This window comes from Canis lupus, chromosome 26, assembly GCF_003254725.2.
Source record: "Canis lupus dingo isolate Sandy chromosome 26, ASM325472v2, whole genome shotgun sequence".
NCBI classification, from domain to species: domain Eukaryota; kingdom Metazoa; phylum Chordata; class Mammalia; order Carnivora; family Canidae; genus Canis; species Canis lupus.
The window spans coordinates 29,851,421-30,066,069 of record NC_064268.1 but is presented as its reverse complement, the minus strand read 5'-3'; the positions used below and the strand labels follow the sequence as shown (position 1 = coordinate 30,066,069).

The window sequence follows — 214,649 nt, the reverse complement described above, 5'->3', positions numbered from 1 at the left end:
TTCATGAGAGACACAGAGAGAGAGGTGGAGACACAGGCAGAGGGAGAAGCAGGCTCTGTGCAGGGAGCCTGATATGGGACTGGATCCCAGAACTCCAGGATCACGCCCTAAGCCAAAGGCAGACACTCAACTGCTGAGCCACCCAGGCATTCCTGAAATTCAAATTTATCTAGGTATCCTGTATTTTTTATATTTGCTAAATTTGGCTGTCACGTTAAGAGACTGTGATTTACCCTTTCGGGATATTTCGTATCATTTCATTTCTTTTTTTTTTTTTTTAATTGAGAAAAGATAATGGTAAAAGTGACAAATCACCTCTCCTGTCCTTCCTTGATCCATACTACATGACATAACAATCATAGCTGCTTTGGCCAGGGCTTGCCAGAGCCTGATTCTGTATTCTATCTGCCAGTTTCGTCTTAATCAGTCCTCAAAAGAGCCCTGTGGGCAGGTGCTGTTATTCTCAAATGACTGATGAGGGAAGATGATCAGAGAGGTTAGGTCCCATGCTAGACACACAGAGGGAGCGGGAGTACAAAATACACCTAGTTCTCAATGGCTCTCCTATCCCCACGACTGTGTGGTTTTTATATTTCCTTTTTTTTTTAAGTTTTTATTTATTTATTCATGAGAGACACCGAGAAACAGAGGCAGAGACACAGGCAGAGGGAGAAGCAGGCTCCCTGCAGGGAGCCCAGTGCAGGACTTAATTCCAGGACTCTGGGATCACACCCTGAGCCAAAGGCAGACGCTCAACTGCTGAGCCACCCAGGCGTCCCTAAAGATTCTATTTTTAAGTAATCTTTACACCCAACATGGGGCTCAAACTCACAACTCTGCGATCAAAAATCCCATGATCCACTGACAGGTGCCCGTCTTTCTGATTTTAAAGGGAATATGTACTAAGCATGGAAAATTTGGAATGTTAGGGAAAAGTTAAAGAAGCAGGAATAACAAAACTTTAACCAGTAGGATATGAATTGCTATACTGTTTGGGGGGAGTATACCTGGACAGATTTATTCAAATTGAAAATGCCCACATAGCACTTAACCCATAGATTCTATTCCTGGTAGACTATTCTGCAAAGTAAAAGCAGAAGAATGTAAAGATATATATTCAATAACTTTAAAAAGTTGTTTTTTAAAAGCACCAAACTGGAAAGTATTCTGAATAACTAGGATTAAAGGAAGTATTTATAGAACCTTCATACTCTGGAATCTGTCAGCTATTAAAAAGTGAACTTCGGTGATATAAATTGGAAGGATATCTATGACACCTTCTTAGTGACAAAGAGCAAATGTGCTTTACATTCTAAAGTGATCTACAGTTTATACAGTAGATATTTTATACTTTCAAAAAAGTAAAGTCTTCTTTGGTAACATGTGAACAGATACGTACCTGTTGGTGTCAGAGAAGGGAGTGAAGATCCGTGTCAAACCATTAATGTTACTTCAGAGGACAGATGGGAGTGGGGAGGAAGAAGAATTCGGAACTTTTAAAAAATGTACTTCAGCTACAATTATTCCTATTAGAAATATTACTTTTGTAATAAAATACTAAAATACACGTGTATAAAAAATTGGCAACCTCTAGAGAGAAACTGTAAATAATTTGGTGTATTTTCTTCACTTTTGCTTCTCCATGGATCAATATTTTGCACTTTGTATATACTTGCAGTTTTTTTCTCTTAATATCATTTGGACATTTCTAGGTCATAAAACATCTTTGTAAACACCACTTGTAGTGGCTGCTTAACATTTTATCATGTGGCCTGGTAAACCAATCTCTTATTGTCAGACATTTATGCTGTGTATGATTTTTTCCATTATTATAAATGACACTTGAAAAAATGACTGTACATTTTTTTATTTTATATTTATTTATTTATTTATCATTAATTTTCAAACACAAATGAAACAAGTGACTACTGAGTGCCTATTCAATTTCAGGTGTGCTCTGGGCACTGGGGTTCCAAGCTTATGCTCTGGTTACAAAGACAGGTCATCAAGCATATGGTCTTCAAATGTGGTTAATTTCTTTAAAACAGAATCCTGGAAGATGGATTACTGCTGCTCTGAGGGGGTATTGATCATTGTAAAAGATTTTTCTTTTTGACTCCTACTGTCAAATTCACATTCAGAAATTTTGAGGCAATTTGTATACTTCTAACAATATATGGGAATGATTATCCACCAGCCCCCTGCCTGGTGTTTGAAGGCTTTCATTTGACACCGGTTCCTGATTTGGTAGAAAACAAAGCAAAAAACCCCCAAACCCTCAGTACCTTGTAGTTTTAATTTGCATGTCTTTGGTTATTAGAAAACTGACACTTTTTTTCCCCAGTAGTTTCTTCAAATAGTGATTTCTCTACTAAACTCTATTTATGGAATATGCCTTTTCTTCCTTACCAGTGCCTGATATTTCTTTTTTTCATTTATTGCGTTCTTAACATTTCTAGGATCTGTTTCTAGCTCCTCCCCACACACCCGTTTGTACACACTGGGTTGACAGCGATAGCTTTATAATTTAAATATCTGTTAGAGCAAGTCCACCCTCATTTGTGGGGAATGATAGCTGGTTTTGGTTATTTATTCTTGCAGGTGAATTTAGAATTTTGTCAAGTCTTCTTAGGACTACATTACTTTTATACGTTACATCCAGTACGCATTTACATTTAATATACATTAAATTTATACATTAATCTGGAAAGAACGGTGGCATAACCAGCCTTCTTGAGGGGGATTATTGAATTGGCTTGAAATGGCTTTCAGTCTTGGGTGTGCTAGGGTACAACTTCCCCGCATATGGCAAGTTTGAGTTCTTCTCAGACTTTGACAGTGGTGTGGGCTTTTGTCCGGTGTTGAAAGTAGCCAGAGGTCCATTAAGTAACTCCCAAAGAAGTAGCCACAGCCCAGGCCCATCTCCAGCCCCGCAGCAGGCCATCTCAACGATGGCCACAAACCTGGGTCCAGGCGGGCCAGCTCAGGCAAGTCGCTTGACCCCAGGGGCCTGCGAGGGGCTGCGATCACCGGAAGGGGCTGGCTGAGCACCGCGTGCTCCCGACCTCCGCGCCCTCTGAACAGGTAAGCCCAGCCCGCAGGGCTGCCGGAGCCGGGACCCGAGGGGTTGCTGGAGTCAGGGGTTGGGGAGTCAGTCCCCTTTCCCTCGGGACCCAAACGGCCCGGGGGGTCTTCGGGAGCCCAGATCACGCCGCCGCCCCGCAGTCTTGGGGGGCTGCGCCTTTGACGGTGGCGTCCCTGCGGGGGCACAGGGTGGGGGTGCGTAGGTATCGTGGAGGTGGGGCGCACGCAGGTCGCCAGGGGTTCCTGATGGGGGCCTTCGAGGGGTCAGAATCAGGCTCGAAGGGGGTCAGCGCTGAGTGTGCGAGCCGGGCGTGGGCCGGTGGGGGTCCAGAGTCCCCTCCCCCGCGGGGGGAACGGTCCGGGCGTTTCGGGGGTACGGTCTCAGTTTCGCCCCTGCACGTGAGGTCGGGGTCGGCCCGGGCGCCCAGCGTCAGGGTCCCCAGATCGTCCGCGCGCCCCTCCCCCACGGCGCCGTCCAGCAGGCCGGTCGCCCCGCCCTGCCCAGTGTTCGGACCGCTCTCCAGCCCCGCCCCGCCGCTCAGGCCCCGCCCCCGCCGAGGCCCCGCCCCGTCCCGCCCGGCCCCGCCCCGCCGCTCGCCCATTCAGATGTGGGTCAGGGGTGAGCGGGCGGCGCCGACGTCACAAGCTTCCAAGATGGCGCCGGGCGGGCGGCTGTGAGCGGCGCTCGGGGCGCGCTGGGCGGGGAGCCGAGCCGGGCCGGCGGCGGGCGGACGGGGCGGGCGCAGGCGGCGCGAGACGGACGCCGCAGACGAGGGGCCGCGGGCAGGGCCGGCCGGCCGGCGGGCGGAGCGCCGCCGCCGACGCACACGAGGTGAGAGGCGGTGTGGGGCAGCGGGGGGCGCGGGTGGGGGCCGCGGGCGGGCGCGCCCCCGGGGAGAGGGGCGTGGGCGGGCGCGCGCTCGCCGGGGCTGGGCGGGGGCGCACGCGGACCCCCGGCCGGTCGCAGCCTGCCCCGGCTTTGTGGTCCCGGTGCCCGGCGGGGCGCGGGCGGCGGGGGACCCTGGGCACAAAGCCCCGGGGCCGCGCCAGGCCGGGGCGCGGGTCTGCGGAGCGGGGGTCGGCGGGCGAGCGGGCGCCGGCTCTTTGTGCCTTTTCATTAGCAATCTAATCCGAACAGCGTCGGGCGAGCTGCGCTGCCTGACAGGCGGGCGGGCTTCCATTATGCAAACGGCCCTGCGCCCGCGGCCGCCCCTCGGAGGGAGATTTTGCTCTTTCCAGAACTGCGGCCCTCCTTTGCCTGCGGTCCGTTTTCTTGCCCCCTCCCCGCAGGAAGACCGGCCGGGGCAGGGGCAGGGTTGGCCTTGGAGGGGCCGCTCCCAGAGGGCCAGGCCCTGCGGCTGGTGGGCTCGCTGCCCTGCCCCCAGACCTCTCGTGTAGGCAGCCACTTGGCAGGAAGAGAGATGGGCTTGGGGGAGGGGGTCGGCTGGCAGGGGGAGGGGACCGGCTGGCAGAGGAAGGGGGCTGAAGGGCCCCAGCTTGTCACTCTCTGTTTATCTACCAAGATGGTTCATATTCACATAGACCTATTCGGTGGGGAGGGTAGGTGTGTGGGGGGAAGGCAGGGATGCCTCTCCCTGGGGGGCAGTGACTTATGGAGAGGAGGGAACGGGGTCAGATAATGCGCCCAGCGGCCCCACCCAGAACAGCGTGGGACTGCCTGGGGAAGGGAGCCCAGACCTGATCCGGATGGGTTGGAATGGTTCTGAAGTTATTTATCCGTGTCTTCTATCCCCTCCACCCCCAGTGTCTTTTCTAGTAGGAGTTGCCAAGCACATCTGGAAAGCTAGGTTCCTGGCTCCCCCCTCAACAGCAGGAGGGGTGTAACCCAGGGAGGCCACCCCTCTGACATATGTGGTGGGGGGGAGGGGCAGAGCTTTGCCCATAGGAATCCTGTGGCGGTGGATTGTTGACTGATGTGGGGATTGCTGTGCCTCTTGTGCTGGGGGGAGGAGGAGAGCTGGCAGGTAGTGGAGGGGCCTCCAGAGCTTCTAGGCTGAACTTGGGGCACTTCTCCAGGGACTTTGGATGGAGGGATGGAGCTAGGTCACTCAAACCCAGGACCTTTCTGGAGCTAGCATTTAATGCTTCCTGGCTCCTGGCTTTACTTCTTCCCCTCCATTCCCATCTGCCAACTCTGGACTCCCTGGCCCTTTTAGCAGACATTTTCAGGAGCACAGGCCATGTGGCTGGTCTGTAGCCCTGGCTCAAGGAGAGAGTGTACACTTAGCAGAGCAGGGTTGCTGGAGTGGTCTGAAAAAAAGCAGATGGGCTGGCCTCAGGCTGGCCTCCAGAGACAAAGCTGTGCGGTGAGATTGCTGGTTTAGCGGGCTCTTAGCACCAAGGGGGGGATGGGAAGCTGATACTTGGGGGTTGAACTGAGTCTTTTGGCCCAGGACTTGGTCGACGTGCCTTGGAGTGAACCTTTGGTCCTGTACAGTTAGGCTTATGAAAATCTCTGGGTCCCATGGGCAGGCAGTAGACTCGGAAGGCTGGGAGGGAGCTCCTCACTTGCCTGCCTACCTTCAGGGTCAGAACTCCCAGGTTGGTCTGCTTTCCCTTGGCTTCTGGCTTTCTGCAGACCAGTTTGGGGGAGTTGCTGAGTGCCTCTTGCCCAGCTTCTCTGGCCGTTTGACTCAGAGTGCTGGTGTGTGCCCAGAATTTCTCCCTGCAGTGTTTTCCTGCCAGTTGTTAGGACTTGTAGATTAGTCACCCAGCTTTTACAAGCGATTCCTGAAAAGAAAAATCTCCCTCTGGTTGCTGGCTCTGCATAGAGGAAGAAGCAGCCCGAGGGAGCCAGGCCTTTAATTAAAGCAAAACTGAAATGATTGCTGCAATTGCTGGAAGGAGAAGAAGCAGTGCAGGTGGGGCAGAGGCGCTGCGTCCTGTCCTGCTGCGCAGTACCTGCTCTGGGGACAGGTAGGCACGATCCCATCCTCGTTCCCTGGTCTTGGCCAGCAGCCCAGCCTTCTCCACAAGCTGCAGTCCTGGATTAATCCTCACGTAGTGTTTTCTTTCCATAGATCAGATTTCTCATTTTGTTAATAAGCACAGCCTCCGATCCACTTGAAGTCAGCTGTCGTGGACTTGGAGCAACAGGGTTTTGCATTATTGAGCTGACAGGCCTGCTGCCTTCCCAGAGTCCTTATTGTGTGTCAGGGTCAGATCTGGTGGGGGGAGGGGGGTGGCGTGGGGGCAGTGCCTTTTAATCAGCAGCTAGCCCCCAGAGAAGGGCTGGCTGGGCAGTTCTGGTGAGTCGGAGGAGTGAGGAAGGAATAAAGTTCAGTTTACCTAGGGGACCTGTGGTGTTGCCCTTTTGCTGGCCTGTTGGCCTCAAGCTGTCAGCCCCACCCAATAGCTTGCTGCCTTGCCCACTGGGGCTGAGGGCCATTGCCCCCAGGACCTGATCACCGAGGGCGTGGGGGGTCTTCCTCTTTCTGCCACCTGGGAGGCAGCTTTCACCATCGAGAAGAAAAACCAGTCAGGTTCTTGCCCTCCTGACTCTCGGAGTGTGGTTCACATGAGGGACTCCTGGAGGACAGGGAGAGGGAACGGGACTTAGTCTAGAGTGGGACGTTGGCTCTACCGCTTACTCTCCGTGTGACCTTGGACAGTGATTGACTCTGAGCCTTAGGGTCCCCATGTCCAAAATGGGAGCAGAACTTGAGTTTACGTTCATGTCTCACTGCCCTCCAGAGCTCAGCCTGGGGAAGACGGGCCAACAAACGATGGTAAGATAGGCAGATAAGGACTGGCACGGTGCTGTATGGAGTGCAGGGGGCACTGTGGGGATGGTTGTAGCTGCAAGGCATGGAGGAAGGGGCCAGCTCTGGGCTGGAAGAGAGCCACGGACACCATGCTGGGTTCAGGCTGACTGTAGGAGAGGGATTTTAGTGGGGAGTGCATGGAAAGTCAGTGGCAGTGTGGAGTGTGGCAGGAGAGACGGGAGAGCCCTGAGGCAAGAGCTTGAGCCTGCAGATGCGGTGTGTTAGAGAAGCTAGCACAGGAGCACCCTCTGTGTGCCAGGCACCCTGTGAGGTTCTTTCACAAGCTTTTTATTCCTTCAACAAGATTTTCTGAGAACAAACACAGGGGCGTGGTGCCCAGCCTCTGCGGCTCAGCTGGATCATACTGGCGCTCACAGCCTTGCCAACAAGTGGTCGAGGTAGGGGCACACTTGAGTTTTCTCGGAATCCTTCCAGAGCAGCACACTGGGTAGTCAGTCTCCTCTTACACATTGGTAAATGAGACTCAACTGGGTCGTTACATAACTTGCTGGGGCTGCTAGTAAGCAACTGGTCGGGCTGGGAATGGAGGGTAAATGCCTTGGACTCCAGGGCTTTGTGAGGGCCCATGTGGTTCGGAGTTTAGAGCGGTTTAAGCTGACAGCCCCCTCCCCAAGGGGATCCTTAACTCAGGCTTAGGGGCTTCCAAACAGGCCGGGCCAGTTTGACTCTGCCTGGCACAGCCAGCCTGTGCTTCCTGCTGGGAGGGGCCTTGCCCCAAGGGATAGGGACCTGGGTTGGGGGAGGTCTCTGAGAGCTCCTGCAGCCCGGAGTGGGCGGAGTGGCAAAGCAAGAGAAGCAGGTGGGGGTTGGGGTTGTATGTGTGCCCCCACTGAGCCTCTTGTGCTTATCATAAGGGAGGGAAAGCCAAGAGGTAACTCCAGGCCTGTCACAGTCCAGGAGGGAAGGGCCCAGGTTGGGGTGCCTCTGCTGAGGGAGGTGCGGCTGGGCTGCATAGAGAGAGCCAACCTAAGAACCTGCTTGGGACAGTCAGGAAGGGGTTCAGAGCCCCTCCTTCAAACTGCTCAGTTTTCATGTTTCTTATGGTAATGTCCCATGTAGGTGGAGGAGACGGGGAGTGTGGCCTTGGGGTCAGAGCAGGTCCTTCTGTTAGTGAGAGGGGACACAGCAGCCATCTATGCCAAAGGGCCTTGCTGCTGAGATACGTAGCCTATAGTGGGAGCCTATTTCCTCTTTGTGGGTAATTCACCTCCGTGGGCGCGCAGGGAGAGTATGGATGAGGAGGGAGAGTGGGGTGAGGAAAGGCAGGTGGCCCAGTCTTTCAGGGCTGTACTTCCAGTTCTTCCCATTCCATTCCATGGCTATTCCAAGGGCCACTAAGGAAAGGCAGTGTTTGGCGTTGGCTAGGGGGCTGCTTCCAGGTGCGGAGTTGGCCTCTTGAGATGGAAGGGCTGCTGGCTCTGACACGGGCGTGGCCGCTGTGCAGACTTGTCCCATGCGTTCCAGGCTGCAGCGGCCTCAGGCTTCTTTCCCAGCAGCACCTGTGGGTGGGTGGGTTCTCTCAGGTGAGTATGGGGAGGGGCCACACCAGTGCCTTGAGACAGGTGACTACCTCCCCTCACCCCCCAACAGAGTAGAGGTATTGTTCCCATCACCACACTGGGGTCTGAGCTCCCTTGGCCTCTTAATCACCCTGGTCATAGGCCCGTGAAGGAGGAGGAATGCCTCATGGCCTTTGTAGTCCCCCCACTTGTGCTACTTTGGAAGATTGTAAGATCTTCCAAAGTGAATTCTTGTTTCTGAAATGATTAAGAAGGGAGAGTAGGGTTGATGGCTGGGATGGTGGGGTCTTGGCCTCAGTGGCCTGCCTCTCTGTAGACACCATGGTACTTCCCTTGTGATGGGTGCGTGCTACACATTGACCCATTTAAGTATGTGTTGTTACGTGTGCTGCCTGGAAAAGACCTGCCTCCTGGTGGCCTAGTTCTCAGTCCTGCACAGGAGGATCATCTGGGACCTGGTAGAGGCTGGCCCAGCCCAGACTATTTCTAACATCCATGGTTCCTAAGACTTAGAGATGAATTTAATGTGCAGCCAAGATTGAGAACTGTTGCTTTAGCAGGTGATTGATCTTTGTTGGTAGTAGAGTCAATCAGGTGGTGAGCCCAGATGGTCCAGTGCATTATGATCTGGGGTGGTCCCGAACTGCTTTACTCTGATGGCCCAGTGGGACTGAATTTATAGAACAAGGTGGGTTGGTCTTGGGTTAGCTACGAGGGTCTTGGAGAAGCACCAGATACAGAAGGGGTTTACTCTTCATGGTCCCTCTTTTTTTTTTTTTTTTTTTTTTCATGGTCCCTCTTACTTGGTGGCAGTGGGAAGGACCCCGGGCCAGTGTGCACTAAAGGGTCATCCTCTTGAAGGCCCCTGGGGAGCCACCTGCTGCCCTTGACCCCAGGACTTTTACTCCTGCTTGGCTTTCAGAGTTTACCTGTTCTGGTTTTGTGGTTGCATTTTTGGCTTTGGTTGACGTCTGTCTGCCCTGGCAGGGCCTGACATAGTGACATTTGGGATCCTGTGGCTCCCTAATGAGCCCCCTGTGGCCATAGCTGGGGACTCCTGGGACCTGAGCCCCTGCTTTTCTCTTTGACCTCAAGGTCCCTGGGAGAGAGAGATTGATCCCTGAGGTTGCTTTTCTGGATTGTTATCTGGGTACGATGTGTAAGGGGCCAGGAAAGAGTATGCAGCATTGGAGGGAGAGCTTCAGGTAAGACCTAGCTCACCTGGCACAGCTCTCTTTGCTAGAACAGAACAGTAGGCGTCTTGGGATTTAGGGCATATCTACGGGCAGACAGAGCATGGGACAGCCCTGCGTGCTCTAGGCAGCTTACGGAATGAGGTGAGCAGCAAGGCTCCTGAGTCTGTGTGCTTCTGGTTGGTGTCCTGGATAGGAAGTGCTGTCCTGTAGGGAAGGAAGACCAGCTTGGGCTGGGGCAGTGAAGGAGGGGGCAAGAAGTCTGGGCTGGTAGTTGAGGAAGAAGTGGGTGGTGCTGGGAGCACAGGCAGGGTGCCCTTCCTCTCTGTTCTTTTCTGCCTGTGCACATGTTGGTAGGTGGACCCTGAGGTTCTGTTTTGAGAGCCAGTGGTCTTGGAGGGGTGTGTTCCTGCCTCAACTCTTCTGTCTCTTCATCCCACCTGCCTCCTACCCTGCCGCAGGACTTCCCTGCCCTGCCCTCCGGTAGAAGACTGCTGATGGTTTCTTTCTGACAGGTGCTCCCACTTGAAGACTGGGAGGATGGTTCCCACAGAGTTCCTGACAGAATGTTAGGGAAGTAGAGACAGAAGAGGGCCGGGGCCTCACGTTTGGGCTTTTACCCCATGGTAGCCCTTGTGGGAGGTGTTCCGAATTTAATTCTGAACATAACCCATGGAATGCCAATCATTTTATCAACCTTCACTGTACAAGTGGCTCGGAGAGGTTAGGCAGTCTCTGGTCACATAGTTAGGTATCAGGTAGAGAAGTTCTTTTTTTAAAGATTTATTTGAGAGAGAGAGAGAGAGAGAGAGAATGAGAACATTGGGTGGGGAGCTGAGCTAGAGAGTATTCTCAAGCAGACTCCATGCTGGGCACACAGCCTGGTGTGCTTGATCACAGAACACCAAAATTGTGACCTGAGCCGAAGTCAAGTCAGATGCCCAATCGACTGAGCCACCCAGGCGCCCTTATTTGAGAAGTCCTAAGACTAAGGCAAACACAACCACACGTGTGTGGCAGCCTTGAACATGTATGTATGTGTGGGCTCTGAGCAGTGCTTGGGCCTGAGGACAGTCAAGGTTTTCATTTTGAGTGGGATTGGCCATATGGCTGGCTTAGAAAAGCCTGGAGCTGCACAGTAGTTCCTTGTAAAGTGAGGAGGGACCAATACAAGCCTGGTGAGCAGGTCCGTTTCCTATTCCCCCCCACAGGAACTGGAGGTCAGACAGAACTCTCTGGGCATCCTTATCCTTCCAGACCCAACCCCTTCCCTTCTGGTACATTGGACTGTGTAAACTTGGGCTTCTGTTGACCACTTTCAGAAGATCGTGAGGGGGATGGCCTGGGGGTTCCTGGGAACTCAGAGCTGGGCTCTTTTCCTTCTTTTGGTATTCTCACTGTGCAGGCAAGTGAGTTGCTTGGCCACCACAGCGGTGCTGTGATGTGTGAGACTGGGCAGAGTGGCCTCTCTCAGTGATGTGAGGCTGTTTCTTGGTAGATGGGTGATCTTGGCGATGAGAAGAGGGGCCAAGCCATAGCCACCAGGTGCCCTGAGTGAGCCACCTCTAGTGGGTGCCTTTCTCACTGCCACTAGACTCCGGCTGAAGGTGGGTTGAACACTGAGCTTGGGTTGTCCTTGGGCTGTGGTAGGTGAACCTGAGCACCAGAGGGGTACAGGCCGAGAGGAGAGGACTGTTTCCAAAGTCCCACATTCCATGCATGTGTTGACGTTGATAAGGGCGGCAGGGCTGGCTTAGCTGCTTTGGGCAGGAGGGGACTTTGACTTCATGCCCCCAGCAGGCAGCGAGCTTGCACATCCTGCTTCCTGTAGCACCCCTCCCCCACCTCCCCTTCTGACCACCTCTGCCTCCAGAGGGCGGGGGCAGTCAGTCCAGGGCCCATAGGGGAGAGGCCCAGCTTGCTACAGAAGCATTGCCAGCTCTGAGTAAGCAGGCCCTTGGAGGTCTCTTCAGAGTTTCTGTCAGTCCTGCCTCTTAGAGTATTTGGTGAACAAGTGTGGTTTTGGGAAGAGTGCCTCTCTGTGCCTCACTTTCCTTGCCTGTAAAATGGGTAGTTAGAAATTTTTGAGGTGGTACATGTCAGCCTTCTCAGAGTGATTTGCAGACTGGGGTCCTTCAGACTGTTTTCACAGTACTTAGAAGTTACCAGCCTTTGCCCTGTGCAAAGCTGTGGTGGGTGGTACACATGGCCCAGAGTTGTGTTCTCCACGTTGGTGCTCCAGACAGAGATAGCTAGTCTTAAGAGTGTCCTGGGGAGGCAGTAGAGATGACTGAGTAGTAAATCTAGACCCTGGGGCACACACATCTTTTTTGTATTGGTGACAAAATGGGGAGTATGCATGACTACTATGAAGTCAGCTCTTGGGATCCCTGGGTGGCGCAGCGGTTTAGCGCCTGCCTTTGGCCCAGGGCGTGATCCTGGAGACCCGGGATCGAATCCCACGTCGGGCTCCCGGTGCATGGAGCCTGCTTCTCCCTCTGCCTGTGTCTCTGCCTCTCTCTCTCTCTCTGTGACTATCATAAATAAATAAAAATTAAAAAAAAAAGAAAAAAGAAAAAGAAGTCAGCTCTTGTCTCCAGAAAGCACTACATTTGCTTGGGCTGTGCTCTGAACTAGCTGCTTTTTCTCATGGTACATTGTTTTTACTTGAAAGAACGACGGACAGACAAGGTGTGGTTATTCAGACTTGGAGAATGTGTTCAGACATTTTCTCAAATGAAGAAAGCAAGCTTTGTCACTTTAGGAAAACAAACGATATGTGTTGCCAGTGCTAGAACACCTCAAGGGAAAATGAGAGTTTTAGAAAACTCTTATCCATCACTGTGAGCCTGACTTAGCCTTCACTGATAAGATCAGCGGTGATATTAACACATGGAGTTTTTTGGTGTCGTATAATGAAATGTGACAGCATTGGGAAGATCTGATCAAGTCAGTGAACCAAAATTTTCCAAATGACCAGCGCTTGATGTTGCACAATCCTGCGTGGATAGAAATGCGGTGAATACCAGTGGATTTTTACGTAACTGAATGTGAGATAGTCATGGATACGATTTCAGTCTCCATTGCAACTTTTTTTTTTTTTTTTTGGTTTCTAAAATATATTTCTTTGAGACAGAGCACAAGAGGGGGGGGAAGGGCAGAGGGAGAGGGACGAGCAGACTCCCTGTTGAGCTCGGAACATGATGCAGGCTCCATCCCAGAACCCTGAGATCATGACCTGAGCTGAAGGCAGACACTTAACTAACTGAGCCACCCAGGTGCCCCTCAGTTGCAACTTTTAAGGGACCATCGCTTGTCAAGTTTCACTATAATATCAATGTAGAAGAGCCATGATTAGGGCAGCCCCGGTGGCGCAGTGGTTTGGTGCCGCCTGCAGCCCAGGGCATGATCCTGGAGACCCTGGATCGAGTCCCATGTCAGGCTCCCTGCATGGAGCCTGCTTCTTCCTCTGCCTGTGTCTCTGCCTCTCTCTCTCTCTGTGTGTCTCTATGAATAAATAAATAAATAATCTTTAAAAAAAAAAAAAAAGAAGAGCCATGATTAGCTGAAAGGATTATTAAAATACTCCTCCTTCTATCTGTAAAGTCACATTTCTTCAGAGACTTAAATCAAAACTACATATCTTAGTAGACTAGGTGTAGAAACAGATATGAGAATCTAGCCTCTTGTATTAAGTCAGATGTTACAGAGATTTATTTTTTAAAAATATTTTAAAGATTTTATTTATTCATGAGAGACACACAGAAAGAGGCAGAGGCAATTGCCTCCCTCCCTCCTTGCAGGGAGCCCGATGTGGGACTCGATTTGAGACCCTGGGATCATGCCCTGAACCAAAGGCAGATGCTCAGCCACTGAGCCACCCAGGCGTCCCTTCTCTCATGTATTGTTTCACTCTTCTCAGCACTGATCCTTCCTGCCTGGTATTTACTCTCCTAATAAACCTTTATGAAGGCCTGCTCCATGCCCAGTGCAGCTGTGGCTGCTGAGCTAGTGGGACATAGGGTCCCTCACCTTGGGAGCCTGGTTGGGGGTGAGGGTAGGTGCAGATGGAAGCTGCTGGGCAGTTCGTGCTGACTTCGGGTCCTGGGAGTAATAAAGGGCCGGCTTCGCAGAAGAGGGCCACTCAGGCATGACTGTGGACCAGCCAAGCTGAGAGGTGGGTCAGGGCCCCTCTGGGAAGCAACCTGGCCAGGCTGGAGTGTGGACTTTATCCAGGCATCGAGAATGCGTTGAAAGCTTTAAGCAGGGGAGTGACTGGATGAGATCGGTGTTTGAAAAAGATAACTCAGGGTTGATTGGACTCCGAATTGGAGGGGGTGGAGGCTGCAGAGGGGAGATGTGTGCTAGACTTTGATATTTTCACTTAGAAGGGCATTAACTGCCCTTCCTGTCTGGTCCTTTGGAAATCACAGTGGGATTTCCCTCCTGTTGGGTGAGGCACACCTGACCTCCCAGGTATGGAGGCCCTGGCTTCTGCTGTCTTCTCTTAGGACAGGGTGGTACTTTCTGGGTGTCTCCAGTAGGACTGAACTCTCCAAAGCCCTTCTTGGCATTTTGTTGCCGTATTTGCCTAGCTCTGTGTCCCTGCAGTGTTTGGAGGTTGGAGGGGGTGTCTCAGGGTCAGGTGACATGAGGGATGCTCAGTGAGTATCCCACAACTTTAGTCTCTGGCACTTCCTTGGATCTAGAAGGTCTCATCCAGCTCCTGCTCCTCTCGTCTGTCTCCCCTTTTTTTGGTACTCCTGCACAGAGCATGCCAGCTTTCTCAGTGGACTTGAAGATTGTGTTCCAGGTTATTTACAAATGTGTTAATGAGCGTGTAAATTACATATGTATACATTTTGGTATAGTGGGCAGTATATACTCTTGCTTCCCCTACCTCCAGAAATCACCACTCTTCTGAATTGTGGATTAACCATTCCCTAGCTTTTCTTTGTTGCCACCGTGGGCTTGTCTGGATCCTTGGGCTGGCGGGGTTTGGCCGGAGTTTGTTCTTTGTGCACTCAAAGCTGGGCATTAATCTCTATTTGGAGATTCACTGAAGTGCTGCATGTAGCTGTGGTTTCTGCAATCCTGTCACCATTTGGAATGGTCCGAAGTGACATCGCCCTCCACGTCATCATGCAGCCTGCCAATGGGAGTTCAGGTGTTTTCAGGGTAGGATTTTTGTTGCCTCCCAAGTATCCCCATTTTCACCCCACTGCTGGGTCTACTCCAGGTATTAAAAGCCTGTTTGTTTTCTGTCTCTTTTCAAAACATTTATTTAAAAATATTTGTTTATTTATTTATTCACGATAGAGAGAGAGGCAGAGACACAGGAGGAGGGAGAAGCAGGCTCCATGCCGGGAGCCCAACGTGGGACTCGATCTCGGGACTCCAGGACCACGCCCTGGGCCAAAGGCAGGCGCTAAACCTCTGAGCCACCCAGGGATCCCCTGTCTTTCTCTCTTATTTATTTATTTGTTTGTTTGTTTGTTTATTTATAAAATATTTATTTATTCATGTGTCTCTCTCTTTTAAAAGATTTTATTTATTCATGGGGAGGAGGGGGGCAGAGATACAGGCAGAGGGAGAAGCAGGATCCATGAAGGGAGCCCAATTTGGGACTCGATCCTGGGACTCCAGGATCACGCTGTGGGCTAAAGGCGGCACTAAACTGCTGAGCCACCTGGGCTGCCCTGTTTTCTGTGTCTAAACCAAATTTCGTAATGCAAAACAATCCTTCAGCTTCCAATGAGACTATTTTATCTTATAGATTTTACTTATTTATGAGAGACAGAGAGGCAGAGACACAGGCAGGGAGCCTGCTTCTCCCCAAGTGTCCTGAGACTATTTTATTTTTTTTAAAGGTTTTATTTATTTATTTACGAGAGACACAGAGAGAGGCAGAGGCATAGGCAGAGGGAGAAGCAGGCTCCATGCTGGGAGCCCGATGTAGGACTCGATCCCAGGACCGACCCCAGGGTCATGTCCAGAGCCGAAGGCAGACGTTCAACCACTGAGCCACCCAGGCGTCCCAGCCAAGACTCCATTTTAAAAGTTGGGTGAGGGGCACCTGGGTGGCTCAGCGGTGAGCATCTGCCTTTGGCTCAGGGCGTGATCCCGGATTCCCGGGATCGGGATCGAGATCGAGTCCCGCATTGGGCTCCCTACATGCGGCCTGCTTCTTCTCCCTCTGCCTGTGTCTCTGCCTCTTTCTGTATCTCTCGTGAATAAATAAAACCTTTAAAAAAAAAAAAAAGTCGTGTGACACTAGGAGTGCTTTCCTTAAGTCTCAAGAGTGGATCTCTGTCCAGTTCCATTTCCAAGATCTTGGCCCTCTCCTCTGTTAGACCCTGCAAGAGACTTGCTGGGCATGTGAGACATCTTCTGTAAGGTGCCATACCTGGAGGCTTTTTAGGCACAGGGCTGTAGAGTGTGAGATTGTGTATAAAAGTTCCCTAGTTTTATCCTTAAAAATTGGCTTTTTAGGACACCTAGGTGGCTCAGTGGTTGATTATCTGCCTTTGGCTCAGGTCATGATCCTGGGGGCCTGGGATTGGGTCCCACATTGGTCTCCCCTCAGGAGGCCTGCTTCTCCCTCTGCCTGTGTCTCTCTCTCTCTCTCTCTCTCTCTGTCTCTCATGAATAAATCAATAAAATCTAAAAATGTCTCTTTAAGAACTACTGGGTACCCATGGTGTTTCTACCTGATTTTCCCCCCACTTTTTTTTTTTTTTTTGATTAAAACATTCTAATCTTTGATCTTTAGCTGTAGTTCCTTGAGCCACTTGTTTGAGAATTGGGTTTGATCACACAGGAGCCAAGGGGGCTTTTCCTTCTGTTCAGCAGCTCCCTTTGACCCCCTATTCCGGAGGGCCTCTTCTAGTTTCTTCTGGGCTTCCTCCCTTTGATGTACCCAGCTGGCTGCCCTGGGACCTGCTCAGGCGTTGGTGGAATGTATCCTGTTTGTATCTCACCTGCCGCTCTGAATTTCCTCTTCTCTTATGGGCTTGCCTGATTGGAACTCCTCCTCTACGTGGAATTATCAGCTAGAAACTAGGCTGATTAAAAACTATCACCAGGGGGACGCCTGGGTGGCTCAGCAGTTGAGCGTCTGCCTTAGGCTTTAGGCGTGAGCCTGGAGTTCTGGGATCAGGATTGAGTCCCACATCCGGCTTCCTGCAGAGAGCCTGCTTCTCCCTCTGCCTATGTCTCTGCCTTCTTTCTGTGTCTCTCATGAATAAATAAAATCTTAAAAAACTGTCACCAGGTTGTTGTTACTTTGGATGGTAGATACTGATTTTATGGCGGTTTCTAGGTTTTCTGTAGGTTCCTGGCTGGTCTGCAGAGTTCACTCCTCTAAAATGGGACATTGTATATAAGAAATGTGTGCAGTTGTGAATGACAGCTCTGAGGGTTCTTCACAGATGGACATACTTGTGTATGTAACCAACATTCAGAATGAGAAACATAGCCCCAGAAGGCCCTTGTGACTCTTTTGAGTCACCTTCTGTCCTCCCCTAACTCCTCCCTCACCCTTGGATTGTGACTGCCTTCCAACTTAAGAATGGAATCACACCACATAGTCTCTTTTGGGTCTGGCTTCTTTGGTCAAGAAAGACCAAGGACTTTCTTGAGAGACTCATCTATGTGCATGTAAGTTAAACCATGTGATATTAACAACAGTCAACTGTTTTTCACCTATAAAAGGCACATATGTATGGTCTTGTGCAAATGGTCAGTCCTGCTCATGGCTGGGTAACAGTCCCTATACCGTCAACCACCTCTGTCCTGTAGGTGTCGGGCTTCTGTGAACAGGGCTGCCGTGTACACATGCTTGCCTGGGTTTTGGTGAGCATGTGGGTAGATTCTTCTTGGTGTATACCTAGGAGTACATTTTCTGGACCACAGGGTTTGCATGTTTTCATTCTTGGTCTTTTTTTTTTTTTTTTTTTTTTAAGATTTTGTTTATTTGGGATCCCTGGGTGGCGCAGCGGTTTGGCGCCTGCTTTTGGCCCAGGGCGCGATCCTGGAGACCCGGGATCGAATCCCACATCGGGCTCCCGGTGCATGGAGCCTGCTTCTCCCTCTGCCTGTGTCTCTGCCTCTGTCTCTCTCTCTCTCTCTCTGTGACTATCATAAATAAAATAAAATAAAAAAAGATTTTGTTTATTTGAGAGAGAATGAGATAGTGAGAAAGCACAAGCAGGAGGGAGGAGCAGGCTCCCTACTGAGCAGGGAACCCAATTCAGGGCTCTATCCCAGGGTCCTGGGATCGTGACCCAAGCTGAAGGTAGATGCTTAACCGGCTGAGCTACCCAGGTGCTCCTCATTCTTGGTTTTCTAAAATATTAACCATCCTCTTTCCTCCTCAGGAAAAATACTCTTTTAGTCTTCACCCAGCTAATTAAAGCCCCATCATTACTATCTGGCATCGTTTTATTTTTCTCTAATTCCCCTTTAAGGTGCCATCTCAGTGTTATCCTGGCCAGGAGGGTCATGTCGCGTCATGGGGCATTGCTTCCTTAATGCCAGCTTGCCTTGAGAGTTTTGACTAGACCACGGCGACCATGTGCGTGAAGGGTTGTCAACTGCCCTTTCTTGGGAAGGACTGCCCCACCTACATTGAGAGGTAGTTCTTCCTGCCCTTTAAAAAAAAAAAAAAAAAAAGATTTATTGGGACCCCAGGGTGGCTCAGCGGTTGAGCATCTGTCTTCCCCTCGGTGTGTGATCCCGGAGTTCCGGGATCAAGTCCCACATCGGGATCCTTGCATGGAGCCTGCTTCTCCCTCTGCCTGTGTGTCTCTCTCTCTTTCTGTCCCATGAATAAATAAATAAAATCATAAAAAAAAAATAAAAGATTTATTTAGTGGTGCCTGGGTGGCTCAGTCTGTTAAGCATTAGTCTGTTAAGCATCTGCCTTCAGCTCAGGTCTTGATCCCAGGATCCTGGGATTGGGCCCCATTTGAGGCTTCCTCTTCCTTGGGGAGTCTGCTCCTCCTCTCTCTGCCTCTGCCCACTTCTCTCGTGCTCTTTCCTTCTCTCAATAAGTTAAAAAAAAGTATATATATTTATTTTTGAAGATTTTATTTATTTATTTTTTGAAGATTTTATTTTTTTGACAGCATAAGCCAGGGAGAGTGGCAGGGAGAGGGAGAAGCAGACTCCCTGCTGAGCAGGGACCCGGATGCAGGGCTCAACCTCAAGACTCCAGGATCATGATCCGAGCTTAAGGCAAACCCTTAACTGACTGAGCCACCTGGGTGCCCTTATTCCTGTTTTTTGGTCAGGAAATATTTTTTTGTATGTGATGAGATGTTTTGCTTTAATTATTTCAGAGTCCTTAGCTTAAAAAATTGTTAGCTACTAGGATTGATTTTGAATTTGTGGAGTTGGGAGTTTCTTTCTAGGAGCGGTGGGTGGGCAGTTGCAACTCTGTGACTCAGCTGTGACTGAATCTCTGCCTCTGGGATTTAGTTATCTCATCTGAAGGGTGTCCCCAGGGCAGGTGAGATGATTGTGATAGTGTCTTCCAGCCTGGCTGCCCAGGCTTTCTGGGTGCCTTTTAGCTCCTCACCTGTGGAATTTCCACCTATTTACCACTGTTCCTTGCTGTTTGTCTCCTCCCTTGAGGTCTCTGCCTACCATGCAGGCCCAGCAGCTCCTGTCCTTGGCCACGTTCTGTCTCCTGTTCCAGGTCCACTGTTGGTTGTTGCTGTTATTTATTATGTTGTTTTTAAAAAAAGATTTTTAAATTTTATTTATTTTTAAAGATTTTATTAATTCATAAGAGCCACACAGAGGCAAAGACATAGGCAGAGGGAGAAGCAGACTCCCTGCAGGGAGCCTGATACAAGACTTGCTCCCCGGACCCTGCGATCACAACCTGAACCAAAGGCAGACACTCAACCACTGAGTCACCCAGGTGCCCCGTTTTTAAAAAATATTTTATTTGAGAGAGCGCGAACATATGCACGAGTGGAGAGAGGGGCAAAGAAGAGGGAGAAGAAGCAGCAGACTCCCTGCTCAGTGAGATCATGACCTGGGCCCACGTCTGATGCTCAACCAACTGAGCCACCCAGGCACTCTCCAGGTCCACTGTTTTATTAATTACTCTCTAGGCTTGTTTGCCTGAGAAATAACGTCTTCCCTTTGGGAGCTCTCTCCTTCCTCTTAATACCCAGAGGTTGAGCATTTACTACTTGTAGAACATTGGGCTTTCCGGGCAGTAGAAAGCTTATGACCCACCTTAGTGTTTCCCAGACTTGAATGTGCATGCGAGTTCAGAAGGGTTAAAATTCAAGTTCTAGTTTTGAGGTCTGGAGTCAGACCTGAGCAGCTACATTTCTTGTGAGAGCCTTAGTAGTGCTGCTATAGCTGCAGCTGCTGATCCATGGACCATGCCCCATGATGAGCAGAACCTGTGGGAACTGGCTCTAGAGCTACAGGAACCAGTGCCTTGGGGCCTCGGTGCCTCCTGATTAAAGTAGCTCCTGGGTTTTCATTTGTTCCTTACCTGATGGGGATGGCAGATATCCTCTGCTCTGCTCTCCTTTGGGCCTACCCTCCTATGGGTGCTCCCTGCCTCCAGACTCCTGCTCTGTTGCTGCCAGAGAGCCTTTCACCAATAGCTCAGGCCCTTCCTGAGGGGAGTGCAAAGTGGTGGAGAGAGCCTGGAGGTGAGCATAGTTTTTGTAATAATCATAATCTTAAATTGCTAATCTCCTTCTTTGGTGCTCATCTGCCTCTACCCAGTGGCACTTATGGCTTGGCCTGGTGGGATACACTTGCCAGATCTTGCTCTCTGGTGGGACCCTGCCCTGTGCCTTTCCTGGTGCCAGGTAGCCAGTTGTGTCAGAGCCAGGAGGGGATATCTAGTTGTAGGCCCCAAGGCCTCTTGACTTCGCTTCTGGTTGGCTCCAAAGCCAGGAGAGATGGGACGGTTGTAGGCCTGAGAGAGGGAGAAGACCCATGGCTGCCCTGGAGAAGCAAGGTTTGCAAGCCATGGGTCCTGACCGGTTGGAGCTTCCTGCCAGGGCTTTCCTCACAGCAGCACTTTCTAGCCTTTCCTCACAGTGTTGAGTTATCAGGAACTGGCCCACTTCTCAGATGGAGGTGCACAGAGATGCAGGTGGTCAGGGCCCACGCAGGACTTGGCCTCTCATGGGCAGCATGGGGTCTTCGGTGGGGCCTGAAGGGATTTCAGGACAGACTCGAAGTCTGGCTGGGCTAGATGCCATTTCCTGTACTGTTCAGAGTGAGCTGGTGGGTAGGCAAGAGGGGCATGAGGGGCAGAGAAGGATGTGGACACAGGGTTCCTGATGATCATATCACCAAAGCACTGAGTGGAACCCAAATGTTTATTTCGTAGAAGCCGCGTCGGAGGGAGGGCTGGGCTCCTGGCATTCGCAGAGCCTGTTGCTTTCCAGGAGGATGGTCTGGGAGAAGAGCCAGGAGCTGCTGGCCAGCATCCAGGTCTGGGCTGGATTACACGGCTGGGCTTGCCCAGAGCACTGAGTCTCACCCACCACCAGCCCATGCCTGGAGGGACAGGCCAGAGAGGTCATGGAGGCCAGGGGTGTTCTCAGAAGAGCAGCGGGCACAACCTAGGTACCCAGAGCAGACTGCATGCTGGGGGTGGGGGTGGGAGGTGGATACCCTGTTACTCGTAGCCAGAAGTTTCTCTCTGGCCTCAAGGTGTTGAAGGAGCTGGGCTGATCTTATATACTGCAATCAAGAGAATGCAGCCCAGGTGAGGCTCTGCTGTGACAGGCAGGTGGCTGGTGGGTGGGCAGGAGGAGATGAGGGCGGAGGTGGAGACCAAGACCCTTCTGGCTCTGCATGGAAGGCGGTACTCCTGTAAGTCACGTCCCTGCCCAACAATGGGATGTGTGTGGTATCTTTCCGTTGGAGTGGGGAGAGCATGATTTCAGCTCTGGATCAGGCTTTTGAGTCCTCATTCTGCCACCTGCTTACTCTTGTGACCTTGTTGCAAGTTCCTTAACCCCCAGAACTTTGCTGTCTCATCTGTCCCTGGACATGGAGATAATACCCCACTCTTCCCCAGGAGGCAGACTGAGGTGCTGCCTGGGTGGATGGGTGAAGGGGAGAAAGGCTCCCAGTGAAGGGATGGGTAAGACTTCATGGAGCAATACAGAGAAGAAGGATATAGAGGCTGGATTTCTCACCTGGATGGCTCAGTCAGTAGAGCGTCTGATTCTTTATTTTTGGCTCAGGGTTGTGAGATTGAGCCCCGTCTTGGGCTCTGATGGGGCTTGTGGGCTCAGCGGGGAGTCTGCTTGAGATTCTCTCTTTCTCCCTCTGCCCCTCTCGCCAGTCTGTCTGTCTCTCTCTCTCTCTCTCTCTCTCTCCAAAAAAAGAGGGTAGAGGGATATAGAGAAGGATTCCAGGCCATCGGAATAGGAGAACACAGTCCTGGGCTTCTGACCATGCAGGGCTGGTTGTTGGCTTGCAGGCTGGGTCTTGGGCTCTTCTGGATCCTAGGCTGTTTGTACCTTCCACATTGTTTCCACCATGCCCTCAAACTGTTCTCTTTCAGCCTGGGTGGGGCCAGGCCTCAAGGAAGACGCACCTGTTAGGGCTATACCTGGAGTACCAGGTGACCAGTGCAGGTCAGCTGTGACTAAGGCCGATGCTGACCTCAGATTCAGGCTTGAGGACAGTAGCCAGCATGTTTAGGACCCTTTCTGACACAGATGAGCTAAACCCCTGTGGGTGTGGAAGCTGCTTTGTGGCTGGCTGTACTTTGTCCAGCACTGCCTCTCTGTTTGGTACACTTTGTGTCTCCCACCTGGCAGTGGAGCCCTGGGTGGGCGATGGGTGGTTAGAAGATTCCTGTGTCACTGTTACTTCTGTCTGGGTGGGTGTTCCTTGCCCGGAGGTGATTAGGGAGGAAAGACAGTCTCCTGTTGGGTGTTTTGGGGTGGGCTGATTGGAGCTCCTCCTGTCTCCCAGCATAGCTCCAAGACTGCTGTGGGAAGTCCTGTTCAAGGAAGTGAGGGGGGGGGGGCACCAGAGAGGGGTGGTGGTGACAAAGTTTCTAAGAGTCCTGGGCCAAGAGGCCAGCCCAAGGAAGGGAGGCAAGTGGGCCTCTTTTCCTGTCTATCGTCTATTTTTTTTTTTTTAAGATTTTATTTATTTATTCATGAGAGAGACAGAGAAAGAGAGGCAGAGACATAGGTAGAGGGAGAAGCAGGCTCCATGCAGGGAGCCTGATGTAGGACTCAATCCCAGGACTCCAGGGTCACACCCTGGGGTGAAGGTGGCACTAAACCACTGAGCCACCGGGACTGCCCTATCTATCACCTTTCTCTTTAGGGCCCACCCTCCTGTTTGGGAGGAAGGTGGAGAAGTTTTCCGAAATTGGGAGGCCTTGCAGTCAAGATGCCCACAGTTGCCTCTGGTGGGGGGAGGGCTTGTTCCTCCCTGCAGGAAGTCAGGCCTTGGGTGGAAGGGACATCGTTCTGGAGCATATTACTCATGAGGGTTAGGATTGCCAGCTGTGAAATCGCACTCTGGATTTGGCCCTTACTCATGGGGCTAGGGATGTACTCTTCTGTCTCCAGGAGGGATGCAGGGCCTGCTGCCAGGCCCAGGGAGGTGAAGCTCCCAGCCTGATCTCCAGAGGCTACTGCTGGAGGTTGAATGACCAGAGCAGTTACTATTTTTTTTCTTGATTTTTAAGTAATCTCTGTATCCAATGTGGGGCTTGAACTCATGACTCTGAGATCTAGAGTCGCCTGCTCTTCTGACTGAGCCAGCCAGGCACCCTGACCAGAGTTCTGAATGCTCAGGCCTCCTGGAGCCCAGGTTCTGGACATGGTGGGTATCCAGGCTGAGTTGGCACAGTTCCCATCAGATAGATGATTAGAATTGTTCTCCTGGGCTCTCTGTTTAAGCCAAGATAACTTTTCTGTTGTTTTATTTTTCAAAAAAATTTTATTCGTTTATTTATTTATTATAAGGGACAGAGAGAGAGCATCTGTGTATGCAAGCCCGCTGAGGGATGAGCAGAGGAAGGAGAAAGAGAATCCCAAGCAAAGTCCTGCCAAGTGCGGAGCCTGACGTGTGGCTCCATCTCATGATCCTGAGATCATGACCTGAGCTAAAATCAAGAGTCAGACACCCAACAGCCTGAGCCACCCAGGCTCCCTAAAGATCACTTTTATTTTAAAACATCTTCTCATGGCTTTTGAAAGGTTGGGCCAGAGCATGTTCTGCTTTTTGTAAGGGTGCTAGAAAAGAGGCCTGGGAGGTGGCCTCATTCTTGCCTCTCCATGAGCCCTTTAGGCCATGTAGACTGCCTGGGATCATGGGCAAGTGAGGTTCCTAATGGGGTGCTGTTCCATGGATCAGGAGGGCATGGGGCCCTGTTTCCACCCTCCTCACTGGCCTTTTGTCTGGTGTGTGTTTGCGGGGTAGGGTGAGGGAATCTCAGGAGTATCCTTGGCCTTAGGCTTTGACTACCTACTGAAGACCACAAGGGCTGCTGAGCCAGGTTGGAATCAGGAGGGACATGGATTTGTCTGTGCCTTGACTACTATGCCCTGATGAGCTGCTTCCTATAGGTGCCCGGGATTTGTGAATGTTAGCTGGTAGTGAGCTGCTGAGAACGGCATGTCCTCTGGAAACTTCTATTCTTTGGAATAGAAGTTGGAATTTTTGTTTTCAATATGACATAAAAATTTGTATGCAACATGGTACCCAAATATCAGGTGACCCCTTGAGTTTTGACCAGTGAGTACATCTACCTTAACCCAAAAGCCTACCAAAATGAAGAGCCCTCCTTAGCCCAGAAAGCTCCTCATGCTCCTCACCCTCCACAGGCTCTTCTGATTTTGTTTCTACCATGGACTAGTTTTGCTTTTTCTAAAACTTAATTTATTTTTATTTTTTTGAGCTTTTAAAGATTTTTTTAAACATTTATTCATAAGAGACAGAGAGGGGCAGAGACATAGGGAGAGGGAGAAGCAGGCCTCCCACAGGGAGCCCGATGTGGGACTCGATCTCTGGGACCAGGAACACGCCCTGAGCCAAAGGCAGACATGCTCAACCACTGAGCCACCCAGGAGTCCCTCTAGAACTTAGAACTTAATTTAAATGGAATTGTGCATCTGTACTCTTTTGTGTAAGGTTTTCTTCACTTGACATCATGATTTTGAGATTTATCATGTTTGTGCATCAGTACTGCCTTTTTTTTTTTCCTTTTAGGATTTTATTTTATTTATTTTTTTAATAAAAATCCATTCTCCCCCAGCTTTATTTTTTTTAAGATTTTATTATTTGAGAGAGAGAAAGCACAAGCCGAGGGGAATGGCAGAGGGAGAGGGAGAAGCAGACTTCCCACTGAGCAGGGAGCCTGATGTGGGGCTCGATCCCAGGACCCCGGGATCATGACCTGAGATGAAGGCGCAGCCGCTTAACTGACTGAGTCAGCCAGGCACCCCAAGGATTTTTAAAGTAATATATATTTATTTTATATATATATTTTTTTTTTTTTTTTTATTATTTATATTTTGAATATTAAATGAACATACAGAATTTACAGTTTTCCTGTACTTCCACCTGCCACCCCCAGAGATAATCTCGTTTATTGATTGGTGATCATGCCCCCAAGATGTGTCTTTCCATAGAATGGTGTTGGCTGGCCAGGAATTTCATGTCTGTAGCTGAAGACGGTAGCTAGGAAGGAGCAGCAGATGAGTGCAGGGAGCTCGGCCAGCTCTCTTGGCTCAGCTCTGTGGGCCTGGTTTTCCTATGGGTGGGTGTGTTATTTTTATTATTTATTTATTTTTAAAAGATTATTATTTATCTGAGTGAGAGAGAGAGCGTGCTCAACAGAGAGCATGAGTGGGGGAGAGAGGGAGAAGCAGGCTCCTCACCAAGCAGGCAGCCTGACATGGGGCTCAATCCGAGGACTCTGGGATCATGACCTGAGCCAAAGGTACATGCTTAACTGACTGAGCCACCCGGGCGCCCTGGATGTGTATTTTATTTTTTATTTTTAAAGATTTTACTTATTTACTCATGAGAGACACACACAGGCAGAGACATAGGCAGAGGGAGAAGCCCCATCACCACCACCCCGCCCCTGCCCTCCACCCCAAGGAACCCAGCATGGGACTCTATCCTAGGACCCTGGGATCGCACCCTGAACCAAAGGCAGATGCTCAACCACCAGGTGCCCTGGGTGTATATTTTAAAAATCTGGGGTGTCCTCACCTTCAGTGTTTACGTGGGGGCAGCTCTGGCTTTTCTGTGGCAGGGACTTGGAAGGGGAGGAAAGGACCTGAGAATTCAGCAGAGATCTGTGTAGTTCTCTGCGTAATAGCCCAGCTGGGTAGGTGGGGGTGGACCATTTTGTAAACAAGGACCTGGGAAGGGAACCCAGGTGTTACATAGCCAGGTCTCTCTGTTCATTCTCCCCCAGCTTCTGTGTTCACAAGAACTGGCCTTCCCCAGGGACTGTGTTTCCTTCTGCCCTTCCCCAGGGCCAGCCTAGCCAGGGTCTCATCCCCTGCTCCCCTAAGATGGCTAGGTCTTGGCTTCAGAGGAGTATCTGATTATCCCACTGCCCCAGATCTTAGTCTTCCCAGAGCCAGTGCTCCAGCAGGCAACGGTTCTGAGCTGAGTGTGGATCCTTGGGGCCATAGGCACGCTGCCTGGGCCTGCTGCCAGGGGGCTCCTCGGTGCCAGGGACTGGTGCCAGGCAGTATCTTCATCCCAGCCTGTGGGCTCCTGCCAGGGCTGGGCACCAGCCCCTTTCCCCAGTGGGGTACTGCACTGCCAGCTTACTGCACCAGCCCACACACCCATGTTTCTAGGTACCTGGCACCCCGCCTCTCCTGGGGCTGTGGCCTCTCCAGTGTAGGTGCCAGCTGCTTCTATACCCAGTGTTGAGCTGTAGGGCAGAGGCCTTTGCTGGGAAGAAAGAGCAGTGCTTTTGCAGGGGTCCTAGCCCTGAAGCAGTGGGCACCCTCTCACCTGTGGTGAGGTTGCATTGGCACTTACAGCCCCCATGGTGGCCCTCGCTTGCCCCAACCTGGGGTGGAAGGCAGATAGGGAGGGTGGCATCGTACTGGCTGTGAACTCTCAGAGGACAGCTCTACCGTGGTCCCACTCAGTGGAGGACACAGTGAAGGCTACTCAGCCCTGCCCTGTGGAGTCCTTGTAGGGAGGTTGGGCCTGAGAAGTCCTGTATGACTCAACCTGGGAGACCTCGGTCAGTCACTGTGCCTTTCCATGGCTGGTGACGTGGCTGGCAGGGCTGGAGCAGTGGATACCCATGGAAGCCCCACTCCTCGCATGTGGTTCAGTAGTTGTTGGCCGGCTCTCTGACAAGGGCAAGTAATTCCGAGTGCAGGGTCTGGTAAGTGCTAAATTAGAAGCCACTGTGCGGACACCATGCCCCAGCGGGGCTTGGGGTGCCCTGAGATCCGGTGGGGAGCAGGCAGGTGGCACAGGGCTCTGTGGGGGGCATCTGGTTGGCTTGAACACATCGCTCTGGCTCTCTGTCCATTTTTTCAGGGCTGCTCTCACCAGTGCTGAGGTGGTCTTTGCCCCCTTCCTAAGGCTGAGCTCTACTCTGTCCTGCTGGCTACCTCTGGCTTGAACTCTCTACACAAGCAAGGGGCCCAGGCCGCGCCGCCTTCATTAAATGTAGAAATAGACACTCTTAGGCCTCTCTGGACCAACAGAGCTGGTTCTGCTGCCCTCTGGGCCATGGGTGGGATCCTGGACCAACCCGTCCCCCCTTCCCCCCATACGCCCCAGGCCACCCCATGAGAGGAGAGCTGTGCAAGGGGCCAGAGAGACAGCTGGCAGGCTGGAGCTGAGGCCTCTCAGCCACCCCGCACCCCGGGTCTGGTCACATTCCTGAGGGACCTGCTGAGCCTCCCTGGCCCTGGGGGTGGGGGAAGGGCAGGCAGGGATGGGCTCCAGGCTGCTGCAGGCCTCCGCCCCCACCCTTGGCTCCATTCCAAGGGAGCCTAGGCTTGCTGAGTGGGGTGCAAAAAGCCAGAACCTCAGGATCCCCCTCCCTGGGGACCTGTATCTTGGGGAGGGGGTGGGCAGAGGGGAGACCCTTTGCATCTGGCAGCAGCTGCCAGCTGCTTTGGCGGGCTGGTATTGAAAGGCCAGGCCCAAAGAAACTCCTGCGAGGGGAGGCCATGTGGTCAGGCTGGGCTGGGCAGGAGGGGGCTGGGCCCTCTGGGCAGGGAGGGGGGCAGTGGGAGCAGATCTGGAAGGGAAGGAGGCAGGAGAGCCAGAAGCGGTTGAGACTGGTTCTTATAAATAGCCCATTGCACTAGTGCCTCCAATTTTGACCTTTTGTTATGTAAATGTGGCCAGCCTGAGAAGGGCCTTGCCCAGGCCTCCTGCCACCATGCCTGCCCGCCAGGAATTAATGTGCCTGCCACCAGCTCCCCACAGGCCTCGGTGGCCCTTAGAGTACCCTAAATCCTAAATCTCCTGGGTGGGAGGAGAGTGCAGCCCTGCTAAGTTCTCTAGACCTGTGACTTGCCCTACCACTGAACCTGACTGCTGTGGACTGTGGCTGCTGTCCCCTGCCTGGCTGTCCCTAGCGTCCCAGCCAGAGAGATCCCAGACCTTCCTGGGAGTGAGGGCTCCAGGGCCACCAGGTGCCTTCCCCTTCACTGTCCTTCCTTCCCTCCCTTGCTGATGTCAATCTAGGTGACCCTGTCCATCTTCTGCTTCCCAGGTGACCAGGCATTGATGCACCCCCAGGGAGGCCGCGCGCTCAAGGAGGCCACCCCCGCTGGCTGCTGCTCACATGGTTTCTGGGCCCCTGGCACTCCGGTAGGCCGGGGAGGGGGAATTGGAGGATGGAGGGAGGGGAAGTATGGGGGAGGGTGGCCCACAAAGACCTGCAGTTCTCAGTCTGGTCCTTTGTGTGCACACAGTGTTGGGTAGCATGGAGGGGAGGCTGGGGCCCTGCTGCCCTCTTCCTGCAGAGGAGCAGCTGCTGTGGCTCACAGGCTCTTATAAGTCAGGGCCTCCTTCCCTTGGCCTGTCCCCTTGCCAGGCTGGGAGCATCAAGCACCCTGGGTGCTGGTGGGGCTGACACTGCATTTCCTGGGACTGGGTGGAAACTGTGCCTTGGGCACTTTGTCTTTGCTTGGCTGGTTGAGGGGCAGAGAGTGGCAGAGGATAGGTTCCCTCAGGACCTGGGCTCTCACCTCTGAGCCCCAGCTGAGCAGTCTTGTAAGGTTGGGCTGGCAGAGCGGGTGTTTGTGGCCTCCTGTTAGGCCCTGAGTGCTAGCGTGTGGCGGTCTACCCATGTGTGTTCACAGTGAGTTCCTAAGGCCACTTTGGCATATGTGTGGTTATTAGGGTTTTCCTTTGTCTTTGCAAATGAGGGCAGGCGTGGGGCAGTGGGGTGTGAGAAGTGTTTGTTACAGGAAGGCAGTGATCTCTTCCCGAAGAGAGGCAGGACTTGGCTGGGTCCACTGGTAGAGGCAAAGGGGTCCCGGGTTGAGCGAGGCTCAGAGCAGTCAGTTACTTTCAGAGATTGAGCCCTGAGCCAAAGGACATCAAAGCACCCTTGTCAGCTGCATGGCACACAGTTGCCTGTGGGAGGGTGCATGTTCCCTGAGGGGCTGGAGGGAGCAATGAGCTACACCTTGTGCCTCAGATCCTGCTGCTCATTTGGGTGGATGCATGGTCAGAGCACCCCACTCTCAGAGACCGATGTGCATGCTATTACAAAGCCCACCTGCAAGGTTCCCGTGGAGGGCAGAGGCCTTTGTGTGTTTATTAATGACATTAGTTAGTGTCTGCGCCAGTCTGACAAGGCCAGCTGGCTGCCTTTCCCAGGGCCATGGTAGTGCCAGGGGCTTGGCCAGGCCCCCTTTTCTGCTCAGCACCTTGAGACCCAGGCTGGAGTACTCAGGGCCCTCTTGGGGGGTGAGGTCCTCATGGAATGGGAGCAGGCACTGGCAAGGGACTATGGCTGGAATACTAAAGGTAGGTCTGTGATGTTGACAAATCCGAAAGCTTGGGAAACCACTGGAGTTTGAAAGGCACCCAGGGCAGAGCAGAGCTCACAAATGGCGGCTGCATATTTGATTTGGCCCACATGGTATTTAAGGCAAAAGAACCTTTATTTGACATTGAGAGATTAAGCTGAAAAATCTCAATTTCTAGCTTGTCCTAAAAGCTGGGAGGTTGCATGCCCATGTGGAAAGTGAGCACACCTGGGAGCTTCTGCTCACCTCAGTCCCTGCTTCTACCCAGTGCTTCACAGTCCCCTGGTGGTCATTTTTGAGTTCCCTGTGGGTTTGTGGCTGACTTCTTTAGTGTGGAGACAGTGCCCTGGGCTGTGGAGCCAAATTCACATCTCATTTTTTCTGCTTGGCACCACGTAACCATTGTCCTCTGCTTCTGTTTTCTCATCATCTACATGGGGCTGGTGCCACTGTCCCCTTTTGGGCAGCATGAGCCCCCATGGGTGGGTAGTATGAGTTCCCTCCCTGGGTACTATGCCTGATGAGGCCCTCTTAGCATCACCACAGCCCTACCCTGTCCTGGAGCCCTTCATGAGGCTTCCAGGTGGCTAATGCCCATGCGCCTGTTCTTGCCCGCAGGTGGTACGCGTGGGCGGGGCGCGGGGACATGGGGCCCGACATGGAGCTGCCCAGCCACTCCAAGCAGCTCCTGCTGCAGCTGAACCAGCAGAGGACGAAGGGTTTCCTGTGTGATGTCATTATCATGGTGGAGAACTCCATCTTCCGTGCGCACAAGAACGTCCTGGCTGCCAGCAGCATCTACTTCAAGTCCCTGGTCCTGCACGACAACCTCATCAACCTGGACACAGACATGGTCAGCTCCACAGTGTTCCAGCAGATCCTGGACTTCATCTACACGGGAAAACTGCTTCCCAGTGACCAGCCGGCCGAGCCCAACTTCAGCACTCTCCTCACTGCCGCCAGCTACCTCCAGCTGCCTGAGTTGGCAGCCCTTTGCCGCCGTAAACTCAAGCGAGCCGGCAAGCCCTTCGGCTCTGGTCGGGTGGGTGCCACTGGCATGGGGAGGCCCCCCCGCAGCCAGCGGCTATCCACAGCCTCCGTCATTCAGGCGCGGTATCCAGGGCTTGTGGACGGACGCAAAGGGGCCCATACCCCCCAGGAGCTCCCCCAGGCCAAAGGCTCAGATGACGAGCTTTTCCTCGGGGGCTCCAGCCAGGAGGGTGTGCATGGCCTGGGCCGGGCCATCTGTCCAGCCAGTGGGGAGGCCGGCCTGGGCAGCTGCAGCACCAATGGGAGCAGTGGGGGCTGTGAGCAGGAGCTAGGTCTGGACCTGTCCAAGAAGAGTCCTCCCCTACCTCCTGCCACCCCCGGTCCCCCCCTGACCCCCGACGACCCGGCCCAGTTGAGTGACAGTCAGCATGGCTCGCCCCTTTCAGCCTCCGCTCCTCCTGTTGCCAACAGTGCCTCTTATGCTGAGCTGGGGGGCACCCCCAATGAGCCCATGGATCTGGAGGGGGCCGAGGACAACCACCTGAGCCTGTTGGAGGGGCCTGGTGGGCAGCCCCGGAAGAGCCTGCGGCACTCAGCCCGCAAGAAGGAGTGGAGCAAGAAGGAGCCCATGGTGGGGTCCCCCTTTGAGCGGAGGGAAGTGGGGCCCAAGGGCCCTTGCCCAGGGGATGAGGGTGAGGGGCTAGGGGACAGGGTTCCCAATGGCATTCTGGCCAGCAATGTTGGTGGGGGTGGCCCCAGTGGGCCCTATGTGGAGCCCGCATATCCCTGCAAGGAGGAGGAGGAGAATGGCAAGGATGGGAGCGAGGACAGTGGGCAGAGTGGGAGTGAGGGGGGCAGCGGCCACGCCGGCACCCACTATGTGTACCGACAGGAAGGCTACGAGACCGTGTCCTATGGGGACAACCTGTACGTGTGCATCCCCTGCGCCAAAGGCTTCCCCAGCTCAGAGCAGCTCAACGCCCACGTGGAGACACACACGGAGGAGGAGCTGTTCATTAAGGAGGAGGGAGCCTACGAGACGGGCAGTGGGGGTGCCGAGGAGGAGGCCGAGGACCTGTCGGCACCCAGTGCAGCCTACGCGGCCGAGCCCCGACCCTTCAAGTGCTCGGTCTGTGAGAAGACCTACAAGGACCCTGCCACGCTGCGGCAGCACGAGAAGACGCACTGGCTGACCCGGCCCTTCCCCTGCAACATCTGCGGCAAAATGTTCACGCAGCGCGGCACCATGACGCGCCACATGAGGAGCCACCTGGGCCTGAAGCCCTTTGCCTGTGACGAGTGTGGCATGCGCTTCACCCGCCAGTACCGCCTCACCGAGCACATGCGTGTGCACTCGGGCGAGAAGCCCTACGAGTGCCAGCTCTGCGGGGGCAAGTTCACCCAGCAGCGCAACCTCATCAGCCACTTGCGCATGCACACCTCCCCCTCCTAGAAGCCAAAGACCCTTCTCCCCGGTCCGAGGGTGCCCTCTGCAGACTCACCCTCGGGAGCCAACGGAAGGAAGGAAGAAAGAAGCACGGAGACCGGGCGGGAGGGGCCAGGACCCCCAGGCCCTGTGGGGGTGGCTCCTGGTGGCACCTCCAGCCAGCCCCCCCCCACACTCAGAGCTTTAATGGACAGTCTGTACCAAGGGAAGTGAGAGGAGGGAAGCCAACGGGCCCGAGCTCCGAGTGCTCATTGCTGGTGTGCAGTCTACCTCCCGATTCCACCTAGGCCCTGGCTCCCCGAGAGGGCCATTGCAGGGCCTGTGGGAGTGGGTCACAGGGGTCTCGCTGGGACCTTGGCCCCTTTCCCGCAGGCCGGGTCAGAGCAGGGGGCAGTGGGGGCCTCCCTCTGCTGGGGAGGGCAGGGCTGCCCCTCGGCCAGGGGTGGTGTCTGTGTGCGTGCACGAGTGCTTGTCTGTGTGCGGGCCACCCTGGCTCTTTGGGGAGCGGTGCCGGAGGGGAGGAGACAGCCCTCCTTCTTTGAGCCAGGGGTCACTGCTCACTGGCGCTGGGACAGTCAGGGGGGCCCCCACCGCCTACCTCTCCACAGCTAAAGAGCCCTCTGGGCCTGTGTTGCTGTTATTCCTACTGATCTGTTCTTTTTTCTTTTTGAATTTTGTTTTTTAAACCAAAACCAACAAGAGTTTATTTTCCTCCCGGCCCCTCGGGGCTGAGCCTGGGTCTGCAGACTGAATGTACAGGGGCAGCTGCCCCTCCCGCCCCTGCCCTGGCTGTGGGCTGAGGGGCGCCCACCCCTCCAGGCCCCAGAAGCCCTTCTTGGCCAAAGGCTTCCCTGGGCCCCGAGCCCTGCCTCGGCTGCCTCAGGAGAGAGAGTGATTTTCCTATAGTTTCTGAGGAATATTCTTTGTTTAGAGGTACTTCTTTTTTATTAAGAGAAAAACCAGTGTAACGTTTATGTGAATGTTTGAACTGGAAGGTCTGGGATTTGTGGGGGGAGGGGGGTGGCTGGACTCGATGCCAGAGCCGTTGGTACTCTTCTTTTTCATTTTCTGTGTGTGTGTGTATGTGTGCGTGAGTGTGCGCGAGTGTGTGTGCGTGTATATGTGTGTGTGTGGTGTGCATAGTGCGTGTGGACAGATATCGAGCTTTCCTTCCTTCCTTACCGATCAAGGTGGAGAGACTTCCGACCTTTTGCTACCTCTTGAATTCACAAGAACAGTACGTTGGTGACTGGCAGTTGAGGCCATGACACTTGTTTTCCTCCTGTTAGTGCGCACAGGAAGACGCACGTTTGAGTGAGCCAGGCTCTGCTTGGCCCCAGTGGCCGTCCTGGGACCCCCATCCCCAAGGCTCTCCCGAGAGGGGCTCCTGCGGCTGCAGAGCCACTTGCATGTGTCTTTTGCCCAGAGCATATCGCCAGCTGTGTCCACCCTGTGAGTGTAATGCGTATGTTCCTGAGCCTCAGGGAGCCCGTCCGTGCCTCTGATCTGGGCCTGGGTGAGGAGGGCAGTGAGTGCTCCAGCCCCACGGGAGATCAGGATGGGGAGCCTCACTGCTGGAGCCAGCCCCTTGCGGCCCCCTGCCAGGGCCAGGATGAGGTGGAAGTGAGCCCCCCCCACATCCTGTCCCTTGGGCCTGTAAGAGCTGGAGCTTGGGAGAGCAGCAGCCCCTGCCCGGCCAGTGCAGAGGCATGGAGAAGCACTGACCAAAGTGATGTCTACCCCCTGGGGGATGGTGTGGGGGGGTGCTGCCCTGTTTTGTCACCTTCTCAGGGCAGTCCTGGCCCCTGGGCTGCCACCAATTGGCTCAGCCCTGTCTGGAGTCCCTCCCCCTTGCTCCTCACCTTGGGGTTTCTCTGCCAGCCTCAGGCAGCCCTCCATGGGCCAGGCTCACAAGGCCAGACCAAGGTCGCTGTGGTTGGCCCCACTGTCCTTGGCCGACTGGATCCAGAGTTGGGCCAGCGGCTTTATCTTAATTTTGCTTCATGCTTTTCTCTTTTTTTTTGTTGTTGTTTTTCTTTAAGTTCAGACCAAAAAATGCCAGAGTCATCTTCTCCCCTCACCCCTCCAGAGACCCTCCAGCTGAGAACAGCCCAAGTTCAGGGACCCGAATGGTGAAGGGTGTGTTTTGCAAGTGAGGGCTTCCGGCTGAGCCCATCTCTAGGCACCCCCAGCCCCAAGTTGGGTCTTACTCTTTCCGGGTGGGAACTGAGCACTGGACCCAGGGTCTCGTGTTCTGAAAAGTCAGGTGAGGGGACAGGGTCCTCTCCAGGCCTTTCTGCCCTCCCACCCCCACCCCACTCCGTCAGCACTTAAGCCACACGACACAAAGTCTGTAGCGCACGGGAGTTGTACGCACGCCTGGCCTGTGTGTGGCCTCTTGGGCCATGGGCGGCTACATCCACGAGGTGACCCGTGGAGTAGGTGATTGATTCATTTGCAGAGCTTCAGGGACTGGGCGCCAAGGCCCCTCACTCAACGACGTTCGTGCGACATAGTATTGTACCCACCTGAGTATTGTATCGAGCCTTTTCTGTATTTTAACAAGAAAGCAAAACACTAGTTTCCTATTTAAGATTTTAAGGGTTTGTGGGGAGGGGTGGGACTATTGAACACAACACTTGGTTTTGTTTTCTTTTTCCTTTGATTTCATGTGGAGTGTGTGCTTGCGAGTGTGTGCGTGGAAATGTGTTAAGAGCCTCACAAGGAAATTAGGCCGTTGGAGGCCAAGGGCGGCTTACAGTTCTCTGCTTTAGTCACTTAATTCCTGAATGTTTCGGAGAAACAGGAAACAGAAATAGCAGATGTCATGTAGGAAAGAGAGGATATACAAAAAAAAAACAAAAAACAAAAAAAAAAAAAACAAAAAAGGAAAAAAAAAAAAGCTCATACCCAAATTCACAAAACCTATTTTTTAAACCAAAGCACATTTTGAATGAGTATGGAACCTCAATGGGCTCAGAAAAAAAAAGATACTAATATATTTATCTCATTGTTTACATAAACTTTTACAGTTTCAGACCTCAGCAGCTGTAAGGCCAGTCCCAGTGAATCCCCACCTTCCGCTGGAGGCCCTTCTGAGTCGGCTCACGGGCAGAGGGGCTGTCGTGGGGCCGGGGCAGGCATGGAGGCCCCCTGGATTCACCTGAGCCCTCCTCCCCAGCCCCGGGTCTCTCAAAGCCCAGCTGGCACCAAAGAGCTTGGGCCGGTGCTGACTGGCTCCCAGGCCTCCTGGCCGGACCGTGAAGGTCCTGGCCAGCTGGCACAGCAGGGGATGGCCATCGGCTCTGGCCGCAGGACCCGAGTCTGGGCTAGGGCCCCGGGATGGAGGGCCCCCCCACCTCCCACATTCTGCCCGCGACCCTTGGGGTGGGTTGATGTGAGGGTCCCTCTTAAGCCAAAAAGCCCCGGGACCTTTGCACAGCTCTGTTGACTCCAGTGGGTCCCCACCCCCACCCCCAGCAGTGAGGAGGTCTTACTGGGCTGGTCCTTACCAACACAGACGGTGCAAACACTCTGAACAGTGTTGTTTTTGTATCAATATGTTTGTGCAGTGATGAATGTATTTATTTCTCAGACTTGGGGCGAGTGAGCGGCTGGCTCCACCACCGCTCGCTCCCACCAGACCGAGCCACTGCAAGGGCTCCTCCAGGATTGCAAAAAAGGTAAAAAAGAAAAGACGAACCTTTAAGCAAATAAGAATCTCAGAGACTCGCAGCATAGCCATACACCTCAGCCTGTGAAATGAACAATCTGGACCCAGACGGACTTTTGGAACTTCACGCAGCGTGTGTGTATTTCCCGTTCGTCACCACTTGGGGGCGCCGGGCTGTCCAGCTGTGCCCCCGCCCCAACCCCGTCAGTATTCACTGGACTGGGCCGCGTGCAGGAGTGCGATCTGGGCTGGGCTGGCTGGGCAGGCCGACCCTACCGCCCTCCCTACAGCCGTCCTGAGTGGGGGAGGCCTGGGCAGCCAGGAGGGCAGGGCTCAGGGAAGAGGTGGCTGCATCCGTCCGCCCCCTCAGCTTGGGGGACGAAAGCACCAGGCCTCCGAAGAACAGACAAGGGATCTCAGCCCTGCTGTACCCCTCAAAGGGACCAAGGCCCTTGCTCTTCCCCAGAGTCACGTTGGGGCAGATGTTACTGAACCTGTGAATCCGATGCCAGGAGTGATAGGATGGAGAGGGACCTAACCAGAGCCTCAGTGTGACATTCCAGATCAGGGGGTAGATGTGCGCTATGGGAATTGAGGCTGCCCAGGACCCCCTTCCTAGGACCCCTCCCCCCCCAGCTTCAGTCACCCACTTTAATTTTGCTACCGGGAACCCCTCCCCCTACCTCACCTTGCTATTTATTGCTGTAATTTATTGACCTCAGAAATGCTGCATAACAGACCTCACTTTGGGGCAGGGAGGATCTCCAGGGCTCCCCCCCTCCATTTGGCGGGGGCCCATGGGGCCAGGTGCTGAGGGGAGCCTCTCTGTATCCCACCCATCACTTGTTTTCCCCCTCCCCCCTTGGGGGACCCCAGGTTGGGCACCTGCCCATTCGCAAATACCTCGAGGGGGAGGGGGAGGGATGGGGTTGTAGCTGTTTTGTTTAATCAGAACTGGAAGAGGGATCACTGTCCTACTCTATTCCCTTCCCAGAAGGGGGGGGACACCGTGATCGCACTCCTGTACTGGCCACCGCCGCTGTCAGTCATCACATCGAGCTCACTTCCTTTGAGAGTTTGGATAAATTCAGGTCAGAGCTGCAGGTACGCAGCCCTCGAGTGTCATAGAAAAGCAATTCACCGACGACTGATCTCTCCATTCAGAAGCGTGCAGTCTTAATGTACAGTGATGAGAAACTGTTATTTTATGATCTTTTCATTAAAAGCTTGATTGAAAACTGTCTTGTGTGGGGCTTCTGTGTTCTGTGGTTCTCTTGCTAAATGGCACACTGCTTTCCTGTGTCAAACACCTCTAAGACCTAGGAGAGTGGGAACTGGGATGGCCATCTGCCCACTACCATCCTATATCTGGGTTTCAGATGGGGCTGGGACCTCACTTGGCCAGGTGTGTGCATCCTGGGCTTGGGCACTGGTCCGGGGACCCAGCACCCTAGAGTTTGCATCCTCTCGGACAGTTTTGGCTTGAGTTAGCTAAGATGGTTTAGGAAGCAGTTGGTATGTTGATAGGGACAGGGACCTGTAGACTGGGTGAAGGGAAGTCTGGCCTATGCCCAGGACCACCTGTTGGAGCGGCAGAATCAGGCTGGGGCAGAGCAAAGGCTCTCCTGCCTTCTGCTTCTGCTTTCTGTTGGGATCAAGGGAGGAGGAAAGCAAGGATAATCTTAGTTTCCAGGGGCAGGGACAATGGTTTCAGTTCCTTGGGGGACTATCCCTCCCACCTACCAGAGAGGGAATCTCAGGAAGAGGGAAGATCTGGGAGGAGGAGCAAGGATGGGGCCAGGAGGGTGGCCAACCAGCTTAGACCCCTGACTGGGCTTCAGATGTCCAAGTGGCTCCAGTGCAGCAGCAGGTTAGCCTGGGACCCTAGGACTCCAGAACAATATTGGTATTGCTGCTCTAATCCATGGTAAGTTCTGTTGAGTTCTTTTATTTCTTAAATGTGTGTGTGTTATTTTTAGTAATCTCTACACCCAATGGGAAGCTTGAACTTAACCAAGAGTCACATGGTCTACCTACTAAGCCAGCCAGGTACCACCTGCTCTTTTAAAAATACTTTTTTGGGTCTTTACTGAAGATGGTATCTAAGATGGTCGGTTGGGTCATTTCACGGAGTTTACTCAGTTTTCCTGCGTTTCTCGCATGGATACTGGAGGTGCTCCTGGTTTTCAAGCCTTCACACTCAGACTGAATTAAACCACCAGCTTACTTGGTTCTCCAGTTTGCAGATGGCAGATCATGGGACTTCTCAACCCGCATAATCACAATTGAAAACTGAATTTCATGGTCTAAGATTCCTGAATGATTTCCTTATGCTAAATCCTATAGTACTTCACTACCTGGAAGGTCTGCAAAGAAGCTGTGTGCGTGAATGAAGTAGGAGAGTCTTTAGTTGGTGAAATATAATGGCCTATTACCTGTCCCCTGCAGTTTATGATTTCACCCTGTCCCTGTTGCCACACTCTAATGAAGAGCACCAAATAAGGCATCCATGGAGTATGAGCCATACATGGAAAAGCTCCATAGTCATTTTCCTCTGACTTATTCACTGAGACAAACTTCTTTCATGGAGGAATTACTCCTTGAAAGGCAGAAGAAGTTCCCCCTGAGTATTAATGGAACCAATCATTATTAATGTTGGCCCTTTCCTTCTCTTCTTTTGTACCTTGTGTCAGGGTAAAAAGACAGGCAGTACAAAGCCAAACCAGACCACACAACATCATCTTTCCACCAAGCGGATGACCTTACATTTAGAAATGAGTCCATTTTGGGGTGGTAGCCAGTCGCTTTTTTACATACCTATGTGTTTGATGGCTCAGGAATAGAACCAGTATGCTGCCTGGCTCATTGCTACCATTGCTGCCAGTCAGTTGTTAGGATTTGGCATTATTTTGCTGCGTACTTTCACAGGAATATGACACAAGGTCTTACATTCAAGTAAAAAAGGAATAAAAGTTAATGAACTGTTAAAAAATAAGAAAAAATACTTTTTTGGTTTTATCAAAGCCATAGCTGACTATAGTTTAAATAATAGAAAGTTTCTTTAAAAGGCTTAAAAGAGGGGCACCCAGCACCTTCTCCTAAATTCCCCAAATAATTTAATCTAGGGGTTGGCAAACTTCTGTAAAGTCAGATAGTAACTATTCTAGGCTTTTAGAGGTCATACAGTCTCTATTGACTTCTCAACTCTGCTGTCAGTGTAAAAGCACCCACTAACAATGTAAGCAGGTGGGCGTGTCTATGTCTCCTTGAACTTTGTTTTATTTTTATTTTTTTTTAAGATTTTATTTATTCATGAGAGACACACACAGAGAAAGGCACTGACACAGACAGAGGGAGAAGCAGGCTCCATGCAGAGAGCCTGATGTGGGACTTGATCCCTGATCTCCAGGATCACGCCCTGGGCTGAAGGCGGTGCTAAACTGCTGAGCCACCTGGGCTGCCCCCATGTCTTCTTTTCTTAGCTTACGTGCTTGTTTGAGTAGGGTATTTTCTCCGGTACCATTCTGAGAAAGAACATATGGGAGGTAGGTTTTTTGAAACTTTGAATGTTAAAAATTGCTTTTAAACTACACAGAATTGATACTTTGGCTGGGTATAGAATTGTAGATTGGTTATCATTTTCTTGCTGAATTTGGAAAGTGTTTCTTCATTGGCTTCTATAGACCTTCCAATGTTATGAAAAGTCCAGTTACAAAAAAAAAAAAAACAAAAAACAAAACAGTTCCATTTGTATGTAACCTTCTCTGGGAGCTCTTAGTATTGGCTATTATCTCAGATGGTTTGTCCATTCATTGGGCTGAGCACTTGATGGATTGTTTTCATTCCAGAGACTTGTTACCTTCAGTAAATTTACTGATTTTTTTTTTTTTAATTTACTGATTTTTTAAACGTGTTAGTAAGGGGGCGCCTGGGTGGCTCAGTCAGTTGGGTGGCTGCCTTCCATTCCAGGGTCTTGGGATTGAGCCTCTTATTGGGCTCTCTGCTCAGTGTGAGCCTGCTTCTTCCTCTCCTCCCCACTAGTGTTCTCACTATGTCTCTCTCTCTCAAGTAAATAAATGAAATCTTTAAATAAATAATTTTTGGAAAGGTTTTATGTATTTATTCGTGAGAGACACAGAGAGGCAGAGACATAGGCAGAGGGAGAAGCAGGTTCCCTGTAGGGAGCCCGATGTGGATTCAATCCCAGGATCCCAGGATCACAAACTGAGCTGAAGACAGATGCTCAACCACTGAGCTACCGAGGTGCCCCATTTTGTTCTCTTCATATATTTAATCTCTAAGGAAAATTTAATTTTTTGACATTAATTTTTTCCTTTTGTTCCTTGTATCTAGTTCCCTTTTGGATCTCCACTTTAGGTTAGTTGTTATCCTTTTAAAAAATAATTTCAGGGCAGCCCTGGTGGCGCAGCAGTTTAGCGCTGCCTGCAGCCCAGGGCGTGATCCTGGAGACCCGGGATCAAATCCCACATCGGGCTCCCGGTGCATGGAGCCTGCTTCTCCCTCTGCCTGTGTCTCCGCCTCTCTCTCTCTCTGTGACTATCACAAATAAATAAATAAATACCTTAAAAAAAAATTTAAACCTTTAAAAAAAAATAAATAATTTCAAAGGTTTTCCTCAAATGTTGGGTGACCATTGCAAGCTTTGTTATTCAAGAATGAGACCCTAGGGCAGCCCAGGTGGCTCAGCGGTTTAGCACTGTCTTTGGGCCAGGGCGTGATGCTGGAGACCCAGTATCGAGTCCCTCGTCAGGCTCCCTGCATGGAGCCTGCTTCTCCCTCTGCCGCTCTCTCTCTCTCTCTGTGACTCTCATGAATAAATAAATAAAGTCTTAAAAAAAATGAGACCCTAAAAAGCTTCTTGGAATCAATCTAGTGGTCACCTAGGATGTATAGGATGGAAGGAGATGGGACACTGCTTTCACCTGTGTTGAGAGCAATGATGGAGAGGGGCTTATGAGAAAGTAGAGCTTCTTAGCACCAGGGGCTTCTAGGGAAGGCTGAAAGGTGAGATGAAATACTCCTGCAGGCTGACTGTAGTCAGGGCCAGGTTAGGAAGTAGTTCCATGGTTAGAGATCAAAGACCGATTTTGAATTGTAGGCATTGCTGTCTCCTTCCATAAAGCATTTAGTTTAAAACATGCCTCTTGGGCAGCCCCGGTGGCGCAGCGGTTTAGCGCCGCCTGTAGCCTGGGGCATGATCCTGGAGACTGGGGATCGAGTCCCACCTCCCTTCATGCCTGCTTCTCCCTCTGCCTGTGTCTCTGCCTCTCTCTCACTATCTCTCATGAATAAATAAAAGATAAAATCTTAAAAAAAATAAAAAATAAAACCTGCCTCTTTCCAAAAGCCATTTGAGGTAGACGGCAGTAAAGGAATTCTATGTAGTGGAGAGAGCCAAAAAAAGGATCAGGGAGGAGTAGGAAAAACACCTTGTGAGGGAGGATCATAGTCAGCTCTGTGTCCAAACAAGGAGAGAGGAAAAAAGGATCAGTGAACTAGAGGCTGTTATCACTTCCTTGCATGAGAAAATGTCTAAATATTTCAAGAAATGTTTCCCACTAGACTGTCTAAGAGGGCGTTTGCTAAGTCGTACACCAAATGTAGAGGAAGTTTCTGAATGGCTCCTTCTTCAACCCTTATAAAGGCCAGGGTGTGTCATTAAAGTCTCAGGTATGCTACAAAATGTTCCCATTGGTGATTCTGAGCCACCCCTGCTTCTGCGGGCCTTCTGTAGGTAACATGCACACCCAGAGTCCGAATGAGATCATGTGGACACGTGTGAGACCTACACTCGAGTGGCCCAGGCACCCCGTTCACTCTGCCCACCCCCTTGGCACAGGCCTGCCTTGGCCCTCCTACAGCCCTGGGTCTCGGGGTGGAAGGAGCCTGCTGGGAGGCGGTGGGGGGGCTCCCTCAACCTGCAGGAGCCTTGCGCTGAGGAAGGAAGTCACTAAAGGGAGCGGTCACCCAGCAGCTGGCTAGAGGAGGGTGGTGAGTGGCACGTGCAGGCTCCCTGGGAGGGCAGGGACCCTCTGCCTCCAACCAGCCTGAAGGTGGTCTCTGTGCTATGGAAACCAGACAGAGGAGAGAAAGGGTCTGATTGCTTGGGAAAGCTGGGGAGCTGGGTGGGTGTTGGCATCTGTAGGAGGCTGGCCCACCCCCAGGGCCCGGGCTGTCTTTCTCAGCATGAGGCAGAGATGCTGGAAGTCTTACCTGTCACTGCCCAGCCATAGAGTACCCCTTGTCCTGGGCACTTGGCCTTCTGGGAACAGAGCCCACCCACAGTTACCCTTCCACCTCACTGGTCTCTGCTAATGCCACTGACCGGGAGCTTAGGAAATACTGTCACCAAACAATTTTGGTGTCAGCCTATTTCATGTTCAGCCCTTCTTTCTGGCCACAGGTGAGGAAGTGGATTACCGCCTACAGGTGTCCCTGATGTGAGATCAGGGCCGGCACCAAAGGGATGTCACCACTGGCTTCTCCATGTCAGGTGGGTATGCATGCAGGTCATCTCTGAGGAGCCCAGGACAGTGGACTGTGTGTTGGGCCAAGTCCTGTTTTATTTTTTTAAGGATTTTATTTATCCATGAGACACACACACACACACACACACACACACACACACAAAGGCACAGATACAGGCAGAGGGAGAAGCAGGCTCCATGCAGGGAGCCCGACGAGGGGCTTGATCCCGGGTCTCCAGGATCACACCCTGAGCTGAAGGTGGCGCTAAACAGCTCAAACACCTGGGCTGCCCAGTCCTGGGTTTGTTGACGGTGCAGGAATGTGGCCCCTGACCTCTTGGATCCTTGAGTCCTGCGGAGGGGACGGCGATCAATACTAACGTCACTCCTCCAGAGCCAGCACTGTACCAAGTGCTCGGCAGCACTAGCTCTTCCACTAATGCTGGGGGTAAATGGCAATTCTGCCCCGGATTGCCAGTGAGAAAAGCACCGCGATGCTCATAGGTGAGGGGGGCGGCACCCCCAGGAGGTTTCTGGAATTCTTGGAGAGAGGGCCACCTGGTAGAGACTCATTCCAGAGCAGCGACCAGAGGCAGTTGCAGTGGGTCACAGTGTTCTGTCCTAGGCAGCCGGAACAGTATATACCAAGGCCAGGGGAGGAGTCAGTGTGTTGCTGGAACAGAAGCAACTTCCCTGTGGTCAGAGGGGTGTGTGGGGGGAGAGGGCTATGTGTGTGGGGAGAAGGGGGTTGAGTGGGGAGAGGGTGTGTGTGGGGAGAAGGGGGTTGTGGTGAGATGGTATGTGTGGCTGATGGGTGTGTGTTTAGGGGAGAGCTGTGTGTGGGGAGAGGTTGGTGTGTGTTGAGAGGAGTGTGTGGCGGGGGAGAGGGGTGTGTGTGGGCAGAGGGTGTGTGTGGGGAGAGGGATATGTTTGTGGAGAGGGGTGTGTGTGTGGAGAGATAGGGATGTGTGCAGAGGGGTGTGTGCGGGGAGAGGGGTGCAAGCAGGGAGAGGGGTATGAGCAGGGAGAGGGGTGCGTGCAGGGAGAGGGATGCGTGTGGGGAGAGGGGTGTGTTCAGGGAGAGGGGTGTGGGGGGCAGAGATTGGTGTTTGTTGAGAGATTTTTTTAAAATCTTAAAAAAAAAAGCTTTAAAAAACTAAAAAAGCAAAGCTGGAATTGGGCAGAATGACATGAGGGAGGGGTGGGGCTGGGTAGGGGGAAGGGCAGGTGCCAAGGCCCTGCGGTAGGCTGGTGAGTCTAAGGAGCAGTAGGAGAAAGATTCCTGGGCTCAGAGGCCAGTTGCTTGGAGGAACAGTCTAGGCTGAGCTGTGTGATGTGTGGACTCGTGGGAAGCTGCCAGGGACCTGAGGCCTGAGGGTGTGTGTGTGTGTGTGTGCGTTTTGCACAGGCATCTGTCCCTCTGGTTGCTGTGAGGAGATGAGGTGGGAGCAGGCTGCTTAGGAAGTTTTGGAATGATCCAGTCTGGAACAATGGAACAATGGCATTGAACATGGTGAGAGAGGTCAGTATTTGAAAATGTGTTTTTCAGTTAAACTTATTTAATAAGCGCTCTGTGTCATTTACTGTCTATCAGACATGGTCCTTTTTTTTTTTTTTTAAGATTTTACTTATTTATTCATGAGACACACAGAGAGAGGCAGAGACACAGGCAGAAGAGACACAGAGAGAAGTGGGGTCCCCTCCCGGAGCCCGATGCAGGACTCGATCCTAGGACCCTGAGATCACCCCCTGACCCAGAGGCAGGTGCTCAACGGCAGAGCCACCCAGGCGGCCCTATCAGACGTGGTTCCAAGCGCTTTGCACACATCAGCTTCTTTGCTCTTCATCACAGCACCGTTGAGGCAGGCGGCCGAGAGGGAAGTGAGGGAAGGACTGCGCAGGAGTTTGCCATGGAAAGAGCCCCAGGATTTGGGGACAGGCTGGAGGGTGAGAGAGGTCAGAGCATCAAGATTTCTAGGGTAACAGCTGGAGGAGAGTGGGCAGCACTGGGGGGAACCTCCTGGTGAGGGTGTGTGGGCAGAGGGGGGTCCCCACTCAGGGTGATAATTGGGCATCACCCCATGGAGAGGGCTCAACCCCAGAACCCTGCATGAGCTCTAAAAGGGGGGCAGCGGGAGCTGGAGCGGAACAGCCAGATGGGGGGGCGGCCCCAGAGGAGGGAACCAGTGCAGGGAAGGGGCTTTAACCAGGGAGGCAACGCCGGCTGCCCTTGGGTGAGCCCTTGGGATTGGGGGGCACTCCCCTCACCCCAGAGGGAGCTTGGCTTCAGGAGAGTCCCACAGGCTTTCCCCGGCCAGCGAGCTGTAGATATGGCAGGTTGGCACCGGTCAGAAGTGGTGACCAGGTGCCCATCTTCAAACAGCGCCCCTCCGAGCGCCCCCTCTGCTGTCTGGAAACCAGCTGGGAGTCCCTGCTCGCCCGCCGTGCTGGGCATCAGCAGGCCCAGCAGGGCCCTGTCCCGATGCTGTGATTTGCCCTCACTTGTCTTACATGCTGCAGTGCTTTTCTTTTACCAGTTACAAATATTTATTTATTTATTTATTTTTATTTATTTATTTTTATTTATTTATTTTTTCATTATAAAAGCAACAAATGTCCAAAAGAAAAAAAAGAAAAAAAGCAACATAGGTTGACCATGAAAAAAAGAAAAACAAACACAAAACCCCCAAAACCCAGATACAAAAAAAAAGGGGGGGGGCAAATCAGAAAGCTCATTGTTGGGTCTTTAGAGTGACTGCTGACACAGCCAACTGAAGACAACTGGATCTGTTGATCCAGATGCAGGACTGGATCCTGGGACCCCAGGATCATGATCTGAGCCAAAGGCAGATGCTCAACCACTGAGCCACCCACATGCCCTTGAACCTCCGTTGTAAGAAAGGACAGAAATAGGGACGCCTGGGTGGCTTAGTGGTTGAGCGTCTGCCTGTGGCTCAGGTCGTGATCCCAGGATCGGGGATCGAGTCCCACGTCGGGCTCCCGCATGGAACCTGCTTCTCCCTCTGCCTGTGTCTCTGCCTCTCTCTCTCTCTGTCTTTCATGGATACATTAAAACAAAACAAAAACAGAAATGGGCAGATGGCCTGAGGGGGCAGAAAGGCAGGGGCTTCCTGCAGGGGCCCAGAGGTGGGAGCCAACATGCCGAGGCACCTGGTCCCAGGAATTGGACCCCAGAGGCCTGGGGGCCCAGGGTGTTGGCGCCTGCCTGCGGGCTTGGGCCCTGAGGCCAGGAGGGGTCCCCAAGCCTTCTTCCTGACCTTCAGGGGGCTCAGGGGAAGTGGCTCAGGTTTCCTGATAGGTGTAGCCTGGATGTTCCTCTCAACATACTGTCCTGATGCAGGGGCAGGGGCTGTGGGGGTGTCACTCACCAGCTCCCTGCTGCTGCGAAAAGGCACCCCTGGAGTAGACCCTTGTCACCCATCCATTCTAGCCGGATGCTGGCTCCCGGCTTCCCTCCCGAACATGGGTGGGGACACGGTGCGCTGGGGCTCCCCAGCCCCTGTCATCACCGTGTCCCGATTACCTCATCGGTAACGGGGATCACGAAGGCTAGCCAGGGAGGTGGCAGGTGGCCGGGGTCCGGGGACGCTTCAGGGCGGTGGGAGGAGAGGGGGCGGGCTTAGCCTGAAGGGAGCAAGGGCCACAGGACTCTGGAGACACAGTGCTGTCCAACAGGGTGACCTGAGTGCCCTCCAACAGAGTATTTCTCTAGGAGCCACAGGGAAATGTAAGAAGGAACAACGGAATCCAATGTTCATATTTAATCCAAGCCAGTACATTCAAAATATTTCAATATGTAACCAGTATGCAAACTATTAACGAGATGCACGGAGTTTTTTGTTTTACTTTTTTAAAATTTTTTTAAATTTTTATTTATTTATGATAGTTACAGAGAGAGAGAGAGGAAGAGACACAGGCAGAGGGAGAAGCAGGCTCCATGCCCTGGGAACCCGTCGTGGGACTCAATCCCGGGTCTCCAGGATCGCGCCCTGGGCCAAAGGCAGGCGCTAAACCGCTGCGCCACCCAGGGATCCCCTTGTTCTACTTTTAAAAAGAAAGATTTTATTTTATTTATTCATGATAGAGACAGAGAGAGGCAGAGACACAGGCAGAGGGAGAAGCAGGCTCCATGCAGGGAGCCCGACGCGGGACTCGATCCCGGGTCTCCAGGATCACACCCCGGGCTGAAGGCAGGCGCTAAACGGCTGTGCCACCAGGGCTGCCCGCTGTGTTACTTTTCAAAGTAAGTTCCACGCCCAGCACGAGGGTCCCACTCAGACCGTGAGATCCAGAGTGGCGAGCGCTGCGGCTGGGTGCACGATGAGAGGCGTGTGTACAGCGGGCCACATCTTGGCTCGGACCGGCCACTCTCCAGCGCCCGACGGCCACCATCTGGGACCGCACAGGTACAGGTGGAGACACAAGTCCCAGTGTGAGAGCCAGGTGACGACCCGGAGGCCCGGGGTGCTGGGGCTCAGGGCCCAGAGGCTTAACTGTGTGAACTCCTTTGAGGGAGAGCCTGCACCAGCTGCCCTGTACAGGTGAGGAAACTGGGACACCACGGCTCGGGGACCCTGTCGCCAGTCACCCAGCTGGCGGGAGAGAGCCAGGGTCTGTGTGTAGGGGACCGGTGCCTGCCTCTCGTTCCAGCGTCTGGAGCTTTTCATGCCCCCCACGGGGCGGGGGGCTCTAACCAGGCTTCCCTGGGTCCCAAGGAACCTTCCCGCCCAGCAGCAGAAGCAGCCCTGGCCCAGCAGGAACGGGGTAGGGGCGCTGCTCCCGTGAGGGGCTCAACACGGGGGCAGCAGGGCCGCGTGAGTGACAGTGTGAGAGGAGCCCACCAAGAGGCTTGGTTGCCAGATCCCGACTCAGGTGCCCCCCACTATCCCCGACTTGTCCCAGGCACTCTCCAGTGCCCCAATCCCTACCCCCCCCCCCCCCCACTGCAGGGAAGTCTGGCCAGTCCTGCCCACTCCTGCTCCTGTATAAATAACCCGAAGTGACTTCGGTCTTGCTTACACTTCTCAGAATTAGTGAGAAGCAACCTAGCTCCCCTTGACACCTGCGAGTCGTGGTGACTCTCCGCTGGGCCCCTGAGGTACAGCACGCGGCCCCCACCCTCAGCCCCTGTCCCTGCACAGCCCCCTCCTCCCACCCCATCCCCCCTCCTCCTCCCCACCCCCTGGGACTCACTCGCCCCTGCCTACGTAGTTTATGTGAATCCCCAGCACATCTCCTTCTACTTGCTATTTTTTAAGCATCGACATTATTTTCAGGTCTCTTCATGTTGATCTTAGTAGATCCTAGTTCATTTTAGGTGCTCTGTGGGATTCCTTTATAAATTGTTTCATATGGTGGGACGCCTGGGTGGCTCAGTGGTTGAGCGTCTGCCTTCGGCTCAGGGCGTGATCTCTGATGAGTTTCCGGATCGAGTCCCACGTCGGGCTCCCTGCACGGAGCCTGCTTCTCCCTCTGCCTGTGTCTCTGCCTCTCTCTCTGTCTCTCATGAATAAATAAAATCTTACAAATATATAAATAGTTTCATATATCATATTTCAGTCTTTAATTACACGTTGGAGGCGCCCTTGGGCAGTTCCCAATGCTCTGCAAACATGTCAGAAAGTTCCTCTGGGGCATATACTCCACAGCTAAATTGTGGATCCTGGAGGGCCACATACCCAGTCACTGCTCCTACCCCACAGCTCCCCCCAGTGACCCGAGGTCGATGCACAGGGCTACCAGGTTCACTCACATCATTGCTTATATTTGATGTCAACTGACTGTTACTCTGTTGGCTGCTCTGGTTGATGGAAAATGCAGAGCATGTCTTCAGACTCTTCCTGGGCGTTCGTGGGCTCCCCTCGGGGCAATGCCCCATCCGTCCCTTTGATGTTTGGTCTCATAGTGGCCCCTATGAAACCCTATATGGGTTTCCCATATACTCTAGTTACTAATGCTCTGATGACAAAGATCTTTTTCTATCCTGTCACCCATTTGTAGCATTTGTCCACGGTGTCTTTTTTGTTCCAAGTGGGTTTTTATTTTTATTTATTTATTTTTTAAAGATTTATCTATTCGTGAGAGACACAGAGAGAGAGGCAGAGACACAGGCAGAGGGAGAAGCAGGCTCCCCGCCGGGAGCCCGATGCGGGAACTCGATCCCGGATCCCGGGATCACTACCCGAGCCGAAGGCAGGCGCCCACTTCTGAGCCACCCAGGGATCCCCAAGTGGGTTTTTAAATGAAACCTAATTACATACGGTGAAATGCATAGATCTCGGGCGTTCCATCCAGTGAGGTGTGACTGATGTCTACGCTCGGGGAGAGTTTGCAAGTTCCATCGTCAATACTGGGAATCAGTCTTTCTTCGTTTTTCTGCATTAGGTATTAGTATTTTATCGACCTTGTGCGGATCCGATTTGGGCTCTTGCGTAACGTTTGTTGCACGAGGGACGTAGCTTGCTCCCGCCGGACTCGCGGCTGCCGCGGCCCGGGGCCTGCGCTCGGGCGCCCCCTGCCGCCCATTGTGACGCCGCCCGCGCGCCGGGTCCCCGAGGCCCGCAGCGGCGGGGGGACCCAGCCCCCGGAGCCATGGCCGAGACGCAGGAGCTGCTGCTGCAGCTGCAGAAGGACAACCGCGACGGGCGACTGCGGAAGCAGGAGCTGGAGGAGCTGGTGCGCGGGCTCGAGGCCGAGAGCGAGAGCCTCACCGGGCGCCTGCAGGGTCTGCGCGAGCGCGAGCGCAGGTGCGCGGGGGTCGGTCCCACGGAAGGCGGCGCCCGCGGCTGGGCGGAGGGGGCGGCCGGCTCGTCGGTTCCTCCTCCCCGCCCGGGCGCCAACCTCCGCCCTAGGCCGGCGGGGCCTGGAGGGTGGGGACCCACGACGGGGAGGGTCAGCACCCGGCACGGGCTTCCTCGGCCGCGCTCGCGGCTGGCCTTTCCCGGAGGCCGCGGGGGCCCGAGCGCCGTGGCGCCGCCTCAGTTTCCCCTCTGCAGCCTGCAGCGGAAGCGAAACCAGGCGGCGCGGGCCCTGCGCGGGGAGGCGCGCGAGGCGGCGCGGGAGGGCGCGGAGCGAGCGCGCGGGCTGCTGGAGGCGGCGGAGCAGCGCAAGCAGGACCTGGTGCGGGCGGGGCCCCGGGTGGGGTGCGGCGGGGGGCCCGGGTGGGGTGCGGCGGGGGGCCCCGCGTGGGGTACGGCGGGGCCGCGGGTGGTGCCCGGCCCCCCGCGAGGCCGGGGTCTCCGAGAGGCCCAGGCAGCCCCCTCGACCCCACCCGCAGGAGCAGCACAACCGGCAGCTGCAGGAGCAGTGGGAGGAGCTGTCGAGTCAGGTACACTAGGGGGCGGGCCTCGGGCTCCGGCGTCCCCGAGGAATCCCTGGGGTCCCGCCGCCCAGGACAGTCCCCGCCCCTCCAAGCCCCCGACCCCGCGCTCACAGACCCCATCCCCAGCTCTTCTACTACGGAGGCGAACAGCTGAGTCAGCAGCACGCAGAGCAGCAACTCGGGACCCAGCTGATGGCGTTGCAGGTGTTTGGGTGGGGGGCCCTCCCAAGACGCGAGCGGCGGCGCGGGGTGGGGGGCATGACAGTCTGGGGGCGGGGGGGCGGGGGCGGGGGCGCCCCAGACTCCTGACGTTCCTTGGATCCGCCGGAAGAAACAAGTGGAGCTGGTGGAGGCCAAGCACGCCGAGCAGGCGGAGAGCCTGCGGCAGGTGCGGGCGGAGCGCGGGGCCGGGCCGGGTGCGGGGCGCAGAGGCTGTGCTACCCGGGGCTCATCGGGGCTCCCTCCCCCCAGGGCGCGCAGCGGACGGAGGAGGCCTGGGCCAGCTTCCAGGAGCAGAGCGGCGTCCTGCAGGTACCGCCCCTCCGCCGAGAGCCGCTCCGGCGCCCCCAGCCTGCGGCGCCCCGCCGCGAGCTCCCCCGCGGGTCCTGAGGCCTCGCCCACCTCCCCAGGAGCTGCAGGCCAAGGTGATGGAGGCGGCGGCCGCGCTGGACGCCTCGCGGGGCGGCGCCGAAGTGTAAGCGGCCCGGGCCGGGGTGCGGTGGGGCGACGGCGGGGCGAGTCCGGCCGCCCACCTCGGCGCCCTCCCGGCAGGTGCGACTCCCAGCCGCGCCGGGTGCAGGACTGCGCGGGCTCGCTCATGGAGGAGGTGGCCAGGGCCGACTGCGTGAGCGCGGGCCCCGGCGGGGCGGGCGGCGGGCGGCGGGCGGGACCGCCCCACGGGGCCCACCCGCGCCCCCGGGGCCCCACCTCCCCGAGGGCCCGCCCCCGACGGACTGGCGAGCCCCCCCCGGACACGCGCGGCGGGGGGACGGGTCCCTCCCGACTCGCGCCCCTTGGAGCCCGCGGCCCCGCCGGGCGCCCAGCTAGACGCGGCTCCTCCCTCCGCAGGAGAGGCGGCTTGTCGGTGGCGCCGGCAGGGCGGGCATCAGGTGAGCCGGCGGCGGGCGCGCGGGGCCCGGGCCCACCCCTCGGCTCCCCCGCCACCGCCCGCCTGTCCGTCCGTCCGTCCGTCCTTGGGTCCGCAGGTGCTGGGCGCGCGGCGCGCTGCAGACGCTGCTGCTGCTCCCGCTCGGCTTCCTGGCGCTGCCGCTGCTCCACGTGCTGCGGGCGGACCCCTGCGCGCTCCGCGGGCTCCCGCGCTGCGGCTCGGCCTCCGCCTGGCGCCGCCTGCGCTACACGCTGTCCCCGCTGCTCGAGCTGCGCGCGCGCGGCCTGCTGCCCGCCTAGCGCATCACGCTGGCCGCGGCCGCCCGCACCTCCGTGTCCCGTGTGGTTTCTGGGCGCCGGCGGGGGCCGGGGAGACTCGCGGGGGGCCGTGCTGACCCCCGGCCCAGCGGCCCCGGCAGCTCCGGCTCGGCGGCCGCGGGGACTTCGGGCGGCTCGTGCGCCTGCAGCGCAGCGACCCTCGTCCGGCGCCCGCGCCCGGGCCTCGCGCCAAGGGCCCCGGCAGCCCCCGCGGCCGCCCCAGGGCCACCTCGCAAGGGGCCAGTACCTTAGCTAAGCTTGCCTTGCCCCCCACACCCCGCGGGCGAGCCTGGGGGCAGGGCAGAGGGTCGGGTCTCCCGGGGCGCCGGCGCGCATCCCTGGGGGGGCTCTCGGGGTGCGGCCGCCGCGGCCTCGTGGGATCGTCGTCCTACGCTGAGTGCGAGTGAGGAACCCGGGGGGGGGGGCTTGCCTGCTGCACACACCGCCCTACTTTGATTCTTTACGCTTTTTGGTACTAACATTGTTCCGTGGACTCGTGCTCGTTGCGGGGGCGCGCGCACGCCACCCTCGGGGGTTTGGGTTGTGGCCTCCGCAGGTTTTCTTATTGATTTGTAGGTGTGAGTTTTTTTTTTTTTTTTTTTAGTCTTTTTGGAGTTAAGTTTGTTTATGTAACCCTGTGTATAAAGTTTTATCAAATTTAGAAATTCTGGGGGGCGCCTGGGGGGCTCAGTGGTGGAGCGCCTGCCTTCGCCCGGGGCGTGATCCTGGGGCCCGAGGATCGAGTCCCGCGTCGGGCTCCCTGCAGGAAGAAGCCTGCCTCTCCCTCTCCCTCTCCCTCTCCCTCTCCCTCTCCCTCTCCCTCTCCTTCTCCCTCTCTCTGTGTCTGTCATTAATAAATAAATAATCTTTTAAAAATAGGAATTGTGTGTTTTGTCCAAAAAAATACATTCTTGTCTAGGAATTGTAATCTTCTCCTGTATTAAATACTTTCAATTGGTGTAAACGTTTTGTTTGTATTATATTCGTTATAACAGTTTGTTGCTGACCATTTTGTTGATCGATTCATGCATAGACGGGCATTTGGGTTGTTCCCACCTTTTGGCTGTGGTGACTAATGCTTCTGTGAACATCGGTGTGTAAACATTTGCTTGAGTCCCTGCCTTCACTTCTTTTGGGTATAGGCACAAACGTGGGATTGCTGGGTTTGAGGACGAACCGCTAGATGGGGTTCCACATTTTACATTTTCATCAGAAGTTCTGCATCCTCACCATTTGTATGTATGTATGTATGTATGTATTTATTTATTCATTCGTTCGTTCGTTCATTCATGATAGACACAGGGAGAGAGAGAGGGGGGCAGAGACACAGGCAGAGGGAGAAGCAGGCTCCATGCAGGGAGCCCGATGTGGGACTCGATCCCGGGTCTCCAGGATCACACCCTTGGCTGAAGGCAGGCACCAAACTGCTGAGCCAACCAGGGATCCCCTTTACTTATTTTTTAAAAATATTTTACTTAATTCTGGGACGCCTGGGTGGCTCAGCAGTTGAGCGTCTGCCTTTGGCTCAGGGCGTGATCCTGGGATCCGGGATCGAGTCCCACATCGGGCTCCTAGTGGGGAGTCTGCTTCTCCTTCTGCCTGTCTCTCTCTCTCTCTCTCTCTCTCATGAATAAATAAAATATTAAAAAAAAGATTTTACTTAATTCTTTGAGAGGGACAGAGAGAACAAGAGGGAAAGGATGAGAAAATCTGAAGCAGACTCTGTGCTGAGTGCAGGGCTGGAGGGAGGAATCCATCCCACAACCATGACACTGTGACCCTAGCTGACCCCAGCTGAGCAACCCAGGCGCCCCGTCTTGCTTTTTAAAAAACTAAAAAAAAAAAAAAAAAAAAAAAAAAGAATAGGCCTCTTCACAAGTGTGATTGTGTGTGTGTGTTTTTTTTTTTTTTTTTTTGGCTTTCAAGTTTTAGACATTGCATTATCTTTTTTTTCTTTCTTTTTGTTTTATTTTATTTTATTTTATTTTATTTTTAAAGATTTTATTTATTTATTCATGATAGTCACAGAGAGAGAGAGAGAGGCAGAGACACAGGCAGAGGGAGAAGCAGGCTCCATGCACCGGGAGCCCGACGTGGGATTCGATCCCGGGTCTCCAGGATCGCGCCCTGGGCCAAAGGCAGGCGCCAAACCGCTGCGCCACCCAGGGATCCCTTTCTTTTTGTTTTAGATTTTATTTTTATTTTAGAGAAAAAGCATGAGCTGGGGGTGGGGTGGGGTGGGGTGGGGTGGGGTGGGGTGGGGGGTAAAAGCAGAAGGAGGGAGAGAATCTCAAGCAAGGTGTGCTGAGCAAGGAGCCCTGCTGTGGGGCTCAGTCTCAGGACTCAGATCATGATCTCAGCTGAAACCCAGAGTCTGACCCTTAACTGACTGAGCCATCCAGGTGCCCCAGGCATTATCTTTATTTTTTTTCTAAGTTTTTGTTTGAATTTATCTTATTTTTTGGGGGTTGTCTGGGTGGCCGCAGTTGAGCATCTGCCTTTGGCTCAGGGTTTGATCCCAGGTCTGGGGATTGAGTCCTGCATCGGGCTCCCTGCCAGGAGCCTGCTTCTCCCTCTGCCTGAGTCTCTGCCTCTCTGTGTCTCATGAATAATGTTGTTGTTGTTGTTTTTTAAGATTGTATTTATTCATGAGAGAGAGAGAAAGAGGCAGAGACACAGGCAGAGGGAGAAGCAGGCTCCTCGCAGGGAGCCGGCTGTGGGACTTGTTCCTGGGTCCCCAGGATCAGGCCCTGGACTGAAGTTGGTGCTAAATGGCTGAGCCCCCCTCCCCCCTGGGTTGCCCTATCTTATTTTTTATGATCTGTAACTATACAATCAAATCTCTGAAATAAGACATTTTATTTTTGTTTTTTTTTATTTATTTTTTAAAATTTACTTTATGATAGTCACAGAGAGAGAGGCAGAGACACAGGCAGAGGGAGAAGCAGGCTCCAATGCACTAGGAGCCCGATGTGGGATTCGATCCCGGGTCTCCAGGATCGCACCCTGGGCCAAAGGCAGGCGCCAAACCGCAGCGCCACCCAGGGATCCCTGAAATAAGACATTTTAGAGAAATCTCTTATACCTTTGCTCTCTACCCTGTTGCCTACACTCCCTTACAAAAAAAACAGACTATTTTAATGGACTCTCCTTTTTTACCCCCCTTTTAAGTAAAATATACAGTCAGAGCTCTCCCCTTATTTTTTTTTAAGATTTTATTTATTCATGAGAGACATGGGGGGATAGAGGGAGAGAGAGGCAGAGACAGGCAGAGGGAGAAGCGGGCTGCCTGCAAGGGGCCTGGTGTGGGACTCCATCCCAGGACCTCAGGATCCTGCCCTGAGCCGAAGGCAGCTGCTCTACCGCTGAGCCCCCCAGGCGTCCCTCTCCCCTCTCTTAGGTGAACCCCACGAGCCACATGGACTTCTCTGCTCCTCTTTCAGCCCCTGGCTCTGAGCAGGGCCAGATGAATGTCTCAAATGCAATGATGTGGGTGGATTCTCAGGCTTTGCTAGAGTACCTCTGGGCATCTGCAGGCGCCTGGCTGGCTCAGTGGGCAGAGCTTGCGGTTGTAAGTTCGAGCCCCACACTGGGTGTAGAGATTCCTTAAAAATAAAATCTTTAAAAACAAAACCAAACAAAAACCAAACAGGAGTATCTCAATGAGGAGCCTTCTGCAAACACCCATGTATTTCGCCAGACAGTCTTTTGAGATCAATTCCTAAAAGTGGGATTGTGGTCAAAGGGTAATCCCACACTTGACAGTGCCGGATACTGCCCGGATCCCTCTTTGGCTTGGACTGTTTTCCATTCCCACCATCATGGGTAGGACGCCCCCTTTCCCCACAGCCTCAGCCATGGTGCATATGGTCACACGGGGAGTCTTGTCAGTCTGAGAGGTGAGAAACGGCACTTGAGTGTGGCTTTTATTTGCATTTATCTTATGATCAAGGTTGGGGATATTTTTATATTTCAGGGCCAATTGCCTTTCTTTTTTTTTTTTTTTTTTTTTTTTTTAAATTTTTATTTATTTATGATAGTTACAGAGAGAGAGAGAGGCAGAGACACAGGCAGAGGGAGAAGCAGGCTCCATGCACCGGGAGCCCGACGTGGGACTCGATCCCGGGTCTCCAGGATCGCGCCCTGGGCCAAAGGCAGGCGCCAAACCGCTGCGCCACCCAGGGATCCCCGCCAATTGCCTTTCTATTTCTGTAAATATCATTTGCTTACCTGAAAAATTCAGGACTGTAGGGTTTTCTTCTCCCTCAGTTGCCATTTTGAGATCCTTTGTAAATATTTACTATTTGCCTTGTACTTTGTTCATGGTGTTCGTTTGCTATCCATACGTTGTTTTGTAACAATTTACTTTCCTGTATCGATTTTGGATTTTGGTAGGAAAGTTCTCACTTCTAGGTTATTGAGGAAACTCACCCACATCTTCTAACATTTGTATAATTTCGTTATTTTTAAATTTATTTATTTATTTATTTATTATTATTTATTTATTTATTTATTTATTTATGATAGTCACAGAGAGAGAGAGAGAGGCAGAGACACAGGCAGAGGGAGAAGCAGGCTCCATGCACTGGGAGCCCGACGTGGGATTCGATCCCGGGTCTCCAGGATCGCCCCCTGGGCCAAAGGCAGGCGCCAAACCGCTGCGCCACCCAGGGATCCCCTCGTTATTATTTTTTTAAAGTCATCTCTATGCCCAACGTGGGGCTCAAACTCACGACCCTGAGATCAGGACTCACATGCTCTTCCCACTGAGCCAAAGTGACCCTTGTGTGGTTTCTTAGCTCACATTTCAACTTCTGGTCTATTTCAGACTTATTATAGTTTATTATGTGAGGCTGTTCCCCTTCTGTAGAAATTTTAGGCCTGACTTGTCAATTTCCATTAAAATATCTGGGAATGTAAGTTGAGTTTAGAGAACAATTTGCAGGGAATTTAGTCTTCCAGTTCTCAGGCATAATTAGTCAATATCCTGTTTTTTGTTTTAGATTTTATTTATTTATTCATGCTCTCATGAATGCTCTCACACAGAGAGAGGCAGAGACACAGGCAGAGGGAGAAGCAGGCTCTGTGCAGGGAGCCTGACGTGGGACTCGATCCTGGGTCTCCAGGAACACACCCTGGGCTGTAAGGCAGACGCTGAACCGCTGAGCCACCCAGTCATCCCAATATCCTGTTTTTATTTCAGCAATGATTTGCATTTTTTAAAAAGATTTTATTTATTTATTCATAGACACACAGAGAGAGGCAGAGACACAGGCAGAGGGAGAAGCAGGCTCCATGTAGGGAGCCCGACGCAGGGCTTGATCCCAGGACTCCACGATCATGCCCTGGGCCAAAGGCAGGCGCCAAACCACTGAGCCACCCAGGGATCCCCTGATTTTTTTAGTGTAGAAGTCTCACACACCTTTACTTTTTTTTTTACACCTTTACTTTTATCCCTAGGTATTTTATGGTTTTTGGATGTTGTTAAAATGGTCTACTAGAGTATTAAAAATTTCATTTTCCAACTGTTCATTGGTAGCATGTAAAAATACAACTGACTTTTGTATATTAACCTTGTGTACTGCAAAATTGCTGCCCTTCCTTATTAGTTCCAGGAACTTTCCTGTAGATTTCCTCAGGCTCTTTTTTTTTTTTTTTTTAAGATTTATTTATTTGACAGAGAGAGAGAGCAAGAGAGTGAGTGTACAACAGGGGTAGTAGGAGAGGGAGAAGCAGGCTCCCCACTGAGCAGGGTGCCTCATGCAGGACTCGATCCCAGGACCCTGGGATCATGACCGGAGCCAAAGGTAGCTGCTTAGTCACTGAGCCACTCAGGCGCCCCTGATTCCTCAGGATCTTATAGACAATGTTAATGTGCACCAAGTGGGAGGTTTCTCTTCCTCCTTTCCAGCCTATGCCACTGCTGGCCCGATTGCGCTGGCCACCCCCACCCCAGTACGATGCCAGTAGAGGTGGTGGTAATGGGCAGGGCACCCTTGTCTTGCTCCAACCTTGGGGTGGGAGGGTCACCTTGAATATTTCATCGTTAACATGTTAGCTGTGAGTTTTTTTCTCAGATGATCTTTATCAGATTGAGGACATTTCTTATTTCTAGTTTGCTGAGTATTATGTGTGTTGAATTTTATCTAGTGCTTTTCCTGAACCTACTGAAATTATATTGTTTTTCTCCTTCAGACTGTCCATGTGAATTGAATGACACTGATTGCTTAGTGAATATTAAGCCAACCTTGCATCACTGGGACAATACCCACGTGGTCATGATGGTCTTTTTGATTTTTAAATTTTTTAAAAAAGATTTTATTTGTTCGTGAGAGACACACACACAGAGAGGCAGAGACACAGGGAGAGGGAGAAGCAGGCTCCCCATAGAGAGCTCGATGCGGGAATCGATCCCAGGATCATCACACCTGAGCCAAATGCAGGTGATCAACCACTGAGCCACCCAGGCGGCCCTTGACTTCCTTCGTAATGCCAATTTGACAAGTGTTTTCACAGATTCTGGTTTAGGATAACTTCTGCTGTGTATGAATGTATTTCTATCATTTTATAATGTATTTATCCTGCTTTGTCTATGCTGTCCCCACCCTTATCTTCTAGTTGATCTTTCTCCAAATTACACCCTATTTTCTGGTATCTTTTTAAAAAATATTTTATTTATTTATTCATGAGAGACAGAGAGAGAGAGAGAGAGAGAGACAGAGGCGCTAAACCACTGAGCCGCTGAGCCACCCAGGGATCCCTAGTTCTACTCTTCTAATTCCTAAACATCTAGGGCTCCTCCAGCTAGCTTATGGCTGTTGAGCCCTAACTCCATTCCATGCGGAGAACAAACACATGCTGCGCGATGCCGAGAGTCGCGTCCCGGCCCAGCAGCCAGCCGGCCTGTGGCGGCGGAGGGGACGCCGGGGCTGTTGCTGTTGCTGGAGTGTGTTCTATAAATGGCCATCAGGTCAGGCGCGGGGTCGGTCTCCTGGGTTCACTTTCTTGCCAGTTGTTCTATCGACTGGAGGGAAGGCTGTTAAAATGTCCAACTCTGAGGCAGCCCGGGTGGCTCAGCGGTTGAGCGCCTGCCTTCAGCCCAGGGCGTGATCCTGGAGACCCGGGATCGAGTCCCGCATTGGGCTCCCTGCACGGAGCCTGCTTCTCCCTCTGCCTGTGTCTCTGCCTTTCTGTGTGTCTCTCATGAATAAATAAATGAAATCATAAAATAAATGTAATAAATAAATAAATCATAAAATAAAATGTCCAACTCTAACCGTGGAATTGTTTGAATTCTGTCAAATTTTGCTTTATGAATGTGCACAAACTGCAGGCAGGAAGTCCTTTTTCTCTGCGTTCTCTACCTTAGGGTTATGGCTTTATTCATAAGTGCCTCCTCCTCAGCACCTCCTTGGTTCTTCCTCCCTCATCCACTTTGCAATCCTGTGTTTGACTGCAGTGGTCAGTCCGCTGATACGTAACATCACTAAAGATGCCACCAGACCAGAGTCCGCTGTCACAGGGTTACTCTGTCCCATTGGTTATTTCTTCCTCTTCTTTTCCTGCCTTCTCTCGATTTTTTAAATTACATATTGGCTTTTTTTTTTTTTTAAAGAATTTTATTTATTTTAGAGACAGAGTGTAAGCAGGGGGAGGGGCCGAGGGAGAGAGACTCTCAGGCAGACTCCAGGCCGGCTGGCGCAGAGCCCAAGGCGGGGCCCGATCTCACGACCCTGAGATCATGCCCTGAGTGACACTGAGAGTCGGACGCTCCACCCACTGAGCAGCAGGTGCTCCTTGGCTTCTTTCTAATATTCTTTTATACTGCTCAGGACTCAACTATGCTTCCTGAAGTGGAGTATGTTTCTCATCGACTCCAGAATCCCACCGGAAGCTGATCCGCACTTCTCCTTCAACTTTCCTTTTTGGTTTTCTGGTAATTTCGTTGTCTCATTGATTGGTTTTCTCTTCACCTATATCTGCCTTTTAACTGCTCTTTTGCATCTTTAACTTTAGTGACTTATTTCTAGTTGCTCTGTGTCATCTCCTTTAGTTTGGGGTCATTACTCCTGTCTGCTTAAGGTAACTAGAGGGCCGCAGTGGGTGGGAGTAGATGGCCGTTGGGGGCCGGCTGCACAGGGGTTCCAGGGTCCCAGAGCAGAGCCCTTGGAGACGGGAAAGGGCCGGAGCAGAGGCAGGACGTGGAGCCCTCCCTGCGCTGACGAGCGGCGGAGAGACACGGATGGGAAAGTCGGGTGGCCGCTACGGGAGCTGGAACAGAGCGGCTGTTACCGTCAGTGCGTCCGCGCTGCGCTGAGTCACGTCTGTGAAGCTCACAACTGGGCCCCTGGGCACCCAGAGCCTTCCCGGCCGGCCACGCTTAGCCTTCCTTGTCCCTCCACTGCCATGCTCCCTTCCCAGCAGATCCAGAATCACCCCTTAGCTGAGCGTACACCTGGACTCCGCACTTTTGTTGGTTTTTATTTTGTTCACATTGGTTAAATCTTAAGTTGAATATAATTTTTTATACACAAGAAAATACTTCATGTACCTATGCCGTAAGACAGGTAGGGAATGTGTTGGGAATGTGTCTGGTGCAAATGAAGTATTTACACCCATGCACGGAGTGTCCTCAGATGATTGTCATTTCGGCCTCACATGTCGTATGTGGGTCATGCCAGGAAGGAGTAGATTGCCAGGCTCTGCTTGGAGTACTTTTGTCCTATAAAAATAACTCCAGTGGATGGAATGACGGGGCCACTAGTAGTTCACCCCTTTGACCATGCATGGCAGCCAGGGTGGGGATGTGCTCGCTCGGCTCCATGATTGTGGGACGACGGCTGGGGGTGGCCACAACAGCTGGTCTGGCTCCACCCTTAGTAGGGGATATCGTTCTGATAGTACTGGATCATGTCATAGGTCCGGCTCCTGGAAGGAGAGCAGAGGGAGGCTGCGGGGGACTGTCTGGTTCTGGGGCCCTTCACCCTTCTGAGTCCTTCATGTGTGCCCAGAAAGCTGCACTCAGGAGGTGCCTTTTCCCCTCCCTGAAGGTGCAAATGCAAATTTGCAGCCCCTCTGGCCTCCCTGCCAGCCCCTCTTCAGGGACACTCCTTCTCCCACCAGCGACCATGGCTGTGTGAGCCCCGTTCTGCTCTGTCTCCTGCTGGGACTTCTCAGCCAAATACCTGCCCTCGGTCCTGGGCCTACACCCTGGACCTGGGGATCCATCGAGAGGAGCTGTCCCTATTAGGTGCCACTCTGGCCCCTGGCCTGGCATGTGGCACACAAGTGAGACCCTGTCCTCCTGTCCCGTCACACCTCCTAGCACATGCCTTACTCTGCCAACAAAACAATCAGAAGAGACCTCCCTCATCCTGCCCTCTTGTCCAGGTCCCCATGCTTGCCCTTGAGTTACTTCCTGTTTCTCTGCTCCTGTCAGGCCCACCCTGGGCGGCTCGCGGTGTTCCTCTTAGATCCCACATCTGTACCTCCAGGGGGACAGGGTGGCAAGCTCAGCTCCAGGTCCACCCAGGTGCACAGCCCAAGCTGTGCCTTCAGAACCAGAACCCACCTCTTCTCACAGCTCCCCTGTCATAATGGCCAACTGGCCTGGTCCCCCTCCGCCCTGCCTGTCACTGCCCAGGCAGCAGCCGGAGGAAGGTGCGGAGAAGCAGGGGTGGGGCCAAGGCCTCTCAGAGCTCGCTGTCTCCTCACCCAGCCTGCTGGGCTGTGCTCACCCCTCACCACAGCTCACTTGGCCTCACAGCCTGGGCCCCAGGTGGGAAACTATGTCTTTAGGCCTCTGTTGGGTGTTCCCCTCGGCAAGTCTTGGCCCCTCTAACCCAGTACCCCAACACTCTGCGAGGGCTTCCTTCAGGACTTGTGGGACAGAGAGTCCCCTGGGACAGCAGCATCCTCGTCACTCAGCCCCGGTGCGGCCCCGTGCAAGTGCCCAGTGAACACTGGTATGGCAGGTGGCCCCGGAGGGGACAGCGGAAGGGGACTCACCTGTTGCTGAGGAAGCAGCTCTGAATAATCTTCATGATGAAATTTGCAGCCTCTCTCTCCGTCATGTTGGGGCTGAACCTGTGCCTGGGGGCGAGGGCCGTGTCAGGGCTGTCACGGGGTGGGGTGGGGGGCGCACCTCACCCTCCAGGCTGCCCTCACCATGGGATGTGGTCTTGCAAACAGACTATACTTAGCATTTGTGGGAATTTGTTCAGGGGAGGGTCAGCCCAGGGAATGTTCCCTTTTGGAACAGCTGTAAGGGGCAGGGACATTGTCCCCAGCTGGCTCTGGCGGACCTTCCCTTTCCCTGGGGGAGGACCAGCATGGGGTGACACTGCTGCAGCCTCAGGCCTGGAGGCAGGGGCGGGTACTGCCTGCGTCCTTGAGAAATGAGGGGATCCCTGGGATGTCTGCAGCCCTGGCGTGGGGAAGGTGCCTCACCCAGGAGCCCTGTCGGCTCTGGGGTTCCCAGGAGTGCTCTGGATAATGACCACATTTGCCAGCACTCAGGAGGCTCCCACCTGGAGAGGACAACTGCCCCACAATGGGTTACGCGTCTGCCCAGGACCTACTTCAAAAGCTTGATTGTCTGGCCCCGGAAGCAGGGCAGGCCCGTGTCCAACATGAGAGTGACCAGAGAGACGACCGCATCCATGTAGGGCCTGGGGAGAGGCAGGGAAGGAGGCGGCTTGAGCAGGGTGGTCCTGCCCGCAGTCCTGCAGCCCAGCCCCCACCTGACAGCTGCACACTGCGGCCCGGCTCCCTGGCACCTCCGCGGTCACCAGGGCAGCCCCCTGCGGCAGCTGGGCTGCTCACACACCCTTGAACAGGCTGAGTGTCCTGCCTTGGCCTGCCCACTCAAGGCCTCCAGCCATGGTTTCTGTGCCTGGCTGAGGAAGCGCAGGCGTGCTGTGCGAACACACCCTGACACTGAGTGGGCGTGATGCAGGCTCCAACAGACTCTGGGTTAGAGTTCAGGTGTCACAACACTATTGTGTGGCCTTGGCCGTGTGCCACTGAAGCCAGGACAGTAAGTCTTCAGCGTGCAGCCTGGGAGATGGCAGATGCTCAGGTCGGGTGGGGGTGAATGGGGAGCTCAGAGCGGGGAGCCCAAGGTGTTAGCAGGCAAGGCCACGACCCAGGAGACTATGGAACATGGTGGGACACTGACCCCCAGGGCAGGAAGTCACTGGCACAGGCTGCCTGGGGCCAGGAGGCAGCCTCTAGCACCTGCCTTGCTCTTTGTCTCTAAACTGCAGCCCCTCCATCCACAAAGGGGCCTGGGAAGGTCCCATGGGACCTCTGAAGGCTAGCCTGGCAGGCTAAGTGGCAACCAGGACTGATGCCAGCCTGCCCACCCTCTTCCCCACTGTCTCGGTACCCCACCCCCCGCCCCCGGGCCTTCCCTGGGGCTCACCGCACAGCCAGGTAGCCACGGACACACATCTCCATGAACCACTTGAAGGGTGTAGCCTCCATCTTGCCCCCCATGATCATCACCATCTCATCCGTCAGCTTGATGTCTGGTTCCCAGCCAAGGTTGCCGCCCGGTGAGCTTTCAAACATGAAGCCAAAGTCTGCAAAACCCCCAAAGCCATTCTTGATAGGATCAGGTGGTAGGGCAAGATGTGGGCGTGCCTCAGCCACCGGCTCCCCATACCCCACGAGCTGGCCACAGGCCATGTTTTCTTGGGGATAGCAGGGGTGGGGGTGGGTGGGAGGGGGCGTGGCAAGCAGGCAAGAGAGAAAAGAGGAAGTGGAGGTAGGAAGCCAGGCTGGAGCAGAAATGAGGCTGGCCCTGGGGCTGGGAGAGCCATGCTCTGCCCAGTTCCAGTTTCGGATGTGGTCCTGCTGCCACTTGCCCCCACAGCCTGGCAGCCAACAGCTCGTGCATGGAACCCTGACCTGGACCCTTCCTGGCTAGGTGACCCCAGCATGTCTGGCTCTTCTGTGGGGTGGGGATTGTCATCCTGCCCCAGGCTCTAGGGAGTGAAGGGAGAGGAGGAGGGTGGCCCTGGGGCCCGGCTGACCGATGTGGATGATGTGGCCCTTCTTGTCCAACATGATGTTGCCGTTGTGTCTGTCCTTGATCTGCAGCAGGAACAGCAGGAGGCTGTAGGCAGCCATGCTCCGGATAAAGTTGTAGCGTGCCTGTGCAGAGGGAGCCAGGTACTCATGGATGGCCCCCAAGTGCTGCACCTCCTAAGGCTTCGGAGGCGTTCTCCTGCCTCCCTGCCTGGGACCCTGAGGCTTGGGGGTGTCCTCTGGGCCCTTGTTTCCAGCCTTGGAAGCAGAGATCAAATCAGCAAGCCAGATCTTAGACACAAAAGGGATGAGTGACTGCATCTGGGCATTCAGGGGCAGCATTCCATTCCTCCTACCCCCACAGATTGGCTTCCTCCTGGGGAGTCCACCTCCAGGTTCCTTTGAATCCCAAGGAAGGTTATGGGGTACCCTGGTTTTACCTCCAAATGCATAAGGACTCAGAAAAGCAGGTAAAAGGGGAAGCAGGGTGCTGGCCCAAAGGCAGTGCTGGGGGTGGGTGGGATGGAGAGTGCCAGCAATCTCTGGTCTGGAGGCTGTCCTGCTGGTCACCTGCTGGAAGGCCAGGGTGGACTCGTCCCCATACTGGCGTGTGAAGTAGTCGTACATGCCGAAGTCTGTCTGGCGGCCCAGCTGGTCCCGAGAGGTACAGTCGGGGATGCACTCAATCACTCCGCACTGAGGAGGAAGGGCCAGGTGCTGAGGCCTGCAGGCATGGGGAGTACCCTGCCCCAGGCTCTTGCCCAGGGGAACTTACCCCGGGGGCGGTGGCTACCACCCGGTAGGGGAAGACGAAGAGGTCCAGGCCAACCAGCTGGAAGATGTTCTTAAAGAGGTCAATAATCTGCAGAGCCAGCATGTCCTGGAGGCCAGGGAGACATAGAGGTGCCCTATGTCTGTGCTCTAGTCCACCTGACCCCCGGCAGCCCTGCCAGTGAGGAAGGAGGGAGGGAGGCCACAGCAGAGCAGGAGTCTGGAGTGTCTGGCCTCAAGGATCATCATGCTGGGCTGGACCATCTGGCACTGGACTGAACAGAGCCCGTGCTGTCTGGTGGGGGATGCAAGTCAGGGGCTCCTGCTCCCTAGGGCAGTTCCCTCTGGATGGCCAGGGGATGCACAGTGGGTGGGAGCTGCTGGAGAGGGCCCTGGGTTTGGCAGAAAGCCCGTTTCCTCCGTGGCACCTCAACTTAATGTGGGAAGCCAATCTCTGGTTTTGTCCGCCAGGTGCAGCCCCACAGGGCACCTGGAGCCTCAGGGAGGGCAGGGCTCGCTCGGTACCTGCCGGCAGTCGTCTCCCACTTTGAAGATGGCCGCCTGCCACGAGATCTTTTGGCCATCAGCCTCGTGTGCGCCACACTCATCCTCTGCGTCGGAGCGGCACCGCAAACCTGCACATGGGGCGGAGGCAGCCTGTTAGCCCGGAGGCAGGGAGAGGCCCTCTGTGGGGGCCGGGGCAAGCCCTGCTCACATGCCTAGAACCCTAGGAATCTAGGAGATGGTCTCTGCAAAGCTCCAAGGAGGCCGACAAGGCCCAGCAGACACCCGGCGTCAGTGGGTGGAACCACAGGGCCAGGGGTCTCTTCCAAAGAATGTTTAAGCTTAAATGAAAGTGAAGATAGAGCCCCCTTTTCACTAGAAGTGGGGGCCCAGGTATGCTGGGATTAGTGGCGGGCACTCTACACTGGGGGGCAGGAGTGTGTGTGTCCACACCCTAGGGTGCCTGGGAGGATTTGTGTACCAGAGTGCAGGGAAGGCCATGGAAGGCACGTGTCCCCATACTGGCAGCGGGGCACTCCCCCTTTTTGGGTTGACTAGGGTCCCCCCAAATTCATGCCCACTCAAAACTGCAGAGTTGACCTTATGTGAAAATAGGATCTTTGCCCATACAGTCAAGTTAATGAGGATTAGGGTGGGCCCTAATCCAATGACTGGTGCCCTTATCAGAGCATAAAAATCTGGACGGGGTACACAGGGAGAAAGGCTCTGTCCTCACGAGGCAGAGGTCGGAGTGACGAGGCTGCTGAGGATCACCAAGGAAAGCCTGGAAGCTGGGAGAGATACACGGAGCAGATTCTCTCTGTGGAACCCTTCTGAAAGAGCACAGCCCTGCCAACACCGTGATGTCACACTTCAGGCCTCCAGAACTGTGGGGGGCTATCTCTGCTGTGGAAGCCACCAGTCTGTGTCACTTGCACAGCACACCCCCCTCCCCAGAAGCTCTAGGCCACTTAGCCCCAGGAAGGTGCCTCCTGGACTGGACGGCTGGCCTGGGGCCGGCCTCCGGGGATCTCTGTCACTCTACACCAGCTCCACGCCATCCCTAAACCAGGCTTCAGGCGCACAGCGGATGGACGTCACCTTTCACAGGACAGTAACTAAACATGCCCAAAGAACCTGGCATCTCCAGGGAAAACACTTAGATCCCAAACTGTGTCAGAGATTCTTCACTGACCTTCTTTTTCAAGTTCACTAACTCCACATCGTTTCACCTTAAATTTAGCCAGATACGGGGCTTTTGCGGCACTGAAAAACAACAGAAGGAACATGGCACGGGAGCCAGAGCAAAGGAGAACCTTGTGTAAGGGAGCTGCTGACAATGGGTGGCCTCTCACCTCTGCATGGGTGTCCCGGACTTGTAGTCGATGTCCAGCACGATGGCCTCAGGGTTGCTGGGCAGGTAGCAGCCTGTACAGGGATGGAGCGGAAGTCACAGGGAGCCCAAGTGTGAACCCCCGCCCCCAGACGGGGCTCCTAGGGCCTCATCTGGGCACTTATAACTTCTCATTCTGGGGCCATTAGGGGTCCATCCTCCGATAAGTGGTCTTTCCCTGGATCCTCCCTGATATCTAACAAAGAAGCCGCCACCTCCCAGGAGACACTTCTCCAGGAGGACGCACCAACCCTCAGCTTCACAGACCCAGCACCCTGCTCCTTGTGGCCCCGCCAGCCGTCCGCTGCCGGGTGCAGGGGTGCCTGCTCTCACAGGGACATGCAGGAGCTTCCTACCCTGCCTGTGTGCACCCGGAACCTCCTCAGCTCTTGGACTCACCCCACTGCCTGGAGCCCCCCCTCTCTCAGGGTACATGTCAAGTGGGGAGGACAAGAGAAAGCCCATTCCTGGTCAAGGAACTGGCAGGTCCCCCTGGGCTGTGTGTGCACGTGTGTGTGTGTGTGTGTGTGTGTGTGTGCAAGCCTTCCTGAGCCCCAGGAAGTGGGAGAGATTCCTACTGGGGAGTGGGCTTCTAGGAGGGGCCCTGCAACAGGAAGGACTGGGTTTCCTGGGGAACAAAGTGAGGCCTTGCTGTGGAGTCAGGGGGGCTTTGCCACCAGGGGGAGGAGGGGCACAAGGACCATGCCATCGCTTCCCTGTTCTCGCACCTTCCTTCCCTGGCCGGCTCCAGCCTCTATCTCTCAGGACTGCTATCTATTGTTCTGTTCTGGAGTCCTGGCTGGCTCTCCTGTGCCTCTGGGACAAGATCTGGTGGCGTGGGCTGCAGGGGGCTGGGGGCTCATGGACTAGGTGAACTGACATGTGGACGTAAAAGCTTCTCTGAGAAGCTGAGCTGCCTTTTGCACCAGGCAGGGCAGGGAGTTCAACACAAGACAAGGAAAGGTCTAAACCGAGGATAGCCAGTGTGAATGTTTGCACAGGATGGCCACGGTTTTGAAAACTGCTTGTGACAGTAGTTAAAAACGGAGACTTGTGAAGTCTAGATTTCCAGCTTGACTTGAAAAGGCACAGAGCTGGCTGCACTGGGCTCAAATTCCCACATGGCAATAGTTGGTAGGCACCAGGGAGCAACTTCCCCCTTCGGGACAGGCACCCTGTCTCTGTAGCCTGTGTTCCTATAGCCTGTGTTCCTGTTTCAATGGGGTTCAAGAAACCTCTAGAATAACAACTGCCAAGGACAGTACCTGGGCTTAAAAAAATAGAAGGCAGCAAGGAAGATAGTGTCAGATGAGAAGTGGCTCCTAGCTCACCAGGGGCAGAATTGTGGAGAGGGACACCAGGGACCCAGTGCCCAGCCTCAGCAGTTAGTGGAGCAGTTAGCCGCCTCCCTGGTCCCCAGGCCCGCCCTGCCTTCCCGCAGGAAGAGGCCCAGCTCACCTGGCTGCACTTTCACTTCAGACAGAGCTGACAGGCATGCCTTCTTCCTCTCATCACCTTTAGGGTAGGGCCTGAGAAACAGGACAAACAGCTTTGCTTTGTTGCTGCAGGAACTGGCCTCTGGGCTTCTGGGGGGCAGTGCAGGGCCTCTCCTGTCTGCCTCTCCATTCCTCTTCCAGTTCTAGCTACTACTGAGGGCCCTGCTAGGTCCAGTTCCTTCAGAGGCGCCACTCTGAGGGGGCCTTGCCCTGCACTCGTCAGGGGCCAGGTGGCCCCTGGGGGACCAAGGTGGAGTTTTCTGGCTATCTTTCCCCCATGCTTGTGTGGGGTGTGGGACGTTGCTGTCAGAGAAACACATGGCACATGGTGGGCTCTGGGGTCTATGCTCAAGTGCTGGTTCTGTTGTTTACTTGCAGCATGACCTTGGGCAGGCCCTTCTGACCTCCTGCATCCCTAGGATGAGGATGATAGGGTGAAGTGGAATCAGGTGCCTGACGTGATGTCCAGGGAATGCCCCCTCCCACCCCTAGAGGCCTTCGTGGGCCAGAAGCTGCCAGTCACTGCTCTACTTAGTACTGGGCCCAGGCAAGGGCCTCAGGACATATAGGCGAGGCCACTTGGTGACTAGGGAGACAGAAGCCTGAGCACTGGGGTAGCCAGAGGAATGAGGGGCCTGGGGGTGGGGGGAGACAGGCAGCCAGTGCTCCCCCTGCTGGGGCCTCCTCTAGGCACTTGGCCTATTGATGACTCTGGGGCCCTGGTCCCACACAAATGGGCAGTGCCACTGGTGCCCAAGGATGATATCAGCCCTCCCACATGGATGGCCCGGTGGGTAAATCAGTAAAAGGACACCCACCAGGAGCTACAAAGGAGTCTGGTTTTCCTAATACCCCAGGACCCTTCAGAACTTGGAGAGCAGAGTGGCCTCAAAACTATGGGACAATATCCAGAATGAAACTAAGGTATGTTTTCTGAAATTCGCATTGCTGTGCATTTTGCTATACTTTCAGGGGACCTGAAAGGCCAGGGCAGAGATTCCCAACCCTGGCTGTTCATCAGAATCAGCAGGGGTCCTCCAGGCAACTCCCATGAGCTAGGACTGAGAGACGCCACTTACTTGATAATGGCTGACACATTGGTGATCTTGTTAAAGAAATCAAATTCCCGTTGGTAAAAGTCCTTGGCTGGGCCGGACAGGGAGCCAGTGATCTCCTCTACTAACTGCTCCAAGAGGTCGCCAATGTCAGCTAATAAAGAAACCAAGAAGGTGAGCCTACGGCTGTGCCATTGAAGGCTCTCTAGGAAAGTCCACGTATTTGTCAGATGTGTGGTCCAGATGTTCCCCAGCACCTAGGCCAGCTGTCCTGAGTGTGGTCTGCAGATGTCTGTATGGTTTCTGGGACCCTTCAGCAGACCCCATGGTCAAAAATATACCAATACGTCGTTTGCTCTCCTTGCTGTGTAGATGCTTGTGAGGCTGTGCAAGCAGTCAGCCAACGTGCTAGTGGCCACTGACTGGATCCCCGTGGCTTTGCTCCCATGGTGTGAACAAAAGCCAGTGTCACTAAAAATGTCCCTGGTGGGATGCCTGGGTGGCTCAGCAGTTGAGTGTCTGCCTTCGGCTCAGGTGTGTGATCCTGGAGTCCCATGTGCATCCCTGCAGGAAGCCTGCTTCTGTCTCTGCCTATGTCCCTGCCTCTCTGTGTCACTCATGAATAAATAAAATCTTAAAAAAAAAAAAAAGTCCCTAGTGAAGCAATAAACAATGACTTATTTTATTAAACTCTACTCTGGGGACACCTGGGTGGCTCAGCGGTTGAACATCTGCCTTCAGCTCAGGGCGTGATCCTGGAGTCCTGGGATCGAGTCCCACATCAGGCTCCCTGCATGGAGCCTGCTTCTCCCTCTGCCCGTGTCTCTGTCTCTCTCCCTCTCTCTGTCTCTCATGAATAAATATATAAAATCTTTAAAAAAGGGCAGCCTGGGTGGCTCAGCAGTTCAGCACCGCCTTCAGCCCAGGATGTGATCCTGGAGACCGGGGATAGAGTCCCGCGTCGGGCTCCCTGCATGGAGCCTGCTTCTCCCTCTGCCTGTGTCTCTGCCTCTCTCTCTCTGTCTCTGAGTAAATAAATAAAATCTTAAAAAAAACAAAACAAAACAAAAAAACTCTACTCTGAGTCCATCTTTTTGATATTCTGGGTGATGAAATGGGAAGTAGTCCAACTGAACTAACTTTTTTGCAGGGATCGTCACTTTTACCTAAAAGAGTGACTGATGGACAAAAATACAGTTATTTGGACTTAGGTATATGGCAGATATTTTCTTGAAAATGAACAAGGTGAATCTGCCATTTAAGGAAAATTACCAAGTTTTGGAAAACCAGTGTCTGTGACTGTGAGCTTGACAGCTTCCCAACACTTGAAAATGTTTCTGTTTTGTAAGACTCAGAGGGGGGAGCGCTAATACCTGTGATTTGTAATGTTACGAAGTCCTGTGGGGGGTGGGAGGTGTGAGTGCTGGGTAGACCAATGGACTTTAAAGAAAGAGCATGAGAAACTCACTGATATGGATCAAATCCACATCACAATTAATTATTAAGAATTTGTCACTTAGGGGCACCTGGGTGGCTCAGTTAAGTGTTTGCCTTTGGCTCGGGTCATGATCCCAGGATGGAGCCAAATGTCAGGCTCCCCGCTGAGGCTCTCCCTCTCCCTTTGCCCCTCCCCCTTGCTCATGGTCTCACTCTTTCTCTCCAATGAATGAATAGAATTAAAAAAAACAAACAAACCCCAAACCCCCACCTATCACTTAAAAACAAAACCAAACAAAACCTATCACTTGCTGTGTTTGGTGCAGTATCAACCAAGACTATCTGTAGTAACTGGAAAGATGACAAAACCCCCCTTACTTTTCTAGCTCCTTGTCTGTGTGAGGCTGAACTCCCTGCATTGACTTCAACCATAACAACATATTCCAACAGGTTAAACGCAGAAGCAGAATGGGAATCCTGTTGTCTTTTACTAAAGATGTTATGACATTATTACAGACATTAAAGAGATCTGCAAAACTGTAAAGGAACACCTCTTCTCACTCCTTTTTGAATTATTTTTCATAAAAATATGTTATTTATGTTAACATGTAATGAGCTTATATTTTTAAAATGTTTTGGTCTTATTGTTCAACATTGGTTAACACAGAACTAAAGCCCGCGTAAACGAAAGCTCATTGGAGGCCTCACTAGTGTTTAAGGGTGTGAAGATGTGGACAAGCTGTTTGAGAACCATTGCCCTGGATGGCCACCTGGTCCCCACATTGAATTGCTGGGTCAAGCGCAAGGTGAGAAGAAGCTCTCACATGTGCTTGGGGAGCCACAGGATGGTACCAGGGTAGGCAGGGTGTCTGGAGGTGAGGTTGGCAAAGGCTTCATGAAGGAGGGGGTCCTGATCCCGCTGCATGTTAAAGATGAAGTGGTCCCACTAAAGGATGGGAAGCAGAGGGATGAGCTGGGGCAGCACAGACCCTGGAGGGCTCTGGAGTGTTAAAGACGGGGGGGTGAGGCCTGAAGGAAGGTGACAAATACTCACGGTCCTTCTGGTGCCCTTCTTCATCCAGATAGATGTTAGTTTTCATGTTCCAGATAAATTGGTGCGCCAGAAGCTGGGATTTGGAGGCTGCCCACAAAATATACTCTCGCACGTAGCCCATCTATAGGAGAGCAAGGTTGCCATCAGCCCAGGCCTGGGCACCTCTCCACTGAGAGATACGCTGACCCAGTGCAGGAATGGACTCCCAGCACTTGCAGACCTAGCCAGAAGTGAGGCCCAGTGGTTTCCGGCTGTGTGAGCAAGCTTGTCTGGGTATGTGTGAGCCCAGTCCAGGGGCTAGGCCAAGTTCTAGCTTGCTAGCTGGCTGGTGGGGCAGATGGGGCCCCAGAGGTGGGGTCTGCAAAACAGGAAGGAACCAACTTTTGTTTCCTCTGTGCTTTCCCCTGGACTCGAAGAACCATAACTTTTCAAACAATTTCTGCTATTGTCAAGTATGAGAAATGAGTCGGCTGGGTACTTAAAACTCAGCTATAAACTGGTTGTTTAGAACAATGTTCCACAGTGATGGGCAGACTCCAGAAAATTCTAATACATAGATAACTTCTTCATTAGTTGACACACCACAGCCACTATCCTAAGGACCTCTCCTCTTTTTCCTTCTTAGTCATTTCTGCTACTCATAACTCCAGTTTTAATTACCCTTTCCTAAAGTTAAAAAAGGCACTGGCCTTTCTGGAAGACTTCTGGAGGAGTGACCTCTCCCCTGACCACTGCAGTTTGTGGTCCCACATCTGGTAAAGTATTCTTTGGACAGATGTCCTCAACTTGGCTGGTTGGGCTTACCAAGCAAGTCAAACTTCAAATAACTCCTCACCATGGGTTTCCCAATGCTGTAACCCAGCAAAAAGATCTAAAGATAAACTATGAACAATAAAGTTGTAGTGCATTTAAATTAAAGTTTGCATAGCTTCTGGGTTGGTGGAGGTGCAGGGAGAGCCAGGCACCTGAAGAACATGGAAGCACTACAATCTTCCCACATCTCTTGCCTTATGCTGCCCTTCCACCTGGATGTTCTGAGTTATATTCTTTTATGATAAACTGGTAATGTGGTCAGCTTTGCCGAGACCACAGAGGGGACTCGGTGAACTAATGAGGAGACTACCACAGGGAAGTGGAGGCAGGCAGCTGTCTGAGCAAGGAGGAAGTGTTATCAGTCACTGAGGCCCATGGAGGCTTCTAGCTTTGGGAAAAACTTTAGCATTTTATTCCTGTGTGTTTCCTAATCCATTTAATATCTGCTTTGCTAGCCAATTTAGTTGAAAATGAATATATGTATATATCCTTTATAACGAATTATACAAACAGTGAGATAATTCTAAAGTCAAAAAAATTACTAAGCATGGCCACTCCACCCTGTTTGCTCACTCGCCAGCCATTTTTACAAGTTTTGGTCTTTCTTTCTTTCTTTCTCTTTCTTTCTTTCTTTCTTTCTTTCTTTCTTTCTTTCTTTCTTTCTTTCTTCTTTCTTCTTTCAGATTTTATGTATTTATTCATGAGAGACAGAGAGAGAGAGAGAGAGAGAGAAAGAGAGAGAGAGAGAGAGAGAGGCAGAGACACAGGCAGAGGGAGAAGCAGGCTCCATGCAGGGAGCCCGACGTGGGACTTGATCCTGGGTCTCCAGGATTATGCCCTGGGCTGAAGGTGGCGCTAAACCGCTGAGCCACCAGGGCTGCCCTTATCTTTCTTTTAAAAACAATATAAGCAAATATATTTGTCTCCTGTCAAGCTCAGACTTAAAAAAACAAATCCTAGAAATGGAAAACAAGAAAGAAACCAATGAAACTAGTTGAGTCTTGAGTTGACATAACCTCACAGAGAAGAATCATTTCAAATGACTTGAAAATGAAGTAATTTGCAAGGGCACCTGGGTGGTTCATTCAGTTAAGTGTCCGACTCTTGATTTCAGCTTAGGTCATGATCTCAGGGTCCTGAGACTGAGCCCCACATCAGGCTCTGTACTGGGCTTGGAACCTGCTTGGGATTCTCTCTCCCTCTATCCCCCCTCCTCCTGCTTGTATGTGTGCATTTGCTCTCTCAAAAAATAAAAATAAGAATTGAGTAGGGACCCCTGGGTGACTCAGTGGTTGAGTATTTGCCTTTGGCTCAGGGCATGATCCCAGGGTCTTGGGATCGAGTCCCGCATCTGGATCCCTGCATGGAGCCTGTTTCTCCTCCCTCTGCCTGTGTCTCTGCCTCTCTGTGTCTCTCGTGAATAAATAAATAAAATCTTAAAAAAAAAAAGAAAAGAATTGAGTAAGCTAGGGACTTTGCCTGTGGTTTTGCCACAGCTTGTCTGTCCCAGATTGCAATTCTTTTTTCCCCCAAACAAACCCATTTTTTTTGCTAGTAAGATGAAATTAAAAAAAAAGAAAAAGAAAAAGATTAATCTGACTGTATGTCCTCAATGGAAAATACACCAAGAACAAACGACAAAAAAATCTGACCCAATTTTTAGTAATCACGCTGGTGTTATAATAATATTGGTGTTGTTATTTTGAAACCAATAATATAAGTAGTGGAATAATGCAAAAACAGTATGTTAATGTTATTAGGAACTAATATTTTCAGTATTAAAAGATTCAAACAAAATCAAATTAAAAAGTCTACAATCCTACGTTTGAATTGGAAATATTAGTATAATCTCATGATGTATTTTTCTAAAAAACAAAAAAACAAAAAACAAAAACAAAAAACCAAAACAAAAAGAACAAAACAAACAAACAAACAAACAAACAAACAAAAAAACCAAAGCAAAAAGCTCTTTCTACTGGGAAGGGCTAGAAACAGTGACCATCTCAATGGCAGTGAACATGCTTAGCGTTTAGATTATGGTGTCTCAGTAAAATGAACTGAAATTCCCCAGAAAATAGGTGATTCCAGGTCTGAGGAAGAAAATAAGAAAAACCTAAGGAAAAAATCTTGTCTTTCCTGGAAAGCAAGGTTATCAAGGACTAAATATCAAAGGACAGACATTTGGGGATTCCCAGTAGTCAGAAAGATGGGCATCAAAAATAACAAGTGGACTGGTACATACCAAACACATCAAAATCCATGAGTTTATAATGATTTTGGGGGGAAAAAAGGAGAAAAACTCATAGTCATCTTTGTATAATTGCTAAATAATTCGCCCTATTTTGACAACTAGGGAAAAAAAAAAGAAAGGAAAAAATGTATCAGGATTTTTGGAAAGTAGTTTATGTAAAACAGTAGCCAAATAGAACAAAGTGCTGCTTGCCTGACTCTGCATATGCTAGTGGCAGCGCCCACCTACGCCTCTACGCCAAATGCAGCCCAGCGAGGCCTCTGCATGCCAAGCCCAGAGCTCTGAGCATATCGCCTGGAGAGCATAGTGTTCTCTGGTGGCCACCATGATGTGTTCACATGGAGGTAGACACAAAGACCCAAAGAGTAAAGGGACAAGGATTTTGGAGGGGAGGGAAATGAGTATCTGGAGAAAAAGCACATTGTGACAGTCCCGTTAAGTGCTGAAACCAGGGTGAATAAATTTCTGCACATTATCAAAGCTACCTGGGCAGAGACACAGGCAGAGAGAGAAGCGGGCTCCATGCAGGGAGCCCAACTTGGGACTCGATCCTGGGTCTCCAGGATCACCTGGACCGAAGGCGGCGCTAAACCGCTGAGCCACCCGGGCTGCCCTGGACTCAGTCTTTAAAGGTTGGCTGCAGGTCTACAAGCACTTTGGTCTATGGACTAAGACCGAGCATCCTGCCAGTCCATGGGGAAGAAGCTAGCCCTGGTATACCCAGCCACAGCACTCATTGCCACTGCAAGGGCTCAGCTAGAAAGGGGGGCTGATGTTCTATGCAGTGGGGAGCAGAACTGGCAGGAGAAGAAAAGAGGCAGCTGCTGCTGTATTCAGACTCCAGCATAGGTGGATGAGGGTTGCTGAGATGAAGCATGGGCAGTGTGGGTTCGGGGTTGAGGTCACCCCCCATGTTGGGGTGTGTTTCTGTGCCAGGCCCTGGGCTAGGCATCTTATGTACAGGTATGCTGTACATGATGGGCTGAATTGTATTCCTCCCTCCCAGTCCCCGTGGACTGAAGTCATACGTGCCTAAATGGGACAGTGTCTGGAGATGGGCCTTTAAAAGAGATGACTATGTTAAAATGAGATTAGGGTGGTGCCTAGTCTAATCTGATGTCCTTATAAGAAGAGAAGATTAAGACACAGACACACAGAAGGAAGCCCACAGGAGGACACAGGGAGAAGGCGGCCATCTGCAAACCAAGGAGAGAAGCCTCAGGAGAAACCAATCCTATGGGCACTGTGATCTCCGACTTTCAGCTTCCAGAATTGTGAGAGATACATTTAGCACCCCCCCACCCCCACCCCCCACACACACTCTGTGGTTCTCTGCCAAGGCAGCCTAAGCACACACTATACATACATCATCTTGTCTGACCCTCCCCCCATTTCCCACTGAAGAGATGAGGGAGCTGGATTCAGGGACTAAGGAAGAGGTTGGCAGTATTTCCAGAGCCCATCCACCCTGCACAGCAAGACGGGGCCTCAGGGTGAGGTGGGGTGAGGGGAGCCTCCTGGACATGAGCAGCCACAGCTTCAGTGGGGATGTCCGTGAGAAGAGCTCAGAGACCGGGTCACAGCCTGGCGGTCATGTTCCCAAGGCCCCATTCCTGTTGCCAATGGCCCCCTCCCCACTGCCAGGCACAGCTCTCAGAGGGAAGGAAAGCACACGCTGGCACAGCCTTACCTTGTCATACCTGAGGGCCTGTACAATCTGGGGGATGTAGAATAGGATAGCATCCTGCAAAGGAGAAGGACAAGCAATTGTGACCACCAGGAAGGGAAGACAATTCCTTACCTCCAGGACAGTGAAAACAAATGCAACACAGATGGCTGTCCCAGGGCCCCACTGGAACGGCCCTGCTGTCACTCAGCCCATGGGACACCATCACGCTGGAGATCACAGATGACTGAGAACCAGGGAAAGCCAGGACAGCAAGGAAATGGCCAACAGCTTGAAACACATAATGGGTGAGAAAAAGCAAAAGGAATGAGGCTCCCGTACCTACAAGGATCGGGGAAGGGCCTGCTCATGTGTGTTCACTGCTGGGAGCCTGCTTGGGGACAAGGGGTGAGGTTACAGCAGGCCCATGTGTTGGGGCCTCCGTGAGTCAGCTACCAAATCCCTGTCACTGTGGCTGTCACGTGGGATCCCCAGGCTTCCTAATAGCCCACGGCTGGGCCATGTGCCCACACAGCCACAACTGGAACCAAACTCAAGTCAACTTCCTTCTAGAACTCAAATACCAAATTAAAATAAAATAAATAAATAATACCAGTAACATATCTGAATCAAAACGAAATCTATCTTCTATGACTGCCTGAACAGAAATGGGGAGGAAAACACGCTCTAGGATGGACCAATGTTTTATCAGGCCTACATTAAGTGTGAGATAAAGCCTGTCCTTCCTGTCTCCACCCGAACACTGGCTGGTAAGTCCCACCGAGGCTGACTCCAGACACGGGCTCACCGGTGGGAAGGACCGCAGGACTTTCACCCCATACTGTGCGGTGAGAGGGTGTGGCGGGTACATGCTGGAGAAGTAGGAGAGGCCCGTGGGTGGATCGGCGGGGGCCCAGCACAGCACGTGGCTGAGCTCCGGCGCATCAGCGTCGATGGTGTGCCAGGTGACCAGGAACTGGGAAAGAAGCAGGGAGGTGGTCTGGCACAGGCAGTCCCTGAGGCCCCTCTGGAAACACCCATCCCCAGCCTGTATCTCAGGGGAAGCCCCGAAGTGATGATGATAAGGCATTTATAATCACGTGGGGAAATGCTTCTAATACATCATGTAAAACAGCATAATTTCAACTAGGGTGAAGTACATTCAATATTTGTCTACTATGAGCATAATAAATGCCTTTATTCCAGAAGTCGAAAATCCAGGAAATCAGAAAAGTCCTTATACTGTTGATATTGTCAGGTTTTTGTCACATTTCTAGTTTCCAGGCATTTTGGAGGCAGTCATGTTTTTGTGCAGTTTAAGCCCAGGCCCCAGGACATGCTACGCTACCTTGATAGCCTCGGGGACGTCACTGACGGCTCCTGGGTCCAACCGAACGAGACGGGTCACTTCGTTGCCAATGGCTTCTGTGTTCTTGAACCTATGGCACATGGAGGGTGTGGGTAGGGTGGCCTCTCCTTCCTTCACGGGAGAGAGGGAGGTACAGGGGGAGCCCTGAATTGGAGGGATACAGATTAGTGCCAAGCGGCATCTAAACACTACGCTACTGACATATTGGTAACTTTGATCATAGATGTTTACAATAAACAGCATTATGAATGGTTAGGATAAAATGCCAGAACTATCTCAAACAGGAATTATTCTACACTCTCCATTCAAAGGACATCCCCCTTTACAGTCCTTGCCTTCAGAATATGCTCTTGCTCTGGCCCCCAAAGCAGCCCATCTACAGCATGGCAGCCCATGGTAGCTGGGAGAGTAGGTACAAGTTTTCAGGTGTCACTGCCCCAGGCTAACACAAGGCAGACTTTCCACAAACACAATTAAGTTGTGGTCCTGATCCAGAGGACTGAATTAGAACCAGAAAGAGGAAGCAATAAGTAGGCAAGTGTGTGCTCTTGAGGAGGAAACGTCCATCCCTGCATGTGGGGTAGATGCACTTCTGGGTGATTTAACACAAGGTCCTGGGAAGCCCCTTTCAGCTACTACTGGTCTAAGAGTTCTGACCTTGGAGAGCTACGAGGGGAGAGTTTATAGGACACATGGCTGCTGGCCACCTAATCTGAGTAGCTTGCTGCTCAAAGACCTGTGGGAACAAACCAAAAGGCTCCTCAGGCCTGCCTCCCTAGGGTGACAGCCTCCATGTGCTTCTTTTCCTCCTCAAATAGGACCGGGGACTCAAATGTGCTCTGAATGTGTTCTGGGGTCTAGGCACCCCAGGCAGGAGTCCGTGCTGTCTAACCGCTGCACAGAAAGACTGGGTCAACATCTAGGGCAGAGGACCAGGCGTCTAGGATCACCTCCCCGACCGTCCTTGGCAGGACCACATCATATTCCTCCCTGCTCAGGTGCCCTTGTACTGGACTTCTGGCAAGGCTCTCATCAGACAGGTGTGACTGGGGCCCACCTGGCTGGCAGCTGCACAGCCAGGTAAGGAGAGATGCTCCAGGCGAGGTTAACGTTGTCCTTCCACTGCTTCTCACTCAGGCTGATGTACTTGGACCTCCAGTTGGCCACACTGTTCTCTCCAGCCTGGTCCAGCTCCAACTCTGGGGCCGACAGTGGATTGTACCATGTGATAAGACGCTCGATCTCCGTGGCCTGGTGAGATGAGACATTAATACATCTTCTGTGTGCGCCCATTCCCAGTGCTGTGGGCATGTCAGGTATCACCTTACCAGCAGAGACAGCAACAGCGTCCTTCGCTTCATGTAGTACTTGTGTAGCTGGGAGCCCCGGTTGGTTTTCTTGGACATGCCTACAGAGGAAAGAGAAGGCACAAGTATGTTCTTCAGAGTTCACTGGACCACCCTTTACTTCTAAAACCCAGAGGAAGCTGTCTTTCAGTGCTCTGCCCACTGTCTGAACTGCCAGGTTGTGACTCAGATGGAGGGACCTATCAGGAAACCTTCAACTGACCTGACTTTTTGGAGATGGTTGACATGCCACTGGACAGGGGGTAGGTGTTGATCCAGCCTTGAGTGGCCTGTTGCCGAGAGCCGACTGCTATGTCCAGATTGCTCCGGGTGTCTTGGTTATCTGTGGGCAAACACATTGTTGCTTCCAGAATGAGGTATCTGGATTTTCACCAGAGATAAGGCGATCAGTGGAAGAGTGGGGGGCAGAGACATGGTATTGATGGATCTGCAGAATAAACCACCCTCTGGGAAATTTGTGGTTTTTTTTTTTTTTTTTTTTTTTTTTTTGTAAGTTCTACATTCAATGTGGGGCTTGAACTCACATTCTGCAATCAAGAGTTGCATGCTCCACTGCCTAAGTCAGCAGGTGCCCTGGGGAAGTTTTTTTAACCATTCTACATAGAAAGCTAACTAAAACGTATTATAGTCCTCCTAACCTTTTTAGTTTTAAAGATTTTATTTATTTGAAAGAAAGAGAGAGAATGCAGGCAAAAGGGGGGGAGGGGCAGAGACAGGGAGGGAATCTCAAGTAGCATCCCCACTGAGTGTGGAACTTGATTTGGGGTTCAATCCCATGACCCTGAGATCATGACCTAAGCTAAAATCAAGAGTCTGACACTTAACCAACTGAGCCATCCAGGTGCACCCCCCCAGCCTTTAAAATAGAAGAAAACAAATGTGCATAGTGATCCGGATAAATTACAAATAGTTCTCTCATCACCAGCATCATGCTGTCCTTTAACACAGCAGGAACTTGGGGCCCGTGTGAGCAAGCAAGGAGCGTGCTGGCCCTGCTATACGTGGAGCCAGGAAGATGCCTCAATTACTGTGCTTGCTTTTTAGTTTTCCTTTCCTTTTCCTACAGTCAGGTTGTCCTCTGTGGGTCTGTCTGCAGAAACCACGCTCTTCATCCCTACTTTGTGCTGTATAACCAGCTGTATGCTCAGGGAAACAGGAACATGTTTCTTTGTGGTTTGCTGCTTGCTTACACACCACAGCACCTTTTCCTTAACCCTGTCCACCCTGGCTTGCTCCTTTTCATCCTTGGAGACTCAGCTCACATGTCACCTCTTCCAGAAAACTGGCTTTGGCTCCCCAACTCCAGGGGGCCAAGGGCCTGGCTTTAAGAGGTGTTCCCATGATCCTCTCCTGTTGACATCACCTGTTGATTTGACTGCTGTCTCCTACCAGATGACAGCAGACAGTGCCTTACTCATCTTGGCACATGAGCCTTATCCCAGGATGGGCTTGTCAGATATGCAGTGGGGGCTGGTGAACAGGGCTGGTGCTGGGAGGAGTTATGTCATGTGGCCTCTGCTCAGGGCCTCCTGCACTCATTCATGCTGTCAGCTGGGGCTGGAGGACAAGCAGTAGCCAGGCAGGCTTTGGTCACTGTGCAGCACAGCCAAGGCCAGGGCTCAGTAGGACCCTCTCTGTTCTGACTGAGCTCCTTCAGTGCCCACTGGGCACCACTGTCCCGCCCATCCCCGTGCCTTGGCCCCACCACCCAGGAGCAGCTGCCCTGATGAGAATAATGCTTACCTGGGGGAACAAGCTGGCTGGCAGTCAGGTACTTCTTATCTGAGAACATGGCTGTCCAAAATTTAATCATTATGCTTATGTCTTCACGCAGCCTCTTTTCTCCTTGAGTAGGGAACTTTGGGGGGCAACTTCAAACAACCACAAGAGGGCAAGAGTTGAGTGCCTGGACTCTGGGACTGGAAGCCAGGCGTATTATAAAAGCATGTGAGAGGGGACACAAGTGGCCTCTTAATGACAAAAGGTGAACCCAGAACTAGTCATGGGCAACAACTATCTCATTCATTCTAATGGAAAAAAGTGTGATGATCTTCTGAGTCCTCCATGGCCACCTCTACTACTATCCCCAGTGTTCTCAACAGCCCTTGGCTGAATGGTGTGCTCCTGATGGATCGTGCAGTTGCAGCTGTCTCTATACAACACAATCTACACACTTACAAAACCCCAGGCTGTGCGATTCTTTGTGCAATAACCATTCATAGGAACTGGGAAGTTAAATGGATACAGTTATTCTCTTAAGTCAATTGAATGGGGGAAAATTTGTGTATGTTGCATGTTGGGAGGCTAGCTCTAAGCACAGACATGGAAATACAGCACAGGGCTGAACATATTCAAATCCAGGGCCACCAGAGAGCCAAACAAGGGCAGCGCATAAATCAGGCCAAACCATTTTGTGCCATGACTTCTGGGGATGTGGCGGCATTGGGTACAGCGGGCCATCACTGCACACTGTGTGCAGCATAGCTGGGGGAGTACCTGAAGTAGTCAAAGGCGGTTGAGTAGATCTTCTCGCGAAGTACGTTGCGAATGGTTGCATTTGGCACCACGTCAGCGTGCAGGAGGGCCAGTCCCAGAGTCAGCAGTCTGCAAAAGAACACCAGGGGCCAAGTCAGAGCGAGCCGCCCAGAATGCCTGAGGAGTCCCTACTAGTTCTAGTGTGCTAGGACTATGGCACCAGCCAGGTGACTGCCATTCAGGTTTATTGTACCAGAAATCCCTTAGGAAGGTTTTGTTTTGTTTTGAAATCTTCACTCTAACTGGGGGCAAATGAACAATTTGTGTTTATCTGCCTTAGTCAGAAGTTTGTCTATTTGCAAACTGCTTTCTGAGTCCAGTCACCCATAGGTGCTATAAAGGTAGAACATTTAATTCAAGCTAAAAGAAAAGAAATTTACTGAGCAGTTGGTTTTTGCCAGGCCAGGGCTACTCAATGGGCTTCTACAGATGGTGTTGGTCTGTGATGAAGTAGTACAGAAACGGAGAGGGGATAACCGCTCATTTCCACAGCAATTCTGCATTACTATGGTGGTCCAGTGTGAATCCTTTTCTAGTAATTTATTCTCATGCATTTTATAAAGGTACAGGTCTGTGATGGACTGGAAATGAAGGGAAAAGAGTATGAGTCCTTCACCTTCTCAGTGGTTTGAGAAGCGCAGTCCCATGGAGTGCCCAGTGGACTGCAGAAACATGGGTCTGAACTCAGGGGAGGGGCAGAAAGAGCAGGTGTTGGCAGTGGGCAGCAGGCAGGAGGAGCATACACTGAAAGGGGACCCTCACCCTCCTTCCAACTGACCACCCAGGCACCTACAGGTGCTCCCCACACCAGACTGACCCTGCCTGCTGTGTCCACAGCACCCCTGGCCATAGCACCATGCCTGAGCCTCCCTACTAGGTCACATATCCCCAAAAGGGGGTAGCCCCTGGTGTGGTTGGTATTTTGCATGGGCCTTGGCAAAAATCGCCTTGGGGTAGTCAGCACGATCAGAAGTTTTCTGTGAACATCTCTGAGGGGTAAAGTGACCTGCCCAAAGTCACTGCCAGCCCCTTAGTCTGAGCTTGTCACACCTGAGCTCTGACACACTACCTGCTGCTTCTCTCTCACCACTGTGTCACCAGAATCCTTTGGCTGCTATCCACCCCCAATCAATTTAGAAAGGCTGCCCAACATCTGGCTGCCCTAGGTCCATGAGTGAACTATCTTCTTGAACACTCTTTGCTGTGGATAGCACTCTGGCTGACTTTCTCAGCCCTGTAAGGGCATGGCAGGCCAGATCATTCCCTACAGATCCTCCCTTCCTAAGAGTTCTGCATGTACTAGGGGCTTGGTCAGTTTCTGGTTTAAAAAAAAAAAAAGACCAAGCACGGGGAACTCTCCCACCAGTGCAGAAGGCCTACTGCACCAGCAACTGACAGAAACCTCCCCCACCCATCCCTGCTACCACCATGAGACAAGGAGAGCCCCTCACTTGAAGCGAGGCCCAATGGCCGCCACGTGCCGGTTCATGCTTCCCTTGGCCCCACCGATGTTCAGGGACATAGAGCGCTGCAACAGGCTGGAGAAGATCTCCACTTGGTCAGAGCTGCAATATTTGGCGATCTCGAACCGCTGCACCAGGAACTGAATGGGAAGAACATGTGCTCTGCTGGGGCCTGGCCTGCCTGCCCTCAGAGCCAGCACAGCCAGCACAGCTGGCTGAGGTGGGGCTCTGAGCCAACAGGAGGGCAGGGAGGGGTCTTAGGGGAAGCATGACAAGTCCAGCAGGGGCCTGGGGGAGAAGGCTGGAACAGCCATCTCCCAGTCCCTACGTAAGGCAGTCAAAAACCTGGAGCCCTGTGCTTACTGGGCCACTGGCCCCAGGGGGATCCCCTGACCTTGCAGCTAGAGTGGGAGAACCTGGAGAAGCACATACGTCAATCCAGATGTAGTGAGGGGTCACTTCGGGAGCACAGGGTTTGGGCTGACTGGCTTCTGATGCTGCCAGGGGGTCTGCTTCCTTTATCTCCGCGGAAAACAGGCCGAACTTCTGCTCCACTGTCATCTGCCAGGCCCCTGCCATCTCCCGCATAAACTGCAAGTATGCAATGACTGTTAGTGTCTCTGCAAAGCACAGAAAGGTACTTACTGTTGTTTAATTATAAAAGGAATACATGCTCAGGGCGCCTGGGTGGCTTAGCTGGGTAAGCGTCGATTCTTGATTTCAGCTCAGGTCATGATCTCAGGATCATGAGATCCAGCCCCAGGTCAGGCTCTACACTGGGCCTGAAGCCTGCTTTAAGATTCTCCCTCTCCTCTCCTCTGCCCCTCCCTACCCCTTAAAAAAAAAGAAGAAGAAGACATGCTCAACAAATGAAATTTAGAAAACCAAGGAAGTATCAACAACAAAAATTAAAGATCACCTATAATCTAACTTCCCAGCTGTTTTCTACCAAAAGGCCATTCTCGAATTATCGCTAGGCCAAGTTGTGGCCTCCTGCTTTGTGGTGTCAGCACATCTGAGATGGGCCTAGTGTTGGGTGGGCCCTCAACAGGCTCCACCTGGGTGAACCTTCTTTTTTTTTTTTTTTTTTTTTTTTGTGAACCTTCTTAATAACCCTGAAGCTACATTTGGTTGCAGAGGTGAGGTCGCCAGCTCAGGGTCTCCAATCTGGCAAAAGCAGGACTGGATTTTGGCTCTAGAGCCCAGTTCCTTTTCTCTACCCCAAACAGACCCTGCACATCACCTTCACGCCATTAACCAGGCCCAAGGAATAACCTCAGGAGCCAAACTGAGTGCGCAACTGCCACTGGGCAGTTCTGCGGGGGAGCAGCCTCCCCTTTTGGCCCAACAATACTTGGCAGTTCCTTTAAGGGTATCTGCGGAGAGGTGGCAACTGAGGCTTGGTGCCTGGGGTAAATGCCCTGGCTCCCTGCCTAGTGTCCATCCCTTTCTAATTATGGTTTTACTCAGGGAGGCCATGTGGCCAGTCACAGGTACCCTCACCCAGCCTTCTGATGGCTAGGGGGGCCAATGGTTCTCACTGGCACAAATCAGCAGGTGGGTATCAACTGGGTGAAGGCCAAGGCAGCCAGCATCCTCTGCCCTACTTCCTGCTTGGAGGCCCAGAAACCATCTGGAGGTCCTGCAGGTGAGGAAAAAAGTCCACAGACTCAGGGTGGCAGAGTTTCAGACATGAGCCAGGATATCAATGAGCTGCCTGCAACACCAGGAGGATAGCCCCTGGGGGTCAAGGAACTGTGCCCAGTTTCTATTTCCTGCAGCCAAATATAAGTATTACGTTAGAAGAAGAAACTGCAGGCCTGCCGAGGCTGATGAGCCACAGCAAAGCAGCACGCCCACTCATGTGTTGACCAAGCACATCTGGTTGCTTCCTCTGGGCCTGGCTGCTTTCCCTCCAGGCTCTGGGAATGGAGCAATGAACAAGACAAACATCCACGTAGTCTTCAGCAGGTCCACAGATGCCAAGAGATGTAAGATATAGCAATCAGACACTGATCCAAGTCTGAAAGATGCCAAATGAAACAGTAATTTGCTTGGCATAAAAATCCTTCCATGACCCCTCTTCTGATTCTGATGTGGGGGGAAAAGGAGGAAGCGAAGGTGGTAAAAAGCAGGAAAAATCCATTTTTCTTGCCAAGACTAACCCCTCAAGGGTAGGGGTCAGTGACCTTTATTTTAGCTACTCAACAAAATACCTACTTTCTGAGAAAGTAAAACAGCAGTGCACATCAGTCTCTACTGCTTTTCTTTTTTTTTTTTCTTTTTTTTTCTACTGCTTTTCTATACATAAAGTCCACATCACAACAAAAACGTTTAAAACACTGAAAGCAAAAAAATCAACAGAAAAAAAATCAAGAGAAACAGACCCACAGATGACCCTGACTCTAGAATAGACAAGAACTTTAAAATATTGTAAATATCACCAAATATTTATAGGTAAAGATGGAGAAACTAATGAAGATACAGAGTCTCATCAGATACATACAAACTATGAAACAGAAACAGAAATTCTAGATCTGAGACTCATGATATCCAAGATAAAATATATATGATAGCTTAACAACAGAAAGAATAACGTGTCAGAAAAGGGCAGTGATTTGGAAGACAGACCAATTAAAATGAGCCAAAATGAAATGAGAGAGATAGAAAAGTGAAAAGCACTGCAGAGAATGTTAATGATCTGTGGGACAATATGAAGTCATCAACATAGGTGTGGGTACTTGGAATCCCAAAATGAGACAAGAAAATGGGGAAAAATATTTAAAGAAAATTTCTTACTTTGATGAAAAACCTTCAATCTCTAAAGTTAAGCAACTCAATAAACCCTAGCGGGACAAATACACAGAAAACCACATATCATAGTCAAACTATTAAAAATCAAAGATGAAGGGAAACATCCTAAAAGCAGGTAAAAGGAAAAACCAAATACAAACAATAGTACTTCCTGAGGAACAATGATAAGAATGACTGCTAACTTCTCCCTGGAAACAATTCAAGCCAGAAGACAATAGAAGATGTACTTACCATGCTAAAAGCAACAAAACAAAAAAACCTGTCAACCCAGGATCCTAGATCCAGGAAAAATATCCACATGCATAAAAACAAAAAAAAAAAAAATGAAGGTGAACTAAAGCAGAGAGAATTTATTTCAGCAGACCTGAACTACAGGAATGGTAAGGGAATTTCTTTTTTTTTTTTTATTTTTATTTATTTATGATAGTCACACAGAGAGAGAGAGAGAGAGGCAGAGACACAGGCAGAGAGAGAAGCAGGCTCCATGCACCGGGAGCCCGACGTGGGATTCGATCCCGGTCTCCAGGATCGCGCCCTGGGCCAAAGGCAGGCGCTAAACCGCTGTGCCACCCAGGGATCCCTGGTAAGGGAATTTCTTTGGGCTAAAGTGAACAATTGCGAATCTGAGTTTACAGGAAGACTTAGAATGTGAGAAATGGAAAATATTTGGATAAATGTGTGATATTTTTAAAAAGTCCTTTTCTTAATTTCTTTGAAAAGCTTTGGACTTTTAGAACAAATATAGCACTATTATAAGATATAATAACCCATGCAGTAGTAAAACAGATGAAAACCAAAGAAGGGGGCATGTGGGTGTATGTAACAGCAATGGCAGATCACTGTCAGTGTGGAATCCTCTACCTGGCAATGACAACAGCCACCATCACAACAGCAGTTTGTATTTACTAATAGATCGCTACGCTGGGCACTGATCCTGGCCTGTGAGGTGAGGTGAATTAAGTCATTCAATCTCCACAATAACTCTTTGTCATAGGTGCTCATACTAGTAGTCTCATTACACAGATGAGGAACTTTTCTTTGGAGTCAGAGCCCCTACAGGTTGTGGCAGGATTCTCACAGGCCCTTCTGCATGCTCCGTGATGTGAGCAGAGCTGGCCAGGCTGAGAACCCAGTGCCCACCTTAGTTTCATAGATAAAGGGTCCAGGAGCCACTGGTAAGTCTAGGGCCCCAGCTGACTTGCTCTTCTGAGAGGCAGAGGTCAGTGCCTCTCCCTGACCAGGTACTCTCCCATGGGAGCCACCAGACCAAAATACCTCCCCAGACTCTGAGTGGTGTGCCCAACACAAACTCCATACAATTATAATAACCCAGGCAAATGTGAGGTATGATGATTATTGCCACCACCAGCACCTACCCGGAACATTCTAATTCCATCTTTGGAAATATTGCATTTTCCTCAGGGTACAAGAAAAAGTAAACACCTCTTTTGACCACTTAGCTCAACTCATCTTAAGTAAACACAGAAAAAATGCCAAATTCCCTGTTGTTATGAAAATTAATGAGATCTTTGAAAAATTCAACAGTTCTTAGATATTCATCCAATCAGTTGAAAGGGCGTATATGACCTTGCCTGGGGGCCTCCTCCAACATCAACTTTAGAAATATGGACACCAGGAAGACTGCCCCTCCCAAAGTGAGCAGGCCAAGAAAAATAAATGTCTTTGTGAACAACCACAACCTCTCTGGATCATATTCCATGTGTTCCACTCTCAGAGAAATGGCTCCCTCTACTGAGCTTTTGAGAAACAACAACTCCTAGAAACCACTAGGATCCTTTTTTTTTTAAATCTTTGTTTTTTGTTTGTTTGTTTTAATAAAGACTTTATTTACTTATTCCTGAGAGAGAGAGAGAGAGAGAGAGAGAGAGGCAGAGGCAGAGACACAGGCAGAGGGAGAAGCAGGCTCCATGCAGGGAGCCCGACGTGGGACTCCATCCCAGGTCTCCAGGATCACGCCCTGGGCTGAAGGTGGCGCTAAACCGCTGAGCCACCCGGGATCCCACTAGGATCCTTTTAACACATATTCCTTGTTGTCCTCGTGATAGCCCAGTGGTCAGGCATTAATATCACAGCCTTACATATAAGGAGACTGAGGCCCCAGAGGGTGAGAGGCTGGCCTGGGGTCTCCAAGCTTGTCAGGTGAACAGCCAGGTCAAGCTCTCTCCATCTCTCTGGCCCCACCCTCAGGAGCTGAACACAGCTAGTGTCCTACCGGTACTTCCACACCATTCTTGCCAGCCAGCAGCCACTCCCAGCAGGCCAGGGCAGTCTCCATGCCATGCTCGTTGAACATCCGGAGGGGACCCCAACACAGATGATGAAGGAGCTGTGGGTCACAATCTGTAACCAAACACACGCTATTCAGAAGAAGCACTGAACACTGGCTGAACCCTCTGCTTGTCTCCTTAAGTCAACAAGACAGAGAACCAGGTGGGCCAATGATGGTCTTCTGTTTACTTCTACCCCTAAGGACACCACAGAGATCTCTACTAGGGGACCCCCAGATCCCTAAAGAAGACAAAGGTAAATACTCATTTCCAAACGAGCTCAGAGCTCCCCAATGCCTCCATCCATTACCTTTGCTGCTGATGAGCATTGCTGTCAGCTTGAACATGGCCTGCGTGTACTGCTGAGCATTACTGAGGTCTAACGCTGTATTCAGCTCCTGGACCATCATTTTGTTCAGGTCAGATATCTGGCCTGTGGCATCTGAAAACCGAATCATTCCATATACCTGCAAGAAGCACACTTGTCAAGAGAGCTTCACATAATCCAGGCACACGGACAAGGCCTGACCAGAGCCTTACTTTCTCAAACTAGAGCTTATGTGTGTAGAGAGTGCCAGGCTCAATGATGCTACCACTGCTTATACATTGGGGGAACTTCTCTTTCAGAAATGCATGTTGGTATTTCCTTCATTCTAGATGGTCCTTCAGATGCAGAGACCTGGTCTTGTTGATTTTACATTTTAGTACTGAATTCGGGGTCTGAACCACAGTAGGGCTGCATGATGTGGACTGATTAAAAACAGTTCTTTCAGAGTCAATTAATGACTCAAATGAGAAGCACGGTCTCATTATTTTTAAAGTTGTATATCATTTTTTTCCCCAACAAAAGCATGCTGCTCTCTTATCTACAAGACTCGACTACATAGAAAAGATATGACTCCTTCCAAAAACCAAACCTACTGCCAAAGACAGATTTCCTACCACCACTGGGGTATTCAAAATAGGTGGAACAGGCCATCAGAGCAATCCCTAGCACATGGGAACGCAGGGTCAGTGGCAGCCTAGCTAGGGTCAGCAACAGCCTAGCCCAGCCTAGCCTAGCAGAGTGAGGGGCCCCTGTGCTGAGGGTTCACAGGAAGAGGAAGAGCAACTGCTAGAATGAGGAAGTTGTACAGGGGGGAGGGGAGACCCCACTCAGACTAGGCACTGATGGACTTGCAGGGACCTCTGAAATGGTGTAGGCTAACTTCTGTGTTTTATAGATTCAGATACTGAGGCCCCGAGAGGTGAAGCAACTTGCCAAGCTGGGCTAAAGTGTGGCATGGTGGATGAAAGCCCTCATGGTGATCAGAGGTGGTTCCTGACCCCGCTCTGCCTGTGTAACTCTGGCAAGTTATTTTATTTCGAGAGCCTCAGTTTCATTATCTGTAAAATTGTAATAATAGTATGTACACCTCATCAACCACCCTAGATAGTGCACAGCACTCAACAAATGTTTGCTATCACTAAAAAACAGGGCAGAAAAACAGAAAGCTTCAGTGTGGCCAGAGTGTGTGTATGTGAAATCACCCTCCTGCAGACGTGGTGAGTGGGTGCCATAAATGCTCCAGACTGTGCTGGTGAGTCCCAGGGCCCCACACCTTCAAGTCCACCTAAAGTGAGTGAGTTCTAGACCTCAAGTGCATTTTCCACTGGAAGGGAGCTGACTGGCATTGGAGCGAGAGGACACTTTGATGGCCCTGGGACACAAGGGCAGGAAAAGTACCTCGCCTGCATAGCGGTTGCGTAGATTCAGGGATGCCATGAAGTTGGAGTAATCTTTCTTCACACAGGCTGGGCGCTCTGTAAGCTGAGTTGCCTATAGACAAATGTCAAGAATTATTTCTTCTTCTTCTTTTTTTTTTTTTTAAAGATTTTATTTGAGTGAGAGAGTGAGAGAGGGAACAGGGGGAGGGGGAGAGGGAGAGAGAAAAGCAGGTTCTCCTCTGAGTAGGAAGCCTGATGCAAGGCTCGATCTCTGGACTCTGGGATCATGACCTGAACCAACGGCAGACACTCAACCGAGCCAACCAGGCACCCCTATCAAGAATTATTTCAGGCCACTGAGACATGCTTTTCTCATGTTCACCATGGCTAAGCCTAAGTCCAATTAAGAAGTCAAGTTTGGATTCAGGGGTTATTAAAAATCTTCAGTGCTGCCAAGCTAATGAAACAAAAATACTTTAGAATAACCTCTAGTCTGACAGGTCTCATAGGAAAAAGATAAAAAAATTTTTAGTATGAAAAATTTTCTCTGGAAGGCAGCTTGTGATATAGCTTCATTTTACTGCCCTGATTGCTTTCATTCCCAGTGGTGAACAGATCTAATCACCAGATCATTGTGAAAATCATCATAGCCTACAATGAAAATGCTGAGAAATTAGTGTTCCCAGGCTGTCTCCTCTGTGGGTATGTGTTGGTGTGTACACGTGACTTGAAGATGGTGAAGGGTGAAGTTAAGAGCATGGTGTCAGAAGCCAGCAGGAGCTCAGAGACACCCAACAGCTGCTGCAGGTCTAATGCTGGCCTAACAGCAGAAGACAAAAGGGGCGCACTCCTGAGAACAAAGGCAGCCCACAAAAAGGGGAAAATATTTGCAGATCACACCCTGCCCCCACTTCCTCAGCTTCAGTTTCAGTCTCCATACCCCAGGGTCCTGATGACTGCTCTTCCTAACCCTGGCTGGCTCACTGCTACTATGCTTTCCAGCTACTGCTCTGCCCAGCATCACCATACATTATGAATATGCACTGAGGATGACCACCTTTCACATTTCCTTTTAGTACCTTTTACTACAAACCAACACAACCAACCTATCCACTTCTTGATATACAGATGCTACTGAGGAAAATGAATCTCTCAATTGTTGAAGTTGAGGGGTTGTTTCTTGGAGGGAGGTGAGTGGGGAGAAAGAAGGTCAGAAGAAGAAAATATGAAATTTTTTGGGAAAAAAGCCAGAAAATACAAGGTTTTCTCATAAAATTATGCTGGATTACTTTTTAAAAGGTCACACAAAACTGCTTTATGTTTTTTGGAGACAGTGTTGCCTATGGCATCAAGCAGGTCTGTACTAGAACCTGGCCCTGCCACTAATCAGCTGTGAGGTCCTAGAGAAGTCACTTGCTGTCCTTAGTCTGAATATACTCCCCTGCAAAATGGGGAACAGTGGCCTTCTCAGCATCCTGAATAGGGCTCATTGATGTCTGCAGGCTCCTTAGGTGGCAAATGCATTTGTAGGCCACAGTGTGGAGGGTGCTCTAGCTGTATTTGCAGATGTTGATGTCTTCAGAGAACATGGAGTGATCTCTGGTGAGAGCTCCAAAAATGACAAGGGACATAAGAAGACACTGGTTTCTCTGCACGGAGGCTGAGCACCCTCAGCCTGCCTCATGGGCTCCTCTCTTCCCACTTAGAGTCACAGCCATGGTGAGAAGTCACAAGGCCATCCTCCCACTGGTGCTCAGCCTCTGTACCTCCACCCTATCATGTCCTTAAGACAGGTGGCAACCTCCCCACCTCCCCATCCTGAGAGAGTTAGGAGGCACAGAGTTAAGAAGCCTGCAGCCATACTGGGTTGGGCCAGACTGACAGACACAGTGCTAGGCCCTAAGACTGGGAGACACTGCCATGCAATGCTGCCAGTCAGATCACCTGTTGTCAATCTGCTGCTCTGATCCTAAACTCTGATTTAACTAAAAAAGCACTACTTCATGGATGTGCTGCCCTCTAAAGTAATCTTGAGTGGAACAAGATGAAGCTGAGGGTGTGTATGCACGTGTGCTCTGGCACCTGCTGAAACAGGAAAATCCAGGTAATGTTTCCAATCAACGTGAACTATAAGAAAATGCTGACCGTGTCTCCTATACATCAGTTTCCTTCCTTGTGCATACAAAGAAATCCAAATCTGATATCATTAATGAATCAAGAAAACACAGTAAGGTTCCAGTGACAACACTCTTTGAACTTGGGCATCTCACATGGAACCTGACCTGCTTACTGCTAGCATAGCTGCTTGTGCAGCACATGGGTGCCCAAATGCTTTGGTCTTTTCCCTTGCACTGTGGCTCCCAGGGCTGAGGAGATTCCTGCTCCCCAGGAGGCACACACATACCCCAAGAGTGGTGTTCTGCTTGTTGTAGCCAGCAAAGTGCAGGATGCTTTCGGTGGCCATGGCCAGCCCCGTGTGCTGGGACAGTCCTGACACCCAGTTCTGATGTTTGTTCAGATATTCCTGGTCAGAAAAAAAAGGGCTGTTTTATTTTAAGGTGTGTGAGGTAGTAGAGCAAACACTGGTTTTGATGTCAGGTGGATCCTTCTCTGTGGGAGCATCAGTTAAACCCCCCACCTCCCCCCTGCCACCCCCAGTTGGCTATGGCTCCTTCATGAACAAGGATGATTTGCCCACAGTGGCTGGCACACACAGTAAATGTGAGACGATCACTTATTCTTTTGATACATCCTTGCTGACAGTCTGCCACCTGCCAGGTCCCATGCCAGATACCCAGAACACAGAGCTGCAGAGTCCTGGCCCTGCTGTCAACATGCTGGCACTTCTCTTGCCAGAGCAGCCCTGCGTGTAACAGGGGGCCTGATGGATAGCAGGAAGGCAGAGCAAGGGCCTGAGTCTGCCTGGCCAACTGGGGGAGGGAGTTGCTGGGGTAAAGGGACGCCTGGACATGTGAGAAGGCCTTCTGCTCTGTGGATCATCAGGGGCCAGGGATCAGCACTGCAGGAGTAGCAAATACAAGGGGCTAGATAGCAGGTGGCAAGCATGGCCCAGGGACAGGCCAAGTCCAAAAGGCCTTGTATGCCAGGGGAGGGAGTTTAGAGTGAGCCACAGGACTCCCCTCAGGAAAGTGCACAAGCCAGAAACCCAACCATGGACCCCATAGTAAAGGGGAGTGGCTAATGAACAGAGGTAGGAGGGAGGTGTGCAGAGCCTATTTGCTAGCAACAATGGGCCGCTGTAGTGGGCAGTGTGGAGGATGGTTCAGGATGGGCTGAAGCTGCCAGCTGGAAGCCCAGGACGGATGGGGATACTACAGCTGGGCAATGAAGGCTGGACCAATGAGACCAATTCAAGTGTTTCTTTGCATTTTCCTCTCCCTTGCTAGGCCACGCTTGCAGAAACACATGGCTCTCCCTATAGTAGGCCTTTCTGTTTAATGAACCTTTTTAGGAATGAAAGGGGGCCACCCCTCTTTAGACCTTAGCCTTGGGAGCTGAGGCCCCCCCCTCCTCCATGTGTACCACAAAAAATCAGTTCCCAAATATGAAGAGTTTGAGAAAGTACCCTTGCCCGAAGAGTACCGGTGTATCCACTAGACAGTGGCAGTTGTTAAGCTACAAGCACAGCCTAGTCACAAGGCCCACCTCTATGCAGCTTAGCTGCTGAATGTCTAATGGAGGGCTCCAGTTTTTTTGTTTTGTTTTTTTGTTTTTTCATTTCCCTAACTGCTCTAACCTCATTGCTCCAAAACCTTAGCTAAAGGAAGAACTGTATGGCAATGCTAGGCACCACCTATGGGCTCTTGCAAAATGGATTTTCAAATAGCCTTGGAAGGCCCTTGGGGCTAGCTGCTCTGTCCTTCCTGGATTCCAGACGCAGAAACACTTTGGAATTAGCTTTATCCTAACAAGTGTTGCTGAGGTCAGCTTCACACGCCCCTTTTGATGCACCTTCTCTTTATTAAGCCAGATCTGTTCTAGTGGTTTTTTTCTTATCTTTGATCCCTTTGAGGTGACTTTTTCCTCTCACGTATTGTGGTATTTCTGGTCCACCTCTGCTTGACCAGAGTAATGGCTCACTTTGCAGTCATTTGTGCTCATAAGCCAGAGCTGTGGTCTGAGAAGGCTCATGTGCAGCTCCACGTGCAACCTGGACAGGGCTCTACTGGGATGGCAGCCACCCTCCAGCTCCAGTACCCAGCACAGGTGCTGCTGCTGGACTGCCAGGTCTCCCTGTGCACCCATCTTGCAAGCAGCCCCAAGTCCTGCCACAGACCTGACACCTACCTGGTGAGTGGTCAGGTTCCCTGGGTCTGTCTGCTCACAGAGCCCACTGCACCTGCCCCCCTCACCCATAACCAGCACCCTTACCCCCCAAGGTGTTCCCACCAAAGAGTCAGCCTCTGAGGCTTCTGTTATTTTCAGGCATTAGACTAATGTTTTTGGTCTCTGCTTAGTCACACTAGTGCTGTTTGTATTTCAAGTATGCTATGTCTATGAAAGCTCTCTAGATCACTGGAAGGAGTGTATCAAAATTGCTTTTTTTGTGAAAGTACCTGTAAGTGGGATTTGGTAACTGTAGGTGCCCACTTCATTGCCTCCTGTAGGATCATTCCACAGCGTGCTGCGAAGTCCTTCACGATGCTCTGGAAAAGAGTGTAATCAGGCCGAAATCAGTGTATTTGGGTTGTCAGAGGATGCTAGCTACAGACTGCAGTTAACTACTATTGAGGGCTTAAGTGTACCCCCCTAAAACCCAGTATTGAAGTCCTAGCCTCCAGTACTTCAGAATGTGACAGTATTTGGAGATGGGGCCTTTAAAGAGGTAATTAAGGTAAAATGGTTATCATATGGGTGGGCCGTAATCCAACCCGACTTGTGTACTTCAAAGAGAAGGTGATTAGGGTACAGAGGGAAGACATGTGAGGACACAAGAACACAAAAGATATCTAAAAGCCAAGGAGAGAGGTTTCTAAAGAAACTAACTCTGCCAACACCTTGATCTTAGACTTCTAGCCTCCCAAAAGTGTGAGAAAATAAATAACTAAATAAATTTCTGTTGTCTAAGCTACTCAGTCTGTGGCACTTAATCATGGCAACCCTAGCAAATGATTATAGTGACCATGTTCTAACTCCGAGGCTCTGGGAATAGGGTATAGACAGCCTGGTCTATAATCCTGGCATAAAGTGGCAGGGCCTAGCTCACAGTGCCTCACATGGCCACTGGACAACATATGTCCTGAATCAGTGACTGGAGAATATAGGTCCTGGGAGGTAAAAGCCATTCCGGCGGCCTCGTAACTGTGGGGAGAAATCCCAGCTGGCAGCTGGTCTGGCTGGAGGCCCCAAGGTTGGGATGTGACCTGGCCCTAGGCCTCAGTTTGCCATAGTGAGGGCTCCGAGTCAGACCTCACACAGCACATCCTCCTTATCTAGAGCTACTTACTCTATTTCCCATAGCGTCACACAAAGCCAAAGTCATGTTACTCGACTACCACAATGACAGTCTGCACACCTCACAATAGTGAAGTTGGTCTGACAGTCGTGTTTGCTCATGCAGCTCTGAGACACCATAAACGGACAGGCAGCTGAAAACCTTTGGCAGCTGAACCAAGAAAGGGCTTGGTGTCAGCATGGCTGATGGGCAGGAGCCCACCCTGCTCATACTGTGCAACTCTGACAACTCAGGCCTTCTTCACTGCTAGCGGGGGACCACAGTGCTCACACCTCCAACTGCTGGGACCGAATAATCTAATGCGTGCAATGTGCCAGCCCTGATGCTCCAGAGGGCAATGAAGACGGCCCTTAATAAGGGGACGGCTGCCAGCCTACCTCTCGGGCTTCACAAGTGTCAGGAACGGTGATCCGATAGGGGGCATCAGGGATGTCGTAGTAAGGCTGGTCCTTGTGAATGTCCTGAAAACACAACAAAGCTTCCCTCTTCCAACCGCCTTCCCTGGGCTGCCTCTGCTGAGCTGGGCCTCCAGCTCACACTGGGCAGCAGAGTGTCTGCTTCCCTTCCCCACACATATATGGTCTGTGATGGACTTCCAAACTTGCTGCAGCTCGCTGGGAAAGGCCAGGGTGGGATCTGGGGTCCCCACCCCCAATTTGGCTACTTGTAGTATAAATCGGATTCAGGCGTAAGGCAGGGACACTCACAGCGCTCAGTGACAGCGACAAGGTCTGGAGGATGTCCAGCATGGTCTTCAGTACTGTCCCGCTCCAGAGCAAGTGGGGAAACCTACATCAAGAGTCATGTCTTAGGGTTGAGCAGCCAAACCTTCAAGGAATCTCAGTTCCTTAAAGTGCTACCTTGAGGGGTGGGATAGGGTGAGGTGGGAGCCCCACCTCCTGCTGCCCAGCTGAGGGTCAGAGGAGGTCAGGAGGCCTCCCAGACAGGACTCAGTCAGAAACACCCCCCAGGCTCCTGCCAGTCCCACTTTTCAGGGCCCGGATGTGGTCCCATGTGACTTGCTCTCAACTTGACACCGATCGATCGTCTCAGTTATATACTGGTAGGGTCGTGCTCCCTCACTCCCCAAAGCGATCCTCCTTGGTTTTGACCAGGGCACCCTAATACTTTCACATGATGGCACAAAGTGAAAATGGTAGTATTTGGATGGCATCCTGGAGCAAAGAAAAGAACCTGTTCCTGAATGTAGTGGTCAGGGTTGAAGAGAGCCGACTCTGCACAGCTGTGATTCATTGTGGCCCATCGCTTAGGAGGTCCAGCTCAGACACAAGTCATACGTGTGCTGGACTTACTTTCTGGGCCTGCCTGGACCAGGCACATGATGCCTGCAGCAGGCTCCAGAGCTCCTGGACGCCTGCAGGGATCTGTGGGCAGGCCCAGCACGGCTGTTTGCTGCCTCTAGCCCTCACACTGCAGACAGGCTGGCCCAGCCCACCTTGAGGGTTCCCATCCATGTGGGGGCATGTCCCATGAGAATCCACTTTGGCTCCCAGCACAGACAGCCTGGAGTGGAAAAGGGTCTGTGTGGGCTCTCCTTCCTCTCTGAGGAGCCTGAAAGACACTGATTCTACCCGGGACCTCTGGCTAGGCTCTGGGGTGGAAGATGTCACTTAGGGTGGCTGTGTACTTCCCAGAGGAAGCCCTGAGAAGCCCTGCAGCAGGGGAGGGTGGGATGCCGAGACACAGGCAGGTGACACCCCTTGTCAAGAGACGCACTGCAAGGAGCATCAATAGCTCAGAATAAGTGGAAGTTTCAGGACCAAATTTCAGACCTTACAGCAAATTCCATGAGATTCTGAGAGAGGCTGCATTGCCATTTGAGAGTTTAAATTCAGACTCCAATTTTTCTGCACTGCTAGTATAAGGATGGTTCTTCCGTGCATTCCAAAATGAGAATTTTACACACATGCATGCACACACACACACACACACACACACACAGAACATTAGAAGGAAAATGAGCTTACTTATCCACCAGACCAGACAGATACTTGTCCGCCACCCTCCGTATCCTCTTATGAATGTGGTTGAAGTTCACCAGTAGAAATTGTGCGTGCCGCTCCAGCTCTTCTTCATTCTCCTTAGTCTTAGCCTGTTGATTCAGAAGAGACAGGTACAACAGGTGCTCTCCACATGCCTTGGGCACATACACACTCACGCTGACAAGGCTTACTTTATCTGCCATCATGTTCAGGAAGGCATCAAATACTTTGTCTGCAACAGCAATCACACACTGCATCATCCCTGAAATGAGGAGGTTTTCACAGGTCAGGAGCATCAAAGGAAAGGAACCAATTCCAGCTACTTTCAAATATTTTGTTTGGAAAAGATTTTGGACTAACAAAGGAGTGGCAGAGAGAGCACAGAGTTCCCACATACCCTGTACACAGCTTCTCCAGATCTTAGCAGATCATTCGTCAAAACTGAGAAGCCAACAGTAATAGTCTTACCTAAATTTCAGGCTTTATTTAGATTTATTTTAGATTTCCCCTGTTTTCCCACTAATGTGACCTTCCTGTCCAAGGATCCAAAGAGGATGCCACATGACACTGACCATCAGGTCTCCTTAGTCTCCCACAATCTATGTTGACTCCTCATTCTGTTCTTGCCTTTTGTGACCTTGAAACTTCTGAAGAGCACAGGCATTTTGTAGGATGTCCCTCAATTTAGGTATGTCTGATGCATGTGCATGATTAGACCAAGGTTACAGGATTTTAGGAAAATCCCAGAGGTGAAGTGGCCTTCTTGTTGCATTGCAGTGGGGTGGCAGGGCAGGGGAGGTGTGTGAAATCAGGATCTCCTACCGCTGGTGAGGCTGACCTTGATTGCTTGGGTACAGTGGTGTGTGCCAGGTTTCCCACTGTCCAGTTACTATTTCTCCCTTTCCATGCTCTACTCTTCAGAAAGGAGTCACTGCGTCCAGCCCACACAGGGAGGGGAATTAAGTAGCAGCTCCTGAAGAGAATGTGGGTGTAAGTTAAAACCACCACAGTCACCAGGAAATACTCTGGGGAAGATACTTTGAGGTGATGCAGACATGTCATTTCTTTCTCTCTCTTTTTTTAGACATGTAATTTCTCTTTAAGATTTTTCCCACTGGTTTCTGCACCCGTCAGTGGACTCTGCCTACAGCAGGTACTCTGGTCTCACTGGGATTTTCTATTTTCTTCACTCTCTCTACTTTTAGTAATTGGAATTCTTTAAGAAAGGTCTCATGGGCAGCCTGGGTGGCTAGGCGGTTTAGCGCCGTCTTCAGCCCAGGGTGTGATCCAGGAGACCTGGGATCGAGCCCCACATCAGGCTCCCTGCATGGGGAGCCTGCTTCTCTCTCTGCCTGTGTCTCTGCCTCTCTCTGTGTCTCTCATGAATAAATAAATAAAATCTTAAAAAAAAATAAGAAAGGTCCGTCTCTTCCTCCCCATGTTTCATTTGTTCAATCACCTAATTAGTATGGACTCATGTATATTTGTTTCTTGCACTGGGTTATAATCCAATACTGTTGTTATTCATTGTGTTGTTCAAATTGTTCCAGCTATGGCCATTAGGAGCTCTTTCAAGTAGACTTCTGCCCTTGTGACATGCCCACAGGCCTTTCCTCTTTTCTTCTTCTTTATGTCCCTTTTCTTTTTTCCCTAAGACCTTCCTTTCTGGCACTGTGAGCTGTCCCAGGCTCACCTTGTTTTCTTGTTTTCTTTTTTTTTTTTTTTTTACATGGAGCCTTGGCTCCCTTTACTGCCGAATGGTGTTTAGAAACCAAGATCCAAGAACCAGATGTGGTCATTGCTGCCAAAGCAAATTTGAAAGCAACAGCAGGGCATGAGCATCACAATGTGATATAATTAAATGCTGCTCATCCTCCAGTGCTGTCCCATTTATGCATTGTCTTTAGGGTGGCTAAATGACAAGGATGCAAGGTCATTAGGGCACAGACATTAGGCAGGCACTGTACCTTTGTGCCCGAGGCCCAGGCAGAGTCTGAAACATAAAGAGGCACCACGTAAGTGCTTGTTATGAGGTTAAATGGGCCCCTGAAGCTCTCAGACATGGAAAATGATTAGTGTGACCTGGACAAGATGCCCTAGGAGAGAGAGGCTAATTTCTAAGAAGTTTGGTGGATGAAATCTTGCTTTCAGGGGTGTGTTTAGCATATCTTTGAGGTTTTTTTTTTTTTTTTCCCCTTAGCATAAAATCTTCATATAGCTCTTAGGAAACAAACTGTAGGTTCCTAATAAAAAACAATCAGACAGTGGTCAGATGCCCGTGATAATCATGCTGTAGCTTCTATGGTGACTTTTACATTAAAAAAAAAAAAAGCCCCTTTCCTTTTTTGTACTTAAAGTTAGCTTGGATTACCTTGGTCTTAGTCTGAACTGAGTGACTAGGCAGCTGGCAGGCTACACTGCACGAACACGTGGAGGTTTGGCTGACACCTGCACAGAGGAGGGGCTGGCCCTCTCCTTCGGAGACTGCTACATGCTTTTTATAATCTCTCTCTTGCTTGGTTCTGAAAACTCACGAATAACACATCTCCAAAGATATCTCCTTCCCACCTCTCATGTTTTCGGAAGAGAAAAAGAAAAGGAAAGCACACTCCGTAGGTATGCATTTATTGGCTTTACCCTACCTACCCACTCAAGAAAGAAACAACCCATTTGGAAATCATGTGGAAGAGTACAGTGTACCGTGAAAATTAAGTGTAGGTAAAGTGTACATCGGTCTTCAGTGCAATTTAATTTCCTCTTTTTAAAAAATTTATTTACTTTTATTTAAATTCAATTTTGTTAACATACAATGTATTATTAGTTTCAGAAGTAGAATTTCAGTGATTCATCAGTTGTATATAACATTACATTATATCATGATTACATCAAGTGCCCTCCTTCATGCCCATCACCCAGTTACCCCAGGTCCCCACCCATCTCCCCTCCAGCAACCCTCAATTTGTTTCCTAGAGTTCATCGTCTATTACGGTTTGCCTTCCTCTCTGTTTTTTATCTTATTTTCACTTTCCCTTCCCCTATGTTCATCTGTTTTGTTTCTTAAATTGCCACATATGAGTGAAATCATATGGTATTTGTCTTTCTCTGACTTATTTTGCTTACCATAACACCCTCTAGTTCCATCCACATTATTGCAAATGGTAAGATTTATTTTTTTTTAATTTAATTCTTTTTTAAATCATGGTCCTGAGTAGGGTCTCCTTATGGCCAACAGGACTACTGAGGCATGGAACCTCTCACGGAAGGTCTGGGCCTATCCCCACAGTGAGCTAATATTCCATTGTATACGTATATACCACATCTTTATCTTCATCTGTCAATGGACATCTGAGCTTTTTCTATATTTTGGCTACTGTGGACAGAGCTCTATAAACATTGCGGTGCATGTGCCCCTTCGAATAACTATGTCTGTGTCCTCTGGATAAATACCTAGTAGTGTAGTTGCTGGGTTGTAGGGCAGTTCTATTTTTAACTTTGTGAGGAGCCTCCATACTGTTTACTGCAATTTAATTTCCTTTTATGACACAGCAACAGAAAAGTAGAGCTCAGAAGAGGATGAGCTTTCAGCTTTAGAAAGGTAACTGATTCTGTCTATAGATATTCTCATTAGGAGGCAGGCAAAATGTGGTAGGTTCTTAGGCTCCTAGGGGTTGGCATTCTTAATTTTTTGTTGTTGTTGTTGCTTACCCTCTCTGTTTGAACAAAAAAAGCTCAGGGTAACCAACCGTCTACCACAATGGGTGGATAGACGAGGGGAGCAAATCAGCTCAGCCAGCAGTTTAACAGTGTCTCTACTATGCCCCCTAATGGTCCTGGGGTGATGGTCAGATGTAGGACCCTCTGAGTGTGGGGCACCTCCCCTGCATCTTGCACCCCAGTGGGAGAGGTTTCCTGCCATACAAACTGCCTGCCTTCATTTTCCAGCCTGGCCTCTGAAGGGCTCCTCCTCATCCAATCCTTCCCCGTACTGCCAGCAGGGGGAGCTTGCAGAACCCTCATACGGTCTTCCTTTGCCAACCCCACAAAAATAAACTCACCCACCTAATTTCCTGACTGTCATGCAGTAGTGTGAAGGGATCTGCAAAAGACTTACTGGACAAAAGGTCTTACATGAAGCAGCACCTCACAATCCTTGGGGTGATTTTATTTTATTTTATTTTATTTTAATTAATTAATTATTTATTTATTTATTTATTTATTTATTTATTTATTTTCCTTGGGGTGATTTTAAAAAAGATTTCTTCAAGGACTGATTTTTTAACAATAGAAAAAACGGTACCAGAATTATATGGGGATTAATTCTCCATTAGCAAGAACAAATTGATAGATTCTTCAGTATGCCAGTAGCTTCTAAATATGGAGAGGCTCCTTACCACTAAGTTAATATTATTAATAATAAAATTATTGATTTTAAGAATTCTCAATTAGCATTCCTCGAAATATGTACCCACACAGTTAATCAATCAAAACTCATGGATCTAGCAAACTCAACTCCCTCAAATATTTACGCACAATTACAAAACTGATCAAATTCTTCTAAGCATTTAATTAAAACATGGGTCTAATATTTCAGTCTCTTAAATTTTTAAGCACTTTAAAAATCAACACATAAGGGTGCCTGAGTGGCTCAGTGGTTGAGTGTCTGCCTTTGGCTCAGGTCGTGATCTTGGGGTCCTGTGATTGAGTCCCACATCAGGCTCCTTGCAGAGAGCCTGCTTCTCCTCTGCCTATGTCTCTGCCTCTCTTTCTGTGTCTCTCATGAATAAATAAATAAAATATTTAAAATAAATAAATAAATAAAAATACACAGACCAATATAATGATGCTTAAAACCCATCAGCATCCTTATACTGAAACTGGTCAAAGAATGACTATACTATGTGCTTAATTGTTCTTTGCAGTCTCAATTTTAATAACTCTTATTTTTATTCCAATCTTAGGTTTGCCTCACTAGAATTTCAGTAACTATATTTTTATACCACTAGAGAGTTTCATTTATTTGTTTTCCCAGGAGTCCGGTGCTTTTAGGACTGGTTGCTGCTAAGATCCTCTATGCACTCAGGATCTAAGGACATCTGCATCATTGGGCTTACAAGTCTTTGTGATTCAAATACATTTTCTTACTCTGAAACTTCCCCAGAAATGATTCGGTCTTCAAATTGGATGTGGCCCGTGGGTCCTGATCTGCTGCCCTGACATTCTGGCCTGGCCTGATGGCACCACTGGAAGCATTCATGGTCCTGAGTGGGGTCTCCTTATGGCCAACAGGACTACGGAGGCATGGAACCCCTCACGGAAGGTCTGGGCCTGTCCCCACAGTGAGCTAACAGCTACTTTCAGCTAACAGAGTACCTTTAATTGGCTACTCTGTGGGACACCTCTGCCCATCTCCTGTGGGGCACCCTTTCTACCTAGTCACTCTCGGAGGCCAGGCGAGACTTTATCGGGGGTGCCAGGCCTCTTCCTGGACTGTGTGGCTCTTTCCTTGTGTTCCTTCTTTCCTGATTACATAAGAAACAACTACCTATCTCTATTTCACTAATATTTAGTGGAAAAAACAAACATTTTGTATATATACACATATCCTATATATTATATATTATCCATTATACCTATCATTATGCTAAAATATATAGGAGAATACATATATATAATCTCTGTGTATTTGGGTACACACCATTATCTTTGTTTATCTGCCCTTCTTTTAAGCAAAATAATAAAAATGTGTATTCATGTTCAGATTATAATAGTCTGTCCACTGGGAATCTTTTTAAGTTGGTTCTTGGTCCTCTTAGCCTGCTCTGGACTTCTATTTTTTTTAATTTTTAATTTTTAATTTTTATTTATTTATGATAGTCACACACACAGAGAGAGAGGCAGAGACATAGACAGAGGGAGAAGCAGGCTCCATGCACCGGGAGCCTGACGTGGGATTCGATCCCGAGTCTCCAGGATTGCGCCCTGGGCCGAAGGCAGGTGCCAAATCGCTGCGCCACCCAGGGATCCCTGGACTTTTAAAAAGCACGACTGCTCCCTTACAACAAGATGCTCTAGGTCTATCAATGACTATGTGAGGAGACTAGGATTCTCTCAGCACAGGTTAGTATTAGATACTGAAATCTGGGGGCCGAAGCATACTCAAGTGTTAAGGGTGGACAAGAGTGATGTTCCTTAAGGCTATATGGTTGTAAGATTATATGTCTTATACTGATCTTTCCAATGTAGTTTGTAACTTCATAAAACTATATTCTTCATGTAGACAGAAAATTGGGAGTAGTATGCCTTTTTATACTATTGAAGCTCATTTCATCATGAGAGAACCACAATAAACTTACCAGACTTGTCTTTCTGAATAGCTTTATCTTCAAAGTAGCAGAACATTACCTGGAAGCGGTCAGGATCTGTTGAGCGCAGTACCCTAGCAAGAAGAACAGTTTTGAGTAAGTTCTGAAAAATCCAGACCCTCCTTATCACAGATTTAGTACTGCTCAGAACTAGTGAGGCTGTGAGGAATCAGTAACCTACACCACTTAAAGTGTCATATGCTCACGCGGACTTTCTGGAAGGAATATCCACCATCTACCATAATGCTCCTATATTGTTCCACCCAGCAATCCATAGATCTTAAGGGTTAAGTCATAGATCTTAAGGGTTATATGCATAAGGATTCTCCTAACACTGCTGGCTAAATGTCCATCAACAGACTATTCAGCTGCCTTTGTACATCACTTAATGGCACATCATATAGCCACCAAAATAAGAGGTAGCTATAGAAAAACATCCAAGATGCACAGTTATATGAAAAAGCAAGGGGGAGAGCACTGCGTGGCTGAGTGGTTGAGTGTCTGCCTTTGGCTCAGGTCATGATCCTGAAGTCCTGCGACCAAGTCCCACATCAGGCTCCCTGCAGAGAGCCTGCTTCTCCCTCTGCCTATGTCTCTGCCTCTCTCTCTGTGTGTCTCTCATGAATAAATAAAATCTTAAGAGAGAGAGAGAGAGAGAGAGAGAAAGCATGGTGTGGGGGAAATGGGTACAGCAGGATGTCAGCGATAGGTTCCCAAAAGGCCTCCACGTGCCTTCTACATGTAGGATATATATGTTTGTATTTATAGAGAATATTTTATAGAGAATTTCTAGAAGGAAAAGTAAAATTATCAATAGTGGGCATCTCTGGATTCAGGAAGGTGACATTTGTATTTTTCACCTTTAGCATCTTCTGTACTATCCCAATTTAAAAAAAAAAGATTTCAGAGAGAAACAGAGAGAGAGGCAGAGACACAGGCAGAGGGAGAAGCAGGCTCCATGCAGCCTGATGTGGGACTTGATCCCGGGACTCCAAGATCACGCCATGGGCCAAAGGCAGGTGCCAAACCGCTGAGCCACCCAGGCGTCCCCTATCCCAATGTTTTCTTTCATTTTTATGCACTGTTTTTACTTTCATAGTAGCTGTTCAGAGTCTGGCTCCTCTAAGATAGCGGGGCACGTACGCACACAGGCAAGCGCTTGGTGGAATGCATCTGTGGGTTTCCACACCAACCTTTTGTGAGTCAAACCTTAGTAAGGCAGGCCAAGTGGCTTTAAGCTCATGCATTCTTTTTTTTTTTTTTTTTTTTTTAAGACACAGAGAGAAAGAGAGAGGCAGAGACACAGGAGGAAGGAGAAGCAGGCTCCATGCCGGGAGCCCGACGTGGGACTCGATCCCGGGACTCCAGGATCACGCCCTGGGCCAAAGGCAGGCTCCAAACCACTGAGCCACCCAGGGATCCCCAAGCTCATGCATTCTTGAGTGCTCATGTTTATACATCTTTTACGTAATTTCTCACATTGTCCACTTTACTGTTTTACAGCTCTCCTAATAATCAGTGGCTGGGAACCCAAGCCAGGTTCTTGAATACAGGCTTCAGGGTTGTTTCTCCATGCTAACAATGCTCTCAGAGGCCTGGCAGTCAACCTGGGATGGGAGCTGGACTCTCAGGAGCTACTGTGGGCTGTCCCCTTAGGGTGTTGCTCTACCAGCCCACTCAACAGCGTGTCCTGAGAACCTGAGAACTCCATTCATGGGCACACTTCTGGGGAAGGAGACATCCCTGCCTGAGGGCAACTGAGGCTGAGAGGGTGTGGAGACATCTTTTGTAGCCATTAAGCTAGAAGCAAACCAGGTTTTTGGTCTGTGTTTGGTTTGCTTGTTTTGTTTTGGTGGGTTTCTCTTTCAAAATACATTCTTTATAAAAAGGACGAGAGGGAACTACACTGACATACAATTGGGAATGGTGGTGAGGTCAGTGGTTGTTCCTCTCCATTTATTTCCAAGTTTATGTGTAATGGTCTCATATTACTTTTATAAAAAAATTATAATGGAAAATGCAAGGAAGGCCAAAAGTTCTTTGGCTCTGTGGGACTCTGGGGGAGAATGTGTCACTGGTTTTCAAATTCTTCTCTGTTATGGCACCTCGGGCTACCCAAGAAGCAGGAAGGAGGGGACAGGGCAGTAAGGTGGGCGCTCACTCTCACTTACCCAAAACAGCTTTAATCTATTTTATATGTTGAGCTTCTGAACAAGAGTTCTTTGACCAGAGGGTTTCATGGCACCAAATAAAGGTTAAAATAGTAACATTTCCCAAATATTCCTATTAAGAACACCTTATTTTTCAAACCATTTGGTAAAGTTTTTCTATATCTTATCGCAGCTATCCTGTGACCTCAACAAACAGGAGACATGGGGATCCCTGGGTGGCTCAGTGGTTTGGCGCCTGCCTTCAGCCCAGGGCGTGATCCTGGAGTCCCTGGATTGAGTCCCATATCAGGCTCCCTTCATGGAGCCTTCTTCTCCCTCTGCCTGTGTCTCTGTCTCTCTCTGTGTGTCTTAGGTCTGCTGTGGTCACACGTGCATCCTGAGTGTCAGGCCACCTGTGGTGCTGTTTTGAGACAGGCTCCTTGCCATTTCCCATTTGTTGTTTGTAATCAGCTGTGGTCCTGGAGTGAATATGATCCAGTTCAGTGAATGTCTGAGAACATACTAAGTGAGGGCTGGTTCCTAACAGGGGCTCTTGAGCAGACAAGTGGACTGAGTTTGCAACATCTATAGTGATTGCTCAGAAGCCTATTCCCTACAAGGAGAGGATGATAAGAGAGTTTAGATACCTGGGGATTTATAAGATGTGGTGTTTGGTGCTCTAGAGGGAGGAACACACAAGAAAAGCAGAGGGGTTTTTGGTTTTTGGTTTGTAAGGAAGCTTATGTGTCTTGGGAAGAACTGAAAAGAGTCTCACTCCCAGAAGCCATGAAAGTTTAAAAATTAGCTCCAGTGTGGCTGTGCTGGGAGGCAAAGGCCTATATACCTCATATATTCCAGCCGGTAAACAGACAGGAGATAGGTGGACATGGCAAAGTCCAACTTGTTGATGAGGGCGGACACTTCAGGAGCAGGGTCCAGCAGGTTGATGATGGTGCTGCGGAGCTCGCTCAGTTCAGCCTAGGGGAAAGAAACGCTCAAGGGCTCACACAGCACCCAGAGGAAAAGGCAGCCCTCCCCCAGGAGCCCAGGAGTCATGGATAATGTGTGATAACAAGGACAGTGATAGGATCTGCTCATTGTTCAAGAGAACTTAACCCTGTATCATCTGTCCTTGGCAGGGCAAGAATCCTTACGGGGGTGACTGTGTCGTTTTTCATGGCGGAGTTATACTGGAGGACGGAGCGCAGTGGCTCTTTGCTGGGAAACGTGAGCAGGGGTGACTTGGTGGCTATTTCACAGACCCCCTCGTACCACTCTTCCGGCCAGAGTCCTGCAAGAGAGTAGCCGTGAGTGAGACCACCACCTTCCTCAAGAAGCACCGCAGGGCAGTTGACGCTGACCATTCCTAGAGTCGTGGGTCCTTTGTGTGAGCCAATTATCCCCAAAATAGGGCACAGAAATGAGTCTGTTTCCTAACTTGGACAGGTTTTTCCTAAGACACATGGCACTCTCAGAATCCTAAATTAATCTGGGGAATTGTAACATTTACAAACACTTGCAGGAAGCAGCATCTGAATTTGGACTAATGTTGAATGCATGCACATCCATAATGAGGTAGAGTCCTGGCTCACCTTTGTTTTCTCTCTGCACTCTATCTTCCCTAGGAGAGGGAATATTCCCCTACCTGAGCCCTCCACCGCAAATCCCATCAGCACAGAATAGAGCCAGAAGTCCCGGAAGAGCTTTTGCAACCGAGGCTTGGCTTCTTTGATGGGAGGCAACCTTCGGGTGAGCTGAATGCACCAAAGACAGAGGGAGAAAAAGAGGTTATTTGCTCATGAGCCCTAGAACTTACAGATATAAAATCAACCCTAGATTTATTCTCCAAGAATCACTCAGTCATTTTGGGTAGGAAAGATACACTGACCAGTGACCAACACTTCTTGATCAGTTCACTGGTAAATACTCACTCATTCAGCAAACACTTATTGAGTAGCTAATGTGCAGCAGGCATCATACCCAGGAAGTGAAAAGCCCCATTCCTACAAAAGCCTTTCTGCCCAGTTCAGAGGTATGTGAGGAAATCATCACAGTGTAGCAGAGTTCCTAGAGAAGGTGTTATGGGTCTCAATGTTACCATGCAAGTAAGTAACTCTTGGCCAGACAGAGAAGAGAGAGGAACCCATCCAGCCATAGGAGCAACGGGCTCAAAGTCTGGGCTTGGGGAGGGCATGGAGGGCTTGGGAAGCTGGAGCACAGGTGAACAGCTGTGACTGGAGAGACAGGGTAATCATGAGAAACCTCGTGGGTTGAGGAGAAGTGACTTTCAGATCTTTTCTGGCAGCACAACTTTTTCAAACAGTAATCTTGGGCAAAATCCCAAGACTTAAAATAAGTCCTGCAAGACTTACAGAGTTACAGAGGTGCAGGGGTGAGAGACCCAAGTCCCTGCATCCTTGCTCAAGATGGTGTCCTCCCCAGCGTGAGACAGGGAGTAGCTCGCAGGTTATGCAAAAATGTTAAATTTATGCACAGCGTTTGTTGGACAAGTTAGTCCTCACAGAACCCCCAGAGGACATCAAGCCCCCTACATGATAATCAACCTACAGTGAGGGGTCTCAACAATCCAAATAGTCATGAGGACCAGGGACACAGCAGTGGCGCACACAATGACACCATTGCTGGGAAGGCAGGGTACTTGCACCAGTGGTTGGTAGGACTATAAATTGGTACACTATTTCCTGGGAAGCAATTTGGTGAAATGCGTCAAAAATTCTAAAAATAATGGGCATTAAGGAGGGCATATGATGAGATGAGCACTGGGTATTATACTATATATTGGCCAATTAAATTTAAATAAAATAAAAAAAACTCTAAAGTGCCCCATCATTTCACCTAAAATCCCATCTCTAGGGATCTATCCAAAAAATCTGATTTAAACACAAAAATGTTGCAACATTTGTTAGAACAGAAAAATAAAGAGAAAAACACTAAATGTTTTGCTGAACAGGACATTTACAGTACATCAGAAATATTTTCTTTTTTAAGATATTTATTTATTTATTTATTTATTTATTCATGAGAGACACAGAGAGAGAGGCGGAGACACAGGCAGAGGGAAAAGCAGGCTGCATGCAGGGAGCCCGACGCAGGACTCAATCCCAGGTCTCCAGGATCACACCCTGGGCAGAAGGTGGCACTAAACCGCTTGAGCCACGGGGGCTGCCCCAGAAATTATATTTTCTAAGAATATTTGGTGACACTGGTAGAGCTTATAATACATTGAGTGAAAAAAATGCAAAATATATATAATATGGTATAGATTTGAAGTATATTTGTAGGTAAATATGTGTGTATAGAAAAAGGGAAAAAGTCCAGTCGCATATTAATAACGATTATTTCTGGGTAGCTGGGTTGGCAGGACTTCCTAGTTTCTTCCTTAATGTTGCCTGTACTTCCCAGAATTCTGCCACAGATCCGCTGCTTCCACAATCCCAGGGAGGCCACAGGTGCTGGCCTAGGGCTGGACAACATGCTGTGTGGGAGAAGCAGCTTCTCCTTGAAAGCCACTAGGGTGCTGTTCCCTTGGGTAGAATCAGTCAAGATAGGGTGGGGGGTGCAGGGTGGCCTCTGGGAAGGTGCTGAGGAGGTGGAGAAGCACTGCGGAGGGCAGCAGTGGACAGAAATGTCTCAAAGCAGAAAGGACACTGCCACAAAAGCACACTTGAGGGGCTTCCAACTTGCTAGTGGCCAAACATGGTAGCTTTAAAGAAAAGGAGCTCTGGGACTATTTCTGAGGTGACGGGCCTCCCTAGGATGAGGTTCCAAGAGATGGTGGAGGCATGACCCGGTTCCCAGACATAGCTTTGGCTTGGTGTTCAAGGTCAATGTGGCCAAGAGGTTCTGGTGTCCTATAAAAAGAACTTGCCTTTGGTGGCTATGGTCAGGCTTTCAGAATGCTTCACTCCCAATCAGATCAGAGGCACCAAGTGACTGAAAGGTCCAAAATGGTTTTGGAACAGTGAGAGAAAATGACTGTCAAAAATCTATCTTTAGGGACGCCTGGGTGGCTCAGTGGTTGAGCATCTGCCTTCAGCCCAAGGCGTGATCCTGGAGACCCGGGATCAACTCCCACATCAGGCTCCCTGCATGGAGCCTGCTTCTCCCTCTGCCTATGTCTCTGCCTCTCTCTTTGTGTCTCTCATGAATAAATAAATTAAAATAAATAAATAAAATCTTAAAAAAAAAATCTATCTTTAGTTTGTGATCCTACTTCTCACCCTGAGAACGTCCTGCTTCCCTCCTAAGAACTAGGGCTTGGAAGTGCCCTATAGGTTCTCCCTGCATTGATGACTCCATCATACCAGCTGAGCTGGTTCTGCTTCCCAGGAAGGAAAGACTATGGTGGAATCACAAAAGGCCCCAGAAATGATCTGAAGCAACCTGAGACAAAGACAGTGTAGTCAGACTGGTTAGGACTATGTGCAGGGATTTATGCCTATGCTTCAGGAGAGACAGAAAGCAGTCAGGAGGTTCCAGAGATCGCCAAAAGATGATGAAGGGGTCTTGTATGGCCCCGAGTCAGGACAGGCAAAGGATAAGGGAAAGGGTTATAAGATAACTGACCTGGAAAAAAAAAAAAAAAAGATAACTGACCTGCCCTTCCCTAAGATCAAGGTCAGAGAAAAAAAGACTGAAATAGATGAAGGAGTCCAAAGAGACATAACCAAATGCTATATCAGAACCCTGATTGGATCCTGGATTTTAAAAAGCTACCACAGAAGTCATGGAGAAATCTGACTGGTACTGGATGTCTGATAAAAGACAGTGGGACTGGGGCACCTGGGTGGCTCAGTGGTTGAGCGTCTGCCTTGGGCTCAGGTCGTGATCCTGAGGTCCTGGAATCGAGTCCCAAACTGAGCTCCCCGTGGGGAGCCTGCTTCTCCTGCCTCTGTCTCTCTCTGTGTCTCTCATGAATAAACAAATAAAATCTTTAAAAAACAACAACAACAACAACAACAACACACTCCTGGGTACCAAAATCAGGGAGCAGCATTCTGTGATAAGTTGGTCTTCCACACAATCGAGAATATTCCTGTAATAATGTTTTATTTTTTTTTGTAATAATGTTTTAGATTACAGAATTTATTATTTTTAATTTTTAAAAAAGATTTTATTTATTTATTGATGAGAGACACACACACACACAGAGGCAGGCAGAGGGAGAAGCAGGCTCCATGCAGGGAGCCCGACACAGGACTTGATCCTGGGTCTCCAGGATCACACCCTGGGCTGAAGGCGGGGCTAAACCGCTGGGCCACTGGGTGGCCCAGATTACAGAATTTATTTAAGATATTAGATTTTAAGATCCCGGGACTCCAGGATCACACTCTGAGCTGAAAGCAGACGCTTAACCACTAAGCTACCCAGGCGTCCCAGATTACAGAATTTAAAATAAATTTAATTTTTAAAAAAATATTTTTATTTATTTGTTCTTGAGAGACAGAGAGAGAGAGAGAGAGGCAGAGACACAGGCAGAGGGAGAAGCAGGCTCCATGCAGGGAACCCGATGTGGGACTTGATCCCGGGTCTCCAGGATCTCTGAAGGCAGGCGCTAAACAGCTGAGCCACCCGGGCTGCCCAAAAAAAATTTTAAAGAGTGATCCCTAGCCCCTAGTGAATGCCTAGGTAGACCAGAGTTTGGGGAGCACTGCTCAGTAATACCCTATCTGTCCTGTAACAGCTGAGAGAGCGAGGCTCCAAGCCTGGCACAGACACAGTGAGCCTTGACTGAAGAAAGTTCTGTACCAAGGTCTCCTTATGCTATGAATCACTGATCTCATTCTCCTTCCCTCTGCTTTTCAGAGGGACATGTTCATGGAAGCATGGGGACACCTGCCTAGCAGTCGCATCAGCCCTGGAGAATAGGGCCAGGTCAGACCAGGGCCAGATCACCTGAGTGGGAGAATCCATAGCTGGAGGGCTGATGAGAGGGCCTCTGTTGTTAGGGGAGCATTACAGCTACTCCTCATGCAACCCAGGCCCCCAGAGCTCTGAAGAGTGTCTCAGTTACGTGGTAGCTTCAGTGAGGACTGCGCCCACGAGCACGTCAACACAGCTATAGTCATGCCTTCCAAACACCAGCTGTACGAGAACTGGAGCAGAGGAGTCAGAAGTCACTCAGCAGAGACCAAAGATACAGCTGAGGGGGGTTTGTGCTGACAAAGCTAGTTAAGTGGTGTTTGATTTGGGACATATTTACTTTGGAAAATACCCAACACCGGCCCAGCACCAAAGTTCACATTGAAACCCCACTGGTGACCTTGGCTCATTTCATCTCTGCAACACCACTTCTCAGAAGCACAGAGGTGAGTTTGGTTTCTAACATTTCTGCTGATTATAAATTCTTATTTGTAGTGGTTAGAGATGGGTAACTGGTGCATTCATTTCTTTATCAAACTATGAACTGAAAAGTTTCTATGGCGTCTTAAAAATGGGAAAATGTGTTTTTTAGTCTGCCTGTTATAACATTCTGTCAGTTACATTATTGAGACAGTTGGCAAACTTGGAAAAGGAACTGTAATAGGAGAGTACTGTGCCTATGTCAGAACTGTACTATGATGGTGCATGAAATATCCTTGTCCAAAGGCATTTTTCCCTGAAATATTAGAATTAAAAGTTACAGGGACACATTCTAAGTGACCTACTCTCAAAGGATTCAGGGGGAAAAAAAAAGAGTACATGAGATGTGTGCCTGCATGTGTATACACACTCATACACACAGATGTGTATGCATGGAAAGAAAGCCATAAAGAAACTGTTCCAAAATACAAAAGCTAGTGAATCTGGGAAAAGGGCGTATAGGGGCTGTTCTCTATCCTGATCTTTCAACTTTTCTATGTTTGAAGTTATTTCAAGATGAAAGGTTTTTAAAATTTCAAGCAGTTACTTCTCTCCCATCACATCTGCCCTCTTTGGGCTGAAGACATAGCCAAGAAGGAACTAGAGTGTCCAGGTGTTGTGCTCTGATACATGACCATAAAGGCCAACCTTGCTCCATACAATTGGCATGAGAGAGTGCTATATAAAGTTCCCAGAAAAGTAAACTTTTGAATTGTTTACCTTTAAAAAATATTGCTTCTCTTCAAAGATAGTCACTTGGACATAATCTAGTGGTAGTTTTAGTGTCTTATATAATTCTTGTTATACTAAGTGGCAAAACGATTAGGAAGATTGGTTTTTTAGATCCTTAATTTCAATCCACAGAAAATATTAGAGAGCTTTTCTCCTTTCTCAGGTAAGGGAATAATGAACACTATTTTTGGCTTTTCATCATATAATGTAGGAACAGGGTATAAGAGGCTTCCCAATATACCATATGAACACAGGGGTTAAGAATCATGTCAAAAAAAAAAAAATCATGAATGTCTTCACTTCTACCTCCTTATCTGGTCTCAGATTCCTTTCCCTGAACTCTTATTCAAGTTGTTGCTTTTTTTAACCTTGTTTTTACCTGAGAAGGATCTTTCTAAGTATAGCCTAGCCAGGAGACTTCCATTCTCTTCTAACTTTTTACAGTGTACTGCTATCAATTTTTATGTCCACTTCTATCTGGAAACTGGGCCCAGTTCTATCTGCAGCCAACACATTAGAGATTGTTTCTCATGTGCAGGCTACATGTGCAGCACCCGCAGCTGAAGCTGCGGGTGCTGCAGGGAGGGTGTGGGGCAGGAAAAGACCACGGACATTTTCAAAGTCAGAAACTATGTGATTTGCCTTCTCTAAAATGTGTGATTCAAAAGTCTTTCGGTGGTGATTAGAACAACATTTGAGCGGATTATTTTCATAGTACCATATGGGAAGACCCAAGGAGGGAGACTGGGGGGCAGAGAAACCAATCCCAATGCTCCAAAGCAAAGAGGCAGAGGTTCCATTGCCACATACAGTAACAATAAAATGCTGAAAGGATGAAGTTAAGTTATACAGATGAAATTCCTTGGGGAATCCCTGGGTGGCTCAGTGGTTTAGCGCCTACCTTCGGCCCAGGGCATGATCCTGGAGACTCGGGATCGAGTCCCTCATCGGGCTCCCTGATGGAGCCTGCTTCTCCCTCTGCCTGTGTCTCTCATGAATAAATAAATAAAATCTTTAAAAATAATAATAAAAAAGAAATTCCTTGTATAGCACCTGGCATCCAGGAGACACTCTATCAAGAGTCACTGCATCGGAGGGCACATGATGAGATGAGCACTGGGTGTTATACTATATGTTGGCAAATTGAATTTAAATAAAATATTTTTAAAAATTAAAAAAAGAGTCACTGCCATCAACAACAAAACTGAGAGGGTCACAAGTTGGGTATCTGTATAGCTAGGCCCATTTTCAGGCCTAACAAGTCCAAATATTTACTTAACACAGGTGCCAGTAACTCATATCTGGCCTAGACTGGAAGGAGATATTCTCATCCTCAAATATCTACCTAACAGGAGATGGTTACACACACACAACAAACTTGACAAGATACAGCTCTTCCTTCCAGGCTTTTCAGAAGTGATGCTGGGATCACGTAAGATGGTATAACATTATAAATGCTTGCTGTAGCTGTTCTGCAGAAACATGGAAGCATCAAATAATAGCTCATCTACCCAGGATACAATATGCAGGAAGTAAGCAAGAGAAAGAGAAAGCCATTTGGCAGGTAAAACTGATTTGACAAGTTAAGACACATCCTTCCTTGGAATAAGAAAGGGGATGGGTAGATAAAGACGGGCTTCTCCCAGTGTATGTATTAAAAACTTACCTTGTTTATTTAAATAAAGGGACTGCCCCTCAGGCCTTCTAGTGAGAACTTTCTGACTTTATCACCTCACACAGACTTTATACACCTGGTAAGATTACTTCTAACCCCATGCTAGAAGCAGTTAAGTAAAAAAAGATTCAGTAGGTCCTCCTGACAGCAGTGTGAGCCAAGTAACAGATGCAGAGAAGACAACGTACCTGTGGTAAGCCATATAGCCTCATAGCCTCTGGGGAAAGACCACAGGGGAAAGACAGGCCACCAGCCACCTTTCACTAGGCACCCAGAGGATCTCTGCATTACGACAAATTCCAAATCTTATGCAAACTGCACAACCCCAAATAATGCGATGGATTTCACATATCTTTAGGATATCTGTTTTCAGAAAGCCTGGCCTGATGCATTTTTCAACATCTCCACTCAGGCCCCACCTCTTCGTGAAGTGGGGAAGCTCTCCTGGCACCCTGCTCCTATGACAGGCAGCAGGGCCACACCCCAGCTCTGCACCCCTACCAGCTTTGTTGTTGTTGTTGTTGTTTTTTAAGATTTTATTTATTTATTCATGGGAGACACAGAAAGAGAGAGTCAGAGATGCAGACAGAGGGAGAAGCAGGCTCCATGCAGGGAGCCTGACGTGGGACTCGATCCCGGGACTCCAGGATCACGCCCTGGGCTGAAGGCGGCGCTAAACTGCTGAGCCACCAGGGCTGCCCAGCCTCCCTGCTTTGTGCACATCTGTTCCCTGTCTTGCTGGCAGAGTTCTGTGATAGGGGATACCTTTGCGCCTCCAGTGCCTAACATGTTGTTTAGAAAATAGGAGACAAAGTTTGGTGAGTGAATGAAAAAGAAACTCCCTCAGAATGCTGAGTCCCCAGAAATCTATATGGTCACAGTTTCATGAATCTTTATAGAAAGGATTCTCAATTAGGGGCCTTCAGATCATTCAGATAGGTTTAGGAAGCCAGACAAAATGTTGGGTATCTGTTTATCTTCACCAGTCTCTCTTAAAGTGCATGATCTTAAAATGGTTAAGGACTGACACCCTCAGGGCATCTTCCTGGGTCAAAGCCATGGGCTTGCCCTCCAAGCACTGTGGTGGCAGGTCCACTAGGCTACCTCTCACAGTGTCGCTGGTTTTCTCTCCCAACTTTAGCTTTGCCAAAATGAAATGCCTGTTCCAACCCCTCATCATTTCTCTCATCTTAACGTCCATGTGTGCGAACAACAGCCTGGCTGGTCAGCTTGAGGAAGGAGGGGAAGATTCTCCATCCAGAGACTCCCAATGGAGGCAGTTAAATAGCAAAAACCTGAGCATGTCCCTTCTCCCTGCTGACTTCCACAAGGAAAACACAGTCACCAATGACTGGATCACAGAGGGGGAGGAGGACGAGGATTATCTGGACCTAGAAAAGATATTCAGCGAAGATGATGACTATATTGACATCATCGACGCAGTTTCACCAACTGATTCAGAGGCCGTTGCTGGGAACATCCTCCAGCTCTTCCAAGGCAAGAGCCGTATCCAGCGTCTCAACATCCTCAATGCCAAGTTTGCTTTCAACCTTTACCGAGCACTGAAGGAGCAGGCCCATTCTACCGACAACATCTTCATAGCCCCAGTGGGCATTTCCACTGCCATGGGTATGATTTCCTTTGGCCTCCAGGGGGAGACTTATGAACAAGTGCACTCAATTTTGCATTTCAAAGACTTTGTCAATGCCAGCAGCAAGTATGAGATCATGACCATTCACAATCTCTTCCGTAAACTGACTCACCGCCTCTTCAGGAGGAATTTTGGGTACACACTGCGGTCAGTCAATGACCTTTATGTCCAAAAGCAATTTCCAATCCTGGATGACTTCAAAAGAAAAGTAAGAGAGTACTACTTTGCAGAGGCCCAGGAGGCTGACTTCTCAGACCCTGCCTTCATATCAAAAACCAATAACCACATTCTGAAGCTGACCAAGGGTCTCATAAAAGACGCACTGGAGAATATTGACCCAGCTACTCAGATGATGATTTTAAACTGCATCTACTTTAAAGGTAAGAAATAGCTTTAGGTTTCTCAAAACAAACTCATGACATACTCTTTTAGTGCACAGATGGACTGAACATCAACAACTGTGTGCTCTAGTTCTGATTTATCCAGGAAACCAAGACACAGGGAAGATCAGGATGAAGTCGGTAGTAGCTGATACTGGGCTCTAATTCTATGCTTTATGCTCACTGAAACTTCATCACAACCTTGTTATTAGCATCCCATTTTATAGACAGAGCCGCAAAGCAGAGAGAAGTAAAATGATGCTCCCATGGCACACAGCCAGTAAGGCGCATAACTAAGGTTGTGTCAGGCAGGCCGTCTCCAGTGCTTCGTTAAATTGGAAGAAAAAATGAAAAACCTTTTTACCATTTGGCCATCCTGGATTTGAGTTTTTTTAATTTCCTTTCCCAATTATCAGTAAGCAGGAATATGGACAAGAAGCTGAAGACAGGTATCTGAAAACTGTTCAGCTTGACTTACATTAATATTTGCAAGTCCTTTTGGGGACACTTGTGCATTAATGGGCAGGAGGGGGTAGGGAAATAAACTATTATTTCTAGACCAACTATTCTGGGCCAGACAAGAAAGGACATCCCCCCCCCCCCAACACACACACATAGGACCCCTGGGATCCTGGAAGTAAATGGGCAATGGACATAAAATCCAGACCTCATGCACAGTGCTCTCATTGGGACTTGAACCAGAAGAAACCTCTACCTCACTCTACAAGCCTAGAGAGCCAAAGGGCAGACACAAAGAATTCCTCGCCTGTTAGCTCCAACACTAGTTACAGCAGTGAAGGATAGGGGCCCTCTCTTGGCTGCTGCTCTGGGGAGGTGGGGCTGCTAAGGGTAAGCCGAGGCCTCCCTGTAGCTGTGCCAGGCAGGCAATCTGTCAGATAGGCAAAGTAGGGCTGAAGCACTCAAGGCTGCAGGAGGGGCATGGAGGCTGAGCCAGACCTCTCGGGCTTCCCTCTCAAATGCTAGGAACACCACTGGCATTGTGGTGGCTGATCAAAGGCTAAGGCTCTAACAGGCTTGTAACAGAAACACAGACACATGCCACATATATAATGAATACACACACATATTTTAAGAGAGAAAGCACACTCATAAGCAGTGGGGAGGGGGAGGAGAGGGAGAGAAAGAATCCTAAGCAAGCTCCAAGCCCAGCATGGAGCCTGAAGTGGGGCTCAATCTCACGACCCCGAGATCATGACCTGAGCTGAAATCAAGAGTCGGAAGCTCAATCGACTGAGCCACCCAGGTGCCTCCGCACACGTATACTGTTTATTACTGATCATAAGTACATGGAAATGAAAAAATGAGTTTAAGCCCTGGCCTCCCCACTTTTTAGTCATGTAGCCTCAGGCAAGTTCAATGTTTCTGTGACTCAGTTTCCTCAGCTTTATATTGATGAATCTACTCTAATAGGGCTGTGTGTAACACTGCAAGAGACAGTGATGCAGTGCTAGCCTGATATGGTGGCAAGAGCTCAATGATCTTGAAGGAGTAAAACTGCAGATGCCACGGTCATATCATATACTAAGTAGGTATGATATTGTCAGAGACGTTTAGTCTGCTTCTATGAGCAACTAACCTATGTTTAGGAACAGCTTTAGGACAGTCAATGTAAGTTACTTGGGCAGCACCAAAACCCTCAGTTCTACAGGTCTGTGGGGAACCCCAGACACAAGCGCCTCTGCATTAGGCTGGCTGAGTGATCAGGAGCAGGCAGAGAAACCCAGCAGTGAGTTATTCCTGCCGGCAAGGCCTGCAGAACGACTAGGGCAGTCAGTTTGTAACCTCCAACACCTAGTAACCAGTGTCACACACCAAGGGGTCAAAGTGGCAAATATATACATATCCTTTTCCCCTCCTGTTGGATAGTCACTTAATTTAACATTGGAATCAGAGAGATGAAATGCTAGCAGCACCCAATCTTTCATGGATGCTCATCAGAAGAAAGGAAAGTCTAGAAATATAATTTTAATCGTGAGCGCCTAAATCTGTTACTAATTTGATTTTTAATTACAAATATTATAACCACCTTGTAAAGCACAATATAAACAGAGGTTGGGTCAGGAGGAAGTCAGAAGGAAAGAATCCCAGGAGACATGTGACAGCTCCAGCAAAAGCACAGTGACATCTGTGGTTGCCACAACCTGGGGGGAAGGAAGAAGCAGCCCTAGCATCTAAGGGGTAAAGGCCAGGGGTGCCGCTAAATACCCTACAATGCATAGGACGGCCCCCATAACAGAAAACTGCCAAATGTCAATAGTGCTGAGGCTGAGAAGCCTGGGGTAGAGACTCATCTCATCCCAGCAGCTCTACCCACCAGTTAGAAACAAGTTACTTTGCGTCTTTGTACCTGTTTCCTCATCTGTAAAACAAGGCTTATAATAAAAAGCATACATTACATATGGTTGCTGGGAGGAAAGGAAGGATACAGGAAAGATGGTTGGAGGAATGCCTGGCACATGGCCAGCTCTTAGTTGTCAGTCAGCAGCCATTGTTATAGTTACTAGTATCTTAAAGCTAAAACAGACATGTGCTTACTCCTGGACACAGCATTACACGTAAATCTGACATGAAGATCTGATGGCATCATCAGTATATCCTTCTAGTCCTTATGGAATCGCAGAGTGGACGGGATGAAGGCTATCGAAACAGGGTTGCCATGAGCAAAAAGGTACTCATTTTGCAGGTCAACCAACAGAGGTCCAGGCCCATTAGGGATCTTGCTAGAGTCAACTATTTAGCCCCCACCTCTAAACCAGAATTCATTCCAGCCATCTAACTTTTCTACCATTATCATACTTCCTACAAGTATGTTAGCATTCTGACCTTGGAATCATTTAGAACGGTGGTCCTCAAAGTGTGGTCTCCAGACCAGGAGCATCAGCACCACCTGGGAACTTGTTAGAAATGCAAGTTCTTGGCTCCAATTAGAGCAGAACCAGAGACTCTGCGGGTGGGCCCTGCAGCCAGAACGCGCCCTCCAGGTGTTTCGGGTGCATGCTCGCATGCGTAGACCATGGCTTTAAAATAACATTTTAATAAAAGCCCTATTCTAATTGACTTTACAGGATCCTGGGTGAATAAATTCCCAGTAGAAATGACACACAATCACAACTTTCGGCTGAATGAGCGAGAGGCGGTCAAAGTTTCCATGATGCAGACCAAAGGGAACTTTCTAGCAGCAAATGACCAGGAGCTGGACTGTGATATCCTGCAACTGGAGTATGTGGGGGGCATCAGCATGCTAATCGTGGTCCCGCACAAGCTGTCTGGGATGAAGACACTTGAGGCACAGCTGACACCCCAGGTGGTGGAGAGATGGCAGAAAAGCATGACCAACAGGTACTTTAGGTTGAATGTTTGTTCTTTTGATCTCTGGGAAGCAGGGAGAGACCAGAAACACTGGGAGTTTTGGTCATTTTAAGGAGAAGGGAGATGTGTGCATAAAAACCCAAGAACTGCCATACTGGGCCATTTTTGTAAGTTCAGCCCAAATTTCCTGCTCAGTGAGAAGCAATCAGACAGCATCTGTGAGAAACACACACATTTTCAGAAGTGAGGGACAGGTGACTTAGAGCCAGTGTGGAAACAGTCCTGGCTCTGCCGCCTATTTGCTCTATGGCTTCATCGTCTGTGAAAGCAGCATGATTCCATGACTTCCCAGGGTCGCAGAGAGAGATACAGAGAGTACACAGAAAAGTGATACTGAGCATCCCTTGCAGCACCTGGTACGTGTGATGACCTCTGCCGCCCCTGTGCAGGAAATCCTGCAGTCCTCATAACCCATTAGGGACACATCATTCATGATTTGCCATTATTATTTGTTACTCCATAGGCAAAACTACAGGTTTTAAATAGTTACCACAATTATTAGCATATCACACCAGAAAGAATAGAGAAGTTGCATTTCTGTTTTATTAGATGTTGGTCTCCTTTTGGGACAAGAATGCAAAGAAATGTAACAAACTGAGAAGAGGGCTCTTAGAAGAGGGTATCTGCTCAGGGAGGGGATGAGTCATCAGGCCCTGTCAATTTTTCCTTAAAAATGTCCCCTCTTTTTCCTAACCTCATCGCCTATGACATCCCACCCTGAGCTAAGAAGGCTTAACCAGCCTGCCCATTCCACTCCTTTAGCCACCCTGCACTGGTCTCCAAACAGCATTCCTAAGACACTCTTCCGCCCCGGCTCTTCTGCTCCGAAGCTCTCTGTGGGCCACCTGCCCACAGGACACAGCCCAGCTTCTAGGCCTCCCATCTGGCCTACTCTGCCCCTCCTCCTCTTTCCTCCTAGCCTGAACAGTGCCCCTTGGCAGTCCAGCTCAAGCGTCCTCCAGGCTTTGCTCACGCCATGTCTCAGGCTGTGGGCAGCTTTCTAGGCCACAGGAATACCTGCTCCTTCCCACCCCCTCCTGGATGGCTCCAGTAGTGAGATCTGTTCTAGTTGTTCAGACGTTACCATACCGCCTTTACCATTTTGCTGCTTCACACACTTGAGTCCTGGCTTGCCAAAAGGAAAGCAAGCTCTTGAGAAGAGGGACTGTGTCTGATGTCTCTTTATCCCCTTTGTGTGCTGGATTTGGCCTCATGGGCACTGTAGTTGCTATTTATCCGTAAAGACTGAATGTGTTGAAGCAAGGACAGAGAACATGCAACACTGTCTGGCATGTGAAGGGTTCCTTTTTCTGTATATTGACCAGATATTCAACTGATTACTTAACAAGAAATTCCTGGAATCAAGAGAATTGTTTTAGATACTTTCAAACCATAAACCAGTAACAGTTCTGCTGCTGACCCGTAAGGCGGAACATGAACCCTACAGTATGGAGGAAATGACTGGATAGCACTAACCATACCTACATTTTAAGAAACTGGAATCATAATGGATGGTCTTTCCCCAAAACTCAACTGATAGTACTGTGATATAAATTTTATTCTGTGGTAAAAGCAACCTGGGGTTGGTGGCGGAAAGGAGGTGAGGGCATTTGAGGGAAAAACAGGATTCTTTTGGAACTTGTAGTTCAATAAAACTGGGCACCCTTTTCTTCTCTGCCCAGAACTCGAGAGGTACTTCTGCCTAAATTCAAACTGGAGAAGAACTACAACCTGGTAGAGGCCCTGAAGTCAATGGGGGTCACAGCACTGTTTGACAAAGAAAGCAATATGACCGGAATCTCAGACCACAGGATCACCATTGATCTGGTAACCTCTCCCTCTGTCCACCCTCCGCACCTGTGCCCAGGGTCTGCCCCCAGCAAAGCCTCCCTCCTGTCTGTCCTGACTTCAGAAGTCAGGGGTGCTGGATCTGCTCTCCCTCAGTCTGCCAGATACTGTGTGGGTAGGGTAGTCTGTTTTAGGGAGCAGCATGGGAATGAATCACATTCTCACTGACTGCAGAAAGAGAGGAGGCATGTGTTCCAACCCCTGAAATAGCGACACTCAGCTGAATCATGAAAGATCCTTTAACATGCAGCAAAAATGCATGACCTGCATACTGAACTTGACAAAATAGACACACTACAAGACAAGAGAGAACACCAGTCCAAAAAACCCGACCCCATCCTTCTAGCAGTGCACCTAGAGCGTAGTACAGGGGAGACGGGGCGTGCAGCTGCTGTCTTGCTGGCAGATTACTCATACTATGGGCCACCACCATGAGAGACTATGATGTTGGAGTTTATAGAGATACATACTATTTATATGACACAGCCTCTGAGCACAATTACCACATCTGGCAGAGATCTTCAAGGGTCATTTTGGCCAGCTGTGGTTTGTGCCTTGTTATGTGGTGTTTCTACCCTAAATGAGAGGAGACTCACTATATCATCTATCCTTCTGTGTGCTCACTGATGGGATCTGACAACTTCCTTTCCATTTTGAAACAGTTCAAGCACCAAGGTACCATCACGGTGAATGAGGAGGGCACCCAAGCTGCCGCCGTGACCACAGTGGGGTTCATGCCGCTGTCCACCCAAGTCCGGTTCACTGTCGACCGCCCCTTCTCTTCCTCGTCTATGAGCACCGCACCAGCTGTCTGCTCTTCATGGGGAGAGTTGCCAACCCCACCAAGTCTTAAAGGTGGAGGTCTGGGCATTTGAAGTGTTTTGGGGGCACTCTGTAATTCTGGTTCCATTCTAACAATGAGAACGGAGATGTTTTGGCATCATGGCTTTTGTGGTTTATGCTACCATTCTGAAATCGAGGCCCATTGGAGAGGAGAAATTTACAAATGACTGAGAAGCTCACCGGAATCAGTTCAGCACAGTGAACAATGCCAGCAGTTCGTAGAAGTGAACGTACCTGTGATACGTCAGCTGTTACCTAGAGGCTGTCAGCAACATAGAGACTGGCTTACTCCCACTTCCTCAGTGCAAACCTGTGGAGGGCCTGCCTGTGCACCTCCTTCCTCTGCAGTACCTAATCCTTGAACTTTCGGCTCTTTTACTCAAATTGCCGGCGCTCTTCATCTGAACACAGAACACAGAAATGAGCTGCAGGACTAATCTCTCACCTCTCCCAAAGATGGTGCCCAGGACAGGAACAACCTTGTGACATTCAAGGAGTGCCCTAGGTGTTAGGGCTTAATTCTCTCAAGGCCCAACTTTCCAAGTTGATGTTAAATGTCATCTATACTTCTGCTGTCACCTCACTGCTGCCCAGAGGACAGTGTGTACACGTGGCCATGCTTTCCACCTTAGAGATAAATAAATATCGCCACTTTTACTGTGTGTCTGTTATAATTCTCTTTTTTGAGGTTCAAGTAACTAAGAAAGACCAAATTCAAAATAGCTGACATCCCCAGGAGTGACAGAGGTTGACAAAAAACAACTTGATTCTTCATGGTGACTCATGTGCTACACAGCAGGCATACTCCTCAGGATCAGGACATGGTGAGTGTTGCTAAATCGTGGGGGCAAAGGTGCTGTGGATGAAGCTTCATGGAAATTCCTGAAATGCCAGTCCTTGTGGGGGCAAATGCTATGGCTTTCATCCCCGGACACAGGGAGACCCTCAGACAAGCTCCCATAGTGGGTCTGGTTTGAGAAAGCAGGTGACATTTAAATGTCTCTGCTACTTGGGTAAGACCAGTGGAATCTAAAAAGGCTGCTCAGAATTCAAGCGTGCTGGTGCCTCTGCAGTGCTGGGGACTCTGGGCAGTGACAGGGAGAGCATCAGAAGTGCTGTGCGTGCAGCTATCTATGACCCCCAGAACCCTGTAAGAGAGGCTTTCTCTTCCCTTTTCTGCAGAGGAGAAAGAGCAGAGTTTGAGCACAGGTTGGCTTGATACCAAGGTCACCCACTGAGTCTTGTCTCAGAGGGCTTCAGACTCAGTGAGACCAACACTAGTCATGGTGGCAGCAAAAGGGGAGCACCTAATGTTCCCCACTGTAAGAGGTACTGTGATGGATATGCCCGTAGGTTATCACTGAGTCCTGACACCAACGCAAGGAGGTTCACACTGTTATCACCTCCTTTTGGCAGCTGAAGAAACAGTTCAAGGTCTCAGAAGAGACATGATCTGCCCAGGCCCTGCTGTTGCTAATACACTCTTCACCAGCTTCTTTCCAACCTTCTGCACCAGGATCTCTACCTTCTGTATCCAATGCCCAGTGTAGGGTGGAGGCTACGTCTTTCCCTGTCAAACCGCCTGACCTCTCGGGGAGCTGGCTGAGACCCCACTCCTTGAGTTCCTTCTCCAATGCACTTCTACACTGTCCTTTCCTGGTGCTTGTCCTGCATTTCTTGTCCTGATTCTAATTCCCTATGTTTCTCCCATTCCTAAATGTGGTTCTCTCAAAAACTCTCCCTGTACCCTTTTGTCACGTCTGTCCCCTACCCAAAAGTTAACTATCTCCCTTCTGATGTGGCCTGCCCCATCTCTGCTGGAGCCAGCCCAGACTCCTCTGTGACCCAGTCCAGATCAAGGCCCTCCAGCCTTCAGGCTTTTTGTTCACCTACATCCACTTAGAATGCACTGACACCCTCTTTAAGGAACTAGCTGATCCAGATTTCAAGGCAATAGAGTATTAATTCAGAGCAAAGACCCTGAACCAGGCTGCCTGGGTCCCACCCTGGCTCTAATATTTAGTAACTATGGGACTCTGAGGCAAGTTCTGTGCCTCTGTTTCCCCACCTATAGAATAGGGATAATAACAGCTCCTACCTTCCAGGATTGTTGTAAGAATTAATTGAGTTAATGACTGGAATGGATTTACATCAGTGTTTGGTACTTAGCAAAAGGTAGGTAAGGACTTCTTGTTATTATCTTTGTCTGAGAGAGTATCTAGTCCAGGGGTTCCTAACTGAGGAGTCCTAAGCAGGCTTCTCCCACTCAACTTTCTGAGAGTAAAGCAAAACCTTGTGAAGAGATGCACTCTTATGGAAGGAAAGGGCAAGACTTTCAAAGGAGTCCATGACCTAAAATCTGTTAGTCCACAAATCTAATTTTATAGGCACTGAGAGAATAAGTAACCTGTCCAAGGTCACAAAAATTACTAGTGGCATAGGTATACTAGCTCTAAGTAAAGTACACAAATGTTTTCTGAGCAAGAGGCACAGCTTATCACATCACTACAATAGTGGAACACACAGGACTCTAAGCATTAGATACTTTTCAAGGTACTTAATTAATTAGATACTAAGAAAAGCAATTTAATCAGTTATATTTCTGAAGAAATATTATTCTACAAAGTTGCAGGTCAAAGATCGCCAAACCTAAGCTCTGAAGGAACATCAGAGATCACATGACCCAGTCTCCAGTGACACCCTCCAGGTTCCTAAGGTCACTAATAAATCATTGATAAGCTGCATTTGGACAGACACTTAGGGTTCCTGCCCCAAATCCACTGGCACTTCCACTGAACTAAGTACCTGGAGACACTTTGTCATCAAAAGATCCAAAACAGGGGATCCCTGGGTGGCGCAGCGGTTTGGCGCCTGCCTTTGGCCCAGGGCGCGATCCTGGAGACCCGGGATCGAATCCCACATCAGGCTCCCGGTGCATGGAGCCTGCTTCTCCCTCTGCCTATGTCTCTGCCTCTCTCTCTCTCTCTCTCTCTCTGTGACTATCATAAATAAAAAAAAAAAAAAAAAAAAAAAAGATCCAAAACAGAGTATCTTGTTCCAAAAGAAAGAAAGAAAGACAAAACATTAAAAGAAGAAGAAGGAGGAGGAGGAGGAAGAGGAGGAGGAGGAGGAGGAGGAGGAGGAGAAAAAGCTTTGGAAGCTAGTTTGGAAACTAGTTTCTCCTAGGGGGTCCAAGGGGCAAACCAGAAAGCAAATGCAAGATCCCATGATCTCTGTGCTCTTTGTTGAGCAATAGAATCAAATATTTGTTTCCTCCCCCATAATATAACCATTAACTTTTGTTAAGACTACAATGCTTATTCTATTCATGTAAAAGGTCACTGCAGTGAAGTAAACAAAGTATTTTAAGTGAGTATGTGCTTGCCTATCACTGCTAACAGTCATGCCTACATTGACCCAGCCGGGCACTTCAGAGGGTCATCTCCATCTTTTCGAGAAGCTCTGTGGGCAGAAAAGGCATAGAGAGGCTGTGATGCTCACCCAGGATCCCACCCTGGTCCCTGTGACTCAAAAACTTATGTGCTCCCAACCAACCTCATCAGTCACTACTCCCGGAAAGTACAAAGTGCCCCCTATGAATTTCTACTATGCAGTTACTAAGCTCTAAATGACAACAGCTACACATGCATGGAAGTTCACAGGCACACAGGTCGGAGAATTTACTCCAAACATGCTCCCTCGTGGAACCTGCTGCTGGCCTTTTTCCCCTCCAACAGGCTGAGAGCACTGTGGACTATATGCCCCTCACCTTTCCCTCTAGGCCAAACAAAGGATCCATGTACGGTGGTACTTCTAAAACACAATTGTACACTAATCAACATTAAGTACAAAGTGAAAAGGTTTATGTTTTCAAAACACAATGGAGGCAGTGATGAAAAATACCACTGCAGAGAGTCCTGGCCATTCACAAATCCCCAGAGCTGTGGGAGAGCACCTGATTACCGGTGGTAAGGTCCGCAAGAGAGAGGGATAAAGGGAGGCAGCTACAGGCGCAAGCAAACTTGCAGGCCCCTGTCTCCTCAAGCATACTCAGGCAAAGGAGACTGTCCTAACACAGATGCGTCAGGGGAACAAGCAACTTGGCTCCTGCTCGAGTCAGCCACTTACAGGGCGGGGGAGACACGAAAGAAAAGGACAAGCAGAAGGAATGTGAATGCAAGTGGAATGCTCCACAAAGTGCAACCTGTGACATCTTAAAGGCAAATGGTAGTAAACCAGTCAGTTGCTATTTTTTAGCCACCATGGCCAGCTAATAAAATCAGGCCCCAAAGGTCCCCAGATTCTGAATGATGAACTCCTAGACTGCAGAAATGACAGAAATTGAGATCAGGAGAGGTGCCTCTCCAACCACCTGTCTGATCTCTACAACCCTGGGTCGCCCCAGCAGCTTAGAGGTCAATCCCTCTGGTATTCCATGTGAAGGGACACACATGTAAGTGCTCAAGACTCGAACTACTAGGTGTGGGGAAAGGTGGGAAGGACCTGGAAGGCAGAAGGAGGGATTAACCAGAATGCAGGTTTAGTGGAAGCTAGAGAATCATGGATGAAAACAAATATTAGAACCCTAGGTCACAGCTTAGGACTCGCAGTTGGGAACAATTAAGAAAGGGAAAAACAACTTCTACAAAGGTCATTTGGGAAGAAGTGGCTGCAAGTCGGAGACAGACTCTACCATAGCAATGTTGTGGCAGGGCTTGGAGCCTATACTGTGAACTGTCCACCAGGGTGGGGGGCAGGCTGTGTGCCAAAGAATGACCTCAGAGGGCACTGAGGGCCACAGTTCCAAGCACCAAGCACCATGCAGAGGCCCCAGGCCTCATCTCACAGAAAGGGATGGGGAAGAGGATGGAAGCAGAGCCTGCCCACCACTAGTCAGAGGCACAAGAGCAGGGCATAAGACACAGGACAAACCTGGAGTCACATTTCAGATCTGGGAGCCACACAAGAGGGAACCAACAAAGGTTCCCTGGTCAACTGGCAAGGAGATTTAGGCAGAACATGGTAAAAGAGGGTTGGTGTGGCCACAACAGGCACATACCTATGGGACAGTCACAGAACAGCTGGTGGTGGCAGAAATACAGCCACATGTACAGAATCACTGGGCCTCCAAACAGCATTTTGCTAAGGAATTTGCTGTGCAACACTGAAAATATGAGCACAGTATCTGAAGCTTGATACCACTCAGTTAATGAATACTCACCACAGCAATTACAGGAATGAGTACACCCAAGTTCCCCGCGCTGCTAGAAGCCTAGAACATAAAAGAATCGAGTCATTGAAAGCATGTGTTTCTCTCGTTAAAAAGAAAAAAGACATAGTGTTAATTTCAGAGAAATGATGAGATATATAGTGATACATTAACATATTCATCTAACATCATTTTAACAGCAAAAAAAATGGAAACATGTCAAACAGTAATGATTACATAAATCATGGCACCTGTGTAAAATCAAATACCACACGGCTGTTAAAAAGACAACTTCCTCAAAAATATTTAGTCCCTTTGGAAAGTGACCATGGCAAATTTTTTTTTTTTTTCCCATGGCAAATTTTTAACAGGAAAAACAAACAAACAAACAAACAAAAAACAGGATTTTAGAGTATACTATGATATAATCCCGATTATGTAAAATAATACATTTGCATAATACATTTTATCTCCTAGATAAAAATCTAGGAGAAAATCTTTCAAAATGTCAAAGATGAGTATATCTGAATAAAGGAATTATGGGTGCTTTTTACTTTACTAGTTATAGGTTTCTGTGTCTTTTCTATAATAAACAGGTATTTTTCCCGAGCTATGGAAAATTTGGGGGTTACTCAAAAAATAACTATTAAAAGGTAGGTTCCTTGGGATCCCTGGGTGGCGCAGCGGTTTGGCGCCTGCCTTTGGCCCAGGGCGCGATCCTGGAGACCCGGGATCGAATCCCACGTCGGGCTCCCGGTGCATGGAGCCTGCTTCTCCCTCTGCCTGTGTCTCTGCCTCTCTCTCTCTCTCTGTGACTATCATAAGTAAATAAATAAAAATTTAAAAAAAAAAAAATAAAAAATAAAAGGTAGGTTCCTTGGCTGGACACACAAGTAAGGCCTACAGTATGCACTGATGAGACTAAGTTCTGGAAGCACCCACCTAAGCACAATCAATTTATTTTTTATATTAACAGTAGCAGCTAAGGGTATTGAGCACCCACTGCATGCCAGGCACTGTTCCAAGCATTTCTTTTCTTTTCTTTTCTTTTTTTAAGATTTTATTTATTTATTCATGAGAGACACAGAGACAGAGAGAGGCAGAGACACAGGCAGAGGGAGAAGCAGGTTCCATGCAGGGAGCCCGACGTGGGACTTGACCCCAGGTTTCCAGGATCACGCCCTGGGCCAAAGGTGGCGCTAAACTGCTGAGCCACCTGGGCGGCCCTGTTCCAAGCATTTCATATGTAATAACTAAATCTTTGGGGGAGAAAACAGGGTTTGAGTAGCTTGCCAAAGCCCCACGGCCACTCAGCAGCAGGGGCAGCATCTCAAGCCCTGCCTGCTCCTTTCTGGAAACTAAGGGCCTCCCACACATGCGATGACTAGGAAGAATGGTCATTTCTTAATTTATAATCATAGCTCTTTGTCTTCAATGGGGCGCATGTTGACTCATCCCCTCGCATTGATCCTGCAAGCCCTCCTTATTCCATCTCAAGGGGGAAGTATAGCAGTTGCTCAGTATACACTGGACTATTCCCAGCATGATCGTAAACAGAAACTATTCTGCAAAGAACAGAATTCACAGCTCTGCATCTGGAGGGCAGAAAAAGGACCTGCAATGTCTGGGGCACAACCCCTACCCCCAGCCCATGAATGAAACATTACATCCTGAGTCTTGAGATTAAACTCATAGGAAAAGCTGGCAGAGGGGAGCAGCCCTTGGGTCCAGGAGGTATCCTTCTGGGCCTGGAGGTACAATTTCCAGGGGAGGAAAGGAGAACAGACACACCACAGTTTCTGCTTTCTTGGGTGCCAAGTGCCTCCTGGGTTCTCTGAGCAGCCCTCTCTCATGCCAAAGGCCTCACTGGACATGACAGATGCCTCAAGGTACCTCTCTATTGTGTATAAGGATGATCCAGCTGTGCACTAGTCTGGAGGATTTTACAAATCGCCCAGATCACTGTTGAGGGGTCCATCAGAGCAAAGATGAATTAGAGCCAAGACTCCTAGAACCCCTTTTCACACCAGCTACTCCTCCTTAGCTAAGATTTTCACACACAGGGCTCCTTTACACTTAGTTTCCTACTTAGCTCCTTAAGCCTTCACACAGCCTGATCTAAAGTGCTCCTCTCCACACTGCCCTGTTTTTTGTTTGTTTTTGCTGTCTGTAGGAGCAGACACACCTTGTCTGTCCATTCACTTCTCTAATCTCAGCTCTTAGAACAAGGGTTAAGAAATTGTGGCCCATGGCCAAATCTGACCCACCACCTGTTCTTTGAAATAAAATTTCATGGGAGTATGGCTACCCATTCTTTAACTGGCTTTATGCTATCAGGAAAGAACTGAGTAGTTGCAACAGAGACAATATGACCCACAGAGCCTAAAACAAGTATAATCTGGCCCTTTACAGAAAAGGTGGGCTGACTCCTGACTAGGCACATAATAAGTAAATAGTAATGTCTGGGGAGGTGGGAAGAAAAGACAAAAGAGGATGAAAGTGGAGAAACTGGCACCAACATGACATGTCAAAGGGAAATGATGGGGTAGGAGGCTTAACCTGCCTCAACCTCCCCAATTTGTCTCTTTGGGGGCTTGAGACCTGTCATTTTGTGTGTCCTCATGGGCCTGTCTCCCTGGATGACCCAGATTAGGTCAGATCTGGCCCTTCTCATGTTATCACTGTATTCTGATGAAAGCCTCCACTCCCTGGCTTCATGATGGCCGAGAGAAGGAAGAGAAGGGTCTGGGGGAATCCGTATGAGGTTGCTGTCTCTTACCACCCTGGGCCCAGGGAGGTAGCTGCTCAAGCCAGACATGGTCTTACAAGAAAGCCACCTTCTCCGAACCCCTGCCAGCACCCCTGAGAATGAACCTTTGTTCTTGCCCTCTACCAGATGCCCCAGGATGACTGCCCTCCTCCCTTCCTACCTTCAGGGCAGGCCCCTTCTCGCTCGCCCGCTCGCTGGCACGCTTCCCCTCCAGCCCCAGCTGCACAAACAGTTCCAGCAGGTTCATGAGCAGCTCGTCCACGAGGTGCTCATCCTGGATGTTGGCTGCGATGTTGGCCAGGGCGTTGATCACTGCTAGGGAGCAGTGCCTGGTGGGTAGAGAAATGACAGCTGCCACAACACAGGGCCTGCATTGCAGGGGTGAGGCAGGCTAACTCCTGTGAACAAAGGAGCCCTTCAGAGGGGGATGGAAGCCCCTAAAGAATAGTCAGCTGCTATGGAAATGGTTTTAACCTCTCCTGACCTAAACAGTTCCGGGAACCTACACCTATGGAACTTGTGAAGATCTTAGGATGCTTCTGAGCGTTAAAAGCCTACTACATAGCTAAATTCCTGGCTGGAGTCTGCTTTCCTCTCAAATTATAGGTAGCCTTAATTCACTATTACCACCCACAAAACTTTGCTCTCATGATCAGCTTCTTCCCTACACTGCTTCTACCTTGGGGCTGATGTTAGTATTAGCTCACATTAGACACTTAGGAAGCACTCAGTAGCCCTGGGACAACCTGCCTCAGGATGGTGCTGGCCCCAGGTAAGCCTTGGATACAAAGCTGACAATGCTCCCCCCAGTGAGACACAGCAAATCAGCAAGGCTGGCCAGGCTTCTGCAGGTGCTGGGAACAGACAAAGCCTGCCCCTTCTATGCTGCATGACCCCAGGTGAGCAGCTCATCTTTCAGCCTCAGTTTCCTCCTGAATAAAACAAGAATAATATAATTCCCTCCTCACAGGGTGTAGGAAGAATGAAACACTCCACATGAAGCAATGAACATACCATCTGGCCCCCAGAAATATTCCACCAAATGGCATGCCTTTACACAGACATGTGAAATCCTGAGAGGTAACTATGGGCAAATGAATGGCAATAAAAGCTTCCACTGGTGAGGAAGAAGACAAATAACTTCTGATGGCAGTATCAGAAAAGGCTTTATGGAAGAGTGAAGTAGAGTCAGAAGTTGAAGAATGGTAGGCATGGAGAATGCCAAGTACTGCATATAGCAGCAAGACAGAGGCAAGGGTCCGAAGGAAAACAGCAGGAGCAAAGACAAGGAAGGGAAGGTGTGAGGGCCAAGGAGGTACAGGAGTCACTTTCAGGACAAGGAAGCAATGAGGGAGAGAGGTATTTTGGTCTATGTGTCAGTTTCTTCACAGAGAACAGGATGGACAGATGAATGGACCAAGGGGAGGTGAGCTGGCTGCCTCCCTAAACCAGTCCTCAGAGTGTTCTAGTAGCCTGGGCTCACAATGGAAGCAGTAAGAAGGCAAAGAAATGACAATGCCAAGAGCTTACATTTATCAAGAGCTTTCCTATATATGTGATCTCAATTACCCAGACAACTGGAGATAAGATGTTCATTTGATGGATGATGGATGAAGAAATGAAGGCACAGAGAAAGTGAGCATTTTCAAAGGTCACATAGCCACACTCCCACCCACTAAAGTGACTTGGAGAGTCAGAGTGAGCCCTGCATGTAAAAGTCAGGAGGAGAGAACAGAAATGCCAACAAAGGGGCAACATCTCTTCCTCCCTGCCTCGCCCCTCTGTCCTCTTCCCTTGATCTGTCAAACTCTTACGGAACTCCACATCTATAAAACTCCTTACATGGAAAAACATGTCCCTGTCCTGAAGGCATTCACAGTAAGGGCAAAGAGTAGGCAAGGAAACATATTTTAGTCTTCCAGGAAAACTGGCCAGACTTTACACAAAAACAAACATGTGAGCATGTGAAAGTTCCATTCCCTTTGACTCTCCAAGTCTCACTTCTCTGAAGCTATCATAAGGAAAGCATCAGAGATGCTCACAGATACACAGCTATCAGGTTGTTCGATGTAGCACTAATCAGCAGGAAAACTGGCAAACTATCTATTCTCCAAGCTAGGCACTGGTTAGAAAACTCTCAGGGCTGCTATATGATGGGACACTAGGCAGCCATTAAAGGCAGCACATGGAAGGAAGCGGCAAGGCTGATGTGCTATTGCATAAAAAAACAGGTCAGCTGGGTGGACACTTTGAGCCTGTCTGGAATCAGTGGGGGTCTGGGGTAATGACACTGAGATGCTCAGTTCCCAGTGGCAGTGGCATGAGATCTTCATTTTCTGTCTGTGTGTGTGCTGATTTGTAGCACATAATGCTTTTGTAGGAAAAAAGCTTATTTAAATCATAAATCCCCAAGCCTCACATTTTTAAAAGGAGTTAAAACTGTCAGGATCTAGAGTGACAATGAGACCTAGAGAATTACCTGTAGCCATGATCCTTGTAATCTTTAGTAGCTGAGTACACGACAGAGCTGGCCTTCACACTGATCTGCTGGAAGAGATTCCACACTTCCTGATAAATGTATTGCTGGAAGAGAGTGAGGGACACAGGTTACCATGGCATGACTTCTCCATGAAAGTCCCTCCTTGGAACACGGAAAAGGCCTCTCCACCATCACTCAGAGCGAAAGCTACTGGAATCACATATGGACCATAAGGGCCTAAAATACCATCAAGGGCGTCCATTCCTAAAGCTTTAAGCAAACCACAAAAGCTAAAAGGGAAATGGTTTCAACTTAAATCCTATTACATATTATGAACATCGGCCAAAAAATGAGTTTAAACCTCCTTTTGAAAAAAAACAAAACAAAACAAAACAAAACAAAACCTCCTTTTGCTAGTTCTTATAGAGCTATCGCGCTATTCTCTTTTACTTGGAAAAAATCTCCCTGTCCGATGTCAAGACAGTTGAGAGCATTTAACTCATCTGCAGGGTAAATTTAATCTATTTTTCCATTCCTGAGAGTCCAAGTAACAAAGCACGCAGGGGGTAGTGGCTTTCATGGCAGGTCCGCCTTACGTTTCCAGTGATAACCAGGCAGCCTAGCTGGTCGATGATGAGCACGTCCAGGGGGGATGGCGGCTGGCAGAATTTCTGTTGCAGGATCTGCAGAATTGGCTCCATGACCTTGGGGGTATCCCTCAGGGCCACTGCGATGTGTCCCAAGGCTCGGATGGTGTGGTCGGGAATCAAGTGAGCGTCCCTGTGGGAGGGAGAAACAGAAGCATCCTGGGAACAGTCCTCTGTGAAACGAAACCCAGAAGCTATAGCCCTGACCTCGAGGTTACCACGAGCTCTGAAGAAGCAGTCCCCTGACAGTGGCAGTCTAGAACCCTTGACTACCAGAAGAAACACGAAGTCCTGGCTCTAGGCAGTAAGCACAGGTCTTTCTCTGCTCCCCAACAGTGGTCCAGGATCAACGTTCTAAGGTGGGTTTCACCTTAAATTGTGGGACCTGATGCATAACTCTACACCAGTGCAAGAAAGCAGCACAGGCATTCGAGATACCAGGTGCCCCCCGCTCCCCCCTCCAGGGCTGCAGAGAACAACTGGCTGCCCCTCAAGGATGGGACGTACTTGTCACTCTCCTGGGAGATGTAGAGCCGGTTGGAGAGGCTGGCCAGGAAGGCCTCCACGATCACCGTGTCCACCGTCAGGCCAGCTTTCAGGCACCTGGGCCGGGAGGAAACCCACATGGCATTGGGCATCAGAACAGATGAGTGTTTTCTGTTTGCTTTTTGTCTGTCAAGTCTGCAGAGTTTAAAGAACTACTCCGAGCATTTTCCCCCCATAAATCCAAATGAAAATCATTACACAGAATGAATTCAAAGAATTATTGCAGATTTTGCCCACTTGATAACTATCACAGTCAGAAATAACTTCATTATTTGACCAGAACCGTTTCCTTCAGAATGTTAAACTCACCCTGATTCCAATTTAAAATTTCCAGAACTGTTCCTTAACAAAAGTCACAATAACTGATTCAACATAGATGGTCCCAAGACAGCTGGGGGAATATTAAATGATATACTAAGGTTTTAGTAGTATGGAGAAAAACATTTTAATTTTAAAAAGTAATTTTAAAAGCCCCTAAGGACACAAAATCTTTTAAGGCATCTCTTGCCCTCTGGATCTGTTTGGCTCCCAGGCCAGAGTCAGAGAAAAGTGTACATCTGATAGAGAGGAACTGTTATATTCTCTCAATGGGGCTTCTGAGAGCACGGATTAAGAATTCAGAGGGAGAGATTTTCATATAAACCAGAATGTCTGGTTTCTGAGTTTGGAAAGCAAGAGTTCACATAGCAGGAAGGAGCCTGGGCAGCAAGGACACGCAATCATATAAAACCTGCCTCTTGTACTAAAAATTACAAGGAAAAAAAAGAGAAAATGTGACAATGTGTTGTCACTCTGGATGGTAGGCTGGCGGATAATTCTTTTCTTTCTACTTTACATTCCATAAATTTTCTCTGTTTTTTGTTATGTTTATGATCAGGAAAAGAAAAACAAGAAGCTTTATTAAAAAAAATACGTGGGGTGCTTGGGTGGCATAGTCGTTTAAGGATCTAACTCTTGATTTCAGCTTCGGTAGTGATCTTTGGGTCATGAGATCAAGCCCCACAATGAGCCCCATGTCAGGCTCCGCACTGAGCATGGAGTCTGCTTGAGACTCTCACCCTCTTCCTTTGCCCCTTCCGCCTGTACACACACATACATACACACACACTCTCTCTCTCTCACTGAAATAAATGGATAAATCTTTTTTAAAAATCATTTTAAAATGTGTAATAGGGCAGCCTGGGTGGCTCAGTGGTTTAGTGACGCCTTTAGCCCAGGGCCTGATCCTGGAGACCTGGGATCGAGTCCCGTGTCGGGCTCCCTGCATGGAGCCTGCTTTTCCCTCTGCCTGTGTCTCTGCCTCTCTCTGTGTGTGTGTGTCTCTCATGAATGAATAAAAAAAAAAAAAAAATCTTAAAAAAAATGTGTAATTCTCTCTCTTTTAAAATCAGGTGTAGGTTTACAATAATCAGAAACAATTTTTAAAAAATAAAATTTATTTATTTGAGAGAGGGAAATAGCACAAGAGCATGAGCAGGAGGCAGGGCAGAGGGAGAAGTAGACTCCCCCATTGAGCAGGGAGCTCAACGTGGGGCTCAATCCCAGAACCCTGGGATCATGACCTAAGCCAAAGGTAGATCCTTAACCTGCTGAGCCACCCAGATGCCCCCAGAAACAAGCTATAAACATTTTTCATTTTTTAGTGATTTTATCTGAAACTTGTTTCCTTCCTCCCCAGGTCACCCATCCCTCTGGCCAGTCTCCCACCTGCAGATGTTGTCAATGGCAATGTCTCGGAGCTGCTCATACATGGAGGGTTGGCTCTTCTTTCCCGACATGACATTCAGGGTTGACTCAGAATGCTCGTTGGTTACACTGATTTTTATATCATTGCCGGCGACTAAATGTAAAAATTTAAGCATGTATCTGGTTAAGCCTGTCACTTCCTATCCCCGTGTCCATAATTCAAAACCAAAACAATATGCTGATGATTTTTAGTTTATAAAACAATCCTCTAAAATGATTTGACCAAATATTTCAGAGAACAGAAAGGATGAAATAAACACATTTAAATAAAAGGAAGAATATTTAGTTTGCAAAGTGATAAATGGGTAACATAGCAATTTCTTAAGAAATGGTTTGAAAGTCCTGATGAACATCTACAGGTACCCAGCCCTGAGGATGAGGTGTGGTCCTGTCCCTAAGGGTTATCTAGCTAATGTGCACAAAACCAGTAAAGGGGGGGGGGGGGGCGGTGGTGAATGTGAGAGTAGGAGCTTTAGAGCCACAGAGACCCCTCCTTATCCCAGGGTCCAGTGAAAAGTCACCTGCTTGGAGGTTGGGTTTCTTCATCTGAAAGGAGAGGATAAGCACCCACCTTCACAGGACTGACCAAGTTGAATGAGCAATACAACATTAGAGTCGCAGCAGGAAACAGGCATCGATGAATGTTAATGATTACAGGTGACCAGATTTGCTCTAAGCCCATGTCCTTGTCATAGTTTATTTTTTATTTTAAAAAATTTATTTATTTATTTATGATAGTCACAGAGAGAGAGAGGCAGAGACATAGGCAGAGGGAGAAGCAGGCTCCATGCACCGGGAGCCCGACGTGGGATTCGATCCCAGGTCTCCAGGATCGCGCCCTGGGCCAAAGGCAGGCGCCAAACTGCTGCGCCACCCAGGGATCCCCATGTCCTTGTCATAGAAACATGATAATACACTCATGAGGCAGGGATAGGGACTAGCTGAGATCAAGCATGGAGAGCTCCTGGCCCAGTGTCCAGGATATGTCAGACTCATGCTTTAGATTGTCTCCATGATAGCAGGAGCCAAAAACAAAGAGAAAGTGAGACTAGAAGGCCCCTCAGTGGTGGCAGGAGTATATGCCAGGGGAAGGCGGAGAAAGGAAAGAACTGGAGCCCAGAGGGCAGTCATGTAGAGAAAGCCATGAGGCAAGGTATAAAGGAGGAATGTGCCCAAGTACAGGGCAAGGTGCACAGCCCAGCCACAACTTCTCAGTCATAAAAACCATAGTGGGCTCGCATACAAGGTTATGTGGTCCTTTTCTTGGAGCCTGAGGGGCACATAGGATTTAGGAGCTGGAGAAGTGGCCTTGGGTACAGCCATCCATTACCTGTATGGTACTGACTGTGGCACTTATAAAGCTTCACCAGCACGGGGGACGGGACAACCAGGAAGTCCCGAAGAGATGGCGTCACCGAATGCACCACCACCGGGAACCTCTCACACAGGCGGCCCAGACCCTGCAACACACCATCAACCCGTTACATAACAAGGGTTGTAGTCAGTTGAGCAGGCTGTCTTATAGCAGTAAGACTCATAACCTTTCAGATACATGAGTGTGACCAGAAACTTCCAAGGTCAAAACTCTCAGGGCTACTTTGCTCATGGGGCAGAAAAAGACAGGAAAGGAGGGTGGTAGAGACTCTGTTCAGCCTATTGGGAGATACATTGCTAAAGCATGTCCATTTCTTTTGGAAGCAAAGTTAGAGGAGAAAGGGTAAACAACATGATTTTTGAACAAGGGCAGATATGGTTACTGGGATTGGTATCTTGGCAAGAGTCTCTGGGATCAGAGACTGTAGATATCAAGTGTCCTCAGCACTTTTGCCTGAGGCCTTGAGAATGGCCTCTAGATACAGGGAGGCCTCTCCACAAAGGAGGACTCAGCTGGACCTGGAAATCACAGAAATCCCTGGCTCACTGTCAGCAGTAGCCCCCCACTCATTGTTGAACTGTGTCCACAACAAGCTCTAGCTCAAGTTCCTAAAGACAACCGGTCAGATTGCCCCTGGCATGCCAACCAGGGCCTAATGATAAAACAAGAAGATTGCCCTGGTGGATGGGCTCAAAGCCTTGCCAGTGTCAGTGGGACTGACCTGCAGACAGCAGATAAGCAAGGGCAAATGAGCAATGATGACTTTGCTGGATGTCTTAGATTGCAGCTTCTCAGAGAGCTTGATGCAAAGATTCTCTGCACCTAAATTCAAAATGAGAGGAGGGTATGGACAATTAGTGAAGGCCAATATTTATAAAATATTGTTCACCAATTAATCATAAAATTAAATGCCCAGAGGCCTACTTTTTGCAGGCTTTATTAATCATGGGTGGTTGGTTATACCAGAAAGTATTTATAGGCAGGCATCCTTAACTGAAACTTCCTATCTTCTCCATTTCTGCTGTTGAGAAAACACCATTCTACGCAGTGTGTGACTGCTTTCTCCTCTCTACTGGCCCTGAGCCTCTCATCCGCAGTCTGCTACATGCTTCCCATTCTGCTGTTCACCCTAGACAAGCACCTTTTCCTCCAGCATGGAGCTCCTACTTTTCCACATAAATGCCTAAAGAACCATCAAGAAGCAGTGGAAAGAACACACAGGCCCTGTGGCTTTGACTATAACCTCCTCCCATGTCCAGTTTCCTCAACCTCAGGACAGGATACCAGACACTTAGGGCACGGTAGGGCCTAATGCTCACCCTGCTCGTCCTTCACAGCCCAAACCATGAGGTCCACACAGGCAGCATTTGCCTGGCAGCGCAGCTTGAGGGGGCTCAGCTCATTGTGGATCCGGTCTGCATCATGCAGAATCTTCTGAAGCTCCCCCTGGCTGGTGTTGAACTGCTCCAGCACAAAATCATGGATCTCCTTCACAAAGGAGGTTGGGAGGTCTGTAGGAAAGACAGCAGGCATTACAGGTGGAAACAAAACCACTAAAAGTCAGGCAACAGCTCTATGGTTTCTTTCACTCTAACAGAAACCCAAGAGGATTGGGTCTGCTGCTGGCTCCTTTGGTTTTAATATGCCCGCTGCAGAAGCATCTGGGTGGCTCAGCTGGGTAAGCATCTGACTCTTGATCTTGGCTCAGGTCATGATCTCAGGGTCCTGAGATTGAGCCCCTGCTTAAGACTCTCTCTCTCCCCCTTTGCCCCTCCCCTCCCCACTCAAACACGCATTCTCTCTCTCTCAAAAAAAAAAAAAAAAAAAAAAGAGTGCCCACCAAGAAGAATTTGGATAGGTTATGCTGGCTGTCAGCACATACGCCACCGGACACTCAGGAGAAATAACCATTTCCCAGGGAAGTGAGAGCCATGCTATGTTTTAAGCAGTCCATAAACTAAAACCTGAATGTATGAAACACAGAAACTGGGATGTACCATTGCTGGAACTGGTCCAACCAATAAGGAGAAATACTTTAGTGATTTTTTTTTTTTTAATGTAAAGGTTGTTGGTTGCCAGCTAAGGGGAAAAACTGGTTGTAGCCTAAAGAAGAGAATTCCTTGGCTACAGGGCTGTACCTATGGGGCACCCAGAGTCCGTAGCTTCTTCAAACTCTCATATTTGGGGTCTGGAAAAATCAGGAGAATCCCTGTGAGGGGCACAAGTCAGAAGAGCCACATGTGGCTCAGGTAGGGAAAGAAGCCTGGGGCCCCTGAAGGTCAGGCTGGGCAGGGCTGTCCCTTCCACCCTCCTTTGTGAATCCAACACTTGCTGGGTCACCAGCCAGACTTAGATTCCCAGGAGCCCCTGGAGCCGAATTAGGAAAACAGCTAACTAGATTCAGTACTTCTGCTTGACAAAACACTACACTGTCATCAAAACTTATGTTGATGGAGAACATTCTGTAACATAATGCACGAAACAGGTTTTAAAAATGCACAAAAGGGAAAATGGAAGGAAAGGCTAAATTTGTGTGTGTGCATGTGCTAGACTACTAAGCTATTTTCTGAGTTAAAAGATCAGCGCCTTATTTTCTTAAACTTTTTGAAATGTCTAAAATAGAATGTTTTTTTAAATTAAAAAAAATAGAATGCTTAATTATATACACGATTGGGTGATCTGGACAAAATAACACAGCCCTGTCACAAAACCTCCTAAGGAAATAAACCCACCAAAGGAGCCATCATTGATAGTATTAGGTGTGCAGAATCATGGGCAGATTTTTTTTTCTTATTTGCTTTCCTCCCCAAATTTTAGTAATGGGACCATGTTACTTGCGTGTTTTTAAGTGGTCCCGGCAGAAAGGAAGCAGACTTGCAGCAGTGGCCTGGAACCCAGTATCACCGCAGTCACAGCAGGCACAAACTATCCTTACCTTTCATGTAGTACAGAGTGTCACGCAGCATCTTGAACATGGCCACATACAGAGGGTCGCTGAATGTAGTGTAGTAGAGATCAGCGTTAGGGTTGGCCTGTGAGGGAGGAGAGGCACGTGACCACCCACGGAAACTCTCTGGACCTTCCTTTGGCTTCTAGGGTGAGGCCTGCTGAGTATTATATTCCCGATGGAGCGTTATAGAGAGTGATATGACCATTTATCATGATTCCCCACTTGGAACACCTGAATTACTCTCCTCTGTCTCTTAAGCATCAGGCAAAGAAAATAAAACACTTAGACTGTCCAGAGTTGCCTGTGGGGGGCCAGCACCTGCATCTTCCAAACTGGTTTCTCCATGTGTTGTTCTAATGGGAAGAACCACCTTCCTCTCACAGAAAACTCACCATCTTTGGTGAGTCTTACAGGAACTAGAGGAAGAGAAAGACAGCCAAGAAGCCATCAAACCATTGTAAGGTGATCGATTTAAAAAAGCCACCACAGAGCAAGCTCTCAGCTGGCAGTTGTGCGGTTACTATGGTGACCAGGCTGAAAATTCACTGATGACCCTGTCATTCTAGCCCCCATTTACAAACTCTTCCTGTTCTCTCCATGCACATGCTCACATCAGGCTGATAGGATGGTGCCCCGAAGGGCTGTACCTCTATCACGCTGGCTACGACTGCATCCAAGGATTTGAGAACAGGCTCCTCAACAATCTTCTTCACCTATGAGGGAAACAAGATCTCATGAGGCCGCTGATGAACACAGTAAGAGACAGGAATGCGAGCTCCTTCTACTAAAGAACAAATCGTGTTGACAGATAAAAACCACATAACAAACAACCTCATGTGACGAAAAACACGATGGAAATGGTAGGCCAACAATATATACTTATTGTGGCTCCACATCAAACTATAACACAAAAAAATGTCCTTAATTCTGTCATCACTTGGAATTTGTTTTCCTACCCTTGATTGGAATAACCTAAAAACTGGAAAGGAACCAACTCCCTCAAACTTGCTGACATTAGATTTCCATTTAAAGGATGTGAAAGTGTTCTGATTCCAGACATCACTGACAATTCACCCAAACCTCCTCCCAGACATCAGGGACACCTTCACAGCCAGTTCTCGACCCTGATGACTCCTCTTCCTTCTGCAGGCCTGGTGCACCAGCTCTTCAGAACCTGCCTAAGTACTCAGAATGCAGCATAGGTCCTAAATTTCTAACAGAAGCACCTACTTCCACCCTTTCTCTGTAATAGCATTTAGTAGAGGAATGAATTGTTCTGTCAATTGCAGAACCTCCTGATAAAACCGCCTGCCATCCTAACTATAGTACTTTAAGAAACTGAGTTTCATAAAAAAAAAAAAAAAAAAAAAAAAAAAAAAAAAAAACTGACTTTCAAAACATATAGACAATGATAAACAACAAGCCAGGAGAAGAAATGAAAAATTGCCTAGAAGAAAAGCTAACCTTGAGAAGTTAAAATATACTGGAAAAAATAACTGTCTCTACAAAGAGTATAAAACATGCAGCCTTCAATTGGGATTTCTGATATGATAGGAGGAAGAGCCACCTGACCATCTGAGAAGGCCACCCAGGCCAGTGTTCTGTCTGGGACACTAACAGGGAGGAGCAGTTTAGGGAGAGTTTTCCTCCTTGAGGGCAACTTCAAAAACATTGTAGGCTATTTAGTAATTCATCGTGGCTCTAATCTAATCAATTATTGGCAATGTTTTAATGTCTTTTTTTTAAAGTAGGCTCCATGCCCAGTATGGACCCCAAGTTGGGGCTTCAACTCACGAGCCTGAGATCAAGACCTGAGCTGAGATCAAGGGTTGAGACTTCAACTGACTGAGCCACCCAGGCACACCTGCTCTAATGTCTTAATACATCTTCAGCCCAAAGCCATCCTCTTTGAGTGATTCCTGTTCACATTCTACACTGAGGGAGACCCTCTCATTCTTTCCAAAGAAAAAAGTCTTATTTTTAGAGTCTATCCCTGATAATGTCTTTAGTCTATCCACTTGAATCTGTCTCAGAGGAATTCACCTCAATCATATCACCTTCAGAGTCCCTGGATCAAAGATCCATCTATTTCAGGACTGGGACAATGGCACCAATGTCTTCTCTGGCATCACCTCAGAGGTCATCCCAAGGTACCCAAATATGAAAAATTTATTTTTGTATTGATCTAAAAATATCAGCCCATGAGAAGAAGACAGGTGCAATAGGAACTAGACTTGGAGTCAGATTCCCTGGGCTGAGCCCCAGGCCTGCTCTTTGTTGATGGATTCTTGATGTATTTGGCACTGATTGCCCTACCTCCAAATGCCTCTCCCACAAGTGCTATAAGGATTCAACAAAAACATTGCACAAACAACTCCAAGAATGTTACTCTCCTTCCTTCTTCCATTGAAAATTTATGACTTCTAAGTTATATTCTGAAATACTAAAAAACTCTTAGTTTTTCTTTCGGAAAAAAAGAACCAAAACCAGGCTTGGGTATCTGGGTGGCTCAGTTGGTTAAGCATCTGACCTCTTGATTTGGCTCAGATCTCGATCTCAGGCTTGTGAGACTGAGCCCCATGTTGGGCTCTATGCTTAGCGCGGAGTCGCTTGAGATTCCTTCTCCTTCTCCTTCTGCCCCTCCCACTTGTGCTGATTTACTCTCTCTCTCACTCTCCCTCTTTAAAATAAATAAATCTTTAAAAAGATGCCCTCCTGGGGGGTTATTCTGTATGTTGGTAAATTGAACACCAATAAAAAATAAATTTAAAAAAATGTCAAAAAAAAAAAAGATGCCCTCAAAAAAAAATTAATAAATAAAATAAAAAGATGCCCTCTCTCCCTCTGATCCTCCCCAACCACTCACCACTCTCTTAAAAAACAAAACAAAACAAAACAAAACATGTTTATACCAATAGCAATTTTACTGATTGAAGTAACACAGGGCTTATTTAGCCACCAATGCTTTCCTTACCAAGTTTAAGAGTTCTCGGAGCATTTCTAGTGGAATATTGAACTCCTTATAGGTGATGCCATTGAAAAGAGGAGAAACTGAGAAGCTGGAACTTATGGTGGAGAAGTAGTAATCGGGCTCCAGGGCACTCCCATCAGGTAAGTAAGAGACTGGCAGGGAAAAAACCAGAAAGTCAGCTACAGTCATACACGATCAGGATACTTCCTCAAGCTGACTCCCTCAATAACTAACAAAGGCATAGATTTTGCTTTGTTTATACTCCAATTCTATGTTTTTTAACGAACAAGGCTGGATTTCAAATCCTTGGAGAGTGATGCCTCTCATGGGAGCATTTCACATCAAAGTTCAGATATAATCATGTCCTAGTATCTTCAACACAGTCTAATAACGTGGGAAGAAAAAAAAAGTATTACATCATTTTAAAGGTGGACAGATGTAAAAGTTTCAGGTCCACAGGATTCCAAGATATTTTCCCACCAAAACAGAAAATGCATATTATTAGATGTTTCAAAATCAGAACAAAAATAAAGTCAATCACCCAACACTTATGAATAAATATGAACCCCAAAAGCCTATAATTACTTGAAAATCCATTATTAGAAATCTATGATGAGACTATGACTAGAAAATAAGTTTGTAATATTTCTCTATTAAATAGTGATAATTAACAATCCATTAAAAAACAAATAATAGGGCAGCCCCGGTGGCTCAGCGGTTTAGCACCATCTGCAGCCCAGGGCGTGATCCTGGAGACCCAGGATCAAGTCCCACGTCAGGCTCCCTGCATGGAGCCTGCTTCTGCCTCTGCCTGTGTCTCTGCCTCTCTCTCTCTCTCTCTCTCTCGTGAATAAATAAATAAAAATCTTAAAAAAAAAAGAATTTTATTACTTTCTGAAGACCTGTGGCACAGAAAAAGCAGAGAGCTGAGTTTAGTCTTGATTGTGTCAAAGCTGTGTGCAGTTCTATGATGCTAGTGATGCTCTGTTGACCTAACTAAAGGGAAATGGATCCCATGAGAACAAATAGGCAACATACAACAGAGAATAGTCAATAATATTGAGAGCAATTGAGACACTGGAGGCCAACATCATAAATGACCTCTGAAGGAAGGAATGAATGAGGAAAGAGTGAGAACAAAGCTGGTTTAAAGCAAGTAGGTAGGGAAGAAGGTAAGGAGTGTGTGTATGTGTCAAATATGTGTAAATATACATACTTACACAAATAAATGTATTTATTCCTTTTTTTAAAGATTTTATTTATTTATTCATGAGAGACAGAGAGAGAGAGAGAGAGAGAGGCAGAGACACAGGCAGAGGGAGAAGCAGGCTCCATGCAGGGAGCCCGATGTGGGACTCGATCCCAGGTCTCCAGGATGAGGCCCTGGGCCGAAGGTGGTGCTAAACCGCTGAGCCACCCAGGCTGCACGTATTTATTTTTTGCTATTCATAAGTGCTAGATACATACATACACACATAATGAAATATTTGCCTTACGAAAGGAGATTTTGCTATTTGTTATAACATGGATGAACCTAGAGGACATTGTGGTAAGTGAAATAAGCCAGACATGGACAAAAAATAAGTCCATGATCTCACTTGTATGTGGACACTTAAAAAAAGTCGAATACGTGGGACCAGAGAGGTGAGCAATTGTCACCAGAGAGCAGGGAGATGGGAGAAATGGGCAGATGTTGGTCAAAGGGTATAAAGTTGTAGTTAAGTAAGATGAATAAGTCTAGAGATCTAATGTATAGCATGATGATGATAGTTAATAATATGGCATCAAATACTGGAAAGTTGCTAAAAGGGTACATTTCAGGTGCTATCCATGCATTAAAAAAAAAAAAAAAGTAACCATAAGGAAAAGGATGTGATTGGAGTCATCATTTCACCACCACCACATACATACATATACGTATATCAAATCTTTGTGTTGTATACCTAAAATATATACAAATTTATTTTTTTAAATAATAAAAATTAAAAAGAAGATAGGTTTGAAAAAAAAACAAAAACAAAAAAAAAAAAAAAGATAGGTTTGTGGTTAGAGGGCATCTCCCAGATAGATGCTATGAAATAGGAATTAAGCCCTGCGTGGCAGAGTCAGCGTGGGGGGCAGAGATACAGGCAGAAGACAAGAACGGCAGAGTCAAGGATCTAAGATTTGGGATTCATACAGGGAAGGAGTCATTTAAAGTTTTTAAGGTAGAAATGATTTGTGCTTTTAAGAAATAACTCTTTAAAAACATTCTTACAAAGGCACGTGGGTGGCTCAGTGGTTGAGCATCTGCCTTTGGCTCAGGTCATGATCCTGGGGTCCCAGTATAAAGTCCCACATCAGGCTCCCCGTAAGGAGCCTGTTTCTCCCTCTGCCTGTGTCCCTGCCTCTTTCTGTGTCTCTCATGAATAAATAAAATCTTAAAAAAAAAAGAGTACTACTCATATCATTATTATGTTTTTTAAAAATATTATTTTTGGGACACCTGGGTGGATCAGTGGATCAGTGGTTAAGCGTCTGCCTTTTGCTCAGTCCCACATCAGACACCCTGTGGGAAGCCTACTTCTCCCTCTGCCTGTGTCTCTGCCTCTCTCTCTGTCTCTCATGAATAAATAAATAAAAAATCTAAAAAAAAAAATTATTTAAATACCTAATGACTTTAAGACAAAAAAGAGCCAGCCCACCATTATTACTTTCACTGAAAACCAGTGCTTTCATAGGTTAATTTTATTAAAATCCTGATAATAGGTACATGAGGATCTGTATATTATTTTCTGTACTTTTCTCCACATTTGAAATATTTTAAAATTAAATTTTAAGAAGTTTAAACAGAAATAGAAAATAAATGCTTTCTATAAATAAATAAATAAATAAATAAATAAATAAATAAATAAAAGCTTGTCTCTCTAAATGCATGACAATAGTGTTATTAATAGCATTTAAAAAATTTTTTTTTTTTACAAAACAAGAAGTCACAGTGATGTAAAACATCTGCTCTCCAAGTACCAGGTCAATATTCCTGTCAGAAAGGTGAAGCCCACCTTCAAAGTAGTGAAAAGCAGATCCTCCAGGGGAACTGGGAGGGGGCATTCCACGTTCAGGGCTGACCTGAAACACAAAACCACCTTACAGATTAGAAAAGGCCAGTTAAACTTCAGTCAGTTTTGCTTTAGACAAGATTCTCAGGCAGCCCCGGTAGCTCAGCGCCACCTTCAGCCCAGGGCATGATCCTGGGGACCTAGGATCGAGTCCTATGTCGGGCTCCCTGTATGGAGCCTGCTTCTCCCTCTGCCTGTGTCTCTGCCTCTCTCTCTTTCTCTTTCTTTCATGTCTCTCATGAACAAATAAATAAAATCTTTTAAAAAAAGAAAAAAAAAGACAAGATTCTCTCTGTCAGCCCAATGTGTATACCTCTAGTCCTGGTTTGTGCCTTACCTCCTCCATGAAGCCCACCTTAGCTAAGTGTTCTCTACTGTATACCATATCCCTAAATTCTTCATGTCTAGCTATATATTTTATGCTTCATTACTGAGGTGAATTATTCTTAGCATTTGGTGTCTTTAGCTTGTCTCAATGAGTCAACTATATACTTAAAGGGCATCAACTATCTCCCACTCAGAATAGAGCTTTGCACCCAACTGCTACAAAATAAATACTTCAGACTAGGAGATGAAATCACTTATAAATCTCAAAAGGCCAAAGTAAGCCTTTGTATTACAGAGAATTTCAGTGAGAACCTTTTCTGTTTCGTGAGTTTCCTTGAACAGGACACCAGTGGGATTTTCTTCGAGTGAACACTTAACAAGACCTGACCTCTCTGCCTGTGGCCCAGGCTTAAAGCCCCACCTGAGAGATGCTAGACACGCTGCTGGTCTTCCTCTTCAGGGTGCCCTCCTGACACACCGTCAGCAGATTGCTGGGGAGGATGGAGCGGAAGTCATTGAAGGATCGCCTCCGTACACCTTCAAGCTCCTCAGGGACTCGGAGGGAATGAGGAGGGACTTTGGGGAACAGTTTTGAAAGGAGAGACTCTTCTGTGTTGCTGTAACGGCCAAACGCTCGTGAGATTCCTATCAGGCACGGGATCGCGTATTTGCAAAGGTATTCTAGAAGACAAAGTGAAAATGTTCCGATACCAGAACGTTCCCTGAGAGAGAGCTGTGCTGCACCAGCTTGTAATACTGGTTGACATCTCATAACCTACCCCCTAGCAAATATGAGGGGTCAGAACAAGTCACATCAATAGGTCAGCCCCAAGGGCTGACATGAACCACAACTTTGGACTACATCCCTGTTGTACACAGCTGTTCTCTTTGGGAGGTCTCAATCTATGCATAGTATACCCAAATCAGTAACACAGGAAAATCCTGTTATCAGGCAACTCTACTATATTTAAACAATATAATTCTTCCTCCTGGGATTATGTTGGTAGCCGTACACTAGAGGCAGTCAAGCATGTTATAGGTAAAGAAACTGAGGCCCAGAAAGTGTGAGGTGACTTGACTTAGGTCATCTGGCATTCAGGTAGTAGGCAGAGCTGTGGTCATGACCCCCTTGTGGCTGCTTAACTAACACGCAATGAAGGCAAACTAATATAGGAAGGTTTCACCCATCCGGTACACAAATAGTGAAGCACAAAAAAGAAGACTGGGAAAAGCAAGGGGAAAAAAGTATTCACAAAGCCATTAAGGAGGAAAAAAAAGCCTTAGATCTATAATTGTACCTTTTTCTTGAATCTCCAAGGCCTGGCACATTCCCAAAAGGACATGCAAAACCTGCAAAAGTGCTTCTAAAATCTGTAATAGCCAAGGAAACAGAAAAGATAAACTTATAAACAAAATCAGAGAAGTATCACAAAATTCATTCAGAATTAGAAGGAGCTTTAGACATTATCTTGTCCAAACCCAGGTCTGATACATAAGTCCCCAAATGATAGCTTGACAGCTGTGCCAAATGGCCAATTGGCTGAACTTCCAGGGACAGAAACCAGCCCTCCTGGGTTGGTCCAGAGTGCCTCCTAACTCTGGCCAATATTGTCCTCTGGAGCTTGTGACCCCTGGCTCTTAGAGCCACTCCTTTCTCCATATTCTAGAAACGGGTATTAGGCCCCCAAAGCTCTTTTCATGGCAAATATCCCCAGTTGTTTTAATCTATTCCTTAGGTTTACATATCCTTTATGACGCTGAGTGCCTGCTTCTGATTTCACAGCAGTCCCATGTTTCATAAACAGTATCGAATTGTGCTGCTCAGGAAAATACATTAATATTCCAGGGATGTTGGAAACCACCCTAAGTAATCACCACACTCAAAACAGATTCTAGACTTCCATGTACATGACATCAGCTTATCGGCAGCCACTTCACTCTGCTGGCTCAATGAGCTTACCGATACAAAAAAGACTTGAGGGATCCCTGGGTGGCGCAGCGGTTTAGCGCCTGCCTTTGGCCCAGGGCGTGATCCTGGAGACCCGGGATCGAATCCCATGTCGGGCTCCCGGTGCATGGAGCCTGCTTCTCCCTCTGCCTGTGTCTCTGCCTCTCTCTCTCTCTCTGTGTGTGACTATCATAAATAAATAAAAATTAAAAAAAAATTAAAAAAAAAAAGACTTGAATCTTTTTTATGCCTCTACTGATGCTGCTGGTATTTTTTGCCTGTCATTGATTCCTACCAAAGCTCAGGGGCTTAGCTGAACTTAGGCCAGTTCATCATACTGGCCTCTGATTCCCAGTGTTGTGTCATCTAAAAACGAAACCATCTTGTTTTCTGAATCTTCATTGATGGCCCTGGCTCCTTTTGCTTCAATGGTAGGGGGATAGACTAAGGGAGGCTTCTGCTGGGCTGGCACACCTGTCACCCTCTGGGGTGGTCCTTCAGGCAGCTCCACAAAATTTCTAAATTATTTTGGTCCTCGGCCCATATTCCAGATCCAGGATGTCACGAGGGGTGTTTGTCTAATGCTTTGATGAAGATCAACTAGACTACATCTACCTTATTTTCCCTCACTACCAGTCTTGGAAACCCCAGGCAAAGAGAAAAGAATAAAACTGGCCTCCTATGACATTTTCCTAATCAAGGTAAATTTCTGACATTTTGCTAATGTTAAATGATGCTGAATAACATATGAAGACTTGAAAAGCGAGACTTTCTCCATTTTGTGCATTAAAGTTAGGCCATCATCTTTAGTACTGACGTTTTGATAAATTTTATAGAAGAGCCCTTAACTTATAGCTTGCTAACTTCTGAAATAATGATATACAATTCTAATATATCTAGTTATCTCTTTGGCCAACCTTCAAATAAAGAAACTAAACTAAGAAAGAAGGATGGAAAAGACTGTTAATGGCAGAAATACTGACAGCAGAATTTATAGTTTGGTTAAGGAGAGAAATTTTAAAAATTAAAAAACAGATACAAGAATTCAAAAGCACAGCTAGCTGGGAATGTTTAACATATAGACAGGCAACCATGCCTTCCTTGGCAGGAACTGAGGATAGCGGCATATACAAACTGATTTTCAAAATAAAACATGTGACTAAGAAAAAGTTGAGGTTATGACTGTATTCTTTGTTTAAAGAGGAAAAGAGTACAGAAGCATTTACGTAACATTTCAACAAAATAAACTAAAACTAAAAAAATCTGGGCACTTAAAATCTGGGTGTAATTTCAACTACCTAGATAATTCCCTTCTATGAATGACTTCAATCCCCAGTGGGGGGATCCCTGGGTGGCGCAGCGGTTTAGCGCCTGCCTTTGGCTCAGGGCGTGATCCTGGAGACCCAGGATCAAATCCCACATCAGGCTCCCAGTGCATGGAGCCTGCTTCTCCCTCTGCCTGTGTCTCTGCCTCTCTCTCTCTCTCTCTGTGACTATCGTAAAAAAAAAAAAAAAAAAAAAAAAATCCCCAGCGGAGTGAAGCCTGGGTGGCTCAGCAGTCTGGCGCCTGCCTTCCACCCAGGGCATGATCCTGGAGACCCAGGATCAAGTCCCATGTCAGGCTCCCTGCATGAAGCCTGCTTTTCTCTCTCTCTGCCTCTCTCTGCCTGTGTCTCTGCCTCTCTCTCTGTATCTCTCATTAATAAATAAATAAAATCTTTAAAAAAAAAAATCCCCAATGGAGAGTCAGGAAAGTGAGCTGCATCTGCTTTTTGCTGCTTACCTCACAGGGCTATGGGGAAAGCTGGATGAGACAAGAATCAAGAGGTTACTGGGTAACCTGGAAAGTACTACAAGTAAGTACTGAACATTTCTTAGGTATGTTTGTACAAAAAAAATCAACCAAAACAACCCAATCACTTCAAAATTTTTTTACTCTTTTCGTTACTTTGGGACTCTTTTTGATTGCAGAGAAATGCACTCCAGTTCACCACACACTTACCTCATCCCTAAGTGAGGGGTCCCTATAAGCCACATCAGACAGCAAAGTGACCAAGCAGAAGCTGAAGCTCTCTGCAACTGGAAGGGTGGCTGGAAGGCACACAGACACAAGTCAGATCATTACCACTGAGACACAGGGCCACACCTCCGGGCCACCTGATTCACTAAGTCCCCTCTCTCACAGCGCCTGCCAACGGACCAGTCTACAGGGATGGCTGTTATCAATGAAGTGAACCTCCAAAGAAGAGATACGGGCCCAACAGGTTTCCTAAGAAATACGCCTAACTTTTCTTTTAATAAAATGTTTTGGTTCAATAAACTTAAATATTTCTGAGCCAATTTATAGTTTGAGATTATAGTTTCTCCCCACATTGACAGACTCTATTTTTTTATTCCTGATCTAAATTTCTACCCAGGGTGAGAAGCCAATCCTAATAGAGTAGAAGAGATGGTACATGGAGGCTAACTGTCAAATACCAATTACTACTTTAAATTAAATATTTATATTTCTTTTTTGCTTTATTTTGACAAACGGAGAAAACTCTAATAAGAACTTCCAAAGATTTACTGCTCTATTCCTAATAGGTTTTTAAGCCCTTCCACTACCAATCTCCTCATGGGGAGGTTCTCAGGAGCATGGCTTCAAGGTTGGGAAGGGATCACTGAACCTAAAAGACCAAAGCTTCTATGGCGTGCACTTTAAAAATGTCAGAATCACTGCTGTGTAAGTCCCATCGCTATTGAATATTTAATCAATTTTGAATGTTGAATATTTAACCAAGAATAGAGACCTATCCACTATTTTATGATCTATTCATAGTACATGGCAGAAGACTGTTACATGTTTACATTTGTATCTATGATTTTAAAATGCAGCTCTAGGTCCTTTGTAAACTTGAGTGTGATCAGAATCACCTGGAGGCTTGTTAAAATGCAGACTGCCAGCTTTTCCTAGCCCTAGAGTTCTAATTCAGAAGCTCTGATGTGGGAACCAAGAATCTGCATTTCTGACAAGTTGCCTGGTGACACTGATGCTGCTGGTCCTGGATGGACTTTGAGAACTAATCCTCTAGAATTTAAAAAGCATAAATCATACTGCCTTAATAAAAAAATAAAAGAATGACATGTTACCAGCTAAGTGGAAATTTATTTATCTCTAACAATGTTTCATATAGTGCTAAAAACTTTCACCCTGATGAGGAGTTCACATACATAGAAGTGATACTTGTTTTGAAAGAAAAGAAAACAGAATCAATCTACTGATACTCTACTTCTCCCCAAATTAAGTGGTGGACAGAAATGTTTGACTTTTTAGCAATGCTTTCTATTTCATCTGTAGTCCTTTAGGGTGGGAGGATGGGCAAAATAGGGAAAGGGGATTAAAAGGTACAAATTTCCAGCTCTAAAACAAAGAAGGCATAGGGACAGAATGCACAACATAGGGAATATTGGTGACAGACTGACAGACGGTAACTAGATTTATCATTATGATCATTTTGTAAGGTGTATAAACTTCCAATCGCTATGTTGTATGTCTGGAACTAATATAATATTGTGTGTCAGCTACATTTCAATAAAAAAATTATAGTCCTTTAAATTCCAGGATACATGCATAATTTGGGATCTGCCAGTTTTAGCCACAGTAGGTTACCAGAAATGATGAAACCCAAAGGACAAGAGAACAGCATGAGAACAGCAAAACCCATCTTTAGCAAGCTGAGCCCACCCAACAAATTAGGGTCATGCCACCAATGAAAATGACAAGGGCCTTCTCTATAGGCACCAACCTGCTGCTATATCCGAAAGTGGGCCTCAGGCCTCACAGAGGGAGATTACAAGAAAACTTTGGTTTTCAGGGTCCTGATCTCTAAAGCTCTAATGATCTCTAAATAAGTTCCAAACAGATGTTGGAGTCTTGGGTTAATCAATAAATGAGAACATTAGTTTTACAAGTGCTTATTATTAGCACAATGCCTGGCACACAGTGGACTTACATATCATTTTTAAAGGTATAAAATTTAATTAAAACTCAACAACAGCAACAAAATGATAAACTATTTATAGTGAACATGGTGTTCAAGTCTTGGACATTCATCTCACCCTTCCTTTTTCAGCAGCAGCAATATAATTTGGAGAACTGGATTCACTTCAGGAGTAAGCCTATTCATCTAAGGGCTCAGGGATGGGCAAGGGACCCAATTCTGGCAAAAAGACATGAGAAAAGGTTCCTAAAGGTCTCCAAGTTCCTGCTCACTCCCAAAGTGCAATGCAAAGCCAGTTTTCTCAGCCTGGCCCTCACACCCCCCCCCTCAGCCAAAGGCTCTAGACAACAATGAGTAAGCACAGCCCACGCTACCACAGGCAGACAGCTATCTCAAAGCCAAGGGTGGAACAAACTCGAAACATTGTACTGACACATTATTATGATTAAACACTTGATCCTACAGACTGTGGGCATGCATGCTCTTCCCTGAATTCAGAGAAAACGTACAAAATTACCTCTGCCTTTCCGAGCTGTGCTTTCTTCTACCCAATACACTTTTGGAAGACCTTTAAGCAGTCGAAGAAGGTAAGGAACCACAGAATCTTTGTGCTTAAAAACAAAACAAAACAAAAAAATTATGTTCAATACAACGTGTGGCTGGTAGCTTTTTAGTACTAAGCCCAAAGTAAAGCATACACATCCTAATCATCTCAAAGATGGATGTTCGCATGACATAGCACCATTCCTGTTTCCATGTGGCAGCAGCAGGTGGCACCCAGAGGTTATTCTATCAGCCTGAAGCAAAGGTGCTAAGGAAGGGCTAAAACCCACCCTTCTGCTGCTGGCTAAATGTTCAACCTGGCTCTGGCCTCCTCTGGGGACTCGGCCCCCATGATGGCCTCTCCAGAAGAAGGTACATGTGCACACACTCTTAAAACTGCCTTCAGTAAGGCAGCCCTGGTGGCTCAGCGGTTTAGCGCCGCCTTCAGTCCAGGGTGCAACCCACACATCCCGGGACCCGGGATCAAGCTCCACGTCGGGCTTCCTGCGTGGAGCCTGCTTCTCCCTCTGCCTGTGTCTCTGCCTCTCTCTCATTCTGTGTCTCTATGAATAAATAAAATTTAAAAATGTTAAAAAAAAAAAAAACGCCTTCAGTAAAAGTGTCAGAGAGCCCACAAACCCTTCACTGGGCCCCAGGATCAGATCCTCTACACTGAGGGAAGCTCACAGCCACAAGTTTCTTTCTTTCTTTCTTTCTTTTTTTTATTTATGATAGTCACAGAGAGAGAGAGAGGCAGAGACATAGGCAGAAGAAGCAGGCTCCATGCACCGGGAGCCTGATGTGGGATTCGATCCCGGGTCTCCAGGATCGCACCCTGGGCCAAAGGCAGGCGCCAAACTGCTGCGCCACCCAGGGATCCCAGCCACAGGTTTCTAAACTTGGTGATGCTTCTGTTATTCATGGCCCTTGTCCTCTTTCTTTTTTGTTTTAATTTTCTGTTACATGTTTCCTTTTGCTTTTCTCAAATTGATCAACAGACTTTATAGCCATCATTAGCCAATACAAAAACTACTTTCTTCTAGTTTCCAAACTAGCCAGTTGACATGTAACTGTAATCTTCCATGATTGGCTCTTTTGGTTGTTTCACTAGTGACATTGAAAACATGGCTCCAAATTCTGTGACACTTCTTCCACGGAAAGGTGGAGCCATATTCACCTCTCCTGGAAAACGAGCTGCCTTACTGACTTGCTTCTGGTGTTTTTAAAAGTACAGTTGACTCTTGAACAACACAGGTCTGAAGTACATCTGGTTCATTTATATATGAACTTTTTTTTTTACAGTACTATAAATGTATTTTCTCTTCCTTATGGTCTTCTTAATAACATTTTCTTTTCTCTAGCTTACTTTATTGTTTTTCGTAAGGCTTCTGGTCAGCAGTAGGCTATTAGTAGCTAAGTTTTGGGGGAATCAAAAGTTATACGTGGATATTCAACTGCACAGGGGATAGGTGCCCCTAAACCCTATGTTGTTCAAAGGTCAACTGTAGGGGGATCCCTGGGTAGCTCAGTGGTTTAGCGCCTGCCTTCGGCCTAGGGCGTGATCCTGGAGTCCCGGAATCAAGTCCTGGTTCGAGCTCCCTGCATGGAGCCTGCTTCTCCCTCTGCCTGTGTCTCTGCCTCTCTGTGTGTGTGTCTTTCATGAATAAATTAAAAAAAAAAAAAAAAACAACTTTAAAACAAAAAAACAAAAACAAACTGTAGTTTTTTGTTTTTCAAAAACAACTATAGTTTAAGAAACTGACCTCCCAGGTTAAAGAAGGCAGTGCAGCATCCATCTGCCTTTTTCTCAGGACATATATCCTTGGGACCCAGACATTACATTGTGACAAAGTGACACAGGCCAGGCCACATGGAGATGTCATGTACCTAGGAGTGCTCTGGCTGAGAGCCCTAGCTTAGGTCCCAGCCAAGAGCCAGGATCAACCCACACACGTGCATGAACAAGACTTCAGGTGATTCCAGCCCCTAGCCTTCAAGCCACTTGAGGTGACACTGAATGGAGCAGAGACAGTGACTCTTTTGTGCTCAGTCTAAATTGCAGATCCATGAGAAAAAAACCCAAAACAATAACCAACCTGTTGTATTAAGCCACCAAATTTTGGGGTAGTTTGTTACACCACAACAGATAACCACAACAAATAGAGAACTTTCTTTAGCAAAAACAAAACATTTCCTCCAAATCAGCTAAAGGAGCTGGCTACATCTGTCCAGGATCCCAATGTACAAAACTCTGAAGGATATGTAAGGCATGGCTCCCTACAGAGAAAGTGACCCCAGGTGTTCTCTCCTGTATAGCCCTTTATGGCTTTTATACATGTAGTAAACTACTTCTGCTACTCTGGCCACAGCTGCTGCCAGGGCAGCACAGTGACTGCACATGGAGGCCAGGACCACAGCCCATCCTGGATGGAGGCGGGGAACATCAACACCCGGTGAACCAAGAGAAAGCTGGTCCCTAGGGCTCAGGGCTCAGAGGGCTGGTGAAGACTGATGGGCTGCTCTCCTGATGTCGGGGAAGCCAATGGCTTCCTGGAAGCAATGGCAGACTACATGGCTCAGGGAACATAAGTTGCTACCCCAGGTCCTGCCAATCCTGACCAAGAACCCAAATTATACCACCAAAGGTAATTTGTATTTGTCTCTTCCTTGCCACCCTAAAAAACCTACCACAAATATTAGGAACTTACAGATAAATTTATTAAGTAATATGTTTGCCAGATATTTTCGATTATACATATTTGAATAGGAGTTCCTCATATAGATTATTTTAAAAATTATTTTCCTCCCTTTATATTTAAATTTATTTATTTATTTTAAAAGATTTTATTTATCTTTTTGACAAAGATAGGGAGAGCCAGAGACCACAAGTGGGGGGAATGGCAGAGGGAGACAGAGAAATAGACTTCTGGCCGAGCAGGGAGTGCGATACAGTGCTCTATCCCAGGACCCCAGGATCATGACCAGAGCCAAGGGCAGATGCTTAACTGATGGAGCCACACAGGCACCCCTTTATATTTAAATTTAAATAGGACTTTGCAAATAGAAAAGTAGAAATGGTTTTCTTTCTTTTCACATCTATAAATAAATAGGAAGAATAATTAAATACATCTAATTTTGGTGTTTCATGAGGCCTTCGTCAAACAATCTAATTTTCAAAATACCACTCTAAAATTAAAATGCTTATTTTTTCTTTTTTTTAAATGCTTATTTTTTCAAATGTATACTCTGTCAAAAAATATTAATCTTTACTAAAGTTAAATTTCCAGGACACATATTTTTAGATAAATAAAAATTCAAATATCTAACATCTTTATTTTCCTAACATAGCATGATTAAATATGAAATTAAAAGTGATTTTTGATAATGACAAAAATAAACAAATAATAGATTCTGTATTCAGTGACTACCCATTTGCTTCAATTAAACTTGGGAAATTCTAAAAAAAAAAAAAAAAAAAAAGCCACATCATTTTTTGTTGGAGCCACAACAACACAACACTGATTTTTAAATTACCTCTAAAAGACACATTAACATGTAATCTAAAACTTATTTTATATCTATCATGGTTTTTAAGATTTTTTTTTTTTAATTTTTAGGGATGCCTGAGTGGCTTAGTTGGTTAAGCATCCGCCTTCCACACAGGATCATGATCCTGGGGTCCTGGGATCAAGCACCACTTCCAGCTTCCAGCTCCCTGCTCAGTGGGGAGTCTCCTTCTCCCACGCTCTCCTCCTCTCCCCCCACTTGTGATTTTTTTTTTTCTATCTCTCAAATAAAAGAAACAAATGTTTTTTTTAAAAAAAGATTTTTTTAGGGATGCCTAGGTGGCTCAGCAGTTGAGTGTCTGCCTTTGGCTCAGGGAGTAATCCTGGAGTCCCCGGATCAAGTCCCACATCAGGGTCCCTGCTCCCTCTATGTCTCTACCTCTCTCTCTCTCTCTGTGTCTCCCATGAATAAATAAATAAAATCTTTTAAAAAATAAATAAATAAAATTTTAAAAATTCTTTAAAATTTTTAAGTAATCTCTACACCCAACATGGGGCTTGAACTTACAACCCTGAGATCAAGAATCACATGCTCCACTGACTGCACCAGCCAGGCGCCCCTATATCTATCATAGTTCTAAAAAAGATCATATGTCAAAATTATCTCAACGAACACTATCCTTTTGGAAGGAAAAAAAAATGGTTACTCTGAGTCTGACCAATGAACATTTGACCTCATTATTTTTTTTTTTTAACATTTGACCTTGAAAATCAAGTCCACTCTGGAGGGCACACAATTACTTCACAAAACATTTTAATTAACTTTCTGGCAAAACAAAACACCACAAAAACCAAAAACCACTTTATTTTAACAACTTAATTATTCACACAATTCAAAAAACAAAATGTCCTAAGAGGGTGTACATTAATTATATTAATTAAATTATTCCCACATGTTGCACCCACTCTGCCTCACCATCACTAACCACTTTTATTAGGTTCATATGCATTCTTCTAGTACTGCTTCAGGTAAATATAATCACGTACAAATTTAAATTCTAATTACACTCCTTTTACACTGCAGAAACACTTTTGATGTAATAAAGACTTACTTGAAGATCAGATTCAATGAGGAAAATGCCCAATGCGATCACTGCATCTCTCCGTCTTTCATCCAATTGGAAGATCCCATGGAAGTCTACTGGACACATACAAAGCAGCTTTTGGACCTAGAAAATGATACCAACAACAACAAAAACTCATAGATTAAAAAATATATAAGCCCATATTCAGAACATAGGACATAAACTAGTAGCATAAAATCCCAGTAAGTCTACATAACCATAAGTCATTTTTTTCCAATTCAATAATCATAGAAAGATCATCTCCAGCTTCTGAAATGATCATACACATGCTCGTAAAACATATATGCACTGAGGAACCAGGACCAAGAGTTAAAATAATGCATACATGGAGGAGGTCAAGCACAATAGCTAATGTCTGCAATTCAGAGTCAGAACAGTCACCAGTCTCTGCTGCTCAGTGGTGCCCAAGAGGCTTACCCAAACCTACCTATAGTCACAGTGCTTCCAGAAGGATTCTTTAAAAGATAAAATGTGTGTACAGCACTTAGGACTATGCACAGTATGTACTAGGTGCTCAACAAACAGTATCTGTTGTTACTGGATATACCATTAGAGTGGCTAGCAGAAACAAATGGACAATAAGTCAGCAATTTACTAAATATATGTAAAAATTTGAATTTTTTCAAAACAATCGTAAATGTCTAATATAAAGGAACTAAAAATCTGGATTTATTATGACTAGGAATTAGGTGATGCCAATCTTGAAAATCCCTGCCACAAGAATCTCTGAGCAAACACACCAGGAGGCCCCAATATTGCTGTTCTATTAATGGACACAATGAGAAGTCTCTCATTGTCCTTCATATAGTCTGGTGGGATACTGTTGAGCTACCCAGGCATCCCCCTCCCCTTTTTTTTTCTGGTGGGATGTTTTAATGACAAAGGGCATTCCAGTGTAATGCTTGAGATTTGCCCTGAAAATATCAATCAATTACCATTGCAATTTTAAACAAGAAAGGATGTTTTAAAAGGGCAAATAAACAAGCCAGAAAGAGAAGCACCTTCTAACCTGAAGAGAGACAATATTCTTTGTTTCAGTAATTTTCCTCTTAGGAATGATTGTAAAGAAATAATTAGAGGGGTGCCTGGGCACCTCAGTGGTTGAGCATCTGCCTTTGGCTCAGGTCATGATCCCAGGGTCCCGGAATCAAGTCCCACATCAGGCTCCCCACAGGGAGCATGCTTCTCCCTCCACCTATGTCTCTGCCTCTCTTTCTGTGTGTCTCTCATGAATAAATAAATAAAATCTTTTAAAAAAGAGAGAGAGAAATAGGGGATCCCTGGGTGGCTCAGTGGTTTACTGCCTGCCTTTGGCCCAGGCGTGATCCTGGAGTCCCGGGATGGAGTCCCACGTCGGGCTCCTGGCATGGTGCCTGCTTCTCCCTCCTCCTATGTCTCTGCCTCTCTCTCTCTCTCTCTCTCTCTCTCTCTCTCTATCATAAATAAATAAATAAATCTTTAAAAAAAAGAGAGAAATAATGAGAAATCTTCAGGCAAAGATTATGTAAATAAAATATTTTCATCACAGTCTTGTGTGTATCAGTTGAAAATCTGAAATAACCTAAATAACATTAGGAAAATAAATTATTACACCACTTGTTGAAACATTAGGTTAAGCTATGAAACTCTGATAGTCAACCAAATTTTTTTTAAGATTTTATTTATTTATTCATAGAGATACAGAGAGAGAGAGAGAGAGAGAGAGGCAGAGACACAGGCAGGGGGAGAAGCAGGCTCCATGCAGGAAGCCCGACGTGGGACTCAATCCAGGGTCTCCAGGATCACGCCCCAGGCTGCAGGCGGCGCTAAACCGCTGCGCCACCAGGGCTGCCCTCAACCAAATTTTTTAATAAAAACAATGCTTTCATAAAACTTGACCTAATAATACAGACATTAAAAATAATATTTTTCTAAGACTAAATAATGACATGAACAATGAATAATGACAGAATAATGTTTTAAATGTTCTATAAATTCATAAGAGGAATGATCTAAATTATGACAGAAAAAGTACTAGAAGAAAATACATCAAAATGTTGACAGTTATGAGAGGTAGAATGACCAGTGGTTTTATATTCCTTTTCTTTTTTTTAAGTGGGCTTCAAGCTTGAGGCCAACATGGGGCTTGAACTCACGACCCTGAGATCAAGACCTAAGCTGAGATCAAGTCAGACATAACCGACTGAGCCACTCAGGTGCCCTGAGGTTTTACATTTCTTTGTGCTTTTTTTTTTTTTTAAAGATTTATTTATTTATTCATTATAGACATAGAGAGAGAGAAAGAGGCAGAGACACAGGAGGAGGGAGAAGCAGGCTCCATGCACCGGGAGCCTGACGTGGGATTCGATCCCGGGTCTCCAGGATCGCGCCCTGGGCCAAAGGCAGGCGCCAAACCGCTGCGCCACCCAGGGATCTCTTCTTTGTGCTTTTTAAATATTTGCCAAAACATGTTCTAGGAGAAAATGTTACAATCAGGGAAAACATGTAAGTTAAAAATACATACATATGGGGGAAAATCCATACTTTTATGATTAAATAGTTAAAAGAGCATAAAGTAACAGGCAAGAGAGGAATGGAAATATTAAATTCCCACTTTTCTTCAATGTCCCTCCATTTTACAGTCAGAGGGGAAAATAAAATACAAAGAGAGCTACAGACCAACCACAATAAAGTGATGGTTTCAGAGACTCCAGACTCTTCCACCAGTGAATCTCACATCCTGACAAAAAGAATAATCTCTCAAGAAACATCCCTATAAATAAGAAATCGAAGAAAGTGGACTTATAGCAGACTGAGTCAATGAGATCCAAAGAATGCTGATTGACCACCATGGAACCAAAGGGAGGAGTCTGAGGCCCTGTCAAAATCTACGTACTTTGTTCTGTGCAATACTTTACCAACACCTTGTTCAAACACACAGAAGATATACAATGCCACATACCTGACAGGTGAAGCTAATGTGCTACAAGATAAAATGGAAACTTGGAACTCCTCAAAATTGTCATAACCTCATTATTATATATAGAAAAAATATGACTGTACACAAAAAGATAACTCAATATCACCACATGCCAAATACATATACACTTAAGATTTTAAATATTTTTGCTCTCAGTCCTTTTCTCTGTCCCTAGAGATTGCAAGTCTTCTTACCTAAGGACTAGTAATCCTTTCTCTTGAAAATATTTATGTAATATGTTGTACCTGCTTGGCTATTTAATAAGGTAAGATTGTTTTCTGTCTTTGCAATCTCTTAACAGATTGCTTGTGATGCACATCATGTCCTGGTTTAATGCTTATTCAATAACTACTACCTTCTGTGGAGAGGGCTTCTCTACTACCTTCGTGGAAAGCACTTGGGAAATTTTTTTTTTTAATTTATTTATTTTTTATTTTTTTTTATTTATGATAGTCACAGAGAGAGAGAGAGAGAGAGAGAGAGAGGGGCAGAGACACAGGCAGAGGGAGAAGCAGGCTCCATGCACCGGGAGCCCGACGTGGGATTCGATCCCGGGTCTCCAGGATCGCGCCCTGGGCCAAAGGCAGGCGCCAAACCGCTGCGCCACCCAGGGATCCCGCACTTGGGAAATTTTGTTGGGAATTATATTTCCCCAGCAATAGTGCCTGAAGGACTATTTTTAATGGGGTGATCAGAAAAGACCTAAGAAGGTGCCCATTAAAATGAGATCTGATTAAGAAGGAACCAGCCAGGACAAATCAGGCAAAAGCATTCTGGCAGAGGCCACTGGAGAGGCAGAATAATGGGAAAGAAAAAGTGGGGATGTATAGAAGTCCAAGTACGGGCAGAAACTGGGAGCCTGGTTTGTACTGTAATAGCAATAGAGCCAAGGTGGTGCACATTAAAAACCCCAGTTTAGAACTGAGGTTTGGAAGAATCCTTCTGGCCGCCGCATGAAAAATGCATTTGGGAGGACAAGAGTGAAACCACAGAGAGGTCAGGAGATGCTTCAGTAGGCCAGGCAAAGATGGTAATGATCAAAACAGACAGAAACAGTCCAGCTCAGGATGTTTCAGCGGAAGATTATAAGACTTGATGATGGACAACATGTGGAAGCGAGGGAAAGACTGGGTTGCCACTCGAAAAAGTACCTGAAGATGATGCAGGATGATGTGGGGTCTGAGAACTATTCCATACAAGAAGCAGTTAAGAAGCAACATTTAGCCTGGAGACAATAAGACTATAGATAAATACAACTGCTGTCTTCATGTATTTGAAGGGTTCCAGTAACGTCATCAGTAATATCTACCCCTATTTGTGCAACAGTTATTAGTGCATTTATCTGTCCACTAATCTGCAAGCTCCCGGGAGGCACAAAATCATCTCTTATCTTCGTATCTCTGTCTTCTACACTGGGGACAAGCGCTAAGACAGACACACTCACTCTCCCCCAGGATGCAGGCCTGCCTCTATTCTTAGTTTTTGCTCAGACTTCATTGGCCAGTGTGGCAGGTTCTCTTCTCAATCCAGGCTGCCAGCCTATTCTGGCACTTGCCCCAGAGGGGAGGCAAACCCCAAGGTCTCTTCATTTACATCAAGCATAAGAACTAGATTTCTCCTCACAGGGCAGATGTTCTGGATTGGGTTTCATTTCCTGTTTGCTTATTCCTTTCTTTTTTAGGCATTACACTCTGGAAACTAATACTCAGAGTGGATGTAAACATGAGCTCTAGCAATATCCCAGGATAAGAATTCCCCATCAGGAACATGTTTAAACCCTGCTGCTCATGTAGCTGTCACCCTACCTGGTAGAGACATCTGAAGGCAGCACAATTTTTACCATTCTTGTCTCCATCTTAAATCCCCAGAGGAGCTCTGGGCTATTCTTTTTTTTTTTTTTCTTTTTAAAGATTTTATTTATTTATTCATGAGAGACAGACAGAGAGAGAGAGAGAGAGAGAGAGAGAGAGAAGCAGAGACACAGGCAGAGGGAGAAGCAGGCTCCATGCAAAGAGCCCGATGTGGGACTCGATCCTAGGTCTCCAGGATCACACCCCAGGCTGCAGGCGGCGCTAAACCGCTGCGCCACGGGGCTGCCCAGCTTTGGGCTATTCTGACTTCAAACCTTCCTCTCTATCTCCACTTAATTAAAAATATATAAATAGAAATCATTTGTGACAATTTAAGATTACTCTAAAAGCTAGACACGCAGTTTTAAAATGTGAAGGAAAGATACCAAAAAGAACTAATAAACCACTTAGAGACCTACATAATAATTCAGGAATGCATGAACCACATCTGTGTGGCAGGCAGAACAATGGCCTGCCCAAAGATGTCTGTGTCCTAATTCCTGGAACCTGTGAGCATGTTACCTCCCATGGCAAATGGATGTAATTAGGTTGCAGATATAAACAGGTTAAAAGGACTTTGAACTGAAGAGATTATTCTAGATTATTTCAGTGAGACCAATGTACGGGAGAGGCAAAAGAGGAGGTGAGAGTGACAGGATGTGAGGGCTTGGCCCCACATTGCTGGTGTTGAAGATGGAAGAAGAGGCTATGATCGAGGAATGTAGGGATCTCTAGAAGCTATAATGGCAATGGTTGTCCCCTGGAGTCTCAAGGAAGGTATATAGCCCCGCCATCACCTCTTTAGTCCAGTGACACCAGTGTTGGGCTTCTAATCTATAGAACTGCAAAACAATAAATTAGTGTTGTTCTAAACCACTAAGTTTGGGCAGCCGAGGTGCTCAGTGGTTTAGCACCGCCTTCAGCTCAGGGCGTGATCCTAGAGACCCTGGATCGAGTTCCAGGTCAGGCTCCCTGCATGGAGCCTGCTTCTCCCTCTGCCTGTGTCTCTGCGCCTCTCTCTCTCTCTGTGTCTCTCATGAATAAATAAATAAAATCTTAAAAAAAAAAAAACCACTAAGTTTATGGTAATTTATTACAGCTACAATAGAAAACTAACACAATTGGTCATAGAATATTATACAAAACTCAAGACCTAGACTACCTATCCAGCAAGATATAAACATTACTAATCAGATTATAGGCAATACTTAATTCCATCTTTTTTTTTTCCCTGTAATTTCCATTGGGAACATTGTTAATTAACTTTAGAATCAGAAATTTTTAAAAAAAATTTTAAATACTGCAAACAACTTTGCTATTAATGCATTTATCTATCTATTTATCTCTCTAACTGGGGGGTGGGGCAGGGGGAAGAGGCGAGAGAATCTCAACAGGCTCAGTGTAGAGCCTGATCCCACGACCCCAAGATCATAACCAGAGCCCAAAACACGAGTCAGACACTCAACCAAATGAGCCACCCAGGCACCCCAATGCATATCTTTTTTTTTTTTTTTAGTATTTTATTTATTTATTCATGAGAGACACAGAGAGAGAGACAGAGATAGAGGCAGAGACACAGGCAGAGGGAGAAGCAGGCCCCACACAGGAAGCCCGATGCGGGACTCGATCCCGGGTCCCCAGGACCACACCCCGGGCCGCAATGAGCCACCCAGGCACCCCAATATCTTATTTTTAAAAGGATGATAATATTTATACTCTGAAAGCTTGAAAAATAAGAGAAAAGTGTATAGAGTTTCAAAGAATATAATCTGGGTAATCCAAGAACAAAGAAGTAATGTAAAACTGAAAGAAAATCTAAGTCAAATAAGCTAAACAGATATCTTCTACAGACAACAGTCTTATAACTTAATTCCAACATCTCACTATCAGTAAATCAATTCCTATTTATTTATATTTTAAAGATTCTTAATTAATTTCTATACCCATTGTGAGGTTCAAATTTACAACCCTGAGATCAAGAGTCACGTGCTTTACTAACTGAGCCCGCCAGGCACTCCAAAACAACTCCTATTTAACTACAACTTCCCAGAGAGTCTCAATTCAAGAAGAAAAGTTTTTCTGTTTTGAAGGAACAAGAGATGCAGCTATGCCAACCCTGACAAAGACACCTGTGGCTACATAACAACAGACATGGCAAAAAGTGAAGCAGGTAGCACCTGAAACAAGAGACTCGAGCATATAAAGTTTAAATTCACAAAATGGCCTTGAAAATATTTCACAGCTCTACGTGAATAAAACCAAACTTTTAAAATCACTCATTAGAAAAAAAAAAAGGAAGGAAGGAAGGAAGGAAGGAAAGGAAAGAAAGAAAAGAAAGAAAAAAATTCACAGGACAAATGGAATTTAACACTGAGCTTTTCTTGGTGTAGTTTCTGTAAAAACATCTAGAATCCATGCGAGTTCTACTACTAGACTGAAATGACGTTCACCTGGGCTTCAGACCTGCGGCCCTCTAGTAACTCCCAAATGTACACAGAATTGGAGACGGAGAGCCAGAAGAAATTGCACATTTATCTGCCAAATGTCCCCTTTCAGGTAGATCATGTGTAATCTTATCCTTGTTTATAGGCTAGGCAACTAGGCCCAGATAGGTTAAGTACAAACTTAGACAACAGGCTCTTAACTAGACCCTCTCTCTGACTTTTGTCTCTCTCTACTCCAATATCACCACTGCGGGCCCACAACCTTCAACAGCTCCCCATCCCAGTGAACACTCAATTCACCCTCCCAACCTGGCAATGAAGGTCTTTCCTGATTTCCCCCCAAAACTGGCCCCAAATACAGTGCTTACTTCTCCCTGCCTGGCTTCTTCCATGTTCTTCACTCATCTGCGACATTTCGTTCGATCTGCCTATCTCCCTATAAAAATTCTACCCATCCAAGATCCATCTCAACTATCTCCCACTTCTCAAAGCTTATCCAGACAGCAGCAATGTGCTATGATCTTTCCCACTGCATCTCCCAATAGCCCATCAAGAGCAATGTACTTGATAATTATCTTGAGATAATTATCTTTTTTTAAAAAAGATTTTATTTATTTAAGACAGAGAGAGCACAAGTGAGGAGGAGGAGGAGCAGCAGAGGGAGAGGGAGAAGCACACTTCCTGCTAAGCAAGGAGCCCGATGCAGGGCTCAATCTCAGACCCTGAGATCATGACCTGAGCCAAAGGCAGATGCTTAACAACTGAGCTACCCAGGCACCCCGAGAGAATTACTTTTTTAAAAAAATATTTTATTTATTCATGAGAGGTACAGAGAAAGAGAGAGAGAGAGGCAGAGACACAGGCAGAAGGAAAAGCAGGCTCCACACAGGGAGCCCGATGCGGGACTTGATCCCGGGACTCCAGAATCACGCCCTGGACCGAAGGGAGGTGCCAAACTGCTGAGCTACCCAGGGATCCCTGAGAATTATCTTTTTAAAAATCTTATTTTGGAGTTACTTGAATACTTATCTTCCACTCACTGCAGACAGGACTATATCCCCCTTATCCTATATCCACTGCACCCTACACATTCCATAAACTTAACTATTTAGGGGAACTAAAGCGGCCAATGTGACAGGGATTTAATGGGAGGAGAAGGAAAGGAAAAAGAAGAAGATCACTAGAATCTAGTCTTCCTATTGTAGGGTTTTAACTATGTTGTGACATTTGTCATAAAATCAGTACTGAGCACAGTGCTGGCATGCAATTGGCATTGAACAAATATTTGCAGCAGCATCAAACGAATGGAGGGATGGATGAAAGAATAATCGAATGAAGTCATATATAATATACAGTCACAGCCTCACAATCCTTATGATCTAGCCAGAGTTACACAACCAATAAAAATGACACAACTAGTGAAGAATGCAAGCCAGAAACCAAATGATGATGGGCCCTGAAAGCCTGGCTCTAGGTCTAGGCTCTGATGCAAAATGCCCTTGGAAACTGGGACTCGGGATCCCTGGGTGGCGCAGCGGTTTGGCGCCTGCCTTTGGCCCAGGGCGCGATCCTAGAGACCCGGGATCGAATCCCACATCGGGCTCCCAGTGCATGGAGCCTGCTTCTCCATCTGCCTGTGTCTCTGCCTCTCTCTCTCTCTCTCTCTCTGTGACTATCATAAATAAATAAAAATTAAAAAAAAAAAAAAAAAGAAACTGGGACTCTTATGAAGAGGGAAAAAAAAAAAAAAAGTGAAGACTTAAAACCAGGTCCTACTGAAGTCATCACATATCAGATAAGGGAAAACCAGTTCTGGTGGGTTCCAGTATCTAAATACTGGAAGCTAACAGTTACTGAGCATTTATCACATGTGAGGTGCTGGTTTGTACGATCTCCTCTAATCCTCACAACAGTACACTGAGTAGTTATTATTTATTATCCCCATTCTAAGGATGAAGAAACTGAGACACAGAGAGGTCACTGTCCTAATGCAGAATAATGCATTAATACTATAATTTTTAAAATGAAAAAAAAAACTAATTTATTTTCAGAATTTTGCAACAAACTAACAGGTTCATTGTTTTTAGAGGGCAGAGTAGATCCCATCATTGTAAGAGGTCACTAAACTTAAATCTGACAGAGATGGCCAGGGTTACTTCCATTTATAAAAAGGATCCAGAGGGGCTCTGGGCAACACTTTGAGATCAATAAGCCAACGGACAGCAAGGAGGCTATAAAGGTAACTTGCAAAGAACTTTCGACAATATATTTTTTTAAAGATTTTATTTACTTACTCATGAGAGACACAGAAAGAGAGGCAGAGACACAGGCAGAGGGAGAAGCAGGCTCCATGCAGGGAACCCGATGTGGGACTCAATCCCAGGATTCAATCCTGGGACTCCAGGATCACGCGCTGAGCCAAAGGCAGACACTCAACCGCTGGGCCACCCAGGCGTCCTTGACAATATTTTTTTTAACTCAAGGCCATTAAAAAACAGAGACCAGGGCACCTGGGTGGCTCAGTCGGTTAAGCATCCAACTCTTCATCTCAGCTCAGGTCTTGATCTCAGGGTCATGAATTCAAGCACCAGTGTGGAGCCTACTTTAAAAAAAAAAAAAAAGAGAGAGAGAGAGAGAGAGAGAGACCACAAGGTGAATTTAGACTGCCAAAGGAAGGAAATGCCAAACCAAAGAGAAAACAAGATGCCCTCACAAGTCTGGATGACTGGGCAGAAAACTGCAGATGAAAAGTCAAACATAACAGTGGGTGTAGGTAAGGTATTTAGGTCAAAATAAAGCCACTCTAATAGCATTACAAGCTGGCTAATTAAACAATTTTTTAAGAGTACAACTTTTGTTATCTGAAACTTCTGGGAATAGTCTTTCTGGAGAGAAAGAAAATTCCCTGAGAACTAGAGATTAAGCTTTAAGTATTAGTGGCAGTGTTTTGTTAAATCCATTTTTTAATTGTTTTTCTCAAATGTACTGTCCCCATGGAGAACACTGAACATAAGCTAACCTTTGTTGTTGTTGTTGTTTTTAAGATTTTATTTATTTATTCATGAGAGACAGAAAGAGACAGAGATATAGGCAGAGAGAGAAGCAGGATCACAACCTGAGCCAAAGGCAGACGCTGAACCACTGAGCCACTCGGGCATCCCTATGTGTGCCTTTACAAGCAATGAGTGAGTTTGTTTCTTGAGCCCTGCTCATGTGCCTGGTAGGGTACAGTACATACAAATGCACATCTGTGATTCCTGACATATCATTTCAATAGGCAATGATCAGGGTAGCTCCACAGAGTTGGGAGGTTGTGATTTTCACTCCAACTCTGCTGCTTCTTACCTAAGTGACCCCAGATAACGACAAAACCCACCTGAACATCTCGAACTTTGTATTTCCTTCTGTAAAATGTGGACAAAACACCAAGCATATGTGTGTGTGTGTATATACACCTATATATGGAAATCCACAGAATCTTGTTGATGTTGTAAAACTATGCAAATATTGGCAAGTCATCCCCCCTCAAGCTTCAGTTTTCTCACATATAAGAGGATAAACAGATAGTTTTTTGCAACGTATGCTCTAGCAATAAAATCCTGTCCAAGAACCACCTATAATCATGAGAGAATAACAGGACCTGGGTTTAACTTCCTGCCATAAAACAACTAGGAAAACAAATAAATATATGAAACCACTGATTTCACACACTGGACAAGTAGCACAGGTCTATAATACCTGAGAGACAGGAAACAAAGTAAGCCCTATGACTGCCTGGTTTTCTGCCAGAAGACACATCTCAGACCACGGCATAGGAAAGGGCATTCCAAGCATCATGATGGTCTAAGTGGAAGAGACAGAAAAAGAGTACAGGAAGTCTAAAGTAGCTAGAAATTCTGAAGAGGAGAGAGCTAAACAAAAAACGCTCCAAAAATCATAACAGAGTTCCCCTGAATCTTGGATGGATACTAGACATACCAGTATAGTTGATATTCCATGAAGATGGAAAACAACCACCAGGAAACTGTGAGCTGAATGGCTCCAAGAGCACATACAGAGCTGAGAGGTATCTGAGTTACTCCCACCCAGAGCAGAAAGCCCTCAAAGCATTCAGTAGAGACCTCAAGAGGACCGCACCACAGCAGTGGAGTTAGTTAAACTAACCCTGTAGCAAAAGCTATTATAGACCTGCCCTAACAAAGTTTTAAAGTTAGCTTTGTAATAGATGCAGAAAAAGCATTTGAAAAAAATTCCACAGTACTTCACAATAAAAAACACTCAGCAAACTAGAAATAGGAGGGAATTGGAGGGCCTGGGTGGCTCAGTGGGTTAAGTGTCCAACTTTTGATTTCAGCTCAGGTCATAATCTTGGGATTGTGAGACTGAACTCTGTGATGGGTTCTGCACTGGGCATGGAGTCTGCTTAAGATTCTCCCTCTCCCTCTTCCTTTGCCCCTACCCAGGTCGAAAAGAAAGAAAAGGAAAAAAGAAAAGAAAAGAAAAGAAAAGAAAAGAAAAGAAAAGAAAAGAAAAGAAAAGAAAAGAAAAGAAAAGAAAAGAAAAGAAAGAGAAAGAAAAGAAAAGAAAGAAAAGAAAAGAAAGAAAAAGAAAAGAAAAGAAAAGAAAGAAAAGAAAAGAAAAGAAAAGAAATAGAAGGGAACTTGATAAAGGGCATCTATAAAAAACTCACAACTAACATCATATTTACCAGTTAAAGGCTGAAAGTTGCCCCCCCTATCAGGACAAGACAAAGATGTCCACTCTCACTGTCTCCATCTAGTATTATTCTGGAGGTTCTAACCAGGACAATGAGACAAGAAAATGGAAAAAAATGCATTTGGTTTCAAAAAGAAAAAGCAAAGCTATATTTACAGATGGCATAATCTTGTACATAGAAAAAATCCTAATAAGTATTAGAACTAAAAGCAAGTTCAGCAAGGTTGCAGGAACAAGATCAATATAAAAAAAGTCAACTGCAACTATTAGGGTTTCAGTCTTACAAGATGAAAGAGTTCTGAAGATGGATAGTGGTGATGGTAGTAAAACATTATAAATGTATTCATCAACACCATTTACTTTGGCTTCTTGGCACTTGTTAGCATTTTCAATTACATTTTCTTACAGTTTTTTGTTTAATGACAGCTCCATGACAGTAAGACGATGTCTACTCATTTTTCCCTCTAATGGGCTCCTTCAAGGCCTGGCATACAGCAAGCCCTCAAAGATAAAAATGAATGAATGAATGATCAAACAAATGTCACCATCGTTTGCTTTATAATGGTACATATAGCTTGGTTTCCCTGAATCCAGACCTCCAGACCAGCCTTACACATAGAAATAGTCAGGAAAAGAGAACAGCTTCAGCAGCAAAGATAGAGCCACTCAGACTAAGTAAGTAGGGCAGCCCTGGTGGTTCAGTGGTTTAGCGCTGCCTTCAGCCCAGGGCCTGATCCTGGAGACCCAGGATCGAGTCCCACTCAGGCTCCCTGCATGGAGCCTACTTCTCCCTCTGCCTGTGTCTCTGTACCCACCTCCCTGTGTCTCTCATGAATAAATAAAATTTAAAAATATATATACAATTCTTTAAAAAAAAAAAAAGAATTAAGTGAATAAATGCAAGTGAGATTTGAGGATTTTTGCCTCAACTCATATAAACTAAAGTACTGTTCTGGCCAGCTTGGCAATTGTGGATGGGTGTTGATGGAAAAAGGCCAAACCTTTTTCCAAAATGCCAAGATGGATGAGAGAAGTAAATACAAAAACAAATAAATATATAAGTAATGAAGAAAATGAAGTGCACAGATACATTTCAGCAATTTAAATCAGGGATGGGAATAGCTGCTGATAGAAGGGATTGGAGGCAACCACATCTCCACTAGGTACAAACTGCAAACAGATAGTAGAAGAGAACATCTGCAGTAAGGAGTCAGAAATAGAACATTTCTGCCCTCTGGGGGAGCAAACAGCTAGTGACACATCAATTCTGAGAATCCCTAAGGACATGGAGATAAACAATGCAGCCATAATCTTAACGCACATTACTCATGGCCCTGAAATATTCATGAGCTCTTTAATGTCTCATCAATTCAATCCAAACTCTAAGTCTGAGACTACCTATGAAGCCACCTGCTTTCTTCTCATTCTCATCTATACTCTTCCCTTTAAATATACTATATTTCTGATGAACCCTATTGCTGCTGTTCTTCATTTTCCTCTGTATTTTACTCTCTGTTCTATCTGAAATGACCTTCCCTTGCCAACCACTGGTGGCATTTACAAATGTCCATCCCTATCACTTTCCGGCCTTCCTTATTCAAAATCTCAGCTGAAAGTAACCTCCCGGCAAGTACCAACAATACTTTTACTTTCTTAGAGCATGTTTCACTCTTTTACCCTTCTATTACATTTTTACTACCCATCAAGAACCATAGAGAAAAGGCTTGGGGCCTGAAGAAAAAATTATCTGTACCTCCCATTGTCACACCAGTAGAATGCAAAATGGGTAAATATCTTCCCAGAAGAGTTCTATTGAAAAGCCATATGGTTCACTACCACTTCCTTTATGGACAGCCCCCCACCTATCACTGCTTCTACTTACTTGTAAATTAGTTGAGGGTCAGAATTATGTGCACACCTAGTAGACAAAACTGTTGAAAGATACCCAGAGCATAAACAGCTAGAAGCCAGTATCTAAGCAACTGCAAGTATGAAGAGAAACCTGAATTCAAGTTTCCACACAGCAGAAAACAAGAGCACAATATCACATGACCACTTCTACCTTGTAGGTTTTTTGGTTGTTTAATTCATAATTTAACATAGCCAACCATGATCAAATATCATTATCTTAAAATCAAAAGAATAAGACTCCCTCTTATGCTTGCAGAATTGTCAGAAAAAAGTAAATAAAATCCAACAACAACGCTATAGATAAATATACATGAGTTGTCTTGCTGATGCTATCTACCATAACTAAGTACAGTCCTTTGAAAACAGTTGTGCAATAAACATCAAGACCCATCCACAATTTAACAGAAGAATGTGATTCAGAAGAAGACAAGACTCTAGTTGTACAAACATGCTATTTTACAAGGGAAAAACTAGGCAGCGTAAATAGAGAAAGGTTTAATTATGATCTATCAATACAAAATATGATATGTAGCCATTAAAATAATAAATATAGGCTATTTTTTAAACTCTTTTTTTTTAAGATTTTATTTGTTTATTCATGAGAGGCACAGAGAGAGAGAGAGAGAGGCAGAGACACAAGAAGAGGGAGAAGCAGGCTCCATGCAGGGAGCCCGATGTGGGACTCAATCCTGGGTCTCCAGGATCAGGCCCTGGGCTGAAGGCAGCACTAAACCGCTGAGCCATCCGGGCTGGGCTGCCCAATAGGCTTTTTTTTTTTTTTTTTTTTTTTAAAAGCAATAACATAAATATAGCTAAAGACTAAAAAGGAAATCTAAGAAATTAAAATGCTAATGTATTCGGGTTATGGGGTGAATTGTGTCCCTCGCCCCCTAAATTCATATATTGAAATCCTCATCTGCAAGTACCTCAGAATGTGACTGTATTTGGACAAAGGGTTTTTAGATGAGTGAGCCAGTCCTATCAATCTAATATTCTTATAAAAAGAGATTATAATACAAAACGACAGAGAGGAAAGACTATGTGAAGGCACATGAAGACAGCTATCTACAATCAAAGAGAAAGGCTTCAAAAGAAATTAACACTACTGACAGCTTCATCTTGGATTTCTAGCATCCAGAATTATGAGAAAATAAATTTCTGCTGTTTAAGTCATTGTGATCTTTGTTACAATAGCCCTACCAAACTAATACGGTTAATGTGGCATGATTACAGGTAAAGATTTTTTTCTTCTTCCAATTTTTTCTCAAAATATATTAGATCTGGTTTAACAACAGTGGTTCTAGCATCATGAATTTTCTCTACGGACACTAATTTTCCCTCCTCTTACTCTATAGATGGTTGTTTTTTGCATGGCCTCACAAAGGAAAGGGAGTGAGGATGGAAATTTTCAGCTTCACAAGGCTGAAAAAAAATGCCAATATCATGATTTTCACTCCAAGGCAAACCACTCTAAAGGAGTAGATAATCATGCACCTTCAGAAAGCCCTGAGCGTCAGGACATACATTCCTCTAATTAGAGATGAGAGTTAACCAGCACTTCTGGAGCACATCTCTCCATCAGGAAGGCTCTGGCCTGTCCCTAATGCTGCAGTGCCATTTAAATACCACACTGAGGACAGCACGGGTGGCTCAGGCGGTTTAGTGCCACCTTTGGCTCAGGGTGTGATCCTGGGGACCCGGGATAGGGTCCCACATAGGGCTCCCTGCATGGAGCCTGCTTCTCCCTCTGCCTGTGTCTCTGGCCCTCTCTCTCTCTCTGTCTCTCATGAATAAATAAATAAAATCTTAATAAATAAATACCACATTGAGTTAGCTAAGACACTTCAAGATTCTGGCATTCTAACTGAAGAAAAGAGGATATTTTAAGACACGGGAAAATATTCTGATCAAAGCCTCCTGAGGGTGGGAAGGGCAAAGAATGCTGCCTACTTTTCAGCTCTGTCAGGAACTCTTCATGTCCCAGGGTTCAGGGTCCATTAGTATGATACAGGCCAGACAAGGAAAGGCAGGAACAGGTAATCAAGATCCTAGGTACAGAGGAGTATAAGTAGGCAGATCCAGGAGGAAGCTAGACAGAGGCAGCTCAGTACCATTCTGAAGACAAATGAGAATGAGGAAAGCAGAGCAAGACTAGCAGGCAGAAAGAAATCAGAGAGTAGGAGACTGGAAGCCAACCATACATGGAGATTCCACTACAGACAGTACTCTCTTGTCTATTTCTCTCCTCTCACCTTTCTCCGAGAAGGAGAGGGCTGCATGGGATGTGATCTAGAGGGACACTGATGGTGTCTTCAGGATAGCCCTCAATCCTGGGGGTGGGTCTTATGACTGCGGCTCCAGTGTTAGAGCAGCCTAGCAGGAAAAGGTCAAAGCTCAGCTACAGATCAGAGAATAGATACCAAGGGTTTGACTATCTGAACATGGCAGGAGTCTGGTCACCGGACGTGGGATACAAGAGTAGATGGGGTACTTGTAGTAAGTCTGACTTGATGCTAATCACCCGAGCAATCTCATTATTAACAGTGTTTCTTATTGATTTGGCCTACCTACCATGTACTAATTAACAGTAGGTGCTCAACAAATGTTTTCTGAATGAAAGAGTGAATTAATTAAAGGAAAAGTAAAATTTACTTAGACAATAGGCTAAGTTTCACAGCCTGGGATCAGAGTGGGTGAGTGGAGTAAGGAAACACCACTGTGGCATATAGTCAGATAAAGACAGGGAAAGTTATGTCGTTAATGTTCCCCAAGTGTCATAAAAGCAGGTCAGGGCTGCCTGAGTTACTAATGTCTGAGCTGAGATGTCAGGTCTAGCTCAGAAAACTGAGCTGTCCTCAGCTCAACCCTATCTGGACCAAGCCTTCTCTCTGGAAAAAAATAAAGAAGAAGAAGAAAAAAAAAAAAAAAACAGAAACAAATAAATGAGAAAAAGAGGTTTTTCAACACTCATCTCCCCACTTAAATCCTCACCTTCATTATCCTGGGTACTCAGAAATTCCTTTACTCTAAAGAACCTCAAAAATACTTCCCTAGGAATGCTGAGGGCTTATTGTCAATTGTTTCAAAGTAGTGGAATGTAGTGAGCAGCCATATATTATAAGACTAAATAGTAACAATGATCCCTAGCATAATCAAGTCTCAGGATCCCAGAGGAGGATAAGAGGAATCCATGTATATCTGATGAATCAGCCATCTACAGAAGCCTTCTCTAAGAAAGAAATTATTTCAAGGTCCCTAAGACCACTCACACATACATAGTTGTACTCGTCACTAAATTACAGTAAATTATACTAGTTTATCAGCAAGAGAAAAAGACAGGTGGAATCTAGAGAAACCTGTGCATGGGCGTCTTCATGTTCTCTCCCTCCTGTAAAGGTATACACCAAGCATGCTCCCTTCTAAAGCAGCAATGTAGTAACATGAATGCTATGTTTGTACCTAGGGATGTCCATTAGAGACACAGCACCTAAGATTTTTATTGATAGACACAGGCACTGTCTGCCTAGCAACCGTCAAAACTCCAGATTCCCAGGAGGAAAGCAGGTGTCAATATAAACCATATTGTTTGTACAAAGAGTCTAGGCACAATGAACCACCCCTATCAGGGAATGGAGGGAACAGTTCAAGTGTCAAGTTCCCAGATGTGAGCCAAGGACCAACATTGCAAGCAACCCCTTCTGAAGACTGCAGCCTCAAGCTGGCTCGGTTAAGTCTTTTCTAAAGTGACTTGTAGGGGGATCCCTGGGTGGCTCAGTGGTTTAGCCCCTGCCTTCGGCCCAGGGCATGATCTTGGAGACCTGGGATCGAGTCCTACACTGGGCTCCCTGCATGGAGCCTGCTTCTCCCTCTGCCTGTGTCTCTGCCTCTCTCTCTCTCTGTGTGTCTCTCATGAATAAATAAATAAAATCTTTAAAAAAATAAAAATAAAGTGACTTGTAAATGTTGCCAAAGAAGCTGAAGTACCTCCCAAACTAAGAGATGGTACTGGGGAGCTGTGAACCTAAAAGCTGTATTAATTATTTGTATATCTTAATTTTGACAACCAAAGCAGTTACTATCAGATACAAAGCTAACAATGCTGCAATTACAGAATGTTCTTTTGATTATGGAAGAAGACTAAAGCAAGCCAGTTGAGCTTAAGGTGCATTTCTCAAGAGTTACTGAGTAGGAAAGGGTACCCTGCTAAAGCCGCAGGACTGTCTTCACCCAATTCCCTACAATCTCTCCTCTTCTCCAAGTCCAGCAAACAAACTTCTGATATGCTTTTTGGTCCTCCCACTAAGAAGAGAATGTGCTGACTAGCTGGCATGAATTTGTTTGTTTTTTGTTTTAAATATTTTATTTATTTATTCGCGAGAGACACAGAGAGAGAGAAAGAGAGAGGCAGAGACACAGGCAGAGGGAGAAGCAGGTTCCATGCAGGAAGCGTGACACGGGACTCGATCCCAGGACTCCAAGATCAAGGCCTGGGCCGAAGGTGGTGCTAAACTGTGAGCCACCTGGGCTGCCCATTTTTTTTTTTTTTTTTTAAAGGCTGGCATGAATTTGATTTGTTAAGCCAGCACTGTGGTCCATCAGTCAGGCTCATGTAATGCTCACAGTTCTCAATCATTAGGTACCAGGTGCCTGCCTGCCTTTAGTTCTGTCATTTTGTTGATCTTCATAACCTCTTAACACATACTGTTCATGTATTTTGCAGAAGAAAGCAAAGTTCAGATTGGGGAACTCACCTACCCAGAATCACACTAATATAAGCAAATGATACGGGATTTAAATTCAGGTATTCATATCTCTAGAACTCATGTACTTTCTCCTGAATTCCTCCTTCAATTAGAAGTCAAGTTGGCATCAATCTCCCAGGACCTGTTCACCCTACAGGTAAGTTAGAAATCAGATTTAAGAACCCACAAAGCCAAGGACACTATGCAGAGAGCCTAATACAGCATTTCAGCCTCACCCTCACCAGGGCCACAAAACGACTCTCAACTGCAGCAGATGGGTCTCCAGTCTCTACCACTTTTCTCCTACTCTTAGACGACAGATCTCTTTGTACCTGCCAGAAAGCTGCATCGGAAAAAAACAAAAAACAAAAAACATCGCATAGGGTGTCTCGGTGACACAGCTGATCCAGCAGCCAGCTCTTGGTTTCAGCTGGGGTCCTGATCTCAGGGTCATGAAATCCAGCCCAGCTCTGAAGTCCGCAGTCCACCTAAAACTCTCTAACCTTCTCCCTCTACCCCTCCAGATCATGCATATGCTCTCTCTCTCCCTCTCTCTAATAAATAAATCTTAATTTTATTTTTTTTAAGATTTTATTTATGTATTCATGAGAGAGAGAGAGAGAGAGAGAGGCAGAGACACAGGCAGAGGGAGAAGCAGGCTCCATGCAGGGAGCCTGATGTGGGACTCGATCCCGTGACTCCAGGACCACCTCCTGGGCCAAAGGCGGCGCTAAACCGCCAAGCCACCCAGGGATCCCCTAAATCTTAATTTTAAAAAAGAGAAAGGAAAAAATGAATACCACCCCTTCAGTCCTAACACCCCATAATTAATCTCATCACAGGTTGGTTGGGGAGGAAAGCTGATGTTTACTGCTCACCCACTCTACGGAAGGCCCTTTATGCTTGAATTCGTTTACTCCTCAAGAACCACTGCATTTCACCCATAAGGAAACAGGCTCTCAGAGTTGAAATAACTTGCCCAAGTTATATTATGGGAGGACCAAGAGAGAAAGTGCGGGGAACAAACAGGTCTGACTCTAAAATCTGGGTTCTTTCCACCAGTGGAGGCACACCTTTGAGTTTCCTTTCACCTTTCTCCCGAGGCAAAGAAAGTCCCCCCGGCATCAATTCGCCTTCCTCCTCTGAAGCAATCCTGAATTCAATCCTCTGCCCGCTGACACTTCATTCCTCCTCGCTGCCACCATCCCTCTTCAAAACACCATCTCCTACCAGTCTAATGCCCCCTCTAGACTCACAGAAAGACAACGCGCCGATCTGCATTTCAGAAGCTCTTTCAGATGTACTGTTTCATCCTCCCTTCACAGCAGCGTGAGGCGGGCAAAGCAGGTAAGCACCCCCCTCCTCGCCCCCCCCCCCCTTTACGAGAACAGCATCTCTCCAAGGTCACGGAATAAGCAGCAGAGGAAGTCGGGAGCTGAGCCCCTAGGGTTCGACTCTGGTCCTTTGCTCTTCCCACAGCTTCTCCCTGCCTGCCGCCCCCGCCCCTGCGATGTCACAAGGTGCCTCCTTGGCTCAAACCCCGGCCTGTGGCTCAGGTCCCTCTCGCGCCACCGACCCGCCAAGTCCCCGTCTGCCCTGCGCACTCCTTGCCCAAACCACCCCGTTACCCACCTCTCTCTTCACCGGCGATCTCCACCCACGGGCCTCCTCACCACCCCCCGTCCTGTCACAGGCAGCTGGCGAGCCCTGTTCAGCCTCCCACAGACCCTCGCCCCGCCGATCACCCGCTTTGCCGCCCCGAACCCCCTTCTCCTGTCAGCCCGAGGCCCGGGCGGCCAAGGCTACCTTCTCCAAAGACGCCGGTCTCTGCACGGCCAGGGAGCGGGCCAACGACAGGACCGTGTTGAAGTAGAAGCCCCTCGAGGAGCTGGAGCCGGAGCTGGAGCCGCCGCCGCCGCCGGAGCTGCCGCCGCCCCCTCCCCGGGCCGCGGCAGCCGCCATCATCGCGCGCGCGGCGGCGCTGCCCGCGGGCTCCTCGCACCCGGCCTGCGAGCGCCACAGCCCACGGCGCAGGCGCGGCGGCATCCGCCTTCCCCGCCACGTGACCTCTGTTGTCGACACCGAGTGGGGCGTGGCCGCGGGGCGGTCCCACCGCGGGAGGGGAGAGAGAAGCCGAGCGGTCGGCCGCGGCCGCGCGCACGGGGCGTGGCCCCCCCCAAGCCGCCGGGCAAGATGGTCAGCTCCGGAGGCGGGGCTTCCCGCGCACGCCAGGCGGAAGGAGCTCGCTCCGCGACCTGGGCGGGTGGGGCGGGGGCGCGCGGCGCTGGACGGCGAGCGGCGGAACCGCGGGGCTGCCGCGCTGTGGGCGCTCCCCGAGGGTCCCGGGAGGACCGCCTGGACCCCTGCGGGCCCAGAAAGGCCGTTCCCCGCCTTGGCCGCACACCTCCTCCTCCTGCCCAGACCGAGACGAGCGCCGGCACCATGTCGGCCTACCCCAAGAGCTACAACCCGTTCGACGACGATGCGGAGGATGAGGGCGCCCGGCCGGCCCCGTGGAAGGACGACCGCGACGTCGCCGACGGGCCCTGCACGCCCGCGGACAGGCAGCAGTATCTGCGGCAGGAGGTGATGCGCGTGGCCCAGGCCACAGCCGCCAGCACCGAGAGGTCCCTGTCCCTCATGTACGAGTCCGAGAAGGTCGGCGTCGCGTCTTCCGAGGTGAGTCTGCAGCAGAACAGGGCGGCCCGGCCGCTCTGAATTGTCACACGCGCTCAAGGAACTTTAGTCGTACCAAGAGGTGGGTATCTTGAATACTCCAAAGAGGCAGTTTGCCCCCAGTAATCTTTCTTAGTTACAGCAGAGCTCGGGCTAGAGAGATTGAGCGTCAGGTTCTTTCATATAATTGCCTGCGCAGGATTCCAGATCCAGGGGTTTCACCATTACTCCTCGAGTGACCCAGAGTGGGTGCTGCTGTGGAAGGCGTCGGAGCAGATGAGCCTTAGGTCCTCCCCTAGCGCTGACCACTGCTCCGCCTCACCCGCAGAGGTGATGAGGTCTGTGGGCAGCTGCTCAGTAAGCCGTAGCGCAAGTGTGATCGAGGCTAGGGCCTTACATTTACTTAACCAAATCCAAAGGGAGATGTCCCAGACAGTGTGTGATCTGTGACTATCCGTTTCTCCACTTCACCTTTGTCAGTTCGTCTTTCCACCCGTGGGAGATTTCAGGGACCCTGAGTGAGAATGGTTCTTTCTTAGGCACCACATTTTTTCCTCAGCCTACTAATGAAATGGTTTGGTATGGGCATTTTTATTTAAGTTCTTAAAAATGTAATAGTAGGTTATCGATTAGCTCAGCTAACGTTAATCTACAGCATTTGTAGCTTTGAAACTTAGTGGAAGCTGAAGTGTTGTTTTCTTCCATGGGTCTCTTTGTAACTCTTTTCTCTGGCAGAGTTCTTTCTGACCTGATCACTTCCAGTCTTGGGCAGTTTGAATATGTGGATTAATTTCTCAAATAGTCACCTGGGTCATTTCCCCCCTTGCCACTTTCTTGGCTATTTTCCTTCTGCACCTCTCCTGTTACAGTATCCCTCATTGGCCCATTTTCCTGTCTTTGGCTTCCTTAAGGAAGTTTAGCTGTAGTTCTTAGAGCTCATATCTACTGGATTCCTGAATGGCAAGTGTTGATTAAGGTTTGGGAGGATTACCTAAGATCTTAGGGGAAGTAAGTAGTAGAGGAGTTACTGGAGTACTGGAGGGGTCCCAGGTCCAAGGAAGCCAAGTAAGAACTGTTTGAAGGGAAAAAAAAAAAGAACTGTTTGAAGGGACATCTCTGGAAACAGAACAGGGACGCCTCTGAGTGGCTCAGTGGTTGAGCGTCTGCCTTCGGCTCAGGGCGTGATCCTGGTATTGAGTCCCACATCGGGCTCCCCACAGGGAGCCTGCTTCTCCCTCTGCCTGTGTCTCTGCCTCTTTCTCTTTCTCTTTCCCTGTTTCTCTCATGAATAAATAAATAAAATCATAGAAAAAGAAACAGCAAATGAAATGGGAAATCAGAATGATAAAAGTAGGGTGTCATGGCCTAGGATAAACTCAAATCTGGCTTTTAAGGCTAAGATTTAGACAGGAGTGAGGAGAAGGGAAAGGAAGAAAGGTAAGAAGGTTGTTCATAGGGCAGAGAGGAGCAGTGCAAAGACACTGGCCCACCACCAGAGTTCCTGGGCTCCAGTGGGGAAGTGATGCACAGGATATGTTCAAAGAAGGGACGCAGGAGGCAGCTTAGGAGCCTTTCGTGGTCAGGGGAAGTCTGTCCCTCAGAGGGAAGAAGAGTCAAAAAAAATAATAAAAGTGAGTGGTTTCACATGGATTGTGGTGACAACTCCCCTCCCCCTACGTTGCACCCAGAGGCCCTTTCTGTTCAAGGGGCACGATGAGAACACCGGTGCAGAACAGCAGCTCAGGCCTGGGAGGCTTGGACTGGGCCAAGTTGGTGTTGCTCTGAGAAGTACGGTATGATCAAGACTAGGCAGGTGACAGGCACTGTCATAAGTATGGTGACACTGAATTTTTCTGGGATTGAGTCAGTTCCCAATCATCAGAGGCCCCAGGAGGCTGGGATGGTCAGCACCCCCTCCCCACCCCACTCTGTACTCTCCAGACTACCTTTGTTTTTTGTTTGTTTGTTTTTGTTTTTAAGATTTTATTTATTTATTCATGAGAGACAGAGAGAGAGAGAGAGAGAGAGAGAGGGACAGAGACACAGGCAGAGGGTAAAGCAGGCTCCATGCAGGGAGCCTGATGCGGGACTCTATCCCGGGTCCCCAGGATCAGGTCCTGGGCTGAAGGTGGCTCTAAACCGTTGAGCCACCCAGCTGCCCCTCCAGAGTACCTTTGAATCAGTCTTTGATTCCAGTCAGAATGGGGGTGGGAACTGGGCTGGGGTTGCTGAGCTCTTCCTGCCACTCAGTGTACAGTGTGGCTCCCATCAGACCCAAGTCACCTGCTAACCTCCCAGCTTAGAGACCTGGCACTGAGCTGTGTGAAAACATGATAGGTACTTATAGAAGGTTAGGCATGTACAAATATTAGATTGGGAAGATATCATCCAGTCCCAGCTTGGCAGAAGTAGGAAAATTACTTAAGTCATTTCTGATGGAGGAGAGCTGTCCTCCTCCCAGGAAACCTGACCAGGTTTATTTCTCATGGAGTCTAGCCACTGGTCCTGACGGCCAGGGGACAGAATTAGGGCGCAGCCTGGTAAGCACAGTCCGGAACATGGAGAGACTTGCAGGCCACTCAGCTCTTCCAAGTGTAATTTATTCATTCTTTCTCTTACCTGAGGTTTAGCTTTGGTGAAGAACTATCAAATCACATAGTTCTAAATATAAAACGTACAGGAGAGGGGCACCTGGGTGGCTCAGTGGTTGAGGATCTGCCTCTGGCTCAGATCAGGATCCCGGGATCGAGTCCCACGTTGGGTTCCCTGTGAGGAGCCTGCTTCTCCTTCTGTCTATGACTCTACCTCTCTCTGTGTGTGTCTCATGAATAAATAAGATTTTTAAAAAAAAGAAAGAAAAACATACAGGAGAGTCTGAAGTTTCTTCTCATCCCTTTGCTCCTGCAGCAGCCAGTTATGATCAGTTCCTTCAGTGGCCAGTGGAGGTAATTCTATGGATAGCTATAGTCCTTTCTTCTTTCTTTTCTTTTCTTTTCTTTCTTTCTTTCTTTCTTTCTTTCTTTCTTTCTTTCTTTCTTTCTTTCTTCTTTCTTTCTTTCTTTCTAAGATTTTATTTATTCATGGGAGATACAGAGAGAAAGAGAGGCAGAGTCGCAGGCTCCATGCAGAGAGCTCGATGTGGGACTCGATCCCGGGTCTCCAGGATCACGCCCTGGGCCAAAGGCAAGCGCTAAACCACTGAGCCACCTGGGCTGCCCCACCCCCCCCCCTTTTTTTTAATTTTAAATTGAGCAGAGATGTTCTATGTATTCTAGTCTGTACATTTTTTAATAGGATCGGAGTTTATTCCTTAGTAATATATAATAAATGCTACTCTTGTCATTGTTGTTTTTATGACTATGTCATATTCCATTGAATGGATGACTTGTATGTATGTAGCAAGTCTCTTAATGATAGGCATTTGGGTTGTTTGCACCTTTGGGCAAGCCTATGGAGACACGCCTGCTCAGATTGTTCCTTGTCCCCTCTGGCAGCTGAGCATGCTCCTGTATAGTTTTTGTGAAGCCTGGGATCTCATTTCAGGGGAGTCCAGCAATAAATGTTAGACCAGGGCCCAAATGGCTGGCACAGTAACATCACTGGGGCAGGCATGGTGTTTGGTAGGCCATCACACAACCATGTAGGCATAGTTGACCACCTGCCCGACTGGCAGACCTTAGTGTTTCACCCCTTCAGAGGTCAAGCATGTGGCTGAAGGTCCCCACCATAAATCACATTGTTAGCATAAACTATCTGGCCTAGCCTAAGGACTCAGGTATACAAAGATATTCTTATCAGGGTAATATAAGGGCCAGGGGCCAGACAAAGCTTTTCTTTGGAACATGCAGGGTATGCACAGCCCAGGCTTACTGAGTTAGTCCTTAGTGACCCCCAGGTCAGCCTGTACACAGGCAGTAAAGAACACCAACATCACCGCCTTTGCCCTTGGTGGTTTTTCATACAACCTAAGACTTCATTTGTGTTTTTGTTTTTGTTTTTAAGATTTTATTAATTTATTTGAGAGAGAGCGAGAGAGCATGTGCGCATGAGCACAAGCAGGGAGGGGGCAGAGGGAGAAGGAGAAGCAGACTCCCTATGGAGCAGGGAGCCCAATGCAAGGCTCCATCCTGGGACCCTGGACCTGAGCCGCTGGCAGATACTTAACCACCTGAGCCACCCAGGCACCCCTCAGTTCATGTTTTTGAATCCACTCCATACCACTGCAGTGAGACAGAGCCTCAATTTGAGCATATTTCATGCTCATGTGTCCTCTCCAGCACTTATGCGTGTGTGTTCCACTGGAACGGGAGTGACACGATGGAAAGGAGTCTCAAGTTTCTAGGTTCAACTTGACCTTCACCTCCAGATTGACCTCCGCCTACTTATTATTCAATATCTCAGTTTAATTATGAGTTCAGTACAGGGACCTTAGTACTGACATTTTTCTTCAGAATCTCGGGGCCTGACCTGGTCAGGGAAGACAACCAGGCCCAAGTGAACTTCCGAGATATATCAACTATAAATTGGAGTTGGGATCTGGTGGTCACTGCTGCCCCCTGTGACACCTGCTGGGTCCTTGCCTGGCCTCCTGCATGCTCCCTCATCTGGTGCTCATGTTCCTCTGCCTCTCTCAGTTCCCTCAGCTGGCCCCATGGCCCAGGGCTGCTACATGCATGGGCTGTTCCCTCTGTCAGGATTCTCTTGCCCCACACCCACCCTCTGCCTCTCTAACTTCTCAGCTTTCAGTTTCCCCTTCAACTCCACCCCTTTAGGGAGCCTTTCTGTCTCTCCCTTAAGCCTGGCAAAGAGTCCCTGCAAGGGGCTTGTCCTGGCAGAGTGGCCCTCGTGTGTATGTGGGATAGTTTTCTTTTCTGCCTTCCCCACTCGATTCCCAGCAGTGTTGTCAACAAATGAAAAGTGAAATGAAACTTGACTGACTGAGCCTTCCACCGAGACTGTAAGCTCTGTTGGGGCGGAGCTCTGGGGCTGGTTAGTTCACCCCTAATCCCTGGCGCCTGGAACAGTGGCTGGCAGAGGAGTATCTGTTGGTGGATGTCTTGCGACATCTCTCCTGTGCGTGTCTTCTCTCAGTGGGGATTCCCTGATGGGTTCACACTCTCACAGGGCCAGGGGACATAATCTGTCTGGCCAAAGGTTGCCTCATGTACAACAGAGTCTACCCTCACAGGGTCTTCAGTTGTTCCCCGAAGGGGAATTTAGGCACTCCCTCTCTCTCTGTGCTGTCGCTCAGCGTAGTACCACTGGCCCAGCCAGATCTTTTCCCTGACGGTTTTCTCCTTTTAGAGGTCAAGGTGTGTGTGGGGGTGGGGGGGGTGTGGATCCCCTGTAATGCTAACATCTGAGCTTTGCACGCGTGCCCTTTACACTGAAGGTCCTCTCTGGAGCTTCCTCCCCTCATAGCTGCCCTCGTCTCTCCATGACCTCCATTTTCACAGGGACCAATGACGATACGGCATGGGGCCCCCTCTTGGGGGACAGGAGGATTCCTGAGGACTGGAGTGTGTGAGGCCTGCCTTTGTAATGACTGGTGCAGGGTCTGCCTAGCTTGTCCTTCCCGTCCTGGCACTCCTGGTATTTGCTCTGCCAAGCCCTTCTTCCTCGTTAGTCAGAACTAGGTCACAAGCACTTGGAGCCTGGTCCTTTCCTCTGCCTCAGGGGAAGGATTTCAGCAGAAGTTCCTCCTCTGCTGGCCTCTGACCAGCAGATCACCTCCAGTGAACACCGGCTTCCAGCTCACAGAAACTTCCAGAGATCAGAATGGCACTCGCTCCCCTGGTCTTCCTGCCTCACAGGGGACAAGCCACCCTCACAGATTTCTCTTCACTTCGATATTAACATCTAAGTCAGACATTTGGTTTCCTTACCAAGTCAGCACGGGGATGCAGACCCAAGTGTGAGAGACTGTGTCACTTGTGAACAAAAGAAAGTAAGATCTCACTGTGAATTGGGGAAGGTTTTGTCAGCTACCTGTTCCTGCTGCCACTCTCCACATGGAGGGCAGGCAGCCAAAGCAAGAGGGCAAGTGGTTGGTGAGATGAGCCGCCATGAGAGACCTCGCTGCCGGGGAGGCCACGGACCTGCCTCCTGGTGTGCCAGGGCCCTGGCAGTGTGTCAACTCAATAAACATGTAAGTGCTGGAGAACATCATTTTGATCCTAATTAAGAGCCTTGCCTTCCTTATTCCAGAAAAGACTTATCCTCAGAATGGACGTGAAGATGACAAACCTGAAGTGTTGGAAGAAGGAGAAACTCTAGATAAATTAGCAGCTTTGGTTTTTTTCTTTTTCTTCTAAAAACGAGCTCTTGCAAGTTTTGACACAGTCCAGGCATTTGCAAGAATGACACAGTGCAGGAAAGGTTTTTCCTTTTGTTTAAAAAAACCTGATGGTTTCTTCAGACATGTCTCATGGGCCAGTGAAAAAACATTTAAACATTCAAAGCTGTAAAGCTCAGCATTTTCTAAGTTTATTTCCAACAGGAGTTTAACAGAATTTAATAATAAATTCAATGGATTTTTTTCTGCCCGTACATTATATTTCAAAATTTCACCTGCTGTAACTATTGAGAACTCAGATTGCACGTTGTGTCCCTAAATGGTCTAAAAGCTTTCTACTGACACTTTTAGAAGTAACAAATCCATTATATATATTTTTGTTTTTATCCTTCAGTTGTCTGGAGCATTTAATCAAAAATTGTTCTTGATTCTGTTTTAAGATATTAAGAGAGAAGTCTGCCACAGGTAACATAACTGCTGGGATCAGATATTAACAGGGCCCAGAAAGGACCCAGAACCTAGCTTGTGAAAGAACTTGAAGTTGTGACCAGGGCCAGGTAGCTCCAGTGACCCACTGGAAATCCCATATTTGAAAAGGGGGCTATAAGAGCCATAGTCCATGGGGCAGTGTCAGGTCAAAGGCCGTAAGTTTTACAGGGGGCCAAAAAGAGGGAGAGCTGGAGGATGTGCCACCAGTCCAGGCCTGCGCTCTGACCCCCACAGGTACGCGTCATCCATCTTAACATGGTCCTGTGAGCCAGCATCATGTGGGCAGGAGGGAAAAGGAACTCGGGAGCAAGTACGAAAGAAAGCCCATTGAGGCAGGACAAAGGAATGTGGTGTCAGAAAGGATAACATTCCCCTCACAGATGGCAGTATCTTTATGTGTCCCCACCTGTGCTCACTGAGGCCTCATGACAAACCTGCTCTGGGTGGTCCCCTGCAGGGGGAACATTATAAAACGGTGTGACGCCATCACCTCTCGTTTTCCCCAGGAGCTCGTCCGTCAGCGGGGTGTCTTAGAACGCACAGAGAAGATGGTGGACAAGATGGATCAAGATTTGAAGACCAGCCAGAAGCACATTAACAGCATTAAGAGCATGTTTGGGGGGTTTGTCAATTACTTCAAATCCAAACCAACAGAGACGCCACCCGAACAGAATGGCACCCTTGCCCCCCAGGCTAACAGCAGGTGAGTGGATCCTCAGCCATCCAGATATGAAGTAGCCGAAAGTGGGCTTTAGTGCAAATGGTTAAGACTTTGAACCCACTTCTAGTGCCTTGAAGGGATCCAAGATCTTAGTAAGTTACTCACTGGAAGGGATTTGTCCTCGCACATTTTGAAAAAAGAAACATTTCTCCAGCGCTCCTGGTGGTGTTCATTTGATGGACATCCAGTCTAAATAAATTGGGTCTCCAGTAAATTACTGCTCTAGTAATTGCCATTCGAAAGAATATTCATTTCAGAAAGCTGAATCAGGATAAATGTGACTCCACGGTATTTTAAAAATTCTTTAAAAAGTCTTTATATCCAATATTTCCATATCTAATCCAGCCTGGCCATTAATTTTCATTTTAAAAGTAGATGTGAAGGGGAGGTGGTTGGGGGGTTGGGGTAACTGGGTGATGGGCACTGAGGAGGGCACTTGATGAGATGAGCACTGGGTGTTATACTATGTGTTGGCAAATTGAACTTCAGTAAAAACAAATGAAAAAAAGTAGACATTATTCTCAAAAGTTTCAATTAGATAATAAAATCATACATGTGATTTTGGCAGATAGTTAAATATCATGTGTACAAAGATAAGAGTCAGGGATGCCTAGGTGGCTCAGCGGTTGAGTGTCTCTGCCTTTGGCTCAGGGCATGGTCCTAGGGTCCCGGGGTCCCGGGATCGAGTCCCACATCAGGCTTCCTACATGGAGCCTGCTTCTCCCTCTGCCTATGTCTCTCTTTCTCTGTGTGTCTCATGAATAAATAAATAAAATCTTAAAAAAAAACACACACAAAGATAAAAGAGTCAGGTTTCTGCTAAAATAAGTTATGTTTCAGATCTCAGACCATTGTGTCTGTTTTTTTGTTTGTGTTAACGATTTTATTTATCTGAGCAAGAAAGAGATCACAAGAGAGCATGAGCAGGGAAGAGAGGGAGAAACAGGCTCCCTACTCTAGGGCTTGACCTCAGGTCTCCAGCCACCCAGATGCCCCCTTTGTATCTGTTTTTTTATTGTAAACCAATATGGCCTTATTATAGAAAATCTATAGCTTACTTACCATAGCACAAAACCTCACAACTTCATTTCCTCCCTTACTCAGTGTTTTCATACCTGCAATCACAGTATTCATTTGGTTTTATAGCCTACTTCCATTTACCCCAGAGTAATATCTGAGGTAATGTTATTCCACAGATTTCATAGCCCTATCTCTGTGTTTATCTTTTAAATCTGGAATACGGGATCCCTGGGTGGCACAGCGGTTTGGCGCCTGGGTCTCCAGGATCGAATCCCACGTCGGGCTCCTGGTGCATGGAGCCTGCTTCTCCCTCTGTGTCTCTGCCTCTCTCTCTCTCTCTCTGTGTGACTATCATAAATAAATAAAAATTTAAAAATAAAAATAAAAATAAAAAAAAATAAATCTGGAATACGGAACGATTTTTTAAGACGAATTTTTTTAAGTGCATAAGTGACATACGGTAAAGTGCACACATCTTAAGTGTTTGTTGACACTTCTACTAAATGGGTGACTGTTAACCTGTGTGGCCATCACCTAGATTAAGATATAGGGTATGGTCGGGAAGAAATGAGGAAACTATTTCCAGCCCATAGTTGTACTGGGGAGAAACAAGTGCAGATGAAGGAACTGAGAGTGTAGCAGAAAGACCAGGCAGGTGGATCTTTGGAATTTATGGAGAGGAAACTGCAATAGGGGAGCAGGCAGTTGATGGGGGCCCATAGGCTGTTCCTGTGGCTACGCTAGCCAAGGTCACAAGGATCAATTTGTTTTGACGATCAGTCATAATCACCATCCATTCCTGATTTTCCAACTTGGCCCTGATTTCAAATATCTCATTTTTCCCCAACTGGGGGAGTGTCTAGGATTGTTTGGTTAGATTTTATCTTTTTTGTTGTTTGGTTGGGTTTGCAGTTTACGAATAAGAAGGATGTTTTATGTCCTCCTTTTTGAGTTTATGTCTTATCAGAGGAAGTTTAGACATCCGTTGGCTTTGGATTAAGACACTTGTGTCACATGAACTCAGTAGCAGAGTCGGCCCTTCGAGAAGTGGGAAACTGATAAATTTGTGATTGGCGCTTTCCTCTATCCTACTTGCCACTTCCCTAGGGCTTCTTGGGGCTCATGCCCCACCCCTGCACCCACCCACCAACCCTGGCCATGCTATAAAAGCCTTTCAAGTCCTGGAGCTTCCAGGGCAACTTATTTTTGGGGGGGAGCGTCTTAAAAACTCAAGGCCTTCCTGACGAAAGTTTCCCAGTAGTAAAGCAGCTAGACTAACTTCAGTGTGGTGGGCCTCTGGGTGCCTGATGTCATGTGCCCCATCTAGCCTTCTGCTCAGAGATCAGCACCAGTCAGCTGGAGTGTTCTTGCCATCACTGAGTGAATGCAGGAAAGGAAAACTTTTAAATGAAGCAACACACTAGTTCAACTGCTCCCGAAAGGTACATCAAAGGGGATCCCTGTGGCTTTGTAGGAGAGGCTGCTCCAGTGGCCTTGCGTGCGTCCCAAGCACCCATGCTTGATAGGCTCATGCCTGTCCTAGGAGACAAAGCCACAGGAGAGAGACCAGTCTTTGGGAAGGTATAGGGGAGGCAGATGGTCAGCAGAGAGGCAACAGAGGCCCAGAGGAGAGGGGCTTGGCCCTGGGAACTGAGGCACCAACCTTTTTCATGGAGTCACGGTTGCATGGAAGCCTGCCGGTTGAAGGAGGGGAAGGTGGGAGGTGCACAGCATCCATAGCACAGAAGCTGTGACGAATGAAGGCAATGGCTGCTTCCAGACTGGGAGCTCAGCGGGCTCTCGACATTGAGGCCGGCAAAGGTATCTGTAAGGCCCTAAATCCCTACCTTCACAGAAACACTACAATGTGTAATTGCTTTGATAAAAAAAAAAAAAGTTAAGTCTTTGTGATCCTTTCAAAGTCTGTACTCCATAAATATAAAGATATTTTGACGTAAAAGCTTTTAAAATAAGTCCTCCTAATTAGACTTTTGTCAAGTCATATGTTTCCTCTGTATATCCTCATTACACAAACCCTTCGGCCTTCTCTAAGGTTTTACTTGTTTCTTGGTAAGCCATTTTTGGTCCTGCTGGCAAAGCTTCATAAGCTGCTGCTTCCCATTTCTATTTAAAGCTCATGGAGAGAGCAGCCCCTGTGGCACAGCGGTTTAGCGCCGCCTTCGGCCCGGGGTGTGATCCTGGGGACCCGGGATCGAGTCCTGCATCTGGCTCCCTGAGTGGAGCCTGCTTCTCCCTCTTCCTGTCTCTCTGTGCCTGTCATGAATAAATAAATAAAAAATCTTAAAAAAAAAAAAAAAAAGAAAAAAAAAATCTTAAAAAATAAAAAAATAAAGCTCATGGAGAAGTCCATTCAGATCAGAGATTTAACCACTCCCTAATTTGAAACTCTCTGACTTAACTCAAGATGTGGTTAACTCTGACCGAGAGCCACCACTCTTCCCCTTCTCTTTCTTGACCACTTCTGTCACTATCCCTAGAATTGACTCTTTTTTGCCATTTTTCACAAAGAAGCCAGATTTCTGTCACTTAAGTGTTACTATTGTGTACGTGTGAGCACAAAGGAAAAAAGCCGTCTTTGGAGTGTAGGCTGGGTGATAGCCAGGTGGGCTCCCCTGCAAGCATCTCTGACTTACACTGACCTGGCAACAATTGGGGCTCACAGTTGTGCTCAGAGAAACCAGCTGTGTCGTCTAGACTTCAGTCACTGCTTCTGAGTAATGAAATTGTCAAATTTCAGGAGGTCTGGATTGCTGGAGCACTGAAGGCCTACTGTGCCTCTAGCCTGTTGGAGTCCAGGCTTGTGCCAGTGGGGAGCCATTAAAAGACTTTAACCAGAGTGGGGCTCCTGGGTAGCTCAGACGCTTCTTGAGCCTCTGCCTCTTGGTTTTGGCTCAGGTCATGATCTCATGGGCTATGGGATCTGCTCCTGCATCAGGCTCCACACTCAGTAGGGCATCTGCTTGAGGATTCTCTTACTCTCCTCCTCCCCCAATTGTACTCATGCATGTGCACATTCATTCTTTCTCTGTCTCTCTCTAAAATAAATATTCAAAAAATAAAGAAGTAAATAAAGACTGTAATGGGAGAGGTTCATGCAGGGTATGTTAGAAAGATGCCTGGAAGCTTTAGGTAAGAATTGGAAAGGCAGGGGCTCATCCATGTAAGGATAAAGAGGTGAGGCAGAATGAGGGGCTGGATTTTGGGGATCTGTGGGAAGACTGAGAGGACATTTGCATAGCTTGCTTGGAGTGGGGCTGCAGAGAGAGGGCATAAATGGGAAATGATTGGTTTCCAGCTTGGCTGCTGATGAAGTGGTCAGCAAGGTGGAGAAGAGCAGATTGCACAGGAGGCCCAGCTTCAGGGGACAGGGAGCCCCTGCCATGCCTGCAGGGGTTCGTGGAGTGTGAGCTAAGGATCTCTGAGTTACCTAGAGAAGTCCCTGTCTCTAGAAGGAATGGACAGACTAAGCTTTGCATGCCCAGAAGCAAAATCAAAGGTATTTTGTAGGGACTTAGGTAACAAGAAAAACAAAATTTTTGATGACATTTAAAAAATGAAAATAGTAATAATTGAGTACAATTTTTTATAACTAGGTCTACTAATAAGAATAAAATTTTTACTAGAGGTTCACAGTTAGTGTTCCCTATCATCCAGTCAATTGCCAGTGGTCACCTGTAGAGGCTGCTCTCTGCTTGTGGCTGTACAAAATCAGTTGGTGGGCTGGATTTGGCCGATAGGTCATGGTTTACTGACCCCTAGTCTAAAGTATCCATTTGGTCCTTTCACATGCTTCTCTTCTCCTTGGTCCTGGTATTCTCATTTTCCTGAAAAAGGGCCACCTAACCAGATGCTGCTCTTCTAAAGCAGGTGTCTCAGATGTTTGCTGTGCTGCAGGTGGGACTCCCAGGAGCTGTTGATGAATATTCCTGCTTTAGTCAAAGGACACCTTACTTAAAAGACCGCGCCGTCATAGGTATTTTCTCTTTCTAACTTTTCTCTTTTCTCAACTTTCATCCGAAGATTGAAAGAAGCCATAAGTACCAGTAAAGCACAGGAGGCACAATACCAGGCCAGCCACCCAAACCTCAGGAAGCTGAATGACTCAGGTCAGTGGGGACCTGTGCGTGGCCACACTTGGATTCTGTAGAGGAGACTCTGGATTTGGTGTTGGCCCTAGGATGGATGGGGGGGCAGCAGGGACTCTAGCTGCTGTCATGGGTAAAGGATGTTACGGACCTAGTGTCACTCCCTGGGAGCTGGAAGTGTGTGTTACAGCATGATTCATCCCTCACCCCGTGGAGGGTGGAATAAAAAATTGGCCTGTGTTTCATTGAAAATTCCTGCCCCCTGTAGGTCTGAACTCTTGCAGCAGTGAAAAGACAACTGCAGGAAAACCTCTGTGGTAACGGGAATAGCCTCCCCAAAATGACCATGTCCTAATCCCCAGACCCAGTGAATATATTGGTTGCTAATCAGCCGAGCTTGAGATGGGGAAATTATCCTGAGTTAACCAGCCAAGTAAGCACAAAGGCCCCTTTATTGGGCAGCCTGGGTGGCTCTGCGGTTTAGCATCGCCTTCAGCACAGGGCGTGATTGATCTTGGAGACCCGGGATCGAGTCCCACATCAGGCTCCCTGCATGGAGCCTGCTTCTGCCTCTGCCTTTCTCTCTCTCTCTGTCTCTCATAAATAAATTTAAAAAAATTTTTTTTAAAAGAGGCCCCTTTATAAGTAAAGAGGGAGGCAGAGGAAAGGTGGTCAAAAATTGGAAGATGCTCCACTGCTGGCTTGGAAAATTCAGGCAGGGACCACCTACAGAGGAATGCTGGAAAAGGCTAGGAATCAGATTGTCCCCAAAAGCGAAGAACACGGCCCTGTTGACATCTCCACTGTAGCCTGGTGCAACCCATCCTGGACTCCTGAGCCCTGGAACAAAAGGATAAGGCTGTGGTAACTGCTACACAGCAGTGGGGGACTCATGTAGCCCGGAAGTACGAGTGGCCAGAGAAGCAGCAGCATGAACAAGGTGTGCAAGGTCAATCATGTGTGATGTCCTGTCATCCTCTTGTTACTAAATGATAGGCCCAGAAACACCTCTATCTGGAAAGGAATTTAGGCCTCCTGGAAATCCCCGCAGACCCCTAGAAGGCCAGGCACGTTCGACAGTGCCAGAAACCGAATGCTTCCTGCACTTCCTTTGAGGAAAGCAGGATGCGCCAGGATGCTCGGGGACCCGCCGCTCTCGTTGCCACCACTAAGGAGAGGCCTGATGGAGGAAGAGCCAGGGGTCAGGAAAGGTGGAGATCCCCGAAGTTCAGTCTGGAAAGGCAAAAGCCATGGGAGGAAATGACAGAAGACTAAAATATGCAGGGCCCACAGAGAGTCCGAGCTAAGCACAGCCTAAAGAAGTAGAGGAAGAGGCCTGTTCCACCCAAAAGACACGATTTTAAGGAATCAAGGAGTTTTAATTTGCACAGTGTGTCAACTGAAAAATTGATGCTGTGTGTGTGGAATGGCTTCAGCAGGTTGTACTGGGGAAAATACACCACGTCTGGAAAGAGACATTCCTCCAAAAGATAGAAGCCGGGATAACAGGGCTTTTCTGGGTGTGTTGAGAAACTGCGGCCCCAGGAAGATTTGGGGTAAATGTGCATTATTTAGCATTTCTTCTTTCCTTGCTTGTTGTATCTGAAGCAAAAAGACACAGAAGTACATTTCCAGAAGGAGAGAAAGTCATCTGCAATTCCGTGTCCACAACGTAGCTATTTTGTTTTTTTTTACGATTTTATTTATTCATGAGATAGGCAGAGGGAGAAGCAGGCTCCATGCAAGGAGCCTGACGCAGGACTCTATCCTGGGTCTCCAGGATCAGACCCTGGGCTGAAGGCAGCGCTAAACCGCTGAGCCACCTGGGCTGCCCGCTATTTTGATTTTTAACCCTGGCCCTGTAGACTCTGTCCACAACCCCATGTAGCTGTGCCTTGTTGTAGGTTCACTGCCATATGGTAAGCGTATGAGTCTCTGTTCCCTCAGCTCATGTCCAGGGGCTGGCCAGCCGACCCGTAGGCAGAGGGTCTTTGATCTCCCCTCCCTCCCCCCAGAAGCCTACCCGGTGCCTCCCTCCCACACATCATCCATCCTCGGATGGCCTTCTAACTAACTGCCTCATTCCCCACCTCCCCCGCCCCAGCCCCGTTTTCCAGATTAAGATTAATTTTGTTTTTTGTTTGTTTGTTTGTTTGTTTGTTTGTTTTTATTGGTGTTCAATTTACTAACATACAGAATAACACCCAGTACCCGTCACCCATTCACTCCCACCCCCTGCCCTCCTCCCCTTCTACCACCCCTAGTTCGTTTCCCAGAGTTAGCAGTCTTTACGTTCTGTCTCCCTTTCTGATATTTCCCACACATTTCTTCTCCCTTCCCTTATTTTCCCTTTCACTATTATTTATATTCCCCAAATGAATGAGAACATACAATGTTTGTCCTTCTCCGATTGACTTACTTCAGTCAGCATAATACCCTCCAGTTCCATCCACGTTGAAGCAAATGGTGGGTATTTGTCATTTCTAATAGCTGAGTAATATTCCATTGTATACATAAACCACAAGATTAATTTTGTGAAGCAGCATTCAAGAGACATGAGTTAACCACCTCCTGGTATTTCTTTCCAAACTCAGACTCTTTCCCTGGAGGCACCGGTTCTGCCGCGAGTACTGAGGCTTACCCGAAGAACCCCCACCTTCGAGCCTATCACCAGAAGATCGACAGTAATTTAGGTAAGACTGAAGCTACACCAGCCTCCGCAGGTCACTTACTCAGGACGCTTGTCTTCCAGACAGCTCGTGCTGGGCCCAGCCAGGACACCAGTAGCCAGCAGTTTCTTGGGACCAAAATGTGGTGTCTGCCCCTCCCTTACCATGTGTCAAATCCAATATGACCATGCCCGTCTCCCCCTTCTCTCTGGAGTTTGTCCACTTCCGTCCATCCCCACCTCTCATCTGGGCTGTGACAGCAGCAGGGACCAGGAGTCCCCGAGGGGCTGCACAGTGCCACAGTGAGAACCCCCTTCATCATTGTCTGTCAGTGGGGCACAGAACCAGAACCTGCCTCTGAGGATTGGGGAGAGGGTTAGATAAGCAGCCCCATACATGCCACAGGGAACCACCTGACCCAGTAGGAGCTGGCCATCACAAGGCCACTGCAGCAGACACAAGGGATTCCAGGTCCCTTACGGGCCCCCGGCCCCGCCTGCCTCTCCACCCCTCCTAGTCCCATCACTTGTGGCTCCGAGTGCTTTCCCGCCTCTGCCCATGTCTGCCCAGAGTGCCCTTCCTCTCCACTGCTTAAAGGCTGGCTCCTCACGCTGCAGGCCTGGCTTTACACACTGCACTGTGTTGTAGTCCTGTACCTGCTGGACTGACCACAGGTATCTTCTGACCACACTGTAAATTCCAGGGAACACAGGACTATTTCTGTGTTGTCAGCACTGTACCCTGGCCTAGTAGGCCAGCGCTCTATGATTAACTTTTGAACAGTGGAAGAGAAGCCAGTTACTTGAAGTTCGAGTGGAGGAGTGCGTGTGGGCAGTAGGAGCAGGTTCCTGAGCGGTTTCCATGAGTTCATTCTAGGTGGTGTCTCGGACGTGCTGCCTCTGACCTCCACCCCTTGAACAGGAAGCTCCCCCATGGTTACGTAGGTCCCTGTCAGTGTCTCACTCCTGTTGGGAGATGGCAAAGTGGGTGAGACCCAAAGTAAAATTTCTCCCTGCCCTAAAGGTATGTAGCTGGAGACAACACTGAGGTCCATGACGATGCACTCTGAGCGTCTGGGCGCAAGCTGCCGCCTCCTCTCCTGCGCAGGAGGGACACTGAGGGCCCCTTCCCTGGGTCACCCAGACCAGTGGCCATTCCAGCAGCCCTCAGGGGATAGCATGACAGCACATGAGGCACGTCCATATTCTTTAACAACATTTAGCTTTTGTTTCTGAGTATGTAGATTTATTATAGAAAATTATGAAGTTAGGTAAATGCCATGAGGAAATAAACACCTAGAATCCTATTATACAGCAGTGGCCACTGATTTGGTGTCATTCCTTCTGTTTTGTGCATGTATCTGTGCACATGTGGACGTATAGTGTCAGGTGTACAGTGTCATTCAGTGTGTATACTTCTGTAACCTGCTTTTTTTTTTTTTAAGATTTTATTTATTTATTTGAGAAAGAGAGTGAGCAGGGGGAGGAGCAGAGGGGGGAGGATAAGCAGACTCTCCCCTTCCCACAGCAGGGAGCCCAATGCAGGACTCGATCCCAGGATCCCAAGATCATGACCCGAGCTAAAGGCAGATGTCCAACCAACTGAGCCAGCCAGGTGCCCTCTGTATCCTGCGTTTTTATCTGTATTTGGAACACTTCCCTAAACTTCTTTTCTTAAAATTGCTTTGCAAAGCACCGCTTTAGCAGTCCCACCCCCAGCTCCTGGACACTTAGGTTATTCCCATTGTTTGCTATTGCGCAGAACCCCCTCACACTCCTGTGAGCGGATCTTTGGTGTGATTCTATAGCCACAGTACTAGAAATGGAATTACACCGTCAGAGAAAAGAATTCTCCTTCTGAGCATTAAAAGAGATCTCCATAGAAATGAAACATCTGTTGGAGGAAATAGATATCAGCAGGAGTGAATAAAGGAACTGTCATTTGCCCACCCCACAGCTCACCACCACTGCCCTTAGTGTGCATGTCAGCACTAGATCTGCTTGGCCAGTGCCTACTGGCAGTGGGGGAGAGGGCCCATCTCCACACCCTGCACACCCAGGCAGGCTTCCACCCCAAACTCCACCTGCCCTTTGCCTTCAGAGCCCAGGAAGCCCCAGGCAGCCACTCTTTTATTGGGTCCTCTGGACTCTGCCCTTCAGAGCCAAAGGCCTACAACAGAAGAGGCATCTGCTGGGGTATGACCGCTCCAGAGACACCTACAAAGGGACTTGAAAGGCTCCCCACTGAAGGTTTCCCTACTCAAATGGTGTCACTGGTGCCAGCTGGAAAGAGAGGGAGGAAGGAGACCTAGGGAAGGGTGTAGAGTTCAGGGAGTGAGGTGGGGAGAAGAGGTAAGGACAGCCATCCCTGGAGGCTAAGGCAGTGTGGTTGGCATGGTATTTACAGTTCGGGCAGGCAGGTCCCAGCAGGATGCAGTGTGGCATGCTAAGAAGGGCTGAGGTGGCACTCTGGGGCCATTGGGCCCGCTGACACGGGCTGTGCCTGGCTGCCCTTCACAGGTCTGCTCCTTCCTTCTTACCAGCCCCTGCTTTTATCTGAGGGACTAGTGCAAGGCTCCCCTGTCTGGTAGCTTTACTTTATCAAACCTTTTTTTTTCTTTAAGGATCTACTTGAGGGAGAGCACATGAGTAGAGGGAGGGGCAGAGGGAGAAGGAGAAGCAGACTCCCCACTGAGCAGGGAATCTGATGTGGGGCTGGATTCCAGGACCCTGGGATCATGACCTGAGCCGAAGGCAGACACTTAGGCAACTGAGCCACCTCGGTGCCCATCACACTTTTTATTTTATTTTTTTTTAATCTCAGTATATCCGGACACCTGGGTGGCTTAGTGGTTGAGTATCTGCCTTTGGCTCAGGACATGATCCCAGAGTCCCGGGATCGAGTCCCACATCGAGCTGCCTGCATGGAGCCTGCTTCTCCCTTTGCCTGTGTCTCTGCCTCTCCCTCTCTCTCTCTATCTCTCTCTCTCTCTCTCTCTCTATCTCTGTGTGTCTCTCATGAATAAATAAATAAAATCTTTAAAAAAACAAATAAGTAGGGCAGCCCCAGTAGCGCAGCAGTTTAGCGCCGCCTGCAGCCTGGGGTGTGATCCTGGAGACCCGGGATCGAGTTCCACGTTGGGCTTCCTGTATGGAGCCTGCTTCTCCCTCTGCCTGTGTCTCTGCCCCCCACCCCTCTCTCTCTATGAATAAATAAAATCTTTAAAATAAAAAAATAAATAATGAATTAATAAATAAGTAAATCTCCGTATACCTATAGCTTGTCCTTTGCTGTCCCAAGTGCCAGCACACTCCCTGAGGCCTGGGATGACCTCACAGATTTTACTCTCCATGGAACGCAAGGTTAGGGGTTTTAATAAATTCAAGAAGCATAGAGCTGAAGACAATTTTTAAAAAACAGATTCTGCTTACATTTGTGGTGTTAGTGCCAAGTATTTGTGTATTCTGACCTTTCTTAATGTTTTATCTTTAATTCACAAGGTTTATGAAGCACCTCCCCTTCTCTCTTCCCTCTGGCTTTTTCTTGGCCTACTGCACCTAGTAAAAGGGCAGAAGGCAGCTGTGGGCATGCACCCCACTCCCACTGCGTACAAGTACATACATAGGTACACATACACACACGTGCACGCGCACGCACTGTCATGAAGCCTGAGAACTGACCGAATCAGTTAAGTCAAGACTCACCTCTGCAGTTGGCTCAGCCCAATGAGGGGACCCCAGAGTGCCTGCAGCATGTCTCTTCCCTCCATTGACTCTGGTTCTCTTTATGTCACCTCTGCTTGGTACTCCCTCCACATACTCTAAGACCAATCATGTCCTTACAGGTGTTATTCCTCTTAAAAAATGGATGTGATCAAAAAAAAAAAATGGATGTGATCATTGACTTTTAACACTTTTTGAAACAAAGGGAAAATACTTATTACAAAGAGTGGGAAAGCCAACCGAGGGAACTAGAATGAGCTCGGAAGGGACCTGGCACCAGAGTGGCTAGTTGTGGCAGGGCTGCTCCCCAGTGGCCTTCCTTTCAAAGGCAGTCTCCCTCAGCTGTGATCTGGGAGCACGGATCAGAAGAGGGCCCGCCCGGATTTTTAACTCAGACCCAGTGGGACTGACCTGGGTTTCTCCCCAGCCCGCACTTGTCCTGCACGGAAGTGGAACTCTCACCCCTCATGTTTGAACTTGAATATCAGCAGGAATGATGTAACCTATCGCTAGGGCTGAAACTTTGCCAAAAGTCTGTGCCCCACTGTCCCCTGGGGCTTGCCCCAGAGGGCATTACTAAAGGGACCCAGCACCTTTAGCCCTTAGTTCCTTTTGACATGGGGACCCTGGACTACAGACATCTCCGTACCCAGCTAGCCACCAAGTGGGCAAAGGAAATGGTGCCAGCCAGATTCAGGTTGTGTCATACCCCAGGACATTCGCAGCATTGATGTGTGCATGGATCTGAGAAGTGGTAGCAATGAATGAATTGATGTAGGAAAATGTGAATTATCATAACATAGGTGACAGGACCTCATAGCATTTGGATGGAGTGGAACCATCTGTAGTTCATGTATTTTCTGGGAGAGCGCCCCAGGTGGCAAGGTAGGGACAAAGCACCTATTTCTCATGCCACCTGCAGAGTGGAAGAGGGGGTGGGATGTGGCCTTCTCCAAGGTGGGAGCCTGGAGCAGGAGCAACCAGGTGCAGGGGCTTCCAGGTCTGTCTCCCAGATGTGTTTCCAAATAGGTATTCTCATACTTGTTACTCTGAATCTGTGCTTGATCCAGCTTTAGGGGGCTGGAGATGGAAGGAAGAAAACCGGGCACTGTTGAGTTCTACCCACTGACATGAGGTTTTTGCTCCTGAAGAGCACGGCAGCAGGTCTGGCTGTTGGTTACCTGCATACTTCTTCCAGATACTCACTATGGGGTCTGGGAAGGGAGTGTTTTCTAAGCCTCTACGTACTTCTCTCTTTCTCAGGTACTAACTGATCTTGCAATGTGCCTCCACCTATTAGAACGTTCAGAGGCACCCAAAACATGATGTAGATCTGTATGTATTTTTTAAAGCACTAGAAGGACAAACATCATTGTATGAATAGTGATGATCCTGAGCAGACATCTAGGGGAAAAGTGGCTTTTACATTAAGCACATATTACTTTATGTGGAGTCAGCTGGTTTGCTTTTTACTTGCATGAATTTTGGAAAATGTAACCAAAGCCCTAGAGTTCTCCTTGTCTTTTGAGAAAGAGCACTCAGTGATGTGCATGTTGCAGAGCACCGGGCACGGAACAAGCAGAGGCCCCTGCTGCTGTGACTTCACTCAGCCCTGTATGTCCTTTCCCTCTCCCACAGATGAGCTGTCCGTGGGACTAGGCCGGCTGAAGGACATAGCCCTGGGGATGCAGACGGAAATTGAGGAGCAAGATGACATTCTTGACCGCCTCACAACCAAAGTGGACAAGTTAGATGTCAATATAAAAAGCACAGAAAGAAAAGTTAGGCAACTTTAAACACCGAGAAGGCTCTCCACCCCATTGTGATGAAACGAGCCAAAAAATCTCCTGTTAAACTTCCCAAAATTTAATTTCTGTTGTTTTAGTGTGTAACGTAATATGTGTTTGCAAATGTTATAATTATAGAGCGAGTTGAGTCCTTGGAGATGTCATGATGAGAAATGTGTATCCTACTTTTTTTAGAGCTCTCACCTCTCCATTGTCTGAACTGAATGCTTAGAGTCTTAATCTGAGCACGACAGCCTGGCCCTGAGTATTTTGGGCCTTCGATGACCTTGCTGACACCAGAAGAACAGTTGCATTTCTCACTTTAACGAGCATATGGAAAGACATGGGCAGAATTTCAATCCTGGAACCACCAATCTCTGTGGTGGTGTTGTGAGGGTGGTCCTTCCCACATCTTGGCTTACCAGTCACCATTCTCCCACCCCCACCCCAACACACATACACACATACACTGAGCACATTGCGATTCTCTCAAACCCCAGAAAAGGATCAATGTTCAGAAATGGAAAGTGCCAGCGTTTGCTATTTGGTTGACAGATGTCACCTCTTCCCTCCTGGCCTCCATCCTTGGCATGCATTTTAGTAGAAAGGGTTCAGATCAGCACCACTCACCGTGATGCCTGGAGATGCACAGGGAATTGGGTGAGCCCTGCTTCCCTGTGCACTCTCACCTCTAAGTCACTGACTGAGGTTAGGGACAGATGCACCATTGTCTCAAGGCTGCCCAGCTGGCCAGTTGGGGGCCCTCTACAGTTTGTGAGAATGGAGCATCATACAGTGCTTACCCTGTGTGCTCCTCCCCAGAGCACCTGACCCAGCCTCGGGGATGGCAGTGTTTATTCAACGCCTGGGGTCTCCTGGCCCATTTAGGATTCCCACCCATTCCTCTTGACCTCTTGCAACATGACTTGACTCAGCTCTTGGTTCTCCGCCACCCAGTTGGAGGACTGGAGTGCCACAAATGATGCAGACTTGTCTAGAACAACTTAGCTTTAAAAATAAAAGCCTAGACATTATCATTTTAACTAGCCTAGCTTGTTCTACACAAAAACATTAATCTCATTACAGAAATCAATTTTAATTAATGCTTTTAAGTGATTCTTTCTTTGTAAAGTGACATTCATTAAAATTGATTTCTGTAACGAGATTAGCGCCTTTGTGTTGGTACCTCCAGCAGAGTAATTGAAGCCGCAAGACCCTTGTCTTTTTAAAAAAGCAAATTAATTGAAATATTTTGAAGACCGTAAAAGGCGCTGATTTTAATAAAATAGGCTAGGTCAGAAAATTTAAAACAAGTGTGTTTCACCTCAACACATGGTGCTGTCTATGGGACCTTCACCACTTTGGTTCTGTAGCCTATAAAGAAAGCCCCCTGAAGGAAAAGAAATCTCTGCAGTGCTGCAACAGTGCATCCATATTTTTGTAGCAATTCATTTGTAGTAGTTCCATTCCATGCTGCATGGCATTCCTAAAAACACTTGACAGCTTCCGTCAGTAGATACAACCTTCTGTCATGTTCCAGCCAACTCATGGAATCTGATCAACGTCATTATGAATATCCCAGTATGTGAGAATACGATTAGAGGTAGTCAAATTAGGCATTTATCAGATGAGCTCATCGTGATTATTCTCTTGATAAATGGTAAAAGGAAAAGTTTTAAACACCTACCTAGCCCAAACAAAATGAGTTCGGAGGGCTTTTAGCAAAAAAGGCTGCTGATAAGCATGAAGCCAGAATGCAGAGCAGCCTGTGTGTACATTTCCACTCCTAATTGTTTCTTTTTTTTTTTTCTAACACCTTCCACGTATGTCATGATGGCTGTTTCTGTTCGTCATCATCAGGCAGAGAGACTCATGGAGATTAGTCATTATACCTCAGATGCAAGCTTATTTTTTTTTCAAACAAATTATACATGTAAAGGCCACTGCCAAATATTCTTTTCCCCAGCCTTCCATTTGCGTAATGAGATTAGTGATTTCACTGACTTGAAGGAAAGTGGCGTGGAATATTATACCCTTTCCCTGTCTTTTGTTAGAGCATTGAAGCCAGTTGCCCCTTTTTTTCTCCCCCCTCCAAGCATATAGAAGGAAAGCACAGCCACTTTTCTAGAAATGTGTCTTCTGACACTTTACATGTGTATATTCACTCTTGTTTAGACCCTTTTACAGTAAGGCCCTGACCAGGGAACTGTCTCCAAGCTACGCACTGGGAGCTCCTTTCTGCTGGGTCTTCCCCCTTGCCCTCCGGCTCATGAAGGACCAGTGGTTGATTCTACCTTATAAAGCAAAGTTGCTTGCATTTTCAGAGAACAAAGAGAAACCCGGAGCTTCCAGAATCTTTGCACATGATGATTATGATCAAAAAACATTCTATCCTCTAGACTAGACACATCTGTCTCATGGAGACACTCAGAGATGCGTGGGCTGGAGTGAATTCACCCTTCTTGCCAGATGGGGTCTATAAGACAGGCTTTTATTTCCACAGTTGAGCTGGAAACAAACTGTGCCTTCAAAAAGTGGCTTTTCTAACTTTAGGTTGGTTTTATGTGAAGCGTGCTACTAACTTAAAAATAAGTGCATTCTCTTTCAGAGGAAACATTCTCACATCTAGTGATCTGGAGTTAACATTGTCTTTTTTGCATTCTGAAGGAAAGGAGCCCTGAATTTAACTCAGGTGGCAAGAAAAAAATTCTTAAGTGTATTTTAATTTATCTTTCTCTAACTTCTGTTTGTGAATATGTAATTTTAAGGGTGCACTACACCAATTTAGTAAAAAAAAAAACTCTTACACTTTGCCTATATAGGCCTTTTCTCAGAATTTGTAAGTTATCACCATTGTTAGCATCTTCAGCTCTGATAATGAAATGTCTTGTGTACAGAATGATGAGCCAGTCATCAAAAGTGCTCGGAGCGGCAGGGGGGCATTTTGTTCAGAGTCTGTATCAGAATAGCTCTTAAGCTCCATGCCTTCAACTCAACAAGTGACCATATTCTGTAAAATAAAATGTGAAGTTTTTTAAATCAAATTCTGTCTCCTGTGTAGTCATTTTCAAAGAGTGGGTGGAAGGGCTCCTCCATGTTGAGTCTTCGTATATTTGGTCCTCATTGCCCCATCAAACCCTATGAATAAGCTTCCTTCTCGAAGCCCTCTCATTTCATCTTTCAGAGTGCTCTTCCAATCTGTCTCCTATCTCCCTGACCACAGTGCAGCACTGTCTCGATAAGGGCTCAGCAAACAATAAAGGGCCAAAGAGTAAATGTTAGGCTCATGGGCCAATCTGTCGCAACTACTCAGCTCCTCCATCGTAGCAAAAAAGCAGCCAAAGGCAATATATAAATGAGAATGGTGTGTTCTAATAAAGCTTTATTTATGGACACTGAAATTTAAATTTTATATATTTTCACATGTCACAAAAATCTGATGATTTTTTTTTTCAATCACTTAAAAATACAAAAACCACTTAGCTCATGGGAAGTACAAAACATGGTGGACTGCACTTGACCCATGGGCCTTAATAGTTGGCCATCCCATTTAAACTACCACAAGGTATTCTTAGGGGCGGGAGGATGAAGGATGCCTGGCCACTATATTCTGCAAGTGGATCTCCTCAGGCTTCTGGCCCTTCTAAACATCATAGTTCACCAAGAAAGGAGAACAGGCTAGCCTAACCTTGGCTCCACTGTCTTGCCTCTGCCTTCACATCTGACCACAGGAGTAGAAATTGTTTCTAGATCTGAAAGCTCTAAAAAGACACGGAGGGATCCCTGGGTGGCTCAGCGATTTAGCACCTGCCTTTGACCCAGGGCATGATCCTGGACTCCCGGGATCAAGTCCTACATCAGGATTCCTGCATGGAGCCTAGCCTGCTTCTCCCTCGGCCTATGTCTCTGCATCTCTTTCTGTGTGTGTGTGTCTCTCATGAATAAATAAAATCTTTAAAAAAAAAAAAAGGCACCTGGAGCTTAGACCATCTTGAAAATCTTATCTGTCAGTAGACTGGCTTCGTGGATCCCAAAGACCACCCTGATTTCGTGGATATCATCTTTGAGCATCATTATAGATAAGGAATAGTGAGGATCTGAACTTAGCAGCAGACTTTTCTGGGAAGACAAGGAACAGATATTACATAGAAACAAAAGCAAAAAAATCAAGGTGGTTCACATTTGGGAGCTGCAAGTAAAAGAACGTCTAGAGTTTGAAATGTGGGTGGGTGAGGACATGAGGAAGGTAGTAAGATCCCAAATGATGGGCCTTATGGGCTATATCAAGGAGTCAGAGAACACTGACCTCCATGATAGGGAAGCACTGACAGATACTAAGCAAGCGAGTGACACGACCCGATTTGTATTTTGAAAGCACCATAAATATGCACCACTGCATTATTTATAAGAACAAAAAAACCTGGAAACAACCTCACTAAGGAAATAATAGAATAAATTGTGGCTCACCCCCAGCTGCAGTAGACAGTTGCAGTTAGGGATAGTTTTCAGAGCACATAGGATAATGCTTGCAAGATTTACCTTATGGGGAAAGGATGGACATGAAATTGATGATGCATTATGGTTCCAATCTCTTGGAAAAAGCAAACCAGTATGTATATTTAAGGGAGGAAATCGCCCTTATGTCAGTGAAGAGAAGAGGCTCAAGAGAACCTTGTAGTGGTTCAGGCAATGCCTGAAGAAGATACCCACACGAGAGCATGCCGGGGTGGGAGGTCGCTGGGGGGAGCAAGGTGTGGGCTCCTGAGGGCCTTAGTGCAGGCTTTAGGGATGGGAGGGTTTTGAAGATAACACCCAGGCTTCTGACCACAGGAACTAGTAGCAGACAGTTTTAAATAATATGAAAACACAAGCAAGCCTTGGGTTATAGGCAGAGGAAAATGAATTTGAAGAGCTTTGGAACATCCAGACAGAGCGCAGGTGCTGGGCCAATGGTTGTGCACAAAACAGGCCAAAATCTCTATTCTCGGGGAACTTCTATTCTCATGGGAGAGAAGATAATACACAAGTAGAAAAACAATTAGTCTGCTAGAACTCACCATGCAGGTCTGGGGCTTGGGAGAGAGGCAGAAAGGATCTGGGAGCTGTCAGATTATAGGTGGTGATACAAGCCAAGCAGGTGAAGGAGACTGTCACCAGGAGAGTGAATGGGTGGAAACATAGACACTAGGGGCCAGAAGCCTTGAGAAGAAACCAGCTCAAAAGGGGAAAAGAAGAGTGATAAGAAAGCAGAGGCAGAGTTCCAAGGAGGGAGTGATCAGTGTCCTCAAATACAGTAGGGGAAGGACATTAAGGCAGAAAGGTGGTTTCCTGTTTTTTGTTGTTGTTTTTTTTTTTTTAATATATTTTTTAAGTCTTTATTTATTCATAGAGATGCAGAGAGAGAGAGAGAGGCAGAGACATAGGCAGAGGGAGAAGCAGGCTCCATGCAGGGAGCCCGATGTGGGACTCGATCCCAGGACTCCACGATCATGCCCTGGGCCGCAGGCGGCGCTAAACCGCTGCGCCACCGGGGTTTTAAGATTGTATTTATTTATTCACGAGAGAGAGAGAGAGAGAGAGAGAGAGAGAGAGAGGCGAAGACACAGGCAGAGGGAGAAGCAGGCTGCCTCCGGGGAGCCTGATGTGGGACTCGATCCTGGGTCTCCAGGATCATGACCTGAGCTGAATGCAGACGCTCAACCACTGAGCCACCCAGGCACCCCAGAAAGGTAGTTTCAATGGAGGCTTGGGTGGAACCCAGATTAGAAGGGCTACAAAGTGCAGAGGCAGCAAAGGGGGAGATTATGCTCTTATTTAAACTAGGAAGGGGGTAGAGGACAGGACCATGAGACATTCTGGACATTATGTGAAGGCCCAGGAGAAAGAGCAGGTAAAGAGAAAGTTCACCCAGAGACCCAGGAAGAGACACGTCTTCCCAGAAAAAGAAGGGAAGAAAGAATGGGACACAGAGACTATTGGTGTGCTCGGGCTGCCATTAACAAAGTGCCATAAAGGGGATCCCTGGGTGGCTCAGCGGTTTAGCGCCTGCCTTTGGCCCAGGGCGCGATCCTGGAGTCCCGGGATCGAGTCCCACGTCGGGCTCCCGGCATGGAGCCTGTTTCTCCCTCCTCCTGTGTCTCTGCCTCTCTCTCTCTGTCTCTGTCTATGATAAATAAATAAATCTTTAAAAAAAAAACACACACACACACAAAGTGCCATAAATTGGTGGCATAAGCAACAGAGAAATGTATTGTCTCAGACCTGGAAGCTAGAAGTTCAAAATCAGGGTGTTGACAGGGTCGATTTCTTCAAGGAGGAAACGGTCTCTCCTTCGCTTATAGATGGCTATCTTCATGCTCACGTGATGTTCTCCTTGTATCTCCACATCATCTTCCCTCTGTCCACCACTTCATGTCCAAATTAATCCTCCCCTTTTTTTTTAAGATTTTTTATTTATTTGAAAGAGAGCATGAGCAGGGGAGGGGCAGAGGGAGAAGGAGAAGCTGCCACCCTGCTGAGCAAGGAGCCCAATACGGACTCAATCCCAGGCCCCCAGGATCATGAGCTGAGCAGAAGGCAGACATTTAACTGACCGAGCCACCCAGGCACCTTTAGATCCTTTTTTGGAAGGACTTGGGCCAACCCTAATGACTTCTGTAAAGGTCCTATCTCCAAATAATGTCACATTCTTAGTTACTGTGGGTTGGGACTTTAGTATATTAATTGAGGTGTAGAAATGGGCCCTGGGAGGGAGCTGACATCTGACCACCTTTTCCATGGGAACTGAACTAGAGGATGGAAGGGGTAGATTATCAAGAGAAGGACTGTCAAAGACCCAGCTGAGCAGAAGGACCCTGGCAATTAACACATTTTGTGGATATAAAACAAAACCAAAAAACCAGAGTGGTGGAGTTTCTAGCCTGGAGCTACTGGTAGGTTATGTGGCTGCTTGGAGACAGGCAGGGGAGGCTCTCCGCAATGCTGCTAGGGTTTAAGAGCAGGCCTCCCAGAGCCAGCTGGCAGAGGGACAAGTCAGAACTCTGGCCTGAGGCCTAAGGCAAGGGTCCAGTTCCTTGAGCAGGGTCACAAGGCAGGAGTCTGGGTACTAGGACTGGAGCTCAGATCAGAGGAATACTGGAAGTAACAATGATTTGATGTTGATCTTTCCAGTTTAAATTCTCCCAGAAGAATGATCCAAAGCTTAGGCAGGACTCAACTCGAAAGCAGGCTAACAGCAGGGAGCTAAGCAAATTACAGATCTGCTTACCTGTCAGAGGCCCCCAAGGCCAGACACAAACCTTTGAGACCAACAGCGCCTCAGGCCAGTTATAAATTAACTCAAAATCTAAGTTCTGCTGTGGGTTGATTCAACCTTTTTTTTTTTTTATGTGTGGTTTTTTTTAAGTCTGTTTTCAGAGATAGGCTAATGCTGACCATGTCATGCCACCACTTAAAAAACCCTCTGTTGGCTCCCATTGTGGTTATGACAGAAGTGTCCTTTAGGGAAGCCAGTTGGCCAACTGAGGCAGCACATGACAAACCTCCATGGCACCAAATACAGTGGCCCCTGAGTCCATAGCCGAGAAGTGGCTCCCTTCCTGCAAATGCTTACCAAAATCACAAAGAATTTTAAAATGAGAAGGAAGTCTATAATTACTCATTCACAAGAAATATAATCATCAAACAATTTAAGCTAGAATGTAAGTTCTCTGAAGATAGTACTCTAGAGCATCGTGCCTGGCACAGAGTAGGTACTCACTACGTTCTTATTAAGTGGATGGTTTAAAAAAAAAAAAAAAAGAAGGAAGAAAGGAAGGAATATAGGAAGAAAGGCAGGTAGAGAAAGAGCAAGAAAGTGAAATTCTGTGCTCCTGGGTGGCTCAGTGGTTAAGCGTCTACCTTCAGCTCAGGTCATGATCCTATGGGTTATGGGATTGAGTCCCGCATCAGGCTCCCTGCACGGAGCCTGCTTCTCCCTCTACCTATGTCTCTGCCTCTCTCTGTGTGTCTCTCATGAATAAATAAATAAAATGTTTAAAAAAAAAAAAAGATGGGATCCCTGGGTGGCGCAGCGGTTTGGCGCCTGCCTTCAGCCCAGGGCGCGATCCTGGAGACCCGGGATCGAATCCCACGTCGGGCTCCCAGTGCATGGAGCCTGCTTCTCTCTCTGCCTGTGTCTCTGCCTCTCTCTCTCTCTCTCTCTCTGTGACTATCATAAATAAATAAAAAATTTAAAAAAAAGAAAAAGTGAAATTCCTGGCCCACAAGGAGTGAAAGTACTCAACATCACTGACAGGGAAATGAAAATCAAAACCACAATGAGGTTGGTATCACCTCACGCATGTTAGAATAGGTATTAACAAAAAGACAAGAAAAAGCAGGTGTTGGCAAGGATGTGGAGAAAAAGGAACCCTTCTGCACTGTTGGTGGGAAGGTAAATTGGTGCAGCCACTATGGAAAACAGTATGGAGTTTCCTCAAAAAATTAAAAACAGGACTACCATATGATCTAGTGATTCCACTTCTGGGTAGTATCCAAAGGAAATGAAATCACTGTCTCGAAAAGATTGCTGCACCTCCATGTTCATAGCAGCATGATTTACGATAGTCAAGACATGGAAAGAACCTAAGCGTCCACTGAATGATGAATAGATAAAGAAAATATGATGTGTATATATATGAAATGGAATAGTATTCAGCCAAAAAAAAAAAAGAAGGAAATCCTGCCATTTGTATCAACATGGATAGGTGTTGAGGGCATTATGCAGAATGAAACAAATCAGACAGGGAAAGACAAATATTGTATGACCTCACTTATGCATGAAATCTAAAAAAAAACCCCACACAGACACACAGAATAGTTTAGGGGTTGTCAGAGGCAGGTGGGGGATGGGTGAAGTGAGTAAAGGTGGTCAAAAGATACAAACTTCTAGTTATAAGATAAATAAGTAAAAAAATAAAATAAAATAAGATAAATAAGTAAAAAAAAAGATAAATAAGTTCAGGGGATGTCATGTAGAGCATGGTGACTACAGTTAACAATACTGTATTGTATGTTTGAAAGTGAATCTTTAAAGTTCTCATCATAAGACAAACAACTCTGAGAGGTGATGGATGTTAATTTACTATGGTAACCATTTTGTGATACACACAGGTACGTAATCATGTTGTACACCTAAAGCTGATATAATGTTACATGTCAATTATATCTCAGTAAAACTCGGGGAAAAAAGTGAAATTCTCATCATAACTGAAAACCCCATTCTCTCTCTGTAGGAATGCTATTGAGGAATCAGGTTAAAATCTGATGAGAGCTTCTTACGTCTTCCCTAGACTGAGCACCACTAGACAGAGCCATACAGTATTCACCTGCACATCCCAATCCCACTTCCCAGATGCTCAGCACATCATGTGTGCTGAGTTTATTCATCACATAAATGTCCATTATCTCAGGATCTTAGAAAGGGCTTCTTTTTCTGAATTCCAGTAAGGAGGGATTTTAGCCACATTTGCTTGAATGGCTCCCAGGAGTCATTTTTTTTCTTCTTCCCGATGACAAAGCCACAGTCTTGTTTGATCTAAGTCAGGCATAACTTGCCCCATTCCTGCTGGTGCTTGCTTTAGAAATGGACGTGTGATCCAATGGGGCGGGGATGGGAAGGAGAAACTCTTGGAAGTTTAATTGAGGAAATGCTCTTTGCTTTTAAAAACCGACACACAGGGCAGACCCGGTGGTGCAGCGGTTTAGCGCCGCCTGCAGCCCAGGGTGTGATCCTGGAGACCCTGGATCGAGTCCCACGTCAGGCTCCCTGCATGGAACCTGCTTCTCCCTCTGCCTGTGTCTCTGCCTCTCTCTCTTTGTGTGTCTCTATGAATACATAAATAATCTTTAAAAAAATAAAAAATAAAAACCGACACACAAAAACATAGCAGTCCTTCTTCCACTAGATGTGAAGCTTGGGGTAGTTGCAGACATCTAGACACCAGTGAGAGAATGCAGCCAAAATCTGAAGGTGGTTAGGACCAAGAAATTCACAGAGAAGCAGACCCAGGAGTCTGGAAATCCTGCATCTTGAGCTGCCATACTACAGACTTTGTGTTATGGGAAATGACAAATACCCTTACTGCTTAAATTATTTTGGGTTTCTAATTTTTGCAAAGGAAAGCCCGCCTGGCTAAGATGGTTATACCATGAATCGGTGATGAGTAAACTTTTGTAAGGTCCCTGAGTCACTCTAGCATTGCAGGTATAGACCAATCGATCTAATTGCCTAACTCCAGGAAGGGTAGACTGACCTAAGTTGGACTACATTTTTTAAAAAGATTTATTTATTTATTTTAGAGAAAGAGAGAGCCCAAACATTTGAGAAGGGAGGGGGGCAGGACAAGGGGAGAGGGAGACAACCCGACTTCCCACTCATGCTCCATCCCATGACCCTGAAATCGTGACCTGAGGCAAATCAAGAGTCAGACACTTACCTGGGCCACCCAGACGCCCTGAGTTGTGGCTACTTCTTGAACAGGCTTTGCATGAGAAATGGAGTGAGAGGATCCTAGATGATCTGGGAGTTTAAACAAAAACAAAGTCAGGGCATCTGGGTAGCCCAGTTGGCTGAGTGTTGAACTCTTGATTTTGGCTCAGATCATGATCTCATGGTCATGGGATCGGGCTCTTCGTCAGGCTCCATGCTCAGACCAGAGTCTACTTATCCCTCTCTCTCTCCTCCTCCCCACTGCTCCAGAGAGCATGCTGTCTCTCCCTCTCTCTTTCTCTCTCTCTCTCTAATATAGATAGATAGATAGATAGATAGATAGATAGATAGAGATACAATCTTTATTTTTTTTAAGATTTTATTTATTTATTCAGGAGAGACACAGAGAGAGAGAAAGAGAGAGAGAGGCAGAGACACAGGCAGAGGGAGAAGCAGGCTCCATGCAGGGAGCCCAACCTGGGACTCGATCCCAGGACTCCAGGATCACACCCTGGGCCGAAGGCAGGCGCCAAACCGCTGAGCCACCCAAGGATCCCTTTTCTTTTTTTCCAGATACAATCTTTAAAAAAAAAAAAAAAGTCTTCATTTTCAGAAGTAAAAATGTTCAAAGGAGCCGCTATTATGAAGGGTAGGAAACTAAAATGTGGCAACAGGCATCGACACAGGAAAAGAAGTATTCATGATTTTATAACAGCTTTCAGATTTTAGTCTTGTATTAAAGAGAGGGGATTTGGGATTGAAGTCTTCTGCCTACATTATTAAAAGGAGATTTTATCTTTATAGAGATGAGAGTACAGTGAAGAACAGTTATAAGCTACTTCCTCCCTCAGGGGCACTTAGGTGGCTCAGTTGGTTAGGCATCCAACTCTTGGTTTAGGCTCAGGTCATGATCTCTGAGTTATGAGATCATTCTTCACACTTAGGACGGAGTCTGCTTGAGATTTGCTCTCTCCCTCTTGCCCCTCCCCCATACACTTGCACATTCTCTCTCAAATACATTAAAAAAAAAAAACTTACAAAAAAAAGATACTTTGTCCCTCAAATAGAGATGGTTGATGCAAGACTCATAACATGTAAACACTAAGCCTTGTATTTAGGCAAAGATTTCTAGTTCTGGCCCCAACTGTTGCAGAATGACCATCCTGCCTCCTGTGATGGTATGTAAGTTATATAGCATGAATGCTATGGTTATTCATTGAAAGTTATTCTATTTTTTAAAGATTTTATTTATTCACAAGAGACACACACACACATACACACACACAGAGAGACAGAGAGGCAGAGACACAGGCAGAGGGAGAAGCAGGCTCCATGCAGGGAGCCTGATGTGGGACATGATCCCGGGTCTCCGGGATCACGCCCTGGGCCAAAGGCAGTCGCTAAATTGCTGAGCCACCCAGGAATCCCTGAAAGTTATTTTACAATGAGAATCAAACTATTATTACTGAAAAGGTGGGATCTCGGCTATAGGTCAAGTTTTCACAGGGTCAGTCACCACTGTCTTACTAATCATGGAAAGAAAAAGATGTTTCTCTCAGATGGAAAAGAGAAACTGAGTAGGAAGGACCCAGGTTGTATAGTAGGATTAGCTAGCTTGGTGTTTTGTTTTTTTTTTAATGATTTTATATTTATTCATTTGAAACAGAGAGAGCACAAGCAAGGGGAGAAGCAGAAGGAGAAGGAGAAGCAGACTTCCCACTGAGCTGGGAACCTGACTCAGGGCTCCATCCCAGGACCCTGAAATCATGACCCAAGTCAAAGGTAGACACTTAACCGACTGAGCCACCCAGGCACCCTAGATAGGAGTTTTAAAAACTACTGACGATGGTTATTAAATATATGAAAAAATGCACAACTTTACTCCTAATAGGAGAAATGAAAAATAAAACTACTCTGAACATTTTTTTTCACCTATAAGATTGGCAAAGATCTAAAAGTTGAACATGTAATTTCATCAATGTCCAGTTCTCCTCTACTCCTGAGGATCTAGGGGATACAATTCCCTGGTCCCTCTTCATTGAGGCTTGGCATACAAATTCTGAGCCATAATTCTGTGAGCAGAGTTAACATACTTCCTCTGGGCTGAAGCATTTAATAGCTGGTGTTCTTTTTTTTTTTTTTTTTTTTTTTTTTTATGATAGTCACACAGAGAGAGAGAGAGGCAGAGACACAGGCAGAGGGAGAAGCAGGCTCCATGCACCGGGAGCCCGATGTGGGATTCGATCCCGGGTCTCCAGGATCGTGCCCTGGGCCAAAGGCAGGCGCCAAACCGCTGCGCCACCCAGGGATCCCAATAGCTGGTGTTCTTAAATGAAAGAGACTCTCCAGGGGCACCTGGGTGGCTCAGTGGTTCAGCATCTGCCTTTGGCTCGAGTGGTGATCCTGGGGTCCTGGGATTTTTTTTTTTTAAGATTTTATTTATTTATTCATGACAGATACAGAGAGAGGAGAGACACAGGCAGAGGGAAAAGCAGGCTCCATGCAAGAAGCCCAATGTGGGACTCGATCCCAGGACTCAGGGATCATGGCCTGAGCCAAAGGCAGATGTTCAATCACTGAGCCACCCAGGCGTCCCTGGGGAGTGGGGGGGGGGGTGTCCGGGGATTGAGTCCTGTATTGGGCTATTCACAGGGAGCCTGCTTCTCCCTCTGCCTGTGTCTCTGCCTTTCTCTCTCTCTCTCTTTCTCTCTGTCTTAGACTAAGACACCTGCAGTACATATGTAATTATATACATACAAAGTTATACTTTGAGGCACTGTTTATAACAAGCATTTGGGAATGATAGGAATATCTGCCTACAGAGATAGATTAAATTAACTGCTATGTCTCCATAGTGGAATAGTATACAAATGTAAAAACAAACAACAAAGAAGGTCTCTACATACTGATATGGAAATGTTTCCCAGATACATTATTAGATTTTTAAAAGCCAGCTGCCGGGATCCCTGGGTGGCGCAGCGGCTTAGCGCCTGCCTTTGACCCAGGGCGGGATCCTGGAGACCCGGGATCGAATCCCACGTCGGGCTCCCGGTGCATGGAGCCTGCTTCTCCCTCTGCCTGTGTCTCTGCCTCTCTCTCTCTGTGACTATCATAAATAAATAAAAAAAAATTAAAATAAAAGCCAGCTGCAGAAGAGTGGATATAATGTAAGAAAATGAAGGTAATTTTTTTAAAAAGTAGGCTCCACACCGAAGTACCTGCATGGTTCAGTTGGTTAGGCCTCTGCCTTTGGCTCGGGTCGCAGTCTCAGGGTCCTGGGATTGAGCCCCACATTGGGCTCCCTGCTTCGTTAGGGGGGGTCTGCTTTTCCCTCTCCCTCTGCTCTCCCCTTGCTTGTGCTTTCTCTCTGTGTGTGTCAAAAAATAAATAAAATATTAAAAAAAAAAAGGCTCCACACCCAGCCTGGAGCCCAACATGGGGCTTGCACTCACAACCTTGAGATCAAGACCTGAGCTGGAAAAAAAAAAAAGACCTGAGCTGAGACCTAGAGTTGGATACTCAACTGACTGAGCCACTCAGGTGCCCCCCAAAAATACACCATTCTTACTTGTATAAAGAATCACTTGTGTAACATACAACAGGCAAATAAAAATGGTAAACTACAGGGGCCTCTAAGATAGCTGGGACAGGTATATCATTTTTTTTTTTTTTTTTTTTTTTTTTTTTTTTTTTTTTTTTGATATATCATTTTTTTAATTTCAATCATATGAATGCATTACCTGTTCTTTGTTCTGTTTGTTTGTTTGCTTGTTTTTATTTTTTATTTTTATTTTTTAATTTTTATTTATTTATGATAGTCACACAGAGAGAGAGAGAGGCAGAGACACAGGCAGAGGGAGAAGCAGGCTCCATGCACCGGGAGCCTGATGTGGGATTCGATCCCGGGTCTCCAGGATCGCGCCCTGGGCCAAAGGCAGGCGCCAAACCGCTGCGCCACCCAGGGATCCCTGTTTGCTTGTTTTTAAATATAATTCAGATCTCTTCAGGTCAATTAAGTGAGTCTCTTGAAATGGGGCCTCAGTGAGTTTGGGGGGTGTTTTTGTTTTAATGCTGCCCAGGTGATCAAATGGTCAACAAGGTTTAAGAATCACTGCTTTATACCTTAGTCTGAGATTTAATACAGGATTAGAGAAGTACAGTTGACCCTTGAGCAATGCGGGGGTTAGTCAAAAATTTTATGCAGTCAAAAATCCACTTGTGGGCACCTGGGTGGCTCAATGGTTGAGCGTCTGCCTTTGGCTAGGGTTGTGATCACAGGGTTCCGGGATCAAGCCCCACAGGATCCCTGCTCAGCAGGGTGCGCTTCTCCCTCTGTCCCTCCCTCTTCTTGTGCTTTCTCTCACTCTCTTGAATAAATAAATAAAATATGTTTTTAAAAAATCATAAGAGGTGCAGCCCGGGGGGTTCAGCGGTTTAGCACGGCCTTCGGCCCAGGGCGTGATCCTGGAGACCCAGGGTCGAGTCCCACGTGGGGCTCCCTGCATGGAGCCTGCTTCTCCCTCTGCCTGTGTCTCTGCCTCTCTTTCTGTCTCTCATGAATAAATAAATAAAATCTTTTAAAAAATTAAAAATAAAAAAAATAAAATGTATTTTAAAAAATAAAATAAAATACATTTGTCATTCTCTACTATATTTGTCAACAAAGATCCACAATTAAGTGGGCCCCTGCAATTCAAACCTATGTTGTTTAAGAGTCAACTGCAGCTTTTATGTTGTAGGTGTATGTGATCTTTAGTCTTGGCTTTGTTTTCTAGCACCTAACTCTCGTGGCTCAAGTCTCCCCTTATGGATAGAATCCTATCCCTAGATGAAAGGGTGGGAGGCAACCAGGGATCATATTTCAGGCTGTCTGGGGCTAGATACTCTGAAATAGGGAGCTGTCCAGACAGAGATGGAGTAAGATGAAAACAAACACTGAGTTTAATTATCAGGGTGTGAGAT

At 47.9% G+C, this 214,649-nt stretch overlaps 5 protein-coding genes across 8 annotated transcripts; 4 read left to right on the top strand and 1 right to left on the bottom strand.

Moving 5' to 3' along the window:
- The first annotated feature begins 3,815 nt into the window (after positions 1-3,815).
- On the top strand, positions 3,816-36,964 carry HIC2 (HIC ZBTB transcriptional repressor 2). 2 transcript variants are annotated; one of them, XM_025474925.3, is made up of 4 exons: positions 3,816-3,916; positions 28,346-28,443; positions 30,231-31,233; positions 31,495-36,964. In XM_025474925.3, exons 2-4 carry the CDS (start codon positions 28,418-28,420, stop codon positions 32,053-32,055), a joined length of 1,590 nt encoding a protein of 529 aa, XP_025330710.1. In that variant the 5' UTR covers positions 3,816-3,916; positions 28,346-28,417; the 3' UTR covers positions 32,056-36,964. The 2 variants fall into 2 exon arrangements, with proteins under 2 accessions (XP_025330710.1, XP_025330709.1); XM_025474924.3 differs by having other exon boundaries at positions 30,231-36,964.
- An 11,804-nt stretch (positions 36,965-48,768) lies between these two features.
- Positions 48,769-50,754, top strand: TMEM191C (transmembrane protein 191C). Of its 2 annotated transcripts, XM_035706283.2 has the most exons (9): positions 48,769-48,977; positions 49,227-49,350; positions 49,508-49,558; positions 49,679-49,756; positions 49,884-49,940; positions 50,024-50,083; positions 50,182-50,246; positions 50,324-50,396; positions 50,621-50,748. In XM_035706283.2, the coding sequence occupies exons 1-9, from the start codon at positions 48,823-48,825 to the stop codon at positions 50,663-50,665; spliced, it is 708 nt and encodes a 235-aa protein (XP_035562176.2). In that variant the 5' UTR covers positions 48,769-48,822; the 3' UTR covers positions 50,666-50,748. The 2 variants fall into 2 exon arrangements, with proteins under 2 accessions (XP_035562176.2, XP_048957856.1); XM_049101899.1 differs by lacking the exon at positions 49,884-49,940 and having other exon boundaries at positions 50,621-50,754.
- An 8,684-nt stretch (positions 50,755-59,438) lies between these two features.
- Positions 59,439-177,749, bottom strand: PI4KA (phosphatidylinositol 4-kinase alpha). Its single transcript, XM_035706280.2, has 55 exons — positions 177,538-177,749; positions 157,077-157,193; positions 152,433-152,526; positions 149,935-150,023; positions 147,283-147,355; positions 146,406-146,665; positions 145,601-145,667; positions 142,563-142,711; positions 140,236-140,301; positions 139,574-139,670; positions 137,958-138,149; positions 137,360-137,460; positions 136,594-136,723; positions 135,225-135,357; positions 133,479-133,574; positions 132,921-133,104; positions 132,325-132,428; positions 130,006-130,174; positions 127,088-127,138; positions 106,630-106,738; positions 106,139-106,275; positions 105,829-105,962; positions 102,826-102,908; positions 96,664-96,734; positions 96,458-96,582; positions 95,177-95,258; positions 94,847-94,930; positions 93,571-93,660; positions 91,398-91,517; positions 89,013-89,105; positions 87,597-87,753; positions 87,232-87,359; positions 82,617-82,775; positions 82,173-82,324; positions 80,683-80,790; positions 79,930-80,057; positions 78,389-78,508; positions 78,148-78,227; positions 77,877-78,070; positions 76,799-76,889; positions 76,259-76,426; positions 75,475-75,528; positions 70,721-70,841; positions 68,254-68,383; positions 67,137-67,207; positions 65,641-65,713; positions 65,481-65,551; positions 64,307-64,416; positions 63,786-63,890; positions 63,581-63,706; positions 63,016-63,136; positions 62,403-62,562; positions 61,558-61,647; positions 60,986-61,069; positions 59,439-59,905 (listed from the first exon to the last, which is right to left on the bottom strand). Exons 1-55 carry the CDS (start codon positions 177,694-177,696, stop codon positions 59,854-59,856), a joined length of 6,312 nt encoding a protein of 2,103 aa, XP_035562173.1. The 5' UTR covers positions 177,697-177,749; the 3' UTR covers positions 59,439-59,853.
- On the top strand, positions 113,397-122,523 carry SERPIND1 (serpin family D member 1). Its single transcript, XM_035706281.2, is given in 6 exon segments — positions 113,397-113,643; positions 114,896-115,785; positions 118,872-119,145; positions 120,858-121,002; positions 121,686-121,800; positions 121,803-122,523. Coding segments are annotated over 6 exon segments (1,539 nt in total). The 5' UTR covers positions 113,397-113,602; the 3' UTR covers positions 121,877-122,523.
- Positions 177,750-177,978: 229 nt separating the features above from the next.
- SNAP29 (synaptosome associated protein 29) lies at positions 177,979-202,260 on the top strand. 2 transcript variants are annotated; one of them, XM_035706279.2, is made up of 5 exons: positions 177,979-178,410; positions 185,698-185,894; positions 190,974-191,059; positions 193,633-193,731; positions 194,731-199,061. In XM_035706279.2, the coding sequence occupies exons 1-5, from the start codon at positions 178,174-178,176 to the stop codon at positions 194,736-194,738; spliced, it is 627 nt and encodes a 208-aa protein (XP_035562172.2). In that variant the 5' UTR covers positions 177,979-178,173; the 3' UTR covers positions 194,739-199,061. The 2 variants fall into 2 exon arrangements, with proteins under 2 accessions (XP_035562172.2, XP_025330704.3); XM_025474919.3 differs by lacking the exon at positions 194,731-199,061 and adding an exon at positions 199,068-202,260 and having other exon boundaries at positions 177,981-178,410.
- The last annotated feature ends 12,389 nt before the right edge of the window (positions 202,261-214,649 follow it).

Excerpts from the sequence above, each read along its gene's own strand:
- HIC2 (XM_025474924.3), top strand. The coding sequence starts at position 28,418 with ATGGTTTCTGGGCCCCTGGCACTCCG. Across the intron at positions 28,444-30,230 it reads TCTGGGCCCCTGGCACTCCG|GTGGTACGCGTGGGCGGGGC; the intron begins GTAGGCCGGGGA and ends TCTTGCCCGCAG.
- TMEM191C (XM_035706283.2), top strand. The coding sequence starts at position 48,823 with ATGGCCGAGACGCAGGAGCTGCTGCTGCAGCTGCAGAAGGACAACCGC. Across the intron at positions 49,559-49,678 it reads GGGAGGAGCTGTCGAGTCAG|CTCTTCTACTACGGAGGCGA; the intron begins GTACACTAGGGG and ends CCCCATCCCCAG. Across the intron at positions 49,941-50,023 it reads AGGCGGAGAGCCTGCGGCAG|GGCGCGCAGCGGACGGAGGA; the intron begins GTGCGGGCGGAG and ends CCCTCCCCCCAG.
- PI4KA (XM_035706280.2), bottom strand. The coding sequence starts at position 177,696 with ATGATGGCGGCTGCCGCGGCCCGGGGAGGGGGCGGCGGCAGCTCCGGC. Across the intron at positions 127,139-130,005 it reads AGAAGGGGCCTGCCCTGAAG|GCTTCTAGCAGCGCGGGGAA; the intron begins GTAGGAAGGGAG and ends TTTATGTTCTAG. Across the intron at positions 61,648-62,402 it reads CGTGGCTACCTGGCTGTGCG|GCCCTACATGGATGCGGTCG; the intron begins GTGAGCCCCAGG and ends GCCTCTCCCCAG.
- SNAP29 (XM_025474919.3), top strand. The coding sequence starts at position 178,174 with ATGTCGGCCTACCCCAAGAGCTACAACCCGTTCGACGACGATGCGGAG. Across the intron at positions 185,895-190,973 it reads GCCCCCCAGGCTAACAGCAG|ATTGAAAGAAGCCATAAGTA; the intron begins GTGAGTGGATCC and ends TTTCATCCGAAG. Across the intron at positions 191,060-193,632 it reads CAGGAAGCTGAATGACTCAG|ACTCTTTCCCTGGAGGCACC; the intron begins GTCAGTGGGGAC and ends TTCCAAACTCAG.